Source organism: Ranitomeya variabilis, chromosome 1 (genome assembly GCF_051348905.1).
Source record: "Ranitomeya variabilis isolate aRanVar5 chromosome 1, aRanVar5.hap1, whole genome shotgun sequence".
Lineage (NCBI taxonomy): Eukaryota > Metazoa > Chordata > Amphibia > Anura > Dendrobatidae > Ranitomeya > Ranitomeya variabilis.
Genome location: NC_135232.1, coordinates 1,135,687,573 through 1,135,975,930, shown reverse-complemented (window position 1 = coordinate 1,135,975,930; position 288,358 = coordinate 1,135,687,573). Strand labels below are relative to the sequence as shown.

The following is a 288,358-nucleotide window of genomic DNA, read 5'->3' as shown; positions in this document are numbered from 1 at the left end:
TGACTCTACCCCGTCACACCAAAAACAAGGGGCTTACAGGGTGGTTCATGAGTATGAGCGGGTATTCAGCAAGCACCCCCTAGATTTTGGGCAGGTAAAAGGGATTCAACATCATATCCCCACGGGAAATCATCCACCTATTAAAGAGAGATACCGTCCTGTGCCCCCAGCTCATTATCAGTGTGCCAAAGACATGTTGCGAGAGATGAAGGAGCCTGGGGTAGTGAGAGACAGTTGTAGCCCCATGGCAGCTCCATTAGTCTTCGTCACTAAGGATGGCACGATGAGGATGTGTGTTGATTATAGGCAGATAAACCGCCTTACACATAAAGATGCATACCCACTGCCCAGAATAGAAGAGTCGTTAGCTGCTTTAAAATATGCTAACTACTTCTCTACCTTGCATCTGACCAGTGGGTACTGGCAGGTTCCCGGAGCAGAGGCGGACAAGAAGAAGACAGCCTTCACCACACCGATGGGTCTCTGTGAATTCAACTACATGCCATTCGGACTGTGCAACGCCCCAGGAACGTTCCAGAGGATGATGGAGTGCTGTCTTGGACACAAGAACTTTGAAACCGTATTGCTATATCTGGACGATGTCATGTCTTCTCCAAGACTTATGAGGACCATCTGGAGCACCTGGCCGAGGTGTTCGAAGCTTTGTCTAACTTTGGTCTAAAGGTAAAACCATCTAAATGCCATCTGCTAAAGCCCAAAGTGCAGTACCTGGGCCATGTAGTGAGTGCCGAAGGAGTGGCCCCAGACCCTGACAAGGTCACTGTGATCAGAGACTGGCCGAAGCCCAGCAACCTCCATGAAGTCTGGCAGTTCCTCAGGTTGGTAGGCTATTACAGAAGATTTATCAAAGACTTCACCAAGAAAGCCGCACCACTATATGACCTGTTAGTGGGCCAATCCAAGAAAACCAAGGGTAAGAATACCCCATTTGACTAGAACGATGGATTTGTTTGAAGTCAGCTCTGACAGGAGAAGAGGTACTGGCCTACCCTGAATATGACCAACCGTTTGTGCTGTATACGGATGCCAGCAACATGGGACTGGGAGCCGTGTTGTCCCAGGTCCAGAAAGGCAAAGAAAGGGTAATCGCTTACGGCAGCAGGAAACTTTGTCCCACTGAAAGGAACCCTGACAACTACAGTTCCTTTAAGCTGGAGTTCCTCGCCATCGTCTGGGCAGTGACGGAGAGATTCAAGCATTACCTGGCCTCAGCGAAATTCACAGTCTTCACGGACAACAATCCACTGACACACTTGGACACAGCAAAACTTGGTGCCTTAGAGCAGCGGTGGATGGCCCGGTTGTCCAATTATGATTTCACTATCAAGTACCGGGCAGGGCACAAGAATGCGAATGCCGATGCATTGTCCAGAATGCCCAACTTGCCAGAAACGGGAGAAGACTCGGAAACCCTCGAAGAAATAGAGTTGCCAGCTTTCCATCGCCCAAAGGCCTCTCAGTATTCCCATCATGTGAGGAACAGGCACAAGAACAAGCAGGACGCCATGCTGAATCCCCTTCCCCACCATGGATGGGCAGAGACCCAGGACAGTGACCCCGCGGTCCGTCGGGCGAAAGAACTCCTGACGCAGGCAGGTTCACACCCTGGCTCAGACGATCCACAAGAGATGCAACAACTGTGGAAGGAGAAAGGCAGATTATTTATCTACGATGGTAAGCTGTGCCAAAGAAGCATCGACCCACGCACTCATGAGTTGGTATGGCAGATAGTAGTCCCAAGACAAGATGCGCCAATGGTTCTGGAAGCGTACCACGATGGAGCAGGACTCTTCGGATGGAGGAAGTTGGAGAGTCTATTTCGTGGAAGGTTCTACTGGGTTGGCATGAGAAAAACCATCGAAAAGTCGTGCCGAGAGTGTGGCCCATGTAGCCTACGCAGGAAGGACCGTGACAGCCCGAGGGCTCCCCTACAACCCATAGTCACCAAACAGCAACTTGAACTGGTAGCCTTAGACCACGTGAAGCTAACACCAAGCCAGTCAGGCTATGTCTATGCCCTGACCATAGTGGATCACTACCCCAGATTCCTGGTAGTTGTACCTGTCAAGGATTTGACAGAAAGAACAGCAGCCAAGGCCTTTCAATGGTACTTTTGCAGACCACACGGATACCCAGAGAAGGTCCTTACTGATCAAGGTCCAGCCTTTGAAGCAGAGGTATTCCAAGAGTTCTGCAACTTATACGGATGCAAAAAGATCAGAACAACACCGTATCATCCACAAACCAACGGAATTTGCGAAAAGATGAACTAAGGTAATCGACTTACTGAAGACCTTGCCTGTGGAAGAACGGAACTTATGGCCAGAAAAGTTGCCAGACTTGGTAGATCTGTACAACCACATTCCAGTGAATTCCACCAACTGTACTCCAGCATATCTGATGAGAGAAAGATCCAGCAAACTACCTGTCGATCTATATATGGGACCACAAAGAACAAAAAGACAGCGTCACAATGGATGGTGAAAAAATAGGAGCTTACATTTATTCTGCCTCCTGTAGCGACGTTTCGGTCAACAGACCTTTATCAAGCACTGTTGACCGAAACGTCGCTACAGGAGGCAGAATAAATGTAAGCTCCTATTTTTTCACCATCCATTGTGGCGCTGTCTTTTTGTTCTTTGTGGTCTTGATACTGGCCGGGATGGGCTCCCTGGTTTTGGACGTGCGCCCTTGTGTCCGCTGAGACCTTCAGTTTATATATGAAAGGGTGCGGTTTTGACTTTCTTTTGTTTTGACTCTGATCTAGATATGGGAGTCCTAACCCCAGAAAATCCATCGTCTGATGCAGATTGGGATACAGAAAGACAGCAAAGGTACCGTCAAGTGCAAGAGTGTGTTGAAAGAAGTCTATCTCAAGCCAGACAAAAACAAGAGAGAGATTACAATCAACGTGCTCCTGCAATTCCCTTGTCACCAGGTGAACAAGTGTTAAAGCGTAAAAGAAGAATGAACAAACTTGATGACCAGTGGTAAGCAGAGCATATACCATCTTACCGTCCAACTTTGACAATACTAAAGTTTGTCTTATCAGCAAAGATGGAGGAGAAACTTCGACGGCAGCATCCTGAGACCATCTCAAGAAATGCCCTGATAAATTGAGGAACAGAGAAACAGATCCAGGAACATCTCCACCTATGGAAGAGAAGATAATACACACTGTTCTTGGAGATTTTCCCCAGTCCTGGACTCAAATAAATAAGGGCATTGTGATACCTGTCTTGACTTTTTCCCAGCTGGGAACATCAGAACAAAATGCGACTCAGAGCCATCCAGAACCTGAAGAGGCCCCGCACCAACAGGTTCAAGCGGCAACCGTCACCTCAACAGTGACTCAGCAACAGCAGATTCCAACAGAAAACGTCATGCCAGCAGTCGAATCGGCAAATCCACCCTCTGCTATTGGTGAAACTGTTAGACCCATGGTGAATCTGAGACCACGCAGACGACTACCTAGTATACCTACACATAGTACATGCACTAGGGGGTACGCTACAACAGACACAGTAGCTCAGGAACTACGCAGGTCTACACGTAGCACCAAGAGTCAAATCCCAGCTCGTTATAGGGATTAAAAGTGTTAATAATTGCTGTTATATGTTTAGATTGCTCGCTCATCTTTGTTACAGGTTTAAAAAATGGACATTGCAGTAATGGACAATGCTTACCCAAAGACTTTCTTTGTAAATAGTTTGGCACCTCCAAGGTGCACTCTGGTTCTGCCCACTTTGCTATCGTGGGTAAGAGCCCTTCCTTGATTCATCTGTCTAAAGACAATACAGATGTACTTTTACAAACTGGTTTTTGCAACGTTCAAGTGTCCTCACCTCCCATAAAGGGAAGCCAAAGTTTTGTCATTGTTCAAATGTTTTTATAAATTTACATATCTTTTTGCGAATGTATTGCTGTTTTCTTTTCCCAGTCCGGGAGTACTGGATTTAACGGGGGAGTGCAGCGCCCCAGAGTCCTGGTTGTTGCAGTAATGTCGTTCTTCCACCAGGGGGAGTGATATTATGTCTGAAGGCAATAAAGGAGATCTCTTTATCAGGTAACATTATGCATGCAACATGTTCACACTCCAGACCAGAAGGGGGAGCTCTAAGCCTGTTTAAGGTGAACTCCCCTATAAAACATCCTGATCTGGAGGGAAAAGGGGTTCAGAGTTTAGTTCCTGTCAGGAGGACAGAGGGAGAGGAAGGAGTCCTGGAGCCTGAAGTGCTGCGGCTCCTGGAAGAAGACACAAAAGTGAACATATTGCAGGTAGTGTGCAGGAAAGCAGAGCACAGGAGAGGAATATCAGAGGGAGATCAGCCAGGAGCAAGCTGCTTCCCTCTGAGGCGCAGGAATCCGGTAGCCAGGATACCGAAGGAGTAAGGATCTCTACGCTTTACTTCAGAGACTGGCAGGACAGATAATTCCACGTTACCTGCCCGACCTATACCCAGGAGGCACGGTGGCAACTTGTGGGGGCCGGGGCGTGATAGAGTCCCTGTAAAAAGCCTCAGGCCACCAGTCATACGGGTTTGTCCTATCCATTCCATCTGGGGGACAGAGAGAAAGAGAAATAACATCTAGAACACTAACATCAGTTGTGAGGACCTTACCGAGAAGCTCAGCAGGGAGGTCCTACAACACCCAGGCGCTAGAGGAAGGCTACTGATTTCCACCTGGATAAGGGGACTCTGGATTTGCCTTCGGACCGGCTGGACTCTGCCTACCCTGTGGTCGGTACCCTGGACTGTGGATGCCGAAGCCTTCAGTAAAGGTAAAGAGACTGCAACCTTGTGTCCTCGTTCTTCACTGCGCCTCACACCATCTACCATCTACACACTGGGAAGCCCTGGGGATACACTTCACCTGTGGGAAGGTATACCATCTAGCTGCCATAGCACCACCCCAGCGGACCCCTAAGCAGTGTCGGTCACCCTGACCGAATACCACAGGTGGCGTCACGAACATTATCCCTTTAAAGACCTTTCCCCATTTTCAACGGACGTTCCCTAGGGCCACGGACCGGGTCAGCCACCGTGACATCCCCACCGAGAACCGAAGGACCCGGTACCGAGTACCCCATAGCCCTACTGGGGGCGCTCCACACATAGCACACATCCCATTATACATCACAACAATATACAGTTGTGGTCAAACGTTTTTCAGAGAATATGAATGATAACACCAATACTTTTTCTCCACTCATGGTTAGTGGTTGGGTGAAGCAATTTATTGTGAAACTACTGTGTTTTCCCTTTTTAAATCATAATGACCACCCAAAACCTCACAATGACCCTGATCAAAAGTTCTCATACTCGATTTCTTAACACCGTTTATTGCCCCCTCTAACATCAATGACAGCTTGAAGTATTTTGTGGTTGTTGTGGACGAAGTTCTTTATTTTCTCAGATGGTAAAGTGTTGTGAAATTGGATTCTGGGCTCCCCCGGTGGCCACTTGTGGAATTGAACTTGTGTGCAGCATCCCCTCTGTTCACCTGCTCCTATCAGGATGTGGGAGTCGCTATATAACCTTGCTCCTCTGTCAGTTTCATGCCGGTCAACAATGTAATCAGAAGCCTTTCTGTGCATGTTCCTGCTACCAGACAACTCCCAGCTAAGTTGGACTTTTGTCCTTGTGTGTTTTTGCATTTTGTTCCTGTTCACAGCTGCTGTTTCGTTACTGTGTCTGGAAAGCTCTTGTGATCGGAAATTGCCACTCTGGTGTTATGAGTTAATGCTAGAGTCTTAAAGTAATTTCTGGATGGTGTTTTGATAGGGTTTTCTGCTGACCATGAAAGTGCCCTTTCTGTCTTCCTGCTATCTAGTAAGCGGACCTCGATTTTGCTAAACCTATTTTCATACTACGTTTGTCATTTCATCTAAAATCACCGCCAATATATGTGGGGGCCTCTGTCTGCCTTTTGGGGAAATTTCTCTAGAGGTGAGCCAGGACTGTCTTTTCCTCTGCTAGGATTAGGTAGTTCTCCGGCTGGCGCTGGGCATCTAGGGATAAAAAAACGTAGGCATGCTACCCGGCCACTTCTAGTTGTGCGGCAGGTTTAGTTCATGGTCAGTATAGTTTCCATCTTCCAAGAGCTAGTTCTCATATATGCTGGGCTAGGTTCTCTCGCCATTGAGAATCATGACAGTTTGACCGGCCCAAAAAAAGGGTTAAATTACTGGCTGAGAAAGGAGAGAAAAAAGAAGTCTGCTACAATTTTTTTTTTTTTTTTTCCTCTAGTTCTGAGTGTGCTCTTAATTGAATCACTTGCTAGTCTGCCTATACTGCAGCCTCCCTCTCTTTCTCTCCTTCTAATCCTTGAATGGCTCTGTGTTCACCTGTTTCAAATGGATCTTCAGAGTGTAGCTGCAGGTTTGAATAAACTCGCCACAAAGGTACAAAATTTGCAAGATTTTGTTGTTCATGCACCTGTGTCTGAGCCTAGAATTCCTTTGCCTGAATTCTTCTCGGGGAATAGATCTCACTTTCAAAATTTTAAAAATAATTGCAAATTGTTTTTGTCCCTGAAGTCTCGCTCTGCCGGAGACCCTGCACAGCAGGTCAGGATTGTAATTTCCTTGCTCCGGGGCGACCCTCAAGACTGGGCTTTTGCATTGGCACCAGGGGATCCTGCGTTGCTCAATGTGGATGCGTTTTTTCTGGCCTTGGGGTTGCTTTATGAGGAACCTCATTTAGAGCTTCAGGCGGAAAAGGCCTTGATGTCCTTGTCTCAGGGGCAAGATGAAGCTGAAATATACTGCCAAAAATTCCGCAAATGGTCTGTGCTTACTCAGTGGAATGAGTGCGCCCTGGCGGCGATTTTCAGAGAAGGTCTCTCTGATGCCATTAAGGATGTTATGGTGGGGTTCCCTGTGCCTGCGGGTCTGAATGAGTCCATGACGATGGCTATTCAGATCGATAGGCGTCTGCGGGAGCGCAAACCTGTGCACCATTTGGCGGTGTCTACTGAGAAAACGCCAGAAAATATGCAATGTGATAGAATTCTGTCCAGAAGCGAGCGGCAGAATTTTAGACGAAAAAATGGGTTGTGCTTCTATTGTGGTGATTCAACTCATGTTATATCAGCATGCTTTAAGCGTACTAGAAGCCTGACAAGTCTGTTTCAATTAGCACTTTACAGTCCAAGTTTATTCTATCTGTGACCCTGATTTGTTCTTTGTCATCTATTACCGCGGACGCCTATGTCGACTCTGGCGCTGCTTTGAGTCTTATGGATTGGTCCTTTGCCAAACGCTGTGGGTATGATTTGGAGCCATTGGAGGCTCCGATACCTCTGAAAGGGATTGACTCCACCCCATTGGCTAGTAATAAACCACAATACTGGACACAAGTGACTATGCGTGTTAATCCGGATCACCAGGAGGTTATTCGCTTTCTGGTGCTGTATAATCTACATGATGTTTTGGTGCTGGGATTGCCATGGCTGCAATCTCATAACCCAGTCCTCGACTGGAGAGCTATGTCTGTGTTAAGCTGGGGATGTAAAGGAACTCATGGGGACGTACCTTTGGTTTCTATTTCATCATCTATTCCCTCTGAGATTCCTGAATTCTTGTCTGACTTTCGTGACGTTTTTGAAGAACCCAAGGTTGGTTCACTACCTCCGCACCGGGAGTGCGATTGTGCCATAGACTTGATCCCGGGTAGTAAATACCCTAAGGGTCGTTTATTTAATCTGTCTGTGCCTGAACACGCTGCTATGCGAGAATATATAAAGGAGTCCTTGGAAAAGGGACATATTCGTCCTTCGTCATCTCCCTTAGGAGCCGGTTTTTTCTTTGTGTCTAAGAAAGATGGCTCTTTGAGGCCGTGTATTGATTATCGACTTTTGAATAAAATCACGGTTAAATATCAATATCCGTTACCACTGCTTACTGATTTGTTTGCTCGTATAAAGGGGGCCAAGTGGTTCTCTAAGATTGATCTCCGTGGGGCGTATAATTTGGTGCGAATCAAGCAGGGGGATGAGTGGAAAACCGCATTTAATACGCCCGAGGGCCATTTTGAGTATTTGGTGATGCCTTTTGGTCTTTCAAATGCCCCTTCAGTCTTCCAGTCCTTTATGCATGACATTTTCCGCGATTATTTGGATAAATTTATGATTGTGTATCTGGATGATATTCTGATTTTTTCGGATGACTGGGACTCTCATGTCCAGCAGGTCAGGAGGGTTTTTCAGGTTTTGCGGTCTAATTCCTTGTGTGTGAAGGGTTCTAAGTGTGTTTTTGGGGTTCAAAAGATTTCCTTCTTGGGATACATTTTTTCCCCCTCTTCCATCGAGATGGATCCTGTCAAGGTTCAGGCTATTGGTGATTGGACGCAACCCTCTTCTCTTAAGAGTCTTCAGAAATTTTTGGGCTTTGCTAACTTTTATCGTCGATTTATTGCTGGTTTTTCTGATGTTGTAAAACCATTGACTGATTTGACTAAGAAGGGTGCTGATGTTGCTGATTGGTCCCCTGATGCTGTGGAGGCCTTTCGGGAGCTCAAGCGCCGCTTTTCTTCCGCCCCAGTGTTGCGTCAGCCTGATGTTGCTCTTCCTTTTCAGGTTGAGGTCGACGCTTCTGAAATCGGAGCTGGGGCGGTGTTGTCGCAGAGAAGTTCCGACTGCTCCGTGATGAGACCTTGTGCTTTTTTCTCCCGTAAATTTTCGCCCGCCGAGCGGAATTATGATATTGGGAATCGGGAGCTTTTGGCCATGAAGTGGGCTTTTGAGGAGTGGCGTCACTGGCTTGAGGGGGCCAGACATCAGGTGGTGGTATTGACTGACCACAAAAATTTAATTTACCTTGAGTCTGCCAGGCGCCTGAATCCTAGACAGGCGCGCTGGTCGTTGTTTTTCTCTCGGTTTAATTTTGTGGTGTCGTACCTACCGGGTTCTAAGAATGTTAAGGCGGATGCCCTTTCTAGGAGTTTTGAGCCTGACTCCCCTGGTAATTCTGAGCCCACAGGTATCCTTAAAGATGGAGTGATATTGTCTGCCGTTTCTCCAGACCTGCGGCGGGCCTTGCAGGAGTTTCAGGCGGATAGACCTGATCGTTGCCCACCTGGTAGACTGTTTGTTCCTGATGATTGGACCAGTAGAGTCATCTCTGAGGTTCATTCTTCTGCGTTGGCAGGTCATCCTGGAATCTTTGGTACCAGGGATTTGGTGGCAAGGTCCTTCTGGTGGCCTTCCCTCTCACGAGATGTGCGAGGCTTTGTGCAGTCTTGTGACGTTTGTGCTCGGGCCAAGCCTTGTTGTTCTCGGGCTAGTGGATTGTTGGTACCCTTGCCTATCCCGAAGAGGCCTTGGACGCACATCTCGATGGATTTTATTTCGGATCTGCCTGTTTCTCAGAAGATGTCTGTCATCTGGGTGGTGTGTGACCGTTTCTCTAAGATGGTCCATCTGGTTCCCTTGCCTAAGTTGCCTTCTTCTTCCGAGTTGGTTCCTCTGTTTTTTCAAAATGTTGTTCGTTTGCATGGTATTCCGGAGAATATCGTTTCTGACAGAGGGACCCAATTCGTGTCTAGATTTTGGCGGGCATTCTGTGCTAGGATGGGCATAGATTTGTCTTTTTCGTCTGCTTTCCATCCTCAGACTAATGGCCAGACCGAGCGGACTAATCAGACCTTGGAGACATATTTGAGGTGTTTTGTGTCTGCGGATCAGGATGATTGGGTTGCTTTTTTGCCTTTGGCGGAGTTCGCCCTCAATAATCGGGCCAGCTCTGCCACCTTGGTGTCCCCGTTTTTCTGTAATTCGGGGTTTCATCCTCGATTTTCCTCCGGTCAAGTGGAATCTTCGGATTGTCCTGGAGTGGATGCTGTGGTGGAGAGGTTGCATCAGATTTGGGGGCAGGTGGTGGACAATTTGAAGTTGTCCCAGGAGAAGACTCAGCTTTTTGCCAACCGCCGTCGTCGTGTTGGTCCTCGGCTTTGTGTTGGGGACTTGGTGTGGTTGTCTTCTCGTTTTGTCCCTATGAGGGTTTCTTCTCCTAAGTTTAAGCCTCGGTTCATCGGCCCGTACAAGATATTGGAGATTCTTAACCCTGTGTCCTTCCGTTTGGACCTCCCTGCATCCTTTTCGATTCATAATGTTTTTCATCGGTCATTGTTGCGCAGGTATGAGGTACCGGTTGTGCCTTCCGTTGAGCCTCCTGCTCCGGTGTTGGTTGAGGGTGAGTTGGAGTACGTTGTGGAAAAGATCTTAGACTCTCGTGTTTCCAGACGGAAACTCCAGTATCTGGTCAAATGGAAGGGATACGGTCAGGAGGATAATTCTTGGGTCACTGCCTCTGATGTTCATGCCTCCGATCTTGTCCGTGCCTTTCATAGGGCTCATCCTGATCGCCCTGGTGGTTCTGGTGAGGGTTCAGTGCCCCCTCCTTGAGGGGGGGGTACTGTTGTGAAATTGGATTCTGGGCTCCCCCGGTGGCCACTTGTGGAATTGAACTTGTGTGCATCATCCCCTCTGTTCACCTGCTCCTATCAGGATGTGGGAGTCGCTATATAACCTTGCTCCTCTGTCAGTTTCATGCTGGTCAACAATGTAATCAGAAGCCTTTCTGTGCATGTTCCTGCTACCAGACAACTCCCAGCTAAGTTGGACTTTTGTCCTTGTGTGTTTTTGCATTTTGTTCCTGTTCACAGCTGCTGTTTCGTTACTGTGTCTGGAAAGCTCTTGTGATCGGAAATTGCCACTCTGGTGTTATGAGTTAATGCTAGAGTCTTAAAGTAATTTCTGGATGGTGTTTTGATAGGGTTTTCTGCTGACCATGAAAGTGCCCTTTCTGTCTTCCTGCTATCTAGTAAGCGGACCTCGATTTTGCTAAACCTATTTTCATACTACGTTTGTCATTTCATCTAAAATCACCGCCAATATATGTGGGGGCCTCTGTCTGCCTTTTGGGGAAATTTCTCTAGAGGTGAGCCAGGACTGTCTTTTCCTCTGCTAGGATTAGGTAGTTCTCCGGCTGGCGCTGGGCATCTAGGGATAAAAAAACGTAGGCATGCTACCCGGCCACTTCTAGTTGTGCGGCAGGTTTAGTTCATGGTCAGTATAGTTTCCATCTTCCAAGAGCTAGTTCTCATATATGCTGGGCTAGGTTCTCTCGCCATTGAGAATCATGACAGTAAAGCTGCCCACTCTTCTTGGCAAAAAGCTTCCAGTTCCTGTAAATTCCTGGCCTGTCTAGCATGAACTGCGCGCTTGATTTCTCCCCAGAGTGGCTCAATGATATTGAGGTCAGGAGACTGAGATGGCCACTCCAGAGCCTTCACTTTGTTCTGCTTTAGCCAATGACAGGTCGACTTGGCCTTTTGTTTTAGATCGTAGTCATGTTGGAACATCCAAGTACGTCCCATGCGCAGCTTCTGGGCTGATGAGTGCAAATTTGCCTCCAGTATTTGCTGATAACGAGCTACATTCATCTTTCCTTCAACTTTGACCAAGTTTCTCGCACACATCTCCAAAATATCAGCGATCCACCTCCGTGCTTTACAGTAGGAATGGTGTTCTTTTCATCATGATATGGTTGGGGCTAAAAAGTTCAACTTTGGTCTCATAACTCATAAGCTCCCTACACAATGCGGATGACGCCGCCACTCTATACAACACCACAATAGCTGTAGCCTTGGAATCGGTTGCCCCTCTCACACATACCAAAGCTCACAAAATCAACAGACAGCCTTGGCACACCCACCTGACCAAAGAACTGAGGCGAGCTTCCAGGGCTGCAGAGCGGAGATGGAAAAGATCCCACTCCAATGAGCACTTCATCGCATTCAAACAGTCCCTCACTACCTTCAAGACCACACTCGCCACAGCAAAACAAACCTACTTCTCATCTCTTATTTCCTCCCTGTCCCACAACCCCAAACAGTTATTCAACACCTTCAATTCTCTCCTCCGCCCCCCAGCGCCTCCTCCCTCCCCACTCATCTCTGCTGAAGACTTTGCCTCATTTTTCAAGCAGAAGATTGAGAACATCAGAGACAGTTTCAGTCGACAACCCCCAGAACCCTTCCTCCCGACTTCCCTGCCCTCCACCTCCAAAACCAACTTCTCCACCATTACAGAAGACAGACTCTCCACTCTACTCTCAAGATCGCATCTCACCACCTGCGCACTTGATCCGATCCCATCCCACTTCATCCCAAACCTCACCACAATCTTCATCCCAACCCTAACCCATCTCTTCAACCTATCACTAACAACTGGTGTTTTCCCCTCAAGCTTTAAACATGCCTCAATCACACCTATCCTCAAAAAGCCCTCTCTTGACCCATCCTCTGTATCTAGCTATTGCCCCATATCACTTCTCCCCTATGCCTCAAAACTACTGGAACAACACGTCCATCTTGAACTGTCCTCCCATCTATCTTCCTGCTCCCTCTTCGACCGCTTTCAATCTGGCTTCCGGTCACACCACTCCACTGAAACTGCCCTAACTAAGGTCACCAATGACCTATTAACCGCCAAGAGCAAGCGGCACTACTCTATCCTCCTCCTCCTGGACCTGTCCTCTGCCTTTGACACAGTGGACCATTCCCTGTTGCTCCAGACCCTCTCATCCCTTGGCATCACAGACTTGGCCCTATCCTGGATCTCATCATACCTAACAGACCGGACATTCAGCGTCTCCCACTCACACACCACCTCCTCACCTCGCCCCCTATCTGTCGGAGTCCCGCAAGGTTCAGTTCTAGGGCCCCTGCTCTTCTCCATTTACACCTTTGGCCTGGGACAGCTCATAGAATCTCACGGCTTTCAGTATCACCTCTATGCTGATGACACACAGATCTACATCTCTGGACCAGATATCACCACCCTTCTAGCCAGAATCCCTCAATGTCTATCCGCTATTTCATCATTCTTCTCCGCTAGATTTCTAAAACTTAACATGGACAAAACAGAATTCATCATCTTTCCCCCATCTCACGCGACCTCCCCAACGAACCTATCCATTACAGTAAACGGCTGCCCACTCTCCCCAGTCCCACAAGCCCGCTGTCTTGGGGTAATCCTTGACACTGATCTCTCCTTCAAACCACATATCCAAACCCTTTCCACTTCCTGCCGCCTCCAACTCAAAAATATTTCACGGATCCGTACATTCCTAAACCAAGAATCTGCAAAAACCCTAGTCCATGCCCTCATCATCTCCCGCCTCGACTACTGTAACCTCCTGCTCTGTGGCCTCCCCTCTAACACTCTCGCACCCCTCCAATCTATTCTAAACTCTGCTGCCCGACTAATCCACCTGTCCCCCCGCTATTCCCCGGCCTCTCCCCTCTGTCAATCCCTTCACTGGCTCCCCATTACCCAGAGACTCCAGTACAAAAGCCTAACCATGACGTACAAAGCCATCCACAACCTGTCTCCTCCATACATCTGTGACCTCGTCTCCCGGTACTTTCCTGCATGCAACCTCCGATCCTCACAAGACCTCCTTCTCTACTCCCCTCTTATCTCCTCTTCACACAATCGCATACAAGATTTCTCTCGTGCATCCCCCCTACTCTGGAACTCTCTACCACAACATATCAGACTCTCGCCTACCATCGAAACCTTCAAAAAGAACCTGAAGACCCACCTCTTCCGACAAGCCTACAACCTGCAGTAACCACCAATCGACCAAACTGCTGCACGACCAGCTCTATCCTCACCTACTGTATCCTCACCCATCCCTTGTAGATTGTGAGCCCTCGCGGGCAGGGTCCTCTCTCCTCCTGTTCCAGTTGTGACTTGTATCGGTCAAGATTATTGTACTTGTTTTTATTATGTATACCCCTCCTCAAATGTAAAGCGCCATGGAATAAATGGCGCTATAATAATAAATAATAATAATAATAACTCCAAATTATGTTGTTCTACAAGTTTTGAGGCTTGTCTCTGTGCTGTTTTGCATATTGTAGGCGAGATACTTTGTGGCGTTTGCGCAGTAATGGCTTTCTTCTGGCGACTCGACCGTGCAACCCATTTTTCTTCAAGTTCCTCCTTATTGTGCATCGTGAAACAGCCACACTGCTAGTTTTCAGAGAGTCCTGTATTTAAGCTCATGTTTTTTGTGGGTTTTTCTTTGCATCCTGAACAATTTTCCTGGCAGTTGTCGACGACATTTTTGTTGGTCTACCTGACCGTGGTTTTGTTTTTACAGAGCCCCTGATTTTTCATTTGTTAATCACAGTTTGAACGCCGCTGACTGGCATTATCAATTCCTTGGATATCTTTCTGTATCCCTTTCCTGTTTTATACAGTTCAACTACCTTTTCCCTTAGATCCGTTAACAATTCTTTTGCTTTCCCCATGACTCATAATCCAGAAATGTCAGTGGCTGGCTGAAAGATGTACGAGTCTGTCTGGATCCCAGAAACTCACTCAGCTTTTATGCACACACACTGATTACAAGCAAACAGGTCACAGGTGAGGATGATGCCTTTAGTAGCCATTCTAACCCATTTGTGTCAACTTCTGTGCATGTTATCAGGCCAAAATCACCACGGTATGTGAACTTTTGATCAGGGCCATTTGGATGTTTTGGGTTGTCATTATTTTATAAAAAGAGAAAACACAGGAGTTTGATAACAAACGGCTTCACCCAACCACTAGCCATGAGTGGAAAAAAAGTTTTGGTGTTATCATTCATATTCTCTGAAAAAAGGCAAAGAAAGCAAAACTTCTGCTGGGGTATGTAAACTTTTGAGCACAACTGTACTTGTTTCTTCAAGAAGGGAATGTGGGCAATATGTCCATCTCCTCACACATACACTCATCCTCGACTCTGCTGTTCCAAGGTACATACGCAGGGTGCATCAATGTGTCAGGTAGTGCAAGGGCCGGTGATAATTTCGCATCTTGGTAGGCCAATGTATGCTGGATTATTGGAATTTTTTCATTACTCGTAATTGGTTTTAGTATTGGATGTATAACCATTGAGATCCAACCAACGCCATGCTCAACCCAGAAACAGTTCTTTTTGGAGAAGACTGTGGTTTGCAAGGCTCATTAAAGGGCCGGAGACAGATATACAAGGCCGCAGCCTCCAAAAGGTGGCACTACAGAGCTACAAGTGGAACCAGGATTTCGCTTTGCCCTGATAAGAGCTCTTGCTGCAGAGACTTATTTTCCTATAACTTGCACTATACATTTTCAGACCTCGGCATGAATATTCATGATGCAGCCAGACAATCGCTGCACGGAGGGGCACAACATGGCAGGTGGGCGACTCCCGTCTGTGAACGCCTGGCTGGTTTTATTAGTGCAGTAGTTTGCTGGAGGTCACAAGTCTCCCCTAATGATGCTTGGCGGTGACTCCATCTCATTTGTTTGGAAACTTTCTGGGAAACTTTAGCATTTTCCGCTTTCTCCTTGCACCTTCATGCACAATAAAATACACAGCCAGGCAGTTAATGATCAATAGCAAAGTCTATTCTGCCGCTGGTCACATTCACATCACGTTCTGCGCTCCGTGCCGGGGAACCCAGTATAGTATATGCAGCTTCCAGCCCTGTCCTGTACAACCAAAATTCAGCCCTGGCATGTGAAAGCACAGAGCCATGCAGCCCCCCCATACCCACTACCATAGATGGGGGTCTCTATATGGCTGACGCAGCAAATACAGATTTACTGCAAGAAGAAAATTAACTATAATACCGCCTTATAATGTTGAATAATACCGCCACATAGTGACGGAATGCAGCCACCATACTAATCATTATCAGAATGACTGTACCAAGACCAACAATACCACCAATGTTACAATCAAGGAGACAAATAATACCGCCAGGCCATAACCACAGCACTAGCATACACAGTGGGGAAAAAAAGTATTTCGTCAGCCAACAGTTGTGCAAGTTCTCCCACTTAAACACTTAAATGGAACCTGTCACCTCGTTTTGCTGCTATAAGATACCGCCACTGCCTTTCAGGGCTCATCTACAGCATTCTCAGCCAAATATTAGACTCAGGGTGATAAGCTGAGTAAAAAGACAAAGCAATCCCCAATTGTTTACAAAATGCCCTACAAAACTTAGCCACAAACTGCACACCTATGTCAGATACCACATTCATCGGCACACCATGCAGATGGATCACGTGTTGCACAAAGTCTGGATAAGGTTTCCGCTGAGGGGAAAGCAAATAAGGGTCCAAAATTAGCTTGTTTAGAAAATCTGTCCATGTGGCGCCCCAGGGTCCTGGTCGTCACAGTAGCATTGCTTTCCTCACGGGGAGAGTGATGTTACGTTTGGAGGCAAGAAGGGATAACTGTCACCAGGTAAACAAAAGCATGCAACACATTCACACTCCAGGCCACCAGGGGGAGCTTTTAATCCTATTTACTAGGTGACTCCCTATATATATGGTAGTCTGTAGGGAAAGTTAGTCAGTTCTTGCCAGGAAACAGACTGGAGCAGTCTGAGGCAGAAGAGGGTTTACGGAGCTGTGTAGCCGCAGTGCTGCAGCTCCTGGAAAGAGACACTGAAAGCCAAATATATTGCAGTGAGCATGCAGGAGAGTGAAGCACAGGAGAGGAATACCAGTGGGAGACCAGCCACGAGCAGGTTGCCTCCTTCTGAGGCGCAGAGACCGGTAACCGGAACATCGAGGTTGTAAGGCCCTCCACGACTTACATCAGAGACCGGCAAGGACAGCTGAAATCCAAGTTACCTGTCCGCCTTAATACCCAGGAGGCACGGTGACAGCCTTAGAGCCTGGGGCGTGCTAGAGTCCCTCTAAACAGACTCAAGTCACCAGTCAACCAGTCATACGGGTCATGTCCTATCCTATACTAGGGACAGAGAGAGAACATCTGTGAGGACCTTAACTGAAGCTATAGGCAGTAAGGGACTACAACACCACGGCGCTAGAGGAAGGCTTTGATTTCCACCTGGATAAGGGGACTCCTAACTTGCCTCCAAGCCGGCCAGATCCTGCCTGCCCTGTGATCTGGTGCCCTGAACTGTGGCTGCCTGAAGCCTTCAGTAAACCAGGTAAAGAGACTGCAAACCTGTGTCCTCATTCCTTACTGCACCACTCACCATCTTCCATCTATACACCGGGAGCCCTGGGGATACACTTCACCTGTGGGAAGGTATACCATCTAGCTGCCATAACATCACCCCAGTGGACCCATTAAAGCAGCGTCGGTCCCCACTGACCAAATACCACAGGTGGCGTCACACCACCCCAGGTTGAAGAATGGAGGATGGAGGCTCAGGAGGAGACACTGGATCAAAGCTCTGGGATAAAGCATCAGCCTTAACATTTTTAGACCCCTGGCGAAATGTAATGGAAAATTGAAACCGAGAACCCCCTTCCATTAGCAAGGGCATTGAAGATGAAACGTGGATGGGTTTTTCAGCATGATAATGATCCCAGGCACACCGCCAGGGCAACGAAGGAGTGGCTTCGTAAGAAGCATAAGAAGGTCCTGGAGTGGCCTAGCGAGTCTCCAGATCTCAACCCCATAGGAAACCTTTGGAGGGAGTTGAAAGTCCGTGTTGCCAAGCGAAAAGCCCAAAACATCACTGCTCTAGAGGAGATCTGCATGGAGGAATGGGCCAACATACCAACAACAGTGTGTGGCAACCTTGTGAAGCCTTACAGAAAACGTGTGACCTCTGTCATTGCCAACAAAGGATATATAACAAAACATTGAGATGAACTTTTGCTAATGACCAAACACTTATTTTCCACCATAATTTGCTAAATAAATCTTACCAAATCAGACAAGGTGACATCACACCCATCATCCAGCCTATTTCCCATCGTCCTGGACAATCATCTTATTATTTTCCTGGCATCATGTGTTCTGTGGCGGAGTAAAACGAAATCCCACAAGAACAGGATGTGGGTGAGTGCAGGCACGTCCTCGCCTCTGTGCGCAGTTACCCATACTGGGGGTACATACATATTAGATTTTCTGGTTTGGGTGACTGCCTCCAGTGCTACAGAACCACAAGTCCCAGATTCTCACTGCAGGTTTCATCAGCAAGGATTGATGTAGATTCATTTAACTCTGTCCACAGTCCGCCTTATATAAATCTGTAATAAAGGGGTTGTCTTAGGCTCGTAAATGGGTAACATCCCAAGGTGCTTGTATAAACAGAGGGGTTATTGTTTACTCCTTATTGCTTATGTTACCAGCCACCTCTGTGGTTTATCAGCGGTGAACGGTTTCCTAGAGCTTTGCTATACAGCTGACCATTTATCTCTTTACCCTTGTCTAGTTAATTCAACATTCACTCAGAAAAACTGCTGAAATTCTCTTAGTCAAGACAAGATGTTCTTTCAGCTCACTGAGAGATCAGGTTACAGCTGTCTATTTAAGTCTACTGAGAGGATGATGAGCAGAAGCAGGCAGAGACTGATCACCCTGATTTTTTTTTAGTAAGTGTTATATCTCACCCCCAGAGCTGGATTCACAGCTGCAATGCTCAGTAATGCTGTATAATGTTTTCTGCTGCTGCTTTCTAGTAAGGGTTTTAGTGTATTATCTCATCTATGTGCTGGATTCACAGCTATAATGTTCAGTACTCTTTTGTATTATTCCCTCCATGCTGCCACTTTCTACTCTGCTCAGTCCTTCTGTATAATGTCCTCTACTGCTTTGTGGTAAGTATTTTATCATACCAAAGTGCTTGTTGCACAGCTACCTTGCTCAGTACTGCTGTACATTGTCCTCCATGCTGAGAGCTTATGAATACATAGAGACAAGAGAATAGAAGCCTCTCTTGTCTGTCTGTGCTGTGCACAGCAACAAGTCTCCAACCACCAGCTCTCCTAAACAGAAGAGCCTAAATAAGTTTTCCTCCCTTAGCTTAGGGGGCTGCACAACATTTACACTCATTAAATGCATTGTGGAGGTGGGTTTTCAGATTATGTTTGAAGGTTTCAAAGGTCGGGGGAGAGTTGGGCTTGGGGTAGCAAAATCCAGAGTAAGGGAGAACCGCGGGAGAAATCTTATAGATGGTTGTGTGAGAAACAGACGAGAGGACAGGAGAAAAGGAGATCTTGTGAGGAGTCAGGACCAGAGATTACGTGATGGAGATTAGGTCAGCTTATGGATGACATTGGGGGAGTCAGTGAAGGGATTGACAGTGGAGAGGGAAAAAAGAGAAATGAGGGGAGAGATGAATTAATTGGGCAGCAGTGCTAAATGCAAGATTGAAGACTGCAGAAAGTTTTGCTACAGTAGTCCAGGTGGGAGATGATGAGGGCAAGCACCACCATATTTATTGATTCAAAGCTGAGAGGATAATTTCCAGAAATGTCTTTCTTTGTTGGAGGCGGCAGTGGGGAGTGAGAGGTGACCAGGGGCAGCGGACTTGTGAGACGGGAAATTATGGAGCCGTTTGCAGTGATTGTGAAGACTTGTTGGGGACTATAGTGAGGTGGTGGGAAGATAATGAGTTCACATTTCTCTGTGTAGAAGTTTAAGAAAGCCAAGAAGACATAGGATGTATCTGATAGACACTGTGGGACTGTGGACAGCAGAGAGGTGGGTGCTATACGTGCTATCAGTATGTATGAGGTGCTGGAAGCCCCAGGGATAAATGGAGAACAGTAGGGGTCCCAGGACAGAGACTTGGGGGACACCAGCAGAGACAGAGTGGTATGATAAGAAATACATGAGACGTCGCCTTATCATTCAGTTACAATTTGCTACATTGATGCCATTCATTTATCCCAGAATTCAGGAAATCTGTAACATGTTCAATACAATCAGTGTTTTATAAGCAGGAGATTATCACTGCAGGACTAGGTGTGATGTGCATACCATTCCAGGATAACCCCACCCCCACCAGTGATTGGCTGACAGCGTACAGTATACACAGGAAGCTGCCAATCAGGGGTGTAGGCGGGTTATACATAGCTCCGCATTCTGAGTACTGCCACATCTACAGGAGAGAAAACAAGGATTCTATCAAAACTGCAGCAAGCAGCCCAATAAGTGATACATCACTGAAATCATAGTCTCTGTCCCTACATCATGCTGCTCTCAGATTAAATAGTAAATACCTGCTGACAGATTCACTTTAATAAAAGCAGCCTAAGATTGATAACATCGAAAATATATTTATATTATTCAGATTTATAAACTTGTCTAAATTCCTATGAATGTTAAAGGGGGCATCTGATAGAGAAACCTTTTTTTTTTTTTTAGGAATGGATGCTTCTCAAAATTAAAAAAATGGAGGCATACTCAACGGTAGCAACGGATCCATTATAGGCAGCTCCAGAGGTCTGCCCTAGTTAGGAAAAACGTTTTCTAAATTACAAATTCACAGAACCAGGATGGGCTGCAGTAGTCAGGTGACTAAAAGAGAAACATCAGATGATGCACTCATGTAGTGACCTGACCACTGCAGCCCATCACAGGCTTCAGCAGACTTGTGACTTTAGAATGAAGCAGACATCACTTCCTGAGCCATGGCAAACCTCAAGAGTGACTTGAGCTGGATCCACAGTGCTGCTATTACGTGAATGAGGATCCATTTTTTTATTTTAAAAGCATCCATGACTTACATTTAGTATCTGTTTAATAAATTAATTACCATAATACATAATCAAGTAGGAGGAGTCATGAAAGGGGATAAAAACGAGTCCCCAGAATGTCACAATAACATTTTTTTCTCCTGTGAGATGTAATGGTAGAACGCCATGATTGATGTAGCTTCTGTGCAGAATAGAGCAGATCTGAGTGTCATTACAAACACTTCCAATGTTCTTCTCACAGCAGTCAGTGTGAAGGGGGAGGAGTAGAGATCCGTGTCATTACAAACGCCACAGTAACCACAGTTCTCTTCTCACAGTGCTGTCAGCTCTATTCTCCCCTTAAGCTGACTGCCATGAGATGAAAGCTAGAGGTGTTTGTAATAACACACAGCCCTGCTGTGTTCCTTTATTCCCCCTCCCCTCACATTGATTGTTGTGAGATGAAAGCTGAAGGCTTCACAATCACACTCAGCTTTTCTGTATTCACACTCCACACTCACACTGACCTCCTTGAGATGAAGGCTGGAAGGGCATATAATGACACACAGCTCTGATGTATTACCCCTCCCCTCACACTGGCTGCTGTGAGATGAAAGCTGAAAGTGTTGTAATCACATTCAACTTTGCTGTATTCACACCCCACCCACACTGACTGCAGTGACATGAAAGCCGGAGGTGATTATAATGAAACACATCTGTGCTTATTTCCCCTTCCCCTCACACTGACTGCAGTGAGTTGAAAGCTGGAGGTGATTATAATGAAGCACATCTCTGTTGATTTCCCCTTCCCCTCAGACTGACTGCTGTGAGATGAAAGCTGAAGGTGTTTATAATGAAACATGTCTCTGCTGATTTCCCCTGCCCCTCAGACTGACTGCTGTGAGATGAAAGCTGGAGGTGATTATAATGAAACATGTCTCTGCTGATTTCCCCTTCCCCTCAGACTGACTGCTGTGAGATGAAAGCTGGAGGTGATTATAATGAAACACATCTCTGCTAATTTCCCCTTCCCCTCAGACTGACTGCTGTGAGATGAAAGCTGGAGGTGATTATAATGAAACACATCTCTGCTAATTTCCCCTTCCCCTCAGACTGACTGCTGTGAGATGAAAGCTGGAGGTGATTATAATGAAACACATCTCTGCCGATTTGCCCTTCCCCTCGGACTGACTGCTGTTTGATGAAAGCTGAAGGTATTGTAATGACACTTAGTTCTGCTTTACTCCACACTGTAGCTGCAGAGATCAGAGCTGAGAGCAGGGGTATCTCTCATTAGATTTCACAGGAGAAAGCATCTTCTTCACATCTTCAGGGGGCGTGTTCTTTTTTCCCTGCAGGACACCTCCTGCCTATGATTGGTCAACATCATGCAGAGGAAAAACAACACGCCCCCAAAGAAGAAACTCTGGCAATGCCCCATTGGACAGATCATAAATTGAAATCTAAACTTTACAAGCTAATATCTCCGCAACGTAGATGAGTAATTATGAGATGTCATATTTAGAAATGCACCAGTCACTAAAGTAAAATTTCACATTGCTCTGAAATTCAGGTCAAAAGTCTGTTCCTACAGATTATGTATAAAGTTGCGTGCCAAGCATGCAATCTCATGGGCTGCAGTCCAGACTCCCAGTCTTCTCTCTTAACTTACAAACCACCACAGCTTGTTCCTGGCTTCCCTCCCTTTTCTCCATTCTCGTCACATCGCTGACAGTCGGTGTGACTGCCATCCTCGCCATCTTCTGCTCTCTATTGGGTGCAGCGGGACGTGTACCGAAAAGTGCAGGGAATGATCGATCTGCCAGGGAGAAGGTCCTGGCAGGGCTGTACAGCAATGCTTTTGAGACATTTTTATTGCAAACCCTCTAAAAGAAAGTCTAAAACTGATATTAAATATAGAAGAATGTCATGTCACAAAAGTATAGAAATGGGAAAAAAATGTATCAAATCCCTGCCTGACTCCAAAAAGGTGAGATGCTAATATATCCTCTGTCTGGACTATATCCGTTCTGCATTTCTGGCAGCAGCACAGAATGTGAGTGTGATTGTGCCGCCACTGGAGACGTTTCTGAGATCCGAAAATAAGATTCACATGGAAGATATTAAACCTCATGTATGAATAGAACGTATTGTAGCAGGTCTGTGACAACGGAGGCAGCGCCGAATTCACAGCTGGTTCTGCTCTATCACCAATGCCAAATATGACCACCACCAATATATGTTAAAATTGGTTGTCCATCAATATACTAAAACAGGACATACAGTGGGGAAAAAAGTATTTAGTCAGCCACCAATTGTGCAAGTTCTCCCACTTAAAAAGATGAGAGAGGCCTGTAATTGACATCATAGGTAGACCACAACTATGAGAGTCACAATGAGAAAACAAATCCAGAAAATCACCTTGTCTGATTTGGTAAGATTTATTTTGCAAAATATGGTGGAAAATAAGTATTTGGTCACCTAAAAACATGCAAGATTTCTGGCTCTGACAGACCTGTAACTTCTTCTTTAAGAGGCTCCTCTGTCCTCCACTCATTACCTGTAGTAATAGCTCCTGTTTGAACTTCTTATCAGTATAAAAGACTCCTGTCCACAACCTCAAACAGTCACACTCCAAACTCCACTATGGTGAAGACCAAAGACCTGTCGAAGGACACCAGAAACAAAACTGTAGCCCTGCACCAGGCTGGGAAGACTGAATCTGCAATAGACAAGCACAGTAGCGTAGCTACCGTGGGGGCAGAGGGTGCAGTGGCCCCGGTGCTCAGAGGGGGCCCACCCGGAACTACGCTGCCCGCGTCGATAGTTACATTCTGCGGCAGAGCAGGGAGAATCGATCTCCCTGCTCTGCTGCTATGGGGCCCCTGAGCAGGCGGGGGGGGCCTGATGCCAGCAGTGGGCCCCTCACCCGTCATCGCAAGGTCAGCTGTTTTGGCATTAAGCCAATACAGCTGACCGCATTGATGAGGGAAGGAGCGCTGTGCTATGCTCCTTCTTCCATCATCCCCCTGTCAGCGTCTGACGCCGACACTGACAGCGGGTGCGATGACATCACTACCCAGCGCCCACTGTCAGGAGATGAGCGAGAGCTCGGAGCACCATGGGAACAAAGAGGAAGAGAGGTGACTATTTACTTTTTTATGGGGCTGCCTTACACTACAGGGTCTGCCTATGGGGTTGCTGCCTTATACTACAGGGTCTGCCTATAGGGGTGCTGCCTTATACTACAGGGTCTGCCTATGGGGTGCTGCCTTATACTACAGGGTCTGCCTATGGGGTGCTGCCTTATACTACAGGGTCTGCCTATGGGGTGCTGCCTTACACTACAGGGTCTGCCTATGGGGGTGCTGCCTTATACTACAGGGTCTGCCTATAGGGGTGTTGCCTTATACTACAGGGTCTGCCTATGGGGGTGCTGCCTTATACTACAGGGTCTGCCTATGGGGTGCTGCCTTATACTACAGGGTCTGCCTATGGGGTGCTGCCTTATACTACAGGGTCTGCCTATGGGGATGCTGCCTTATACTACTGGGTCTGCCTATGGGGGTGCTGCCTTATACTACAGGGTCTGCCTATGGGGGTGCTGCCTTATACTACAGGGTTTGCCTATAGGTGTGCTGCTTTATACTACAGGGTCTGCCTATGGGGTGCTGCCTTATACTACAGGGTCTGCCTATGGGGGTGCTGCCTTATACTACAGGGTCTGCCTATGGGGGTGCTGCCTTATACTACAGGGTCTGCCTATGTGGTGCTGCCTTATACTACAGGGTCTGCCTATGGGGGTGCTGCCTTGTACTACAGGCTCTGCCTATGGGGGGCTGCCTTATACTACAGGGTCTACCTATGGGGGTGCTGCTTTATACTACAGGGTCTGCCTATGGGGGTGCTGCCTTATACTACAGGGTCTGCCTATAGGGTGCTGCCTTATACTACAGGGTCTGCCTATGGGGTGCTGCCTTATACTACAGGATCTGCCTATGGGGAGGCTGCCTTATACTACAGGATCTGCCTATGGGGGTGCTGCCTTATACTACAGGGTCTGCCAATGGGGTGCTGCCTTATACTACAGGGTCTGCCTATGGGGAGGCTGCCTTATACTACAGGGTTTGCCTATGGGGTGCTGCCTTAAACTACAGAATCTGTTTATGGGGGTGCTGCCTTATGCTACAGGGTCTGCTTATGGGGGTGCTGCCTTATACAACAGGGTCTGTCTATGGGGGTGCTGCCTTATTCTACAGAGTCTGCCTATGGCGGTGATGCCTTATACTACAGGGTCTGCCTATGGGGGTGCTGCCTTATACTACATGGTCTGCCTCCGGGGGTGCTGCCTTATACTACAGAATCTGCCTATGGGGGTACTGCCTTACACTACAGGGTATGCCTATGGGGGTGCTGCCTTATACCACAGGGTCTGCCTATGGAGTGCTGCCTTATACTACAGGGTCTGCCTATGAGGAGGCTGCCTTATACTACAGGGTCTGCTTACCGGGGTGCTGCCTTATACTACAGAGTCTGCCTATGGGGGTGCTGCCTTATACTACAGGGTCTGCCTGTGGGGGTGCTGCCTTATACTACAGGGTCTGCTTATCGGGGTGCATTATACTATACAGAGTATGGGGAGTGCATTATACTATATTGAGGACTATGGTGCATTATGCTATATGGAGGCTATCTAGGGGGCCATCGTAAAGTGTGAGGATTACAGTGAGGAGACCATCATACAGTGTTGGAGCCATCAGTTTGGGGGCTACTAAGGTGTCAGTATACTGTGCGGGTGGTACTATACAGTGAGGGGGCATTATACTGTGTATGAGAGCATCATACTGTGTATAGGGGAGCTGTACAGGGGGAGACTCAGAACATTATTAAATGTAAAGTGGGCACTTATTGTTATAGGGGAACTCAGGTTACTGTGACTGTCAAAGGGGCAATATTACATTTTAGGGGACAAAATGTGGGCACTGTTTTCTAGTGCACTTGCGCCCAGCATTACTATATTATAGAGGGAGGCTTTAGAATTTAGAAGGCACAGTGAACCACACAGTAGGGGCAGTAGTATGGACACATACGGCAGCAGCGGCTCATTATTGGGGTATCAGCAGGATGAGAAGTTGTCATGTCAGTCTGGGCCAGATGGAAAAGACGGGAAAAATGAGCGATTCCATCTGAAAGAACGTCAGTGGTACGTCATTATCTGTAACTGCTGTGATCTCTTATATGTTCTGCAGGGCTGGTATCTACCACTGACCATATGGCGGTAATATCTATGTTGGTCTTTATATAGAGATTATCTTCAGTAATAGCGCGGTCATCTGCTGAGGTTCTCCTCCACTATTAAGGTGCGTCACCCAGTTGTAATCAAGGTTACCTGATTAGGGGCCCACTCAGAAGCTTCGCCCCCCCCCCCCCCCGAACTAAAACCCTAGCTACGCCTCTGGGCAAGCAGCTTGGTGTGATGAAATCAACTGTGAGAGCAATAATAAGAAAATGGAAGACATACAGGACCATTGATAATCTCCCTCGATCTGGGGCTCCACGCAAGATCTCACCCCGTGGGGTCAAAATTATCACAAGAATGGTGAGCTAAAATCCTAGAACCACACGGATGACCTAGTGAATGACCTGTATAGAGCTGGGACCACCGTAACAAAGGGTACCATCAGTAACATACTGCGCCGCCAGGGACTCAACTCCTGCAGTGCCAGACGTGTCCCACTGCTTAAGGGACCCATCTGAAGTTTGCTAGAGAGCATTTGGATTATCCAGAAAAGTATTGGGAGAATGTCATATGGTCTGATGAAACCAAAGTAGAACTGTTTGGTAGAAACAAAACTCATCGTGTTTGGAGGAGACAGAATGCTGAGTTGCATCCAAAGAACACCATACCTACTGTGAAGCATGGAGGTGGCAACATCATGCTTTGGGGCTGTTTCTCTGCAAAGGGACCAGGACGACTGATCCATGTACATGAAAGAATGAATGGGGCCATGTATCGTGAGATTTTGAGTGCAAACCTCCTTCCATCAGCAAGGGCATTGAAGATGAAATGTGGATGGGTCTTTCAGCATGATAATGATCTCAAGCACACCGCCAGGGCAACGAAGGAGTGGCTTCGTATGAAGCATATGAAGGTCCTGGAGTGGCCTAGCCATTCTCCAGATCTCAATCCTATAGAAAACCTTTGGAGAGCATTGAAAGTCCTTGTTGCCCAGCGACAGGCCCAAAACATCACTGCACTAGAGGAGATCTGCATGGAGGAATGGGCCAACATATCACCAACAGTGTGTGCCAACCTTGTGAAGACTTACAGAAAACGTTTGACCACTGTCATTGCCAACAAAGGAAATATAACAAAATATTTTTTTTTTCAAAATCCGCCACATGGTTCCAGAGATATTGGCCTTTTTATCTAATGCTGATTTTTATGGGTTTCACCAAAGGGGCGGAGCTCACAGGATCCTCTGGGGCGTGGCTAACGTGAGTAACACCATCTTTGTAAAAAAAAAATACAAAAATTAATTCTGAATAAAAAAGTCCATATATCTGGAACCGTATGGTGGTTTTTAAAAGAACAAAAATAGAATAAACAGGGAAGCGGAGGGAAAATAAGAGAAAATAAGAGCAAAAACTGTCCACTTTTGACCTGGTGACAGGTCCCCTTTAAAAGGTTAGTCTCATCTTCATAGATGGATACTGAGCTTTTGTAAAATTAAGCAATTTTGCAATTTAAAGCTTATTAAAATTTTCAGCTGTTCTTAAGATATTAACACTTTTTCTTTGCTTACAGCTTGTTGCCTAGGAGACCGACCACCTCTGCTAGACAGCAGAGCACGTGCAGTGCTTACAACCTTTTTTCTATTGATCTTATAACGCTGCGGACAACTACTTTATTAATTCTGTAGTGCACGTAAAATAGTGCCATGCAGTGCTCAAACAATAAACCCATACAGTGCCTAAATAATACTGCCAAACAGTGCTAAAATCAAGGCATCCAAACGGTGGAACCAGAACACAGTCAGACATTGTGCGACCATAACCTGCCGTAGTCTCTGCTTACATGAGAGAGGAGAAGCCTCCACCCTGACACTGGTATCAGCGGGGGCTTATTCAGACGTCATCATCATTCAGACACCGTGGGGCTAGTCACATGTCTTTTACTGCGGACTAGTGCATGAAATAATATTACAGTAGTTATGTCCTTCTGTGCTTACACAGTTCGCCATTCAAGTGTATAGGCCTGCAAAATTATCCAACGCTTAGAGCAAAATCATTCACAGGAGCTAGGTACAGCTGCCCTGTCAGCACATGGATGAAAAATGTACCATTATGTGGAAGACAAATGGACCATTATGTGGATGAAAAATGGACCATTACGTGGATGAAAAATGGAGCATTACATGGATGAAAAATGGAGCATTACATGGATGAAAAATGGAGCATTACATGGATGAAAAATGGACTACTACATGGATGAAAAATGGACCACTACATGGATGAAAAATGGACCACTACATGGATGAAAAATGGAGCATTACATGGATGAAAAATGGAGCATTACATGGATGAAAAATGGACCACTACATGGATGAAAAATGGACCATTACATGGATGAAAAATGGAGCATTACATGGATGAAACATGGACTACTACATGGATGAAAAATGGACCATTACATGGATGAAAAATGGAGCATTACATGGGTGAAAAATGGACTACTACATGGATGAAAAATGGACCACTACATGGATGAAAAATGTAGCATCACATGAATGAAAAATAGACCATTACATGTATGAAAAATGGAGAATTTACATGGATGAAAAATGGAGCATCACATGAATGAAGGATGGATGTGTTCCGGTTTCTTCAAAGCGGTAAGCTGGCTTTGCCAGAAACTCTTTTATTTATATATATATATATATATATATATATATATATATATATATATATATATATATATATATACACAGATTTCACCAAAATATGGATGAAAAATGGACCATTACATGGATGAAAAGTGGACTACTACATGGATGAAAAATGGAGCAGCACATGAATGAAAAATGGACCATTACATGTATGAAAAATAGACTACTACATGGATGAAAAATGGAGCATCACATGAATGAAAAACCTTTATCATCCCCACCACTCACACCAATTTGTCACTAACCGGGGTTGTTTGGTTACCCCCGGTTCCTTCTGAAGGGGATTTATCTATATCCCATTTCCCAGTTCCGGTTTGGAACTTGCAGCTCACTGGCACCCCCTTTACACTAATTACCTAGGGTAATTAGTCGCCAGAAAGGCTGCCTGCTATGTACTGGCTATTGGGCACGCTGCAACGAGGGTGATATAACTACTCCCACACAGGTGGGAACAATCATTTTGAACGCCGCCGGTCACTGCAAAGATGCCCGATTGCACAGGACGAAGTATGCTGCCACCAGCTTCGATTTTCTAAGTATTAGCGGGTCCAGAGCCAACCCAAATCAGTAGCATAATTCACATCAGAGGACATGACAGTTCGTTATAGAACAAGGAGAGACAAGCTAGTAAATTGTATATTTTACTCCAAAAAAAGGTAGGCAGTGTTTTCAAAGTATAAAAAGATATTATAAAGAAGACAAATCATGTGTACAATACAATAACAAATAAAAAAAAGGATTAAAAGTGAAAAGAACACTTACGTGTCGTTATGTCATTGCATCATCACGGCGGGCTGTGTGCTGTGGGGGATGGTGGGCATATAGCCAGATGCATCATCCCTGGCTTACAGCTAGATCCCGGACAAAAGGCACTGAAGACGGCTTGCTTCACACAGTTATTCATAGCCTAAAACCAAGGCCCTCCCCCTGTGGTAACCTCACTGGGAGGCTGAAACCTCCCCTTTACTTGGAGCTTGGGAACTATTTTTTTTTACTGTATGAATCTCGTATACGAAATACACCAGGTTTATGAGGTGCACCACGTCGGGGCGATTCTTTTAAGTGTAAGCACGGTGTACTTACATGAACCGCTTAATGAGAAATCCACGCTTTGCCCTTGTTGCGTTTAGCGGCTAGCGGTTTCAGTGAGTGATAGCTCTATCGATGGACATCTGGAATATATAATTTTATTTCTCTAACCCGCATCGGTGCCAGAATATATCACCTCAATAGAACAAAGAATCCCATGCAGTTTGGAAGTGGCTATACCAGTTTTCGCTGGTATTATGAGGGAGGAGGGAATGAGTAGTTTTCACAGAGTCTGGTATTTGCAGTGTAGAACCATAACAATTCTAATGGGAGGAGGGGAACTGAGGGGTTTTGATTCACACACACACAAGCGGCAGGCAGAGTGAAAAGGGAGGGGGGTCGGAATGGCCCACAGCGTGTCTGTTCTCTGCTCCTGGATGTAGCAGAGCTCAGTGTGCACAATAATACACAATCAAATACCTCATGTTCCTGACAACTTTGATGAAAAATCGACCACTACATGGATGAAAAATGGAGCATCACATGGATGAAAAATGAACCATTGCATGGATGAAAACTGGACCATCACATGGAAGAAAAATAGACCATTACATAGATTAAAAATACACCATCTCATTAAAAAGTACACCATTTGAATAGTGTCGCTTCTGCCTCTGGTTCTTGCACATGACACCCTTATTAAGCTACTTATAGTTTCTGGAGAGCAGATTTACAAGGTTCATCAGTCACTCTCCAGCTTTTGAGGACAAAAAAACATAATAGATTTTTTGATCACTTGACAGCAGAGGTCGAGTCAAGGACTGAGAATGTTGTGATTTTTTTCTCGGATAAGTACTCTTTAGCTCTGTCCCTTCAGTCGCTGTAGCTCACAGTTGTGTCCTCTCCCCTCCTTCGCCCTGGACTCCTGTAACACCGATTGTAGTTGAGTCAATGACAATCTTCAGAAGAGGTGGATGTAAGAAGCCCGGCGGCCGTCTCACACATTAGCAGCATGCCACCCAGGTCCTCCAATAGCTGTTATGACCCCAATGGCGAGGGTCTCAGAGGAACGTGGAAGTCTGCAGAATACAAAAATCCAGCTCATAGGGCAGTGGTAACTGGGTTGACCATATATCTACTCCTAACGCCAACACTAGAAGTAGCCGGGGATCATTCCTACGTTGATTCTAGATGACACGCGCCAGCCGGAGAATCTAGCTACCCCTAGTAGAGGAAAACAAAGACCTTTCTTGCCTCCAGAGAAGGGGACCCCAAAGCTGGATAGAAGCCCCCCACAAATAATGACGGTGAGGTAAGAGGAAATGACAAACACAGAAATGAACCAGGTTTAGCACAGAGAGGCCCGCTTACTGATAGCAGAATAAAGAAAGGTAACTTATATGGTCAACAAAAACCCTATCAAAATCCACACTGGAAATTCAAGAACCCCCGAACCGTCTAACGGTCCGGGGGGAGAACACCAGCCCCCTAGAGCTTCCAGCAAAGGTCAGGATGTAGATATGGAACAAGCTGGACAAAAATACAAAACCAAAACAAATAGCAAAAAGCAAAAGGCAGACTTAGCTGATATAACTGGAACCAGGATCAGTAGACAAGAGCACAGCAGACTAGCTCTGATAACTACGTTGCCAGGCATTGAACTGAAGGTCCAGGGAGCTTATATAGCAACACCCCTAACTAACGACCCAGGTGCGGATAAAAGGAATGACAGAAAAACCAGAGTCAAAAAACTAGTAACCACTAGAGGGAGCAAAAAGCAAATTCACAACAGTACCCCCCCCTTAGTGAGGGGTCACCGAACCCTCACCACGACCACCAGGGCGATCAGGATGAGCGGCATGAAAGGCACGAACTAAATCGGCCGCATGAACATCAGAGGCGACCACCCAGGAATTATCCTCCTGACCATAGCCCTTCCACTTGACCAGGTACTGAAGCCTCCGCCTGGAGAGGCGAGAATCCAAGATCTTCTCCACCACGTACTCCAACTCGCCCTCAACCAACACCGGAGCAGGAGGCTCAGCAGAAGGAACTACAGGCACAATGTACCGCCGCAACAAGGACCTATGAAATACATTGTGAATAGCAAACGACACAGGAAGATCCAGACGAAAAGATACAGGATTAAGGATTTCCAATATCTTGTAAGGCCCAATAAAACGAGGTTTAAATTTGGGAGAGGAGACCTTCATAGGAACAAAGCGGGAAGAAAGCCATACCAAATCCCCAACGCGTAGTCGGGGACCCACACCGCGGCGGCGGTTGGCAAAGCGCTGAGCCTTCTCCTGTGACAACTTCAAGTTGTCCACCACATGATTCCAGATCTGCTGCAACCTATCCACCACAGAATCCACCCCAGGACAGTCAGAAGGCTCCACATGACCCGAAGAAAAGCGAGGATGGAAACCAGAGTTGCAGAAAAAAGGCGAAACCAAGGTGGCGGAACTAGCCCGATTATTAAGGGCAAACTCAGCCAACGGCAAGAATGTCACCCAATCGTCCTGATCAGCAGAGACAAAACACCTCAAATAAGCCTCCAAAGTCTGATTGGTTCGCTCCGTCTGTCCATTAGTCTGAGGATGGAAAGCAGACGAAAACGACAAATCAATGCCCATCCTACTACAAAAGGATCGCCAGAACCTGGAAACGAACTGGGATCCTCTGTCTGACACAATATTCTCAGGGATGCCGTGCAAACGAACCACGTTCTGGAAAAACACAGGAACCAGATCGGAAGAGGAAGGCAGCTTAGGCAAAGGAACCAAATGGACCATCTTGGAGAAGCGATCACATATCACCCAGATAACGGACATGCCCTGAGATAGCGGAAGATCAGAAATGAAATCCATGGAGATATGAGTCCAAGGTCTCTTCGGGACAGGCAAGGGCAAGAGCAAACCGCTGGCACGAGAACAGCAAGGCTTAGCTCGAGCACAAGTCCCACAGGACTGCACAAATGACCGCACATCCCTTGACAAGGAAGGCCACCAAAAGGACCTGGCCACCAGATCTCTGGTGCCAAAAATTCCCGGGTGACCTGCCAACACCGAGGAATGAACCTCGGAAATGACTCTGCTGGTCCACTTATCCGGGACAAACAGTCTGTCAGGTGGACAAGACTCAGGCCTATCAGCCTGGAATCTCTGCAACACACGTCGCAGATCCGGAGAAATAGCTGACAAGATAACTCCATCTTTAAGAATACCAACAGGATCAGCGACTCCAGGAGCATCAGGCACAAAGCTCCTAGAAAGAGCATCGGCCTTCACATTCTTTGAACCTGGTAAATACGAGACAACAAAATCAAAGCGGGAGAAAAACAATGACCAGCGGGCCTGTCTCGGATTAAGGCGTTTAGCAGACTCGAGATACATCAGATTTTTGTGATCAGTCAAGACCACCACACGATGCTTAGCACCCTCAAGCCAATGATGCCACTCCTCAAATGCCCATTTCATGGCCAACAACTCCCGATTGCCCACATCATAATTTCGCTCGGCAGGCGAAAACTTCCTAGAGAAAAAGGCACAAGGTTTCATAACAGAGCAACCAGGGCCTCTCTGCGACAAAACGGCCCCTGCCCCAATCTCCGAAGCATCCACCTCAACCTGAAAGGGAAGTGAGACGTCAGGCTGGCACAAAACAGGCGCCGAAGTAAACCGGCGTTTCAACTCCTGGAAAGCCTCCACGGCAGCAGGAGCCCAGTTAGCTACATCGGAGCCCTTCTTGGTCATATCCGTCAAAGGTTTCACAATGCTAGAAAAATTAGCGATAAAACGACGGTAGAAGTTAGCGAAGCCCAAGAACTTCTGAAGACTCTTAACTGACGAGGGCTGAGTCCAATCAAGAATAGCTCGGACCTTGACTGGGTCCATCTCCACAGCAGAAGGGGAAAAAATGAACCCCAAAAAGGGAACCTTCTGTACACCAAAGAGACACTTTGAGCCCTTGACAAACAAAGAATTTTCACGCAAAATTTTAAAGACCAACCTGACCTGCTCCACATGCGAATCCCAATTATCAGAAAAAAACAAAATATCATCCAGATAAACAATCAAAAATTTATCCAGATACTTCCGGAAAATGTCATGCATAAAGGACTGAAAAACTGAAGGCGCATTGGAGAGCCCAAAAGGCATCACCAAGTACTCAAAATGACCTTCGGGCGTATTGAATGCGGTTTTCCATTCATCACCTTGCTTAATGCGCACAAGGTTGTACGCACCACGAAGGTCTATCTTGGTGAACCACTTGGCACCCTTAATCCGGGCAAACAAGTCAGACAACAGCGGTAAAGGATACTGAAATTTGACAGTGATCTTATTTAAAAGCCGATAATCAATACAAGGTCTCAAAGATCCGTCCTTTTTTGCCACAAAAAAGAATCCCGCACCAAGAGGGGAAGAAGACGGACGAATATGTCCTTTCTCCAGAGACTCCTTGATATATGAACGCATAGCGGTATGTTCAGGTACCGACAGATTAAACAGTCTTCCCTTAGGAAACTTACTGCCCGGGATCAAATCTATAGCACAGTCACAGTCCCTATGAGGAGGCAGTGCACTGGACTCAGACTCACTGAAGACATCCTGATAATCAGACAAATACTCCGGAACTTCCGAAGGCGTAGAAGAAGCAATAGACACAGGCAGGGAATCCCCATGAATACCACGACAGCCCCAACTTGAGACTGAAAAGAAAAAAGGTTGAGGAGCCAGCCCACTGATCCTGGAGAGAAGCACGGAAGCAGTCCCAATGGAGCGTAGATAAATAGAAAAAAACGAAAATTTCCAGCTTGCTCTTGATAAAATACAAAATTTTAATCCAATAAATTAAAATGACAGTACAGGCTCCATGGACCCACCATAACCCCCAGAGGGTGAGCGACGCGTTTCGACTGACAAGCAGTCTTTATCCAAGCTAATTTTCCCTATACAGACACCGTTATTTAAGGACCTGACAACCAATAAGGATGCCGTGTGAAAATCACATGGCATGATCAATCAACAGGTCCTAAGGAAGTATGTGTCATTGAAGCACAACTACAACAATTAAAATACAAGAATTGCAAAAGAATTTTACATATATGTGCAGAAATAAACATGAGAAACAATATACAAATATACAAGACGAAACATGATCCAAACTATATGATATATATACAAAATTGGAAAAAGACGGATATCAGTAATGAAACATAATCTCATTTCTGCGGTTGAGTCCGTCAGGGAATCTTGTGCCCAGCATGAAGATCCAATACGCCTCCCGGGTAAGTAACGTTCTATGTAAGTCACCTCCACGATGAGATCTATTCACCCTTTCAATGCCAGAGACTCTAAAGGATGAAATATCCCGTGAATGATGATCTATAAAATGCTTAGCTGCAGAAGAAATATTACGAGTAAAATTTCTTTCATTAGAGATATCGTGCAAATGCTCTGAAATCCGATTTTTTAGCTTACGAATAGTGCAACCAACATAAGACTTATTACAAGCAGCACAATCAATTTTATATATTACATACCGGGTATTACAGTTGATAAATTTATTTATATGAAAAACGCTGGAACCCGTATGATCAGTAAAGGATTTGGTAGTAATTACATGTCTGCAGGTGGAACAATTGCGGACATTGCATTTATAGCTACCCTTACAATTTAACCATGTAGGTTGCGGTTTCTCAGAAATAAACAAACTAGGTGATAAAATGTTCCCAAGGGTGGGTGCTCTCCTAGCTACAACATTGCATCCACCTTGTAAAATTTTAAATAAAATTGGATCTTCATATAGAATTGGAATGAATTTGTTAATAAGAGCTTTAATATTATAAAATTGTGGACTATATTGTAAACAAACAAATGGTTTATCACTCCTTTGATTATTAACCAATTTAGAACTAGATGAAATGTTTTTATTTGAATTAGTATTTTTTGTTTTTCCCGAGCTATCAATGCTATCAGAATTCGAATGAATAATGGGAGATGCAATGTTGAAAGCTCTGTTGAGCATCCAATTGGGATAACCTCTTTTATTAAATTTAGCACAAGACCTGGCAATGTCCTGTTTGAAAAAATTGTTATTGTTACTATTCCTCTTTAATCTGATGAACTCACCAACCGGAACCGATCGAACAGTGTGTTTGGGATGGCTACTTTTGGCGTGCAATATAGAATTCCCTGCCAATGGTTTGAAATAAGTCTGGGTAGAAATCAATTCATTCGCCACTCCCGTGAGTTCTAAATCAAGAAATGAAATTTTGAATAAATCATGAACAAAAGTAAATTTAATATTGAACTCATTATTGTTAATGTATGAGATAAATTCTGGTATGACAGATACATCGCCCCTCCAAATGATGAGTGTGTCGTCGATGTATCTGCCATACCAGAATATATGGGAAGAAAAATGATTGGAATGGGAAAATAAAAAATGATGTTCCCAATACGCCATAACCAAATTTGCCAAAGAAGGTGAAAACTTGGCCCCCATTGCGACTCCGGCACACTGCAAATAATAAACAGAATTAAACGAAAAAAAGTTGTGAGTTAACAGAAAAAACGTCACCTGCAACATATATTGAATTAAATCCTGTGAATAATGACTGTATGAATTTAAATGAAATTCCAACGCTTGAAGTGCTAAATTATGTGGGATGCACGTATATAAAGAAACTACGTCGCAGCTAAGCCATGAAAAATCAGATAGCCAAGTTTTATGAGACATGATGTCAATTATGTCACCGGTATCTCTGATGTGCCCTGGTAGTCTTAGAACTAGTGGTTGTAATAGAGAATCTAACCACTGACCCATGCGTTCATTTATGGATCCTATACTGGAAATTATCGGACGCATTGGGGGAAAATCTTGATGTTTATGAATTTTAGGCAAACCGTGCATTATTGGAGTTACAGGGCATAAAATTGTTAAAAAATCCGCCTGTTTTCTAGATATAACACCAAGAGATAAACCATCCTGTATTATGTCATCCATTTTCTTTTTAAAATTAATTGTGGGATCAGATTTTAATTTACTATAGGTGGTAGTGTCTGATAGTAAGTCCATAATGGCACGTTCATATTCAGAAGAGTCCATAATAACTACCACTCCTCCTTTATCACTCATTTTTATGGTAATGTCTTTCATATCCTGTATCTGTTTAATGATACATCTTTGTTTTGATGTCAGATTGGATGTACTAAATGCCGGTTCTCCATGTTTCAGTTGTTTAAGTTCCCGTTCAAGAACCTCTTGAAAGCGATTCATGCAATCAGCCCTAGATTGAATCGGGTAAAAAAAGGGATTTTTTAGTTTCAAATGATTGGATTGATTGATAAGAGGATTGGAGCTAATATCACGATCCTGCAATTCCTGCAATGTTAATAAAGTCCGTTGTTCCTGAAAATCAAGAGAATGAAATTCATTTTTTACAATACAATCCTGGTTGTCACAAATATCTGAATTGTCAGCCCAAAAGTGTTTTTTTACCGTAAGATTCCGGACGAATTTATTGATGTCTAATAAAGTTGAAAATAAATTAAAATTATGATCTGGAACAAAATTAAGTCCGTAAGACAACAATTTTAACTGCTCATCCGAAAAATCACGGGAAGAAAGATTTAGTACATTCAGGAAATTTACTTCGGTGTGAATTTCTTTTGGCGTGTTTGCATGCCAGAACTGCCTTCTATGTTTCCGGCCGCCACGCCTTTTGCGTTTTTTGTAATGATCTTATTTTTAGTAGAATTGCATACAGCAGAATCATTTAGAGAATGAAAATGATTGTATTTTAATTGTTGTAGTTGTGCTTCAATGACACATACTTCCTTAGGACCTGTTGATTGATCATGCCATGTGATTTTCACACGGCATCCTTATTGGTTGTCAGGTCCTTAAATAACGGTGTCTGTATAGGGAAAATTAGCTTGGATAAAGACTGCTTGTCAGTCGAAACGCGTCGCTCACCCTCTGGGGGTTATGGTGGGTCCATGGAGCCTGTACTGTCATTTTAATTTATTGGATTAAAATTTTGTATTTTATCAAGAGCAAGCTGGAAATTTTAGTTTTTTTCTATTTATCTACGCTCCATTGGGACTGCTTCCGTGCTTCTCTCCAGGATCAGTGGGCTGGCTCCTCAACCTTTTTTCTTTTCATGTGATGCCAATTGCCGTGCACCTGATCTAGACTATTTGGCTTTCCATTGTTGGACTCACCACCCCATAATTCTACGAGGGTAACGTACATCCTTGAATTTCATTCACTGTTGTTTTGTTTTGTTTTTCTTATTATTTTTATAATTATTATTTTTTCAAATTTTTGTAACATGACGGAAAATATAAGGAATCGTGCTCAAAAGGCTGCACAAGTATTTTCTGATGTGCCACACTCCAATAGTGACTCTGCTGATGTTACAGACATTTTTACTCGGTTACAAAAATCCATGATTCAAGAAACTAAGGTTTGGTGGGATTTAACTATGTTGCAAAATTATGTCTCAAAGGACATGATTCCTAGAGGCTTACGAATAAAGAAAAAATCCACCACAAACTTTAGTGAAACATTCTCAAGTGATTGGAATCTAATTCTAAGCACATGTTCACTCAACTTAATGCGTTTGATTATCAAGCATGAAGAGTTGAAGTTATCTGATATACAAAAAGACATTGACAGTGCTAAAATGGAACTTAACTCATTTAATATTGTATTGGATGAAAACATTTGTTTCAAAAAAATCCAAGATGAATTAGTCAAACTTGAAGACGATATCATGCTCAGAAAAAAGCGGAAATTTCAACGGGACTTGGAAGACTATACATCGAATAAAGTCTATGAATGGGATTTCTTTTCCAGAACTCCTAAATCTATTTTGAGACAAAGCAATTATAAAAGGAGGTATTCTAGGAGAAATGTCAGTTTCAGTTCCCATGAAGGAGATTCTGGCGATAATGGTTTTAATGTGTCAGATGCGTCTCTAAATGATTCTGCTGTATGCAATTCTACTAAAAATAAGATCATTACAAAAAACGCAAAAGGCGTGGCGGCCGGAAACATAGAAGGCAGTTCTGGCATGCAAACACGCCAAAAGAAATTCACACCGAAGTAAATTTCCTGAATGTACTAAATCTTTCTTCCCGTGATTTTTCGGATGAGCAGTTAAAATTGTTGTCTTACGGACTTAATTTTGTTCCAGATCATAATTTTAATTTATTTTCAACTTTATTAGACATCAATAAATTCGTCCGGAATCTTACGGTAAAAAAACACTTTTGGGCTGACAATTCAGATATTTGTGACAACCAGGATTGTATTGTAAAAAATGAATTTCATTCTCTTGATTTTCAGGAACAACAGACTTTATTAACATTGCAGGAATTGCAGGATCGTGATATTAGCTCCAATCCTCTTATCAATCAATCCAATCATTTGAAACTAAAAAATCCCTTTTTTTACCCGATTCAATCTAGGGCTGATTGCATGAATCGCTTTCAAGAGGTTCTTGAACGGGAACTTAAACAACTGAAACATGGAGAACCGGCATTTAGTACATCCAATCTGACATCAAAACAAAGATGTATCATTAAACAGATACAGGATATGAAAGACATTACCATAAAAATGAGTGATAAAGGAGGAGTGGTAGTTATTATGGACTCTTCTGAATATGAACGTGCCATTATGGACTTACTATCAGACACTACCACCTATAGTAAATTAAAATCTGATCCCACAATTAATTTTAAAAAGAAAATGGATGACATAATACAGGATGGTTTATCTCTTGGTGTTATATCTAGAAAACAGGCGGATTTTTTAACAATTTTATGCCCTGTAACTCCAATAATGCACGGTTTGCCTAAAATTCATAAACATCAAGATTTTCCCCCAATGCGTCCGATAATTTCCAGTATAGGATCCATAAATGAACGCATGGGTCAGTGGTTAGATTCTCTATTACAACCACTAGTTCTAAGACTACCAGGGCACATCAGAGATACCGGTGACATAATTGACATCATGTCTCATAAAACTTGGCTATCTGATTTTTCATGGCTTAGCTGCGACGTAGTTTCTTTATATACGTGCATCCCACATAATTTAGCACTTCAAGTGTTGGAATTTCATTTAAATTCATACAGTCATTATTCACAGGATTTAATTCAATATATGTTGCAGGTGACGTTTTTTCTGTTAACTCACAACTTTTTTTCGTTTAATTCTGTTTATTATTTGCAGTGTGCCGGAGTCGCAATGGGGGCCAAGTTTTCACCTTCTTTGGCAAATTTGGTTATGGCGTATTGGGAACATCATTTTTTATTTTCCCATTCCAATCATTTTTCTTCCCATATATTCTGGTATGGCAGATACATCGACGACACACTCATCATTTGGAGGGGCGATGTATCTGTCATACCAGAATTTATCTCATACATTAACAATAATGAGTTCAATATTAAATTTACTTTTGTTCATGATTTATTCAAAATTTCATTTCTTGATTTAGAACTCACGGGAGTGGCGAATGAATTGATTTCTACCCAGACTTATTTCAAACCATTGGCAGGGAATTCTATATTGCACGCCAAAAGTAGCCATCCCAAACACACTGTTCGATCGGTTCCGGTTGGTGAGTTCATCAGATTAAAGAGGAATAGTAACAATAACAATTTTTTCAAACAGGACATTGCCAGGTCTTGTGCTAAATTTAATAAAAGAGGTTATCCCAATTGGATGCTCAACAGAGCTTTCAACATTGCATCTCCCATTATTCATTCGAATTCTGATAGCATTGATAGCTCGGGAAAAACAAAAAATACTAATTCAAATAAAAACATTTCATCTAGTTCTGAATTGGTCAATAATCAAAGGAGTGATAAACCATTTGTTTGTTTACAATATAGTCCACAATTTTATAATATTAAAGCTCTTATTAACAAATTCATTCCAATTCTATATGAAGATCCAATTTTATTTAAAATTTTACAAGGTGGATGCAATGTTGTAGCTAGGAGAGCACCCACCCTTGGGAACATTTTATCACCTAGTTTGTTTATTTCTGAGAAACCGCAACCTACATGGTTAAATTGTAAGGGTAGCTATAAATGCAATGTCCGCAATTGTTCCACCTGCAGACATGTAATTACTACCAAATCCTTTACTGATCATACGGGTTCCAGCGTTTTTCATATAAATAAATTTATCAACTGTAATACCCGGTATGTAATATATAAAATTGATTGTGCTGCTTGTAATAAGTCTTATGTTGGTTGCACTATTCGTAAGCTAAAAAATCGGATTTCAGAGCATTTGCACGATATCTCTAATGAAAGAAATTTTACTCGTAATATTTCTTCTGCAGCTAAGCATTTTATAGATCATCATTCACGGGATATTTCATCCTTTAGAGTCTCTGGCATTGAAAGGGTGAATAGATCTCATCGTGGAGGTGACTTACATAGAACGTTACTTACCCGGGAGGCGTATTGGATCTTCATGCTGGGCACAAGATTCCCTGACGGACTCAACCGCAGAAATGAGATTATGTTTCATTACTGATATCCGTCTTTTTCCAATTTTGTATATATATCATATAGTTTGGATCATGTTTCGTCTTGTATATTTGTATATTGTTTCTCATGTTTATTTCTGCACATATATGTAAAATTCTTTTGCAATTCTTGTATTTTAATTGTTGTAGTTGTGCTTCAATGACACATACTTCCTTAGGACCTGTTGATTGATCATGCCATGTGATTTTCACACGGCATCCTTATTGGTTGTCAGGTCCTTAAATAACGGTGTCTGTATAGGGAAAATTAGCTTGGATAAAGACTGCTTGTCAGTCGAAACGCGTCGCTCACCCTCTGGGGGTTATGGTGGGTCCATGGAGCCTGTACTGTCATTTTAATTTATTGGATTAAAATTTTGTATTTTATCAAGAGCAAGCTGGAAATTTTCGTTTTTTTCCAACTTGAGACTGACATAGCCTTCCAGTCCAGGACTGGATTATGGGTCTGTAACCATGGCAGCCCTAAAACGACCAAATCATGCATTTTATGTAAAACCAGGAAACGTATCACCTCGCGGTGTTCAGGAGTCATGCACATGGTAACCTGAGTCCAATACTGCGGTTTATTTGCTGCCAATGGTGTAGCATCAATACCCCTAAGAGGAATAGGATTTTCTAATGGTTCAAGAGTAAAACCACAGCGCTTAGCAAATGAGAGATCCATGAGACTCAGGGCAGCACCTGAATCTACAAACGCCATGGCAGGATAAGATGACAGTGAGCAAATCAAAGTTACAGACAGAATAAATTTAGGTTGCAAATTACCAACGGTGACAGGACTAACAACCTTAGCTATACGTTTAGAGCATGCTGAGATAACATGTGTAGAATCACCACAGTAGTAGCACAAGCCATTCCGGCGTCTATGAATTTTCCGCTCCTTTCTAGTCAGGATTCTATCACATTGCATTAAATCAGGTGTCTGTTCAGACAACACCATGAGGGAATTTGCGGTTTTTCTATCACATTGCACCGAATTAGGTGTCTGTTCAGACAACACCATGAGGGAATTTGCGGTTTTGCGCTCCCGCAACCGCCGGTCAATTTGAATAGCCAGTGCCATAGTATCATTCAGACCTGTGGGAATGGGAAAACCCACCATAACATTCTTAATGGCTTCAGATAGGCCATTTCTAAAATTAGCGGCCAGTGCACACTCGTTCCAATGTGTCAGCACGGACCATTTCCGAAATTTTTGGCAATACACTTCAGCCTCGTCCTGCCCCTGAGACATAGCCAGCAAGGCCTTTTCTGCCTGAATCTCAAGATTGGGTTCCTCATAAAGTAAACCGAGCGCCAGAAAAAACGCATCAATATCAGCCAATGCCGGATCTCCTGGTGCCAGCGAAAAAGCCCAATCCTGAGGTTCGCCCCGTAAGAACGAAATAACAATTTTTACTTGCTGAGCAGAATCTCCAGATGAACAGGGTCTCAGGGACAAAAACAATTTACAATTATTCACGAAATTCCTAAACTTAAACCTGTCTCCGGAAAACAGTTCAGGAATCGGTATTTTAGGTTCTGACATAGGATTTCTGATAACATAGTCTTGTATGCCCTGCACACGAGTAGCCAGCTGGTCCACACTTGTAATCAAGGTCTGGACATTCATGTCTGCAGCAAGCATAGCCACTCTGAGGTAAAGGGGAAGAAGAAAAAAAAAAAAAAAAAAAAACTCAGAATCTTCTTTCTTATAATCCCTCTTCTGCAATGCATTAAACATTTAATACTGGCCTGGCAAACTGTTATGACCCCAATGGCGAGGGTCTCAGAGGAACGTGGAAGTCTGCAGAATACAAAAATCCAGCTCATAGGGCAGTGGTAACTGGGTTGACCATATATCTACTCCTAACGCCAACACTAGAAGTAGCCGGGGATCATTCCTACGTTGATTCTAGATGACACGCGCCAGCCGGAGAATCTAGCTACCCCTAGTAGAGGAAAACAAAGACCTTTCTTGCCTCCAGAGAAGGGGACCCCAAAGCTGGATAGAAGCCCCCCACAAATAATGACGGTGAGGTAAGAGGAAATGACAAACACAGAAATGAACCAGGTTTAGCACAGAGAGGCCCGCTTACTGATAGCAGAATAAAGAAAGGTAACTTATATGGTCAACAAAAACCCTATCAAAATCCACACTGGAAATTCAAGAACCCCCGAACCGTCTTACGGTCCGGGGGGAGAACACCAGCCCCCTAGAGCTTCCAGCAAAGGTCAGGATGTAGATATGGAACAAGCTGGACAAAAATACAAAACCAAAACAAATAGCAAAAAGCAAAAGGCAGACTTAGCTGATATAACTGGAACCAGGATCAGTAGACAAGAGCACAGCAGACTAGCTCTGATAACTACGTTGCCAGGCATTGAACTGAAGGTCCAGGGAGCTTATATAGCAACACCCCTAACTAACGACCCAGGTGCGGATAAAAGGAATGACAGAAAAACCAGAGTCAAAAAACTAGTAACCACTAGAGGGAGCAAAAAGCAAATTCACAACAATAGCGCTGCGTCCTACAGGAGTCATTCTGATGCAGGATAAATGGCGGCCTTTCATCTGAACTCATTGAATCTATGCAAACTCTAATGTGGATCAGCTTCAAAACGGATGTGTAAGTTCTCTGCAACAGCAAGACATTAAAGGAGCCTTTATATGGTGGAGAAACCAGGAAAACAAAGGCAGAGGACAATATCAAGACGTCACTAGAGCAGCCCAGCCCTAATGAGGCCGCAAGTCATCCATGTGTGCATGGAAAGGTGGAAAAAATCAGAGTGCTGAAACCTGCGGATGTGGTGGGCATGCTCTGATAGCCCCACACCTACGTATCACTGCAAACTACTGCTCCAAATCACTGCAACCTGCAGGCAAAGAAGGGGAAGACCAAAACTGGCCCCACACTATAGGCAAAAAAAGGGAAGACCAAAATTGGCTCAGGCACAGCAAAGAAGGGGAAGACCAAAACTGGCTGCAGACTACAGGCACAGAAGGGAAAGACCAAAACTGGAGGCAGACAACAGGCAAAGGAGAGGAAGACCGAAAAAGGCTCAGGCAAAGATGGGGAAGACCAAAACTGGCTACAGACTACAGGCAAAGAAAGGGAAGCCCAAAATTGGCTGCAGAGTACAGGTAAAGAAGGGGAAGACCAAAAATGTCTCAGGCAAAAAAGGGGAAGACCAAAAATGGCCACAGACTAAAGGCAAAGAAGGGGAAGCCCAAAACTGTCCGCAGAGTACAGAAAAAGAAGGGGAAGACCAAAACTGGCTGCAGACTACAGGCAAATGAGGGGAAGACCAAAACTGGCTGCAGACTGCAGAAAAAGAAAGGAAAGACCCAAATCGGCTGCATACAACAGGCAAAGAAGGAGCAGATTCAAACTGGCTGCAGACTGCAGACGAAGAAGGGGAAGACCAAAACTGGCAGCAGCCTACAGGCAAAGAAGGGGAAGATTAAAATTGTCTCAGGCAAAGAGAGTGAAGCCCAACACTGGCCACCGACTACAGGCAAGGAAGGGGAACACAAAACTGGCTGCAGTCTACAGGCAAAGAAAGAGAAGACCAAAACTGGAGGCATACAACAGGCAAAGGAGGTGAAGAGCAAAATTTTCTGTAGATTACAGGCAAGGAAGGGGAAGACCAAGACTGGCTGCAGAATACAGGCAAAGAAGGGGAAGACCAAAACTGGCCGCAGACTACAGGAAAAGAAGGGGAAGAACCAAGTGGGCGCAGACTACAGGAAAAGAAGGGGAAGAACCAAATTGGCCGCAGACTACAGGCAAAGAAAGGGAAGGCCAAAACTGGCTACAGACTACAGGCAAAGAAAGGGAAGGCCAAAATTGGCTGCAGACTACAGGCAGAGAAGGGGAAGACCAAAACTGGAGGCAGACAACAGACTAAAGAGGGTTAGACCGAAAATGTCTTAGGCAAAGAAGGGGAAGACTAAAACTGGCTGCAGACTACAGAAAAAGAAAGGGAAGGCCAAAACTGGCTGCAGACTACAGGCAAAGGAGGGGCAAACCAAAACTGGCTCAGGCAAAGAAGGGCAAAGAAGACTACAAGCAAACAAAGAGAAGACCAAAGTTGGCTGCATACTACAGACAAAGAAGGGGAAAACCAAAAATGGCCACAAACTACAGGCAAAGAAGGGGAAGACCGAAAATGTCTCAGGCAAAAAAGGGGAAGACCAAAAATGGCCGCAGACTAAACGAAAAAAAGGGGAAGACCAAAACTGACTACAGGCAAAGAAAGAGCAGACCAAAACTGGAGGCAGACAACAAGCAAAGTAGGGGAAGACCAAAACTAGTTGTACACTGCAGGCAAAGAAAGGGAAGACCCAAACTGGCTGCATATTACAGGCAAAGAAGGAGAAGACTAAAACTGGCTGCAGACTACAGGCAAAGAAAGGGAAGACCAAAAATTGTCTCAGGCAAAGAAATGGAAGACCAAAACTGGAGGCAGACAACAGGCAAAGGATGGGAAGACCAAAATTGCCTGCAGATTACAGGCAAAGAAGGAGTAGACCAAAAATGGCCGCAGACTAAATGCAAAGAAGGGGAAGACTAAAACTGGCTGCAGACTACAGGCAAAGAAGGGGAAGACCAAAAATGGCAACAGACTATAGGAAAAGAAGGGGAAGATCCAAACTGGCCACAGACTACAAGCAAAGAATGTGAAGACCAAAATTGGCTGCAGACTACAGGCAAAGAAGGGTAAGACCAAAAATGGCTCAGGCAAAGATGGGGAAGGCCAAAAATGGCTGCAGACTAAAGGCAAAGAAGAGGAATACCAAAACTGTCCCCAAACTAAAGACAAAGAAAGAGAAAACCAAAAAAGGCCACATACTACAGGAAGAGAAGGGGAAGTACAAAACTGGCTGCAAACTGCAGACAAAGAAGGGGAAAACCAAAACTGGCTGCAGGCTACAAGCAAAGAAAGGGGAAGACCACGTACAGTAGAGAGCAGTGTGAACTATGCCTTCACAGCATAGGAAAGGCAGGAGAGGCTGGGGTCATGTCTACTATTTTGCCCCCATGTCACCGCTCTGGTCATGTTGGATGCAGGAGCCAGTCAGGAAAACACCAGGTACGATGACCATACATGAGAAAGATATAGTCACATTTCAGTTCTCGGACAGAGGGACTGATATGCTGCGGATTTCCTGCAGGTTTTACATTTTGCATTTCTTGTTTGGCATTTATTATGGCATTGGAGCAGCAAAAAGACAATCAGCCATTGCCAAAACAGAACTATTGGCTCAGATGAGTTTCTAAAACCTCTTTTAGATGAAAGAGTCATTAATCCCCCTGCGTCCATCCTGCCAGGACTCTCAATAATCAGCTGTAATCTGCAGGGGAAAAAGAAGCAAATATTAAATTTCTAAGTGTTTGGGGTTTTTAACAGCGCCCCTTCAGGGCAGATGAAGCATGACACAGATCCCACTGCCCATCTTGGACATTTGTCAGCAGGACGTGCCATTACAGTCTGATAAATGTGGATTCTGACCCAGCTTGAGAACGAGACCCCCATCTCACGCTGCCAGCAATGAAGAGGTGGCCCCACATCTGTTCACCTACGTGGCTCCAATAATTGCAGAGGAAGTGTGAAATCCAGAAGTCTCATTTTCTTCCTCCTGGGTGCATTTTCTTGAAGATAGGCATATTGATTCTTGCAGCGTTTCTACTGCAGTTTTTCCCGTTTGAGATTTAAAAAAAAAGCTTAAAAATCAAAATAGCATAAAAATGCAAAAAAGACGTAATTTTTCATGCAAAAAAAAAACCGCTAAGTGTGAACATACCTGTATGTGTATTATATAACTTTCTTATAATGACCCAGTTTTGCCCTAATTTCTCCGTCGGGCCGGAGCGCCCGTGCCCTGGCATCTACAGGGTTACCGGTGGCATCTGCGACACACACGGTTAATTAGAAAACCATGAGGACGAGGCATTAAAGCCGCGATAATCGATCGGTCAGAGCTCAGCGCCGTGTCATCTGCATGATATTAAAGCACGTCGCAGCCCTTACATGGGACTTCCTACGCCTCCCCGTCAGAAAGGAACGTTATTAATTCATAGACGTCCGGCTCGGACCCCACAGTCACAGCAATAATCTGCTTAAGAAATCTCATTTTTGAAAGCCGCCTGAGCCGCCTCTCCTCCGCTGCCCTTCACTGAGCAGAGATAATGAGGAGCGGGAGCTGATGGCCGCCGGTGGGGGCCGCCGGTGGCAATGTCACATTCATTGAGGGCCTGCTTCCTCGGTGCCCCCCATGTCTTCAGCATGGTATTCATTGCCCGACCTCACTTACAGGGGAACTCCACCCGAGGGCTAGAGCTGTATAGGAGCCGTCGGATTGGGAGGGCGCCAGAGCCAGACCACCTAATAAAGAGAAAAACCCAAAAGAAAATGGACACTAGAGTGAATAAAATGTAAAGAAAATGTATTGAAATATTCAAAATTATTCAGACAACAATAACAAATAAATAATTAATTATATTGGGACGCAAATAGAGAAGGAATGGACGACAACATAGTGCCACATGCAGGCCAAAAGAAGGTCGCAGGATTTCAGAAATAAATTACTACGTATGTCATGTAGGCTGCACACATAAAGCAAGTGATAATCTCAAAATGATATTTCTCAATTCTCAATGGTGTGAACATGGATAACGGTAATTACATAAAGTCAAATAGTTCAGGATAGTATAATGGATCTATATTCAACATCAAATAAGTAGATATAGTAATAAAGTGCCAATAGTGCAATATACAAAGTAAGCATCACACTGGCAGCTGTACATATTAACCCCTTCATGACCCAGCCTAGTTTGACCTTAATAACCTGACCGTTTTTTGCAATTCTGACCAGTGTCCCTTTATGAGGTAATAACTCAGGAAAGCTTCAACGGATCCTAGCGATTCTGAGATTGTTTTTTCGTGACATATTGGGCTTCATGTTAGTGGTAAATTCAGGTCGATAATTTTTGTGCTTATTTGTGAAAAAAATGGAAATTTGGCTAAAATTTTGAAAATTTTGCAATTTTCAAATTTTTAATTTTAATTCTGTTAAACGAGAGAGTTATGTGACACACAGGGCCGTATTTAGAGTTTCTGCTGCCCTAGTCACTTTTAGTGCTGCCTTCCCCTTTGGTGAGTATGACACTATCGGCAGTGACTTTGGCAAGAATCGCTGATGTGAAACTCGCCTTTTGCAGCAGATCCGGCAGTTTTTCTGCATCTGCCGCGTAACGGATCACTTACGGCAACACTGCGTTCGGCCTCATTCATTCCCTATGGGATTTGTGGCACTTGCCGTGATCTGGCAAATGCGGTACCATACCTCCCAACTTTTGAAGAAGGGAAAGAGGTATAAAGTTTGCAGCGCGCGTAGTGCGCCGCGGCAAATTTTAGGCCACGCCTCTGACCACACCCATTTCACAACTAGTCACACCCATATCCACGTCCCAACCACACCCATTTAGCACTGCTGATCACACTGTTTCATATACAATAATTATAAACAAAAATAAATGTGGCCACACAGTGCCCCATACTGTATAATGGCCACACATGATGCTCCATACTGTATAATGGCCACACATGATGCTCCATACTGTATAATGGCCACACACAGTTCTCCATACTGTATAATGGCCACACATGATGCTCAATACTGTATAATGGCCACACACAGTTCTCCATACTGTATAATGGCTGTTATGACCCCAATGGCGAGGGTCTCAGAAGAACGTGGAAGTCTGCAGAATACAAAAATCCAGCTCATAGGGCAGTGGTAACTGGGTTGACCATATATCTACTCCTAACGCCAACACTAGAAGTAGCCGGGGATCATTCCTACGTTGATTCTAGATGACACGCGCCAGCCGGAGAATCTAGCTACCCCTAGTAGAGGAAAACAAAGACCTTTCTTGCCTCCAGAGAAGGGGACCCCAAAGCTGGATAGAAGCCCCCCACAAATAATGACGGTGAGGTAAGAGGAAATGACAAACACAGAAATGAATCAGGTTTAGCACAGAGAGGCCCGCTTACTGATAGCAGAATAAAGAAAGGTAACTTATATGGTCAACAAAAACCCTATCAAAATCCACACTGGAAATTCAAGAACCCCCGAACCGTCTAACGGTCCGGGGGGAGAACACCAGCCCCCTAGAGCTTCCAGCAAAGGTCAGGATATAGATTTGGAACAAGCTGGACAAAAATACAAAACCAAAACAAATAGCAAAAAGCAAAAGGCAGACTTAGCTGATATAACTGGAACCAGGATCAGTAGACAAGAGCACAGCAGACTAGCTCTGATAACTACGTTGCCAGGCATTGAACTGAAGGTCCAGGGAGCTTAAATAGCAACACCCCTAACTAACGACCCAGGTGCGGATAAAAGGAATGACAGAAAAACCAGAGTCAAAAAACTAGTAACCACTAGAGGGAGCAAAAAGCAAATTCACAACAGTACCCCCCCCTTAGTGAGGGGTCACCGAACCCTCACCACGACCACCAGGGCGATCAGGATGAGCGGCATGAAAGGCACGAACTAAATCGGCCGCATGAACATCAGAGGCGACCACCCAGGAATTATCCTCCTGACCATAGCCCTTCCACTTGACCAGGTACTGAAGCCTCCGCCTGGAGAGGCGAGAATCCAAGATCTTCTCCACCACGTACTCCAACTCGCCCTCAACCAACACCGGAGCAGGAGGCTCAGCAGAAGGGGAAAAAATGAACCCCAAAAAGGGAACCTTCTGTACACCAAAGAGACACTTTGAGCCCTTGACAAACAAAGAATTTTCACGCAAAATTTTAAAGACCAACCTGACCTGCTCCACATGCGAATCCCAATTATCAGAAAAAACCAAAATATCATCCAGATAAACAATCAAAAATTTATCCAGATACTTCCGGAAAATGTCATGCATAAAGGACTGAAAAACTGAAGGCGCATTGGAGAGCCCAAAAGGCATCACCAAGTACTCAAAATGACCTTCGGGCGTATTGAATGCGGTTTTCCATTCATCACCTTGCTTAATGCGCACAAGGTTGTACGCACCACGAAGGTCTATCTTGGTGAACCACTTGGCACCCTTAATCCGGGCAAACAAGTCAGACAACAGCGGTAAAGGATACTGAAATTTGACAGTGATCTTATTTAAAAGCCGATAATCAATACAAGGTCTCAAAGATCCGTCCTTTTTTGCCACAAAAAAGAATCCCGCACCAAGAGGGGAAGAAGACGGACGAATATGTCCTTTCTCCAGAGACTCCTTGATATATGAACGCATAGCGGTATGTTCAGGTACCGACAGATTAAACAGTCTTCCCTTAGGAAACTTACTGCCTGGGATCAAATCTATAGCACAGTCACAGTCCCTATGAGGAGGCAGTGCACTGGACTCAGACTCACTGAAGACATCCTGATAATCAGACAAATACTCCGGAACTTCCGAAGGCGTAGAAGAAGCAATAGACACAGGCAGGGAATCCCCATGAATACCACGACAGCCCCAACTTGAGACTGACATAGCCTTCCAGTCCAGGACTGGATTATGGGTCTGTAACCATGGCAGCCCTAAAACAACCAAATCATGCATTTTATGTAAAACCAGGAAACGTATCACCTCGCGGTGTTCAGGAGTCATGCACATGGTAACCTGTGTCCAATACTGCGGTTTATTTTCTGCTAATGGCGTAGCATCAATACCCCTAAGAGGAATAGGATTTTCTAATGGTTCAAGAGTAAAACCACAGCGCTTAGCAAATGAGAGATCCATGAGACTCAGGGCAGCACCTGAATCTACAAACGCCATGACAGGATAAGATGACAGTGAGCAAATCAAAGTTACAGACAGAATAAATTTAGGTTGCAAATTACCAACGGTGACAGGACTAACAACCTTAGCTATACGTTTAGAGCATGCTGAGATAACATGTGTAGAATCACCACAGTAGTAGCACAAGCCATTCTGGCGTCTATGAATTTTCCGCTCATTTCTAGTCAGGATTCTATCACATTGCATTAAATCAGGTGTCTGTTCAGACAACACCATGAGGGAATTTGCGGTTTTTCTATCACATTGCACCGAATTAGGTGTCTGTTCAGACAACACCATGAGGGAATTTGCGGTTTTGCGCTCCCGCAACCGCCGGTCAATTTGAATAGCCAGTGCCATAGTATCATTCAGACCTGTGGGAATGGGAAAACCCACCATAACATTCTTAATGGCTTCAGAAAGGCCATTTCTAAAATTAGCGGCCAGTGCACACTCGTTCCAATGTGTCAGCACGGACCATTTCCGAAATTTTTGGCAATACACTTCAGCCTCGTCCTGCCCCTGAGACATAGCCAGCAAGGCCTTTTCTGCCTGAATCTCAAGATTGGGTTCCTCATAAAGTAAACCGAGCGCCAGAAAAAACGCATCAAGATCAGCCAATGCCGGATCTCCTGGCGCCAGCGAAAAAGCCCAATCCTGAGGGTCACCCCGTAAGAACGAAATAACAATTTTACTTGCTGAGCAGAATCTCCAGATGAACAGGGTCTCAGGGACAAAAACAATTTACAATTATTCACGAAATTCCTAAACTTAAACCTGTCTCCGGAAAACAGTTCAGGAATCGGTATTTTAGGTTCTGACCTAGGATTTCTGATAACATAGTCTTGTATGCCCTGCACACGAGTAGCCAGCTGGTCCACACTTGTAATCAAGGTCTGGACATTCATGTCTGCAGCAAGCATAGCCACTCTGAGGTAAAGGGGAAGAAGAAAAAAAAAAAAACCTCAGAATCTTCTTTCTTATAATCCCTCTTCTGCAATGCATTAAACATTTAATACTGGCCTGGCAAACTGTTATGACCCCAATGGCGAGGGTCTCAGAAGAACGTGGAAGTCTGCAGAATACAAAAATCCAGCTCATAGGGCAGTGGTAACTGGGTTGACCATATATCTACTCCTAACGCCAACACTAGAAGTAGCCGGGGATCATTCCTACGTTGATTCTAGATGACACGCGCCAGCCGGAGAATCTAGCTACCCCTAGTAGAGGAAAACAAAGACCTTTCTTGCCTCCAGAGAAGGGGACCCCAAAGCTGGATAGAAGCCCCCCACAAATAATGACGGTGAGGTAAGAGGAAATGACAAACACAGAAATGAATCAGGTTTAGCACAGAGAGGCCCGCTTACTGATAGCAGAATAAAGAAAGGTAACTTATATGGTCAACAAAAACCCTATCAAAATCCACACTGGAAATTCAAGAACCCCCGAACCGTCTAACGGTCCGGGGGGAGAACACCAGCCCCCTAGAGCTTCCAGCAAAGGTCAGGATATAGATTTGGAACAAGCTGGACAAAAATACAAAACCAAAACAAATAGCAAAAAGCAAAAGGCAGACTTAGCTGATATAACTGGAACCAGGATCAGTAGACAAGAGCACAGCAGACTAGCTCTGATAACTACGTTGCCAGGCATTGAACTGAAGGTCCAGGGAGCTTAAATAGCAACACCCCTAACTAACGACCCAGGTGCGGATAAAAGGAATGACAGAAAAACCACAGTCAAAAAACTAGTAACCACTAGAGGGAGCAAAAAGCAAATTCACAACAAATGGCCACACATGATGCTCCATAGTGTTTAATGGCCACACATGATGCTCAATAATGTATAATGGCCACACAGTGCTCCATACTGTATAATGGCCACACAGTGCTCCATACTGTATAATGGCCTCACATGATGCTCGATACTGTATAATGGCCACACATGATGCTCCATACTGTATGATGACCGCACATGATGCTCCATACAGTATAATGGCCACACATGATGCTCCATACTGTATAATGGCCACACATGATGCTTCATACTGTATAATGGCCACACATGATGCTCAATACTGTATAATGGCCACACATGATGCTCAATACTGTATAATGGCCACACATGATGCTCCATACTGTATAATGGCCACACATGCTGCTCAATACTGTATAATGGCCATTGCCACACATGATGCTCCATACTGTATAATGGCCACACACAGTTCTCCATACTGTATAATGACCCCACATGATGCTCAATACTGTATAATGACCCCCTCCCATCTTGTATGCATGGCTCATCTCAACCATCCTGCATGCATGGCTGATCTTCCTCCCATCCCATATGCATGGCTCATATTCCCCGCTCCTGTATGCATGGCTCATATCCCCCCCCCTGTATGCATGGCTGATATTCCCCCCCTGTATGCATGGCTCATATCCCCCCTCTCCTGTATGCATAGCTCATCTCTCTCCCATCCCATATGCATGGCTCATATTCCCCCCCTCCTGTATGCATGGCTCATATCCCCCCCTGTATGCATGGCTCATATTCCCCCCCTCCTGTACGCTGGCGGAAGGCTTCCTCACACTCTGGAGTCCAGGTTACCTGGCGGGGTTGGTTCTTACGGGTCAGATCAGTGAGGGGCTTGGCTACACTGCTGTTTTTTTAACGAGTTTTCTGTAATACCCCGCTGTCCCTAGAAGCACCATGACCTGGGTTTTAGTGCGTGGGGTGGTCCATTTGGCTATGGCCTCAATCTTGGCTGGTTCTGGTCGCTGTTTCCCACTTCCCACCCAATGCCCTAAATACTGAACCTCCGCTTTGCCCACGTGACACTTGTTTGGGTTCAGGGTGATTCCGGCCTTGTGGATCCTGTCCAATACTGTCTCTAGGTGATTTAGATGCTCTTCCCATGTCGCGCTGTAGATGGCGATGTCATCCAGGTAGGCACAAGCATAGTCCTGGAGACCATCCAGAAGCCGGTCAGCCAGCCTCTGGAAGGTCGCCGGGGCAGTCTTCATCCCGAATGGCATAACTCGAAACTGGAATAAGCCGAACGGGGTGACAAATGCAGACTTGGGAATAGCGTCAGGACTAAGGGGAATCTGCCAGTAGCCTTTGCATAGATCGATGGTGGTCAAATACTTTGCCCCCGCCAGCCGGTCTAACAACTCATCCACACGCGGCATGGGATACGCATCCGTCACCGTTTTCTCATTGAGCTTACGATAGTCTACACAAAACCATGTAGTCCCATCCTTCTTGGGCACTAACACTACGGGGGATGCCCAGGGACTATCTGACTCTTCAATGACCCCTAAACACAACATCTCTTGTATCTGTTGTCGCATCCCTTCTCGTACAGACTCAGGGACACGGAAGGGGGGTTGTCTCAGGGGGGTCTGATCCTGGGTCTCAACCTTGTGTTGTGCCAGGCGAGTGTACCCTGGTCTCCCCGAAAACATCCTCTGTCGCTGCCTCAACAACGTCTCCACCTGCTGTCTCTCCCGGGGACCTAGGTCTTCACCCCAGTGTACCTGGTCCCATGTTTTAGACTGAGTCCTCTCCCCTAAGACATCAGGCAAGGGGAGTCCAGCTAAATCCTCTGCTTCAGGTGCACAGATGGCCACTACCTCTTCAGGGCGCTCCCGGTAGGGCTTCAGCATGTTCACGTGGAATATGCAGATAACCCTGGGGTCGTCACAATCGGCGACATTATAGTTGGTGTCGGCTATTTTCCCCACTACCTGGTAGGGCCCCTGCCATGCAGCTTAGAACTTGTTCTGCCTAGTGGGCTCTAACACCAGGACCTTCTGTCCTATTTGCAAGGTGCGTTCTCTGGCCCTCCGATCGTACCATATGCGCTGGCGCCGCTGGGCCACCTGCATGTTCCCACGTACAGCCTGGGTCAGCTCCTGTAGGCGGTCCCGGAATTCCAGCACATAGGGTACAATAGGTACCCCTTCTATGATGCCCTCCCCTTCCCAGTGTTCTAGCACTAAGTCTAGGGGTCCCCTTACCCGCCTCCCATATACCAGTTTGAACGGGGAGAACCCCGTGGATTCTTGGGGCACCTCCCGATAGGCAAACAGGAGGTGTGGCAAGAATTTCTCCCAGTCCCTGTAGGTCCTGGTAAAAGTCCCAATGAGTTGTTTTAACGTCCCGTTAAAGCGTTCACACAACCCATTGGTTTGCGGGTGATACGGGGTGCTTCTAATGGACTTTACTGCGCACAGCTTCCACAGTTGGTTGGTCACCTCTGCTGTAAACTGGGTACCCTGGTCCGAGATAATCTCCCGGGGAAATCTAACCCGTGAGAAAACCTGGAGCAGGGCAGCCGCCACCGTCTCTGCCAGTATGTTAGGTAACGCAACCGCCTCGAGATACCGTGTGGCATAATCTACCACTGTCAATATATACCTTTTCCTTGACGGACTGGGTTTGGCTAACGGCCCTATCAGATCGACCGCTACTCGGCTAAATAGTTCCTCCACAATGGGGAGGGGGCGTAATTTGGCCTTGCATCGATCTCCACTCTTGCCAATGCGCTGGCAACTGTCACAGGTCTGGCAGTACTGACGAACATCATAGGTTACCCCTGGCCAAAAGAAGTTTTGTGTCAGACGATGCCTGGTGCGACTGATGCCGAAGTGCCCGGCCAAGGGTATGTCATGAGAGATTCGCAGTAACTCCTGCCTATACTTCTTGGGAACTACCAGCTGTCGTTTTATAGTGGGGCTCGTCCCTGTGTGGTGCTGCTCTATGTAGAGGAGTCCCTGCTTCCATACAAACTCATCCCCTTCCAGTACTCCTCTCCCCTCCTGTGCCTTCCCACGATATCCCTCCAATGAAGGATCCTCAAGTAATTCCCTCTTAAATTCAGCTGGGGTGGCCCAAGAAATTTGTCTGGCTATGGGAATACGTGTATAGCGAACTAGGAGAGACAAGAGTGGACCCTCTGGACCGTGGGGAGCCCTACCCCTGGGCGAGCGACCTAGGTGATAACGACCCCTATACAGGGACCGCAAGGAGCAAGCCCAGAGGTCACTTACCCACGGTGAGATACCAGTAGGGACGGCTCCAGGAAGAGAGATAAACGAATGCAGGATACTGAGGAAGAATACGGGAAGCAGCTAGAGAGCCCGGAGGGCTGGGAGGCAGGAATGGAGCGGAGCTGAGGGAAGGAAAACAAAACAAAGACCATAGGTAAACCACAGGAAAAGAAGAACGGGGACTGCAGGTAACAACAAGGAGGAAACGGAGTGAACCAGAGAGAACCGGAAGGTAGCACGGTAAGGCACAGAGTGCAGGTACTTGAGCAGGGAATACGAAGGGCCAAACGTAATAGCAAACGTGCTAAAACAATCAGGCACCAGGAAGCAGGAAGAACTACCTTTTATAGGAGGAGCAGGAACAGGATTGGATGGAAAGAACATGTGACTTCAGGAGGAGGTAACAGAGACGCTGGGCCTGCGAGCTACAGGGAAGCTAGAGCGCCTGCGCAGAGAAAGAACACCTGCAGAGGAGCATGCAGACCGGGACGCTGGAGCGTGCAGACCGGGACGCTGGAGCGAAGGAACGAGGACGCTGGAGCGTAGCGGAGGATGTAACAGTACCCCCCTTCTTATACCCCCCTTTACGAAGAGTAGCAAAAAACCTATTGAGAATACGAGGAGCATCAATGTTCTCCAAGGGCTCCCAGGACCTCTCCTCCGGACCAAAACCCTTCCAGTCCACCAGAAAAAACTCTTTTCCCCGAACCTTTTTAACAGCCAAAATGTCCTTAACCTCAAAAATGTTGTCCGTGCTGGCAGGTTGAGAAGAGGAACAAGAGGGAGAATGAAAACGGTTAAAGACGGCTGGTTTGAGAAGAGAGACATGAAACGTATTGGGTATACGGAGCGAAGCAGGCAATTTCAGCTTGTAGGCGACTTCGTTGACTCGACGTAGAATCTCAAAAGGACCGATGAACCGTGGACCAAGCTTGTAGGAAGGAATCTTGAGTCTGATGAATTTTGAAGAAAGCCAAACTTTGTCACCAGGAGAAAAAGGAGGAGAATCTAAACGCCTCTTGTCTGCTTGTCTCTTCATTCTAGAAGAAGCTAGATTTAAGGTCCCTTTGACCTCGCTCCAGATGGAAGAAAAGTTGAGAGCCGTAGAGTCAGCAGCTGGAACACCAGAGGCAGGAGAAACCGGTAGGGGAACACTTGGATGCCGTCCAAAAACAACAAAAAATGGAGACTTTGCGGAGGACTCGCTGGAATGGTTGTTATAGGCAAACTCCGCCCAAGGAAGTAGTTCGACCCAGTCATTATGGTGAGCATTAGAAAAATGCCGAAGATAAGCAGCCAAGGTTTGGTTGGTACGTTCTGCTTGACCGTTAGTTTGAGGGTGATACGAGGAAGAGAAGTCCAGATTCACCTTTAAAAGTTTGCACAAAGCTCTCCAAAAGCGGGAAGTAAATTGAACCCCTCTGTCTGACACGATGTGTTGAGGAAGACCATGGAATTTGAAGATGTTAAGAATAAAAATGTTAGCCAACTCAGGAGCTGAAGGTAAACCGGATAATGGAATGAAGTGAGCCATCTTAGAGAATCTGTCCACAACGACGAGGATGACCGTGCAGGCAGAAGAGCAAGGTAGATCGGTGATGAAGTCCATTGCGATGTGTTGCCAAGGTGCGGACGGAACAGGAAGAGGAAGGAGATTTCCATGCGGTAGTCGCCTGGGTACCTTGTTTCTGGCACAAGAAGGACAAGAGGCTACGAAGTCCTTTACGTCTTGACGTAAAGTAGGCCACCAATAGTAACGCGAAATGAGAAGAAAAGTTTTTCTAATACCGGCATGACCAGCCAATTTGGAAGAATGGCCCCAAGATAAGACCCTCTTAGTGTCTTCATCCAAGACAAGAGTTTTGCCCGGAGGAGGTTGGAACATCCGTAAAGGGGCTACGGTGACCATCTTAGTAGGGTCAATGATGTAAGCTGGCTCCTCCACGGTATCTGACGATTGGAAGGACCTGGACAGGGCGTCAGCTCTTATGTTTTTGTTGCCGGGCCGAAAACGAAGTTCGAACTCAAAGCGAGCAAAGAACAAGGACCATCTAGCTTGACGTGGATTCAATCTTTGCGCAGTCTGTAGGTAAGTAAGATTCTTGTGATCGGAGAAGATTACAAACGGGTGCACCGAGCCCTCCAGTAGATATCTCCACTCGCCTAGAGCCAATTTGATGGCCAGCAATTCTCGATCTCCAATTGTGTAATTTCGTTCAGAGGGTGAAAAGGCTTTTGAGAAGAAGCTGCACGGTGCCGTTAGACCCTCAGGAGTCTTTTGTGAGAGCACAGCTCCAGCTCCGGTAGAGGAGGCGTCAACTTCCAGAATAAAAGGCTTGTTCACCTCCGGGTGATGCAAGACTGGGGCAGAAGAAAAAGATCTCTTGAGAAGGACAAAGGACTTCTCGGCCTCAGGAGACCAATCCTTGGAGCAGGAACCTTTGCGAGTGAGAGAAGAGAGAGGACGAATCATGGAGGAGAAATGTGGGATGAATTGCCTGTAGTAATTGGCGAATCCGATGAAGCGTTGAATGGCTTTCACTCCGCAGGGCCGTGGCCAGTTAATAATGGCATTCACCTTCTCAGGGTCCATCTTAAGGCCGGAGTCAGAGACAATGTAACCAAGGAAAGGTAGTGAGGTTTGCTCAAACAAGCACTTCTCTATCTTGGCATACAAGTGGTTTTCTATTAGGCGTTGCAAGACCTCGCGGACACTCCTGCGATGTGACGGAAGATCAGAAGAAAAAATAAGGATATCATCCAAATAAACCAAAACACAAGAGTACAGAAGATCCCGGAACACATCGTTAACGAACTCTTGGAAAACCGCAGGAGCGTTGCAGAGACCGAAAGGCATGACTAAATACTCGTAATGTCCATCCCGGGTGTTAAAAGCTGTTTTCCACTCATCACCAGAGCGGATCCGGACCAAATTGTAAGCGCCTCGTAAATCCAACTTAGTAAAAATACGAGCGCCACGGAGGCGATCGAAGAGCTCCGGAATAAGGGGCAGAGGATACCGATTCTTAATCGTGATGCTGTTCAAACCCCGATAGTCTATACAAGGTCTTAAGGAACCGTCCTTCTTCTTCACAAAGAAGAACCCTGCTCCAGCAGGGGAGGAGGATTTCCGGATGAATCCTTTAGCTAGGTTCTCTTGTATGTACTCAGACATAGATTTGGTCTCAGCTGCAGAAAGCGGGTAAATCCTTCCCCTAGGTGGAGAACGGCCGGGAAGAAGCTCCACAGGACAATCGTAAGAACGATGGGGAGGAAGATTCTCAGCCTCTCGCTTGTTGAAGACGTCAGCGTAAGACCAGTAAGGAGAAGGTAACCCGTCAGGAACTTCAGCAGGCTGGGTACGAGAAACCGGACATACAGACCGAAGGCAACGATCATGGCACGAAGGACCCCACCGAAGTACATCTCCAGTGCGCCAATTCAGTGTGGGCTCATGTAGTCGAAGCCAAGGGAGACCCAGCAGGAAGGCGTAGGAAAGGTTAGGCAGAACATAAAAAGCGATCTTCTCGCGATGAAGGGCCCCAATTTGTATCTCCACCTCTTCAGTGACGAGGGAAATTGCATCTTGTAAAGGTCTTCCATCCACAGAGGCGATTAGACGGGGAGTGTCCAAAGAGATTACTGGTACGCGAAGCCTCCGAACCGCCTCAAGACTGATAAAATTGCCTGCCGCTCCAGAATCCACATACGCCACCTCGGAAGATTGATGCTGGTTAGAGAAAAAAAGAATGGAAAGAGTCAAAGGTTGAGAGGAAACGCGGGCACCTAGGGAGGCCTCTCTTACCTGTCCTAGGCGGAAGAGTTTTCCGGTCTGTCAGGGCAACTGCGGAGTAAATGGGTTGCACTACCACAATAGAAGCAGAGGCCCTGGGTGCGTCTCTCTTTGCGGCGTTGTTCCGCCATTTTAACTCGATCCACTTGCATAGGTTCAGAGGTTGGAACAGTAGAGGGAACAGAAACGGGAGCACGAGAAATACTAGACTGACGGAAGGTAGCGGAGACAGGCATAGATCTCCTCTCTCGAGCAGACTCCCGCGAACGCTCCTGGAAGCGGAGGTCGATCCGAGTGGCGAGAGAGATAAGGTCCTCCAGGGTAGTTGGAGTGTCACGACCGGCGAGCTCGTCTTTAATACGGCTGGACAGGCCTCGCCAGAAAGCACCCACAAGAGCCTCATTGTTCCACCCTAACTCCGAGGCCAAAGTACGAAAGCGGATGGCATATTGTCCAACGGAGGAAGAACCCTGACGCAGATTAAAGAGAGACTCGGTCGTAGAGGCTAAACGTCCGGGCTCATCGAAAACTTTCCGAAACGTCTCAAGAAAGTCCTCCAGGTGGCTGACAACGGGATCGTCACGCTCCCATAAGGGGTTCACCCAAGCTAATGCCTCCCCCTCAAGATGAGACACTATGAACACCACTCTCGCCCGATCTGATGGATACTGAAGTGGGAGAAGCTCAAAGTGGAGGCGGCATTGATTTAAAAAACCCCTGCAAAGTTTTGGATCGCCAGAGTACCTGGGAGGTTTACCCAAACGAGGGGGAGGGTGAGCGGTAGATGGAGGACTGGAGTCAAGGGAAGAGGCTTGTGTGACCACAGCTGGGGCAGACTGGAGACTAAACAAACGGTCATCAATAGAGGCCATATAACTCAGCATGCGGGATTGGGTATCGCGTTGCTGGGCAAGCTCTTGTTGGAGACTAACTAACTGGGCGGCGTTAACTGGGTCTGAAGTCTGTATCGAGGTAAGGCGGGACTCCATAGACTTCATAAAAGCCATTATGCACCGTTGGTTTTCACGCAAATGGGCTAGCTCTTTCTGGGCCGAGAAAGGGGTACCCGCGGGGTCCATGGCCTGATTGTACTATAGCGAACTAGGAGAGACAAGAGTGGACCCTCTGGACCGTGGGGAGCCCTACCCCTGGGCGAGCGACCTAGGTGATAACGACCCCTATACAGGGACCGCAAGGAGCAAGCCCAGAGGTCACTTACCCACGGTGAGATACCAGTAGGGACGGCTCCAGGAAGAGAGATAAACGAATGCAGGATACTGAGGAAGAATACGGGAAGCAGCTAGAGAGCCCGGAGGGCTGGGAGGCAGGAACGGAGCGGAGCTGAGGGAAGGAAAACAAAACAAAGACCATAGGTAAACCACAGGAAAAGAAGAACGGGGACTGCAGGTAACAACAAGGAGGAAACGGAGTGAACCAGAGAGAACCGGAAGGTAGCACGGTAAGGCACAGAGTGCAGGTACTTGAGCAGGGAATACGAAGGGCCAAACGTAATAGCAAACGTGCTAATACAATCAGGCACCAGGAAGCAGGAAGAACTACCTTTTATAGGAGGAGCAGGAACAGGATTGGATGGAAAGAACATGTGACTTCAGGAGGAGGTAACAGAGACGCTGGGCCTGCGAGCTACAGGGAAGCTAGAGCGCCTGCGCAGAGAAAGAACACCTGCAGAGGAGCATGCAGACCGGGACGCTGGAGCGAAGGAACGAGGACGCTGGAGCGTAGCGGAGGATGTAACAACGTGTAGGGCTGGGATGTCTTACCTGGGCCTCCTCTAAGTGTGATTCCGCCTCCGCAGCTCGAGCTTGTCTCCGGGTGGTCACAGGATATGTCTCAGCCAGAGGGGCAACCGAGAAGGCAGACAACATGGGCCCCAAGTCATTTCCCAGCAAGACGTCTGCAGGCAAATCCTCCATCAAGCCGACCTCAACAAGGCCATCCCCGACTCCCCAGTTCAGGTGAATCCTGGCAGTGGGCAGTCGATGTATGGCTCCCCCTGCTACATGGACTGCCACTGTCCGGTCCGTCTTTTCTTGGTCCCGGACAAGATGAGGCTTCACAAGGGTCAAAGTTGCCCCGAAATCTCTTAGTCCCTGCATACGTTTCCCATTAACCCACACGACCTGTCGATGCTGTTGTTGATTATCTGCCCAGGCTGCCTGCACGGGGTCTACTTCATGCAGCACTTCCTCCATCTCGTCTACCCCCTGGTAGCCTCCAATGCCGTGTCAGCTTCGCCTTGGTAGCAGTGTACAGCGGCCTGGCTGAAGGTAGCTGTTCCCATCTTTGGCCACTGGGTATGCTGAGTCCGGTTGGGACATTGTCTTTGCAGGTGTCCCAGCTGATGGCAGGTGTGGCATCGCGCCCCAGGGGGACTGTGGTAGGCCGGGTTTTTAGCTGGTCCCCCTACAATCTTCTGTGGTTTGGGGACCTCCAGGTCCATGGGGGGACCCCTGGTGACCATCTTTGATCCGGACAACTGAGGCCTCCTGGCATCATGATGTTCATCGGCCAGACGAGCAGCCTCCTCAAGAGTCGTTGGCCGCCTGTCCCGAAGCCATTCCTGTGTCTCGGGGGTTAGTCCATTAAAGAATCATTCTAACAAGAAGAGCTGGAGGACGTCCTCCTTAGTGGTTGCTTGGCTCCCTTGTACCCACTGTAGCAGTGACCGCCGTAATTTACAGGCCCATTGGGTATCGGTTACTTGTTTTATAAGTCCACGGAACTTTTGGCGGTATGCCTCTGGTGTCAACGCATACCGGGTCAAGATAATTTCTTTGATCCGGTCATAGTCCATACGGTCCTCATCAGGTACCGTGCGATAGGCGTCCGCTGCCCGGCCGGTCAGCTTGCTGGCCAGAATCTGAACTCGTTCCTCCGGCTTCACTTGATGAAGGGCACACTGCCGCTCAAAGTCCTGCAGAAAGCCATCAATGTCTTCCTCTGCCTCCCCCAACTGTCGGAAGGCATTATACTGGATCTTGTTGTGGCTTACTGTTGAAGGTACCTGGGCAGAGGCCAGAGCTCCCCCTGCTCGCTGACTCTCCATCTTGGCCAACTCCACTTTGGTCCGCTCTGCCAACTCCATCTTGGCTAGCTCTATCCTGGTCCGCTCGGCCATCTTTTCCTTCAGATCAGTACGCACATCAGCCATCACCTCTCGTATGATCTCTACTGCAGGGTTTGGGCCATAGAATGCCAGTCTGTTCTTTACCTCCCTCTGGAATTCAGTCTCCTCCACGTTCACATTGGGGGGCGCTGCACTGTCGTGTTCTATGATGGCTGCTATCAAATCCGCTTTTGTTTTGTTGCTGGTGATTAACCCTCGGGCTTCCACCAGATCTTTTAATGTAGTCCTCTTTAACTTCTGGTAGTTGTTTTCCATTCATTCCTTTCCTCCTGTAGACGGGGTATCACATCCCGCTGTCTGCCACCAGTGAGACGGGGACTACCATGCTGGAGTACCTCTTTTAGTACCACCCTGTTTTTCAGGAGGTCCACGCTGCTTTGGCTGGAGTCTGAATGAAGGACGCTGGCTGAAATTGCTTGGTTACATGGGCGCATATAAAAGATCACTGCTTCTCCACGTATTTCCAGTGTGACAACACTTTACTCACAGGACACAGAATATATCACACAGATACAGAGGGCAGGCCACTTGAAAAGCGGCAGGCCAGACATACATTACAATAGCCGCAGGTGGCGGGAGCCTGCCGATATTTACTGTGGGAATTACAAAGGAGGGGGAGGTCAGAAGGGGGATATCTTGTCCCCTCTGCCCAGGGGCGCAGCCTGTGGGCTGATGCATCTCACATGGAGCCTATTATACATACATATAACTGCACAACATATTCTGGGTGCTTGGGGGGTACCGTAACAACTGATAACACCTCTATATACAGTAGATAACACAGGATCAATCACTCACAATAGATGATGCCACAGCTCACCTCCTCCTCCTGTACAATGACTGATAACACCACTATATGCAGTAGATAACACAGGATCCACCATTCACAATAGGTGATGTCACAGCTCACCTCCTCTTCCTGTACAATGACTGATAACACCTCTATATAGAGTAGACAACATAGGATCCACCATGCACAAAAGGAGATGTCACAGCTCACCTCTTCCTCCTGTACAATGACTAATAACACCTCTATATACAGTAGATGACACAGGATCCACCATTCACAATAGGTGATTTCACAGCTCACCGCCTCCTCCTGTACAATGACTGATAACACCTCTATATACAGTAGATAACACAGGATTCACCATTCACAATAGGTGATGTCACAGCCTACCTCCTCCTCCTGTACAATGACTGATAACACCTCTATATACAGTAGATAACACAGGATACACCATTCACAATAGGTGATTTCACAGCTCACCTCCTCCTCCTGTACAATGACTTATAACACCTCTATATACAGTAGATAACACAGGATACACCATTCACAATAGGTGATGTCACAGCCTACCTCCTCCTCCTGTACAATGACTGATAACACCTCTATATACAGTAGATAACACAGGATCCACCATTCACAATAGGTGATTTCACAGCTCACCGCCTCCTCCTGTACAATGACTGATAATACCTCTATATACAGTAGATAACACAGGATACACCATTCACAATAGGTGATGTCACAGCTCACCTCCTCCTCCTCCTGTACAATGACTGATAACACCTCTATATACAGTAGATAACACAGGATACACCATTCACAATAGGTGATGTCACAGCTCACCTCCTCCTGTACAATGACTGATAACACCTCTATATACAGTAGATAACATAAGATCCACCATACACAATAGGTGATGTCACAGCTCTCCTCCTCCTCCTGTACAATGACTGATAACACCTCTATATACAGTAGATAACACAGGATCCACCATTCACAATAGGTGATGTCACAGCTCACCTCCTCCTCCTGTACAATGACTGATAATGCTCCACAGCAAGCCTTTGAAGGATCCTACACCTTGAGATTAGAGGGTCTCCAGAGGCACCAGCAGCTTAAAATAACTATTTGCTGCTTTGTAGTGGTATTTTGGTAGATACTCTCTTAATCCAATGAACTTGCCTGGCAGAAACCTTCCTCATTATGCCTTTATCTGTATGAACTCTGTGCTCTGTTTCAGTCACAAATCTCTTCACAGTGTGATGATCACTCTAATGTTTTCATACCTTGTCCAAGGCATTGCACTATTTAACGCTTTTCAGCAGCAGAGAGATCCTTTTTAGTTCCCATACTGCTTGAAACCTGTGGCCTGCTTAATAATGTGGAACATCATTTTTAAGTAGTTTTCCTTTAATTAGAATCACCTGGAAAACTAATTATCACATGTGTTTAAGATTGATTTCAGTGATCCATTGAGCCCTGAGACACAATACCATCCACGAGTTTATTTGAAAAACAAAACAATTAAATCTTTATGACACTTAAATCCAATTTGCATAACAATTTGGAACACGGTGTATATAGAGTCTGCCTATGGGCGTGCAGTATAATTTATAGAGTCTGCCTATGAAGGGCTGCATTATACTATAGAGTATGCCTATGGGGGGTACATTATATTTTATAGAGCCTGCCTATGGAGGTGCACTATACTTTATAGGCTGGCTATGGGGAGTGAATTATACAATATAGAGTCTGCCTATGGGGGTGCAGTATATAATATAGAGTCTGTGCAGCGCCCCAGGGTCCTGATCGTTGCAGTAATATCATTCTTTTCTTGGGGGGAGTGATGTTACGTTTGGAGGCAATAAAGGAGATCTCTTTACCAGGTATCACAAACCATACAACACATTTCATACTCCAGTCCACCAGGGGGAGCTATGCTCCTATTTATTAGGGCACTCTTCACACTTAGGTAAAACTGGTGGCCTGGAGAGGAAGTTAGGCAGTTGCTGGTTGAGCTTCGGCTCAGGTAGTTGGTCCCTGACAGGGGTGGGATCCTGTCAGGGGCCTAGACAGAAGGTCATGGAGCTGCGCCTGCCCCACGTGTGGCAGTTCCTAAGAAAGGACACAAACAGAGAATTGTATTGTAGAGAGTGAGAAGAAGTCATAGCAAAAGGAGTGGAAACCAGAAGGAGTTCTGCCCTGCACAGGCTGCCTCCTTCTGAGGCGCAGGATCCTGGTAGCCAGAACACTGAGGGAGCAACAGTCCTTTATGCCTTGCTCCAGAGACCGGCAGGACAGCTAATTGCAAGTTACTGATCCGCCCCATACCTAGGAGGCAAGGTGGCACCCACGAGAGGCCGGGGCGTGCTAGAGTCCCTGTAAAAAGCCTCAGGCCACCGGTCATACGGGTTGTCCTGTTCATCTGGGGGACAGAGAGAGACATAACATCTAGAACATCTACAACAGTTGTGAGGACCTTATGAGAAGCTCAGCAGGGAGGTACTACAACACCCAGGCGCTAGAGGAAGGCTACTGATTTCCACCTGGATAAGGGGACTCTGGATTTGCCTTCAGACCGGCCGGACTCTGCCTGCCCTGTGATCTGGTGCTCTGGACTGTGGATGCTGAAGCCTTCAGTAAAGGTAAAGAGACTGCAACCTTGTGTTCTCGTTCTTCACTGCACTTCACACCATTCACCATCTACACATTGGTAAGCCCTGGGGACACACTTCACCTGTGGGAAGGTATACCATCTAGCTGCCATAACATCACCCCAGCGGACCCCTTAAAGCAGCGTCGGTCATCCTGACCTAATACCACAAGTGGCGTCACGAACATTTCCCCTTTAAAGACCTTTCCCCTTTTGCACATGACATCCCCCCGAGAACCGAAGGACCCAGTACCGAGTACCCCACGGCGGCGCTCCATCTGCATATGGGGGGTGCATTATATAATATAGAGTCTGCCTATGGAGCGTGCATTATACAACCCCTGGCAAAAATTATGTAATCACCAGCCTTAGAGGATGTTCATTCAGTTGTTTAATTTTGTAGATAAAAAGCAGATCACAGACATGGCACAAAACTAAAGTCATTTCAAATGGCAACTTTCTGGCTCTAAGAAACACTAAAATAAATCAAGAACAAAAAATGTGGTAGTCAGTAATGGTTACTTTTTTTAACCAAGCATAGGAGAAAAATTATGGAATCACTCAATTCTGAGAAAAAAATGATGGAATCACCCTGTAAATTTTCAGACCCAAAAATAACACCTGCATCAAATTAGATCTGCTCGTTAGTCTGCATCTAAAAATGAGTGATCACACCTTGGAGAGCTGTTGCACCAAGTGGAAGGACATAAATCACGGCTCCAACACGAGAGATGTCAATTGAAACAAAGAAGAGGATTATCAAACTCTTAAAAGAGGGTAAATCATCACACAATGTTGCAAAAGATGTTGGTTGTTAACAGTCAGCTGTGTCTAAAATCTGGACCAAATACAAACAACATGGGAAGGTTGTTAAAGGCAAACATACTGGTAGACCAAGGAAGACATCAAAGCGTCAAGTCCGGAAACTACTATTACTGACTTTCACATTTTTAGTTCTTGATTTCTTGTAGTCCCCCATGTCTACAAACCTAAATGGCAACATTTCCACGGCAAGCAGCCTAGAAATGTGCCAGTTTAGCATTTGAGACTTTGGATGGATGGCTGGGAACTTTCTTTTTCCTTCCAAGGCCTGGGGTAGGAACAGCTGTACGCTGGGCTGGGACAAGTTTTTGTCAGTGCCTTATGATGGTAAATCAGAATGTGCAAGGATAAGTGCAGGGCTGGATTCATCTGTGCCAGTGTTACGGACAGGGGATTGGAAAGCATCTAGCACAGGGGAAGGGGCAGTGGCGTCACCCGATGGCACCAGTCATGGAACCAGGCATTTTGCCCATCAAGTCGGATGCAAGATGACATGCCTCATCATGCTGGTGGTGGCTAGGCTTTTAGTGGTCAGGCTCCTGCTGATCTTGGCATAGCACAGGTTATGAGTGACCATTTTTTTTGTCTCAGAACTCTCTTTAAAAAAGTTCCAGACTGGGGAATACCTAACTCTTTGACAGAGAAACTCATGAGTGTCGGTGCTCTGTGGAACAGTTGTCTGCCTTCTCTCTCTAATCACCCGCTGCCTCTTCCTGCCTGTTTTGGTGCTATTGATCCCTCCCCCTCAGCACTGCTGGTGGTGCTCTACATGACAGCTTCCCAGGTTGCGTTCTGTGACTTTGTCATCCACCACCTAGTCTTCCACCTTGGTCCTCCTGGCTTAGTGACTTAACAACAATCTGACTGATAGGTAACTGTGTTTCATCATCAACTACCTCCTTAGACAAAATTTGCCATTCCCCACCATCATCTTCTTTTGGCCGTATCTGCTCTAAGTTTTGTGCATCACTAAACAGCATGTCCTCCAGTCCCTCTTGGAGTATGCAGGTTGAGAGGCCATAATTAGGACATGATGTTTTAAAGAGCTCCTCGGCATGTCCTAGTGTGGGATCACTAGTCTCCTGGGACTCTACATGGTGGGAGGAAGGAGGATCAGGGTGAGGATTAAGTGATAAAGACTTTAGTCTGGTGAAACTGGACCTTGTGGAAGACTGGGTGGTGCTGCCAAGCCTGCTGGAAGCATTATCTGCTATCCAACCGACCACCTATTCGCACTGTTCTGGCTTCAGAAGTGATGTACTGTGCCTCCCTGCAAAGTGGGACAGGAACCTATGTGTTGTGGATGGACATGTTTCTTGTGCTCCAGCAACGGGCGTAGTCACATCTGCCCCACGTCTTCAGCTTCTGCATGCACCATCATCATCACTTCCACTTCCCCGTCCGTTACTGCATCCGCTAGTCATTTTGTAATTGCAAGGTTTCTGGAAACCAAGTTACTTTTTTTAATAAAGCAAAATATTGGTCGCATGCACCAAATAAAGTTTTTTTTTTGGCAGAACAGCGCTTTCAAGATCTACAGCCAAGAGCTTGCAAGCGCTGCACTCCTTGCCTAAGGCATATGAGGGCTTCATTTTTTTCTTCTGCGGGATGAATTGTAGTTTTCCTTGACACCTTTCAATTTACCATATAATATAATGAGAAAATGAAAATGTAAGTGAGGGGAAATGATGAACAAAAACAATAATACCACTATGACTTTGAACTCTTTTTGATTCTTCAGGTCTGTACAATTATGATGATATCAAACATGCAAAGTTTTTTTTATGACTGTATCAGTGGCTTAATAAAATTCGGAATTTTGTACAAATAAATTGTCTTGTGGCAGGATTTTTAGAGACTAGTATTTGTTTTATTTTTTCCTTGATGGAGCTTATTTTTTGTGTGCCAACTCACAGATTTTATTTTTATGCTTTGGAACTTTGACATTTTAGTCACTTTTTATTGCGTTTTTTGTCTGAGTTATGCTGTGAATAGAAATCTGCAATTTTGACATTTTGATTTTTTATTTAAATGGAATGGGTTGGGGGCAGATATTCAGCATTATACGAGGGGCGTTCATTAAAGATTCCCCTGACCCACTTCTATTATCACAGGACGCTGACACTGCACATGTGTAATGATATCAGTCTCTGTAGATTTTGTGCCAATTTGCAGCTCAGAACTGATAACGGTCTTGATTTTACAGGTGCTGACGTGGTGTGTGGTTTGATAATGGACCCAGTGGATACAGAGCAGTCATCAGGTTCCTTTACTGAAGGCCACACACCAAAGGAGACGTTCGATGAGATGAAAGAGGTTTATGGTGATGATTCCCCATCATATGATGTAGTCAAGAACTGGCATCGTCAATACAAAAGTGGTCGGTCTTCGGTGCAAACACTGCAATTCCATGGCGACCCCACTCTGCTATTGATGAACACACCATCCAGCAAGTGGAGGTCGCCATTGTGGAAAATCAACGTGTAACTATTCACCATCTAGCCCAAAATGTCAAGATTAGTGTGGGGTCGGTGGAAAAAGTCATCCAAGACCATCTTCACATGCATAAGGTATCCGCTCGCTGGGATCCCCGGCTGCTCACACCTTTCCAGAAGCAGGAACGAGCCGAATGCTATATTTTTAAACACTTTTTTAAGGGCCTTTTTTTTTCTTTTTTAGTCCTCATAGAGTTTTGTATCTGTGATAGTTCTACAGTATTGCAGAACATAGACCCAATAATGGTCTACGCTTCACAGGAGCACGAACATGGCAATGATGAAAGTCTGTTCCATCACAACTCATTGCCAATCGCAAGGGCTGGCAATGGGCGCCTGGAACACCCTAGCAGGATTGGAAGGCTTAAATGCTGCTGATAGTGATTGACAGTGGCATTTAAAAGAGGTTACCAGCAGCAATCGGAGCACTGCTCTGGTCGCTGCCATTACATGCAGATGCTGGCTGTACAACACAGCCGACATCTACCTTACATGAACTGGCCTCAGCTCCTGAGCTCGCTCCATACGCCTGTACTACCTCCGTGAAATAATGATGCAGCATAGACAGTCACGAGATTAAAGAACTTGAGAACAAGCCCTAAAGGGTAAAATGATAATTACTACAAATAATTTGATTAAATAGAGTATATTTTTTTAATTGCCGGGGAAAATAGCTTAAAAAGTTTCTCCATTCTGAAAATAAACTTTTGTTAAACGGTTCTTCCAAGAAAAGACTGATCGCAGGATTTCCTGATTTTTTGGTGATTGCTTATAATCAAGAGAGAACTTTCAGAAAGTGTTCTATAATCTACAGTGCCTCTGGAGGAGAAATGAGGCATTGCACTTAAAATGAGTGGTCAATGTAATGTATGGATGTGGCCGGTCCTCCAGAGCGGGACGTGCTATGTGTAGGCACTGTCCCAAACCTAATAAAATGTATTAAAATGGATTTCCTAAATCCGGCACCCTAGTACATGATCTACGCCAGTTGGAAATCCTTATTGTTTTGGAAGCAGATGTTTGGAAACTGTGTATTAAAGGGAGAAAAACATTATTCTAATACAATGTATCAGGAAAATAATATAAAGTAAAGACATATAGACACAAGCATGTAACGCGTCTACAGGTGATACAACGTCTCGCTGCTCTACAATGACGCACAAACACAAACCACCACTAATCCCCCATACTGCACAGCAAGGAATGTCACCTGGCTGGGATGTAACTGTAAAAATAGTAAAAAAAAAGTGCCCTAATAGTCCAACACCCTGCTCCACCGGCAATGCGTCAGCCCCGTCATAATCTACAAAGGGAAACGATTATATTACTGGCTATTCATCTTATTATTAAACATCTCCAGTGCTGTCGTCAGTCCAAAAGGTGAATAAACCTGAATATACACTGCTCAAAAAACATAAAGGGAACACTAAAATCCCACATCCTGAATATCACTGAATGAAATATTCCAGTTGTAAATTTGTATTCATTGCATAGTGGAATGTGTTCATAACAATAAAACATAACAATGATCAATGTAAACCAAAATGAACATCCCATGGAGGTCTGGAGTTGGAATGATGCTAAAATCAAAATGGAAAATCAAATTACAGGCTGATCCAACTTCAGTGGAAATGCCTCAAGACAAGGAAAAGATGCTCAGTAGTGTGTGTGGCCTCCACGTGCCTGTTTGACCTCCCTACAATGTCTGGGCATGCTCTTGATGAGGCAGTGGATGGTCTCCGGAGGGATCTCCTCCGAGACCAGGACTAGAGCATCTGCCAACTCCTGGACAGTCTGTGGTGCAACGTGACATTGGTGGATGGAATGAGACATGATGTCCCAGATGTGCGCAATCGGATTCAGGTCTGGGGAACAGGCGGGCCAGTCCATAGCTTCAATGCCTTCATCTTGCAGGAACTGCTGACACTCCAGCCACATGAGGTCTGGCATTGTCCTGCATGAGGAGGAACCCAGGGCCAACCACACCAGCATATGGTCTCACAAGGGGTCTGAGGATCTCATCTCGGTACCTAATGGCAGTCAGGCTACCTCTAGCAAGCACATGGAGGGCGGTGCGGCTCTCCAAAGAAATGCCACCCCACACCATTACTGACCCACTACCAAACCGGTCATGCTGAAGGATGTTACAGGCAGCAGATCGCTCTCCACGGCGTCTCCAGACTCTGTCACGTCTGTCACATGTGCTCACTGTGAACCTGCTTTCATCTGTGAAGAGCACAGGGTGCCAGTGGCGAATTTGCCAATCCTGGTGTTCTATGGAAAATACCAAGCGTCCTGCATGGTGTTGGGCTGTGAGCACAACCCCCATCTGTGGATTTCGGGCACTGAGACCATCCTCATTGAGTCAGTTTCTAACCGTTTGTGCAGACACATGCACATTTGTGGCCTGCTGGAGGTCATGTTGCAGGGATCTGGCAGTGCTCCTCCTGTTCCTCCTTGCACAAAGGCGGAGGTAGCGGTCCTGCTGCTGGGTTGTTGCCCTCCTACGGCTCCCTCCACATCTCCTGGTGTACTGGCCTGTCTCCTGGTAGCACCTCCAGCCTCTGGACACTACGCTGACAGACAAAACAAACCTTCTTGCCACAGCTCGCATTGATGTGCCATCCTGGATGAGCTGCACTACCTGAGCCACGTGTGTGGGTTGTTGTTGTGAATTTGCTTTTTGCTCCCTCTAGTGGTTACTAGTTTTTTGACTCTGGTTTTTCTGTCATTCCTTTTATCCGCACCTGGGTCGTTAGTTAGGGGTGTTGCTATATAAGCTCCCTGGACCTTCAGTTCAATGCCTGGCAACGTAGTTATCAGAGCTAGTCTGCTGTGCTCTTGTCTACTGATCCTGGTTCCAGTTATATCAGCTAAGTCTGCCTTTTGCTTTTTGCTATTTGTTTTGGTTTTGTATTTTTGTCCAGCTTGTTCCAAATCTATATCCTGACCTTTGCTGGAAGCTCTAGGGGGCTGGTGTTCTCCCCCCGGACCGTTAGACGGTTCGGGGGTTCTTGAATTTCCAGTGTGGATTTTGATAGGGTTTTTGTTGACCATATAAGTTACCTTTCTTTATTCTGCTATCAGTAAGCGGGCCTCTCTGTGCTAAACCTGGTTCATTTCTGTGTTTGTCATTTCCTCTTACCTCACCGTCATTATTTGTGGGGGGCTTCTATCCAGCTTTGGGGTCCCCTTCTCTGGAGGCAAGAAAGGTCTTTGTTTTCCTCTACTAGGGGTAGCTAGATTCTCCGGCTGGCGCGTGTCATCTAGAATCAACGTAGGAATGATCCCCGGCTACTTCTAGTGTTGGCGTTAGGAGTAGATATATGGTCAACCCAGTTACCACTGCCCTATGAGCTGGATTTTTGTATTCTGCAGACTTCCACGTTCCTCTGAGACCCTCGCCATTGGGGTCATAACAGTTTGCCAGGCCCGTATTAAATGTTTAATGCATTGCAGAAGAGGGATTATAAGAAAGAAGATTCTGAGTTTTTTTTTTCTCCTTCCCCTTTACCTCAGAGTGGCTATGCTTGCTGCAGACATGAATGTCCAGACCTTGATTACAAGTGTGGACCAGCTGGCTACTCGTGTGCAGGGCATACAAGACTATGTTATCAGAAATCCTAGGTCAGAACCTAAAATACCGATTCCTGAACTGTTTTCCGGAGACAGGTTTAAGTTTAGGAATTTCGTGAATAATTGTAAATTGTTTTTGTCCCTGAGACCCTGTTCATCTGGAGATTCTGCTCAGCAAGTAAAAATTGTTATTTCGTTCTTACGGGGCGACCCTCAGGATTGGGCTTTTTCGCTGGCGCCAGGAGATCCGGCATTGGCTGATCTTGATGCGTTTTTTCTGGCGCTCGGTTTACTTTATGAGGAACCCAATCTTGAGATTCAGGCAGAAAAGGCCTTGCTGTCTATGTCTCAGGGGCAGGACGAGGCTGAAGTGTATTGCCAAAAATTTCGGAAATGGTCCGTGCTGACACATTGGAACGAGTGTGCACTGGCCGCTAATTTTAGAAATGGCCTTTCTGAAGCCATTAAGAATGTTATGGTGGGTTTTCCCATTCCCACAGGTCTGAATGATACTATGGCACTGGCTATTCAAATTGACCGGCGGTTGCGGGAGCGCAAAACCGCAAATTCCCTCATGGTGTTGTCTGAACAGACACCTAATTCGGTGCAATGTGATAGAAAAACCGCAAATTCCCTCATGGCGTTGTCTGAACAGACACCTGATTTAATGCAATGTGATAGAATCCTGACTAGAAATGAGCGGAAAATTCATAGACGCCGGAATGGCTTGTGCTACTACTGTGGTGATTCTACACATGTTATCTCAGCATGCTCTAAACGTATAGCTAAGGTTGTTAGTCCTGTCACCGTTGGTAATTTGCAACCTAAATTTATTCTGTCTGTAACTTTGATTTGCTCACTGTCATCTTATCCTGTCATGGCGTTTGTAGATTCAGGTGCTGCCCTGAGTCTCATGGATCTCTCATTTGCTAAACGCTGTGGATTTACTCTTGAACCATTAGAAAATCCTATTCCTCTTAGGGGTATTGATGCTACACCATTGGCAGCAAATAAACCGCAGTATTGGACTCAGGTTACCATGTGCATGACTCCTGAACACCGCGAGGTGATACGTTTCCTGGTTTTACATAAAATGCATGATTTGGTCGTTTTAGGGCTGCCATGGTTACAGACCCATAATCCAGTCCTGGACTGGAAGGCTATGTCAGTCTCAAGTTGGGGCTGTCGTGGTATTCATGGGGATTCCCTGCCTGTGTCTATTGCTTCTTCTACGCCTTCGGAAGTTCCGGAGTATTTGTCTGATTATCAGGATGTCTTCAGTGAGTCTGAGTCCAGTGCACTGCCTCCTCATAGGGACTGTGACTGTGCTATAGATTTGATCCCAGGCAGTAAGTTTCCTAAGGGAAGACTGTTTAATCTGTCGGTACCTGAACATACCGCTATGCGTTCATATATCAAGGAGTCTCTGGAAAAAGGACATATTCGTCCGTCTTCTTCCCCTCTTGGTGCGGGATTCTTTTTTGTGGCAAAAAAGGACGGATCTTTGAGACCTTGTATTGATTATCGGCTTTTAAATAAGATCACTGTCAAATTTCAGTATCCTTTACCGCTGTTGTCTGACTTGTTTGCCCGGATTAAGGGTGCCAAGTGGTTCACCAAGATAGACCTTCGTGGTGCGTACAACCTTGTGCGCATTAAGCAAGGTGATGAATGGAAAACCGCATTCAATACGCCCGAAGGTCATTTTGAGTACTTGGTGATGCCTTTTGGGCTCTCCAATGCGCCTTCAGTTTTTCAGTCCTTTATGCATGACATTTTCCGGAAGTATCTGGATAAATTTTTGATTGTTTATCTGGATGATATTTTGGTTTTTTCTGATAATTGGGATTCGCATGTGGAGCAGGTCAGGTTGGTCTTTAAAATTTTGCGTGAAAATTCTTTGTTTGTCAAGGGCTCAAAGTGTCTCTTTGGTGTACAGAAGGTTCCCTTTTTGGGGTTCATTTTTTCCCCTTCTGCTGTGGAGATGGACCCAGTCAAGGTCCGAGCTATTCTTGATTGGACTCAGCCCTCGTCAGTTAAGAGTCTTCAGAAGTTCTTGGGCTTCGCTAACTTCTACCGTCGTTTTATCGCTAATTTTTCTAGCATTGTGAAACCTTTGATGGATATGACCAAGAAGGGCTCCGATGTAGCTAACTGGGCTCCTGCTGCCGTGGAGGCTTTCCAGGAGTTGAAACGCCGGTTTACTTCGGCGCCTGTTTTGTGCCAGCCTGACGTCTCACTTCCCTTTCAGGTTGAGGTGGATGCTTCGGAGATTGGGGCAGGGGCCGTTTTGTCGCAGAGAGGCCCTGGTTGCTCTGTTATGAAGCCTTGTGCCTTTTTCTCTAGGAAATTTTCGCCTGCCGAGCGAAATTATGATGTGGGCAATCGGGAGTTGTTGGCCATGAAATGGGCATTTGAGGAGTGGCGTCATTGGCTCGAGGGTGCTAAGCATCGTGTGGTGGTCTTGACTGATCACAAAAATCTGATGTATCTCGAGTCTGCTAAACGCCTTAATCCGAGACAGGCCCGCTGGTCATTGTTTTTCTCCCGCTTTGATTTTGTTGTCTCGTATTTACCAGGTTCAAAGAATGTGAAGGCCGATGCTCTTTCTAGGAGCTTTGTGCCTGATGCTCCTGGAGTCGCTGATCCTGTTGGTATTCTTAAAGATGGAGTTATCTTGTCAGCTATTTCTCCGGATCTGCGACGTGTGTTGCAGAGATTTCAGGCTGATAGGCCTGAGTCTTGTCCACCTGACAGACTGTTTGTCCCGGATAAGTGGACCAGCAGAGTCATTTCCGAGGTTCATTCCTCGGTGTTGGCAGGTCACCCGGGAATTTTTGGCACCAGAGATCTGGTGGCCAGGTCCTTTTGGTGGCCTTCCTTGTCAAGGGATGTGCGGTCATTTGTGCAGTCCTGTGGGACTTGTGCTCGAGCTAAGCCTTGCTGTTCTCGTGCCAGCGGTTTGCTCTTGCCCTTGCCTGTCCCGAAGAGACCTTGGACACATATCTCCATGGATTTCATTTCTGATCTTCCGCTATCTCAGGGCATGTCCGTTATCTGGGTGATATGTGATCGCTTCTCCAAGATGGTCCATTTGGTTCCTTTGCCTAAGCTGCCTTCCTCTTCCGATCTGGTTCCTGTGTTTTTCCAGAACGTGGTTCGTTTGCACGGCATCCCTGAGAATATTGTGTCAGACAGAGGATCCCAGTTCGTTTCCAGGTTCTGGCGATCCTTTTGTAGTAGGATGGGCATTGATTTGTCGTTTTCGTCTGCTTTCCATCCTCAGACTAATGGACAGACGGAGCGAACCAATCAGACTTTGGAGGCTTATTTGAGGTGTTTTGTCTCTGCTGATCAGGACGATTGGGTGACATTCTTGCCGTTGGCTGAGTTTGCCCTTAATAATCGGGCTAGTTCCGCCACCTTGGTTTCGCCTTTTTTCTGCAACTCTGGTTTCCATCCTCGCTTTTCTTCGGGTCATGTGGAGCCTTCTGACTGTCCTGGGGTGGATTCTGTGGTGGATAGGTTGCAGCAGATCTGGAATCATGTGGTGGACAACTTGAAGTTGTCACAGGAGAAGGCTCAGCGCTTTGCCAACCGCCGCCGCGGTGTGGGTCCCCGACTACGCGTTGGGGATTTGGTGTGGCTTTCTTCCCGCTTTGTTCCTATGAAGGTCTCCTCTCCCAAATTTAAACCTCGTTTTATTGGGCCTTACAAGATATTGGAAATCCTTAATCCTGTATCTTTTCGTCTGGATCTTCCTGTGTCGTTTGCTATTCACAATGTATTTCATAGGTCCTTGTTGCGGCGGTACATTGTGCCTGTAGTTCCTTCTGCTGAGCCTCCTGCTCCGGTGTTGGTTGAGGGCGAGTTGGAGTACGTGGTGGAGAAGATCTTGGATTCTCGCCTCTCCAGGCGGAGGCTTCAGTACCTGGTCAAGTGGAAGGGCTATGGTCAGGAGGATAATTCCTGGGTGGTCGCCTCTGATGTTCATGCGGCCGATTTAGTTCGTGCCTTTCATGCCGCTCATCCTGATCGCCCTGGTGGTCGTGGTGAGGGTTCGGTGACCCCTCACTAAGGGGGGGGTACTGTTGTGAATTTGCTTTTTGCTCCCTCTAGTGGTTACTAGTTTTTTGACTCTGGTTTTTCTGTCATTCCTTTTATCCGCACCTGGGTCGTTAGTTAGGGGTGTTGCTATATAAGCTCCCTGGACCTTCAGTTCAATGCCTGGCAACGTAGTTATCAGAGCTAGTCTGCTGTGCTCTTGTCTACTGATCCTGGTTCCAGTTATATCAGCTAAGTCTGCCTTTTGCTTTTTGCTATTTGTTTTGGTTTTGTATTTTTGTCCAGCTTGTTCCAAATCTATATCCTGACCTTTGCTGGAAGCTCTAGGGGGCTGGTGTTCTCCCCCCGGACCGTTAGACGGTTCGGGGGTTCTTGAATTTCCAGTGTGGATTTTGATAGGGTTTTTGTTGACCATATAAGTTACCTTTCTTTATTCTGCTATCAGTAAGCGGGCCTCTCTGTGCTAAACCTGGTTCATTTCTGTGTTTGTCATTTCCTCTTACCTCACCGTCATTATTTGTGGGGGGCTTCTATCCAGCTTTGGGGTCCCCTTCTCTGGAGGCAAGAAAGGTCTTTGTTTTCCTCTACTAGGGGTAGCTAGATTCTCCGGCTGGCGCGTGTCATCTAGAATCAACGTAGGAATGATCCCCGGCTACTTCTAGTGTTGGCGTTAGGAGTAGATATATGGTCAACCCAGTTACCACTGCCCTATGAGCTGGATTTTTGTATTCTGCAGACTTCCACGTTCCTCTGAGACCCTCGCCATTGGGGTCATAACAGGTTGTAGAGTCCGCCTCATGCTACCACGAGTGTGAAAGCACAACCAACATTCAAAAGTGACCAAAACGTCAGCCAGAAAGCATTGGTACTAAGATGTGGTCTGTGATCCCCACCTGCAGAACCATTCCTTTATTGAGTGTGTCTTGATAATTGTCAATAATTTCCATCTGTTGTCTATTCCATTTGCACAACAGCATGTGACATTGATTGTCAGTCAGTGTTGCTTCCTAAGTGGACAGTTTGATTTCACAGAAGTTTTATTCTGTTGTTTAAGTGTTCCCTTTATTTTTTAGAGCAGTGTACAGCTACTATAATACTGCCCTTATGTACAAGAATATAGCTACTATGATACTGCTCCTATGTACAAGAATATAACTACTATAATCCTGCCCCTATGTACAAGAAAATAACTACTATAATACTGCTCCTATGTACCAGAATATAACTGCTATAATACTGCTCCTATGTACCAGAATATAACTACTATAATACTGCTCCTATGTACCAGAATATAACTGCTATAATACTGCCCCTATGTACAAGAAAATAACTACTATAATACTGTCCTCTATGTAAAAGAATATAACTACTATAATACTGCTCCTATGTACAAGAATATAACTACTATAATACTGCTCCTATGTACCAGAATATAACTGCTATAATACTGCCCCTATGTACAAGAATATAACTACTATAATACTGCCCCTATGTACAAGAATATAACTACTATAATACTGCCCCCTATGTACAAGACAATAACTACTATAATACTGCTCCTATGTACAAGGATATAATTACTATAATACTGCCCCTATGTACAAGAATATAACTACTATAATACTGCCCCATGTACAAGAATATAACTACTATAATACTGACCCTATGTACAAGAATATAACTACTATAATACTGCTCCTATGTACAAGAATATAACTACTATAATACTGCCCCTATGTACAAGAATATAACTACTATAATACTGCTCCTATGTACAAGAATATAACTACTATAATACTGCCCCTATGTAGAAGAATATAACTACTATAATACTGCCTATCACGAGCAGGAACGAAACTAGAGTGGACCCTCTGGACCGCGGGGGAACTACCCCTGGGCGAGCGGACCTAGAGAGAAACCAACCCCTATACAGGGATTGTTTAGGAGCAAGCCCAGAGGTCACTTACCCACGGTGGAGTACCAAAAGGGACGGCTCCAGGAAGGAAGACTGCCTAGGCTGGAGATACTGGAAGGCTGAGGAAACAAAGAAACAAAAGACTAAGGAAAGGAGCGGGTACTGGAAGGGAGAAGGGGGCGAACCAGGAGACAAGGCGAGGAACCAAACGGAGTAGGTACAAGGAACCAAACGGAGTAGGTACAAGGCTTAGTAACGGAAGGGGCCAGACGCACAAGCAAAGGCTAATGACAATCAGGCGCAGAGGAACAGGTGAACCTGCCTTTTATAGCAGGAGCAAGAACAGGATTGGATGAGGCCAGACCCCATGACCTCAGTGGGCAGTAGCTGGGAGGCTGGACCTGCGTCCAGGAGGGAAGCTAGAGCGTCTGCGCAGAGACAGGATACCAGCTGAGGACCTGGAAACCGGAAGTGCAGGGGAGACAAAGGGGCGAGCAAATCGGGACGCAGCAGTGGTGGAACGAGAACGCAGGAGCGCTGCGTTTGACACGCTGGAGCGGTGAGAACCGCGACGCAGGAGAGCTGCGTTTGTAACAGTACCCCCCTTCTTACACCCCCCTTTACGAAGAGTAGCAAGGAATTTACCAAGAATACGAGGGGCATCAATGTTTTCTAAAGGTTCCCAGGACCTCTCCTCAGGACCAAACCCTTTCCAATCTACTAGAAAAAACTCTTTACCCCGAACCTTTTTAACAGCCAAAATATCCTTGACCTCAAAGACGTTGTCAGAGCTAACTGGTAGGGGAGACGTGCGAGAAGAGGGATGAAAGCGGTTAAAGACAGTGGGTTTGAGAAGAGAGACATGAAAGGTATTGGGTATACGGAGCGAGGCAGGCAATTTCAGCTTGTATGCGACTTCGTTGACTCGACGCAGAATCTCGAAGGGACCAATGAATCGTGGCCCAAGTTTGTAGGACGGGATCTTGAGTCTGATGTACCTAGAGGAAAGCCAGACCTTGTCACCTGGTAGAAAAGAAGGTGGATCAAGACGCCTTTTGTCTGCTTGCCTTTTCATTCTCAAAGATGCTTTGTCGAGCGACTCTTTGACTTCATTCCAGACAGTGGAAAACTCGCAGACCAGAGAATCGGCTGCCGGAACACCGGAGGTAGAGGAGACTGGTAGCGGCACACCAGGATGTTGTCCGAATACGATGAAGAAGGGAGTTCTTGCAGAGGCTTCGCTGGAATGGTTATTGTAGGCAAATTCAGCCCAAGGAAGAAGGTTTACCCAGTCGTTATGATGAGCATTAGAAAAATGTCGTAGATAGGCGGCTAGAGTCTGATTGGTTCGTTCCACTTGACCGTTAGTCTGAGGGTGATACGCGGAAGAAAAGTCCAGAGTCACCCCTAGAAGTTTGCACATGGCTCTCCAGAAACGGGAAGTAAATTGTACACCTCTGTCCGATACAATGTGTAGTGGTAAACCATGAAGTTTAAAGATGTTCAGGATAAAAATGTCCGCCAACTCAGGAGCAGAAGGTAAACCGGGCAGCGGAATAAAGTGGGCCATCTTCGAGAACCTGTCCACTACAACAAGAATGACTGTACATCCAGAAGAGGTGGGTAAGTCGGTAATGAAATCCATGGCAATATGTAGCCAAGGTGCTGATGGCACAGGAAGAGGTAGCAGATTTCCATACGGTAGTTGCCTAGGCACTTTGTTCCTGGCACACGAGGGACAAGAGGCGACAAATTCTTTGACGTCTTGGCGCAGAGTAGGCCACCAGTAGTACCGAGAGATAAGGAGGAACGTCTTTTTGGAACCAGCATGCCCCGCCAGTTTAGAAGAATGACCCCAAGTTAACACTCTTCTTATGTCTGCCTCCGAGACTAAGGTTTTTCCGGGTGGAGGGTGAATCAACTGTACAGGAGCAACAGTCAAGACCTTAGAAGGGTCTATGATGTATGTAGGTTCCTCCTCAGCATCAGGAGACTGAAAAGACCTTGACAGAGCATCTGCTCTAATGTTCTTAGAGCCTGGCCGGAAGCGCAGCTCGAACTCGAAACGAGCGAAAAACAGGGACCATCTGGCTTGTCGGGGGTTTAGTCTTTGCGCAGTCTGCAGATATGCAAGATTCTTATGATCAGAATAGATTACGAACGGATGTACAGATCCTTCAAGAAGATATCTCCATTCCTCCAAGGCCAACTTGATGGCTAACAACTCTCGATCTCCTATAGTATAGTTCCGTTCAGAAGTCGAAAAGGCCTTAGAGAAGAAGCCGCAGGGAACCATTTGACCGCCGGAAGTCTTTTGAGAGAGCACAGCTCCAGCTCCTGAGGAAGAGGCGTCTACTTCCAGGACGAAGGGCTTGTTCACCTCCGGATGATGCAAAACTGGAGCGGAGGAAAACGATTCTTTAAGCAAAAGAAAAGATTTTTCAGCCTCTGGAGACCACTTCTTGGAACCGGAACTTTTTCGAGTAAGAACAGAAAGAGGACTGATGATTGAAGAAAAATGCGGGATGAATTGCCTGTAGTAGTTGGCGAAACCAATAAAGCGTTGGATGGCTTTTACTCCACAGGGCTGTGGCCAGTTGAGAATGGCATTCACCTTCTCGGGATCCATCTTGAGACCAGAATCCGAAACGATGTACCCAAGAAAAGGCAAGGAAGTTTGCTCGAAGACACATTTCTCGTACTTGGCATACAGGTGGTTATCCCGCAGACGTTGCAGAACTTTGCGCACACTCCTTCGATGAGATGGAAGGTCTGGGGAAAATACAAGAATGTCATCCAAATAAACCACTACACATATGTAGAGGAGGTCTCGGAAGATATCGTTGACGAATTCTTGAAAAACCGCGGGAGCATTACACAGGCCGAAAGGCATGACCAGGTACTCGTAGTGTCCATCCCGAGTGTTAAAGGCGGTTTTCCACTCGTCACCGGAGCGGATTCGGACTAAATTGTAAGCTCCACGCAAGTCAAGTTTTGTAAAGATGCGGGCTCCTCGGAGACGGTCAAAGAGCTCGGGTATCAGAGGCAGAGGATACCTATTCTTGACTGTGATGTTGTTTAGCCCACGATAGTCTATACACGGTCGTAGAGAACCATCTTTCTTCTTTACAAAGAAAAAACCTGCTCCTGCAGGGGAGGAAGATTTTCGGATAAATCCTTTTGCAAGATTTTCTTGAATATACTCGGACATGGACTTAGTTTCTGCAGCAGAGAGGGGGTAGATTCTTCCTCTTGGAGGAGAACAGCCGGGAAGGAGATCAATCGGACAATCGTAGGAGCGATGTGGCGGGAGGCCTTCTGCTTCCCTCTTGTCGAAGACATCAGCATACGACCAATAGGGTGAAGGTAGACCAACCGGAACACTAGTGGATTGAGTAAGAAACACAGGACGCACAGAACGTAGACACCGATCATGGCAAGTAGGGCCCCATCGCAGAACATCTCCGGATCGCCAATTAAGAGTAGGCTCATGAAGTCTGAGCCACGGAAGACCAAGCAAAATGGCGTGGGAAAGACTCGGTAGAACATAAAAGGCAATCTTTTCATGATGAAGAGCGCCGATCTGTAGCTCAACTTCTTCTGTGACTAACGAAATAGCGTCCTGCAGAAGTCTTCCGTCCACTGATGCAACCAGGCGAGGGGAGTCCAACGAGATTACTGGGATGCGAAGCCTCCGAACCGCCTCAAGGCTGATAAAATTGCCTGCCGCGCCCGAATCCACATACGCGATCTCGGAGAAACGAACCTGGTTGGAAACAAGTAAAACTGAAAGAGTCAAAGGTTGAGAGGAGACAGGATCACCTAGGGAGGCCTCTCTTACCTGTCCTAGGCGGAGGAGTTTTCCGGCCTATCAGGACAACTGCGAAGCAAATGAGCGGCACTACCACAATAAAAACAGAGACCCTGGGTACGTCTCTCCTTACGGCGCTGCTCTGCTATCCTTAATCGATCTACCTGCATGGGTTCAGAGACAGGAGAGGTAGAGGTAGTAGAGACAGAGGTACGAGGACTACTAGGCTGGCGAAAGGTGGAAGCAGAGGAATTAGGTCTCCTCTCTCTTGCGGACTCTCGAGACCGTTCTTGGAAGCGGAGATCAATCCGAGTGGCGAGGGAAATAAGGTCTTCCAGAGTAGTCGGAGTGTCACGTCCGGCAAGCTCATCTTTAATTCGGCTGGACAAACCCCGCCAGAAGGCCCCCACTAGAGCCTCATTGTTCCAGCCAAGCTCTGATGCCAAAGTCCGAAAACGGATGGCGTATTGTCCTACGGATAATGATCCCTGACGTAAATTAAAGAGGGACTCCGTGGTAGAAGCCAGACGTCCGGGTTCATCAAAGACCTTACGAAAGGTCTCGAGAAAATTCTCTAAATGGGAGACTACAGGATCATCACGTTCCCACAATGGATTAATCCAAGCTAGGGCCTCTCCTTCCAGATGAGATACAATGAACGCCACTTTGGCTCGGTCAGAGGGGTACTGCTGGGGAAGAAGCTCAAAATGGAGACGGCATTGGTTCAAAAACCCTCTGCAAAGTTTTGGGTCGCCACCGTACCTAGGAGGTTTACCCAGACGAGGAGGAGGATGTGGAGTGGCAGAAGGACCGGAGTCAAGAGGGGATGTTTGGGCAGAAGCAGAGGGAGCGGACTGTAAATTAAACAGGCGGTCATCAATCGACGCCATATAGCTCAGCATGCGGGACTGAGTATCACGCTGCTGCGAGAGCTCCTGTTGGAGGCTAGTAAGCTGAGCGGCATTTACGGGATCAGCGGCTTGTAGAGAGGTTAAGCGACTCCATGGTTTTCATGAAAGCCATGATACGCTGCTGGTTGTCACGTAAATGGGCCAGTTCCTTCTGAGCCGAAAAAGAGGTACCTGCGGGGTCCATGGCCTGATTGTACTATCACGAGCAGGAACGAAACTAGAGTGGACCCTCTGGACCGCGGGGGAACTACCCCTGGGCGAGCGGACCTAGAGAGAAACCAACCCCTATACAGGGATTGTTTAGGAGCAAGCCCAGAGGTCACTTACCCACGGTGGAGTACCAAGAGGGACGGCTCCAGGAAGGAAGACTGCCTAGGCTGGAGATACTGGAAGGCTGAGGAAACAAAGAAACAAAAGACTAAGGAAAGGAGCGGGTACTGGAAGGGAGAAGGGGGCGAACCAGGAGACAAGGCGAGGAACCAAACGGAGTAGGTACAAGGAACCAAACGGAGTAGGTACAAGGCTTAGTAACGGAAGGGGCCAGACGCACAAGCAAAGGCTAATGACAATCAGGCGCAGAGGAACAGGTGAACCTGCCTTTTATAGCAGGAGCAAGAACAGGATTGGATGAGGCCAGACCCCATGACCTCAGTGGGCAGTAGCTGGGAGGCTGGACCTGCGTCCAGGAGGGAAGCTAGAGCGTCTGCGCAGAGACAGGATACCAGCTGAGGACCTGGAAACCGGAAGTGCAGGGGAGACAAAGGGGCGAGCAAATCGGGACGCAGCAGTGGTGGAACGAGAACGCAGGAGCGCTGCGTTTGACACGCTGGAGCGGTGAGAACCGCGACGCAGGAGAGCTGCGTTTGTAACACTGCCCCTATGTACAAGAATATAACTACTATAATACTGACCCTATATCCAAGAATATAACTACTATAACACTGCTCCTATGTGCAAGAATATAACTACTATAATACTGCTCCTATGTACAAGAATATAACTACTATAATACTGCCCCTATGTACAAGAATATAACTACTATAATACTGCTCCTATGTACAGGAATATAACTACTATAATACTGCTCCTATGTACAAGAATATAACTACTATAACACTGCTCCTATGTACAAGAATATAACTAGTATAATACTGCACCCTATGTACAAGAATATAACTACTATAATACTGCCCCTATGTACAAGAATATAACTACTATAATACTGCTCCTATGTACAGGAATATAACTACTATAATACTGCCCCTATGTACAAGAATATTACTACCGTATATACTCGAGTATAAGCCGAGATTTTCAGCCCACTTTTTTGGGCTGAAATTGCCCCTCTCGGCTTATACTCGAGTCATACCGGGGGTCGGCAGGGGAGGGGGAGCGGGGGCTGTGTAAAAATACTCACCTAGTCCAGGCGCGGTCCCTGCTTCCCCGGCGCCAGCAGCAGCAGCTTCAGCTTCTTCCTGTACTCAGCGGTCACATGGTCTCGCTCATTATAGTAAGTGAATATTCGGCTCCACCTCCCATAGGGACTGCTGAGTACAGGATGAAGCGCTGCGGCGTCGGAGAAGCAGGATCTACACAGCGGCAGGACCAGGTGAGTATACGGGGAGGGGAGCGCAGCGCTGCGCGATAGTCACCTGCTCCTCGTTCCGGGCGCCGATCTGTCTCCAGCAGTGACGCTGAGGTCAGAGGGCGCGGTGACGTGGTCAGTGCGTGCCCTCTGCTGAACGTCAGTGCTGGAGACAGATCGGCGCCCGGAACGAGGAGAGGTGACTACTGAAAGTGCCGGGGGCCTGAGCGACGGAGAGGTGAGTATGTGATTTATTTTTTTTATCGCAGCAAATGGGGCAAGTGTCTGTATGGAGCATCTATGGGGCCATAACATTCCTGCAGCACTATATGGGGCCATAACATTCCTGCAGCACTATATGGGGCCATAACATTCCTGCGGCACTATATGGGGCCATAACATTCCTGCAGCACTATATGGGGCCATAACGTTCCTGCAGCACTATATGGGGCCATAACATTCCTGCAGCACTATATGGGGCCATAACATTCCTGCAGCACTATATGGGGCCATAACGTTTCTGCAGTACTATATGGGGCCATAACGTTTCTGCAGCACTATATGGGGCCATAACGTTTCTGCAGCACTATATGGGGCCATAACGTTTCTGCAGCACTATATGGGGCCATAACATTCCTGCAGCACTATATGGGGCCATAACATTCCTGCAGCACTATATGGGGCCATAACATTCCTGCAGCACTATATGGGGCCATAACATTCCTGCAGCACTATATGGGGCCATAACATTCCTGCAGCACTATATGGGGCCATAACGTTTCTGCAGCACTATATGGGGCCATAACGTTTCTGCAGCACTATATGGGGCCATAACGTTTCTGCAGCACTATATAGGGGCATAATGTTTGTGCAGCACTATATGGGGCAAGTGTCTGTATGGGGCCATAATTAACGTTTGTAGGGCACTACGGCATATGGGGCAAGTGTCTGCATCTTATAGGGCCATAACGTTTGTGCAGCATTATAAGGGGCAAATATCTTTATAGAGCATCTTATGGGGCCATAATCAGCATTTGTGCAGCATTATATTGGGCAAATGTGTCTATGGAGCATGTTATGGGGCCTTTATTAACCTTTATGCAGGATTATATGGGGCATATTTTAATATGGAACATCTTATGGGGCCATAATGAACAGTATGGAGCATTATATGGGGCTCCTGATTCAATATGGATATTCAAAGACACTTAGCCTACTGATGTCTCAATTAATTTTACTTTTATTGGTATCTATTATTACTTTTGACATTTACCGGTAGCTGCTGCATTTTCCCCCCTAGGCTTATACTCGAGTCAATAAGTTTTCCCAGTTTTTTGTGGCAAAATTAGGGGGGTCGGCTTATACTCGGGTCGGCTTATACTCGAGTATATACGGTACTATAATACTGCTCCTATGTGCAAGAATATAACTACTATAATACTGCTCCTATGTGCAAGAATATAACTACTATAATACCGCCCCTATGTGCAAGAATATATCTACTATAATACTGCTCCTATGTACAAGAATATAACTACTATAATACTGCCCCTATGTACAAGACTATAACTACTATAATACTGCTCCTATGTACAAGAATATAACTACTATAATACTGCTCCTATGTACAAGAATATAACTACTATAATACTGCTCCTATGTACAAGATTATAACTACTTTAATACTGCCCTTATGTACAAGAATATAACTACTATAATACTGCACCTATGTACAAGAATATAACTACTATAATACTGCTCCTATGTACAAGAATATAACTACTATAATACTGCTCCTATGTACAAGATTATAACTACTATAATACTGCTCCTATGTACAAGAATATAACTACTATAATACTGCTCCCTATGTACAAGAATATAACTACTATAATACTGCCCCCTATGTACAAGAATATATCTACTATAATACTGCCCCTATGTACAAGAATATAACTACCTATAATACTGCCCCTATGTACAAGAATATAACTACTATAATACTGCCCTTATGTACAAGAATATAACTACTATAATACTGCTCCTATGTACAAGAATATAACTACTATAATACTGCTCCTATGTACAAGAATATAACTACTATAATACTGCCCTTATGTACAAGAATATAACTACTATAATACTGCCCCTATGTACAAGAATATAACTACTATAATGCTGCCCCCTATGTACAAGAATATAACTACTATAACACTGCTCCTATGTGCAAGAATATAACTACTGTAATACTGCCCCTATGTAAATATCATCCTTGTATACTTCACACAATAGTAAGCAAAAACTGAGCGCTGTGAGATGCCTGATAGTAACAAACTGTGACAGTGCACTTGTGTTTGTGGCGGATGTTCTGACTTCTGGGTCTATAAGTTCCTCTGGTGGTCCCTGTTCTCTAGACAGTGCTACTTCTGTGTAGGACACATTTCTGGGACTCCAGTAGTCACTGACGTGTGACACCACGAGTTACAGTTATTCGCCTGCTTTTCCCTCACTGGGCTTCCTGTCTCCTGTTTATGCCGCTATATACCTTCACCTGTAGATACGCCCAACCGAGAAATATCCTGTGATGACTCAAGTTATGAAAACGCTTGAAAAGGGGGAAAGTACAGAGGGCGAGGTCACGAGCAAGTGAGGGGAGGCATGTACAAACCAGACAGATGACATTCCTTATGAGAATGTACACTATCAGAACAGTATGGCGGTATGTGTGCCCTGTAAGATACAGCATCAGTTCAGTATTGCAGTATGTCCGTCCTGTAATACACAGCATCAGAACAGTATGGCAGTACGTTTGTCCTGTAATATACAGCATAAGCACAGTATGGCGGTATGTGTGTCCTGTAATATACAGCATATGTACAGTATGGCGGTATGTCTGTCCTGTAATATACAGCATATGCACAGTATGGCGGTTTGTCTGTCTTGTAATCTTCTGCAGTTCAGTATGGCGGTATGTCTGTCCTGTATTATACAGCATCAGTACAGAATGGTGGTATGTCTGTCCTGTAATCTTCAGCAGTACAGTTTGGCGGTATGTCTGTCCTGTAATATACAACATCAGTACAGTATGGCGGTATGTCTGTCCTGTAAACTTCAGCAGTACAGTATGGCGGTATGTCTGTCCTGTAATCTTCAGCAGTACAGTATGGCAGTATGTCTGTCCTGTAATCTTCAGCAGTACAGTATGGCGGTATGTCTGTCCTGTAATCTTCTGCAGTACAGTATGGCAGTATATCTGTCCTGTAATCTTCAGCAGTACAGTATGGTGATATGTCTGTCCTGTAATCTTCAGCAGTACAATATGGCGGTATGTCTGTCCTGTAATCTTCAGCAGTACAGTATGATGGTATGTCTGTTGTTATTATCCGGTGACCGTGGAGCCGCATGAGAGACTTTCTCAGGAGTAGGTGGTACCTGTACTGACCGCAAACCCTAAACTAACACCGCAACTAGAAGTAGCCGTGGGATGTACCTAACACGTCCTAGACACCTCAACACAGCCGGAGGACTAAATACCCCTATAGATGGAAATGGGAATTCTATCTTGCCTCAGAGCAGAACCCCAAAGGATAGGCAGCCCCCCACAAATATTGACTGTGAGCATAAGAGGAAAGACACACACAGGCAGAAAAACAGGATTTAGCAAAAGAGGCACTTCTAGCTAAATAGAAAAGGACAGGACAGAATTCTAAGCGGTCAGTATTAAAATCCTAACAATATCCACAGCAGATAATACAAATATTCTACATGTAACTAAAGACATAGAAAGTATATCTGCATCTCCTGAGAATCCAGCATGACTGAAAAATCCAAACAAAGTCTAAGCTGGACAAAAACACAATGAAATGCACTGAATTGCAAAGCACACTGCATGTGTGCACAGAGACAAAAAAACCCAGACACTTATCTTAGCTGAATTGGCAGCAGGGCATGAGGAGCCAGAGAGAGATGCAATCCCTCCAGGTACAATGGACAACTGGCAAGGACTCATGGATCCTGCACACCTAAATACCTAGTAGAGCTGCAATCAGCAGAAACACCTGCCCTGGATTACAACCCCAAGACAACTGCACTACCACCAACAACCACCGGAGGGAGCCCAAGAGCAGAATTCACAACAGTACCCCCCCCTTGAAGAGGGGTCACCGAACCCTCACCAGAGCCCCCAGGCTGATCAGGACGAGACAGATGAAAGGCACGGACCAAATCAGCAGCATGGACATCAACCAACACAGGGGCAGGAGGATCAACAGAGGGACCAACGGGCACCACATATTTCCGCAATAAAGATCTATGGAAAACATTATGGATGGCAAAAAAGGCCGGAAGGGCCAAACGAAAAGACACCGGATTGATAATCTCAGAAGTCCTATAAGGACCAATAAACCGAGGCTTAAACTTAGGGGAAGAAACCTTCATAGGAACATGACGGGAAGACAACCAGACCAAATCCCCAACCCGAAGCCGCGAACCAACACACCGACAACGGTTAGCAAAACGCTGAGCCTCCTCCTGAGACAACACCAAATTGTCCACCACATGAGCCCAAATCTGCTGCAACCTATCAACCACAGAATCCACACCAGGACAATCAGAAGGTTCAACTTGCCCCGAAGAAAAACGAGGATGAAAACCAAAATTACAAAAGAAGGGCGAAACCAAGGTAGCCGAACTAGCCCGATTATTAAGGGCAAACTCGGCCAATGGCAAGAAAGCCACCCAATCATCCTGATCAGCAGACACAAAGCATCTCAAATAAGTTTCCAAAGTCTTATTAGTTCGCTCGGTCTGGCCATTTGTCTGAGGATGAAATGCGGAAGAAAAAGACAAATCAATGCCCAGCCCAGCACAAAAGGCCCGCCAAAACCTAGAAACAAACTGGGAACCTCTGTCGGACACAATATTCTCCGGAATACCATGCAAACGAACCACATGCTGAAAAAACAACGGAACCAAATCAGAAGAGGAAGGCAATTTAGGCAAAGGCACCAAATGAACCATCTTAGAAAACCGGTCACAAACCACCCAGATAACCGACATCCTCTGGGAAACCGGAAGATTCGAAATAAAATCCATAGAAATATGCATCTAGGGCCTCTCAGGGACCGGCAAAGGCAAAAGCAACCCACTAGCACGGGAACAACAAGGCTTGGCCCGCACACAAGTCCCACAGGACTGCACAAAAGAACGCACATCACGCGACAAAGAAGGTCACCAAAAGGACCTACCAACCAAATCTCTGGTACCAAAAATACCAGGATGGCCAGCCAACACAGAACAATGAACCTCAGAAATCACTCTACTAGTCCATCTATCAGGAACAAACAGTTTCCCCACTGGACAGCGGTCAGGTTTGTCAGCCTGAAATTCCTGCAGAACCCGTCGCAAATCAGGGGAAATGGCAGAAAGGACCACCCCTTCCTTCAGAATGCCGATCGGCTCAAGTACCTCAGGAGAATCAGGAAAAAAACTCCTAGAGAGGGCATCAGCCTTAATATTCTTAGAACCCGGAAGATACGAGACCACGAAATCAAAACGGGAGAAAAACAGGGACCATCGAGCCTGTCTAGGATTCAGCCGTTTGGCAGATTCGAGGTAAATCAGATTTTAATGATCGGTCAAGACCACAATACGGTGCTTGGCTCCCTCAAGCCAATGTCGCCATTCCTCAAACGCCCACTTCATAGCCAACAACTCCCGATTGCCGACATCATAATTGCGTTCAGCAGGCGAAAACTTATGGGAAAAGAAGGCACACGGTTTCATCAAGGAACCATCAGAATTCCTCTGAGACAAAACGGCCCCTGCCCCAATCTCGGAAGCGTCAACCTCAACCTGAAACGGAAGAGAAACATCCGGCTGACGCAACACCGGGGCAGAAGTAAATCGGCGTTTAAGCTCCTGAAAGGCAGAGACAGCCACAGAGGACCAATTCGTTACATCAGCGCCTTTCTTCGTCAAATCGGTCAGGGGTTTAACCACACTGGAGAAGTTAACAATGAAACGGGGATAAAAATTAGCAAAGCCCAAAAATTTCTGAAGGCTCTTCACGGATGTGGGCTGAATCCAATCATGAATGGCCTGAACCTTAACCGGATCCATCTCTATAGATGAGGGAGAAAAAATGAAGCCCAAAAAAGAAACCTTCTGCACTCCAAAGAGACATTTAGACCCCTTCACAAACAAGGCATTATCACGAAGGATCTGAAATACCATCCTGACTTGTTTCACATGAGACTCCCAATCATCGGAAAAAATTAAAATATCCAAATATACAATCATGAATTTATCAAGATAATTCCGGAAGATATCATGCATGAAGGACTGAAAAACAGATGGAGCATTAGAGAGCCCGAATGGCATCACAAGGTATTCAAAATGGCCTTCGGGCGTATTAAACGCAGTTTTCCATTCGTCACCCTGCTTAATACGAACAAGATTATATGCCCCCCGAAGGTCAATTTTAGTAAACCAACTAGCCCCCTTAATCCTGGCAAACAAATCGGAAAGCAAAGGTAAAGGGTATTGAAACTTGACCGTGATCTTATTCAAGAGGCGATAATCAATACAGGGTCTCAAGGAGCCATCCTTCTTAGCAACAAAAAAAAATCCCGCTCCCAACAGTGAAGAAGATGGCTGAAGATGCCCTTTCTCCAAAGACTCCTTAACATAACTCCGCATGGCGGTATGTTCAGGCACAAACAGGTTGAAAAGTCGGCCCTTAGGAAACTTACATCCTGGCAACAAGTCAATAGCACAATCACAGTCCCTATGCGGTGGAAGGGAACTGGACTTGGGCTCATCGAATACATCCTGAATATCAGACAAAAACTCTGGAACTTCAGAAGAGGAGGAAGAGGAGATTGACATCACAGGAACGTCATTATGAACCCCCTGACAACCCCAACTAGTCACAGACATAGACTTCCAATCCAACACAGGATTATGTATCTGCAACCATGGAAAACCCAGCACAATAGCATCATGCAAATTATGCAACACCAGAAAACGACAATCTTCCTGATGGGCTGGCGCCATGCACATGGTCACCTGTGTCCAGAACTGGGGTTTATTTTTAGCCAAAGGTGTAGCATCAATGCCCCTTAAAGGAATAGGGTTCTGCAAAGACTGCAAGGGGAAACCACAACGCCTGGCAAACTCAAAGTCCATTAAGTTCAAGGCGGCGCCTGAATCCACAAACGCCATGACAGAAAATGATGACAATGAGCAAATCAAGGACACCGATAACAGAAATTTAGGTTGTACAGTACTGATGGTAAATGAACTAGCGATTCTCTTTGTACGCTTTGGGCAGACTGAAATGACATGAGAAGCGTCGCCACAATAAAAACACAACCTATTCTGACGTCTGAATCCTTGTCGTTCCGTTCTAGACAGAATCCTATCACACTGCATTGGCTCAGGCATCTGCTCTGAGGACAACGCCACAGCGCGCACAGTTCTGCGCTCCCGCAAGCGCCGATCAATCTGAATGGCCAGATACATAGAATCACTCAGACCAACAGGCGTGGGAAACCCCACCATAACATCTTTAACAGATTCAGAAAGACCCTTTCTGAAAATTGCCGCCAAAGCATCCTCATTCCATTTAGTCAGCACAGACCATTTTCTAAATTTCTGACAATACAATTCTGCCGCTTCTTGACCCTGAGACAGGGCCAACAAGGTCTTCTCCGCTTGATCCACAGAATTTGGTTCATCATATAATAATCCTAGAGCCTGAAAAAAGACATCTACATTAAGCAAGGCCGGATTCCCAGATTCCAGGGAAAATGCCCAATCCTGAGGGTCACCACGCAACAAGGAGATGACAATTTTAACCTGCTGAATGGGATCACCAGAGGAACGAGTGTTATGATCCTGGTGGTTAGAACACATGAACTGACCTGATAAGTAAACCCAAAAATACGGACAAGCTCTGGGAATGTGGGTACTTTACTGACCGCAATTCTGATCCTATCAAACCACACTATAGGCAGCCGTGGAGCGTTCCTAACTCGGCCTAGACGCCTCGTTCACAGCCTGAGAAACTAGCTACCCCTAGAGAGAAACAAAGCCTCACTTGCCTCAGAGAAATTTTCCCCAAAGTGTAAGCAGCCCCCCACAAATAATAACGGTGAGTTTAAGGGGAAAACACAAACATAGAAATGAAAATAGGTTTTAGCAAATGAGGCCCGCTAATAACTAAAAAGTCAGAAGATAGCAAGGAATCTGTGCGGTGAGTATAAAATACTACAAAAGTATCCACGCAGAGAATACAAAAAGACCCCCACACCGACTCACGATGTGAGGGGCGCAACTCCGCACCCCAGAGCTTCCAGCTAGCAATCAAATAGCATATAAGCAAGCTGGACTGAACTCATAACATACTGAGAAACATTTTCAAATAGAAATGAGCAAAAAGGACTAGCATGAACTTAGCTTCTCACGAGGAGACAGGTCACAAGGGAAGTCCCAGAGAGATCTGAACCAGTACTGAATACGACAGCAGGCAACAAGTAAAGGTCCAGATGGAGTTAAATAGGCAGCAGGCCTAGCAGGAAACGAGGCAGCTGGAGTCCAGCTACAGACCAGCCGTAACACTAAAAGCCACCAGAGGGAGCCCATGAACAGAACTCACAAAGTACCACTCATGAACACAGGAGGGAGCCCGAGAACGGAATTCACAACAGTACCCCCCCTTGAGGAGGGGTCACCGAACCCTCACCAGAGCCCCCAGGCCGATCAGGACGAGCCAAATGAAAGGCACGAACCAAATCGGCAGCATGGACATCAGAGGCAACAACCCAGGAATTATCCTCCTGACCATAGCCCTTCCATTTAACCAAGTACTGAAGCTTCCGTCTCGAAATACGAGAATCCAAGATCTTCTCCACCACATACTCCACTTCTCCCTCGACCAACACCGGAGCAGGAGGGTCAACAGACGGAACCACAGGCACCACATACCTCCGCAACAATGACCTATGGAACACAATATGAATGGCAAAAGATGCTGGAAGGTCCAAACGAAATGACACCGGATTGAGGATTTCCAAAATCTTATAAGGACCGATGAAACGAGGTTTGAACTTAGGAGAGGAAACCTTCATAGGAACATAACGAGATGACAACCATACCAAATCCCCCACACGAAGTCGGGGACCCACACAGCGATGGAGATTAGCAAAGAGCTGAGCCTTCTCCTGTGACAACGTCAAATTGTCCACTACGTGGTTCCAAATCTGCTGCAACCTATCCACCACAGAATCCACCCCAGGACAGTCAGAAGGTTCAACCTGACCTGAAGAAAAACGAGGGTGAAAACCAGAATTACAAAAAAAAGGCGAAACCAAAGTAGCGGAACTAGCCCGATTATTGAGGGCGAACTCAGCCAATGGCAAAAAAGTCACCCAATCATCCTGATCAGCAGAAACAAAACATCTCAGATAAGTTTCCAAGGTCTGATTCGTACGTTCGGTTTGGCCATTCGTCTGAGGATGGAAGGCCGAAGAAAAAGACAAATCAATGCCCATCTTAGCACAAAAGGACCGCCAAAATCTGGACACAAACTGGGACCCTCTGTCAGACACAATGTTCTCCGGAATACCATGCAAACGGACCACATTCTGAAAAAACAGCGGAACCAAATCAGAGGAGGAGGGTAACTTAGGCAAAGGCACCAAATGGACCATTTTAGAAAAACGATCACAAACCACCCAGATGACAGACATCCTCTGAGAAACTGGAAGATCCAAAATAAAATCCATGGAAATATGCGTCCAAGGCCTCTTCGGGACAGGCAAAGGCAAAAGCAATCCACTTGCATGAGAAGAGCAAGGCTTGGCCCGAGCACAAATCCCACAGGACTGCACAAAGGAACGCACATCCCGCGACAAAGAAGGCCACCAAAAGGACCTAGCCACCAAATCCCTGGTACCAAAGATCCCAGGATGACCCGCTAACACTGAAGAATGAACCTCGGAAATAACTCTACTGGTCCATCTATCCGGGACAAACAGTCTCTCCGGTGGACAACGGTCAGGTCTATCGGCCTGAAACTCCTGCAGCACCCGCCGCAAATCAGGGGAGATGGCAGACAAGATCACCCCCTCTCTGAGGATACCAGCCGGCTCAGAAACTCCCGGAGAGTCAGGCACAAAACTCCTAGAAAGGGCATCAGCCTTCACATTCTTTGAGCCCGGAAGGTATGAAACCACGAAATCAAAACGGGAGAAAAACAGCGACCATCGAGCTTATCTAGGATTTAACCGCTTGGCAGACTCAAGATAAATCAAATTCTTGTGATCCGTCAAGACCACCACGCGATGCTTTAACACTTTACGGGTCTGCTGTACTGTTATGATCCTGGTGGTTAGAACACATGAACTGACCTGATAAGTAAACCCAAAAATACGGACAAGCTCTGGGAATGTGGGAACTTTACTGACCGCAATTCTGATCCTATCAAACCACACTATAGGCAGCCGTGGAGCGTTCCTAACTCGGCCTAGACGCCTCGTTCACAGCCTGAGAAACTAGCTACCCCTAGAGAGAAACAAAGCCTCACTTGCCTCAGAGAAATTTTCCCCAAAGTGTAAGCAGCCCCCCACAAATAATAACGGTGAGTTTAAGGGGAAAACACAAACATAGAAATGAAAATAGGTTTTAGCAAATGAGGCCCGCTAATAACTAAAAAGTCAGAAGATAGCAAGGAATCTGTGCGGTGAGTATAAAATACTACAAAAGTATCCACGCAGAGAATACAAAAAGACCCCCACACCGACTCACGATGTGAGGGGCGCAACTCCGCACCCCAGAGCTTCCAGCTAGCAATCAAATAGCATATAAGCAAGCTGGACTGAACTCATAACATACTGAGAAACATTTTCAAATAGAAATGAGCAAAAAGGACTAGCATGAACTTAGCTTCTCACGAGGAGACAGGTCACAAGGGAAGTCCCAGAGAGATCTGAACCAGTACTGAATACAACGACAGCAGGCAACAAGTAAAGGTCCAGATGGAGTTAAATAGGCAGCAGGCCTAGCAGGAAACGAGGCAGCTGGAGTCCAGCTACAGACCAGCCGTAACACTAAAAGCCACCAGAGGGAGCCCATGAACAGAACTCACAAAGTACCACTCATGACCACAGGAGGGAGCCCGAGAACGGAATTCACAACAAACGAGGCTTCAGAGCAAAAAACAGTTTACAGTTGTTTTTAAAACTCAAAAATTTGGACCTGTCCCCAAAAAACAAATCAGGAGTAGGAATCCTAGGCTCTAAAAGCAGAGTCTGAACAATATGATCAGAAATACCCTGTACCCTAGCAGCAAGCTGGTCTACACGAGAAACTAATCCCTGAACATCCATGCTAGCACAAGACTCCTCAGTCACCCAGAGGAAAAGAGGGAAGAAAAGACAAAGCAGGCTACAGAAAAAAAAAAAGGCTCTTTCTTCCCTTCTTCTGAGATGCATTTAACTCATTGTTGGTCCAGTTGTACTGTTATGATCCGGTGACCGTGGAGCCGCATGAGAGACTTTTTCAGGAGTAGGTGGTACCTGTACTGACCGCAAACCCTAAACTAACACCGCAACTAGAAGTAGCCGTGGGATGTACCTAACACGTCCTAGACACCTCGACACAGCCGGAGGACTAAATACCCCTATGGATGGAAATGGGAATTCTATCTTGCCTCAGAGCAGAACCCCAAAGGATAGGCAGCCCCCCACAAATATTGAATGTGAGTATAAGAGGAAAGACACACGCAGGCAGAAAAACAGGATTTAGCAAAAGAGGCACTTCTAGCTAAATAGAAAAGGACAGGACAGAATTCTAAGCGGTCAGTATTAAAATCCTAAAAATATCCACAGCAGATAATACAAATATTCTACATGTAACTAAAGACATAGAAAGTATATCTGCATCTCCTGAGAATCCAGCATGACTGAAAAATCCAAACAAAGTCTAAGCTGGACAAAAACACAATGAATTGCACTGAATTGCAAAGCACACTGCATGTGTGCACAGAGACAAAAAACCAGACACTTATCTTAGCTGAATTGGCAGCAGGGCATGAGGAGCCAGAGAGAGATGCAATCCCTCCAGGTACAATGGACAACTGGCAAGGACTCATGGATCCTGCACACCTTAATACCTAGTAGAGCTGCAATCAGCAGAAACACCTGCCCTGGATTACAACCCCAAGACAACTGCACTACCACCAACAACCACCGGAGGGAGCACAAGAGCAGAATTCACAACAGTCTGTCCTGTAATCTTCTGCAGTACAGTATGGCGGTATGTCTGTCATGTAATCTTCAGCAGTACAGTATGGCGGCATGTCTGTCCTGTAATCTTCAGCAGTACAGTACGGCGGTATGTCTGTCCTGTAATCTTCTGCAGTACAGTATGGCGGTATGTCTGTCCTGTAATCTTCAGCAGTACAGTATGGCGGTATGTCTGTCCTGTAATCTTCTGCACTACAGTATGGCGGTATGTCTGTCCTGTAATCTTCAGCAGTACAGTATGGTGGTATGTCTGTCCTGTAATCTTCTGCAGTACAGTATGGAGGTATGTCTGTCCTGTAATCTTCTGCAGTACAGTATGGCGGTATGTCTGTCCTGTAATCTTCAGCAGTACAGTATGGCAGTATGTCTGTCCTGTAACCTTCAGCAGTACAGTATGGCGGTATGTCTGTCCTGTAATCTTGTGCAGTACAGTATGGCGGTATGTCTGTCATGTAATCTTCAGCAGTACAGTATGGTGATATGTCTGTCCTGTAATCTTCAGCAGTACAGTATGGCGGTATGTCTGTCCTGTAATCTTCAGCAGTACAGTATGGCGGTATGTCTGTCCTGTAATCTTCTGCAGTACAGTATGGCGGTATGTCTGTCCTGTAATCTTCAGCAGTACAGTATGGCAGTATGTCTGTCCTGTAATCTTCAGCAGTACAGTATGGCGGTATGTCTGTCCTGTAGTCTTCAGCAGTACAGTATGGCGGTATGTCTGTCATGTAATCTTCAGCAGTACAGTATGGTTATATGTCTGTCCTGTAATCTTCAGCAGTACAGTATGGCGGTATGTCTGTCCTGTAATGTTCAGCAGTACAGTATGGCGGTATGTCTGTCCTGTAATGTTCAGCAGTACACTATGGCGGTATGGCTGTCCTGTTATGTTCAGCAGTACATTTTGGCGGTATGTCTGTCCTGTACTCTTCAGCAGTACAGTATGGTGGTATGTCTGTCCTGTAATCTTCATCAGTACAGTATGGTGGTATGTCTGTCCTGTAATATTCAGCAGTACAGTATGGCGGTATGTCTGTCCTGTAATCTTCAGCAGTACAGTGTGGCGGTATGTCTGTCCTGTAATCTTCAGCAGTACAGTATGGCGGCATGTCTGTCTTGTAATCTTCAGCAGTACAGTATGGAGGTATGCATGTCCTGTAATCTTCAGCAGTACAGTATGGTGGTATGTCTGTCCTGTAATATTCAGCAGTACAGTATGGCGGTATGTCTGCCCTGTAATCTTCAGCAGTACAGTATGGCGGTATGTCTGTCCTGTAATCTTCAGCAATACAGTATGGCGGTAAGTCTGTCCTGTAATCTTCAGCAGTACAGTATGGCGGTATGTCCTGTAATCTTCTGCAGTACAGTATGGTGGTATGTCTGTCATGTAATCTTCAGCAGTACAGTATGGTGGTATGTCTGTCATGTAATCTTCAGCAGTACAGTATGGCGGTATGTCTGTCCTGTAATCTTCAGCAGTACAGTATGGCGGTATGTCTGTCCTGTAATCTTCTGCACTACAGTATGGCGGTATGTCTGTCCTGTAATCTTCAGCAGTACAGTATGGTGGTATGTCTGTCCTGTAATCTTCTGCAGTACAGTATGGAGGTATGTCTGTCCTGTAATCCTCTGCAGTACAGTATGGCGGTATGTCTGTCCTGTAATCTTCAGCAGTACAGTATGGCAGTATGTCTGTCCTGTAACCTTCAGCAGTACAGTATGGCGGTATGTCTGTCCTGTAATCTTGTGCAGTACAGTATGGCGGTATGTCTGTCATGTAATCTTCAGCAGTACAGTATGGTGATATGTCTGTCCTGTAATCTTCAGCAGTACAGTATGGCAGTATGTCTGTCCTGTAATCTTCAGCAGTACAGTATGGCGGTATGTCTGTCCTGTAATCTTCTGCAGTACAGTATGGCGGTATGTCTGTCCTGTAATCTTCAGCAGTACAGTATGGCAGTATGTCTGTCCTGTAATCTTCAGCAGTACAGTATGGCGGTATGTCTGTCCTGTAATCTTCTGCAGTACAGTATGGCGGTATGTCTGTCATGTAATCTTCAGCAGTACAGTATGGTTATATGTCTGTCCTGTAATCTTCAGTACAGTATGGCGGTATGTCTGTCCTGTAATGTTCAGCAGTACAGTATGGCGGTATGTCTGTCCTGTAATGTTCAGCAGTACACTATGGCGGTATGGCTGTCCTGTTATGTTCAGCAGTACATTTTGGCGGTATGTCTGTCCTGTACTCTTCAGCAGTACAGTATGGTGGTATGTCTGTCCTGTAATATTCAGCAGTACATTTTGGCGGTATGTCTGTCCTGTAATCTTCATCAGTACAGTATGGTGGTATGTCTGTCCTGTAATCTTCAGCAGTACAGTATGGCGGTATGTCCTGTAATCTTCTGCAGTACAGTATGGCGGTATGTCTGTCATGTAATCTTCAGCAGTACAGTATGGTGGTATGTCTGTCATGTAATCTTCAGCAGTACAGTATGGCGGTATGTCTGTCCTGTAATGTTCAGCAGTACAGTATGGCGGTATGTCTGTCCTGTAATCTTCAGCAGTAGAGTATGGCGGCATGTCTGTCCTGTAATCTTCAGCAGTACAGTATGGTGGTATGTCTGTCCTGTAATCTTCAGCAGTACAGTATGGTGGTATGTCTGTCCTGTAATCTTCAGCAGTACAGTATGGCGGTATGTCTGCCCTGTAGTCTTCAGCAGTACAGTATGGCGGTATGTCTGTCCTGTAATCTTCAGCAGTACAGTATGGCGGTATGTCTGTCCTGTAATCTTCTGCAGTACAGTATGGCGGTATGTCTGTCCTGTAATCTTCAGCAGTACAGTATGGCGGTATGTCTGTCCTGTAATCTTCAGCAGTACAGTATGGCAGTATATCTGTCCTGTAATCTTCAGCAGTACAGTATGGCGGTATGTCTGTCCTGTAATCTTCTGCAGTACAGTATGGCGGTATGTCTGTCATGTAATCTTCAGCAGTACAGTATGGTTATATGTCTGTCCTGTAATCTTCAGCAGTACAGTATGGCGGTATGTCTGTCCTGTAATGTTCAGCAGTACAGTATGGCGGTATGTCTGTCCTGTAATGTTCAGCAGTACACTATGGCGGTATGGCTGTCCTGTTATGTTCAGCAGTACATTTTGCCGGTATGTCTGTCCTGTACTCTTCAGCAGTACAGTATGGCGGTATGTCTGTCCTGTAATATTCAGCAGTACAGTATGGCGGTATGTCTGTCCTGTAATCTTCAGCAGTACAGTATGGCGGTATGTCTGTCCTGTAATCTTCAGCAGTACAGTATGGCGGCATGTCTGTCCTGTAATCTTCAGCAGTACAGTATGGAGGTATGCATGTCCTGTAATCTTCAGCAGTACAGTATGGTGGTATGTCTGTCCTGTAATATTCAGCAGTACAGTATGGCGGTATGTCTGCCCTGTAATCTTCAGCAGTACAGTATGGCGGTATGTCTGTCCTGTTATCTTCAGCAGTACAGTATGGCGGTATGTCTGTCCTGTAATCTTCAGCAGTACAGTATGGCGGTATGTCCTGTAATCTTCTGCAGTACAGTATGGTGGTATGTCTGTCCTGTAATCTTCAGGAGTACAGTATGGCGGTATGTCTGTCCTGTAATCTTCAGCAGTACAGTATGGTGATATGTCTGTCCTGTAATGTTCAGCAGTACAGTATGGCGGTATGTCTGTCCTGTAATCTTCAGCAGTACAGTATGGCGGTATGTCCTGTAATCTTCTGCAGTACAGTATGGTGGTATGTCTGTCCTGTAATCTTCAGCAGTACAGTATGGTGGTATGTCTGTCCTGTAATCTTCAGCAGTACAGTATGGTGATATGTCTGTCATGTAATCTTCAGCAGTACAGTATGGTGATATGTCTGTCCTGTAATGTTCAGCAGTACAGTATGGCGGTATGTCTGTCCTGTAATCTTCAGCAGTACAGTATGGTGATATGTCTGTCATGTAATCTTCAGGAGTACAGTATGGTGATATGTCTGTCCTGTAATGTTCAGCAGTACAGTATGGCGGTATGTCTGTCCTGTAATCTTCAGCAGTAGAGTATGGCGGCATGTCTGTCCTGTAACCTTCAGCAGTACAGTATGGCGGTATGTCTGTCCTGTAATCTTCAGCAGTACAGTATGGCAGTATGTCTGTCCTGTAATCTTCAGCAGTACAGTATGGTGGTATGTCTGTCCTGTAATCTTCAGCAGTACAGTATGGCGGTATGTCTGCCCTGTAGTCTTCAGAAGTACAGTATGGCGGTATGTCTGTCCTGTAATCTTCAGCAGTACAGTATGGTGGTATGTCTGTCCTGTAATCTTCAGCAGTACAGTATGGTGGTATGTCTGTCCTGTAATCTTCAGCAGTACAGTATGGCGGTATGTCTGCCCTGTAATCTTCAGCAGTACAGTATGGCGGTATGTCTGTCCTGTAATATTCAGCAGTACTGTATGGCGGTATGTCCTGTAATCTTCAGCAGTACAGTATGGTGGTATGTCTGTCCTTTAATCTTCAGCAGTACAGTATGGCGGTATGTCTGTCCTGTAATATTCAGCAGTACTGTATGGCGGTATGTCCTGTAATCTTCAGCAGTACAGTATGGCGGTGTGTCTGTCTTGTAATCTTCAGCAGTACAGTATGGCGGCTTGTCTGTCCTGTAATCTTCAGCAGTACAGTATGGCGGTATGTCTGCCCTGTAATCTTCAGCAGTACAGTATGGCGGCATGTCTGTCCTGTAATCTTCAGCAGTACAGTATGGCGGTATGTCTGTCCTGTAATCTTCAGCAGTACAGTATGGTGGTATGTATGTCCTGTAATCTTCAGCAGTACAGTATGGCGGTATGTCTGTCCTGTAATCTTTAGCAGTACAGTATGGTGATATGTCTGTCCTGTAATCTTCAGCAGTACAGTATGGTGGTATGTCTGTCCTGTAATCTTCAGCAGTACAGTATGGCGGTATGTCTGTCCTGTAATCTTCAGCAGTACAGTATGGCGGTATGTCTGTCCTGTAATCTTCAGCAGTACAGTATGGTGGTATGTCTGTCCTGTAATATTCAGCAGTACAGTATGGCAGTATGTCTGTCCTGTAATCTTCAGCAGTACAGTATGGCGGTATGTCTGTCCTGTAATCTTCAGCAGTACAGTATGGCGGTATGTCTGTCATGTAATCTTCAGCAGTACAGTATGGCGGTATGTCTGTCCTGTAATCTTCAGCAGTACAGTACGGCGGTATGTCTGTCCTGTAATCTTCAGCAGTACAGTATGGCGGTATGTCTGTCCTGTAATCTTCAGCAGTACAGTATGGCGGTATGTCTGTCCTGTAATCTTCAGCAGTACAGTATGGCGGTATGTCTGTCCTGTAATCTTCAGCAGTACAGTATGGCGGTATGTCTGTCCTGTAATATTCAGCAGTACAGTATGGCGGTATGTCCTGTAATCTTCAGCAGTACAGTATGGTGGTATGTCTGTCCTGTAATCTTCAGCAGTACAGTATGGCGGTATGTCTGTCCTGTAATCTTCAGCAGTACAGTATGGCGGTATGTCCTGTAATCTTCAGCAGTACAGTATGGCAGTATGTCTGTCCTGTAATCTTCAGCAGTACAGTATGGCGGTATGTCTGTCCTGTAATCTTCAGCAGTACAGTATGGCAGTATGTCTGTCCTGTAATCTTCAGCAGTACAGTATGGCGGTATGTCTGTCCTGTAATCTTCAGCAGTACAGTATGGCGGTATGTCTGTCCTGTAATCTTCAGCAGTACAGTATGGCGGTATGTCTGTCCTGTAATATTCAGCAGTACAGTATGGCGGTATGTCCTGTAATCTTCAGCAGTACAGTATGGTGGTATGTCTGTCCTGTAATCTTCAGCAGTACAGTATGGCGGTATGTCTGTCCTGTAATCTTCAGCAGTACAGTATGGAGGTATGTCTGTCCTGTAATCTTCAGCAGTACAGTATGGCGGTATGTCCTGTAATCTTCAGCAGTACAGTATGGCAGTATGTCTGTCCTGTAATCTTCAGCAGTACAGTATGGCGGTATGTCTGTCCTGTAATCTTCAGCAGTACAGTATGGCGGTATATCATGTAAGCTTCAGTACAGTATACACAGAAGTCGCTTCTTCTGGCTGGCTGCCTTCATAAGACTCTGACATAAGTGGATACCTTTCTTACATGTGGCTACAATAGTGTCTCAGATCTCTTAGAAAAATATTTAGAATTGAGAGTCCTCAGTGGTTGATACCTTTTAATGGCTAACTGAAAAGATGGTAACAAATTGCAGCTTTCGAGACTACACAGGTCTCTTCATCAGGCACAGACTAATACAAATTCTGAAGAATCACATATTTATGCACAACAGCATAGAAAAAAAAAAAAAGGGGAAAAACCATGGATAAGACAGGTGACATGAAGCAGAATTACCATGGGTGATAAACAGTTATGTCCATAAATGTTGGACCAGTTCTTAGATAAGGATTGTTTTATTGGGGTCTCGTTCTGTTGTGATGACCCCACATGGTCTGATGGGCAAGTTCCTTAGTTGATGTAAAAAGAAATAAATCCGTGCGACACATTCACTCTTCTGTCTTTCTGGGATTTGAAGTTACCCTTTAATACAAGTAATTTCTTGTCCATAATGTTATGATTTGGGAGACAGAAATGTATTGCCACAGGTAGATCCATTCATTTTTCTCTTAGTGTATGGCGATGAGAGTTCATCCTTGTTCTCACTTTCTGCCCTGTCTCCCCCACATACAGACCCCCAGTTGGACATTTAGTACAAATAATTAGGTACACCACATTAGAAGTGTCGCAGCTGAAAGTACCTGGGATCTTGTAGTCCTGATGTGAGTTGGGGATCTTTATCTTCCACAAATCTGGAAACCCAGGAAGACCAATTATCTCATGTGTGGGCACCTTACTGAGCAGGTATCTGGATGGGTAGAGGGTATTCTTAAACCCCTGGTAAAGGACACACCCAGCTTCATTCAGGACACAACTGACCTATTGAATAAACTATCAGCAATAGGTCCTCTACCAGAAGGAACCATCCTGGCCACCATGGATGTGGAATCTTTGTACTCCAATATCCCACACCAGGATGGATTGAATGCCTGCAAATTCTTACTGGAAAACACAGGGACTGATGCAAATTCTGTGGTGAAACTTATAAAATTCATCCTCACCCACAATTACTTTGAATTTGACAAGAAGATCTATCTACAGGAGACTGGCACAGCAATGGGAAGTAAAATGGCCCCACAGTATGCAAATCTCTTTATGGCCAAGCTTGAAAGCGACTTTTTGTCCTCATGTCCCATCAGGCTTCTGGCCTACTACCACTACATTGATGACATTTTAATCATCTGGACGGAGCCTGAGCCACAGCTAAAGACGTTCCATGAACAGTTTAATCAATTTCATCCCACCATCAACTTGACACTCAACTACTCCTGCACTGAAATTAACTTTCTGGACACCATCATTAAGCTGCAGAACAATAAAATAGAGACATCCCTGTATCAGAAGCCAATCGACCGTCCAACATACCTTAAATGGGACAGATTCCATCCAAAACACATAAAAAACTATTGTCTACAGCCAAGCCATCAGATACAATCGTATATGTTCCAACCCAATGGATAGGGATGAACACCTTGGTCACCTCAGACCTTTTTGAATCAGGGCTACCATCCAAGAACAATTGAGAATCAGATCACAAGAGCCACCAGAATATCACGGAATCACCTGCTACATTACAAAACTAAAGAAGAAAATAACCGGGTGCCTCTAGTAGTTACCTACAATCCAAATCAGGAGGCGCTAAGGGGAGCTGCACGGAAATTACAGCCTTTACTACAAAAAGATGCCCGATTACAATCCCTATTTCCAGACCCCCCACTACTGTGTTTTAGGCAGCCCCCAAATCTAAGAAGCATCATTGTCAGAAGCTCCCTGTCCTCTCCAACAGCTGCAGGAACCTTTCCTTGCAACCAGAAAAAATGTAAAACCTGTCCACTTATAATGACCACGGACAAGATAAAGATTCCCAATTCACATCAGGACTACAAGATCCCAGGTACTTTCAGCTGCGACACGTCTAATGTGGTGTACCTAATTATTTGTACTAAATGTCCAACTGGGGGTCTGTATGTGGGGGAGACAGGGCAGAAACTGAGAACAAGGATGAACTCTCATCGCCATACAATAAGAGAAAAATGAATGGATCTACCTGTGGCAATTCATTTCTGTCTCCCAAATCATAACATTATGGACATGAAATTACTTGTGCTAAAAGGTGACTTCAAATCACAGAAAGACAGAAGAGTCTGGGAATATAAACTGATGACGACCTTTGACACTCTAACTGCAGGAATGAATGTGTCACACGGATTTATGTCTTTTTACATTAACTAAGGAACTAAGGAACTTGCCCTTCAGACCATGTGGGGTCATCACAACAGAACGAGACCCCAATAAAACATTCCTTATCTAAGAACTGGCCCAATATTTATGGACATAACTGTTTATCACCCATGGTAATTCTGCTTCATGTCACCTGTCTTATCCATGGTTTTTCCCCTTTTTTTTTTTCTATGCTGTTATGTATAAATATGTGATTCTTCAGAATTTGTATTAGTCTTTGCCTGATGAAGAGACCTGTGTAGTCTCGAAAGCTGCAATTTGTTACCATCTTTTCAGTTAGCCATTAAAAGGTATCAACCACTGAGGACTCTCAATTCTAAATATTTTTCTATCTACTGGCTAACACGGTACAAAGATATATTTCTTTCCTGTATCAGATCTCTTAGTCTCATGAAAAGGACAAATGTGCTATGATCTGTAAACAATGCGGACCTTGCACCAGTCACTTAGCGCAGACACATATTACTCAGCACAACAGATAAGTGTCGTTCTCAGGTCACGGACTGGTAAACACAGTCCCACACCAAGTCCTTAGGAAAAGGGGTACGATCTCCTTAAAGGGTCAATACAGAGAAACAATGTACCAGCGTCTCCTAACACAGGAAGCTTCTGGTTAGCAGCGTACAATGTGACTCTTGTCAGTCCCTTCTGGGCAGGAATAACGCGCTTGACCTGAACTCGTCCTCTTCACCCTACAGGTCCTCTCTGCTGCGCCTGGAGGGACAGGACGTCCGGATACCCAGCAGTAGCCATTACCCGCCTCCTGTGTGGACCAGCACTGACCACCAGATATAGGAGACTGGTGCCAGCACATGATGAACTGGGGTGCGGCAACTAAGCAGTGTAAGTTACATGTGTGTCCACGGTGGCAGACAGGCAGGACATTGCTGCCAAACAGAAGGACTGCACCAGTGTGATGGAAGAGCTGCTGAGGAGATTGCCAGCAAATTCTCCCACGTGTCATCCATCTACCTCCTTGAGGTCAACCTCTTGTGTAACTGTGTAACCATCAAGCTTGTTGCCTCCTTCCGAATAAAGTTCTTCAACTGAGACCTGTATAGGCCGGTATTCGCGGGAAGCCACTCTACTACCATAGGCCTCTACATCTTACCTATATGTAAAGGGACATAACATCCTAGGTTATTTTTTAGTAAAAAAAAAAAAAAAGACAATCAAAGCAACCAAACTATGAGTAGTATACAGAGGATATAAAAAGTCTACACACCTGTTACAATGCCAGGTTTTTGTCATGTAAAAAAAAAAATTCCTACCAGAATCATTTTAGGACTTTTTCCACCTTTTATGCCACCCATAATCTGTACAAATCCATTGAAAAATAAAATGAAATCTTTTGAAGTGGAAAAATAAAAATAAAGAACTAAAATAAAGAGGTTGCATAAATCTGCACACCCTTAAACGAATATTTTGTTGAAGTCCCCTTTGACAGCATTCGGCCTTTTTTGGTCGGAGTCAATCAGAGCAGCACATCTAGAATTGCCCACTCTTCCTTGCAGTATCTCCACAGCTGCCAGATAGCTGGGCCATCTCCTCTGTATAGCGCCCTCTTCAGGTCATCCACAGATCTATTGGATTCAGGTCTGGGCCCTGGATGACTCCTTCCAAAACTCTGATCGGCGTTCTTTTTTTTATTTGGAGATTGCTTATGGTGGATGTCTTCCTGAAAGCTGAAATTCCTCATCTTCTTAACAAAAGTCTGAAGTTTTTTTTGCAAAATAGACAGATTTTTGGAAATGTCTCCACCTTCACTATAGCCTTATTTCCAGCTGCTGAAAAAGGGCTCCAAAGCACAATGCTGCCCCCCACCATGCCTCACTGTAGGAATGATGTTCTTCTGGTTATGCCTAGTATTGACTTAGCAACTTTTGGAATTATGGCCCAAAAGTTCCACATTGGACTCATCAGACCATAACTCATTTTTCCACCTTTTTTTTGGCAGACTTGATAAAGGTTTTGCGAAAACATAGCAGGCTTAGATGTTTTTCTATATAAGAAAAAGCTTCCATTTTGTCACCTACCCTATAGGCCAGACATATAGAGAATACAGGAGATTGTTGTCACATCCAGTACTGGCCAAAATCCCTGCAGCTCGTTCAATGTTGCTATCGTCCTCTTTTCAGCAAATTTTCTTCTTTTCTTCAATATTTGAGCGACGTCCAGTTCTAGGTAATGTCACTATTGTGCCAAATTAAAGCCACTTTTCTATGACGTAATCAGTGTCCATGGTAGATCAAATGCCTTGGACATTTTTTGTACCCTTCTCCTGACTCATAACTTTCAACAATGAGATCCTTTTGCTGTGTTGTCAGCTGTTTACAAACCCTGGATTGTGCTGTGAAATGTAAATAAATGTCAGGAAAATCCTCCTAAAAAAGTGAAACTTTATGTAGGGTGGGTTAATCAGAATTGATGTTAATTTTTGCGGCAGGGTTTGCTGGGGTCTTTTTCTGTGCAATTACTGTGTTTTTTTTTTTTTGCTGCGTTTTTGTTGTCCCTTTTGCATGCTGAAAAAGTTTAGTGCCTCCCAAAAATCATGATGCAACTTCCTTAAGGTTTTTGCATAAAAAAAGCAGTAAAACCTGATATCTGATTTTGCACTTAACTCATTGCTTTCTATCGGGGAAAAAAATGCTGAAAAAATTCGTAAAAAATGCTGAAAAAAATGAAATTTTTTTTGCTGCAGATTTCCAAGTCAGGCAGGAAAAAAATACGTATACATGAAATTTCCGAAATCTTATAGCTTTTGCTGGTACTGCAAAACACAGCTTAAAATTTGCATTAAAAAACGCCCCAAAAACGTAACGTAACGTGTGAACATGGCCTAAAGGTGGAAAAAGTTCTGAAATTATTTTTCTTTAAATTATTTTTTTATGAGACAAAAAACTGTCAATTTACTAGAGGCGTGTAGACTTTTTTTTCTATCTTCTGTACATTCCTTGACACATGCTCCAGGGTCTATGGAGGGAATCATGTTAAAACATGGGGCAACCTTAAAAAAGGGCAAAAAGGTGTCAATACCCCGCACTATGCAGAGCCGATCACTCGTGGACCTGTCACTGCGCCAGCGAGGATAAATATTCAGGATCGATTTTCACAATAAATGTGACGAATTACAGAGAAATGAGGGCTATTCAGACTATTGTGGGAGAAAGGTCAGGCTGATACATAAATGATCCGTAATTCCTGGGATCTGGAATGTTGCCCGGGTCGTACGTAGAAATGAGTCATTACGTTTGTTCTGTATCACATTTTCCATTATTCCAGTTTTGAAGAAGAATTGGCCAAAATCAAACCCGAACCACTAAAGAGACAGAAGACACCGACCCCTGGAATCATGCAGAGAAGTCATCGGGAGCCTGTGATGAACTGATAACCTGCCGCACAGGTCCCGGGATAGGAAATCGTCCTGGAGGATAGCCTCTACTGACATATTATACAACCAGCAAGATCTTCCTTCACCCAACCTTAGTCTGAGAGTTTACCAATATCTGACCATTATACAAACTATCCTCCTGATAGCTGACCATTATACAGTCTATCCTCCCTATAGCTGACCATTATACAGTCTATCCTCCCTATAGCTGACCATTGTACAGTCACTCTATCCTCCTTATAGCTGACCATTGTACAGACTATCCTCCTTATAGCTGACCATTGTACAGTCTATCCTCCTTATAGCTGACCATTATACGGTCTATCCTCCTTATAGCTGACCATTATACAGCCTATCCTCCTTATAGATGACCATTATACAGTCTATCCTCCTTATAGCTGACCATTATACAGTCTATCCTCCTTATAGCTGACCATTATACAGTCTATCCTCCTTATAGCTGACCATTATACAGTCTATCCTCCTTATAGCTGACCATTATACAGTCTATCCTCCTTATAGCTGACCATTATACAGTCTATCCTCCTTATAGCTGACCATTATACAGTCTATCCTCCTTATAGCTGACCATTATACAGTCTATCCTCCTTATAGCTGACCATTATAGTCTATCCTCCTTATAGCTGACCATTATACAGTCTATCCTCCTTATAGCTGACCATTATACAGTCTATCCTCTTTATAGCTGACCATTATACAGTCTATCCTCTTTATAGCTGACCATTATACAGTCTATCCTCCTTATAGCTGACCATTATAGTCTATCCTCCTTATAGCTGACCATTATACAGTCTATCCTCCTTATAGCTGACCATTATACAATCTATCCTCCTTATAGCTGACCATTATACAGTCTATCCTCCTTATAGCTGACCATTATACAGTCTATCCTCCTTATAGTTGACCATTATAGTCTATCCTCCTTATAGCTGACCATTATACAGTCTATCCTCCTTATAGCTGACCATTATACAGTCTATCCTCTTTATAGCTGACCATTATACAGTCTATCCTCCTTATAGCTGACCATTATACAGTCTATCCTCCTTATAGCTGACCATTATAGTCTATCCTCCTTATAGCTGACCATTATACAGTCTATCCTCCTTATAGCTGACCATTATACAGTCTATCCTCTTTATAGCTGACCATTATACAGTCTATCCTCCTTATAGCTGACCATTATACAGTCAAGCCTCCTTACAGCTGACCATTATACAGACTATCCTCCTTATAGCTGACCATTATACAGTCTATCCTCCTTATAGCTGACCATTATACAGTCTATCCTCCTTATAGCTGACCATTATAGTCTATCCTCCTTATAGCTGACCATTATACAGTCTATCCTCCTTATAGCTGACCATTATACAGTCTATCCTCTTTATAGCTGACCATTATACAGTCTATCCTCTTTATAGCTGACCATTATACAGTCTATCCTCCTTATAGCTGACCATTATAGTCTATCCTCCTTATAGCTGACCATTATACAGTCTATCCTCCTTATAGCTGACCATTATACAATCTATCCTCCTTATAGCTGACCATTATACAGTCTATCCTCCTTATAGCTGACCATTATACAGTCTATCCTCCTTATAGTTGACCATTATAGTCTATCCTCCTTATAGCTGACCATTATACAGTCTATCCTCTTTATAGCTGACCATTATACAGTCTATCCTCTTTATAGCTGACCATTATACAGTATATCCTCTTTATAGCTGACCATTATACAGTCTATCCTCCTTATAGCTGACCATTATAGTCTATCCTCCTTATAGCTGACCATTATACAGTCTATCCTCCTTATAGCTGACCATTATACAATCTATCCTCCTTATAGCTGACCATTATACAGTCTATCCTCCTTATAGCTGACCATTATACTATTATTATTTATATAGCACCATTGATTCCATGGTGCCGTACATGAGAAGGGGTTACATCAAAATACAAATATCACTTACAGTAAACAAACTAACAATGACAGACTGGTACAGAGGGGCGAGGACCCTGCCCTTGCGGGCTTACATTCTACAGGATTGTGGGGAAGGAGACAGCAGGTCGGGGGTTGCAGTAGCTCCAATGGTGTTGAGGTGGCCGTGTGGTCATTACAGGTTGTTAGCTTCTTTGAAGAAATGAGTTTTCAGGTTTCTTTTGAAGGATCCAAATGTGGTGGATAACCGGACATGTTGGGGCACAGAATTTCAGAAGATGGGGGATATTCGGGAGAAGTCTTGGAGGCGATTGGGTGAGGAGCGAATAAGCGTGTGGAGCGCCCCCAGACGCAGGGCCGCGGGGTACTCGATACCGGGCCTCCCAGTCTCAGTCCTGGGGTTGTCACGGTGGCTAGGCCCGGTCCGTGACCCTGCTAAGGGGCATCCAATTAAAGGTGGTGGTGCGTGGTGCGATGAATAACGAGGACACAGGGTTGCAGTCTCTTTACCTCTTTACTGAAGGCTTCGGCATCCACAATCCAGAGCACTGCTAACAGGGCTGGCTGAGACCGGCCGGTCCGAAGGCACATCCAGAGTTCCCTTTGCAGGTGGAAATCAGTGCCTACCTTCTAGCGCCTGTGTGTTGTAGTACCTCCCTGCTGAGTACCACAGGATAGTCCTCACCACTGGTGTGTCTGTTGTGATGTTCTCTCTCTCTGTCCCCCAGATGATATGGATAGGACGCACCCGTATGACGGGGTAGGCCTGGACTTATTCTGGGACCCTAGTGACGCCCCTCTCCCACAATTGCCTCCTTTGTCTTCGTTAGGTGATTTAGGTGAGACAGCCAACCTAAAGTTAACAGCCCGGCCGCTGTTTGAAGTAATACGTAGAGTCTCTTACTTCCTCGGTGCTCCGGCCACCGGCTACGTGCCTCAGAAGGATGTTGCCTCGGTCTTAAGGGCACGACTCATCTGGTTCTATCTCCTCCGTACTGTGATCTCGCTTCTCACTTCTCCACAATATACTCCGCTTTGTCTCCTTTCTAAGGAGCCTGCCGCTATACCTTACAGGCACAGCTCCGTAACGATCTGTCTTTTTTGCTAGGCCGCTGTCAGGATCCCACCCCTGACAGGTCCTCTCCCGAACTCTCCCGGGCTCCTTTCTCCCTAACTTCCTGTCCAACCCCCAGTTTTACCAGAGTGTGAGGAGTGGCCTAATAGATAGAACCACCCCCCTGGTGGCCGGAGTGTGGAGTGTAATGTGTGTCTGTGATACCTGGTCAGGTGAACTCCTTTAGTGCAATCAGACGTACCATCACTCCCCTTAGTGGCAGAGCGACATTACTGCAACGACCAGGACTCTGGGGCGCTGCACGTGGAGGAGAGAAGGAGGTCTTGGATGGACCGGAGATTACGTGAAGGAAGATATTGAGAGGTTAGTTTGGAAATATACGGAGGAGAAAGGGTATGGATGGCTTTGTAGGTCAGTGTTAGTAGTTTAAACTGGATACGCTGGGAAATTGGGACCACTGAAGGGATTTGCAAAGAGGGGAAACAAGAGTGTAGCGAGGAGAGAGATTAATTAGTCGGGCAGCTAAGGACGGACAGGAGGGGTGCGAGAGTGTTAGCAGGGAGGCCACAGACGAGGATGTTGCAGTAGTCGAGGCAGGAGATGATGAGGGCATGCACAAACATTTTGGTAGAGGGTTGAGGAAAGGACGGATTCTGGAGATATTTTTGAGCTGGAGGCGACAGAAGGTGGCGAGAGCTTTTATGTGCGGTTTGAAGGACAGGGCAGAATCCAGGGTTACTCCGAGGCAGCGGATTTTGGGGACAGGGGAAAGTGTGATTTCATTTATTTTGATAGATAGATCAGGTAGGGAAGATGTGCAAGATGGAGGAAAGATAATTAGTTCAGATTTCTCCACATTGAGCTTGAGGAAGCGAGAGGAGAAGAAGGAGGATATGGCTCATAGACACTCTGGGATTCTGGAGATCAGAGAGGTGACGTCTGGGCCAGAGAGGTAGATCTGAGTGTCATCAGCATATAAATGGTACTGGAAGCCATAGGACTTTATGAGTTGTCCCAGGCCGAGTGTATAGATTGAGAAGAGTAAGGGCCCAAGGACAGAGCCTTGAGGGACACCAACAGAGAGGGGGCGAGATGATGAGGTAGTATGGGAGTAGGAAACGCTAAATGTGCGGTTGGTAAGGTATGAGGAGATCCAGGATAGGGCGAGGTCTTTGACACCAAAGGAGGAGAGGATCTGTAGTACGAGGCAGTGGTCAACTATGTCAAAGGCAGAGGACAGGTCTAGAAGGAAGAGTAAAGAGAATTGTCTGTCATTATACTTTCTATCTGCAGCGCCTCAGAGTCCTGGTCGTTGCAGTACTGTGGCTCCGCCACTAAGGGGGGCTATGGTACGTCTGATGGCACTGAAGGAGTTCACCTGACCAGGTATCACAGACACCAATACACTTCACAGTCTGGCCTCCAGGGGGAGCTAAGGGTACTATTCATTAGGCCACTCCTCACAGTCTGTTAAAACTGGGGGTTAGACAGGAAGTTAGAGAGAAGCTGACTGGGAATCGAACAGGCAACATCCTGTGGCAGAGGGTGTTGCGGGGAGAGACTCAGGGGGGTCCCTGTCAGGGGTGGGATCCTGACAGAGGCCTAGCGAACAGAGAGAACGTTACGGGACCGCGCCTGCACTAGATAGCGGCGGTGCCCTAAGAAAGGATAAGAAGCGAGGTTTATTGTGCTGAGTGAGAAACGAGATCAACGCAACAAGGAGAAACACCAGTAGGAGTCGTGCTGTAAGACGAGGCAACATCCTACTGAGGCGCGTAGCCGGTGGCCGGAACGCCGAGGAAGTATAGCGCTCCAAGCAATACTTCAAACCTACGGCAGGACAGTCAGTTATAGGCGGGCTGTCTCACACAAATCACCTACGAAGACACAGGGGGCAACAACAGGAGAAGGGCGACACTAGGGTCCCGGAAGAGCTCCGAGCCTACCCGTCATACGGGTGCGTCCTAGCCATATCATCTGGGGGACGAAGAAGAACATCAGAATCGAGTTGTGAGGGAACACGAGAAACAGACACAACAGTTGTGGGGACTATCCCGTAAGCACAGCAGGGGAGGACCACAACACACAAGCGCTAGAAGGTAGGCACAGATTTCCACCTGCAAAGGAAACTCTGGAGGTGCCATCGGACCGGCCGGACTTGCACAGCCTGGTTGACCGTATTCCGGACTGAGGATCCTGAAGCCTTCCGTGACGTCACGGTCACATGGGCGGCACGCAACCAATCACAGCAAGCCGTGACGTAATTTCAGGTCCTGAATGCAGAAATAGGCATCAGGACCTGAAATTACATCACGGCTTGCTGTGATTGGTCGCGTCGCGATCACATGGGCGGCACGCAACCAATCACAAGCCGTGACGTAATTTTAAAAATGCGCGTGTCCTGCCTCCCGTGACGTCACGGCTTGTGATTGGTCGCGTCGCCCATGTGACCGCGACGCGACCAATCACAAAGCCGGAACGTAATTTTAAAATACTGAATGCCTAGAAGGACCTGAAAATTACGTCACGGCTTGCTGTGATTGGTCGCGTCGCGGCCACATGGGCGGCACGCGACCAATCAGAAGCCGTGACGTCATGGAAGGAAGGAAAAGCGCGCATTTTAAGCAAAGAACGCTGCCGGTTCCCTCGGTGAGGTCCAGGCTGCGTCGGAGAGGTGAGTATAGCAATATTTTTTATTTTAATTCTTTATTTTACACATTAATATGGTTCCCAGGGCCTGAAGGAGAGTTTCCTCTCCTTCAGACCCTGGGAACCATCAGGAATACCGTCCGATACATGAGTCCCATTGACTTGTATTGGTATTGGGTATCGGTATCGGATTAGATCCGATACTTTGCCGGTATCGGCCGATACTTTCCGATACCGATACTTTCAAGTATCGGATGGTATCGCTCAACACTAGTCATCACCCGTTAGAGTATACATCGAATTTTATTGAAGAAACCTCCCAATGATAACAGTATAATCTCCAAAATGAACAAAAACTCAAAATGCACTGTTCCAAATTATTATGCACAGTAGAATTTCTAAACATTTGATCTGTTTTAAAGAACTGAAAATGCTCATTTGTGGAATTTGCAGCATTAGGAGGTCACATTCACTGAACAAAAAAGCTATTTAACTCCAAAACATCCTAACAGGCCAAGTTACATGTTACCATAGGAACTCTTCTTCAGGGCTGCCACTAGAAATTTCGGGGCCCCATACTGGCAAAATTTCCGGGGCCCCATTGAGACTCCACCCAGGCTCCACCCCAGCCCCTCCTCCACCCCTCAAACTGTCCACAGTCCCACCGCTCTCTCTTGGAAAATCTCACACATTGACAGTTCCCATCACCAGATCACACATGTAGCCGGCAGCTTTTGTTTTGGCCAATAGATTTTTTTAAGCCACCAAAATGACAAGGTAGACACTTTTGGCCGGGCCCTACTCTACTGTAACCTATTAAATATTTGTTAAAATATGCAGTACAATTTAGGTATATTTTTATTTTTCAATTTTTAAAATGACCTATAATACCACATACAAGGAACAAATACCACAGCACCATGACTAGACACCATATTATCACCACAGTGACCTATAATACTATCTACAAGGCACAAATACCGCCACACCATGACCAGATGACATATTACCACCACAGTGATCGAATAATATCAAATACAAGGAACAAATACCACAACATCATGACCAGACCACATATTACCACCACAGTGATCGAATAATATCAAATACAAGGAACAAATGCCACAACATCATGAACAGACCACATATTACCAACACATAGTGACTGAATACTACAATACTGATCAATGATAAAAAAAACCACAATACTATCACCATAAGTGCCATTATACACAGGAGATCTGTACTTAGTATGCAGTGTATGTGTACAGGTAATCCAGTGATCACCAGTGACATTATACACAGGAGCTCTGTATATAATGTATAGGTAATACAGTGATCACTGGTGATATTATACACAGGACCTCTGTATATAGTATACAGTGTATAGTGTCAGTGTATAGGTAACACTGACTCACCAGTGACGTCTCTAGGTGAAGTCCTTCATCTTTCATCCCGCACAGACCGCCATCACTTCATGCAGCCAGGACTCGTCTCTGCAGGAAATAACACAGTTATCTCGAGTTCCACTTGCAGAACACATTACTTAATTTTCCCAACTTCTACATTACACCACATGAAGAAGGCGACATAGTGTCACTCTACAGTACACAGTAATAGGACCGCCCCTCCATTTAAAACAGTGTACTCAAAAAATAAAATAAATACATCACTGCAGTAATAATATCCCTTAATTAGCCCCTATGGTAATAATATTCGCCATCCTGGCCCCGTGTGTCTCATTACTGGGGTCAGCCATATGTTCTCCCATCCTGCCCTAATGAGTATCCATCCTGCCCCATATGATCTCCCCATCCTGCCCCATCTGTCTCCATTGTATCCATCCTGCCCCATGATCCTGCCCCATCTGTCTCCAATCCTGCCTCCAGTGTCTCCAATCATGCCCGTATCACCATTCTGCCCCGTCTCCAATCAGGCCCCTGTTGTGTATCCGCTTTTTGGGCTCCCCTGGTGGTTGCTGGTGGTACTGGTGACTTGTTTGCACTTTGCTTCTTCTGTTCACCTGCTTCCATCAGTGTTTGGGAGTTTCCTATTTAGCCTTGCTCTCCAGTCATTTCCTTGCCGGTCATCATTGTAACCAGAGCCTTCGGTTGCATGTTCCTGCTACTAGTCTGCTGATCAGCTAAGTGGACTTTGTCCTTTTGTTTTGTACCTTTTGTCCAGTTTGCAGTTTTTGTAATCCTCTGTAGCTGGAAGCTCTTGCGGGCTGAAATTGCCACTCCTGTGTCATGAGTTGACACAGGAGTCTTAAAGTAATTTCAGGATGGTTTTTGAAAGGGTTTTCAGTTGACCGTGAAGTCCTCTTTTGTATCCTTCTGCTATCTAGTAAGTGGACCTCTCTTTGCTAAATCTACTTTCATACTGTGTATGTCTTTTCCTCTTAATTCACCGTTATTACATGTGGGGGGCTGCTATCATCTTTTGGGGTATTTCCCTAGAGGTAAGCCAGGTCTGTTTCTTCCTCTACCAGGCGTAGTTAGTCCTCCGGCTGGCGCGTGGCATATAGGAAGCCGTAGGTATGTGTTGTGAATTTACCTTTTGGCTCCCTCTAGTGGCTACTAGTGATTTTACTCTGGGTATGTCTATCATCCCTTGTATGCTCACCTGGGTCGTTAGGTCAGGGGTGTTGCTATATAAGCTCCCTGGACCTTCAGTTCAATGCCTGGCAACGTTGATATCAGAGCTAATCTGTAGTGCTCTTGTCTACTGATCCTGGTTCCTGCGTGATTAAGCTAAGTCCGCTTTCTTGCTTTTTGCTATTTGTTTTTGTTTGCATTTTTGTCCAGCTTGTATATAATCTGTATCCTGACCTTGCTGGAAGCTCTAGGGTGGCTGGTGTTCTCCCCCCGGGCCGTTAGACGGTTCGGGGGTTCTTGAATCTCCAGTGTGGAATTTTGTTAGGGTTTTTGTTGACCATATAAGTTATCTTACTACATTCTGCTATTAGTAAGCGGGCCTCTCTTTGCTAAACCTAGTTCATCTCTGTGTTTGTCATTTCCTCTTACCTCACCGTTATTATTTGTGGGGGGCTTGTATCCTACTTTTGAGGTCTATTCTCTGGAGGCAAGAGAGGTCTTTGTTTTCCTCTTCTAGGGGTAGTTAGTCCTCCGGCTGGCGCGAGACATCTAGCGACCAACGTAGGCATGTTCCCCGGCTACTTCTAGTGTTGGCGTTAGGAGTAGATATATGGTCAACCCAGTTACCACTGCCCTATGAGCTGGATTTTTGTACTTCGCAGACTTGCTGATATCTCTGAGACCCTCGCCATTGGGGTCATAACAGTTTGCCAGGCCAGTATTAAATGTTAAATGCATTGCAGAAGCGGGATTATAAGAAAGAAAGTTCTGAGTTTTTTTTTCTCTTTCTCATTTTTTTTTCTTTTCCCCTTTAACTCTGAGTGGCTTGTGTTTGCTGCAGACATGAATGTCCAGACCTTGATTACAAGTGTGGACCAGCTTGCTGCTCGTGTGCAGGGCATACAAGATTATGTTACCAGAAATCCTAGGTCAGAACCTAAAATACCGATTCCTGAACCATTTTCCGGAGACCGATTTAAATTTAGAAATTTCAGGAATAATTGTAAATTGTTTTTGTCCCTGAAACCCTGTTCATCTGGAGACTCCGCTCAGCAAGTAAAAATTGTTATTTCTTTTTTACGGGGCGACCCTCAGGATTGGGCCTTCTCGCTGGCGCCAGGAGATCCGGCATTGGCTGACATTGATGCGTTTTTTCTGGCGCTCGGTTTGCTTTATGAGGAACCCAATCTTGAGATTCAGGCAGAAAAAGCCTTGCTGGCGATGTCTCAGGGCCAGGACGAGGCCGAAGTGTATTGCCAAAAATTTCGGAAATGGTCCGTGCTGACCCAGTGGAACGAGTGTGCATTGGCTGCAAATTTTAGAAATGGCCTTTCTGAAGCCATTAAGAATGTGATGGTGGGTTTTCCCATTCCCACAGGTCTGAATGATTCTATGGCCCTGGCTATTCAAATCGACCGGCGGTTGCGGGAGCGCAAAACCGCAAATCCTCTCATGGTGTTGTCTGAACAGGCACCTGATTTAATGCAATGTGATAGAATCCTGACTAGAAATGAGCGGAAAATTCATAGACGCCAGAATGGCTTGTGTTACTACTGTGGTGATTCTACACATGTTATCTCAGCATGCTCTAAACGTCTTACTAAGGTTGTTAGTCCGGTCGCCATTGGTAATTTGCAACCTAAATTTATTCTATCTGTAACTTTGATTTGCTCACTGTCATCGTATCCTGTCATGGCGTTTGTGGACTCGGGTGCTGCCCTGAGCCTTATGGATCTGTCATTTGCCAAGCGCTGCGGATTTGTGCTTGAGCCATTGGAAAATCCTATCCCTCTTAGGGGCATTGACTCTACGCCATTGGCAAAAAATAAACCGCAGTTTTGGACACAGGTTACCATGTGCATGACTCCCGAACATCGGGAGGTGATACGTTTTCTTGTTCTGCATAAGATGCATGATTTGGTTGTTTTGGGTTTGCCATGGTTACAGACCCATAATCCAGTCTTGGACTGGAAGGCTATGTCAGTGTCAAGCTGGGGCTGCCATGGAATTCATGGAGATTCCCTGCCCTTGTCTATTGCATCTTCTACGCCTTCGGAAGTTCCGGCGTATTTGTCTGATTATCAGGATGTCTTCAGCGAGTCTAAGTCCAGTGCACTGCCTCCTCATAGGGAATGTGACTGTGCAATAGATTTGATTCCTGGCAGTAAGTTTCCTAAGGGGAGACTGTTTAATCTGTCGGTACCTGAACATACCGCGATGCGTTCATATATCAAGGAGTCTCTTGAGAAGGGGCATATCCGTCCTTCTTCTTCCCCTCTTGGTGCGGGATTCTTTTTTGTGGCCAAAAAGGACGGATCTTTGAGGCCTTGTATTGACTATCGGCTTTTAAATAAGATCACTGTCAAATTTCAGTATCCTTTGCCGCTGTTGTCAGATTTGTTTGCCCGGATTAAAGGTGCCAAGTGGTTCACCAAGATAGACCTTCGTGGTGCGTACAACCTTGTGCGCATTAGGCAGGGCGATGAATGGAAGACCGCATTCAATACGCCCGAAGGTCATTTTGAGTACTTGGTGATGCCATTTGGGCTCTCTAATGCACCTTCAGTTTTTCAGTCCTTTATGCATGATATTTTCCGGAAGTATCTGGATAAATTTTTGATCGTTTATCTGGATGATATTCTGTTTTTTTCTGATGATTGGGACTCGCATGTGGAGCAGGTCAGGATGGTTTTTGAGATTCTGCGTGAAAATTCTTTGTTTGTAAAAGGCTCAAAGTGTCTCTTTGGTGTACAGAAGGTTCCCTTTTTGGGGTTCATTTTTTCCCCTTCTGCTGTGGAGATGGACCCAGTCAAGGTCCGAGCTATTCATGATTGGACTCAACCCTCGTCAGTTAAGAGTCTTCAGAAGTTCTTGGGTTTTGCTAACTTCTACCGTCGTTTTATCGCAAATTTCTCTAGCGTTGTTAAACCGCTGACGGATATGACCAAGAAAGGCTCTGATGTAGCTAACTGGGCTCCTGCTGCCGTGGAGGCTTTCCAGGAGTTGAAACGCCGGTTTACTTCGGCGCCTGTTTTGTGCCAGCCTGACGTCTCACTTCCCTTTCAGGTTGAGGTGGATGCTTCGGAGATTGGGGCAGGGGCCGTTTTGTCGCAGAGAGGCCCTGGTTGCTCTACTATGAGACCTTGTGCCTTTTTCTCTAGGAAATTTTCGCCGGCAGAGCGAAATTATGATGTGGGCAATCGGGAGTTGTTGGCCATGAAGTGGGCATTTGAGGAGTGGCGTCATTGGCTCGAGGGTGCTAAGCATCGTGTGGTGGTCTTGACTGATCACAAAAATTTGATGTATCTCGAGTCTGCTAAACGCCTGAATCCTAGACAGGCCCGCTGGTCATTGTTTTTCTCCCGTTTTGACTTTGTGGTCTCGTATTTACCAGGTTCTAAGAATGTGAAGGCCGATGCTCTGTCTAGGAGCTTTGTGCCTGATGCTCCTGGAGTCGCTGAACCTGAGGGTATTCTTAAGGAAGGAGTTATCTTGTCAGCTATTTCTCCAGATCTGCGACGTGTGTTGCAGAGATTTCAGGCTGGTAGGCCTGACTCTTGTCCACCTGACAGATTGTTTGTGCCTGCTAAATGGACCAGCAGAGTCATTTCCGAGGTTCATTCCTCAGTGTTGGCAGGGCACCCGGGAATTTTTGGCACCAGAGATCTGGTGGCCAGGTCCTTTTGGTGGCCTTCCTTGTCAAGGGATGTGCGGTCATTTGTTCAGTCCTGTGGTACTTGTGCTCGAGCTAAGCCTTGCTGTTCTCGTGCCAGCGGGTTGCTCTTGCCCTTGCCTGTCCCGAAGAGACCTTGGACACACATCTCTATGGATTTCATTTCGGATCTTCCGGTGTCTAAGGGCATGTCTGTCATCTGGGTGATATGTGATCGTTTCTCCAAGATGGTCCATCTGGTTCCTTTGCCTAAGCTGCCTTCCTCTTCTGATCTGGTTCCTGTGTTCTTCCAGAACGTGGTTCGTTTGCACGGCATTCCTGAGAATATTGTGTCGGACAGAGGATCCCAGTTTGTTTCCAGGTTCTGGCGATCCTTTTGTGGTAGGATGGGCATTGATTTGTCGTTTTCCTCCGCTTTTCATCCACAGACTAACGGACAAACGGAACGAACTAATCAGACTCTGGAGGCGTATTTGAGGTGTTTTGTCTCTTCTGATCAGGATGATTGGGTGACCTTCTTGCCGTTGGCTGAATTTGCCCTTAATAATCGGGCTAGTTCTGCCACCTTGGTTTCGCCATTTTTCTGCAACTCCGGTTTCCATCCTCGTTTTTCCTCGGGACATGTGGAGCCTTCTGACTGTCCTGGAGTGGATTCTGTGGTGGATAGGTTGCAGCGGATCTGGAATCATGTGGTGGACAACTTGAAGTTGTCACAGGAGAAGGCTCAGCGTTTTGCCAATCGCCGCCGCGGTGTGGGTCCCCGACTTCGTGTTGGGGATTTGGTATGGCTGTCTTCTCGATTTGTTCCTATGAAGGTCTCCTCTCCCAAATTTAAGCCTCGATTCATTGGTCCTTACAGGATATTGGAGATCCTTAATCCTGTGTCCTTTCGCCTGGATCTTCCGGTGTCGTTTGCCATTCACAACGTATTTCATAGGTCCTTGTTGCGGCGGTACGTTGTGCCTGTGGTTCCTTCTGCTGAGCCTCCTGCTCCGGTGTTGGTTGAGGGCGAGTTGGAGTACGTGGTGGAGAAGATCTTAGATTCTCGTCTCTCCAGGCGGAGGCTTCAGTACCTGGTCAAGTGGAAGGGCTATGGCCAGGAGGATAATTCCTGGGTGGTCGCCTCTGATGTGCATGCGGCCGATTTAGTTCGTGCCTTTCACGCCGCTCATCCTGATCGCCCTGGTGGTCTTGGTGAGGGTTCGGTGACCCCTCACTAAGGGGGGGGGTACTGTTGTGAATTTACCTTTTGGCTCCCTCTAGTGGCTACTAGTGATTTTACTCTGGGTATGTCTATCATCCCTTGTATGCTCACCTGGGTCGTTAGGTCAGGGGTGTTGCTATATAAGCTCCCTGGACCTTCAGTTCAATGCCTGGCAACGTTGATATCAGAGCTAATCTGTAGTGCTCTTGTCTACTGATCCTGGTTCCTGCGTGATTAAGCTAAGTCCGCTTTCTTGCTTTTTGCTATTTGTTTTTGTTTGCATTTTTGTCCAGCTTGTTCATTATCTGTATCCTTTCCTTGCTGGAAGCTCTAGGGAGGCTGGAGTTCTCCCCCCGGGCCGTTAGACGGTTCGGGGGTTCTTGAATCTCCAGTGTGGAATTTTGTTAGGGTTTTTGTTGACCATATAAGTTATCTTACTACATTCTGCTATTAGTAAGCGGGCCTCTCTTTGCTAAACCTAGTTCATCTCTGTGTTTGTCATTTCCTCTTACCTCACCGTTATTATTTGTGGGGGGCTTGTATCCTACTTTTGGGGTCTATTCTCTGGAGGCAAGAGAGGTCTTTGTTTTCCTCTTCTAGGGGTAGTTAGTCCTCCGGCTGGCGCGAGACATCTAGCGACCAACGTAGGCATGTTCCCCGGCTACTTCTAGTGTTGGCATTAGGAGTAGATATATGGTCAACCCAGTTACCACTGCCCTATGAGCTGGATTTTTGTACTTCGCAGACTTGCTGATATCTCTGAGACCCTCGCCATTGGGGTCATAACAGGTATGCTCCCTGGCTACTGTTAGTTGTGTGGTAGATTTAGCTCACAGTCAACTCGAGTTTCCATCACCCGAGAGCTCGTTCGTTACTTATGTGTTTTTTACGTTCCCTTGCCATTGGGAACCTTGACAGTATGACCGGCCCACAAAGTGTTAATTGTTTGGGCTGAAGCAGGAGAGGACTCAGCAGTTTGCTAACCGTCGTCGTCGTGTTGGTCCCCACCTTCGCGTTGGGGACTTGGTGTGGTTGTCTTCCCGTTTTGTCCCTATGAGGGTTTCTTCTCCCAAATTTAAGCCTCGGTTCATCGGTCCTTATAGGATTTTGGAGATTCTTAACCCTGTTTCCTTTCGTTTGGACCTCCCGGCATCTTTCGCTATCCATAATGTGTTCCATCGGTCGTTGTTGCGGAGATATGAGGTACCGGTGGTTCCTTCTACTGAACCTCCTGCTCCTGTGCTGGTGGAGGGTGAATTGGAGTACGTCGTGGAGAAGATCTTGGACTCCCGTATTTCCAGACGGAGACTTCAATATCTGGTTAAATGGAAAGGCTATGGTCAGGAAGATAATTCTTGGGTAACAGCCTCTGATGTTCATGCCTCGGATTTGGTTCGTGCCTTTCATAGGGCTCATCCAGATCGCCCTGGCGGTTCTTGTGAGGGTTCGGTGCCCCCTCCTTAAGGGGAGGGTACTGTTGTGTATCCGCTTTTTGGGCTCCCCTGGTGGTTGCTGGTGGTACTGGTGACTTGTTTGCACTTTGCTTCTTCTGTTCACCTGCTTCCATCAGTGTTTGGGAGTTTCCTATTTAGCCTTGCTCTCCAGTCATTTCCTTGCCGGTCATCATTGTAACCAGAGCCTTCGGTTGCATGTTCCTGCTACTAGTCTGCTGATCAGCTAAGTGGACTTTGTCCTTTTGTTTTGTACCTTTTGTCCAGTTTGCAGTTTTTGTAATCCTCTGTAGCTGGAAGCTCTTGCGGGCTGAAATTGCCACTCCTGTGTCATGAGTTGACACAGGAGTCTTAAAGTAATTTCAGGATGGTTTTTGAAAGGGTTTTCAGTTGACCGTGAAGTCCTCTTTTGTATCCTTCTGCTATCTAGTAAGTGGACCTCTCTTTGCTAAATCTACTTTCATACTGTGTATGTCTTTTCTTCTTAATTCACCGTTATTACATGTGGGGGGCTGCTATCATCTTTTGGGGTATTTCCCTAGAGGTAAGCCAGGTCTGTTTCTTCCTCTACCAGGCGTAGTTAGTCCTCCGGCTGGCGCGTGGCATATAGGAAGCCGTAGGTATGCTCCCTGGCTACTGTTAGTTGTGTGGTAGATTTAGCTCACGGTCAACTCGAGTTTCCATCACCTGAGAGCTCGTTCGTTACTTATGTGTTTTTTACGTTCCCTTGCCATTGGGAACCATGACAGGCCCCCATTTCTCAATTCTGCCCCATCTGTTTCCATTCCTGCCCCAGTGTCTCCAGTCATGCCCCAGTGTCTCCAGTCATGCCCCAGTGTCTGTCATCCTGCCCTGTTTCTCCTTTCTGCCCCGTGTCCAGCTTTCTGCCCCTGTGTCCAGCTTTCTGCCCCTGTGTCCAGCTTTTTGCCCCTGTGCCCAGCTTTCTGCCCCCCTGTGCCCAGCTTTCTGCCCCCCTGTGCCCAGCTTTCTGCCCCCGTGCCCAGCTTTCTGCCCCCCTGTGCCCAGCTTTCTGCCCCCCTGTGCCCTGCTTTCTGCCCCCCTGTGCCCTGCTTTCTGCCCCCCTGTGCCCTGCTTTCTGCCCCCCTGTGTCCTGCTTTCTGCCCCCCTGTGTCCAGCTTTCTGCCCCCCCTGTGCCCAGCTTTCTGCCCGTGTGCAGCTTTCTGCCCCTGTGTGCATCTTTCTGCCCCTGTGTGCATCTTTCTGCCCCAATGTCCAGCGTTCTGCCCGTGTCCAGCGTTCTGCCCGTGTCCAGCGCTCTGCCCGTGTCCAGCGCTCTGCCCGTGTCCAGCGCTCTGCCCCCCTGTGTCCAGCGCTCTGCCCCCCCCTGTGTCCAGCGCTCTGCCCCCCTGTGTCCAGCGCTCTGCCCCCCCTGTGTCCAGCGTTCTGCCCCCCCTGTGTCCAGCGTTCTGCCCCCCCTGTGTCCAGCGTTCTGCCCCCCCTGTGTCCAGCGTTCTGCCCCCCCCTGTGTCCAGGGCTCTGCCCCCCGTGTCCAGCGTTCTGCCCCCTCCTGTGTCCAGCGTTCTGCCCCCCTTGTCCAGCATTCTGCCCCCTCCTGTGTCCAGCGTTCTGCCCCCCCGTGTCCAGCATTCTGCCCCCTCCTGTGTCCAGCGCTCTGCCCCCCCGTGTCCAGCGCTCTGCCCCCTCCTGTGTCCAGCGTTCTGCCCCCTTCTGTGTCCAGCGCTCTGCCCCCTCCTGTGTCCAGCGCTCTGCCCCCTCCTGTGTCCAGCGTTCTGCCCCCTCCTGTGTCCAGCGCTCTGCCCCCTCCTGTGTCCAGCGCTCTGCCCCCTCCTGTGTCCAGCGCTCTGCCCCCTCCTGTGTCCAGCGCTCTGCCCCCTCCTGTGTCCAGCGCTCTGCCCCCTCCTGTGTCCAGCGCTCTGCCCCCTCCTGTGTCCAGCGTTCTGCCCCCTCCTGTGTCCAGCGCTCTGCCCCCTCCTGTGTCCAGCGCTCTGCCCCCTCCTGTGTCCAGCGTTCTGCCCCCTCCTGTGTCCAGCGCTCTGCCCCCTCCTGTGTCCAGCGTTCTGCCCCCTCCTGTGTCCAGCGTTCTGCCCCCTCCTGTGTCCAGCGCTCTGTCCCCCGTGTCCAGCGCTCTGCCCCCCGTGTCCAGCGCTCTGCCCCCTCCTGTGTCCAGCGCTCTGCCCCCTCCTGTGTCCAGCGCTCTGCCCCCTCCTGTGTCCAGCGTTCTGCCCCCTCCTGTGTCCAGCGTTCTGCCCCCTCCTGTGTCCAGCGCTCTGCCCCCTCCTGTGTCCAGCGCTCTGCCCCCTCCTGTGTCCAGCGTTCTGCCCCCTCCTGTGTCCAGCGCTCTGCCCCCTCCTGTGTCCAGCGTTCTGCCCCCTCCTGTGTCCAGCGTTCTGCCCCCTCCTGTGTCCAGCGCTCTGCCCCCTCCTGTGTCCAGCGTTCTGTCCCCTCCTGTGTCCAGCGTTCTGCCCCCTCCTGTGTCCAGCGCTCTGCCCCCTCCTGTGTCCAGCGTTCTGCCCCCTCCTGTGTCCAGCGTTCTGCCCCCTCCTGTGTCCAGCGTTCTGCCCTCTCCTGTGTCCAGCGTTCTGCCCCCTCCTGTGTCCAGCGCTCTGCCCCCTCCTGTGTCCAGCGCTCTGCCCCCTCCTGTGTCCAGCGCTCTGCCCCCTCCTGTGTCCAGCGTTCTGCCCCCTCCTGTGTCCAGCGCTCTGCCCCCTCCTGTGTCCAGCGCTCTGCCCCCTCCTGTGTCCAGCGCTCTGCCCCCTCCTGTGTCCAGCGCTCTGCCCCCTCCTGTGTCCAGCGCTCTGCCCCCTCCTGTGTCCAGCGTTCTGCCCCCTCCTGTGTCCAGCGCTCTGCCCCCTCCTGTGTCCAGCGCTCTGCCCCCTCCTGTGTCCAGCGCTCTGCCCCCTCCTGTGTCCAGCGTTCTGCCCCCTCCTGTGTCCAGCGCTCTGCCCCCTCCTGTGTCCAGCGTTCTGCCCCCTCCTGTGTCCAGCGATCTGCCCCCTCCTGTGTCCAGCGCTCTGCCCCCTCCTGTGTCCAGCGCTCTGTCCCCTCCTGTGTCCAGCGCTCTGCCCCCTCCTGTGTCCAGCGCTCTGCCCCCTCCTGTGTCCAGCGTTCTGCCCCCTCCTGTGTCCAGCGTTCTGCCCCCTCCTGTGTCCAGCGCTCTGCCCCCTCCTGTGTCCAGCGTTCTGCCCCCTCCTGTGTCCAGCGCTCTGCCCCCTCCTGTGTCCAGTGCTCTGCCCCCTCCTGTGTCCAGCGCTCTGCCCCCTCCTGTGTCCAGCGCTCTGCCCCCTCCTGTGTCCAGCGCTCTGCCCCCTCCTGTGTCCAGCGCTCTGCCCCCTCCTGTGTCCAGCGCTCTGCACCATGCACGCTGCGGCTGACGTCAGCTGCCAGCCTCAGATTGGCTGGCGGCTGTTAACTATTGACGTGCGGGCTCGGGCCCGCACTTCAATAGCGCTGCAGCGCCGGCCGCAGCTAAGGGCCCGGTTCAGCCTGCGGCTGCCGGTAGGGGCCCGATGGGCAGATGAGACGGGGCCCGATGCGGGCCCTCTCTGCCCACCGGGCCCCATACGCCAGTCACGGCTGTAATGCCCTGATGGCGGCCCTGCTCTTCTTTGATATCACCTTCACAATTCTTGCATCCATTGAACTTGTGAGTATTTGGAGAGTTTCTGCTTGTATTTCTTTGCATGAAGTCAGAATAGTCTCCCAGAGCTGCTGTTTGGATGTGAACTGCCTCCCACCCTCATAGATCTTTTGTTTGATGATACTCCAAAGGTTCTCTATAGGGTTGAGGTCAGGGGAAGATGGTGGCCACACCATGAGTTTATCTCCTTTTATGCCCATATCAGCCAATGACTGAGAGGTTTTCTTTGCAGCATGAGATGGTGCATTGTCAGCATGAAGATGATTTTGCTCCTGAAGGCACGTTTCTGCTTTTTAGACCATGGAAGAAAGTTGTCAGTCAGAAACTCTGTTTACTTTGCTGAGGTCATTTTCACACCTTCAGGAACCTTAAAGGGCCCTGCCAGCTGTTTCCCCATGATTCCAGCCCAAAACATGACTCCTCATCCTCCTTGCTGATGTCGCAGCCTTGTTGGGACATGGTGGCCATCCACCAACCATCCACTACTCCATCCATCTGGACCGTCCAGAGTTGCTCGACACTCATCAGTAAACAAGACTGTTTGAAAATTAGTCTTCATGTATGTGTGGGCCCACTGCAGCTGTTTCTGCTTGTGAACACTGTTTAGGGGTGGCCGAATAGTAGGCTTATGAACCACAGCAAGCCTTTGAAGGATCCTACACCTTGAGGTTCGAGGGACTCCAGACGCACCAGCAGCTTCAAATAACTGTTTGCTGCTTTGTAATAGTATTTTGGCAGCTGCTGTCTTAATCCAATGAATTTGTCTGCCAGAAAACTTCCTCATTATGCCTTTATTTGCATGAACTCTGTCTGTGCTCTGTTTCAGTCACAAATCTCATCAGAGTATGATGATCACGCTTAAGTTTTCGTGAAATATCTAATTTTTTCATACCTTGTCCAAGGCATTGCACTATTTAAGGCTTTTCAGCAGCAGAGAGATCTTTTTTATTTCCCATACTGCTTGAAACCTGTGACCTGCATAATAATGTGGAACATCATTTTTGAGTAGTTTTCCTTTAATTAGAATCACCTGGAAAACTAATTATCACATGTGTTTAAGATTGATTTCAGTGATTCATTGAGCCCTGAGACACAATGCCATCCACGAGTTTATTTGAAAAACAAAACAATTAAATCTTTAAGACACTTAAATCCAATTTGCATAATAATTTGGAACACAGTGTACTATACAGTCCATCCTCCCATAGATCATTACTATACAGTCCATCCTCCCATAGATGATGACTATACAGCCTGTCCTCCCATAGATGATTACTATACAGCCTGTCCTCCCATAGATAATTACTATACAGTCTGTCTTCCCATAGATGATGACTATACTGCCTATCCTCCCATAGATCATTACTATACAGTCCATCCTCCCATAGATGATGACTATACAGCCTGTCCTCCCATAGATGATTACTATACAGTCTGTCCTCCCATAGATAATTACTATACAGTCTGTCTTCCCATAGATGATGACTATACTGCCTATCCTCCCATATATCATTACTATACAGTCTGTCCTTTCATAGATGATTACTATACAGTCTGTCTTCCCATAGATGATTACTATACAGCCTATCCTCCCATAGATGATTACTATAGTCTGTCCTTCCATAGATGATTACTATAAATTCCTTCCTCCCATAGATGATTACTGTACAGTCTATCCTCAGTCTATTATTATTATTTATTAATTATTATTAATTATTATAGCACCATTTATTCTATGGCGCTTTACATGTGAGGAGGGGTATACATAATAAAAACAAGTACAATAATCACGACTGGTACAGGAGGAGAGAGGACCCTGCCCGCGAGGGCTCACAATCTACAGGGGATGGATGAGGATGCAGTAGACGAGGGCAGAGCTGGTCGCGCAGTGGTTTGGTTGATCGGTGGTTACTGCAGGTTGTAGGCTTGTCGGAAGAGGTGGGTCTTCAGGCTCTTTTTGAAGGTTTTGATGGTAGGTGAGAGTCTGAGATGTTGTGGTAGAGGGTTCCAGAGTAGGGGTGATGCGCGAGAGAAATCTTGTATGTGATTGTGGAAAGAGGAGATAAGAGGGGAGTAGAGAAGGTGATCTTGTGAGGATTGGAGGTTGCGTGCAGGAAAGTACCGGGAGACGAGGTCACAGATGTATGGAGGAGACAGGTTGTGGATGGCTTTGTACGTCATGGTTAGGGTTTTGTACTGGAGTCTTTGGGTAATGGGGAGCCAGTGCAGGGATTGACATAAGGGAGAGGCCGGAGAATAGCGGGGGGACAGGTGGATTAGTCGGGCAGCAGAGTTTAGAATATATTGGAGGGGTGCAAGAGGGGAGGCCACAGAGCAGGAGGTTGCAGTAATCAAGGCGGGAGATGATGAGGGCATGGACTAGGGTTTTTGAAGATTCTTGGTTTAGGAATGTACGGATCTGTGAAATATTTTTGAGTTGAAGTCGGCAGGAAGTGGAAAGGGCTTGGATATGTGGTTTGAAGGAGAGATCAGTGTCAAGGATTACCCCGAGGCAGCGAGCTTGTGGGACTGGGGAGAGTGGGCAGCCGTAATGTACTGTAATGGATAGGTTTGTTGTGGGGGTCTAGTGAGATGGGGAAAGATGATGAATTCAGTTTTGTCGATGTTATGTTTTAGAAATCTAGCGGAGAAGGAGGATGAAATAGCGGACAGACATTGAGGGATTCTGGTTAGTAGGGAGGTGATATCTTGTCCATATTGTACATGATTACTATACAGTGTATCCTCCCATAGATGATTACTATACAGCCTATCCTCCCATAGATGATTACTGTACAGCCTGTCCTCCCATAGATGATTACTATACAGTCTGTCCTCCCATAGAAGATTACTATACAGCCTATCCTCCCATAGATGATTACTGTACAGTCCGCCCTCCTATAGATGATTATTATGCAGTCTATCCTCCCATAGATGATGGCTATATAGTCTGTCCTCCCATGGAAGGTTATTATACAGCCTATCCTCCCATAGATGATTACTATACAGCCTATCCTCCCATAGATGATTACTATACAGCCTACCCTCCCATTGATGATTACTATACAGCCTACCCTCCCATAGATGATTACTCTACAGGCTACCCTCCCGTAGATGATTACTATACAGCCTATCCTCCTGTAGATGATTACTATACAGCCTATCCTCCCGTAGATGATTACTATATAGCCTATCCTCCCATAGATGATTACTATACAGCCTATCCTCCCATAGATGATTACTATACAGCCTACCCTCCCATAGATGGTTATTATACAGCCTACCCTCCCATAGATGATTACTATACAGCCTATCCTCCCATAGATGATTACTATACAGCCTATCCTCCCATAGATGATTACTGTACAGTCTGCCCTCCTATAGATGATTATTATGCAGTCTATCCTCCCATAGATGATGGCTATATAGTCTGTCCTCCCATGGAAGGTTATTATACAGCCTATCCTCCCATAGATGATTACTATACAGCCTATCCTCCCATAGATGATTACTATACAGCCTACCCTCCCATTGATGATTACTATACAGCCTACCCTCCCATAGATGATTACTCTACAGGCTATCCTCCCATAGATGATGACTATACAGTCTATTCTCCCATAGATGATTACTATACAGCCTGTCCTCCCATAGATGATTACTATACAGTCTGTCTTCCCATAGATGATTACTATACAGTCTATCCTCCCATAGATGATGACTATACAGTCTGTCCTCCCATAGATGGTTATTATACAGCCTGTCCTCCCATAGATGATGACTATACAGTCTGTCCTCTCATAGATGATTATTATACAGTCTGTCCTTCCATAGATGATTACTATACAGCCTATCCTCCCATAGATGATTATTATACAGCCTATCCTCCCATAGATGATTGCTATACAGTCTGCCCTCCCATAGATGCTTACTATACACCCTACCCTCCCATAGATGATGACTATGCAGTCTGTCCTCCCATAGATGATTACTATACAGCCTACCCTCCTATAGATGATTACTAAACACCCTACCCTCCCATAATGACTATACAGTCTGTACTCCCATAGATGATTACTATAAAGCCTACCCTCCTATAGATGATTACTATACAGCCTACCCTCCCATAGATGATTACTATACAGCCTATCCTCCCATAGATTACTATACAGCCTACCCTCCTATAGAAGATTACTATACAGCCTATCCTCCCATAGATGATGACTATACAGTCTATTCTCCCATAGATGATTACTATACAGCCTGTCCTCCCATAGATGATTACTATACAGTCTGTCTTCCCATAGATGATTACTATACAGCCTATCCTCCTATAATTACTATACAGCCTGTCCTCCTATAGATGATTACTATACAGCCTATTCTCCCATAGATGATTACTATACAGCCTATCCTCCTATAGATGATTACTATACAGCCTGTCCTCCTATAGATTACTATACAGCCTATGCTCCCATAGATGATTACTATATAGTCTATGCTCCCATAGATGATGACTATACAGCCTATCCTCCCATAGATGATTACTATACAGTCTATTCTCCCATAGATGATGACTATATAGCCTATCCTCCTATAGATGATTACTGTACAACCTATCCTCCTATAGATGATTACTGTACAGCCTGTCCTCCATAGATGATGACTATACAGCCTATCTTCCCATAGATGATTACTGTACAGGCTATACTCCTACGGATGATTACTACACAGCCTATCCTCCCATAAATGATTATTTTACTGTACAGCCTATTCTCCTATAGATTTCTGTACAGTCTGTCCTCCATAGATGATGACTATACAGCCTATCCTCCTATAGATGATTACTGTACAGGCTATGCTCCTATAGATGATTTCTGTACTGTCTGTCCTCCATAGATGATGACTATACAGCCTATCTTCCCATAGATGATTACTATACAGTCTGTCCTCCCATAGATGATTACTATACAGCCTACCCTCCTATAGATGATTACTATACACCCTACCCTCCCATAGATGATGACTATACAGTCTGTACTCCCATAGATGATTACTATACAGCCTACCCTCCTATAGGTGATTACTATACAGCCTGCCCTCCCATAGATGATTACTATACAGCCTATCCTCCCATAGATTACTATACAGCCTACCCTCCTATTGATGATTACTATACAGCCTATCCTCCCATAGATGATGACTATACAGCCTATCCTCCTATAGATGATTACTATACAGCCTGTCCTCCTATAGATGATTACTATACAGCCTATCCTCCCATAGATGATGACTATACAGTCTGTCCTCCCAGAGATGATTACTATACAGCCTATGCTCCCATAGATGATGACTATATAGTCTATTCTCCCATAGATGATGACTATACAGCCTGTCCTCCTATAGATGATTACTGTACAGCCTATCCTCCTATAGATGATGACTATACAGTCTGTCCTCCCATAGATGATTACTATACAGTCTGTCCTCCTATAGATGATTACTGTACAGCCTATCCTCCTATAGATGATGACTATACAGTCTGTCCTCCCATAGATGATTACCATACAGCCTATCCTCCCATAGATGATGACTATACAGCCTATCCTCCCATAGATGATGACTATACAGTCTGTCCTCCCATAGATGATTACCATACAGCCTATCCTCCCATAGATGATTACTATACAGCCTATCCTCCCATAGATGATTACCATACAGCCTATCCTCCCATAGATGATTACTATACAGCCTGTCCTCCCATAGATGATGACTATACAGTCTGTACTCCCATAGATGATTACTATACAGTCTGTCCTCCCATAGATGATTACTATACAGCCTTTTCTCCCATAGATGATTACCATACAGCCTATCCTCCTATAGATGATTACTATACAGCCTATCCTCCCATAGATGATGACTATACAGCCTATCCTCCCATAGATGATTACTATACAGCCTATCCTCCCATAGATGATGACTATACAGCCTGTCCTCCCATAGATGATGACTATACAGTCTGTCCTCCCATAGATGATGACTGTACAGCCTGTCCTCCTATAGCTGAGCACTCTGCTCCGGGTGCAGCAGGGCCTATGAGGAGGGCGGCTCCTCCGGTTGGGGATAGTCCTGTCATGTACACATGTCCTATGTGAATGACCTGACAGTGGAGGAAGCTCTCAGGGTCTCCATGGAGACGGCGCAGCGCAGACCACTGAGGAGCGCTGAGGAGACACTGACGCTCCCCCGTCCGGCCGTCTGAGTGGTCGCTTCTAGAATGGAGCGCAGGGCACACGTGACCGCGGTGAGCCCCGCCCCCGGGTCAGGCCTGGCAGCCCGGTGACGACATCGGAGTGAGCGGAGGAGAGAGCCCCGGAGTGAGCGCGCCGGCCCGGGAGAGACATGCGGACTGCGGCGCTGCTGCTCGTCCTGCTCCAGCTGTCCGTGTGCCCGGTGCTGGGGGCCAAGGAGTGCGACAAGCCCTGTGTGAACGGCGTGTGCCAGCCCGGCAGCGGCCAGTGCCAGTGTGAGCCCGGCTGGACCGGAGAGCAGTGCCAGCACTGCGGGGGGAGGTTCAGGTGAGAGCGGACAGCAGGGCCGGGGGGCTCGGCCGGGACACGGGCCTACTGGGGGGGCACATAGACCGGGTGTGTGATGTGTATATATATACAGTGTGTGTGATCTATATACAGTGTGTGTGTGTGTGATATATATATATACTGTGTGTGTGATATATATACAGTGTGTGTGATATATATATATATATATATATACAGTGTGTGTGATATATATACAGTGTGTGTGTGTGTGATATATATATATATATACAGTGTGTGTGTGATATATATACAGTGTGTGTGTGATCTATATATACAGTGTGTGTGATCTATATACAGTGTGTGTGTGATCTATATACAGTGTGTGTGTGATCTATATACAGTGTGTGTGTGTGATATATATACAGTGTGTGTGATATATATACAGTGTGTGTGATATATATACAGTGTGTGTGTGATCTATATATACAGTGTGTGTGATCTATATACAGTGTGTGTGTGTGTGTGATATATATATATATATATACAGTGTGTGTGTGATATATATACAGTGTGTGTGATATATATACAGTGTGTGTGATATATATACAGTGTGTGTGTGATCTATATATACAGTGTGTGTGATCTATATACAGTGTGTGTGTGTGTGTGTGATATATATATATATACAGTGTGTGTGTGATCTATATACAGTGTGTGTGTGATCTATATACAGTGTGTGTGTGATCTATATACAGTGTGTGTGTGATCTATATATACAGTGTGTGTGTGATCTATATATATATATATACAGTGTGTGTGATATATATATATATATACAGTGTGTGTGTGATATATATACAGTGTGTGTGTGATCTATATATACAGTGTGTGTGATCTATATACAGTGTGTGTGTGATCTATATACAGTGTGTGTGTGATCTATATACAGTGTGTGTGTGTGATATATATACAGTGTGTGTGATATATATACAGTGTGTGTGATATATATACAGTGTGTGTGTGATCTATATATACAGTGTGTGTGATCTATATACAGTGTGTGTGTGTGTGTGATATATATATATATATATACAGTGTGTGTGTGATATATATACAGTGTGTGTGATATATATACAGTGTGTGTGATATATATACAGTGTGTGTGTGATCTATATATACAGTGTGTGTGATCTATATACAGTGTGTGTGTGTGTGATATATATATATATACAGTGTGTGTGTGATCTATATACAGTGTGTGTGTGATCTATATACAGTGTGTGTGTGATCTATATACAGTGTGTGTGTGATCTATATATACAGTGTGTGTGTGATCTATATATATATATATACAGTGTGTGTGATCTATATACAGTGTGTGTGTGATCTATATACAGTGTGTGTGATCTATATATATATATATATATATACAGTGTGTGTGTGATATATATATACAGTGTGTGTGATATATATATACAGTGTGTGTGTGTGTGATATATATATATACAGTGTGTGTGTGATATATATACAGTGTGTGTGTGATATATATACAGTGTGTGTGTGATCTATATACAGTGTGTGTGTGATCTATATATACAGTGTGTGTGTGATATATATACAGTGTGTGTGTGATATATATACAGTGTGTGTGTGATCTATATATACAGTGTGCGTGATATATATACACCGTATAAGCCGACCCGAGTATAAGCCGACCCCCCCTAATTTTGCCACAAAAAACTGGGAACACTTATTGACTCGAGTATAAGCCTAGGGTGGGAAATGCAGCAGCTACCGGTTAACGTCAAAAATAAAAATAGATATCAATAAAAGTAAAATTACTTGAGACATCAGTAGGTTACGTGTCTTTGAATATCCATATTGAATCAGGAGCCCCATATAATGCTCCATACTGTTCATGATGGGCCCCATAAGATGCTCCATATTAAAATATGCCCCATACAATGCTGCACAAAGGTTAATAATGGCCCCATAAGACGCTCCATACATTGTGGCCCCATGACATGCTCCACACATTAGGGCCCCATAAGATGCTTTTCATATATGGCCCCATGAGATGCTCCTCATATATGGCCCCATGACTAGGGTTGAGCGCCCTTTAGTTTTTTAGGGTCGAGTCGGGTTTTGTGAAACCCGACTGTCTTAAAAGTCGAGTCGAGTGAAATCGGCCGACCACCGTGAAAAGTCGGGTTTCGGCCGAAACACGAAACCCAATGAAGGAATATATATTTTTTTCTCTCTCTCTCTCTTCCCCCCCCCCCCCCATGACATGCTCCTCATATATGGCCCCATGACATGCTCCTCATATATGGCCCCACGAGATGCTCCTCATATATGGCCCCATGAGATGCTCCACATATATGGCCCCATGACATGCTCCTCATATATGGCCCCATGAGATGCTCCACATATATGGCCCCATGAGATGCTCCACATATATGGCCCCATGAGATGCTCCACATATATGGCCCCATGACATGCTCCTCATATATGGCCCCATGACATGCTCCTCATATATGGCCCCATGACATGCTCCTCATATATGGCCCCATGACATGCTCCTCATATATGGCCCCACGAGATGCTCCTCATATATGGCCCCATGAGATGCTCCACATATATGGCCCCATGAGATGCTCCACATATATGGCCCCATGACATGCTCCTCATATATGGCCCCATGACATGCTCCTCATATATGGCCCCATGAGATGCTCCACATATATGGCCCCATGACATGCTCCTCATATATGGCCCCATGACATGCTCCTCATATATGGCCCCATGACATGCTCCTCATATATGGCCCCATGACATGCTCCTCATATATGGCCCCATGACATGCTCCTCATATATGGCCCCATGAGATGCTCCACATATATGGCCCCATGAGATGCTCCACATATATGGCCCCATGAGATGCTCCACATATATGGCCCCATGACATGCTCCACATATATGGCCCCATGACATGCTCCACATATATGGCCCCATGACATGCTCCACATATATGGGGCCCCATGACATGCTCCTCATATATGGCCCCATGACATGCTCCACATATATGGGGCCCCATGACATGCTCCACATATATGGGGCCCCATGACATGCTCCTCATATATGGCCCCATGACATGCTCCTCATATATGGCCCCATGACATGCTCCTCATATATGGCCCCATGACATGCTCCTCATATATGGCCCCATGAGATGCTCCACATATATGGCCCCATGACATGCTCATATATGGCCCCATGACATGCTCCTCATATATGGCCCCATGACATGCTCCTCATATATGGCCCCATGACATGCTCCACATATATGGCCCCATGACATGCTCCTCATATATGGCCCCATGACATGCTCCTCATATATGGCCCCATGACATACTCCTCATATATGGCCCCATGAGATGCTCCACATATATGACCCCATACGATGCTCCACATATATGGCCCCATGACATGCTCCACATATATGGCCCCATGACATGCTCCTCATATATGGCCCCATGAGATGCTCCTCATATATGGCCCCATACAATGCTCCTCATATATGGCCCCATACGATGCTCCTCATATATGGCCCCATGACATGCTCCACATATATGGCCCCATGACATGCTCCTCATATATGGCCCCATGACATGCTCCTCATATATGGCCCCATACGATGCTCCACACATTATTCCCCATATGCTGTTGCTGCGATTAAAATAAAAAAAATCACATACTCACCTCTCTTCGCTCCGACCCCGGCATTTGCGATAGTCACCTTCCACGTTCCATCGCTGCGTGCTGCTCTGTCTTCCATCCTCCGCACTGACTGTTCAGGCAGAGGGCGGCACGCACACTAATCGCGTCATCGCGCCCTCTGACCTGTACAGTCACAGCCAGAGGACGGAAGACAGAGCAGCGCGCAGCGATGGAACGGTGGACAGGTGACTATCGCGCAATGCTCCCCCTCCCCCGATATACTCACCCGCTCCCGGCGCGGTCCCTGGCAGTGTCTCACTGTCAGATGGTCTCCGGGAGCCGGCGGCATCTTCCTGTGTTCAGTGGTCACGTACCGCTCATTAATAGTAATGAGCGGTACCACGTGACCGCTCTACACAGGAAGATACCGCCGGCTCCCGGAGACCATCGGACATGCAGGGACCGCGCTAGGAGCAGGTGAGTATGTCACCGCGCCGCTCCCCCTCCCCCGCCGACCCCCCCGCAGACACTGACTCGAGTATAAGCCGAGAGGGTCATTTTCAGCCCAAAAAAGTGGGCTGAAAATCTCGGCTTATACTCGAGTATATACGGTACGTGTGTGATATATGTATACAGTGTGTTTGCTATGTATACAGTGTGTGTGATTTATATACAGTGTGTGATATGTGTACAGTGTGTGTGATATATATGTGTGTGATATGTATACAGTGTGTGTGCTGTGTATATACTGCGTGTCATACTGGGTGTCATATACTGTGTGTCTGTATACATACTGGGTGTGATATATATCGTGCGTGTGTGTGATACTGTGTATACACTGCGTGTCATATGTGATATACAGTGTGTAATATAATAATAATTTTTATTTATATAGCGCCAACATATTCCGCAGCGCTTTACAACTTATAGAGGGGACTTGTACAGACAATAGACATTACAGCATAACAGAAATCACAGTTCAAAACAGATACCAGGAGGAATGAGGGCCCTGCTGCTCGCAAGCTTACAATCTATGAGGAAAAGGGGAGACACAAGAGGTGGATGGTAACAATTGCTTTAGTTATTCGGACCAGCCATAGTGTAAGGCTCGGGTATATAGTGTACTGTGTATATACAGTGTGTTATAGTGAGTGTACATTGTATATACAGTGTGTGAGGTATTTAGTCCGCCACCAATAGTGCAAGTTCTCCCACTGATAAAGATGAGAGAGGCCTGCAATTGACATCATAGGTAGACCACAACTATTAGGGTATGTGCACACGTCAGGAGTTCTTGCAGAAATTTCCTGAAGAAAATCGGAAATTTTCTGCAAGAAATCCGCATTTTTTTTTGCATTTTTTTCCCGTTTTTTTCTCGTTTTTTTTTAGCATTTTGCAAGCGAAATTAGCTTGCAGAATGCTAGTTTTCCAAGCAATCTGTAGCATCGCTTGGAAAACTGACTGACAGTTTGGTCACACTTGTCAAACATAGTGTTTGACAAATGTGACCAACTTTTTACTATAGATGCAGCCTATGCAGCATCAATAGTAAAAGATAGAATGTTTAAAAAAAATGGTTATACTCACCTGCAGACAGCCGATTTCCTCAGCGGCGTCTGTTCCTATAGATGGTGTGTGTGTGCAGGACCTTCGATGACGTCGCGGTCACATGAGCGGTCACGCGACCAATCACAAGACCGCGACGTCATCGCAGGTCCTTCACACAGAGCATCTATAGGAACGGAAGCGGCAGCGTGCACCGCTGAGAGGCGGGAAGACTCCGGGGCTATCGAAGGTGAGTATATCACTATTTTTTATTTTAATTCTTTTTTTTTTTTTAGCAATTATATGGTGCCCAGTCCATGGAGGAGAGTCTCCTCTCCTCCACCCTGGGTACCAACCGCACATAATCTGCTTACTTCCCGCATGGTGTGCACAGCCCCGTGCGGGAAGTAAGCAGATCAGTGCACTCCTAGGTGTGCGGAATCCCCGCAATTCAGCAAATTTAATGAACATGTTGCTTTTTTTTCCGCAATGCGATTTTTTTCGCGGAAAAAATGCAACATTTGCACAAGAAATGCGGAATACACTGTAAATAATAGGAGGCATATGTAAGCGGTTTTTTTCGCGTTTTTATCACGTTTTTATAGCGAAAAAACACGAAAAATACTGAACCTGTGCACATGGCCTGAGAGTCAAAATGAGAAAACAAATCCAGAAAATCACCTTGTCTGATTTGGAAGATTTATTTAGCAAATTATGGTGGAAAATAAGTATTTGGTCATTAACAAAAGTTCATCTCAGTATTTTGTTATATTTCCTGTTGGTAATGACAGAGGTCAGACGTTTTCTGTAAGTCTTCACAAGCTTGCCACACACTGTTGTTGGTATGTTGGCCCATTCCTCCATGCAGATCTCCTCTAGGGCAGTGATGTTTTCGGCCTGTCGCTGTGATATATATAGTGTGTACTGAGTATATGCAGTGTGTGAGATACATAGTGTGTACTGTGTACATAATACTGCGTCTCATGCTGGGTGTGATATAAACAGTATGTGACAAAATGTACAGTGCACAGTTGTGCACACTTTTACATACCCCGACAGAATATTTCCTTTCTTGGTCTTTTTTCAGAGAATATGAATGATGACACCAAAACTTTTCCTCCACTCATGGTTAGTGGTTGGGTGAAGCCATTTATTGTCACACTACTGTGTTTTCTCTTTCTAAACCATAATGACAACCCAAAACATCCAAATGACCCTGATCAAAAGTTCACATCCCCTGGTGATTTTGTCCTGATAACATGCACAGAAGGTGACACAAATGTGTGTGAATGGCTACTAACGGTAACATCCTCACCTGTGACTTGTTTGCTTGTAATCGGGGTATGTGCATAAAAGCTGATGGAGTTTCTGGGATCCAGACAGACTCTTGCATCTTTCATCCAGCCACTGACATTTCTGGATTGTGAGTCATGGGGAAAGCAAAAGAATTGTCAATGGATCTATGGGAAAAGGTAGATGAACTGTACAAAACAAGAAAGCGATACAGAAAGATATGCAAGGAATTGATAATGCCAGTCAGCAGCGTTCACACTGTGATTATCAAATGGAAAATTTGTTGTCAAGTTTAATGAGGCATGTGCTATGTGTTATTGGAGTTAATAATGTATGTTGTTTAACAGTAGGGAAAGCAAGAGTTAATGGTTGTGACTAGGCCAGAGCGGGAAAGGCTAGGCTAAAGGTGAAATTGACAGTGTATGTGTAGTGTGATATACTGTGTATACAGTGTGCACTGTGCATGCTGTATATTTACTATGTAATGTGTATCGATGCAGTGATACTCCATGTATAGTGTGTTGTGTTTATAGTGAATGATACTGAGTGTATATATTGTGCATATCCTATATTTATAGTGTTTACGTGACTGTGTGCTATATGCAATGTGTGGTATACTGTACATGGGTTTGTAGCAAACAAGTCATGCCAGACTAATCTAATTTCCTTCTATGATGGAATCACTGACTGTGTGGATCAGGGAAATGCTGTAGATATAGTATATCTCGACTTCAGCAAAGCATTTGATAAAGTATCTCATACTATCCTTATTGAAAAAATGACTAAGTATGGAATGGACAAGGCTACGGTTATGTGGATTCATAACTGGTTCACTGAGTGTACTCAACGAATGGTAATAAACGGCTGCACATCCAATTGGAAGAGTGTCTCAGGTGGGGTACCACAAGGCTCTGTCCTGGTCCCAGTGTTGTTCAACATTTTTATAAATGATCTAGATCAAGGAACTGAAGGAAAATGAATCCAATTAGCAGAAGACACAAAGCTAGGAGAGATAGCTGACACTAGGGAAGACAAAGGATTCAGAAGGATCTAGATAAGCTTGAAGAATGGGCAGCGACTAATAGAATGGTATTTAAAAGGGAGAAATACAGGATTCTACATCTGGGCAAGAAAAACAAAAATTACATCTACAGAATGGGAGCAATAGAACTAAGCAACAGCACGTGTGAAAATGACTTGGGTGTATTAATAGTTCACAGACTGCACATGACGCAGACCAATACATTGGACGGGTGATATTTATATTATTCACAGAGAAATGTATATACCTTATAGGGTCCTAATTAACAAAAAAGCTCACAGAAAAGGCTCTAAATGAAAAAATACCATTAAAAATATTTATTTTATTAAATAATGCCTTAAAATATGTCTCTTAACCAGTGCTCTATACAAAACCATCACCATAAAACACACATGCTACAGGAAAGGCAAAGGTAGTGCCTAATCCTATGCTGCACTATATACCATGCACCCTACCTACCAGGTTGGCACCCTATACCTGCGCAAGTGGCGCCCCCGCTCACCATCGTCCGTCCCTCCTATCTCTAGATGACACGTTAATGGTGCCCCCGCTCCTCGACGGCTGTCCCCACACAAACACTAAAGCCCCTTACAGCACGAGAAGCCCTCACATCCATCAGAATAGTGTTTGTGTGGGGACAGCCGTCGAGGAGCGGGGGCGCCATTAACGTGCCATCTAGAGATAGGAGGGACTGATGACGGTTAGCGGGGGCGCCACTTGCGCAGGTATAGGGTGCCAACCTCCGCTGGTAGGTAGGGTGCATGGTATATAGTGCAGCATAGGATTAGGCACTACCTTTGCCTTTCCTGTAGCATGTGTGTTTTATGGTGACGGTTTTGTATAGAGCACTGGTTAAGAGACATATTTTAAGGCATTATTTAATAAAAGTCATATTTTTAATGGTATTTTTTCATTTAGGGCCTTTTCTGTGTGATATTTATATTGCGGAGACTGAGCAGTATATTGCGGTCTGGATAGACACACTGTATGTCCGTCTGCGCAGGGAAGCCGCGGGCGTCCGTGCACGCATAGTGGACATGGGATTTCTTGAATAAATTCCATCCACTCTGCTGTAACATCTGGACGCTGCGGATGTATGCAGCGTCCAACCTGCAGCGATTACCGACTGTGGGAACATACCCTAATAGGAGACTTAAGAGCTGTCTACAAATATCTGAAGGGCTGTCACATTGTAGAGGGATCATCATTATTCTCATCTGCACATGGAAAGACTAGAAGCAATGGAATGAAACGGAAAGGGAGAAAATACAGATTGGATATTAGAGTAAACGTTTTGACAGTGACGGTGATCAATGAGTGGAACAGGCTACCACTAGAGGTGGTGAGTGCACCTTCAATGGAAGTCTTCAAACAGAGGCTGGACAGACATCTGTCTGAGATGGTTTAGTGAATCCTGCATTGAGCAGGGGGGGTTGGACACGAGGACCCAGGAGGTCCTTTCCAGCTCCAACATTCTATGATTCTATGTAGTATATACAGTGTGTGACATATTGAATATATGGTGACTGTACAGTGTGTGCTCTGTATATAGTGTGCGCTCTGTATATAGTGTGCGCTCTGTATATAGTGTGCGCTCTGTATATAGTGTGCGCTCTGTATATAGTGTGCGCTCTGTATATAGTGTGCGCTCTGTATATAGTGTGCGCTCTGTATATAGTGTGCGCTCTGTATATAGTGTGCGCTCTGTATATAGTGTGCGCTCTGTATATAGTGTGCGCTCTGTATATAGTGTGCGCTCTGTATATAGTGTGCGCTCTGTATATAGTGTGCGCTCTGTATATAGTGTGCGCTCTGTATATAGTGTGCGCTCTGTATATAGTGTGCGCTCTGTATATAGTGTGCGCTCTGTATATAGTGTGCGCTCTGTATATAGTGTGCGCTCTGTATATAGTGTGCGCTCTGTATATAGTGTGCGCTCTGTATATAGTGTGCGCTCTGTATATAGTGTGCGCTCTGTATATAGTGTGCGCTCTGTATATAGTGTGCGCTCTGTATATAGTGTGCGCTCTGTATATAGTGTGCGCTCTGTATATAGTGTGCGCTCTGTATATAGTGTGCGCTCTGTATATAGTGTGCGCTCTGTATATAGTGTGCGCTCTGTATATAGTGTGCGCTCTGTATATAGTGTGCGCTCTGTATATAGTGTGCGCTCTGTATATAGTGTGCGCTCTGTATATAGTGTGCGCTCTGTATATAGTGTGCGCTCTGTATATAGTGTGCGCTCTGTATATAGTGTGCGCTCTGTATATAGTGTGCGCTCTGTATATAGTGTGCGCTCTGTATATAGTGTGCGCTCTGTATATAGTGTGCGCTCTGTATATAGTGTGCGCTCTGTATATAGTGTGCGCTCTGTATATAGTGTGCGCTCTGTATATAGTGTGCGCTCTGTATATAGTGTGCGCTCTGTATATAGTGTGCGCTCTGTATTCTAGTGTGCGCTCTGTATTATAGTGTGCGCTCTGTATTATAGTGTGCGCTCTGTATTCTAGTGTGCGCTCTGTATTCTAGTGTGCGCTCTGTATTCTAGTGTGCGCTCTGTATTCTAGTGTGCGCTCTGTATTCTAGTGTGCGCTCTGTATATAGTGTGCGCTCTGTATTCTAGTGTGCGCTCTGTATTCTAGTGTGCGCTCTGTATTCTAGTGTGCGCTCTGTATTCTAGTGTGCGCTCTGTATTCTAGTGTGCGCTCTGTATATAGTGTGCGCTCTGTATTCTAGTGTGCGCTCTGTATTCTAGTGTGCGCTCTGTATTCTAGTGTGCGCTCTGTATTCTAGTGTGCGCTCTGTATTCTAGTGTGCGCTCTGTATTCTAGTGTGCGCTCTGTATTCTAGTGTGCGCTCTGTATTCTAGTGTGCGCGCTGCATATAGTGTGCGCGCTGCATATAGTGCGCGCTGCATATAGTGTGCGCGCTGCATATAGTGTGTACAGAATTGTTCGGCATCTCCAGCGCTGTCATCAGGTCAGAGGGTTAATAATTCTGAGCCTTGAATATGTCGGAGTCTCAGGTTATCTCTTTTTTTAATGTTTTTCTGTGCACAATTATTATGTAACTAAATGAGAAATGTAACGTTTTCCCCTCTGTTGTTTCTTTCCATCTGTTACATGAGAATAAGAAGGAACAGCTGATTGTACAAAATACATTTCTGACCTTTCCCCTTAATGGGCGCCCAGACACTGCCCGGGGCCCGCTCTCCTGCCCAGAGCCCGCTCTCCTGCCCGGGGCCCGCTCTCCTGCCCGGAGCCCGCTCTCCTGCCCAGAGCCCGCTCTCCTGCCCGGGGCCCGCTCTCCTGCCCAGAAGCCGATCTCCCTTTTGTGATTTTTTATTATATAATCAGTTATTTTATAAACAATATAACATGTATTGTTTCGGCTGTCTCAGGGAGTGTAGGTGTCAGAGTTCGGCAGCCCCCGTACATAGGAGCCTGCGGTCAGTGATTGACCTCCTGTACTGTGCTGCGCTCGCTCCCTGTCCAGTCCGCAGCTGTGGGGGGAGCCAGGCGCCATATTGGTGTAGTCTAGAGCGCTGCTCTGAGCTACAACTTCCCCGTGTCAGCGCTCAGTATAGAGCTGCGAGTGGTGGCAGGAGGGCTGGGCAGCGGTGCTGAGCAGAGCATCAGGGCGACGAGCAGTGAGTGCAGGCCAGCATGCTGACATTGTACTACTAATCCCAGGATACTGAACTGTTCTGGCCCTCAAAGAAGTCACCGCCGCACGCTGCTCTGGGATTAGTAGTACAATCCCCGGCTGCTGACCTGCGCTCACCGCCGCTGTCACCGCAGTATAGGAGCACAGGGCTGTAATCATTGCTGTGCTGTGCTGGGATCGGCTCTGCTCAGTGTAAAGACTCACCCACACGTCCCACACCTCTCATGAGGCTTCACACTGACTGAGCAGAGCCACGTATCTAAGCCTATTGTGTGTGATGCAGCTGTGTAGCTAAGCCTATTGTGTGTAATGCAGCCACGTATCTAAGCCTATTGTGTGTGATGCAGCTGTGTAGCTAAGCCCATCGTGTGTGATGCAGCCATAATGCAGTCAGTCTGCTGAGACGTGTATCTACCGTATATACTCGAGTATAAGCCGACCCGAGTATAAGCCGACCCCCCTAATTTTGCCACAAAAAACTGGGAAAACTTATTGACTCGAATATAAGCCTAGGGTGGAAAATGCAGCAGGTACCGGTGAATTTCAAAATTAGAAATAGATACTCCATACCATTCATTATGGCCCCATAGATGCTCCACATAAAGCTGTGCCATATATACAATGCTCTGCACCGTTGCCCCATAGATACTCCACATAAAGCTGTGCCATATATACAATGCTCTGCACCGTTGCCCCATAGATAGCTGTGCCATATATATATATGCTCTGCACCATTGCCCCATAGCTGTGCCATATAGTGCTCTGCACCGTTGCCCCATAGCTCTGCCATATAGTGCTCTGCACCGTTGCCCCATAGCTGTGCCATATATATAGTGCTCTGCACCGTTGCCCCATAGCTGTGCCATATATATAGTGCTCTGCACCGTTGCCCCATAGCTGTGCCATATATAGTGCTCTGCACCGTTGCCCCATAGCTGTGCCATATATATAGTGCTCTGCACCGTTGCCCCATAGCTGTGCCATATAGTGCTCTGCACCGTTGCCCCATAGCTGTGCCATATAGTGCTCTGCACCGTTGCCCCATAGCTGTGCCATATAGTGCTCTGCACCATTGCCCCATAGCTGTGCCATATAGTGCTCTGCACCATTGCCCCATAGCTGTGCCATATAGTGCTCTGCATCATTGCCCCATAGCTGTGCCATATAGTGCTCTGCACCATTGCCCCATAGCTGTGCCATATAATGCTCTGCACCATTGCCCCATAGCTCTGCCATATAGTGCTCTGCACCATTGCCCCATAGCTCTGCCATATAGTGCTCTGCACCATTGCCCCATAGCTCTGCCATATAGTGCTCTGCACCATTGCCCCATAGCTCTGCCATATAGTGCTCTGCACCATTGCCCCATAGCTGTGCCATATAGTGCTCTGCACCATTGCCCCATAGCTGTGCCATATAGTGCTCTGCACCATTGCCCCATAGCTCTGCCATATAGTGCTCTGCACCATTGCCCCATAGCTCTGCCATATAGTGCTCTGCACCATTGCCCCATAGCTGTGCCATATAGTGCTCTGCACCGTTGCCCCATAGCTGTGCCATATAGTGCTCTGCACCGTTGCCCCATAGCTGTGCCATATAGTGCTCTGCACCATTGCCCCATAGCTGTGCCATATAGTGCTCTGCACCGTTGCCCCATAGCTGTGCCATATAGTGCTCTGCACCGTTGCCCCATAGCTGTGCCATATAGTGCTCTGCACCATTGCCCCATAGCTGTGCCATATAGTGCTCTGCACCGTTGCCCCATAGCTGTGCCATATAGTGCTCTGCACCGTTGCCCCATAGCTATGCCATATAGTGCTCTGCACCGTTGCCCCATAGCTGTGCCATATAGTGCTCTGCACCGTTGCCCCATAGCTGTGCCATATAGTGCTCTGCACCATTGCCCCATAGCTGTGCCATATAGTGCTCTGCACCGTTGCCCCATAGCTATGCCATATAGTGCTCTGCACCGTTGCCCCATAGCTATGCCATATAGTGCTCTGCACCGTTGCCCCATAGCTGTGCCATATAGTGCTCTGCACCGTTGCCCCATAGCTGTGCCATATAGTGCTCTGCACCATTGCCCCATAGCTGTGCCATATAGTGCTCTGCACCATTGCCCCATAGCTGTGCCATATAGTGCTCTGCATCATTGCCCCATAGCTGTGCCATATAGTGCTCTGCACCATTGCCCCATAGCTGTGCCATATAATGCTCTGCACCATTGCCCCATAGCTCTGCCATATAGTGCTCTGCACCATTGCCCCATAGCTCTGCCATATAGTGCTCTGCACCATTGCCCCATAGCTCTGCCATATAGTGCTCTGCACCATTGCCCCATAGCTGTGCCATATAGTGCTCTGCACCATTGCCCCATAGCTGTGCCATATAGTGCTCTGCACCATTGCCCCATAGCTCTGCCATATAGTGCTCTGCACCATTGCCCCATAGCTCTGCCATATAGTGCTCTGCACCATTGCCCCATAGCTCTGCCATATAGTGCTCTGCACCATTGCCCCATAGCTCTGCCATATAGTGCTCTGCACCATTGCCCCATAGCTGTGCCATATAGTGCTCTGCACCGTTGCCCCATAGCTGTGCCATATAGTGCTCTGCACTGTTGCCCCATAGCTGTGCCATATAGTGCTCTGCACTGTTGCCCTATAGCTGTGCCATATAGTGCTCTGCACCATTGCCCCATAGCTGTGCCATATAGTGCTCTGCACCGTTGCCCCATAGCTGTGCCATATAGTGCTCTGCACCGTTGCCCCATAGCTGTGCCATATAGTGCTCTGCACCATTGCCCCATAGCTGTGCCATATAGTGCTCTGCACTGTTGCCCCATAGCTGTGCCATATAGTGCTCTGCACCGTTGCCCCATAGCTATGCCATATAGTGCTCTGCACCGTTGCCCCATAGCTGTGCCATATAGTGCTCTGCACCGTTGCCCCATAGCTGTGCCATATAGTGCTCTGCACCATTGCCCCATAGCTGTGCCATATAGTGCTCTGCACTGTTGCCCCATAGCTGTGCCATATAGTGCTCTGCACCGTTGCCCCATAGCTGTGCCATATAGTGCTCTGCACTGTTGCCCCATAGCTGTGCCATATAGTGCTCTGCACTGTTGCCCCATAGCTGTGCCATATAGTGCTCTGCACCATTGCCCCATAGCTGTGCCATATAGTGCTCTGCACCGTTGCCCCATAGCTGTCCCATATAGTGCTCTGCACCGTTGCCCCATAGCTGTGCCATATAGTGCTCTGCACCATTGCCCCATAGCTGTGCCATATAGTGCTCTGCACCGTTGCCCCATAGCTGTGCCATATAGTGCTCTGCACCGTTGCCCCATAGCTGTGCCATATAGTGCTCTGCACTGTTGCCCCATAGCTGTGCCATATAGTGCTCTGCACCATTGCCCCATAGCTGTGCCATATATATAATGCTCTGCACCGTTGCCCCATAGCTCTGCCATATATATATATAATACTCTGCACCGTTGCCCCATAGCTCTGCCATATACTGCTCTGCACCATTGCCCCATAGATGCTCCACATAAATATGTGCTGCTGCTGCCGCTGCAATAAAAAAAAAAAAAACACATACTCACCTCTCTTGCAGCTCCTCGGCGCCATCTTCCCGGCGTCTCTCCGCACTGACTGATCAGGCAGAGGGCGGCGCGCACACTATATGCGTCATCGCGCCCTCTGCCTGCAGTCAGTGCAGAGAGACGCCGGGAAGATGGCGCGACGCCCGGCGTGTGGAACCAGGACAGGTGAATATGCGATACTTACCTGCTCCCGGCGTCCCGCTCCTTCCCCCTGCCTGTCTTCGGTGCCGCAGCCTCTTCCTCTATCAGCGGTCACCGGCACCGCTTCATTAGAGAAATGAATAGGCGGCTCCGCCCCTATGGGGGGTGGAGCAGCCTATTCATTTCTCTAATGAGCGGTCCCACGTGACCGCTCAGGGGAAGAGGCTGCTGCACCCGGAGACCGTGGGACGTGCAGGGGGAGCGCCAGGAGCCCCGGAAGCAGGTGAGTATATGACGGTGCTCACCCGCCGACCCCACCACCGATCATGACTCGAGTATAAGCCGAGGGGGCACTTTCAGCCCAAAAATTTGGGCTGAAAATCTCGGCTTATACTCGAGTATATACGGTAATCGTTTTATGTCAGATACAGGCTGTGTATCTAATCCTGTTATGTGTGATACAGGCTGTGTATCTAAGGCTACGTTCACATTTGCATTGTTGGGCGCAGCGTCGGCGACGCAACCAACAACGCATGTACACAATGCAGCGTTTTGCGACGCATGCGTTGTCATAAGATAGTAAGGATCAGGACTTTCGTCGCAGGGAAAATGCTACAAGTAGCGTCCTCTGCGCCCTGTCTTGTGCGTCAATATGACGCATGCGTCGTAAAACGCATTACAACGCATACCGGCGCATGTCCATGTGCCCCCCATGTTAAAGATAGGGGTGCATGATGCATGCGTCGGTATGCGTCGACGACGCTGCGCCCAATAACGCAAATGTGAACGTTACCATATCCGGCTGTTATGTGTGGTACAGGCTGTGTATCTAATCTTGTTATGTGGTACAGAGTGCAGCTCAGTTTCCGCTCACAGGTTCTGTGCTGCCGGCCGCCCACATCGCAGTCACCACCTTATGGCCTACGTGTCCCCTCCCTTCTCCTTGTACAGACGCCCAGAAGGGGAGGAGACTTCAGTCACATGGGGCAGACTCCGCCCACTTTTACTACAGCCGTAATGCGAGCGAGCACTACTGCAGGGTTACAATAGCGGCTCCCCCTAGTGTTTAAAAGTGGAAAATATCAAAACTTATATTTTATACCTTGAAGGAGAAAATTTACATTGTAAAAAATATTTAAACATTAACATTTTTAATTTTTTACATTATTTTTCATGACACAAGAAAGGGCCAGAAGTTGTCAGTAGGGTTTAGGTCGGGTGAGGACATGGTTCTTCCATATTTCCGGCCTTTCCTGGCCCCGAGCAGTGGACACGTGCGTGCAGCGGTGGAGCCTGGTGCTGCGGAACAATCAGGGGCTTCTTGAACGTTTCTTTGAACTTATTAAGCAAGAAAAAATGATTTTACGGCCAAATACACGGATTTAAAAGAACGAAAATGCTGACGTGGCTGTCCATGTGTTCTAGGCGGCTCTCCTGTGTGCTCCGTGGGTGCTCTGATACTGAAGGCTGTCATATTTCCTGTGAATATTTCAGTTTTCCCCGTCACAATGTGGGGTCGGGGGCTCACGGCCGCGCTGGGTCGGGGGCTCACGGCCGCGCTGGGTCGGGGGCTCACGGTCGCGCTGGGTCGGGGGCTCACGGCCGCGCTGGGTCGGGGGCTCACGGCCGCGCTGGGTCGGGGGCTCACGGCCGCGCTGGGTCGGGGGCTCACGGCCGCGCTGGGTCGGGGGCTCACGGCCGCGCTGGGTCGGGGGCTCACGGCCGCGCTGGGTCGGGGGCTCACGGCCGCGCTGGGTCGGGGGCTCACGGCCGCGCTGGGTCGGGGGCTCACGGCCGCGCTGGGTCGGGGGCTCACGGCCGCGCTGGGTCGGGGGCTCACGGCCGCGCTGGGTCGGGGGCTCACGGCCGCGCTGGGTCGGGGGCTCACGGCCGCGCTGGGTCGGGGGCTCACGGCCGCGCTGGGTCGGGGGCTCACGGCCGCGCTGGGTCGGGGGCTCACGGCCGCGCTGGGTCGGGGGCTCACGGCCGCGCTGGGTCGGAGGCTCACGGCCGCGCTGGGTCGGGGGCTCACGGCCGCGCTGGGTCGGGGGCTCACGGCCGCGCTGGGTCGGGGGCTCACGGCCGCGCTGGGTCGGGGGCTCACGGCCGCGCTGGGTCGGGGGCTCACGGCCGCGCTGGGTCGGGGGCTCACGGCCGCGCTGGGTCGGGGGCTCACGGCCGCGCTGGGTCGGGGGCTCACGGCCGCGCTGGGTCGGGGGCTCACGGCCGCGCTGGGTCGGGGGCTCACGGCCGCGCTGGGTCGGGGGCTCACGGCCGCGCTGGGTCGGGGGCTCACGGCCGCGCTGGGTCGGGGGCTCACGGCCGCGCTGGGTCGGGGGCTCACGGCCGCGCTGGGTCGGGGGCTCACGGCCGCGCTGGGTCGGGGGCTCACGGCCGCGCTGGGTCGGGGGCTCACGGCCGCGCTGGGTCGGGGGCTCACGGCCGCGCTGGGTCGGGCGCACTGGGTCGGGGGCTCACGGCCGCACTGGGTCGGGGGCTCACGGCCGCGCTGGGTCGGGGCTCACGGCCGCGCTGGGTCGGGGCTCACGGCCGCGCTGGGTCGGGGCTCACGGCCGCGCTGGGTCGGGGCTCACGGCCGCGCTGGGTCGGGGCTCACGGCCGCGCTGGGTCGGGGCTCACGGCCGCTGGGCGGTTATCCTCACCTCCTCTGACGGATGAAACAGTGCTGCTCTGAAATGTGCCAACCAGAACCAGTCCCAAGTCTCTGCCCAGTCTCCCGATGCTGGTCCGTCCCTGACTAAACAGCTGCAGCTGCTGCGGAACCTCATGGCACGCTTCAGCTGTTGACATGCTCCTGTTGCAGGCACTGTGTGTCCGGCTATGCTGGTGGAGCGCCCGCTGGCACCAGACAGCTTTTCTCCTAATAGGTATAAATCGGATATTTTGATGCTGTCGGGGTCTCTGGTGGGCTCCGGGGTGTGCGCCGTTCTCAGGATGGATGGAGGTAGCTGGCTGTGAGGGGGGGTTCACTGACGCCTGTATGGGGGTCTCGCTGCGACGCTTAGTGCTGTCAGGATACACTGCTAATTGTGCATTATTCTGGCTCCTCTGCTGTGGCGCAGGCTCCACCATTGTGGGGATTACTGGTGATCATTTTATCACATCCTTAAGTCCTTTATGGCCGTCCCTGCCGGCTGACATGGCGGCTTGTTTGGCTTCGTTGTGTCACGTGGTTTAATTATGGAATTGAAGCAGGAAGCGAGACGCTTCACCGGGTTATTATACTGACACAGGTAGGACGACCTCGTTGCTTATTATTAGCATATTGTCATTTAATAATAGCAGCAAAATGTGAGAGGTGAAATAAAACTTCTACTAAGTACAGAAAGGCGGCAATAGGTGGTGAGATAATCCTGAGGCTCCTCATACAAAGTGTCGCCACATGGTGAGTAATGAGACGTGAAATATCGCAGTGTATAGAGATGTTGCAACCAGTAGTTTATGGTAATAACTAAAGAAGTAGTCAGACCTTGTGCAGAATTGCATGGACGGTTATGTGGTAGCCTAGGTCACAGCAGTGCATCCCACAATACCCTCCCTGTAGACTGTTTAGTCGCAAACATTTCCCCTGAGGAATCCTGGTGGAGGAAACGCCTTCGATTTTAGATTCTCAGAAGTTTCTGCCTCAATGCAATATGCACAATGACAGTGCTCTCTCTTGTTGACTCTCAGCAGAAGTAATGAAGCTGAAAGAGAGCGCACTGTCGGTGCTCATTGTAAGAGCAGAGACCAGTGCCATCCCTGTAAGTGCCATCACTTACGGAGGCGGTGCTGGTCTGTGCTTTTCCTGCACAATGCTGGGTATTCTTACTATGTGCACTGACAGTGTGTTCTCTAGGCGGTTCTTCTGCTCAGAGCCGACGAAGAGGGAGCGCACTATCACTATACATATTGCACAGTAGTAAAATCTACTGAGAAAAGGAGAAATCTTACAATTGCAAATTGATTAAAGACAGTTGAGGCGACAGAATCTACTGAGCATACACTGGAATTGACAACCCGCACATGCTCAGTAGAGCAGGGTCTAGCTCAGCTGCTGAAACAGGCGTCGTAAAAAAAAGCTACAGAAAAAAAAACCTCTTTTACGCAGTGTGAACATGGCCTAAGAGCATTTTTTTTCCAGCCCTTTTCGCTGGCAATTGATTGGGATCTATTGAGTAAATCTATTTGCCAGGTCCGAGGTTGTAGCTTTGTGCGGCCCTCGGTGGCGATGCCAATCTGAAGAAGCCGAGCTGCAGATGGACACCTGAAATCCCCAGGAAGGCGATGATGTACTGGGCGGGCTTAAAAAAAAAAGAAAAAGAAAAAAGTTTATTACACTTGTTCAAAAGTTTGTTTCATTCAACTTCCCCCCCCCCCTGGAAAAGCAATAAATATATATAAAAAAAAGGAAATCACGCCTGTGCACCTGTTCTGCATTTGCAGGCGTGACATATCCAACAGTGCACTTGTGACGAGCCGTGACGTACAGCACTGGTAAGATTTCTGCATTTATTGGTAGTAACAATGGTCGTATAAGGCACAGAGCTCGGACTTTGCTCCGCCGCAGCAATTAGTTATACAATACAAGCTGTTATTCAAAGAAGAATAAGGAAGTATTCGCGCCCAAGGAGAAGTGAAGGGTCATCTCGTATTATAGGGAGCGACAGCTGCTCTGTCATTTATTTCCTTGAGCGATGCCACATAAACAATGGCTCACCCTCAGGTCGGGTCGCTGGCAGCGCCTTGACTTATACTGTTAAAGACATAACATAAATGCCACAGCTTTTGCTGCACCCTCCTGACATTGAGATTCTCACATTGCTTTTCACATAGTTTTCGTCAGTTCTAGTAATTGTATCTTACGAAGACGAAACATTTGTCTTATATTACAAGCAACTAGAGATGAGCCAATATTTTGACATTCGAATTCGCCAGATGCGACAAAGTATTCCCCAAAAACTTGATTTGCAGCGAATCTCATGCTGAAAAAGCCTCAAATTGCCCTGAGAACACGTGTGTAACACTCTGAGGTCTCATAGGACTGAATCCTGGAAAGGCAGCCCAAGGCCTCGTTCACACGCTCAGTATTTGTAAGCCAAACCAGGAGTGGGTGATAAATACAGAAGTGGTCACTTGTTATTATACTTTTCCCCTGATTGTTCCACTCCTGTTATTTTTTCAATTTCATTTCATTTTGTCAATTTTGTTATTTTTTTCCCCGACTTTAGCTTTTTTTTTTTTTTTTCACACGTGCACTTTTAACGGCTATAAAAAAAAAATTAAAAAATTCTTGTTTGGATATTCATGTTTGACATGAACATAGAATCCCTTAAACTAGTTTTTATCCAATATGCATTAACTAACACCAATACCCATGTGATAATATAAATAGAATCAAATGCATATATACAGTGGGGGAAATAAGTATTTGATCCCTTGCTGATTTTGTAAGTTTGCCCACTGACAAAGACATGAACAGTCTATACTTTTAAGGGTAGATTAATTTTAACATTGAGAGATAGAATATAAAAAAAAAAAATCCAGAAAATCACATTGTATAAATTATATAAATTGATTTGCATTTTGCAGTGAGAAATAAGTATTTGATCCCTACCAACCATTGAGAGTTCTGGCTCCTACAGGTCAGTTAGACTCCTAATCAAGTCGTTACCTGCATTATAGACAGCTGTCTTACAAGTCACCTTTATAAAAGACTCCTGTCCACAGACTCAATCAGTCAGACTCTGACCTCTACAACATGGGCAAGTCCAAAGAGCTTTATAAGGATGTCAGGGACAAGATCATAGACCTGCACAAAGCTGGAATGGGCTACAAAACCATAAGTAAGACGCTGGGTGAGAAGGAGACAACTGTTGGTGCAATAGTAAGAAAATAGAAGAAATACAAAATGACTGTGAATCGACCTCGATCTGGGACACCATGCAAAATCTCACCTCGTGGGGTATCCTAGATCATGAGGAAGGTGAGAGATCAGCCTAAAACTACATGGGGGGAACTTGTTAATGATGTCAAGGCAGCTGGGACCACAGTCACCAAGAAAACCATTGGTAACACATTCTGTCATAAAGGTGTAAAATCCTGCAGTGCCCGCAAGGTCCCCCTGATCAAGAAGGCACATGTACAGCCCATCTGAAGTTTGCCAGTGAACACCTGGATGATTCTGTGAGTGATTGGGAGATGGTGCTGTGGTCAGATGAGACAAAAATTGAGGCCTTTGGCATTAACTCGCTGTGTTTGGAGGAAGAGAAATGCTGCCTATGACCCAAAGAACACCATCCCCACTGTCAAGCATGGAGGTGGAAACATTATGCTTTTGGGGTGTTTCTCTGCTAAGGGCACAGGACTACTTCACCGCATCAATGGGAGAATGGATGGAGCCATGTACCATAAAATTCTGAGTGACAATCACCTTCCCTCCGCCAGGACATTAAAAGTGGGTCGTGGCTGGGTCATCCAGGAAGACAATGACCCAAAACGCACAGCCAACACTACGAAGGAGTGGCTCAAAAATAAGCACATTAAGGTCATGGAGTGGCCCAGCCAGTCTCCAGACCTTAATCCCATAGAAAACTTATGGAGGGAGTTGTAGCTCCGATTTGCCAAGCGACAGCCTCAAAATCTTAACGATTTAGAGATGATCTGCAAAGAGGAGTGGAACAAATTCCTCCTGATGTGCTCAAACCTCATCATCAACTAAAAAAAAAGTCTGCTGTGCTTGCCAACAAGGGTTTTGCCACCAAATATTAAGTCTTGTTTGCCAGAGGGATCAAATACTTATTTCTCACTGCAAAATGCAAATGTATATAATTTATACAATGTGATTTTCTGGATTTTATTTTTAATATTCTAACTCTCAATGTTAAAATTAACCTACCTTTAAAATTATAGACTGTTCATGTCTTTGTCAGTGGGAAAACTTACAAAATCAGCAAGGGATCAAATACTTACAGTGGGTACGGAAAGTATTCAGACTCCTTTAAATTTTTCACTCTTTGTTTCATTGCAGCCATTTGGTAAATTCAAAGAAGTTCATTTTTTTTCTCATTAAAGCCTTAAGACGTTTTTAAAGTTTTTTTTTTAACATTATAATACATTATTATTTTTTTTAAATCTATATTGTTTATTTCCCCTGTAACTGGAGCTGGTATATTAACCCCAGTTACAGGGGGAATTCCGCCTCCTGGCTGCATAGCAGAGCAGCTCCTTCTCTCCTTACACACAGCGACTATATAATCACTGGGTCTGGAGGAAGAAGCATACTCGGCAGTAGTTCAGTGTTTCCAGAGATCAAGAAGCCAATTCTTGTTTCCCTTCTCTTTGGGGAGTCTGGCTGTGTCTGGCAGCCGTCTCTGCAGCTCCACGGATCCTTAACTCCGGCATCCCATAGTCCGGAACCACCCGCATAGAGCCACTGCTAGATCAGAGACTAAAGTTTTATGTCGGCAGATATTTCTTAGTCTGCGATTTTCGAGCGTGTAGTTTCCCGCCCGTTTCAGGACCGGACCCTCCACAGTAAAGGAACTCCTCACTTATTTTATCTGCATTTACCCATTGGCGTTGTGTGAGCTGTGGCGTAATTTCCTATCGGACACAGGAGGAGGCTTAGCGGTGTCTTTTACACAGATTTCAGATGTGCGTGGCGGTCTTGTGGGTCGGAAGAGACTGTGTTGCAGTGTAAAGCATGGAGGCGGTATTATAACCCAAACTAATGAACACATGCTTGAATTGGGAAGCTTCCGTTGGGGCATCCCATTGTGCTCATCAGATGAGGTTTGGGTGCGGGTTACTGCAGACAGACGAGCGGCACCCCCATCAGTTTATATATAAGATGAGCAGCATAGACGGAGCTCGTCGCTCGCTCTTGTACAGTGTCTTTCTGTCTAATCGTTCCTCTGATTCCTCCTCTGCTATCTTGTCCTATCTCACATTACAAAAAATATACATAAATAATCCTATATGCCTGCCAGACTTTCCTTCTCAAAAGCTTGAAAGCTGACCCCTGCGTGGCTGTAACTGCAGCAGGAGCCTCCCCCCACTGTAATAGGAAACCAGACAGTAAGCCCCTCCCACCCAATAATGCCCCGCCCACCCACGTGACGGCGCCTCTTCTCTCCCCCTTGGGCAGTCGCCTGCAGTGTTTCTTCCTCCGGCGTTGTACAGGTGTATACAGTAATGTACGGTATGTTACAGCCACGTGTCGCCTTCAGTTTTATTACATTTGTCTCCTTCTCTTTGCAGGCTAAGTGGACCCAGTGGCACAGTGACGGACGGCCCCGGGAACTACAAGACCAAGACCAAATGCACCTGGCTGATCGAAGGGAGGTGAGTCACGTGTGCCGCCATATGGAACGCACTGGCGGGTTTAATGTGCGGCATGATATGTTCAGAGCAGGGAGAGGGGCTTCCAGTCTGGAGATCTGATTACGTCCACAATATTTTCTGCGTTCCTGATAAATATAGCGGCAACGTATTCCTCAGCGTCGTACAGAGATAGCCAGTGCTCACATCGGCCCGTGGCCCAGCGAGCGTGTAATACATGGCCCCTCACCCTCTGGGTGTGTAATACATGGCCCCTCACCCTCCGGGTGCGTAATACATGGCCCCTCACCCTCTGGGTGCGTAATACATGGCCCCTCACCCTCCGGGTGTGTAATACATGGCCCCTCACCCTCTGGGTGCGTAATACATGGCCCCTCACCCTCCGGGTGCGTGATACATGGCCCCTCACCCTCTGGGTGTGTAATACATGGCCCCTCACCCTCCGGGTGCGTAATACATGGCCCCTCACCCTCTGGGTGCGTAATACATGGCCCCTCACCCTCCGGGTGTGTAATACATGGCCCCTCACCCTCCGGGTGTGTAATACATGACCCCTCACCCTCCGGATGCGTAATACATGGCCCCTCACCCTCCGGGTGCGCAATACATGGGCCCCTCACCCTCCGAGTGCGTGATACATGGCTCCTCACCCTCCGGGTGTGTAATACATGACCCCTCACCCTCCGGGTGCGTGATACATGGCCCCTCACCCTCCGGGTGCGTGATACATGGCCCCTCACCCTCCGGGTGCGTAATACATGACCCCTCACCCTCCGGGTGCGTAATACATGACCCCTCACCCTCCGGGTGTGTAATACATGGCCCCTCACCCTCCGGGTGTGTAATACATGGCCCCTCACCCTCCGGGTGCGTAATACATGGCCCCTCACCCTCCGGGTGCGCAATACATGGGCCCCTCACCCTCCGGGTGCGTGATACATGGCCCCTCACCCTCCGGGTGCGTGATACATGGCCCCTCACCCTCCGGGTGCGTGATACATGGCCCCTCACCCTCCGGGTGCGTGATACATGGCCCCTCACCCTCCGGGTGCGTGATACATGGCCCCTCACCCTCCGGGTGTGTAATACATGGCCCCTCACCCTCCGGGTGTGTAATACATGGCCCCTCCAGCCCTTCGTCCCCCCGGTGTATAACCTCCAGCCCCTTGTCCCCCCGATGTATAACTTCCAGCCCCTCGTCCCACTGGTCTATAACCTCCAGCCCCTCGTTTCCCCCCGATGTATAACTTCCAGCCCCACGTCCCCCCCGGTGTATAACCTCCAGCCCCTCGTCCCCCCGGTGTATAACCTCCAGCCCCACCGTTGTGTATTCCGCGTCCCCCTGCTGTATAACCTCTAGCCCCTCACTCTCCAGTGTAGAACATCCATAGAAATACTCTTCAGGATGAAGGGGCAAAAATTCTCAAAGACGCCTCCAAAATCTAGTAATGTCTATGGGTGCAGGATGGGAGGTCAGAGACGCTCCTGGGGGGCTGCGGGGGCACATACTTTTCTCCATATAATACACCATGTACAGTAGGAGCGGGGGTGCGGTGCCCTCTTTCTGTCGGTCGCTGTGTGATGTTTGGCGAGCGCTGGATTCACAAGGTAAATAACAGATATGACCGGCGGCCAAAGTCTAAAGGTGAGAAGGAGGGCGCCGGCGGCCTGCGCTGCGCGGTGCTGTGCACAGGCGTCCTACTCCCTGAGGATGGCGGTCACCACTGACCTGTGCCCAAAATGTAACATGTCCCACCCTTCGGATTATACAGCCGGTGCCGCGTGCACCCACAGCCTCACAATCACTACCGACCACACGAAGGTGTACAGCAGACACCGGCCCCACGGGGGCAATAAGGCCGGCTCATAGCCGCCTTCATAGTCACATATACTGGTCCAGACAGCAGGAAAGTGTACAGCAGACACCGGCCCCACGGGGCAATAAGGCCGGCTCATAGCCGCCTCCATAGTCACATATACTGGTCCAGACAGCAGGAAGGTGTACAGCAGACATCGGCCCCACGGGGGCAATAAGGCCGGCTCATAGCCGCCTTCATAGTCACATATACTGGTCCAGACAGCAGGAAAGTGTACAGCAGACACCGGCCCCACGGGGGCAATAAGGCCGGCTCATAGCCGCCTCCATAGTCACATATACTGGTCCAGACAGCAGGAAAGTGTACAGCAGACACCGGCCCCACGGGGGCAATAAGGCCGGCTCATAGACACCTCCATAGTCACATATACTGGTCCAGACAGCAGGAAGGTGTACAGCAGACATCGGCCCCACAGGGGCAATAAGGCCGGCTCATAGCCGCCTTCATAGTCACATATACTGGTCCAGACAGCAGGAAAGTGTACAGCAGACACCGGCCCCACGGGGGCAATAAGGCCGGCTCATAGACACCTCCATAGTCACATATACTGGTCCAGACAGCAGGAAGGTGTACAGCAGACATCGGCCCCACAGGGGCAATAAGGCCGGCTCATAGACTCCTCCATAGTCACATATACTGGTCCATACAGCAGGAAGGTGTACAGCAGACACCGGCCCCACGGGGCAATAAGGCCGGCTCATAGACTCCTCCATAGTCACATATACTGGTCCATACAACAGGAAGGTGTACAGCAGACATCGGCCCCACAGGGGCAATAAGGCCGGCTCATAGACCCCTCCATAGTCACATATACTGGTCCAGACAGCAGGAGGGTGTACAGCAGACACCGGCCCCACGGGGGCACTAAGGCCGGCTCATAGACTCCTCCATAGTCACATATACTGGTCCAGACAGCAGGAAGGTGTACAGCAGACACTGACCCCACGGGGGCAATAAGGCCGGCTCATAGACTCCTCCATAGTCGCATATACTGGTCCAGACAGCAGGAAGGTGTACAGCAGACATCGGCCCCACAGGGGCAATAAGGCCGGCTCATAGACTCCTCCATAGTCACATATACTGGTCCAGACAGCAGGAAGGTGTACAGCAGACATCGGCCCCACAGGGGCAATAAGGCCGGCTCATAGCCGCCTTCATAGTCACATATACTGGTCCAGACAGCAGGAAAGTGTACAGCAGACACCGGCCCCACGGGGGCAATAAGGCCGGCTCATAGACACCTCCATAGTCACATATACTGGTCCAGACAGCAGGAAGGTGTACAGCAGACATCGGCCCCACAGGGGCAATAAGGCCGGCTCATAGACTCCTCCATAGTCACATATACTGGTCCATACAGCAGGAAGGTGTACAGCAGACACCGGCCCCACGGGGCAATAAGGCCGGCTCATAGACTCCTCCATAGTCACATATACTGGTCCATACAACAGGAAGGTGTACAGCAGACATCGGCCCCACAGGGGCAATAAGGCCGGCTCATAGACCCCTCCATAGTCACATATACTGGTCCAGACAGCAGGAGGGTGTACAGCAGACACCGGCCCCACGGGGGCACTAAGGCCGGCTCATAGACTCCTCCATAGTCACATATACTGGTCCAGACAGCAGGAAGGTGTACAGCAGACACTGACCCCACGGGGGCAATAAGGCCGGCTCATAGACTCCTCCATAGTCGCATATACTGGTCCAGACAGCAGGAGGGTGTACAGCAGACACTGACCCCACGGGGGCAATAAGGCCGGCTCATAGACCCCTCCATAGTCGCATATACTGGTCCAGACAGCAGGAGGGTGTACAGCAGACACCGGCCCCATGGGGGCAATAAGGCCGGCTCATAGACTCCTCCATAGTCACATATACTGGTCCAGACAGCAGGAGGGTGTACAGCAGACACCGGCCCCACGGGGGCACTAAGGCCGGCTCATAGACTCCTCCATAATCACATATACTGGTCCAGACAGCAGGAAGGTGTACAGCAGACATCGGCCCCACAGGGGCAATAAGGCCGGCTCATAGACACCTCCATAGTCACATATACTGGTCCAGACAGCAGGAGGGTGTACAGCAGACACCGGCCCCACGGGGGCACTAAGGCCGGCTCATAGACTCCTCCATAGTCACATATACTGGTCCATACAACAGGAAGGTGTACAGCAGACACTGACCCCACGGGGACAATAAGGCCGGCTCATAGACCCCTCCATAGTCGCATATACTGGTCCAGACAGCAGGAGGGTGTACAGCAGACACCGGCCCCACGGGGGCAATAAGGCCGGCTCATAGCCGCCTCCATACTCTCATATACTGGTCCATACAGCAGGAAGGTGTACAGCAGACACCGACCCCACGGGGGCAATAAGGGCGGCTCATAGACTCCTCCATAATCACATATACTGGTCCAGACAGCAGGAAGGTGTACAGCAGACACCGGCCCCACAGGGACAATAAGGCCGGCTCATAGACTCCTCCATAGTCACATATACTGGTCCAGACAGCAGGAGGGTGTACAGCAGACACCGGCCCCACGGGGGCAATAAGGCCAGCTCGTAGACCCCTCCATAGTCAAATATACTGGTCCATACAGCAGGAAGGTGTACAGCAGACACCGTCCCCACGGGGGTAATAAGGCCGGCTCATAGCCGCCTCCATAGTCGCATATACTGGTCCATACAGCAGGAAGGTGTACAGCAGACACCGGCGCCACAGGGGCAATAAGGCCGGCTCATAGACTCCTCCATAGTCACATATACTGGTCCATACAACAGGAAGGTGTACAGCAGACATCGGCCCCACGGGGGCAATAAGGCCGGCTCATAGCCGCCTCCATAGTCACGTATACTGGTCCATACAGCAGGAAGGTGTACAGCAGACACCGGCCCCACGGGGGCAATAAGGCCGGCTCATAGCCGCCTCCATAGTCGCATATACTGGTCCATACAGCAGGAAGGTGTACAGCAGACATCGGCCCCACGAGGGCAATAATGCCGGCTCATAGACACCTCCATAGTCACATATACTGATCCATACAGCAGGAAGGTGTACAGCAGACACCGGCTCCACGGGGGCAATAAGGCCGGCTCATAGACACCTCCATAGTCACATATACTGGTCCATACAGCAGGAAGATGTACAGCAGACACCGGTCCCACAGGGGGCAACAGGGCCGACTCATAGCCGCCTCCGTAGTCACATATACTGGTCCATACACACCAGGGTTACATGACCGCTAGTCACACTGTGTCTGGCAGAGCGATTGCCACAATCGCATCACATGGATCAGCCTTTAGTGCTCATTTACTGCGGAGCGCTGTCATTCACATCTGATACACATCTGCACCCTGCAGGTTGTTGTCGTGCAGAGGGCGGCGTATGACACAGGTGCCTGGTGTCTCGCCCTGTACCTCGCCCTGTACAAAGTGCCATATAATACCTGTACACTGTAACGTAAAGGGGTCCTCTGCCTGATCAAGAAATGCAGAAGACACCAAGCTCCGTGACTCCGGCTCTGGACACGTCTTCTCTACAGTTTGGTGCTAATTTTTTCCTGATGGAAAGACTTGAGTCAACCAGGACAGACGTACGACAGTCCCGTGTAATCCTACATCTGTGACATGGCAACTCTAGCCACTAGTGCCTGTTATGGCATGCTGGGGGTTGTAGTTTCTAGACTTCAGGAATGTCGCAGGTTGACAATCTGTTTAACTCTTCAAAGGCTGCTCGGGTGTGGGATCAGGAGTGGAGTCCTCTGCACAGTGTTATACAGCCAGTATCTGCCTCCCTAAGCTGTGTAACCACTTAAAAGGGAATTGTTCACCAAATTTTTCATATTGAGCTGGACACACGATGTAATAGTGGCAGCACAACGGAATAAAACAAGTATTTTTTTATTTTATTTTGCCTCTCCGTTGCGGAGATATTAGCAACCAAAGCATTGGCACCTAATGAGTTAACTTTTCTACAGTACAAGTGGGTGTTATTAGTTAAATTTTCACTGGGGGCGTGGTCTTCCTCGCCCTGTGTGAGTTACCCAATCATAAACAGGCAGCAACATTCTAGAGGGAGGACACGCCCCCACATAGCTCAGGTTTCTCAGTGTGTGAGCTGTAAGTTGACAGCTCTGATCTCCTGCAGGATTAAACAGTGCTGGGAGATTAGAGCACAGATGACTGGCTTCTTTCCTTAGCCGTCTATGTGAAGCTCACAGTGCTGGGAGATTAGAGCACAGATGACTGGCTTCTTTCCTTAGCCGTCTATGTGAAGCTCACAGTGCTAGGAGATTAGAGCACAGATGACTGGCTTCTTTCCTAAGCCGTCAATGTGAAGCTCACAGTGCTGGGAAATTAGAGCACAGATGACTGGCTTCTTTCCTAAGCCGTCAATGTGAAGCTCACAGTGCAGGGAGATTAGAGCACAGATGACTGGCTTCTTTCCTAAGCCGTCTATGTGAAGCTCACAGTGCTGGGAGATTAGAGCACAGATGACTGGCTTCTTTCCTTAGCCGTCTATATGAAGCTCACAGTGCTGGGAGATTAGAGCACAGATGACTGGCTTCTTTCCTAAGCCTTCTATGTGAAGCTCACAGTGCTAGGAGATTAGAGCACAGATGACTGGCTTCTTTCCTAAGCCATCTATGTGAAGCTCACAGTGCTGGGAGATTAGAGCACAGATGACTGGATTCTTTCCTAAGCCGTCTATGTGAAGCTCACAGTGCTAGGAGATTAGAGCACAGATGACTGGCTTCTTTCCTAAGCCGTCTATGTGAAGCTCACAGTGCTGGGAGATTAGAGCACAGATGACTGGCTTCTTTCCTAAGCCGTCTATGTGAAGCTCACAGTGCTGGGAGATTAGAGCACAGATGACTGGCTTCTTTCCTAAGCCGTCTATGTGAAGCTCACAGTGCTGAGAGATTAGAGCACAGATGACTGGATTCTTTCCTTAGCCGTCTATGTGAAGCTCACAGTGCTAGGAGATTAGAGCACAGATGACTGGCTTCTTTCCTTAGCCGTCTATGTGAAGCTCACAGTGCTAGGAGATTAGAGCACAGATGACTGGCTTCTTTCCTAAGCCGTCTATGTGAAGCTCACAGTGCTAGGAGATTAGAGCACAGATGACTGGCTTCTTTCCTAACCTGTCTATGTGAAGCTCACAGTGCTAGGAGATTAGAGCACAGATGACTGGCTTCTTTCCTAAGCCGTCTATGTGAAGCTCACAGTGCTAGGAGATTAGAGCACAGATGACTGGCTTCTTTCCTACGCCATCTATGTGAAGCTCACAGTGCAGGGAGATTAGAGCACAGATGACTGGCTTCTTTCCTTAGCCGTCTATGTGAAGCTCACAGTGCTGGGAGATTAGAGCACAGATGACTGGCTTCTTTCCTTAGCCGTCTATATGAAGCTCACAGTGCTGGGAGATTAGAGCACAGATGACTGGCTTCTTTCCTAAGCCTTCTATGTGAAGCTCACAGTGCTAGGAGATTAGAGCACAGATGACTGGCTTCTTTCCTAAGCCATCTATGTGAAGCTCACAGTGCTGGGAGATTAGAGCACAGATGACTGGATTCTTTCCTAAGCCGTCTATGTGAAGCTCACAGTGCTAGGAGATTAGAGCACAGATGACTGGCTTCTTTCCTAAGCCGTCTATGTGAAGCTCACAGTGCTGGGAGATTAGAGCACAGATGACTGGCTTCTTTCCTAAGCCGTCTATGTGAAGCTCACAGTGCTGGGAGATTAGAGCACAGATGACTGGCTTCTTTCCTAAGCCGTCTATGTGAAGCTCACAGTGCTGAGAGATTAGAGCACAGATGACTGGATTCTTTCCTTAGCCGTCTATGTGAAGCTCACAGTGCTAGGAGATTAGAGCACAGATGACTGGCTTCTTTCCTTAGCCGTCTATGTGAAGCTCACAGTGCTAGGAGATTAGAGCACAGATGACTGGCTTCTTTCCTAAGCCGTCTATGTGAAGCTCACAGTGCTAGGAGATTAGAGCACAGATGACTGGCTTCTTTCCTAACCTGTCTATGTGAAGCTCACAGTGCTAGGAGATTAGAGCACAGATGACTGGCTTCTTTCCTAAGCCGTCTATGTGAAGCTCACAGTGCTAGGAGATTAGAGCACAGATGACTGGCTTCTTTCCTACGCCATCTATGTGAAGCTCACAGTGCAGGGAGATTAGAGCACAGATGACTGGCTTCTTTCCTTAGCCGTCTATGTGAAGCTCACAGTGCTAGGAGATTAGAGCACAGATGACTGGCTTCTTTCCTAACCCGTCTATGTGAAGCTCACAGTGCTAGGAGATTGGAGCACAGATGACTGGCTTCTTTCCTAACTCGTCTATGTGAAGCTCACAGTGCTAGGAGATTGGAGCACAGATGACTGGCTTCTTTCCTAACTCGTCTATGTGAAGCTCACAGTGCTAGGAGATTAGAGCACAGATGACTGGCTTCTTTCCTAAGCCGTCTATGTGAAGCTCACAGTGCTAGGAGATTAGAGCACAGATGACTGGCTTCTTTCCTAACTCGTCTATGTGAAGCTCACAGTGCTAGGAGATTAGAGCACAGATGACTGGCTTCTTTCCTAAGCCGTCTATGTGAAGCTCACAGTGCTAGGAGATTAGAGCACAGATGACTGGCTTCTTTCCTAACCCGTCTATGTGAAGCTCACAGTGCTAGGAGATTAGAGCACAGATGACTGGCTTCTTTCCTAACCCGTCTATGTGAAGCTCACAGTGCTAGGAGATTAGAGCACAGATGACTGGCTTCTTTCCTAACTCGTCTATGTGAAGCTCACAGTGCTAGGAGATTAGAGCACAGATGACTGGCTTCTTTCCTAACTCGTCTATGTGAAGCTCACAGTGCTAGGAGATTAGAGCACAGATGACTGGCTTCTTTCCTAAGCCATCTATGTGAAGCTCACAGTGCTGGGAGATTAGAGCACAGATGACTGGCTTCTTTCCTAACCCGTCTATGTGAAGCTCACAGTGCTGGGAGATTAGAGCACAGATGACTGGCTTCTTTCCTAACCCGTCTATGTGAAGCTCACAGTGCTGGGAGATTAGAGCACAGATGACTGGCTTCTTTCCTAACTCGTCTATGTGAAGCTCACAGTGCTAGGAGATTAGAGCACAGATGACTGGCTTCTTTCCTAAGCCATCTATGTGAAGCTCACAGTGCTGGGAGATTAGAGCACAGATGACTGGCTTCTTTCCTAACCCGTCTATGTGAAGCTCACAGTGCTGGGAGATTAGAGCACAGATGACTGGCTTCTTTCCTAACCCGTCTATGTGAAGCTCACAGTGCTAGGAGATTAGAGCACAGATGACTGGCTTCTTTCCTAAGCCGTCTATGTGAAGCTCTTCTATCAGCTCTCCTCCTCTCTTAACACTGTCCGCTCTGCTGTACTGCCTCTTCCCCCTCACTGCTAATTAATGTCAATAAAATATACCATTTTTTCTCTCCAGTAACAACACCGTGCTGCGTCTCCGCTTCAACCACTTCGCCACAGAGTGCAGCTGGGATCACCTGTACGTGTACGATGGAGACTCCATATACGCCCCATTGGTCGCTGCTTTCAGGTAAGTTCTGGGGTCGCCTAGATGATACTAATAACATCCATATTATAAATGTACTATGGGTCTGGAACAAGGCTGCTGTGTCCTGAAGGTGAGCGTACATGATCACCACTTTATTCGCTCACTTTGTATCTGGTGCTATCTCCCCTACTGGGGTATTTAATGAACTGTTGTGTCGTTAATCCAATTAATCTCCGGGTCCGTGTACACGACTCTCCTGATCAGTCGCATTAAGCAATGGCAATGAAACTCCTAGACGGGAGACGTACAATTATAATTATGGCACCTTTGTGTGAGCCACAATATTTGTTTTTGTGTTGTGTATATTTTAATTATCTCCTGGAGTTACACTCAGGATGTGAATGACTTAGGGTACCGTCACACATTGAAATTTCCATCGCTACGACGTTACGATTCGTGACGTTCTAGCGATATCGTTACGATATCGCTGTGTCTGACACGCTACTGCGATCAGACACCCTGCTGAGAATCGTACGTCGTAGCAGATCGTTTGGAACTTTCTTTTGTCGCTTGATCACCCGCTGACATCGCTGGATCGTTGTGTGTGACAGCGATCCAGCGATGTCTTCGCTTGTAACCAGGGTAAACATCGGGTAACTAAGCGCAGGGCCGCGCTTAGTAACCCGATGTTTACCCTGGTTACCAGCGTAAACGTAAAAAAACAAACAGTACATACTCACCCGTCGGTGTCCTTCAGGTCCCTTGCCGTCTGCTTCCTGCTCTGACTAGTGCCGGCCGGAAAGTGAGAGCAGAGCGCAGCGGTGCTGCGCTCTGCTCTCACTGTACGGCTGCACTCAGAGCAGGAAGCAGACGGCAAGGGACCTGAAGGACACCGACGGGTGAGTATGTACTGTTTGTTTTTTTACGTTTACGCTGGTAACCAGGGTAAACATCGGGTTACTAAGCGCGGCCCTGCGCTTAGTTACCCTATGTTTACCCTGGTTACCCGGGGACTTCGGCATCGCTCCAGCGCCGTGATTGCAACGTGTGACCGCAGTCTACGACGCTGGAGCGATATTCATACGACGCTGCGACGTCACGAATCGTGCCGTCGCAGCGATGAAAATTTCAATGTGTGACGGTACCCTTAGGTGCACTTTAGTAGTAGGTAGTAATATGTATTGTTATGGTTGTTTACTTTCTTGAATAAAGATTACGTTTTATGAATGTATCCCTTTCTTGGGGAATGTTTTTAATCTGTTATTGAATTTGAGATTGTTTCAATGAATTTGTGTCCACAGACTAGAAACATCTGGTCAGTCCACACTGTACTCTGCACTGACGTTCTAAAATGTCAGTGCAAAGTGAACAGCTTGCAGGAGATTTGAGGCTGTGAGGGTAGGAGTGGAGACAGTCAACATAGTTATATTCTTATTCATTGGGGGCAGTATTATAGTAGTTATATTCTTGTACATAGGGGCAGTATTATAGTAGTTATATTCTTGTACATAGGGGCAGTATTATAGTAGTTATATTCTTGTACATAGGGGCAGTATTATAGCAGTTATATTCTGGTACATAGGAGCAGTATTATAGTAGTTATATTCTTGTACATAAGAACAGCATTATAGTAGTTATATTCTTGCACATAGGGGCAGTATTATAGCAGTTATATTCTGGTACATAGGAGCAGTATTATAGTAGTTATATTCTTGTACATAAGAACAGCATTATAGTAGTTATATTCTTGCACATAGGCGCAGTATTATAGTAGTTATATTCCTGTACATAGGAGGCAGTATTATAGTAGTTATATTCTTGTACATAAGGGCAGTATTATAGTAGTTATATTCCTGTACATAGGGGGCAGTATTATAGTAGTTATATTCCTGTACATAGGGGGCAGTATTATAGTAGTTATATTCTTGTACATAGGGACAGTATTATAGTAGTTATTCTTGTACATAGGGGCAGTATTATAGTAGTTATATTCTTGTGCATAGGAGCAGTATTATAGTAGTTATATTCTGGTACATAAAAGCAGTTTTTTAGTAGTTATATTCTTGTACATAGGAGCAGTATTATAGTAGATATATTCTTGTACATAGGAGCAGTATTATAGTAGTTATATTCTTGTACATAGGAGCAGTATTATAGTAGTTATATTCTTGTATATAGGGGACAGTATTATACTAGTTATATTCTTGTATATAGGGGACAGTATTATAGTAGTTATATTCTTGTACATAGGAGCAGTATTATAGTAGTTATATTCTTGTATAGAGGGGACAGTATTATAGTAGTTATATTCTTGTACATAGGGGCAGTATTATAGTAGCTATATTCTTGTACATAGGGGCAGTATTATAGTAGTTATATTCTGGTACATAGGACCAGTATTATAGTAATTATATTCTTGTATATTGGGGACAGTATTATAGTAGTTATATTCTTGTACATAGGGAACAGTATTATAGAAGTTATATTCTTGTACATAGGAGCAGTATTTTAGTAGTTATATTCTTGTATAGAGGGGACAGTATTATAGTAGTTATATTCTTGTCCATAGGGGCAGTATTATAGTAGTTATATTCTTGTCCATAGGGGCCGTATTATAGTAGTTATATTCTTGTATATAGGAGCAGTATTATAGCAGTTATATTCTTGTACATAGGGGCAGTATTATAGTAGTTATATTCTTGTACATAGGGGCAGTATTATAGTAGTTATATTCTTGTACATAGGAGCAGTATTATAGTAATTATATTCTTGTACATGGGGACAGTATTATAGTAGTTATATTCTTGTACATGGGGACAGTATTATAGTAGTTATCTTCTTGTACATAGGAGCAGTATTATAGTAGTTATATTCTTGTACATAGGGGACAGTATTATAGTAGTTATATTCTTGTACATAGGAGCAGTATTATAGTAGTTATATTCTTGTACATAGGGGCAGTATTATAGTAGTTATATTCTTGTACATAGGGGCAGTATTATAGTAGTTATATTCTTGTACATAGGGGCAGTATTATAGTAGTTATATTCTTGTACATAGGGACCATATTATAGTAGTTATATTCTTGTACATAGGAGCAGTATTATAGTAGTTATATTCTTGTACATAGGGACAGTATTATAGTAGTTACATTTTTGTACATAGAGGCAGTATTATAGTAGTTATATTCTTGAACATAGGAGCAGTATTATAGTAGTTATATTCTTGTACATAGGGGACAGTATTATAGTAGTTATATTCTTGTACATAGGAGCAGTATTATAGTAGTTATATTCTTGTACATAGAGGCAGTATTATAGTAGTTATATTCTTGTACATAGGGGCAGTATTATAGTAGTTATATTCTTGTACATAGGGGCAGTATTATAGTAGTTATATTCTTGTACATAGGGGCAGTATTATAGTAGTTATATTCTTGTACATAGGGACCATATTATAGTAGTTATATTCTTGTACATAGGAGCAGTATTATAGTAGTTATATTCTTGTACATAGGAGCAGTATTATAGTAGTTATATTCTTATGTATAGGAGCAGTATTATAGTAGTTATATTCTTGAACATAGGAGCAGTATTATAGTAGTTATATTCTTGTACATAGGGGCAGTATTATAGTAGTTATATTCTGTACATCAGAGCAGTATTATAGTAGTTATATTCTTGTACATGGGGACAGTATTATAGTAGTTATATTCTTATGTATAGGAGCAGTATTATAGTAGTTATATTCTTGAACATAGGAGCAGTATTATAGTAGTTATATTCTTGAACATAGGAGCAGTATTATAGTAGTTATATTCTGTACATCAGAGCAGTATTATAGTAGTTATATTCTTGTACATAGGGGACAGTATTATAGTAGTTATATTCTTGTACATAGGAGCAGTATTATAGTAGTTATATTCTGTACATCAGAGCAGTATTATAGTAGTTATATTCTTGTACATAGAGGCAGTATTATAGTAGTTATATTCTTGTACATAGGGGCAGTATTATAGTAGTTATATTCTTGTACATAGGGGCAGTATTATAGTAGTTATATTCTTGTACATAGGGGCAGTATTATAGTAGTTATATTCTTGTACATAGGGACCATATTATAGTAGTTATATTCTTGTACATAGGGGCAGTATTATAGTAGTTATATTCTTGTACATAGGGACAGTATTATAGTAGTTACATTTTTGTACATAGAGGCAGTATTATAGTAGTTATATTCTTGTACATAGGGGCAGTATTATAGTAGTTATATTCTTGTACATAGGGACAGTATTATAGTAGTTATACTGCCCCTATGTACAAGAATATAACTACTATAATACTGCCCCTATGTACAAGAATATTATAGTAGTTATATTCTGGTACATATGAACAGTATTATAGGAATTATATTCTTGTATATTGGGGACAGTATTATAGTAGTTATATTCTTGTATATAGGGGACAGTATTATAGTAGTTAAATTCTTGTACATAGGAGCAGTATTATAGTAGTTATATTCCTGTACATGGGGCAGTATTACAGTAGTTATATTCTTGTACATAGGGGGCAGTATTATAGTAGTTATATTCCTGTACATGGGGCAGTATTACAGTAGTTATATTCTTGTACATAGGGGGCAGTATTATAGTAGTTATATTCTTGTACACAGGAGCAGTATTATAGTAGTTATATTCCTGTACATGGGGCAGTATTACAGTAGTTATATTCTTGTACATAGGGGGCAGTATTATAGTAGTTATATTCTTGTACATAAGAGCAGTATTATAGTAGATATATTCTTGAACATAGGGGCAGTATTATAGTAGTTATATTCTTGTCCATAGGGGCAGTATTATAGTAGTTATATTCTTGTACATAGGGCCAGTATTATAGTAGTTATGTTCTTGTACATAGGGGCAGTATTATAGTAGTTATATTCTTGTACACAGGAGCAGTATTATAGTAGTTATATTCCTGTACATGGGGCAGTATTACAGTAGTTATATTCTTGTACATAGGGGGCAGTATTATAGTAGTTATATTCTTGTACATAGGGGCAGTATTGTAGTTATATTCTTGTACAAAGAGGCCTTATTATAGTAGTTATATTCTTGTACATAGGAGCAGTATTATAGTAGTTATATTCTTGTACATAGGAGCAGTATTATAGTAGTTATATTCTTGTACATAGGGGACAGTATTATAGTAGTTATATTCTTGTACATAGGAGCAGTATTATAGTAGTTATATTCTGTACATCAGAGCAGTATTATAGTAGTTATATTCTTGTACATAGAGGCAGTATTATAGTAGTTATATTCTTGTACATAGGGGCAGTATTATAGTAGTTATATTCTTGTACATAGGGGCAGTATTATAGTAGTTATATTCTTGTACATAGGGACGATATTATAGTAGTTCTATTGTACATAGGGGCAGTATTATAGTAGTTATATTCTTGTACATAGGGACAGTATTATAGTAGTTACATTTTTGTACATAGAGGCAGTATTATAGTAGTTATATTCTTGTACATAGGGGCAGTATTAAAGTAGTTATATTTTTGTACATAGAGGCAGTATTATAGTAGTTATATTCTTGTACATAGGGGCAGTATTATAGTAGTTATATTCTTGTACATAGGGACAGTATTATAGTAGTTATACTGCCCCTATGTACAAGAATATAACTACTATAATACTGCCCCTATGTACAAGAATATTATATTAGTTATATTCTGGTACATATGAACAGTATTATAGGAATTATATTCTTGTATATTGGGGACAGTATTATAGTAGTTATATTCTTGTATATAGGGGACAGTATTATAGTAGTTAAATTCTTGTACATAGGGGAAATTATTATAGAAGTTATATTCTTGTACATAGGAGCAGTATTATAGTAGTTATATTCTTGTATAGAGGGGACAGTATTATAGTAGTTATATTCTTGTACATAGGGGCAGTATTATAGTAGTTATATTCTTGTACATAAGAGCAGTATTATAGTAGATATATTCTTTAACATAGGGGCAGTATTATAGTAGTTATATTCTTGTCCATAGGGGCAGTATTATAGTAGTTATATTCTTGTACATAGGGCCAGTATTATAGTAGTTATGTTCTTGTACATAGGGGCAGTATTATAGTAGTTATATTCTTGTACATAGGAGCAGTATTATAGTAGTTATATTCTTGTACATAGGAGCAGTATTATAGTAGTTATATTCCTGTACATGGGGCAGTATTACAGTAGTTATATTCTTGTACATAGGGGGCAGTATTATAGTAGTTATATTCTTGTACATAGGGGTAGTATTGTAGTTATATTCTTGTACAAAGAGGCCTTATTATAGTAGTTATATTCTTGTACATAGGAGCAGTATTATAGTAGTTATATTCTTGTACATAGGAGCAGTATTATAGTAGTTATATTCTTGTACATAGGAGCAGTATTATAGTAGTTATATTCTTGTACATAGGGACAGTATTATAGTAGTTATATTCTTGTACATAGGGACAGTATTATAGTAGTTATATTCTTGTACATAGGAGCAGTATTATAGTAGTTATATTCTTGTACATCTAGGAGCAGTATTATAGTAGTTATATTCTTGTGCATAGGAGCAGTATTATAGTAATTATATTCTTGTACATGGGGACAGTATTATAGTAGTTATATTCTTGTACATGGGGACAGTATTATAGTAGTTATATTCTTGTACATAGGAGCAGTATTATAGTAGTTATATTCTTGTACATAGGGGACAGTATTATAGTAGTTATATTCTTGTACATAGGAGCAGTATTATAGTAGTTATATTCTGTACATCAGAGCAGTATTATAGTAGTTATATTCTTGTACATAGGAGCAGTATTATAGTAGTTATATTCTTGTACATAGGGGCAGTATTATAGTAGTTATATTCTTGTACATAGGGGCAGTATTATAGTAGTTATATTCTTGTACATAGGGGCAGTATTATAGTAGTTATATTCTTGTACATAGGGGCAGTATTATAGTAGTTATATTCTTGTACATAGGGGCAGTATTATAGTAGTTATATTCTTGTACATAGGGGCAGTATTATAGTAGTTATATTCTTGTACATAGGGGCAGTATTATAGTAGTTATATTCTTGTACATAGGGGCAGTGTTATAGTAGTTATATTCTTGTACATAGGGGCAGTATTATAGTAGTTATATTCTTGTACATAGGGGACAGTATTATAGTAGTTATATTCTTGTACATAGGAGCAGTATTATAGTAGTTATATTCTGTACATCAGAGCAGTATTATAGTAGTTATATTCTTGTACATAGGAGCAGTATTATAGTAGTTATATTCTTGTACATAGGGGCAGTATTATAGTAGTTATATTCTTGTACATAGGGGCAGTATTATAGTAGTTATATTCTTGTACATAGGGGCAGTATTATAGTAGTTATATTCTTGTACATAGGGGCAGTATTATAGTAGTTATATTCTTGTACATAGGGGCAGTATTATAGTAGTTATATTCTTGTACATAGGGGCAGTATTATAGTAGTTATATTCTTGTACATAGGGGCAGTATTATAGTAGTTATATTCTTGTACATAGGGGCAGTGTTATAGTAGTTATATTCTTGTACATAGGGGCAGTATTATAGTAGTTATATTCTTGTACATAGGGGCAGTATTATAGTAGTTATATTCTGGTACATAGGAGCAGTATTATAGTAGTTATATTCATGTACATAGGGGACAGTATTATAGAAGTTATATTCTTGTACATAGGGGACAGTATTATAGAAGTTATATTCTTGTACATAGGGGCAGTATTATAGTAGTTATATTCTTCTATAGAGGGGACAGTATTGTAGTAGTTATATTCTTGTACATAGGAGCAGTATTATAGTAGTTATATTCTTGTACATAGGAGCAGTATTATAGTAATTATATTCTTGTACATGGGGACAGTATTATAGTAGTTATATTCTTGTACATGGGGACAGTATTATAGTAGTTATATTCTTGTACATAGGGGCAGTATTATAGTAGTTATATTCTTGTACATAGGGGCAGTATTATAGTAGTTATATTCTTGTACATAGGGGCAGTGTTATAGTAGTTATATTCTTGTACATAGGGGCAGTATTATAGTAGTTATATTCTTGTACATAGGGGCAGTATTATAGTAGTTATATTCTGGTACATAGGAGCAGTATTATAGTAGTTATATTCATGTACATAGGGGACAGTATTATAGAAGTTATATTCTTGTACATAGGGGACAGTATTATAGAAGTTATATTCTTGTACATAGGGGCAGTATTATAGTAGTTATATTCTTCTATAGAGGGGACAGTATTGTAGTAGTTATATTCTTGTACATAGGAGCAGTATTATAGTAGTTATATTCTTGTACATAGGAGCAGTATTATAGTAATTATATTCTTGTACATGGGGACAGTATTATAGTAGTTATATTCTTGTACATGGGGACAGTATTATAGTAGTTATATTCTTGTACATAGGAGCAGTATTATAGTAGTTATATTCTTGTACATAGGGGACAGTATTATAGTAGTTATATTCTTGTACATAGGAGCAGTATTATAGTAGTTATATTCTGTACATCAGAGCAGTATTATAGTAGTTATATTCTTGTACATAGGGGCAGTATTATAGTAGTTATATTCTTGTACATAGGGGCAGTACTATAGTAGTTATATTCTTGTACATAGGGGCAGTATTATAGTAGTTATATTCTTGTACATAGGGGCAGTATTATAGTAGTTATATTCTTGTACATAGGGGCAGTATTATAGTAGTTATATTCTTGTACATAGGGACAGTATTATAGTAGTTATATTCTTGTACATAGGGGCAGTATTATAGTAGTTATATTCTGGTACATAGGGGCAGTATTATAGTAGTTATATTCATGTACATAGGGGACAGTATTATAGAAGTTATATTCTTGTACATAGGGGACAGTATTATAGAAGTTATATTCTTGTACATAGGGGCAGTATTATAGTAGTTATATTCTTCTATAGAGGGGACAGTATTGTAGTAGTTATATTCTTGTACATAGGAGCAGTATTATAGTAGTTATATTCTTGTCCATAGGGGCAGTATTATAGTAGTTATATTCTTGTCCATAGGGGCAGTATTATAGTAGTTATATTCTTGTATATAGGGGCAGTATTATAGTAGTTATATTCTTGTACATAGGGGCAGTGTTATAGTAGTTATATTCTTGTACATAGGGGCAGTATTATAGTAGTTATATTCTTGTACATAGGGGCAGTATTATAGTAGTTATATTCTGGTACATAGGAGCAGTATTATAGTAGTTATATTCATGTACATAGGGGACAGTATTATAGAAGTTATATTCTTGTACATAGGGGACAGTATTATAGAAGTTATATTCTTGTACATAGGGGCAGTATTATAGTAGTTATATTCTTCTATAGAGGGGACAGTATTGTAGTAGTTATATTCTTGTACATAGGAGCAGTATTATAGTAGTTATATTCTTGTCCATAGGGGCAGTATTATAGTAGTTATATTCTTGTCCATAGGGGCAGTATTATAGTAGTTATATTCTTGTACATAGGGGCAGTATTATAGTAGCTATATTCTTGTACATCTAGGAGCAGTATTATAGTAGTTATATTCTTGTACATAGGAGCAGTATTATAGTAATTATATTCTTGTACATGGGGACAGTATTATAGTAGTTATATTCTTGTACATGGGGACAGTATTATAGTAGTTATATTCTTGTACATAGGAGCAGTATTATAGTAGTTATATTCTTGTACATAGGGGACAGTATTATAGTAGTTATATTCTTGTACATAGGAGCAGTATTATAGTAGTTATATTCTGTACATCAGAGCAGTATTATAGTAGTTATATTCTTGTACATAGGGGCAGTATTATAGTAGTTATATTCTTGTACATAGGGGCAGTACTATAGTAGTTATATTCTTGTACATAGGGGCAGTATTATAGTAGTTATATTCTTGTACATAGGGGCAGTATTATAGTAGTTATATTCTTGTACATAGGGGCAGTATTATAGTAGTTATATTCTTGTACATAGGGACAGTATTATAGTAGTTATATTCTTGTACATAGGGGACAGTATTATAGTAGTTATATTCTTGTACATAGGAGCAGTATTATAGTAGTTATATTCTGTACATCAGAGCAGTATTATAGTAGTTATATTCTTGTACATAGGGGACAGTATTATAGTAGTTATATTCTTGTACATAGGAGCAGTATTATAGTAGTTATATTCTGTACATCAGAGCAGTATTATAGTAGTTATATTCTTGTACATAGGGGCAGTATTATAGTAGTTATATTCTTGTACATAGGGGCAGTACTATAGTAGTTATATTCTTGTACATAGGAGCAGTATTATAGTAGTTATATTCTTGTACATAGGGGCAGTATTATAGTAGTTATATTCTGGTACATAGGGGCAGTATTATAGTAGTTATATTCATGTACATAGGGGACAGTATTATAGAAGTTATATTCTTGTACATAGGGGACAGTATTATAGAAGTTATATTCTTGTACATAGGGGCAGTATTATAGTAGTTATATTCTTCTATAGAGGGGACAGTATTGTAGTAGTTATATTCTTGTACATAGGAGCAGTATTATAGTAGTTATATTCTTGTCCATAGGGGCAGTATTATAGTAGTTATATTCTTGTCCATAGGGGCAGTATTATAGTAGTTATATTCTTGTATATAGGGGCAGTATTATAATAGCTATATTCTTGTACATAGGAGCAGTATTATTGTAGTTATATTCTTGTCCATAGGGGCAGTATTATAGTAGTTATATTCTTGTCCATAGGGGCAGTATTATAGTAGTTATATTCTTGTACATAGGAGTAGTATTATATTCTTGACATAGGAGCAGTATTATATTCTTGTACATAGGGGCGGTATTATATTCTTGTACATAGGGGCGGTATTATAGTAGTTATATTCTTGTACATAGGGGCAGTATTATAGTAATTATATTCTTGACATAGGGGCAGTATTATATTCTTGTACATAGGGGCGGTATTATGGTAGTTGCCTTCCTGCACATAGTAGATGCTGTGCAGTCCTTGTCTCCATGCTGTGCTGTTTCTGGCCCTGGTTGCTGTGTTGTTTCCTCTGTCCCCATCCATTAGTGTCTTCCCCCCTGGCTGTGATTTCGGGCTTGTGCGTATCTCGATTACACTGGATGGAGGCCAGCCATAGTAGTCACTGTCTCGGTGCCACATTTCGGTGTTAGATGCCATTTGAGAGACTGTTATTGGGTCTTAATAGCTATCAGCTATGTGAAGCCACGAGCATTTAGCCAGATAAATTGACCCTCGTTATTCGGTGCATTTACCGGGGAGGGGAAATCGATGCATTCTCTGCTGTTGCTGACCCTGCTTTGGAAGCGCATTGTTGCGGTTTATTTAGAGCGCGGGTGCGCATAATTTTTTATTTTGGGAAGAATGCTTTACTTGAAGGTGCTGCGATTATTTCTATTAAGACCTAAAAATGTAATAAAAAATTTGACCATCAGGTTTTTTTTTAGCTCTCTTACAACTTTCATGTGTTTTGTAATAATTGCCTTTTGCCTCTTGTTTGTTTTTTAGGTGCTTTTTCCTTATTTTGTGCCTTCTTGTGACCCTTGCCGTACCCGGTCAGTGCCGTTATGTTGCCGCCGGTATTGAAGCCCTATTTCTGTCCCCCTTCGGCTCCTGAGCCATTTCGCACGGCTTCAATCCAATTTTTTTTCTTCCTGTAATGAAACTTCAGATCCTGAAAACTTTGGTTTCTTAGAACAGATTTTCGTGTTGGTTCTCACACCCTTTACATAAATGCTTATAAAATCCTGCTGGTAGCCCTCCTGGGAAACGATCCGCGGCTCGGCTCCACCCTGCTGACACATTACTGCTGACTTCTTAAAGGGACAGTACACCCAGAAATGTAAGCAAAAAGTCAAGGCGAGAGGATCTCCATGGACATCATTTCCTGCATTCCCTGTGATCAGCCTTCCAGGACCGACGGATTATCTTCTGCTCATGTTTGCCATTTTCGTCTCTAGGCTTTAATTGAAGGGCGGGGCTTAAGAATCTTTTTTTTTTTTTTCTTACTGTAAAGGGGAGAGGCTCCTGCTGCAGCCAGTTATTTACATATCAGTGTAATTTTTTTATTTTGCATGTTTATTTTTTGTAGCTTAACAATTTATACCTGTCCCAGAATTCTCTCCTCCCCAAATAATTTTTTTTTGTCATCGCAGCATTCAATTAAATCAGATCAAGATATAAAATTAACCAACATGGTAAAGACCGAAAAAGAAAATTAGATACCAGAAATATTGCTATTTTTCAATCACTGCCCCCTCCAGAAAAAATTCAATAAAAGGCGACAAATATTTTTTTCAGCCCAGAATGGAATCAATAAAAATATCAGTTTTCATTTTTTCGGCTGTATGAGGGCTTTTTCGGGGTAGACATGGCATTTTGATCACTTTATTACTTTTTTTTTTTTCGGTGCTGCTGTGGCCAGTTTTTTGTTATCTCATTTTGGCGTTCATTTTATTCTTAGATTTAGACAAGTACATATCACATTGTGTAATTTAAAATAAAAAAAATATTTCTTTATTTTTAATAAGGAGAATAGTAACTGAAACGTTCAAGTTTGTAAAACTTTTGTGTGCTGAGATTGTCAGGGGCGTATGACAGGTTAACAGCACTGCGCGTAGCTCTCCTACATCTGTGTCTGTCATAGACAGATGATGGCTGAATAACACCGCCATCATCTGCAGGGAAATGGTGCAGGCTGAGCTCCTGAGCCCGCATCACACAGGGACTTGCCATTGGTCTTACTATTACTTTATATGTCAGGAAGAGGACCTTTCACTGGATTTTTTTTTTAATTTAAAATGTATTACCTCCTTGAATTGGGGCAGCACCGCTGATTCCGGAACTGTTTTCCTTTTTTTCCTGTGCCACTCGGTCCCAAAGTTATTTCCCCTTGTAATAAAGCTGAACATATCTCCGTCCGCCAGCTTGGTGTATACCGCAGGACTGCTCTGTGGGCGGTTTCTTTTTTCCTCCTCTGATGCTGGCCAATCAGAGCACAGCCACACCCACAGAGATTTGTGGTACACGCCCAGCTGTATGAAGAAAAAAATGTGCTTTTTTATTCCTGGTGGACGCAGGATTGGACCTGAGGGTCCTGGAAGAATTCCTGATGGATGTAGGATTGGACCTGAGGGTCCTGGAAGAATTCCTGATGGACGTAGGATTGGACCTGAGGGTCTTGGAAGAATTCCTGATGGATGTAGGATTGGACCTTAGGGTCCTTGAAGAATTCCTGATGGATGTAGGATTGGACCTGAGGGTCCTGGAAGAATTCCTGATGGATGTAGGATTGGACCTTAGGGTCCTTGAAGAATTCCTGATGGATGTAGGATTGGACCTGAGGGTCCTGGAAGAATTCCTGATGGATGTAGGATTGGACCTGAGGCTCCTGGAAGAATTCCTGATGGATGTAGGATTGGACTTGAGGCTCCTGGAAGAATTCCTGATGGATGTAGGATTGGACCTGAGGGTCCTGGAAGAATTCCTGATGGATGTAGGATTGGACCTGAGGGTCCTGGAAGAATTCCTGATGGACGTAGGATTGGACCTGAGGGTCCTGGAAGAATTCCTGATGGATGTAGGATTGGACCTGAGGGTCCTGGAAGAATTCCTGATGGATGTAGGATTGGACCTGAGGCTCCTGGAAGAATTCCTGATGGATGTAGGATTGGACTTGAGGCTCCTGGAAGAATTCCTGATGGATGTAGGATTGGACCTGAGGGTCCTGGAAGAATTCCTGATGGACGTAGGATTGGACCTGAGGGTCCTGGAAGAATTCCTGATGGATGTAGGATTGGACCTGAGGGTCCTGGAAGAATTCCTGATGGACGTAGGATTGGACCTGAGGGTCCTGGAAGAATTCCTGATGGATGTAGGATTGGACCTTAGGGTCCTGGAAGAATTCCTGATGGATGTAGGATTGGACCTGAGGGTCCTGGAAGAATTCCTGATGGATGTAGGATTGGACCTGAGGCTCCTGGAAGAATTCCTGATGGATGTAGGATTGGACCTGAGGGTCCTGGAAGAATTCCTGATGGACGTAGGATTGGACCTGAGGGTCCTGGAAGAATTCCTGATGGATGTAGGATTGGACCTTAGGGTCCTTGAAGAATTCCTGATGGATGTAGGATTGGACCTGAGGGTCCTGGAAGAATTCCTGATGGATGTAGGATTGGACCTGAGGCTCCTGGAAGAATTCCTGATGGATGTAGGATTGGACTTGAGGCTCCTGGAAGAATTCCTGATGGATGTAGGATTGGACCTGAGGGTCCTGGAAGAATTCCTGATGGACGTAGGATTGGACCTGAGGGTCCTGGAAGAATTCCTGATGGATGTAGGATTGGACCTGAGGGTCCTGGAAGAATTCCTGATGGACGTAGGATTGGACCTGAGGGTCCTGGAAGAATTCCTGATGGATGTAGGATTGGACCTTAGGGTCCTGGAAGAATTCCTGATGGATGTAGGATTGGACCTGAGGGTCCTGGAAGAATTCCTGATGGATGTAGGATTGGACCTGAGGCTCCTGGAAGAATTCCTGATGGATGTAGGATTGGACCTGAGGGTCCTGGAAGAATTCCTGATGGACGTAGGATTGGACCTGAGGGTCCTGGAAGAATTCCTGATGGATGTAGGATTGGACCTTAGGGTCCTGGAAGAATTCCTGATGGATGTAGGATTGGACCTGAGGGTCCTGGAAGAATTCCTGATGGATGTTGGATTGGACCTGAGGGTCCTGGAAGAATTCCTGATGGATGTAGGATTGGACCTGAGGCTCCTGGAAGAATTCCTGATGGATGTAGGATTGGACCTGAGGGTCCTGGAAGAATTCCTGATGGATGTAGGATTGGACCTGAGGGTCCTGGAAGAATTCCTGATGGATGTAGGATTGGACCTGAGGCTCCTGGAAGAATTCCTGATGGATGTAGGATTGGACTTGAGGCTCCTGGAAGAATTCCTGATGGATGTAGGATTGGACCTGAGGCTCCTGGAAGAATTCCTGATGGATGTAGGATTGGACCTGAGGGTCCTGGAAGAATTCCTGATGGATGTAGGATTGGACCTGAGGCTCCTGGAAGAATTCCTGATGGATGTAGGATTGGACCTGAGGGTCCTGGAAGAATTCCTGATGGACGTAGGATTGGACCTGAGGGTCCTGGAAGAATTCCTGATGGATGTAGGATTGGACCTTAGGGTCCTGGAAGAATTCCTGATGGATGTAGGATTGGACCTGAGGGTCCTGGAAGAATTCCTGATGGATGTAGGATTGGACCTGAGGGTCCTGGAAGAATTCCTGATGGATGTAGGATTGGACCTGAGGCTCCTGGAAGAATTCCTGATGGACGTAGGATTGGACCTGAGGGTCCTGGAAGAATTCCTGTTCCGGATTCCGATCCTCAGCGGCAGTTGGACGAGATAATCGGTTTAAATTTAAAAACTTCTTTGACCTGTTCTCGTTAACCCTGCGCTGACAGTGGATGCACTGGTAGGGGGAGGAGCTGAACAGTAGATAAATCGATCACTCCCGGCACCCTGCCCCCTAGTTGTAATGCGATGACTGCAGACTGATTTCTTGGTGAAAACCCTGATATTTCGGGATCAGTATAATTCCAAGGAATGTAAACTCTGTTTATTATTGTACGAGGTGTAGTGGGGTCAGACCTCCATAATATATAATGACCTTCCTGACCAGCGGTGGTCGTGTAATTTGCTATTGACGCACATCTTATGTTAGTGATAGAGGCGATGCAGCGCCTGGGCCATTACCTGCTGCTGTGTCATGTGCACGGCCTGCTATGTCTCCTGCTCCCAGTACGCAGCCTGTCCGATAAGCTCTGGAAATATACTGTTTTTCTGAATTAAAGCCCCTGCTTGCTGCCAGTGACTGCAGGCGTTCTGCTCAGGCAGCTGCAGGGCTCTGTGTCTTAGAGTTTGGCTTCTGAATGTACAGTGTTTCCATTCACAGCCTGCAATCAGAGCGAGTAACTGGGACATAAAGTAGATTAGGAACACTCCACATCATGCTGGAAAAAAGTTTTAAATGCAGGATTTTTTTACTTAATGTTTTTTTTTTTTTTGCAGTGGAGTCATCATTCCTGAGAGTGAAGGCAACGACACGGTCCCGGAAGTGGCCACTACGTCTGGATATGCTCTATTACATTTCTTCAGTGACGCGGCCTACAACCTGACCGGCTTTAATATCAGCTACAGGTAAAATAACACTTCGTAATGTGCAGTCAATCTTTGCAGCCTGACCATGGCGGCCCCTGCCCGGCCACTCCGCACCCCTCTGTGGCCTGGTAACTCCACCCCCCACCCCCCTTCTGCGACCTGTCCACTCTGTTCTTTACCCCCTGCGATGGTGGATGCCGGGGATACACAGTCGATCTGCAGTCGGCAACCAGCAGTGCTCCAGCTGTTGTGAAACATTCTCCCATCATCCCTTGCAGTTTGCTGTGACCGCATTAGTCTGTTTTGGCATGCAGCGAGTGGGGTCTTCCAGACCGCAGGCTGCTGACCTCTTACAATGGGACATGCAGAAAATATTAGCGGATGTTAGAAAATAACCCTTCTCGACGCTGCTTGTGCCACTAATCTTCTATCGATATATTACAGACAACCCCTTTAAGTAGAGCAAAGGTAAATGAGGTGGGATGGACCCCTTTAATCACAGCTCATTAGGCTGCAGGATGTCGTGTCCCATTAACCCTACATTTTCCCTCTTACATTGCAGCATAAACACGTGTCCTAACAACTGCTCCGGACGTGGGATCTGCTTGCAGGCGAACGACAGCGACGTGAGCTGTGAATGCTTCGAGCAATGGAAGGGAGCGGCCTGCGACATCCCCTACTGCAGGGACAACTGCGGCTTCCCCGAGCGCGGGAACTGCAGCGTGGACGGCACCAAGAGCTGCGACTGCTACGACGGCTGGCAGGGTGAGCGCGCGCCGTGGGTCACTTACCACACGGTAATCTCAGCTGAACGTCTAGGAGCGGATAATCTCTCCTTATCGCTGTGTTTAAGGATTAGAGGTGTCAGCATCGGGGCGCTGTCTGGCCACAGATTTCCCTCTTGGATTTAATTTGGCAGGACATATGCAGGAAACCTGTAGTCTCTATACAAAGGCTAAAAGTATACAGCATGATATATATTGTGTATAGAAGTGTCTGGGTGCACCGAGTGTTTTATGTGCAGAGCAGCCTCAGCCAATAGCAGCACTTCAGGAAGCCTGTGAGGATCATCTTCAGCCAATAGCTGCAGTGTAGGTCGTCAGTGAGGAGCAGGTTCGGCCAATAACGGCACTTCATGTAGCCTGTGAGAAGCTGCTTCAGCCAATAGCTGCAGACCAGGAAGTCAATGAGGAACAGATACAACCAATAGCTGCAGAGCAGGAAGTCAGTGAGGGGCAGCTTCAGCCAACAGCTGTAGACCTCAGTCATTGAGTAGCATATACAGCCAATAGCAGCTGAGCCGGAAGTCAGTGAGGAGCAGCTTCAACCAATAGCTGCAGAGCAGAAAGTCAGTGAGGAGCATATACAACCAATAGCTGAAGAGCAGGAACTCGGTGAGGAGCAGATAGAACCAATAGCAGCACATCAGGAAGTCAGTGAGGAGCAGCTTGAGCCAAATGTAGCACTTCAGGTAGCCTTTGAGGAGCAGCTTCAGCCAATAGCTGCAGAGCAGGAAGTCAGTGAGAGCAGCTTCAGCCAATAGCTGCAGAGCAGGAAGTCAGTGAGAGCAGCTTTAGCCAATAGCTGCAGCACCGGAAGTCAGTGAGGAGCAGCTTCAGCCAATAGCTGCAGACCAGGAAGTCGGTGAGGAGCAGCTTCAGCCAATAGCTGCAGAGCAGGAAGTCAGTGAGAGCAGCTTCAGCCAATAGCTGCAGAGCAGGAAGTCAGTGAGAGCAGCTTCAGCCAATAGCTGCAGAGCAGGAAGTCAGTGAGGAGCAGCTTCAGCCAATAGCTGCAGAGCAGGAAGTCGGTGAGGAGCAGCTTCAGCCAATAGCTGCAGAGCAGAAAGTCAGTGAGGAGCAGATTCAGCCAATAGCTGCAGAGCAGGAAGTGAGTGAGGAGCAGCTTCAGCCAAATGTAGCACTTCAGGTAGCCTTTAAGGAGCTGCTTCAGCCAATAGCTACAGAGTAGGAAGTCAGTGAGGAGCAGCTTCACCCTATCGCTGCAGAGCAGGAAATCAGTGAGAGCAGCTTCAGCCAATAGCTGCAGAGCAGGAAGTCAGTGAGGATCAGCCTCAGCCAATAGCTGCAGAACAGGAAGTCAGTGAGAGCAGCTTCAGCCAATAGCTGCAGAGCAGGAAGTCGGTGAGGAGCAGCTTCAGCCAATAGCTGCAGAGCAGGAAGTCGGTGAGGAGCAGCTTCAGCCAATAGCTGCAGAGCAGGAAGTCGGTGAGGAGCAGCTTCAGCTAATAGCTGCAGAGCAGGAAGTCAGTGAGGAGCAGCTTCAGCCAATAGCTGCAGAGCAGGAAGTCAGTGAGAGCAGCTTTAGCCAATAGCTGCAGCACCGGAAGTCCGTGAGGAGCAGCTTCAGCCAATAGCTGCAGAGCAGGAAGTCGGTGAGGAGCAGCTTCAGCCAATAGCTGCAGAGCAGGAAGTCAGCGAGGAGCAGCTTCAGCCAATAGCTGCAGAACAGGAAGTCGGTGAGGAGCAGCTTCAGCTAATAGCTGCTTTGTTTGCGTTATTTCATGGGGAATGGAAGTGCTTATTAAAACAGACGTGTCAGAAGATAAAACGGATCCTAATTAGGGGCCGCTGGCAGTATACTTCGGTTTTATGGGGCCTGGCCGGACTAGAAAATCATGGCTGCTTTCATTCAGAAACAGCTTCTCTCCTGACCGTGTGTTGTGTCTGATATTGCAGCTCGGCTGAGGTGCTATACCCAGTTGACGCGGTTTATAAAAGAAAGCGGCAATGTTTTTCTAATCCTGGACAATCCCTTTAAGCTCCTTTGGATCTCCTGCAGGACGCAGTGTTTGTAGCCACCTTACCCTACTCCCCGTACCTCTCGCGTTCTTCCACACTACTACTACAATTGTCCCCTTGTTCTGGTCACTTTGCGTCGCTCACTCTCCAGTCGTCGGTGTATAATTAGGTCTATAATTTAGTCCCTTTTTTCAGGTCCCGGTTGCTCCATCCCCGTTCCTGCCAACCAGTCGTTCTGGACACGTGAAGAGTTCTGGGCTCCACAGCTGGGCAGAGCCTCGCACAAGGCGGTGGTGCTGGACGACGTCATGTGGATAGTGGGCGGCTACACCTTCAACCAAAACGGTTACCAGATGGTTATGGCGTGAGAACCACAGTTTTTATCATTTCTATGACAAAACCCTTAATTTCTCAGGATCTCTGCTTACGGCCAGTGAATAAGAACACTGGATCTGCTCTCACAGCGGCAGGACAGGGGGAGGACAGGTGCTGCTGCTGTGCTTAGCCTTCGGACTGATACCAAGTACCAAACCCTCAGCTCTGTGAGCAGCTTGGGTTTATTAAACTGTTTGCAGTTCGGTGACAGCAAGCAGAGATCTTAAAAACGGTGATCGACCCTAATAATTTCTAGAAAACGTGTTATCTTGTAATCCCTGGGGAAGGGTGTTAGATTTTACTTGTAGGTTAGGGGATCAGTTCTTGCACCCCTGGATGATCCGTGGGCTTCAGCAGTAACCAGATTGTGTTTCCTACAGGTACGACCTGATCTCTCACAAGTGGCTGCTGAACAGTTCTGTCAGCACGGTCGCCGTCCGATATGGACACTCCTTGGCGTTATATAAGGTAACATCTTGTGTTCATAGTCTCCTGAGGTTGGGGAACTACAAATACAACAATGCCAGACTCAGTCAGTGCACAGAGGTGTGGACGTGAATGGTACAGGACATCATATTTTAGTTCTGTGCTTGCTGAATTACATAAAACGCTTTATTAAAATCAACCACCAGATTTTTACAAAAGTTAGAGAGGGTTATCTGGAACACAGTTGTCTTATTATTTTGTATTTTATATTATGTGAGCTCCCCCTAGTGATGGGTGTATAATCTGTATGTAGTGAGCTCCACCTAGTGGTAGCTGTATAATCTGTATATAGTGAGCTTCCCCCTAGTGGTGGCTGTATAATCTGTATGCAGTGAGCTCCCTCTAGTGGTGGCTGTATAATCTGTATGTAGTGCGCTCCCTCTAGTGGTGGCTGTATAATCTGTATGTAGTGCGCTCCCTCTAGTGGTGGCTGTATAATCTGTATGTAGTGAGCTCCCCCTAGTGGTGGCTGTATAATCTGCATGTAGTGATCTCCCCCTAGTGGTGGCTGTATAATCTGTATGTAGTGAGCTCCACCTAGTGGTGGCTGTATAATCTGTATGCAGTGAGCTCCCTCTAGTGGTGGCTGTATAATCTGTATGTAGTGATCTCCCCCTAGTGGTGGCTGTATAATCTGTATGTAGTGATCTCCCCCTAGTGGTGGCTGTATAATCTGTATGTAGTGCGCTCCCTCTAGTGGTGGCTGTATAATCTGTATGTAGTGAGCTCCCCCTAGTGGTGGCTGTATAATCTGCATGTAGTGATCTCCCCCTAGTGGTGGCTGTATAATCTGTATGTAGTGAGCTCCACCTAGTGGTGGCTGTATAATCTGTATGTAGTGAGCTGCACCTAGTGGTGGCTGTATAATCTGTATGTAGTGAACTCCCCCTAGTGGTGGCTGTATAATCTGTATGTAGTGAGCTCCACCTAGTGGTGGCTGTATAATCTGTATGTAGTGAGCTCCCCCTAGTGGTGGCTGTATAATCTGTATGTAGTGAGCTCCCTCTAGTGGTGGCTGTATAATCTGTATGCAGTGAGCTCCCTCTAGTGGTGGCTGTATAATCTGTATGTAGTGCGCTCCCTCTAGTGGTGGCTGTATAATCTGTATGTAGTGAGCTCCCCCTAGTGGTGGCTGTATAATCTGCATGTAGTGATCTCCCCCTAGTGGTGGCTGTATAATCTGTATGTAGTGAGCTCCACCTAGTGGTGGCTGTATAATCTGTATGCAGTGAGCTCCCTCTAGTGGTGGCTGTATAATCTGTATGTAGTGATCTCCCCCTAGTGGTGGCTGTATAATCTGTATGTAGTGATCTCCCCCTAGTGGTGGCTGTATAATCTGTATGTAGTGCGCTCCCTCTAGTGGTGGCTGTATAATCTGTATGTAGTGAGCTCCCCCTAGTGGTGGCTGTATAATCTGCATGTAGTGATCTCCCCCTAGTGGTGGCTGTATAATCTGTATGTAGTGAGCTCCCCCTAGTGGTGGCTGTATAATCTGTATATAGTGAGCTCCACCTAGTGGTGGCTGTATAATCTGTATGTAGTGAGCTCCACCTAGTGGTGGCTGTATAATCTGTATGTAGTGAGCTCCCCCTAGTGGTGGCTGTATAATCTGTATATAGTGAGCTCCCACTAGTGGTGGCTGTATAATCTGTATGTAGTGATCTCCCCCTAGTGGTGGCTGTATAATCTGTATGTAGTGAGCTGCACCTAGTGGTGGCTGTATAATCTGTATGTAGTGAGCTCCCCCTAGTGGTGGCTGTATAATCTGTATGTAGTGAGCTCCCCCTAGTGGTGGCTGTGTATATCTGCTCATCCATAGATAAATGGAAGTCAGGTTATTTCAGGACCTTTGTCTTTGTCTCCTAGGATAAGATGTACATGTATGGCGGTAAGATAGACTCCACAGGGAACGTTTCCAACCAGCTGTGGGTGTTCCACGTTCAGAACCAGTCCTGGGAACAGCTCTCACCCAACGCCAAGGAGCAGTACGCTGTGGTTGGACACTCTGCCCACATCGTCACTCTGAAGGACAACAGTACGGTCATGCTGGTATTTTTTGGCCATTGTCCCCTTCATGGCTACATCAGCAGCATCCAGAGATATAACTTGGGTGAGTGACGGGTCCTCAATAATTGCTATGTGTACATCCTCACACTGTCTGTTCTGGGGGGTGCGCGGCCTCTCATTACCTTACTTATGATTACAAGCCCCCTTTAATTAATTGGCTCTCCCAGCAGATACGGCATGCCGTCACGCGAGACTCTTTGATGGTAATGGACGGTAGGGTGTGTGCTGAATTGTGAGCATGTGCGACCACTGCCCCGCCTGCCGGAATGGTGGTCGCACATGCTCACTGCTGCTCCAGTCTCACACAGACTTTAACCACCATCCATTTAAAGATGGTTGTAGTTCTTTTTTTCCTTTTTGTAGATGATTTTTTTTTTTAATTAGCTGTTAGAGATTGGTAAATAAGGAAAAAAATAAATAGTCACCATTTTTTGATATCTAGCGTATTCTTAATTTGTTTCCATTGATGGAGCCATGTGAGGACTCTGTATTTCTGATTTCAGGGTCTGACAACAATATGATCAGTTGTTATTCCATTTTGTAGGTGCGGCGCCTGAAAAGCGTCAGTTTTTGCATTCCAATGTATTTGTTTTTCCTTTGGATTTTTCTCTTTTTACAGGTTAAATTATTTGATATTTTGATCAGGATTTTATGAACTGTTCAATAACGTTTTTTTTCATTTTTGACTTTTTCATTTATTACTGTTTTTTCTTTTTGCCTTTTTCTTACTATTCTTTTTGCCCTTTTTTCTTTGCCATTTTTTTTTTACTTTTGCTTCTTCTTTTTAATCTACACTGTGTTTATTTAATTCCCTTCACTTTTTACTGCACTGTTTTGGGCTGAGCTTCACAGGTGGCATTTTTAAAATTTTTTTTTTTGCTATTTAACAGACGTTATGTAAATTCTTTCTCTTTCTCTTTTTGTTGTTCTTTATAGACACTAATGTTTGGGAGGTGATTGAGACACAAGGGGCTTTGGTCCAAGGTGGATACGGCCACAGTAGCGTTTATGATGAAACCACCCGATCCATCTATATCCACGGCGGGTACAAAGCCTTCACCGCAAATAAGTATCGCCTGGCCGACGACCTGTACAAGTACGAGGTGGACAGCAGCATGTGGTGAGTTACGGGGACGGGGCGCAATCGCTGCGTGTCACATAGGGAGCGCGAGGAATTAGTCTGTGTGACGCTGCCCTCTGGTGGTCACAGTACGCACCTGCACCACTGAATTCTTCCGCTAATCGTGTACAATGTCCCAGTAGTCACAGGGTTAAATATAATGGCTGATTTTACCTTCCACCATACATCACTATTGTTTTGCATCTTTTCATAATCCAGGACAATCCTTAAAGACAGCAAGTTCTTCCGCTACCTGCACTCGGCGGTGATCGTCAGCGGCACCATGCTGGTGTTTGGGGGGAACACTCACAATGACACGTCCATGAGCTACGGAGCCAAGTGCTTCTCTAATGACTTCATAGCGTACGACATGGGTGAGTGCGGACACAGACCACTGCTCCACTGGAATACTGTCACATCCAGCGCACACTTCCTCTAGTCAGGCATTTTATCATCCGGGTTATTGGGTGATGTGCTGCACTTGTTTCTTAATAAAGCAGTTTTCTCTCAGGGGAATCGCTGCCCCGTCCGCTGAGTGCATGTAGTCACATTTGTTGTAAATCCAGCGCTTTCTGCAGCAGCTGCATGGATTCCTCAGTATCGTGTGATGATATTTCTGCAGCAGCTGCATGGATTCCTCAGGAGCGTGTGATGATATTTCTGCAGCAGCTGCATGGATTCCTCAGGAGCGTGTGATGATATTTCTACAGCAGCTGCATGGATTCCTCAGGAGCGTGTGATGATTTTTCTGCAGCAGCTGCATGGATTCCTCAGGAGCGTGTGATGATTTTTCTGCAGCAGCTGCATGGATTCCTCAGGAGCGTGTGATGATTTGTCTGCAGCAGCTGCATGGATTCCTCAGGAGCGTGTGATGATTTGTCTGCAGCAGCTGCATGGATTCCTCAGGAGCGTGTGATGATTTGTCTGCAGCAGCTGCATGGATTCCTCAGGAGCGTGTGATGATGTTTCTGAGGAATCCATGCAGAAGTACCTCTCTTCGCCGCCTCTCTCCTCTCTAGCTCGCCGCCTCTCTCCCCTCTCCTCTCCCCCTTGCCGCCTCGCCGCCTCTCCCCCTCTCCCTCGCCGCCTCTCTCCTTTCCTCTCCCCCTCTCTCCTTTCCTCTCCCTCTTTTCCTCTCCCCTTCGCCGCCTCTCTCTTCTCCCCTTCGCCGCCTCTCTTCTCCCCTTCGCCGCCTCTCTTCTCCCCTTCGCCGCCTCTCTTCTCCCCTTCGCCGCCTCTCTCCTCTCCACTCCGCCTCGCCGCCTCTTTCCTCTCCCCCTCGCCGTCTTTCCTCTCTCGCCGCCTCTCCTCTCCCCCTCGCCCCCTCTCCCCTCTCCTCTCCTCTCCCGCTCGCCACCTCCCCCCTCGCTTCCTCTCCCCCCTCTCCGCCTATCCCCCCTCTCCGCCTCTCCCCCCTCTCCGCCTATCCCCCCTCTCCGCCTCTCCCCCCTCTCCGCCTATCCCCCCTCTCCGCCTCTCCCCCCTCTCCCCCCTCGCCAACTCTCCCCCCCTCGCCACCTCTCCCCCCCTCGCCACCTCTCCCCCCCTCGCCACCTCTCCCCCCTCGCCACCTCTCCCCCCTCGCCACCTCTCCCCCCTCGCCACCTCTCCCCCCTCGCCACCTCTCCCCCCTCGCCACCTCTCCCCCCTCGCCACCTCTCCCCCTCGCCACCTCTCCCCCCTCTCCACTTCTCCCCCTCGCCACCTCTCCCCCTCCCCCTCGCCACCTCTCCTCCTCCCCCTCGCCACCTCTCCCCCTCTTCCCCCTCGCCACCTCTCCCCCTCTCCCCCCTCGCCACCTCTCCCCCCTCGCCACCTCTCCCCCCTCGCCACCTCTCCCTCCTCGCCTCTACTCTTCGCTCCCGCTCGCCGCCTCTCCCCCCTCGCCACCTGTCCCTCCTCTCCTCTTCGCCCGCTCTCCCCCTAGCCTCCTCTCCCCCTTGCCTCCTCTGCTCTCCTCCTCACCCCCTTTCCTCCTCCTCTCTCTCGCCTCCTCCCCTCCTCGCCCCCTCTCCTCCCCTCCTCGCCGCCTCTCCTCCTCTCCCCCTCGCCGCCTCTCCTCCTCTCCCCCTCGCCGCCTCTCCTCCTCACCCCCTCGCCTCCCCTCCTCCTCTCCGCCTCTCCCCCTCGCCTCACCTCCTCGCCCCCTCACCTCCTCGCCTCCTCACCCCCTTTCCTCCTCTCCCCCTGGCCTCCTCACCCCCTCCTCTCCTCTCCTGCTCGCCTCCTCTCTCCCTCCTCTCCTCCTCTCTCCCTCCTCTCCTCTCCTCGTCTCCCCTCCTCTCCTTCTCCCCTCCTCGCCTCTCCTCCCCTCCTCGCCTCTCCTCCTCTCCTCCTCGCCTCTCCTCCTCGCCTCTCCTCCTCGCCTCTCCTCCTCGCCTCTCCTCCTCGCCTCTCCTCCTCGCCTCTCCGCCTCTCCTCCTAGCCTCTCCGCCTCTCCTCCTCGCCTCTCTTCCTCCCCTCCTCTCCTCTCCTCCTCCCCTCTCCTCGCCTCTCCTCTCCTCCTCGCCTCTCCTCTCCTCCTCCCCTCTCCTCGCCTCTCCTCTCCTCCTCGCCTCTCCTCTCCTCCTCCCCTCTCCTCCCCTCTCCTCTCCTCCTCCCCTCTCTCCTCTCCTCTCCTCTCCTCCTCCCCTCTCCTCTCCTCCTCCCCTCTCCTCTCCTCCTCCCCTCGCCTCCCCTCCTCTCCTCCCCTCTCCTCCTCCCCTCGCCTCCCCTCCTCTCCTCCCCTCGCCTCCCCTCCTCTCCTCCCCTCGCCTCCCCTCGCCTCCCCTCCTCTCCTCCCCTCGCCTCCCCTCCTCTCCTCTCCTCCCCTCGCCTCCCCTCCTCTCCTCCCCTCGCCTCCCCTCCTCTCCTCCCCTCGCCTCCCCTCCTCTCCTCCCCTCGCCTCCCCTCCTCTCCTCCCCTCGCCTCCCCTCCTCTCCTCCCCTCCTCCCCTCGCCTCCCCTCCTCTCCTCCCCTCCTCTCCTCCCCTCCTCTCCCCTCCTCTCCTCCCCTCCTCCCCTCGCCTCCCCTCCTCTCCTCCCCTCCTCCCCTCGCCTCCCCTCCTCTCCTCCCCTCCTCTCCCCCCCTCCTCTCCCCTCTCCTCCCCTCCTCTCCTCCTCCCCTCCTCTCCTCCTCCCCTCCTCTCCTCCTCCCCTCCTCTCCTCCTCCCCTCCTCTCCTCCTCCCCTCCTCTCCTCCTCCCCTCCTCTCCTCCTCCCCTCCTCTCCTCCCCTCGCCTCCCCTCCTCTCCTCCCCTCGCCTCCCCTCCTCCCCTCGCCTCCCCGCCTCCCCTCGCCTCCCCTCCTCTCCTCCCCTCGCCTCCCCTCCTCTCCTCCCCTCGCCTCCCCTCCTCTCCTCCCCTCGCCTCGCCTCCCCTCCTCTCCTCCCCTCCTCTCCTCCCCTCCTCTCCCCTCCTCTCCTCCCCTCCTCCCCTCGCCTCCCCTCCTCTCCTCCCCTCTCCTCCCCTCCTCTCCTCCTCCCCTCCTCCCCTCCTCCCCTCCTCTCCTCCTTCCCTCCTCACCTCCCCTCCTCTCCTCCTCCTCTCCTCCTCCTCTCCTCCCCTCCCCTCCTCGCCTCCCCTCCTCGCCTCCCCTCCCCTCTCCTCCCCTCCTCGCCTCCCCTCCCCTCTCCTCCTCCCCTCCTCGCCTCCCTTCCTCTCCCCCTCGCCGCCACTTCGCCTCGCCTCTCCTCCTCCCCTCCTCGCCTCCCTTCCTCTCCCCCTCAATTAGCCGCTTATTGGGGAATTATTAATGTGTTTATTTGTTAAAGATTCTGCAGCCGCTTATCACAGGGGAAAGAAAGAACGAGGGTCCGGCCAAACCGGGCTGTGGGGTCACCGCCGAGACCACAGCGGCAGCTCTCCACCGCTGCTCAGTGCGGGGAATTAGTACCGGCCTCTGTGGCCACCGTACGACCGTGACCCCCATGTGGCCGTGACCCGGGCCTGGATACAGCAGGTCACACCCGTAGTTCTGCCACGGGGCGATGTTAATGGCAGGTGATCAGGAGCCTCAGTACTATGCATGGCGCCACTTATCTCTACTGATCTATTGCCCCTGCAATGAGCAGAATGAATAATGTCCTCCAACCTCTGCAGAACTACAACACCCAGCATGTCTTTATGGACACAGGTTGGAGAACACTGTATAGGATATATAGCTAAGATTAATGGTGCCTGCTTTATGTGTCAGTTTATCAGATTTTCTGGATTATCGGATGCTGGATTATAGGATCTTCAATGTATGTATTATTTTCTAACCTGCATATACGTTTTCTTTATTCAGCCTGTGACACCTGGCACATCCTGCCGCCCCCCACTCTGGACCACGACATCAATCGCTTTGGTCACACCGCCATCCTGAAAAATGGGTAAAAAGTTTAGTTTATTATTGTATTGTAGGCCCCGACCTCCTCACCGGCTGGGCTGGAGGGCCCTGACCTCATCGGCTGGGCTGGAGGGCCCCGACCTCCTCGCCGGCTGGGCTGGAGGGCCCCGACCTCCTCACCGGCTGGCCTGGAGGGCCCCGACCTCCTCACCGGCTGGCCTGGAGGGCCCCGACCTCCTCACCGGCTGGCCTGGAGGGCCCCGACCTCCTCACCGGCTGGCCTGGAGGGCCCCGACCTCCTCACCGGCTGGCCTGGAGGGCCCCGACCTCCTCACCGGCTGGCCTGGAGGGCCCCGACCTCCTCACCGGCTGGCCTGGAGGGCCCCGACCTCCTCACCGGCTGGCCTGGAGGGCCCCGACCTCCTCACCGGCTGGCCTGGAGGGCCCCGACCTCCTCACCGGCTGGCCTGGAGGGCCCCGACCTCCTCACCGGCTGGCCTGGAGGGCCCCGACCTCCTCACCGGCTGGCCTGGAGGGCCCCGACCTCCTCACCGGCTGGCCTGGAGGGCCCCGACCTCCTCACCGGCTGGCCTGGAGGGCCCCGACCTCCTCACCGGCTGGCCTGGAGGGCCCCGACCTCCTCACCGGCTGGCCTGGAGGGCCCCGACCTCCTCACCGGCTGGCCTGGAGGGCCCCGACCTCCTCACCGGCTGGCCTGGAGGGCCCCGACCTCCTCACCGGCTGGCCTGGAGGGCCCCGACCTCCTCACCGGCTGGCCTGGAGGGCCCCGACCTCCTCACCGGCTGGCCTGGAGGGCCCCGACCTCCTCACCGGCTGGCCTGGAGGGCCCCGACCTCCTCACCGGCTGGCCTGGAGGGCCCCGACCTCCTCACCGGCTGGCCTGGAGGGCCCCGACCTCCTCACCGGCTGGCCTGGAGGGCCCCGACCTCCTCACCGGCTGGCCTGGAGGGCCCCGACCTCCTCACCGGCTGGCCTGGAGGGCCCCGACCTCCTCACCGGCTGGCCTGGAGGGCCCCGACCTCCTCACCGGCTGGCCTGGAGGGCCCCGACCTCCTCACCGGCTGGCCTGGAGGGCCCCGACCTCCTCACCGGCTGGCCTGGAGGGCCCCGACCTCCTCACCGGCTGGCCTGGAGGGCCCCGACCTCCTCACCGGCTGGCCTGGAGGGCCCCGACCTCCTCACCGGCTGGCCTGGAGGGCCCCGACCTCCTCACCGGCTGGCCTGGAGGGCCCCGACCTCCTCACCGGCTGGCCTGGAGGGCCCCGACCTCCTCACCGGCTGGCCTGGAGGGCCCCGACCTCCTCACCGGCTGGCCTGGAGGGCCCCGACCTCCTCACCGGCTGGCCTGGAGGGCCCCGACCTCCTCACCGGCTGGCCTGGAGGGCCCCGACCTCCTCACCGGCTGGCCTGGAGGGCCCCGACCTCCTCACCGGCTGGCCTGGAGGGCCCCGACCTCCTCACCGGCTGGCCTGGAGGGCCCCGACCTCCTCACCGGCTGGCCTGGAGGGCCCCGACCTCCTCACCGGCTGGCCTGGAGGGCCCCGACCTCCTCACCGGCTGGCCTGGAGGGCCCCGACCTCCTCACCGGCTGGCCTGGAGGGCCCCGACCTCCTCACCGGCTGGCCTGGAGGGCCCCGACCTCCTCACCGGCTGGCCTGGAGGGCCCCGACCTCCTCACCGGCTGGCCTGGAGGGCCCCGACCTCCTCACCGGCTGGCCTGGAGGGCCCCGACCTCCTCACCGGCTGGCCTGGAGGGCCCCGACCTCCTCACCGGCTGGCCTGGAGGGCCCCGACCTCCTCACCGGCTGGCCTGGAGGGCCCCGACCTCCTCACCGGCTGGCCTGGAGGGCCCCGACCTCCTCACCGGCTGGCCTGGAGGGCCCCGACCTCCTCACCGGCTGGCCTGGAGGGCCCCGACCTCCTCACCGGCTGGCCTGGAGGGCCCCGACCTCCTCACCGGCTGGGCTGGAGGGGCCCGACCTCCTCCCCTGCCGGCCTGCCCATGTTGGTCGTGGTCTCAGTAGTGCAGCCTCCGGTTCGTGGCCTGTGGTATCTCGGCATAGCCCTTATCTTACTCTGCAGATATCATTGCTTCTTTCGGTGACGGCCATTACTGCTCTTCTCTTCCTGTAGCTGTAGAATAATTCCGTTTTTCGCTTCCTTTCCAGCACGATGTTCGTGTTTGGCGGCTTTAACAGCCTCCTGCTGAGCGACGTCCTGACGTACACATCCAAGAGCTGCGAGGCGTTCACCAGCAGCGCGTTGTGCGTGGCGGCAGGGCCCGGAGTGCGGTGCGTGTGGGACAGCGCAGCCGCTGTGTGCTTGTCCTGGGAGCAGACCACCGAGAAGCAGAGGAACGAGACCATCCTGTCGTGTCCCGCAGTCCTGTGTAAGAGCTCTGCGCGCAGCGCCCTCCGTCAGGGTCCACAACGCACCACTCATTATGCAACAATGGTGGTCTGAACTTTTCAGACACAAAGTTTTCTGCTGCTGGGTTTGTTTTTTAGATTGAGTCTTTCTTTGGTCACCGTTATTAAGATGCCTGGTTTTCGTCATGTGCAAAATCCAACTTTTAAGCCTCCCCTAATCTGTACAAATCCACTGAGAAATAAACCAAAATCTTTCCAGGTGGGAAAAGGAAAATAAAGAACTGAAATAACTTTGTTGCATAAATCTGCTCCCCCTTACCCTTTCCACATCTGTCAGATAGCAGGGGCGTCTCCTGTGTACAGCACCCTCTTCAGGTCACTTACAAATTTCAGTCGTTGCTGAAAGGTGAAATTCCTTTTCATCTTAAGCTTTTTTTTTTTTTAGCAAAGGATTGAATGTTTTGATGTAAAATTAACTGATACCTTGCTCTGTTCATAATTCAATCAATCTTCACTAAAGCCATAGTTCCAGCTGTCATAAATCACCCCTATAGCACAATGCTGCCTCCACCATGCTGCACTGTAGGGATGGTGTTGTTCAGGTAATGTGCGGCATTGGCTTTGCACCTTTTGGAATTATGGCGACAAAGTTCCACCTTGGTCTAATCAGACATAACCTGTTCCCCACATCCTTTTGGCATTCTTGATGTTGGCGCTGGCAAAACATAGCTGTGCTTGGATGTTTTTCTTTGTAAGAAAAGGCTTCCATCTTGCCACCTTACCCCAGAGGCCAGACATTTAGAGAATATCAGAGATTGTTGTCGCATCCAGTATTTGCCAGAAATTCCTGCAGCTCCTTTTAATGTTGCTGTCGGCCTCTTGGCAGCCTCCTGGACCAATTTTTCTTCTTGTCTTTGTCAATTTTTAAGGGACGTCCAGCTCTAGGTAATGTAACTGTAAATTTAAGCCCCTTGATGACATCTTCACAGTGTCCCATGGTAGGTCTGATGCCTGGGAAATGTTTTTGTCCCCTCCTGACTGATCCATCTGCTGTGTTGTCAGCTGTTTACACACCATGGATTGCTCTTAAAAATGCAACTAAGAAAATGTCAGGAAAATAATCCTAGAAAGGCAAAACAGAATCACTGTAAAAGATGGCGGCCGTGCACTGACTGCTATGTAACACGAGTTATTGGCCAGTTCTGAACACAACCACATTCCCAATTATAAGGGGGTGCTCACTCTTTTGCAACCACTTTATTTTTGTTTTGACGTTTTTATTTCCCCGATTTCAATGGACTTGTACAGATTATGGATGACTTTAAAAGTGGAAACATTTCTGAATTGATTCTTCATGTATTTTTATTTTTTATATACTAAAACTTGGAAGTTTAACAGAGGTGGGTAGACTTTATCTATGTATATTATACAGTGTAACCTGTAAGAGTCAATGAGACGGGTAATGTTGTGCAGTGAAATGCCTGTATAGTCCTCGGTTCAGTAGAAAAGTTGTGGTATGTTGTAGAGGTAAGTTGATCTAATTAGAAAAAGGAGACCAAGAGCTGTTTAGAAGTTTGTTCCGGCGGCGGAGTAGAGTCACTCTCCTGTACCTGTACATTAATAGAATGGTGGCGCTCCCGCGCCTTGCCCCCTGTCACTGGCGTACCACTTGGGTGAAGCAGGGGATTTTAAATACTGTTGCTCGGCGAAGGTGCCGAAAGTGCGTCACCAGAAGAGACGCGGGGCCCACATGTTGGCGCTAGTGTAGAAGACACTGTGGGCCGGAAGCGCATCACCGGAAGTGACACGAGGCCCACGTGTTGGCGCTAGTGTAAAAGACACTGTGGGCTGGAAGTGTGTCACCGGAAGTGACGCGGGGTCCACATGTTGGCGCTAGTGTAGAAGACACTGTGGGCCGGAGCAATGGGCTTGAAGCGCGTCACCGGAAGGGGGGAAGAAGGTTGTGTTGTGAGAATTCTAGATTCTTCCTTCTCTAGCAGGGTCTTGGGGTAGCACCGTTTCACGAATTTGTGACATATCTCTGTCTGTGAGAAAATCCTTGTCTGAAACAATGCATGAAGCCCTCTGGAATTGTGAACGTGGGAGACTGTTCCTGGTTGCCTTCGGGTGGCAACTAGAATAATGTAGGAGACTGTTGCAATCTGCAGGTCAGTGGTGAGTAAGCCATTCAGGTCCTTGAGGACTTATGTATCCAGAAATGAGATGCCACTGGTGTTATGGTTAAGTGTTCAGGTCTGATGGAGTTGAGATGAGCAAAGGATATTGTGAGAGAGTCGAGTGAACTGTGCCAAATGCAGAAGATGTCATCTATATATCTGTGGAAACTTATGGAGTGTTGTATGAAGAGCTCGTGGGTGTAGATGTGCTGCTCTTCAAACCTGCTCAATGTAGGTTTTTGCATAAGCCGGTGCCAAGTTCGAGCCCATTGCGGTCCCACATCTATGGACGTAGAACGTGTCACCAAATAGAATTTTTTTTCATGAAGTATCATTAAGAGGAGTTCCACACAGAACTCGGTGGAGTTGGTAGATAGGTTAGGTTGTAATAGACACAGCTTCAAAGTCTTTTTCATGAGTGATGGAAGTGTATAGACTGTTGACGTCAAGAGTCACCAGAAGGCTCTCCGGTATGGTGGCAAGATCCCTGATGATGGTAATGAAGCGACCCATGTCCAGTTTGAATGAGCGTACAGTCTTGGTCAAGGGGGTCATGATTTTCTCGAGGTAAATGGACAAGGGGATAAGATGGTGTCTGAGGAAGCTACTGTCAGATGGTCCCTGGGGGTTGCCTAGTGGTTTATGAATTTTGGGTAGAACATAGGAAACCGGTGTCACGGGATGTGGACTAGTCAGGAATGTAGCTGTCTGTTGGTCAATGGTTTGTCTGTCCAAATTACGTGTGAGAAGGTCCTTGATTTTGCTGTTGATTTTAATAGTGGGATCTCCAGGAATGTTTTCATACGTGGTAGTGTCAGATAGCCCGCCAATTATCTTATTGTGGTACATGGTGGAGTCCATGATCACAATGGCACCCCCTTTGTCCGCAGGTGTGATTGTGATCTGTTTGTTGTTTTGCAGTGATCCCAATGCTCATCTCTCCTCTAGAGGGAGGTGTTGATGTGTGGGAAAGAGTCCCAGGTCATGCTGTGTGACAACTGTTTGATGTCCCTTTCTATCAATGTGATGAAGGTTTCGGGTGTGTGGTGGGCTAACTATGCTTGCATTACTTAGGCCTAATGAAGATATGGAAAGCTCCGGAACAGAGACGTCACCCGAGGGCAACTCTGTTTACAGAGGTCTCGTTCAGCACGCCGAAATGAATCTTTAAATGAATCGATCGGGAGAAGTGCTGTGGGTTCTTTTCTAACTGGAAGCTGTCCCAGTTGGGGGTCGGACGGAAGGAATAACCCCTTCTGTAGTGCTGAGAGTTCCACAGGGGAGAGGGTATAACTGGAGATGTTCATCACCAGGTTAGGGGTCTTATCTGGGATCAGGTGGTTATTCTTTCTCCTTGATCTTCTTGTTGCTCTCTGCGTTGGTGTCCTCCCCTGTGGTCTGCTCTGTCCAGTAGAGGTGTCTCTGCCCGAGCTGAATGATCCGTTGTGAGGTGGACCTCGGTAGCTTCACCATGAATTCGTGCCTGAGTAGTGGTTCCATCAATAGACCCGATTGTTGACGTAGTCCTCGTTGGAATTTAGCACGTTTCCTCTCCTGTAGTGATCTCTGGTGTTCCACAAGAATCTTGTCAGTCTTACTTTTGAGGTTGTTCCCGTTGGCTGTGGAGAACATGGCGGTCAATTGTGTCTCGATGGCCTGGATACTTCGCTGGGTCCCAGAGATCGTCTTTTGTAGATGTTCAGCTGTAAGAATAATGAGATCCAATGGGCATTTGTTTAGAATTTTTTGGAATTTCTCACAATAGTCCTGGTTATCCGCAAACAGCGTAGGTCTCAGGTGGCTCCTCAGATTTTGTTCTGTCGGTGGTACTCAGCCAGGGTGATGCAGTGAAGATCGTATGAGATAAGTCTGCGCCTCTCCTTCTCGTAGTCCGGGGTCCTGAGCTCTTGGGTGGGAGTATGGAGAAAGTCATTAGAGTTGGTGACAATATATTGTTACGTCATCATATGCAAAGGTGTCGGTCAGGTGTAATGTGAGGACTGGTGCAAAAAGCCAAAAAAAATATATACTTTGAAGAGGAGGTTTTGGCTTGCACTGGTCTAACTGGCCAGATGACCCTTAGTCCATACAATCAGAATTCAAGGGTCATCTGGCCCGTTCCACCTCGCTACGTGACAGAGTGCAAGCCAAAACCTCCTCTTCCTATTACACAGATGTAGGGAGGAAGGCTGGGAGAAGACGCAGGTTTGCAGCATCCTCGCTTCTTCTCTTTTTTAGTTTTGTGGACCTTTGGTCGGGATCCCGGGAGCCCTCGCAGATCCCAGCCACATTACTTTTCTTTTTAACAGCTATCATCTCCCTGTTCCTGCAGGAGACATTAGTCTCGGGGACGACACGGTGGTTCCGCTATGATTTCAGCTCTGCCGCCGCGGTGCCCTCCTCTTACCTATAACTCTCTGTTCCAGATTCGGACGGGGATAGCCGCTGCGATCAGTACACGGACTGCTTCAGCTGCACGGTGAACTCGAACGGCTGCCGCTGGTGTAATGACCAGTGTGCGTCCCTGAACCAGAACTGCAGCCAGGTCAGTGACACCCCCCGGACCCACAGCGTGGCGCTGCTTCTCCCCACACCTCCGTGGTAACCCGCACTATATACTCACCGTATGTCTGTTCTCAGGGACCGATCACATTATACGAGCAATGTCCGAAGAGCAACTATGGCTTCTACTGCAACAAGAAGACCAGCTGCAAGAGCTGCGCCATGGACCAGAACTGTCAGTGGGAGCCCCGGAACCAGGAGTGCATCGGCCTGCCAGGTAACCCCCCGGGGCCAATCTGTGTGTGTGGCTTCTGCTAATCACACGGAGTCTGTGCTGCAGGACATCGTCTACTGATTGCAGTGGGTCCGAAAACTTTACACACCCCTCCAGAAACCTGACCGTATTTAGGGACTTGCGTTCTGATTCTGTAAGGTCTCACACAATTCCAACATATTCCCCAGAAAACATCTGCGGTGCCAGCTGGCATCTGGTGGAAAGCTCCTGCCTGAAAATCACCAACACCAAGGACACCTACGACAACTCCAAGCTGTCGTGTCGCGGGCAGAACGCCATGCTGGCATCTCTCACCACCCCCAAGAAAGTGGAGTTTGTGGTGAAGCAGCTGCAGAACATGCAGGTAACGTCCTCCCTCTGCTTCACACCCAAAACGCTCCGCAGCTCAATCATTTCCTGATTGTTTTTCTTTCAAGACAGTCCTCGCTTGTAGTGACGGCAAGCAGAGCTGTTAGGCGGCAAGCGGAGGTGCTAGGTGGCAAGCGGAGGTGCTAGGCGGCAGGCGGAGGTGCTAGGCGGCAGGCGGAGGTGCTAGGCGGCAGGCGGAGGTGCTAGGCGGCAGGCGGAGGTGCTAGGCGGCAGGCGGAGGTGCTAGGCGGCAGGCGGAGGTGCTAGGCGGCAGGCGGAGGTGCTAGGCGGCAGGCGGAGGTGCTAGGCGGCAGGCGGAGGTGCTAGGCGGCAGGCGGAGGTGCTAGGCGGCAGGCGGAGGTGCTAGGCGGCAGGCGGAGGTGCTAGGCTGCAGGCGGAGGTGCTAGGCTGCAGGCGGAGGTGCTAGGCTGCAGGCGGAGGTGCTAGGCTGCAGGCGGAGGTGCTAGGCTGCAGGCGGAGGTGCTAGGCTGCAGGCGGAGGTGCTAGGCTGCAGGCGGAGGTGCTAGGCGGCAGGCAAAGGTTCTAGGCGGCAAGCGGAGGTGCTTGGCGGCAGGCGGAGGTGCTAGGCGGCAAGCGGAGGTGCTAGGCGGCGAGCAGAAGTGCTGGGCGGCAGGCGGAGGTGCTCGGCGGCAAGCGGAGGTGCTAGGCGGCGAGCAGAAGTGCTTGGCGGCAGGCGGAGGTGCTAGGCGGCGAGCAGAAGTGCTAGGCGGCAGGCGGAGGTGCTAGGCGGCGAGCAGAAGTGCTAGGCGGCAGGCGGAGGTGCTAGGCGGCAAGCAGAGGTGCTAGGTGAGAGGCAGAGGTGCTAGGCTGCAAGCAGAGTTGCTAGGCGGCAAGCAGAGGTGCTAGGTTGGAGGCAGAGGTGCTAAGCGGCAAGCAGAGATGCTAGGTGGCAAGCAGAGATGCTAGGTAAGAGGCAGAGGTGCTAGGTGGGAGGCAGAGGTGCTAGGCGGCAAGCAGAGGTGCTAGGTGGGAGGCAGAGGTGCTAGGAGGCAAGCAGAGGTGCTAGGTGGGAGGTAGAGGTGCTAGGCAGCATGCAGAGGTGCTAGGTTGGAGGCAGAGGTGCTAGACGGCAATCAGAAGTGAGGTGGGAGGCAGAGGTGCTAGGCGGGAGGCAGAGGTGCTAGGCGGCGAGCAGAGGTGCTAGGTTAGAGGCAGAGGTGCTAGGCAGGAAGCAGAGGTGCTAGGCGGCAAGCAGAGGTGCTAGGTTGGAGGCAGAGGTGCTAGGCAGCAAGCAGATGCTAGGTGGGAGGCAGAGGTGCTAGGCTGCAAGCAGAGGTCCTAGGTGGGAGGTAGAGATGCTAGGCTGCAGGCAGAGGAGCTAGGTGGGAGGCAGAGGTGCTAGGCAGCAAGCAGAGGTGTCAGAGCAGAAAAAGGCTTATATTAAGAAAACATTTTTAGCGCCCGTAGATGTTTTCTTACAGACAAAGAGTGAGCTCACGCCTTGGGTCGGTCTTCGGAAGATAAACATTTCTTACTGGTGCTGGGAAGACATGTCTCCCTTCACTAACACCACTCTGCAGTGGCAGAGCGGGGAGCCCAGCGATGCCGGCTTCTGTGGCTACCTGGCCGAACCCTCCACCGTGGGCCTCAAAGCCGCAACCTGCATCCACGAGATTAATGGCAGCATTTGTGAAAGACCAGGTGAGTGGTACGTGACTGACGCCTACGCAAAGGATCCACTGTGAGTAATACACTGTGACTGGCATAACAGATGTTTCTGGTGCCTGCGCCACGGATGTACTGTGACTGGCACAGATGTGTCCGGCGCCTGCACCACGGATGTACTGTGACTGGCACAGATGTGTCCGGCGCCTGCACCACGGATGTACTGTGACTGGCACAGATGTGTCCGGCGCCTGCACCACTGATGTACTGTGACTGGCACAGATGTGTCCGGCGCCTGCACCACTGATGTACTGTGACTGGCACAGATGTGTCCGGTGCCTGCACCACTGATGTACTGTGACTGGCACAGATGTGTCCGGCGCCTGCAGCACTGATGTACTGTGACTGGCACAGATGTGTCCGGCGCCTGCACCACGGATGTACTGTGACTGGCACAGATGTGTCCGGCGCCTGCACCACGGATGTACTGTGACTGGCACAGATATGTCCGGTGCCTGCACCACGGATGTACTGTGACTGGCACAGATGTGTCTGTCGCCTGCACCATGGATGTACTGTGACTGGCACAGATGTGTCTGTCGCCTGCACCATGGAAGTACCGTGACTGGCACAGATGTGTCCGGTGCCTGCACCACGGATGTACTGTGACTGGCACAGATGTGTCCGGCGCCTGCACCACGGATGTACTGTGACTGGCACAGATATGTCCGGTGCCTGCACCACGGATGTACTGTGACTGGCACAGATGTGTCTGTCGCCTGCACCACGGATGTACTGTGACTGGCACAGATGTGTCTGTCGCCTGCACCATGGAAGTACCGTGACTGGCACAGATGTGTCCGGTGCCTGCACCACGGATGTACTGTGACTGGCACAGATGTGTCCGGCGCCTGCACCATGGATGTACTGTGACTGGCACAGATGTGTCCGGCGCCTGCACCACGGATGTACTGTGACTGGCACAGATGTGTCCGGCGCCTGCACCACGGATGTACTGTGACTGGCACAGATGTGTCCGGCGCCTGCACCACGGATGTACTGTGACTGGCACAGATATGTCCGGTGCCTGCACCACGGATGTACTGTGACTGGCACAGATATGTCCGGTGCCTGCACCACGGATGTACTGTGACTGGCACAGATGTGTCTGTCGCCTGCACCATGGATGTACTGTGACTGGCACAGATGTGTCTGTCGCCTGCACCATGGAAGTACCGTGACTGGCACAGATGTGTCCGGTGCCTGCACCACGGATGTACTGTGACTGGCACAGATGTGTCCGGCGCCTGCACCACGGATGTACTGTGACTGGCACAGATGTGTCCGGCGCCTGCACCACGGATGTACTGTGACTGGCACAGATGTGTCCGGCGCCTGCACCACGGATGTACTGTGACTGGCACAGATATGTCCGGTGCCTGCACCACGGATGTACTGTGACTGGCACAGATGTGTCTGTCGCCTGCACCATGGATGTACTGTGACTGGCACAGATGTGTCTGTCGCCTGCACCATGGAAGTACCGTGACTGGCACAGATGTGTCCGGTGCCTGCACCACGGATGTACTGTGACTGGCACAGATGTGTCCGGCGCCTGCACCACGGATGTACTGTGACTGGCACAGATGTGTCTGTCGCCTGCACCATGGATGTACTGTGACTGGCACAGATGTGTCTGTCGCCTGCACCATGGAAGTACCGTGACTGGCACAGATGTGTCCGGCGCCTGCACCATGGATGTACTGTGACTGGCACAGATGTGTCCGGCGCCTGCACCACGGATGTACTGTGACTGGCACAGATGTGTCTGTCGCCTGCACCATGGATGTACTGTGACTGGCACAGATGTGTCTGTCGCCTGCACCATGGAAGTACCGTGACTGGCACAGATGTGTCCGGTGCCTGCACCACGGATGTACTGTGACTGGCACAGATGTGTCCGGCGCCTGCACCACGGATGTACTGTGACTGGCACAGATGTGTCTGTCGCCTGCACCATGGATGTACTGTGACTGGCACAGATGTGTCTGTCGCCTGCACCATGGAAGTACCGTGACTGGCACAGATGTGTCCGGCGCCTGCACCATGGATGTACTGTGACTGGCACAGATGTGTCCGGCGCCTGCACCACGGATGTACTGTGACTGGCACAGATGTGTCTGTCGCCTGCACCACGGATGTACTGTGACTGATACAGATATGTCCGGCGCCTGCACCATGGATCCGCCGTGACTGGCACCAGGCTGTCCTTGGCTTGCGCTGACTGGTTTACAATCACTGCTTTTTGCTTTCCTACCATTAACAGCATAATTACCTTCTCTTACAGCCAATCAGAGCGCCAAGCAGTGTCGCACGCCGTGTGCCTCCAGGGCGCAGTGTTCGGAGTGCACCAGCGCCAGCTCCGAGTGCATGTGGTGCAGTAACATGAAGCAGTGCGTGGACTCCAACGCCTACGTGGCCTCCTTCCCGTACGGGCAGTGTATGGAGTGGTACACCATGAGCAACTGTCCACGTAGGTCCAGCACCTTCTTATTTGGGTGAGCCGTCGTACATGTGCCCGTCATTCAGGATGACGTCACTTCTCTTTTCATGGCCTCCACAGCCGAGAACTGCTCGGGGTATCGTACCTGTGCCCAGTGCCTGGAGCAGCCTGGATGCGGCTGGTGCACCGACCCCAGTAACACCGGGAAGGGGCAGTGCATGGAGGCTTCGTCCCGGGGACCCATGAGAATGCCAAACGCTTCAGCAATCGCCAAGGCCAAGTCCGAGCCGGTCCTGGACCCAGGCCTGTGCCCGAGCGACAACCATTATAACTGGTCCTTCATCCACTGTCCAGGTATTATCGGCGTCCATTGCCACAGAGGTGGGCTGCAGTGTATCGAGCGAGCTCAGGGAACTCAAATATAACGTCAAAAAATTCAAAATGCCAGAATCGAAGTTTTCGATTTGATCGCAATCGGCAAAAAAAAAGCCACCAAACATTATATATATATATATATATATATATATATATATATATATATATATATATATATATATATATATATATATATATATGTAATAACTGCACAGTGTAACACCGTAAAAGGAACTAACAGTGGTGGAATAATGTTTTTTTTTTTGTTACCATTACACCGCACTTTTTTGTTCCCCTTTTTGTTTCAGTATATTGTACGGTAAAATGATTAGTTTCATTCAAAACTACAACTCGTCCCGCAAAAAACGAAGCCTTGCGCGGCCGTGGGGAAGGAGAGATTAAAAAGTTATGGCTCTTAGAAAAAAGGAGTAAAAAAAAAAAAAACGGAATAAAAAAAAAAGGAAAATTGTTGCGGAGGGAAGTGTTTAGTGGGGCGGTGTTACACTTGTTCTAGCTTCTCTATGGGCGTACTACAAGGTCCATGCTACCCCAGAGATAGATTTGATGCATGCTGGGAGTTGTAGTCCTTCTTCAGTGACTCTGTACTGGTCGTGTTTGCAGCCTGCCAATGTAATGGGCACAGCAAGTGCATCAATGAGAGTATCTGCGAGAAGTGCCAGGACCTGACCACCGGCAAGAACTGCGACTCCTGCATCTCCGGCTACTACGGGGACCCAACCAACGGGGGATCCTGCCAGCGTATGTACCACCGTTCTTACTACAGGGCGACATTATTTTTTTTTACTGCTCTTGTTTAATTGATTTTTTATTTTTTTTTGCAGCTTGCAAATGTAACGGACACGCATCCGTGTGCAACACCAACAGTGGCAAGTGCTTCTGTACCACCAAGGGCATCAAAGGAGAAGAGTGCCAGCTGTGAGTTCCCCTGCCGTCCTCACCCCGGGCGGGTACACAAGTCCTGCCACTTACCAGGGTGTCCTTTCCTATAACTGCTTGCATAGGTCCAGCCACATTACAAAAAGCCATCCAAAAAGTTTTATCCTCAGACTGACAGCAAGCAGAGCTCTTGAGACATAATGGTTGTTTGCTCACATCGGTTGGTACAGTCGGTGACGCCCGGCTGGTATCGTACACGAATCATGTTGGCTAGAGTGACGCCCCTGCACGCTGCCCGCCGGACGTGGTAGCCATAGATAAGCAGAGCCTGGTCCTACAGAGCCGTGTAACAAGCCCAGCTCTGCTACGTCTGTAGTATGTCAGCAGCACGGTCCAGTGTATGAGGCGCCTGTGAGGCCAGTGACGGATCCCACAGCTTTATCTCCTGTCTTTTATCTTCAGGTGCGAAGTGGAGAATCGATACCAAGGGAACCCACTGAAAGGAACGTGTTACTGTGAGTGCGACACGTCATATGGGATGTGGGGGCGCGGCGTGGTCGGAGGGGACGGTGTGTAAGATCTGGAGGCTCGATGTGATCATGAAGGAGCTGTGTGTAGTATCTGGGGGTGCAGTGTGGTCGGAGGTGATGGTGTGTAAGATCTGGAGGCTCGATGTGATCATGAAGGAGCTGTGTGTAGGATCTGGGGGTTCAGTGTGGTCGGAGGTGATGGTGTGTAGGATCTGGGGGCTCGACGTGATCATGAAGGAGCTGTGTGTAGGATCCGGGGGTGCAGCATGGTCGGAGGGGACGGTGTGTTAGATCTGGGGCGCGGCATGGTCAGAGGGTAAAGTGTGTAGGATCTGGGGGCGCAGCATGGTCGGAGGGGATGGTGTGTAGGATCTGGGGGTGCAGTGTGGTCGAAGGGGATGAAGGTAGGATCTGGGGGCATGGTGCTGTCGGAGGGAACGGTGTGTAGGATCTGGGGGTGTGGCATGGTCGATGGTCAGAGGGGACAGTGTGTAGAATCTGGGGGCGCAGCATGGTCGGAGGGGATGGTTGGAGGGGACGGTGTGTAGGATCTGGGGGAGGGCATGGTTGGAGGGGACGGTGTGTAGGATCTGGGGGAGGGCATGGTTGGAGGGGATGGTGTGTAGGATCTGGGGGAGGGCATGGTTGGAGGGGATGGTGTGTAGGATCTGGGGGAGGGCATGGTTGGAGGGGATGGTGTGTAGAATCTGGGGGCGCAGCATGGTTGGAGGGGACGGTGTGTAGGATCTGGGGGAGGGCATGGTTGGAGGGGACGGTGTGTAGGATCTGGGGGAGGGCATGGTTGGAGGGGACGGTGTGTAGGATCTGGGGGAGGGCATGGTTGGAGGGGACGGTGTGTAGGATCTGGGGGAGGGCATGGTTGGAGGGGACGGTGTGTAGGATCTGGGGGAGGGCATGGTTGGAGGGGATGGTGTGTAGGATCTGGGGATGCGGCTTGGTCAGAGGGGAAGGTGTGTGGATCTGGGGATGCGGCATGGTCGGAGGGGATGGTGTGTAGGATCTGGGGATGCGGCGTGGTCGGAGGGGATGGTATGTAGGATCTGGGGATGCGGCTTGGTCAGAGGGGAAGGTGTGTAGGATCTGGGGATACGGCTTGGTCAGAGGGGAAGGTGTGTGGATCTGGGGATGCGGTGTGGTCGGAGGGGAAGGTGTGTGGATCTGGGGATGCGGCGTGGTCGGAGGGGAAGGTGTGTGGGTCTGGGGATGCGGCGTGGTCGGAGGGGAAGGTGTGTGGATCTGGGGATGCGGCTTGGTCGGAGGGGAAGGTGTGTGGATCTGGGGATGCGGTGTGGTCGGAGGGGAAGGTGTGTGGATCTGGGGATGCGGCGTGGTCGGAGGGGAAGGTGTGTGGATCTGGGGATGCGGCGTGGTCGGAGGGGAAGGTGTGTGGATCTGGGGATGCGGCGTGGTCGGAGGGGAAGGTGTGTGGATCTGGGGATGCGGCGTGGTCGGAGGGGATGGTGCAGCACAGCTGGATGTTCCCTCTGGTAGTGAGGTGACAGTGCCCCCTGCAGGCCAGGACACGGCGCTGCGCACACTGGAGTTGGATCATTGCTCTCCTATTACTGCGTCTGCTCGTATCTCATTATATAAGTAATATATTGCACAGAGGAGATGTTTTCTCCTGACTTCTGCCCATAGCAGCGTCCCCTCCAAGTGCTGCGTCCCCCCGAGTGCTGCGTCCCCCCCGAGTGTGGCTGATCACACCTTGCTGCACACCTCTCACGCTCTGTCTCCCCCGCTCTCTCCTGCAGACACCCTGCTGATTGATTACCAGTTCACCTTCAGCCTGTCCCAGGAGGACGACAAGTACTACACCGCCATCAACTTTGTGGCCACCCCTGAGGAGGTGAGTGCCCCCCGGGACCTGATCATCATTGTATAGGATGATATTGCTGGGCCATGGTCACCAGCTGCATGGGGGGCAGACATGAGAGGGGCACTCAGGACCCTCCGCTGCTTAATGATGGCACTCAGGACCCTCCACCACATCAGATACTGCGATTATAAATGGCACATGTATGTGGGGGCCCCCATCATAGCTCCGACCTGCTGTCTCTGATAATGGAGGGTGCAAGCCCTAATCCAGGCCCTCGTTTTGTTGGTCCCTGCAGCACAGAGGATGTAAGCGCAGCTCTCTAATGGATTTGCATTCCTTCACTATGTCCGGCTTGTCCTCCTCTCAGTGATCTGTTTCCTGGGGTCCTGCAGTAACTGGATATTAGTGGGGGGCTCTTCCTCCTTTGCACCCTCATCATGGTGCCCAGTGACTGCTGGATGTTACTGGATCCACAGCTTAAAGGGGAACGCCTCCTCACCTGTGGAATAAACTCATGGGTGTGTGGAGAAAACAGTGGGTCACTACTTCTTTTATGGGGGTGATTGGAGCCCCCGAGCCTCATCATCCTGACAGGACAAGGTTGTGTCGGGTCGTTACATGTCACGTGATCGGCTGCAGCGCTGTTCACGACCAGTAGATTGCGACCGCTCCTGGAAATGATGCAGTCTGATGCTGCAGACTCTGGGCCTCCATGTCGGGCTGCTGAGCGGACAACTACTACTCCCCCCAGGGTTATGGTACCGCTGTAGAGCAGGGGCCTTTAGGACGAGAGAAACTTTTCTCATTAATCCATTTTTTTTTTCTTTGCAGCAAAACCGAGACCTGGACATGTTCATCAACGCGTCCAAGAACTTCAACCTGAACATTACGTGGGCACCGAGCTTTGCTGGTAAGGTGGGCACCACCCTGCTTCTGCCCAGTGCTCCAGTATGTGCCCCCATTGTCATCCATGGGACTGGTGACCGTCCAGTAAACGATCACTGGGAATAATGGAAATCGCCGGCAGTGGAGACCCATGAGGTTCTCGTGCAATTTCCTGCTGCATAAAGTCAAATGTTCACGAGTCGTCAGCAGCAGCAGATTTCCACCATACTTCACACTGCTTTTTGGCATGTAGTAAACTAGTCAGGCAGTGGAGGTGGCGGCCCAGCCAGCCGAGCCCCCCGCCAGCTGAGCCCCCCGCCAGCCGAGCCCCCAGCCAGCCGAGCCCCCCAGCCAGCCGAGCCCCCCAGCCAGCCGAGCCCCCCAGCCAGCCGAGCCCCCCCGCCAGTCGAGCCCCCCGCCAGCCGAGCCCCCCCCGCCAGCCGAGCCCCCCTGCCAGCCGAGCCCCCCTGCCAGCCGAGCCCCCCGCCAGCCGAGCCCCCCGCCAGCCGATCCCTGCCCATCCCGAAAATGACTCCACTATTATGGCGTAGAGACGACATTAAATTCTTCCCGGGAGCATCACTCCCATCATTGTCATCATATCTAAGATGTAGTTGAATTTATTCAAGGAGCCGACAGCAGTAGCACCAGTCTCTCTCTCCGTTACAATGTGTTAGTGACAAACCTTCAGCTGTGAGAAGTACTAGGCTTAGAAATGCTCCTGTGTTCTCCGATGGAGAAGAAGGTGCTCACATGGGCCTCGTGTTTCATCACGGCGTGCATAGTTTTCATTCCTGAGCTTTGCTGCATCACGGCGTGCATAGGTCTCATTCCTCAGCTCTGCTACATCACGGCGTGTATAGGTTTCATTCTTCAGCTCTGCTACTTCACGACATGCAAAGGTCTCACTCCTCAGCTCTGCTACATCACAACATGCATAGGTCTCACTCCCGAGCCCTGCTACATCACGGCGTGCATAGGTCTCACTCCTCAGCTCTGCTACATCACGGCGTGCATAGGTCTCTTGCAGCTTTGCTACAACACGGCGTGCATGGGTCTCACTCAGCTCTGCTACATCACGACATGCATAGGTCTCACTCCTCAGCTCTGCTACATCACAACATGCATAGGTCTCACTCCCGAGCCCTGCTACATCACGGTGTGCATAGGTCTCACTCCCGAGCTCTGCTACATCACGGTGTGCATAGGTCTCTTGCAGCTCTGCTACATCACGGTGTGCATGGGTCTCACTCAGCTCTGCGTGTATAGGTCCTTCTACCACACGTGCCACATATCCACACATGAGTTTGTTCTTGTCCCCGGCTCCTTATTACTTGCCGTAGTGATTGGTGAAGCCTTTTCTTGCAGCGGGGACCCAGACCGGAGAGGAGATCCCCATCATCTCCAGGACCAACATCAAGGAATATAAGGACACGTTCTCCAACGAGAAGTTCGACTTCCACAACAACCCGAACATCACGTTCTTCGTCTACGTCAGCAACTTCACCTGGCCCATAAAGATACAGGTACTGTGTGCGGGAGGATGGGGGTACTATGTGTGCGGGCGGTAAGACGGGGGTCCTGTGTGTGCGGGGGCGGGGATCGTGTGTGTGTGTGTGAGGGACAGGGGTCCTGTGTGTGAGGGACGGGGGTCCTGTGTGCGGGGATCGTGTGTGCGGGAGGATGGGGGTACTGTGTGGGTGTGAGGGACGGGGGGTCCTGTGTGTGTGTGAGGGACGGGGGGTCCTGTGTGTGTGTGAGGGACGGGGGGTCCTGTGTGTGTGTGAGGGACGGGGGGTCCTGTGTGTGTGTGAGGGACAGGGAGTCCTGTGTGTGTGTGAGGGACGGGGGTCCTGTGTGTGTGTGAGGGACGGGGGTCCTGTGTGTGTGTGAGGGACGGGGGTCCTGTGTGTGTGTGTGTGAGGGACGGGGGTCCTGTGTGTGTGTGAGGGACGGGGGTCCTGTGTGTGTGTGAGGGACGGGGGTCCTGTGTGTGTGTGAGGGACAGGGGTCCTGTGTGTGTGTGAGGGACGGGGGTCCTGTGTGTGTGTGAGGGACAGGGGTCCTGTGTGTGTGTGAGGGACGGGGGGTCCTGTGTGTGTGTGAGGGACGGGGGTCCTGTGTGTGTGTGAGGGACAGGGGTCCTGTGTGTGTGTGAGGGACGGGGGTCCTGTGTGTGTGTGAGGGACGGGGGTCCTGTGTGTGTGTGAGGGACGGGGGTCCTGTGTGTGTGTGAGGGACGGGGGTCCTGTGTGCGGGGGCGGGCGGGGATCGTGTGTGTGTGTGTGTGGGACGGGGGTCCTGTGTGTGTGTGAGGGACGGGGGTCCTGTGTGCGGGGGCGGGCGGGGATCGTGTGTGTGTGTGTGTGGGACAGGGGTCCTGTGTGTGTGTGAGGGACGGGGGTCCTGTGTGTGTGTGAGGGACGGGGGTCCTGTGTGTGTGTGAGGGACGGGGGTCCTGTGTGCGGGAGGATGGGGGTCCTGTGTGGGTGTGAGGGACGGGGGGGGGTCCTGTGTGGGTGTGAGGGACAGGGGTCCTGTGTGTGTGTGTGTGTGAGGGACGGGTCCTGTGTGTGTGTGAGGGACGGGGGTCCTGTGTGTGAGGGACGGGGGTCCTGTGTGCGGGGATCGTGTGTGCGGGAGGATGGGGGTCCTGTGTGGGTGTGAGGGACGGGGGGTCCTGTGTGTGTGTGAGGGACGGGGGGTCCTGTGTGTGTGTGAGGGACGGGGGGTCCTGTGTGTGTGTGAGGGACAGGGAGTCCTGTGTGTGTGTGAGGGACGGGGGTCCTGTGTGTGTGTGAGGGACGGGGGTCCTGTGTGTGTGTGAGGGACGGGGGTCCTGTGTGTGTGTGTGTGAGGGACGGGGGTCCTGTGTGTGTGTGAGGGACGGGGGTCCTGTGTGCGGGGGCGGGCGGGGATCGTGTGTGTGTGTGTGTGAGGGACAGGGGTCCTGTGTGTGTGTGAGGGACGGGGGTCCTGTGTGTGTGTGAGGGACAGGGGTCCTGTGTGTGTGTGAGGGACGGGGGTCCTGTGTGTGTGTGAGGGACGGGGGTCCTGTGTGTGTGTGTGAGGGACGGGGGTCCTGTGTGCGGGGGCGGGCGGGGATCGTGTGTGTGTGTGTGGGACGGGGGTCCTGTGTGTGTGTGAGGGACGGGGGTCCTGTGTGCGGGGGCGGGCGGGGATCGTGTGTGTGTGTGTGTGGGACAGGGGTCCTGTGTGTGTGTGAGGGACGGGGGTCCTGTGTGTGTGTGAGGGACGGGGGTCCTGTGTGTGTGTGAGGGACGGGGGTCCTGTGTGTGTGTGAGGGACGGGGGTCCTGTGTGTGAGGGACGGGGGTCCTGTGTGCGGGGGCGGGCGGGGATCGTGTGTGTGTGTGTGTGTGGGACGGGGGTCCTGTGTGTGTGTGAGGGACGGGGGTCCTGTGTGCGGGGGCGGGCGGGGATCGTGTGTGTGTGTGTGTGTGTGTGTGTGTGTGTGTGGGACAGGGGTCCTGTGTGTGTGTGGGACGGGGGTCCTGTGTGTGTGTGAGGGACGGGGGTCCTGTGTGTGAGGGACGGGGGTCCTGTGTGCGGGAGGATGGGGGTCCTGTGTGGGTGTGAGGGACGGGGGGGGGGGTCCTGTGTGGGTGTGAGGGACAGGGGTCCTGTGTGTGTGTGTGTGTGTGTGTGTGTGTGTGTGTGTGTGTGTGTGTGTGAGGGACGGGTCCTGTGTGTGTGTGAGGGACGGGGGTCCTGTGTGTGTGTGTGAGGGACAGGGGTCCTGTGTGTGTGTGTGTGGGACGGGGGTCCTGTGTGTGTGTGTGTGTGAGGGACGGGGGTCCTTTCTGTGTGTGTGTGAGGGACGGGGGTCCTGTGTGTGTGTGTGTGTGTGTGTGTGTGTGTGTGAGGGACGGGGGTCCTGTGTGTGTGTGTGTGTGTGTGTGTGTGTGTGGGACGGGGGTCCTGTGTGTGTGTGTGTGTGTGTGAGAGACAGGGATCCTGTGTGTGTGTGTGTGAGAGACAGGGATCCTGTGTGTGTGTGAGGGACGGGGGTCCTGTGTGTGTGTGAGGGACGGGGGTCCTGTGTGTGTGTGAGGGACGGGGGTCCTGTGTGTGTGTGAGGGACGGGGGTCCTGTGTGCGGGAGGATGGGGGTCCTGTGTGTGTGTGTGAGGGACGGGGGGTCCTGTGTGTGTGAGGGACGGGGGGTCCTGTATGTGTGTGAGGGACGGGGGTCCTGTGTGTGTGTGTGAGGGACGGGGGTCCTGTGTGTGTGTGTGGGACGGGCGTCCTGTGTGTGTGTGTGTGTGGGACGGGGGTCCTGTGTGTGTGTGTGTGTGTGTGGGACGGGCGTCCTGTGTGCGGGGAGAGGGGGTGTGAGTGAATGGGGGGTAGTGTGTACTCTCAGCCTCCATGGTTTCCTGCTCATCCAGCTGATGCTTTGTGATAATGTCTGAGTGTAGATAATGCTGTGTGCGGTAACAGCAGCGTCCGGACCCTCGTGTCCCCCTGTGTGGTGCTGCTGGATGAAGCTTATAAGGGACTGCGTTGGCTGATACATTGTAACGAGCTCCCCTGCGGTGGAAGAGGACAGTTTTGAATGTTTTTCATTAACTGACATGAAGCAGAGATGTAGGAAATAATCCTGCTGGAAACTGCACAACTATTCATTGCTGCTGTCACAGTTTATCTGGTTGCTATGGTTACATTCCGCCTGTCAGTCATGTTCTGGTGGTTGTGGTTGCATTCCGCCTGTCAGTCATGTTCTGGTTGCTATGGTTACATTCTGCCTGTCAGTCATGTTCTGGTTGTTATGGTTACATTGTGGTTGTCAGTCATGTTCTGGTTGTCGTGGTTACCATTGTTACAACGCCCGGTGATGCCGCCTCTCCCAACACTTCAGACTTGTGTGTATATGGTGTCACCATTCACATAAAACTCCCTGATGTCAGTGGGGGACTACAAGTCTCAGCCGGCATGGGTGGAACTTTTTTGCAGGGTGGTATTTGCCCTTCCTGAATGAGTTGGGGGGCCGCTGTGTGTAACCCCCAGTCTTGCTGCGTCTGGCAGTCAGCTGAGGGATGTCGGGGGCTGGGCTGAGGGGGGTCTCCTACTGAATTGGTTTATTTTCCCTTTATGTGAGGGGGGACGGCATTAACTCTTCCAGTCCTAGTGCAGTGAGAATCCACACACAGATGTAGCAGAGCTCTTGGTGTCGCAGGGTTATGTAGACCTGTTTAGCCACTTTGTTTCTTTTCCTTCTGTTTTCATTATCTGTGCTTGCTGTTAATGACTAGGAATCCTTTCTGAGATGTTCGCGAGTGTGGGGCCGAGTACGGCGGTGGGCGGCTAAGGGCGGTGGGCGGGTACGGCGGTGGCATACATTGTGCTGCTGCACTCCGTGTGCTGCACCATTGCAGGTCTGGGGTTCTGGTGACAAGAGTTTGGTGAATCTGAGCCGGGGGCCGCATACCTGAACCCACAGAGAGGGGATCAATAGTAGCAATGATGTCCTACAGTTTAGCAAACCTAATGCAACCTGTAATCACTAGCCCTTCCCACGCCTCCCCTGTAATCACTAGCCCTTCCCATGCGTCCCCTGTAATCACTAGCCCTTCCCACACCTCCCTTCTAATCACTAGCCCTTCCCACACCTCCCTTCTAATCACTAGCCCTTCCCACGCCCCCCTGTAATCACTAGCCCTTCCCACACCTCCCATGTAATCACTAGCCCTTCCCACGCTTCCCCTGTATGCACTAGCCCTTCCCACGCGTCCCCTGTATGCACTAGCCCTTCCCACGCGTCCCCTGTATGCACTAGCCCTTCCCACGCCTCCCCTGTAAGCACTAACCCTTCCCTGTAAGCACTAGCCCTTCCCACGCCTCCCTTCTAATCACTAGCCCTTCCCACGCCTTCCCTGTAAGCACTAGCCCTTCCCGCGCCTCCCCTGTAAGCACTAGCCCTTCCCACACCTCCCCTGTTATCAGTAGCCCTTCCTACGCCTCCCCTGTAATCAGTAGCTCTTCCCAAGCCTCCCCTGTAATCAATAACCTTTCCCACGCCTCCCCTGTAATCACTAGTCCTTCCCACACCTCCCATGTAATCACTAGCCCTTCCCATGCGTCCCCTGTATGCACTAGCCCTTCCCACGCCTCCCCTGTAATCACTAACCCTTCCCACACCTCCCTTGTAAGCACTAGCCCTTCCCACGCCTCCCCTGTAATCACTAGCCCTGCCCATGCCTCCCCTGTAATCACTAGCCCTTCCCACGCCCCCCTGTAATCACTAGCCCTTCCCACGCCCCCCCTGTAATAACTAGCCCTTCCCACCCACTCCTGTAATCACTAGCCCTTCCCACGCCACCCCTGTAATAACTAGCCCTTCCCACGCCTCTGCTGTAATCACTAGCCCTTCCCATGCCTCTCCTGTAATCACTAGCCCTTCCCATGCCTCCCTTCTAATCACTAGCGCTTCCCATGCCCTCCCTGTAATCACTAGCCCTTCCCACGCCTCCCTTCTAATTACTAGCCCTTCCCACGCCTCCCATGTAATCACTAGCCTTTCCCACGCCCCCCTGTAATAACTAGCCCTTCCCACCCACTCCTGTAATCACTAGCCCTTCCCACGCCTCCCCTGTAATCACTAGCCCTTCCCACGCCTCCCCTGTAATCACTAGCCCTTCCCACGCCTCTGCTGTAATCACTAGCCCTTCCCATGCCTCTCCTGTAATCACTAGCCCTTCCCATGCCTCCCTTCTAATCACTAGCCCTTCCCACGCCCCCCCTGTAATCACTAGCCCTTCCCACGCCCCCCCCTGTAATCACTAGCCCTTCCCACGCCTCCCTTCTAATCACTAGCCCTTCCCATGTCCCCCCTGTAATCACTAGCCCTTCCCATGCCTCCCTTCTAATCACTAGCCCTTCCCACGCCTCCCATGTAATCACTAGCCTTTCCCATGCCTCCCCTGTAAGCACTAGCCCTTCCCACGCCTCCCCTGTATTCACTAGTGGTGTAACTAATTCCTTCACGTGCTTGGGGTTGCGCCTGCAAGGGTTAATCTATCTCCTCTCTCTGTCCAGCATTCAACCTCTGTCCTATGCTGTTATGGGAGCATAAATCACACACCGACCCAGGCCACACACCCGCTTATACACGCTGCCACCAATCTTCGAACACACGGGCGATGAGTCCCGGAAATATTTATACTAATAATGTCTACCACTCATAAGGCTCACACACCTTAGGCTATGGATTCGTTAGAACATTCAAGTTTCAACTTGTTAGGCTATGTTCACACGTTCAGGATTTCCATCCTTTTTTTTTCCTGACTGAAACTGCAGGTCTCTGCAGAAAACGCAGGTGCGTTTTTGGTGCGTTTTTTGGTGCGTTTTTTAGTGCGTTTTTTAGTGCGTTTTTTGATGCAGTTTTGTCTGCAGATTGTCTGTGTTTGACAGAAATAAAGTTTACTGCAGTGGGGGGGGGAAAAAAAAAAGAAATGATGTCATTTCCTTGTCCAACCCTTTTCTTCTTCCATCCTCCATTTTGGGACTAAACACCAAAATGAGTGGACGTGTTTTGAATGACAGCGCTCCGCGTTTTGCGCCGCATGCGTCACTGCAGCGCACGCATCCGGGCGCAGAGGACGCAGCAAGTTGCATTTTTGCTGCGTCCAAAATCAATCAAAAAAAGGACGCATGCGGCGCAAAACGCAGCGTTGTGCATGCGTTTTACTTTGCGTTGTGTGTTGCGGCGCCGACGCTGCGGCGCACAACGCAAATGTGAACATAGCCTAAGTGCCACGTATCACGTATTTAAGTGCCACGTGCCACGTATTTCAGTGCCACGTGCCACGTATTTAAGTGCCACGTGCCACGTATTTAAGTGCCACGTATTTCAGTGCCACGTATTTCAGTGCCACGTGCCACGTATTTAAGTGCCACGTGCCACGTATTTAAGTGCCACGTATTTCAGTGCCACGTATTTCAGTGCCACGTATTTCAGTGCCACGTGCCACGTATTTAAGTGCCACGTGCCACGTATTTAAGTGCCACGTGCCACGTATTTAAGTGCCACGTGCCACGTATTTAAGTGCCACGTGCCACGTATTTAAGTGCCACGTGCCACGTATTTAAGTGCCACGTGCCACGTATTTAAGTGCCACGTGCCACGTATTTAAGTGCCACGTGCCACGTATTTCAGTGCCACGTGCCACGTATTTAAGTGCCACGTGCCACGTATAAGTGACACGTGTCACGTATTTAAGTGACACGTATCACGTATAAGTGACACGTGTCACGTATTTAAGTGCCACGTATTTAAGTGCCACGTATCCCACGAAGATTTTCCATGGAGAACAGACACATCCAGAGATATGTCTGCTCTCCACGGCTGCAGCAACACAGACAGGAGCCATAGTTCCTGTCGGTGTGTCACTGCGCATGCGCGAGCGAGTTTACCGGCGGTCATTGACCCCGGCACTCTCGCTTAACGGCAGTGCTGCGTGGGAAAGTTCAACGCAGCTGTACTGCTGTTAACCGAGACGCCGGAGTCATTGAGCTCCGGGACAGTACGCGATACACTGCTAGGAGCTTCGCTCCTGGCAGTGTATCGCCGGAGAGCAGCCGATCGGCGTGGGACACTCGTTTTATGGATTCTGCGGACAGGGAGTATGGATTTGCTTTATTATTTTTGGATTTTTTCCTGGAGGATCGAGGGCTTCGCCTACAAGTGTGCTGTTGGTGAGTATATACTCTATGTTATGTGTTGTATGTACTGTACTGTGTGTCATGTATGTGTATTGTGTGTTTTGTGTAACTTTACCATTGTGCTAAGTCGCCGGACACAGGGACAACTCTCCCATCCTAATACCGGATGGGAGTAGTAGTCCATACGGCGACTTAGCACAATGGTGGCACTAGCGTCGCATGGGGACACACACACACACACACACACACACACACACACACACACACACACACACACACACACACACATACACACATACCAAATCAATCAAACGGCCGACACGATCCCCATGCGACGCTATGCCTCCATGTCTCTCCGCCCACGCACTTCCGGCCCCGCACTTCCGCCGGCTTCCCCGCACTTCCGGCTGCAGCGGTTCTGCACAACAAACCGCAGTAAAACCCGCAGATATATTTTTGATCTGCGTGTTTTACTGCGATTTTGACCTCACAATGGAGGTCTATGGGTACAGAACCGCTGCGGTTCAGGAAGAAGAATTGACATGCTCCTTCTTTTTTCCGGGAGCTATTCAGCACGGCTTTTTTTTTTTAAATTTCCGGACCATGTGCACAGTGTGTCCTGTTTTCCATAGGGTACAGTGTACTGTACCCTGCATGGAAAACAGCTGCGGAACCGCAGCGGCAAAACCGCCGCGGTTCCGCGGTAAAAAACGCACTGTGTGAACATGGCCTTAAAGTTTTATACTTTAATACAAAAAAGGTTCACTGCTTACAGTAAGAAAAAGTTATAAAAATATGATAATAAAGACATACAACTTATGCAAAACAGTATAAAATAACAGGAGAAAACTTACAGAAATCATCTAACTTGGTAGTCTGCTTTCTGCTCCCTGAGGGTAGGATGAATGTAGATTAGATTTACACCAGCTCGGCTGCCCCCATTATGTGAACACGATTCTCTGTATACAGCCCTAGTTTATAACTTTGGTCTGGAGGTCAGGTTTCTAGACCAGCCCCTTAGGTTAATATCATCATTGCTTGTTTTTGATTGGACCAAGGCCGCGCTACTAATGAATATACTATTTTCTCTTGAGATCCTTTGTGTAAACGTTCTCACAGAGATACTATCAGGCTGTAATTGACATCTCTCTTCCAAGAGCTAGGACAGTGATGGGCAACCTTTTGAGCTCGGTGTGTCAAAATTCGCCAAAAAACCGAGCATAACTTGGGTGGTGTGTCAACTTGATAAAAAAACATAATTTTGCGACATGTATAGTTTAAATAACAAATATGTATAATTAGAATTAACTTACCTGCTTAGTGACTTCTTTGTTCATCTGTCAGTTGGTTTCTTTTGTTGGTCTTGCTATTATTTAACTTGTGTGGGGTGCCGTGAACTAAGATAAGTGAGGGGGAGGGGGAATTCTTCCAGTGATGGCGAACCTGTGGCACTCCAGCTGTTGCAAAACTACAATTCCCATCATGTCTTTACAGCCAAAGCCTTTGCTTTGAATGGCCAGCCATGATGGGAATTGTAGTTTTGCAACAGCTGGACTGCCACAGGTTCGCCATCACTGATGCCTCCCTCTCACTTATCTCAGTAATGGCCAATGACACCCCACAGTTCACTGGATGATGGTTGCTGTAGTAGTCACAGGGCCTGAGTCCAGACAGCTATCACAGGGCCTGAGTCCAGACAGCAATCACAGGGCCTGAGTCCAGACAGCAATCACAGGGCCTGAGTCCAGACAGCAATCACAGGGCCTGAGTCCAGACAGCAATCACAGGGCCTGAGTCCAGACAGCAATCACAGGGCCTGAGTCCAGACAGCAATCACAGGGCCTGAGTCCAGACAGCTATCACAGGGCCTGAGTCCAGACAGCTATCACAGGGCCTGAGTCCAGACAGCAATCAAAGGGCCTGAGTCCAGACAGCAATCACAGGGCCTGAGTCCAGACAGCTATCACAGGGCCTGAGTCCAGACAGCAATCAAAGGGCCTGAGTCCAGACAGCAATCACAGGGCCTGAGTCCAGACAGCTATCACAGGGCCTGAGTCCAGACAGCTATCACAGGGCCTCCAGACGGCAATCACAGGGCCTGAGTCCAGACAGCAATCACAGGGCCTGAGTCCAGACAGCAATCACAGGGCCTGAGTCCAGACAGCAATCACAGGGCCTGAGTCCAGACAGCTATCACAGGGCCTGAGTCCAGACAGCTATCACAGGGCCTGAGTCCAGACAGCAATCACAGGGCCTGAGTCCAGACAGCTATCACAGGGCCTGAGTCCAGACAGCTATCACAGGGCCTGAGTCCAGACAGCAATCACAGGGCCTGAGTCCAGACAGCTATCTCAGGGCCTGAGTCCAGACAGCTATCACAGGGCCTGAGTCCAGACAGCTATCACAGGGCCTGAGTCCAGACAGCAATCACAGGGCCTGAGTCCAGACAGCAATCACAGGGCCTGAGTCCAGACAGCAATCACAGGGCCTGAGTCCAGACAGCAATCACAGGGCCTGAGTCCAGACAGCAATCACAGGGCCTGAGTCCAGACAGCAATCACAGGGCCTGAGTCCAGACAGCTATCACAGGGCCTGAGTCCAGACAGCTATCACAGGGCCTGAGTCCAGACAGCAATCACAGGGCCTGAGTCCAGACAGCTATCACAGGGCCTGAGTCCAGACAGCTATCACAGGGCCTGAGTCCAGACAGCTATCACAGGGCCTGAGTCCAGACAGCAATCACAGGGCCTGAGTCCAGACAGCTATCACAGGGCCTGAGTCCAGACAGCTATCACAGGGCCTGAGTCCAGACAGCAATCACAGGGCCTGAGTCCAGACAGCAATCACAGGGCCTGAGTCCAGACAGCTATCACAGGGCCTGAGTCCAGACAGCTATCACAGGGCCTGAGTCCAGACAGCTATCACAGGGCCTGAGTCCAGACAGCAATCACAGGGCCTGAGTCCAGACAGCAATCACAGGGCCTGAGTCCAGACAGCAATCACAGGGCCTGAGTCCAGACAGCAATCACAGGGCCTGAGTCCAGACAGCTATCACAGGGCCTGAGTCCAGACAGCTATCACAGGGCCTGAGTCCAGACAGCTATCACAGGGCCTGAGTCCAGACAGCAATCACAGGGCCTGAGTCCAGACAGCTATCACAGGGCCTGAGTCCAGACAGCTATCACAGGGCCTGAGTCCAGACAGCTATCACAGGGCCTGAGTCCAGACAGCAATCACAGGGCCTGAGTCCAGACAGCTATCTCAGGGCCTGAGTCCAGACAGCTATCACAGGGCCTGAGTCCAGACAGCAATCACAGGGCCTGAGTCCAGACAGCAATCACAGGGCCTGAGTCCAGACAGCTATCTCAGGGCCTGAGTCCAGACAGCTATCACAGGGCCTGAGTCCAGACAGCAATCACAGGGCCTGAGTCCAGACAGCTATCACAGGGCCTGAGTCCAGACAGCTATCACAGGGCCTGAGTCCAGACAGCAATCACAGGGCCTGAGTCCAGACAGCTATCACAGGGCCTGAGTCCAGACAGCAATCACAGGGCCTGAGTCCAGACAGCAATCACAGGGCCTGAGTCCAGACAGCAATCACAGGGCCTGAGTCCAGACAGCAATCACAGGGCCTGAGTCCAGACAGCTATCACAGGGCCTGAGTCCAGACAGCTATCACAGGGCCTGAGTCCAGACAGCTATCACAGGGCCTGAGTCCAGACAGCAATCACAGGGCCTGAGTCCAGACAGCTATCTCAGGGCCTGAGTCCAGACAGCTATCACAGGGCCTGAGTCCAGACAGCAATCACAGGGCCTGAGTCCAGACAGCTATCACAGGGCCTGAGTCCAGACAGCTATCACAGGGCCTGAGTCCAGACAGCAATCACAGGGCCTGAGTCCAGACAGCTATCACAGGGCCTGAGTCCAGACAGCTATCACAGGGCCTGAGTCCAGACAGCAATCACAGGGCCTGAGTCCAGACAGCTATCTCAGGGCCTGAGTCCAGACAGCTATCACAGGGCCTGAGTCCAGACAGCTATCACAGGGCCTGAGTCCAGACAGCAATCACAGGGCCTGAGTCCAGACAGCAATCACAGGGCCTGAGTCCAGACAGCAATCACAGGGCCTGAGTCCAGACAGCAATCACAGGGCCTGAGTCCAGACAGCAATCACAGGGCCTGAGTCCAGACAGCAATCACAGGGCCTGAGTCCAGACAGCTATCACAGGGCCTGAGTCCAGACAGCTATCACAGGGCCTGAGTCCAGACAGCTATCACAGGGCCTGAGTCCAGACAGCTATCACAGGGCCTGAGTCCAGACAGCAATCACAGGGCCTGAGTCCAGACAGCAATCACAGGGCCTGAGTCCAGACAGCTATCACAGGGCCTGAGTCCAGACAGCTATCACAGGGCCTCCAGACAGCAATCACAGGGCCTGAGTCCAGACAGCTATCACAGGGCCTGAGTCCAGACAGCTATCACAGGGCCTCCAGACAGCTATCACAGGGCCTGAGTCCAGACAGCAATCACAGGGCCTGAGTCCAGACAGCTATCACAGGGCCTGAGTCCAGACAGCAATCACAGGGCCTGAGTCCAGACAGCAATCACAGGGCCTGAGTCCAGACAGCAATCACAGGGCCTGAGTCCAGACAGCTATCACAGGGCCTGAGTCCAGACAGCTATCACAGGGCCTGAGTCCAGACAGCTATCACAGGGCCTGAGTCCAGACAGCAATCACAGGGCCTGAGTCCAGACAGCAATCACAGGGCCTGAGTCCAGACAGCTATCACAGGGCCTGAGTCCAGACAGCTATCACAGGGCCTCCAGACAGCAATCACAGGGCCTGAGTCCAGACAGCTATCACAGGGCCTGAGTCCAGACAGCTATCACAGGGCCTCCAGACAGCTATCACAGGGCCTGAGTCCAGACAGCAATCACAGGGCCTGAGTCCAGACAGCTATCACAGGGCCTGAGTCCAGACAGCAATCACAGGGCCTGAGTCCAGACAGCAATCACAGGGCCTGAGTCCAGACAGCAATCACAGGGCCTGAGTCCAGACAGCTATCACAGGGCCTGAGTCCAGACAGCTATCACAGGGCCTGAGTCCAGACAGCAATCACAGGGCCTGAGTCCAGACAGCAATCACAGGGCCTGAGTCCAGACAGCTATCACAGGGCCTGAGTCCAGACAGCAATCACAGGGCCTGAGTCCAGACAGCTATCACAGGGCCTGAGTCCAGACAGCAATCACAGGGCCTGAGTCCAGACAGCAATCACAGGGCCTCCAGACAGCAATCACAGGGCCTGAGTCCAGACAGCAATCACAGGGCCTGAGTCCAGACAGCTATCACAGGGCCTGAGTCCAGACAGCAATCACAGGGCCTGAGTCCAGACAGCAATCACAGGGCCTGAGTCCAGACAGCAATCACAGGGCCTGAGTCCAGACAGCTATCACAGGGCCTGAGTCCAGACAGCTATCACAGGGCCTGAGTCCAGACAGCTATCACAGGGCCTGAGTCCAGACAGCAATCACAGGGCCTGAGTCCAATCACAGGGCCTGAGTCCAGACAGCTATCACAGGGCCTGAGTCCAGACAGCTATCACAGGGCCTGAGTCCAGACAGCTATCACAGGGCCTGAGTCCAGACAGCAATCACAGGGCCTGAGTCCAATCACAGGGCCTGAGTCCAGACAGCAATCACAGGGCCTGAGTCCAGACAGCTATCACAGGGCCTGAGTCCAGACAGCAATCACAGGGCCTGAGTCCAGACAGCAATCACAGGGCCTGAGTCCAGACAGCTATCACAGGGCCTGAGTCCAGACAGCTATCACAGGGCCTGAGTCCAGACAGCAATCACAGGGCCTGAGTCCAGACAGCAATCACAGGGCCTGAGTCCAGACAGCAATCACAGGGCCTGAGTCCAGACAGCTATCACAGGGCCTGAGTCCAGACAGCTATCACAGGGCCTGAGTCCAGACAGCAATCACAGGGCCTGAGTCCAGACAGCTATCACAGGGCCTGAGTCCAGACAGCTATCACAGGGCCTGAGTCCAGACAGCAATCACAGGGCCTGAGTCCAGACAGCTATCACAGGGCCTGAGTCCAGACAGCTATCACAGGGCCTGAGTCCAGACAGCAATCACAGGGCCTGAGTCCAGACAGCAATCACAGGGCCTGAGTCCAGACAGCAATCACAGGGCCTGAGTCCAGACAGCTATCACAGGGCCTGAGTCCAGGCAGCAATCACAGGGCCTGAGTCCAGACAGCAATCACAGGGCCTGAGTCCAGGCAGCAATCACAGGGCCTGAGTCCAGACAGCAATCACAGGGCCTGAGTCCAGACAGCAATCACAGGGCCTGAGTCCAGGCAGCAATCACAGGGCCTGAGTCCAGACAGCAATCACAGGGCCTGAGTCCAGACAGCTATCACAGGGCCTGAGTCCAGACAGCAATCACAGGGCCTGAGTCCAGACAGCAATCACAGGGCCTGAGTCCAGACAGCAATCACAGGGCCTGAGTCCAGACAGCAATCACAGGGCCTGAGTCCAGACAGCTATCACAGGGCCTGAGTCCAGACAGCAATCACAGGGCCTGAGTCCAGACAGCAATCACAGGGCCTGAGTCCAGACAGCAATCACAGGGCCTGAGTCCAGACAGCAATCACAGGGCCTGAGTCCAGACAGCTATCACAGGGCCTGAGTCCAGACAGCAATCACAGGGCCTGAGTCCAGACAGCAATCACAGGGCCTGAGTCCAGACAGCAATCACAGGGCCTGAGTCCAGACAGCAATCACAGGGCCTGAGTCCAGACAGCAATCACAGGGCCTGAGTCCAGACAGCAATCACAGGGCCTCCAGACAGCTATCACAGGGCCTCCAGACAGCAATCACAGGGCCTGAGTCCAGACAGCAATCACAGGGCCTGAGTCCAGACAGCAATCACAGGGCCTCCAGACAGCTATCACAGGGCCTGAGTCCAGACAGCTATCACAGGGCCTGAGTCCAGACAGCTATCACAGGGCCTGAGTCCAGACAGCAATCACAGGGCCTGAGTCCAGACAGCAATCACAGGGCCTGAGTCCAGACAGCAATCACAGGGCCTGAGTCCAGACAGCAATCACAGGGCCTGAGTCCAGACAGCAATCACAGGGCCTGAGTCCAGACAGCAATCACAGGGCCTGAGTCCAGACAGCAATCACAGGGCCTGAGTCCAGACAGCAATCACAGGGCCTGAGTCCAGACAGCTATCACAGGGCCTGAGTCCAGACAGCTATCTCCTCAGGCCTCAGAAGTGCAGCCTGGGACTTCTGGTCGGCGCAGCAGGGAGCAGCGCAATGTCGCCCAAACAACACAGATCCGACGCAGAGGCCTGGGACTTCCGGGAGCTGCGCCTGGCCTACCGGAAGTCCCAGGCCTAGACGCTCTGCACCGGAGCTCTGTTGTTTGGACCCACAGACCTCCTGCATGGCATCCGATCCGATAAAAAATCGGATCGGATGCCATTGTTTAGTATTCCGATACCGCAAGTATCGGGTATCGGCCGATATTTGCTGTATCGGAATTCCGATACCGAGATCCGATACTTTTGTGGTATCGGGTATCGGTATCGAAACAACATTAATGTGTGTAAAATAAAGAATTAAAATAAAAAATATTGCTATACTCACCTGTCCGACGCAGCCTGGACGTCCGCGAGGGAACCGGCAGCGTTGTTTGCTTAAAAATCGCGGTTTTCCTTCCTTACTTGAAGTCCCGGCTTGTGATTGGTTGCGTGCCGCCCATGTGACCGAGACGCGACCAATCACAGCAAGCCGTGACGTAATTTTAGGTCCTTCAGGATTTTAAAATTACGTTCCGGCGTTGTGATTGGTTGCGTGCGGTCACATGGGCGACGCAACCAATCACAACGCCGGAACGTAATTTTAAAATCCTGAAGGACCTAAAATTACGTCACGGCTTGCTGTGATTGGTCGCGTCTCGGTCACATGGGCGGCACGCAACCAATCACAAGCCGGGACTTCAAGGAAGGAAGGAAAACCGCGATTTTTAAGCAAACAACGCTGCCGGTTCCCTCGCGGACGTCCAGGCTGCGTTGGACAGGTGAGTATAGCAATATTTTTTATTTTAATTCTTTATTTTACATATTGATATGGTTCCCAGGGCCTGAAGGAGAGTTTCCTCTCCTTCAGACCCTGGGAAAGAAGCAATTTCTATGGGGCCGCGGCCGGCGTGTCACTGAAAATGACTACGCGTGTCAGCACTGACACGCGTGTCATAGGTTCGCCATCACTGAGCTAGGAGGTGTCAAATGTTCCCTTTTTTCTTGGATTCCAGCAGGACCCCCTGGTGAGATTGGAGACAGAAGTCTACTTGTCTCAGGAAAATACATATTAACACCTGGGTGCGACATGCAGCTTTTCAGCACAGATGTTACATTATTGCCAGTGACACAATAAATCTATGCATAGTCCACTGCACACCTATATACACATATTTCACCACACATGTACTCACTAGCCCTTCCCACGCCTCCCCCTGTAATCACTGCAGCCCGGTAGATGGATCTGTAGGACCCGCAGGGCAGTCATTATATGTGCAGACCCCACTGTTCTCTGCGCTCGTTCTCACTGCTCCGGATGCTGCTTGTGCAGAGTGTATGGATGTAGCAGAGTTGTGTTTGTCACATTGCGGTCTGACACATTGGGCGGGCTGTAGAATAAAGGGCTGAGTCCTGGATGTAGCAGTGATCCATGCTGACAGTGTACACTGTGCACCTCCGCTCTGCTACATCTGTAGGTGTGCGCTCCTGTGAGTGCTGTCATTGTGCAGGTGCTGCCGCCATGAATGGCGCCCTGTGCCGGGCAGGAACTCGCAGCTTCCCCGGCCACGTCTCTGCACCTCTATAAATATCACTGAAGTGCTGTCAGGCCGCCCGTTGCTTTAGGATGTTTTTTCTCCTCCCGCAAATTCCTACTTCCAAGCCGTGCACACAGGGCGCACTGTGCGCAGGTGAATGGCCGCTCTGTGCTCGCCCGCGTCCTCGGAGGGAGGTGCGGAGTAAATACCTTGTTTCCCGCCCGCTATGTTGTTTGTGCCTGGGCTCGGCTCGGACAAACTCGCTCCTACTTCCTGACCAAACAGAAGTATAAACAGCAGCAGCGGAGCCAGCGCTGCCCTCAGGAGACGTGTGCCCGGCACACAGGGGGCTCTGTGAGGACGCAGGGGCGTAGCGGCCCAAATCTTCTGATGGATGTAGTAATATGGTTCGAGTATGCACCCCTAAAGGGTGAACTTGTAAGGAGACATTACCCTTATTAGCAGGGACCCCACTGATCGGCAGAATGGGGCACTTTTACTTTCTTTTAAATGGAGTGGGCACGTCTCCTCCGAACTCTGGCTGGTGATCGCATCCCCCATAAAGTCTCCTACTGAGCTCCGGCCAGTGAACTCGCCCCTACAAATTCTCCTCCTGAGCTCCGGCTGGTGCGTGCGCCCCCCTCAGAGTCTCCTCCTGAGCTCTGGCCGGTGTGTGCTCCCCCTCAGAGTCTCCTCCCGAGCTCCGGCCGGTGCACGCGCCCCCCTCAGAGTCTTCTCCTGAGCTCCAGCCGGTGCACACGCCCCCCACAAAGTCTCCTGAGCTCCGGCTGGTGCATGTGCCCCCCTCAGTGTCTCCTCCAGAGCTCCGGCCAGTGAACGTGCCCCCCACAAAGTCGTCTCCTGAGCTCCAGCCGGAGAGTGCACTCTTTAAAAAAAAAAAAAAAAAGTATAGTGATATATAAACTACTCCACAGTAGACCAAACAGGCAGGCTTACCACCTCTGCCAGACAAATCGAGCCTATGGCTACCCTCGGAGTCTATCCCATCACCTCACCTACTTGCAGAATTAATTTCCGGGTGTGATTTTACTATAAGTATATTATGTAGCAAAACAAACACCCGTGACCCATCTGACATCTCGCCCTACTGGCCCTGCGAGCTCCCTGTGTGATTACATTACATGACTCGGTGACCTACTTCACCGTCCACATGCCGGAGTCGTCATCGCAGTCGTGCTCTCCAGGTACAGGGTGATCTCCTCCTCCACAGATGGTGGAACATGCGGGCACGGGCTGTGCACCGCTCCCATCACGCTGATTATATGACCTGCCTAGTCACGTTTCCGGTGATTATGACCTAGCTCCTAAAGTCTCCTTCACTTGGTATCATATTGTCTTAGAATCTAAATCTGAATGAATATATGGGGGTCCCTTTTTAAGGTTCAGGACCCTCTTATTTTTTTTTTTTGTTCGTTCTTTGGAAGACCCATCACATCTTTACATTACTGAAATTTCAATATAGTGCAGTGTAATACTTCATTTACCCTGTGGAGGCGCTGCTGGGGACACATGCACTGCCAGGTCCTTCACCGGCCCTGCTAGGAGTTGTACTTTCACAACAGCTAGGACCACAAGTTCTCAAGAAAGACCAACGCATTTCTCGCGTCTTGTCCTAATACTTTGCAACAATGTATCGGTACAGGGGAAATGTAGTACTTTGTAACAGTCAGGTAATTTTAGACAAATTCCTAACTTTGGGAAAATTGGCCAAAGTTTATGATCTTTTTTCAAGCTTGGGGGGGTCCTGTGTTTCGCCGGACTCTGGTGCCGAGCGCTCCGTTCTCCAGCAGGAGCCGTGGATCCGCACATAAAGGATATCAGCGCCACCACCACCACCACCATGAATGAATTTGTTTTCAATCCCTGCAGTTTATTAGTGTAAATAATGACTCCCAGATTTGTGCAATTAGCAGCGGCTTTCCAGGACCTGCCTGGCATCGCTCCTGCTGGAGGAGGAGGAGGAGGAGGCAAGCTGTGATTGGAAACAGAGCCTGTGAGGGATACTTTGAAAGATGGAGCAGATGCTTCCTCTCCAGCTATTCCTGCCTTATTTTTGGCACTGATCTTGGATTTTTTTTTTCTTTCTCTACCGAAGTGCTTCCTGCTCTCACAATGTCGGAGATTCGGAAGGCTCCCTCCATGGCGCCCGTGACTTAAGAAGACTTTTTAACTTTTTGGGTTTTATTTACGTCGCTTTAGTAGACACTCGGTTTCTCACTCAAGGTAACGTCTCTTGCAGTTTTCTTTCCCCTCCTTCTTCAGTGTCGGAGGAGCTCTCTCGCCATCGCCTCTTGTTTTCTAACTTTCCCTTCGTGGGACACATATGGTAAGAGGAGGACAGACGGGGAGAGCTCCATTGTCAGAACTTTGCTTTACTTTTACTCTTTTTTTTTTTTTTTGTTGGTGTGTTTTTTTTTTCCCATCTAGTCATCTGTTAACCTTTTGCACTTTTTTTTTCTTGCTAACCTTTCCAGATTTTTCATATTTAACTTTTTAATAATTTATTACATTTCGGGTCCAATAAGTGAAAATTGGATGTGATTTAGAAAATTTTCGGGTTAGAAATGTTCGCATTAGAGGAGTCCTGATCTGGTTTTAAACAGTTTTTCTCTTTGTTTAAGTTTTGTTAGAGGTTTTAAAGGGTAAGGGCCAGTCAGAAAAGTACCTCGCAGATGCTCCCCTGCACAGGGAACATTTGGAGGGGCTGCTGTGCTTCTGCAATGCCGTGGCCACTGTGTATACTGATAGGCCCCTGCTGCAACATATTAGATCACAGCTGGAAGTGTAGACATGTTTTGAGCCCTGAACACACAGGAAAGGGGCAACTCGTACGCCATTATTTTATTATTTTTCTTTTCTTAGTGTTCGCTGCAGTGACTTGGTATTATAGATGTAAATTGCTGTATAAAATATAGGTGCTGTTGGTATGTGAATCGGTACATGGACACCTATGGTGGTGTATATTACAGTGCACAGTTTGGCGGTGTAGTTTATAGTTGTCAGGAGCTCTGACAACTACAGCTCTGCTGCCCCCAGGGTGCTGACTACTACAGCTCTGCTGTCCCCGGAGTGCTGACTATTACAGCTCTGCTGTCCCCGGGGTGCTGACTACTACAACTCTGCTGTCCCTGAGGTGCTGACTACTACAGCTCTGCTGTCCCTGGGGTGCTGACTACTACACCTCTCCAGTCTCTGGGGTGCTGACTACTACAGCTCTGCTATCCCTGGGGTGCTGACTACTACAGCTCTGCTGTCCCTGGGGTGCTGACTACTACAGCTCTGCAGTCCCTGGGGTGCTGACTACTACAACTCTGCTGTCCCTGAGGTGCTGACTACTACAGCTCTGCTGTCCCTGGGCTGCTGACTACTATACTTCTGCTGTCCCTGGGATGCTGACTACTACACCTCTGCTGTCTCAGGGGTGCTGACTACTATACCTCTGCTGTCCCTGAGGTGCTGACTACTACACCTCTGCTGTCCCTGGGGTTCTGACTACACCTCTGCAGTCCCTGGGGTGCTGACTACTACACCTCTGCTGTCCCTGGTGTGCTGACTACTACACCTCTGCTGTCCCTGGGGTGCTGACTACTACATTTCTGATGTCCCTGGGGTGCTGACTACTACAGCTCTGCTGTCCCTGAGGTGCTGACTGCTACACCTCTGCTGTCCCTGAGGTGCTGACCGCTACACCTCTGCTGTTCCTGAGGTGCTGACTGCTACACCTCTGCTGTCCCTGGGGTGCTGACTACTACACCTCTGCTGTCCCTGGGGTGCTGACTGCTACACCTCTGCTCTCCCTGGGGTGCTGACTGCTACACCTCTGCTGTCCCTGAGGTGCTGACTACTACAGCTCTGTTGTCCCTGGGGTGCTGACTACTACACCTCTGCAGTCTCTGGGGTGCTGACTACTACAGCTCTGCTATCCCTGGGGTGCTGACTACTACAGCTCTGCAGTCCCTGGGGTGCTGACTACTACAACTCTGCTGTCCCTAGGGTGCTGACTACTACGACCTGTGCTGTCCCTAGGGTGCTGACTACTACAACCTGTGCTGTCCCTGGGGTTCTGACTACTACACCTCTGCTGTCCCTGAGGTTCCGACTACTACACCTCTGCTGTTCCTGAGGTGCTGACTACTACACCTCTGCTGTCCCTGGGGTGCTGACTACTACACCTCTGCTGTCCCTGGGGTGCTGACTACTACACCTCTGCTGTCCCTGGGGTGCTGACTACTACACCTCTGCTGTCCCTGGGGTGCTGACTATTACACCTCTGCTGTCCCTGGGCTGCTGACTACTATATCTCTGCTGTCCCTGGGATGCTGACTACTACACGTCTGCTCTCCCTGGGGTGCTGACTACTATACCTCTGCTGTCCCTGTGGTGCTGACTACTACACCTCTTCTGTCCCTGAGGTGCTGACTACTACACCTCTGCTGTCCCTGGGGTTCTGACTACTACAACTCTGCTGTCCCTGAGGTGCTGACTACTACAGCTTTGCTGTCCCTGGGGTGCTGACTACTACACCTCTGCAGTCTCTGGGGTGCTGACTAATACAGCTCTGCTATCCCTGGGGTGCTGACTACTACAGCTCTGCTATCCCTGGGGTGCTGACTACTACAGCTCTGCTGTCCTTGGTGTGCTGACTACTACACCACTGCTGTCCCTGGGGTGCTGACTACTACACCTCTGCTGTCCCTGGGGTGCTGACTACTACACCTCTGCTGTCCCTGGTGTGCTGACTACTACACCTCTGCAGTCCCTGGGGTGCTGACTACTACATTTCAGATGTCCCTGGGGTGCTGACTGCTACACCTCTGCTGTCCCTTAGGTGCTGACTGCTACACCTCTGCTGTCCCTGAGGTGCTGACTGCTACACCTCTGCTGTCCCTGAGGTGCTGACTGCTACACGTCTGCTCTCCCTGGGGTGCTGACTACTACACTTCTGCTCTCCCTGGGGTGCTGACTACTACACTTCTGCTCTCCCTGGGGTGCTGACTACTACACTTCTGCTCTCCCTGGGGTGCTGACTACTACACCTCTGCTGTCCCTGGGGTGCTGACTACTACACCCTGTGCTGGCCCTGGGGTTCTGACTACTACACCTCTGCTGTCCCTGAGGTTCCGACTACTACACCTCTGCTGTTCCTGAGGTGCTGACTACTACACCTCTGCTGTCCCTGGGGTGCTGACTACTACACCTCTGCTGTCCCTGGGGTGCTGACTACTACACCTCTGCTGTCCCTGGGGTGCTGACTATTACACCTCTGCTGTCCCTGGGCTGCTGACTACTATACCTCTGCTGTCCCTGGGATGCTGACTACTACACGTCTGCTCTCCCTGGGGTGCAGACTGCTACACCTCTGCTGTCCCTGGGGTGCTGACTACTACACTTCTGCTGTCCCTGAGGTGCTGACTACTACAACCTGTGCTGTCCCTGGGGTGCTGACTACTACACCTCTGCTGTCCCTGGGGTGCTGACTATTACACCTCTGCTGTCCCTGGGCTGCTGACTACTATATCTCTGCTGTCCCTGGGATGCTGACTACTACACGTCTGCTCTCCCTGGGGTGCTGACTACTATACCTCTGCTGTCCCTGTGGTGCTGACTACTACACCTCTGCTGTCCCTGAGGTGCTGACTACTACACCTCTGCTGTCCCTGGGGTTCTGACTACTACAACTCTGCTGTCCCTGAGGTGCTGAATACTACAGCTCTGCTGTCCCTGGGGTGCTGACTACTACACCTCTGCAGTCTCTGGGGTGCTGACTACTACAGCTCTGCTATCCCTGGGGTGCTGACTACTACAGCTCTGCAGTCCCTGGGGTGCTGACTACTACAACTCTGCTGTCCCTAGGGTGCTGACTACTACGACCTGTGCTGTCCCTAGGGTGCTGACTACTACAACCTGTGCTGTCCCTGGGGTTCTGACTACTACACCTCTGCTGTCCCTGAGGTTCCGACTACTACACCTCTGTTGTTCCTGAGGTGCTGACTACTACACCTCTGCTGTCCCTGGGGTGCTGACTACTACACCTCTGCTGTCCCTGGGGTGCTGACTACTACACCTCTGCTGTCCCTGGGGTGCTGACTACTACACCTCTGCTGTCCCTGGGGTGCTGACTATTACACCTCTGCTGTCCCTGGGCTGCTGACTACTATATCTCTGTTCTCCCTGGGGTGCTGACTACTATACCTCTGCTGTCCCTGTGGTGCTGACTACTACACCTCTTCTGTCCCTGAGGTGCTGACTACTACACCTCTGCTGTCCCTGGGGTTCTGACTACTACAACTCTGCTGTCCCTGAGGTGCTGACTACTACAGCTCTGCTATCCCTGGGGTGCTGACTACTACAGCTCTGCTATCCCTGGGGTGCTGACTACTACAGCTCTGCTGTCCTTGGTGTGCTGACTACTACACCACTGCTGTCCCTGGGGTGCTGACTACTACACCTCTGCTGTCCCTGGTGTGCTGACTACTACACCTCTGCTGTCCCTGGTGTGCTGACTACTACACCTCTGCAGTCCCTGGGGTGCTGACTACTACATTTCTGATGTCCCTGGGGTGCTGACTGCTACACCTCTGCTGTCCCTGAGGTGCTGACTGCTACACCTCTGCTGTCCCTGAGGTGCTGACTGCTACACCTCTGCTGTCCCTGAGGTGCTGACTGCTACACCTCTGCTGTCCCTGAGGTGCTGACTGCTACACTTCTGCTCTCCCTGGGGTGCTGACTACTACACTTCTGCTCTCCCTGGGGTGCTGACTACTACACTTCTGCTGTCCCTGAGGTGCTGACTACTACACCTCTGCTGTCCCTGGGGTGCTGACTACTACACCCTGTGCTGGCCCTGGGGTTCTGACTACTACACCTCTGCTGTCCCTGAGGTTCCGACTACTACACCTCTGCTGTTCCTGAGGTGCTGACTACTACACCTCTGCTGTCCCTGGGGTGCTGACTACTACACCTCTGCTGTCCCTGGGGTGCTGACTACTACACCTCTGCTGTCCCTGGGGTGCTGACTATTACACCTCTGCTGTCCCTGGGCTGCTGACTACTATACCTCTGCTGTCCCTGGGATGCTGACTACTACACGTCTGCTCTCCCTGGGGTGCAGACTACTATACCTCTGCAGTCCCTGGGGTGCTGACTACTACACCTCTGCTGTCCCTGGGGTGCTGACTGCTACACCTCTGCTGTCCCTGAGGTGCTGACTGCTACACCTCTGCTGTCCCTGAGGTGCTGACTGCTACACCTCTGCTGTCCCTGAGGTGCTGACTGCTACACCTCTGCTGTCCCTGGGGTGCTGACTACTACACTTCTGCTGTCCCTGAGGTGCTGACTACTACAACCTGTGCTGTCCCTGGGGTGCTGACTACTACACCTCTGCTGTCCCTGGGGTGCTGACTATTACACCTCTGCTGTCCCTGGGCTGCTGACTACTATATCTCTGCTGTCCCTGGGATGCTGACTACTACACGTCTGCTCTCCCTGGGGTGCTGACTACTATACCTCTGCTGTCCCTGAGGTGCTGACTGCTACACCTCTGCTGTCCCTGAGGTGCTGACTGCTACAACCCTGCTGTCCCTGAGGTGCTGACTGCTACACCTCTGCTGTCCCTGGATTGCTGACTGCTACACCTCTGCTGTCCCTGGGGTGCTGACTAATACACCTCTGCTCTCCCTGGGGTGCTGACTGCTACACCTCTGCTGTCCCTGGGGTGCTGACTACTACAGCTCTGCTGTCCCTGAGGTGCTGACTGCTACACCTCTGCTGTCCCTGGGGTGCTGACTGCTACACCTCTGCTGTCCCTGGGGTGCTGACTTCTACACCTCTGCTCTCTCTGGGGTGCTGACTACTACACTTCTGCTGTCCCTGAGGTGCTGACTACTACACCTCGCTGTCCCTGGGGTGCTGACTACTACACCTCTGCTGTCCCTGGGGTGCTGACTTCTACACCTCTGCTCTCCCTGGGGTGCTAACTACTACACTTCTGCTGTCCCTGAGGTGCTGACTACTACACCTCTGCTGTTTCTGGGGTGCTGACTACTACACCTCTGCTCTCCCTGGGGTGCTGACTTCTACACCTCTGCTCTCCCTGGGGTGCTAACTACTACACTTCTGCTGTCCCTGAGGTGCTGACTACTACACCCCTGCTGTTTCTGGGGTGCTGACTACTACACCTCTGCTGTCCCTGAGGTGCTGACTACTACACCTCTGCTGTCCCTGAGGTGCTGACTACTACACCTCTGCTGTCCCTAGGGTGCTGACTACTACGACCTGTGCTGTCTACTACAACCTGTCCTGTCCCTGAGGTTCCGACTACTACACCTCTGCTGTTCCTGAGGTGCTGACTACTACACCTCTGCTGTCCCTGGGGTGCTGACTACTACACCTCTCCTGTCCCTGGGGTGCTGACTACTACACCTCTGCTGTCCCTGAGGTGCTGACTACTACACCTCTGCTGTCCCTGGGGTGCTGACTACTACACCTCTGCTGTCCCTGAGGTGCTGACTACTACACCTCTGCTGTCCCTGAGGTGCTGACTACTACACCTCTGCTGTCCCTGAGGTGCTGACTACTACACCTCTGCTGTCCCTGAGGTGCTGACTACTACACCTCTGCTGTCCCTGAGATGCTGACTACTACACCTCTGCTGTCCCTGAGGTGCTGACTACTACACCTCTGCTGTCCCTGAGCTGAGGTGCTGACTACTACACCTCTGCTGTCCCTGGTGTGCTGACTATTACACCTCTGCTCTCCCTGGTGTGCTGACTACTACACCTCTGCTGTCCCTGGTGTGCTGACTACTACACCACTGCTGTCCCTGGGGTGCTGACTACTACGCCTCTGCTGTCCCTGAGGTGCTGACTACTACACCTCTGCTGTCCCTGGGGTTCCGACTACTACAACTCTGCTGTCCCTGAGGTGCTGACTACTACAGCTCTGCTATCCCTGGGGTGCTGACTACTACACCTCTGCTGTCCCTGGGGTGCTGACTACTACACCTCTGCTGTCCCTGGTGTGCTGACTACTACACCTCTGCAGTCCCTGGGGTGCTGACTACTACATTTCTGATGTCCCTGGTGTGCTGACTGCTACACCTCTGCTGTCCCTGAGGTGCTGACTGCTACACCTCTGCTGTCCCTGAGGTGCTGACAGCTACACCTCTGCTGTCCCTGAGGTGCTGACTGCTACACCTCTGCTGTCCCTGAGGTGCTGACTGCTACACCTCTGCTCTCCCTGGGGTGCTGACTACTACACTTCTGCTCTCCCTGGGGTGCTGACTACTACACTTCTGCTCTCCCTGGGGTGCTGACTACTACACTTCTGCTGTCCCTGAGGTGCTGACTACTACACCTCTGCTGTCCCTGGGGTGCTGACTACTACACCTTTGCTGTCTCTGGAGTGCTGACTACTACACCTCTGCTGTCCCTGAGGTGCTGACTGCTACACCTCTGCTGTCCCTGAGGTGCTGACTGCTACACCTCTGCTGTCCCTGAGGTGCTGACTGCTACAACCCTGCTGTCCCTGAGGTGCTGACTGCTACACCTCTGCTCTCCCTGGGGTGCTGACTACTACACTTCTGCTCTCCCTGGGGTGCTGACTACTACACTTCTGCTCTCCCTGGGGTGCTGACTACTACACTTCTGCTCTCCCTGGGGTGCTGACTACTACACTTCTGCTGTCCCTGAGGTGCTGACTACTACACCTTTGCTGTCTCTGGAGTGCTGACTACTACACCTCTGCTGTCCCTGAGGTGCTGACTGCTACTCCTCTGCTGTCCCTGAGGTGCTGACTGCTACACCTCTGCTGTCCCTGAGGTGCTGACTGCTACAACCCTGCTGTCCCTGAGGTGCTGACTGCTACACCTCTGCTGTCCCTGGATTGCTGACTACTACACCTCTGCTGTCCCTGGGGTGCTGACTACTACACCTCTGCTCTCCCTGGGGTGCTGACTGCTACACCTCTGCTGTCCCTGGGGTGCTGACTACTACAGCTCTGCTGTCCCTGAGGTGCTGAGTGCTACACCTCTGCTGTCCCTGGGGTGCTGACTTCTACACCTCTGCTCTCTCTGGGGTGCTGACTACTACACTTCTGCTGTCCCTGAGGTGCTGACTACTACACCTCTGCTGTCCCTGGGGTGCTGACTACTACACCTCTGCTGTCCCTGGGGTGCTGACTTCTACACCTCTGCTCTCCCTGGGGTGCTAACTACTACACTTCTGCTGTCCCTGAGGTGCTGACTACTACACCTCTGCTGTTTCTGGGGTGCTGACTACTACACCTCTGCTGTCCCTGGGGTGCTGACTTCTACACCTCTGCTCTCCCTGGGGTGCTAACTACTACACTTCTGCTGTCCCTGAGGTGCTGACTACTACACCCCTGCTGTTTCTGGGGTGCTGACTACTACACCTCTGCTGTCCCTGAGGTGCTGACTACTACACCTCTGCTGTCCCTAGGGTGCTGACTACTACGACCTGTGCTGTCTACTACAACCTGTCCTGTCCCTGGGGTGCTGACTACTACACCTCTGCTGTCCCTGAGGTTCCGACTACTACACCTCTGCTGTTCCTGAGGTGCTGACTACTACACCTCTGCTGTCCCTGGGGTGCTGACTACTACACCTCTCCTGTCCCTGGGGTGCTGACTACTACACCTCTGCTTTCCCTGAGGTGCTGACTACTACACCTCTGCTGTCCCTGAGGTGCTGACTACTACACCTCTGCTGTCCCTGAGGTGCTGACTACTACACCTCTGCTGTCCCTGAGCTGAGGTGCTGACTACTACACCTCTGCTGTCCCTGAGGTGCTGACTACTACACCTCTGCTGTCCCTGAGATGCTGACTACTACACCTCTGCTGTCCCTGAGGTGCTGACTACTACACCTCTGCTGTCCCTGAGCTGAGGTGCTGACTACTACACCTCTGCTGTCCCTGGTGTGCTGACTATTACACCTCTGCTCTCCCTGGTGTGCTGACTTCTACACCTCTGCTGTCCCTGGTGTGCTGACTACTACACCACTGCTGTCCCTGGGGTGCTGACTACTACGCCTCTGCTGTCCCTGAGGTGCTGACTACTACACCTCTGGTGTCCCTGAGCTGAGGTGCTGACTGCTACACCTCTGCTGTCCCTGGTGTTCTGACTATTACACCTGTGCTCTTCCTGGTGTGCTGACTACTACACCTTTGCTGTCCTTGGTGTGCTGACTACTACACCACTGCTGTCCCTGGGGTGCTGACTACTACACCTCTGCTGTCCCTGGGGTGCTGACTACTACACCTCTGCTGTCCCTGGGGTGCTGACTACTACACCTCTGCTGTCCCTGGGGTGCTGACTACTACACCTCTGCTGTCCCTGGGGTGCTGACTACTACACCTCTGCTGTCCCTGGGGTGCTGACTACTACACCTCTGCTGTCCCTGAGGTGCTGACTACTACATCTCTTCTGTCCCTGAGCTGAGGTGCTGACTACTACACCTCTGCTGTCCCTGGTGTGCTGACTATTACACCTGTGCTCTCCCTGGGGTGCTGACTACTACACCTCTGCTGTCCCTGTTGTGCTGACTAGTACACCTCTGCTGTCCTTGGTGTGCTGACTACTACACCACTGCTGTCCCTGGGGTGCTGACTACTACACCTCTGCTGTCCCTGGGGTGCTGACTACTACACCTCTGCTGTCCCTGGGGTGCTGACTACTACACCTCTGCTGTCCCTGGGGTGCTGACTACTACAGCTCTGCCTTGACAACCCCGGCTCTGCTGCATCTGTTTATTCTCCGTTTCTGATGTGTTCAGATGATGACACTGCGCACGGCTGTGATCTCGGCCGTGATCTCGGGAACACGAGCCCAGCATGCTGTGATGGAAGCGCTCAAGTTGTTCATTAACGTGAAGCAGGGACAAAAAGATCAAGACAAAATCTGTTGTGCACCTGATGCAATACAAGAATATCCGCTGATTGGAATCCTTGGACGCACAAACATGTCCATAACCTGGTAATCTGACCGCTCCCCAGAATGGTGCATGCGTCCGGTGCGAGCACCGTTTTTGTTTTGTTCTTTTTCTCCCTAGCTCACTGTAAGAACCCTGAAGAAATGAAGTACAAAGTCTTTTGCCTATCTTTGTGCTTTGTTGGGTTCTCAGGGTGTCGGGTCCAGTATATCCGGCCCGGCCGGCGTGATTAGTGTCGGATACTTGCTCTACCTGTTGTCGGAGGTGTGGTAGGTGTCATCACTGCATATAAATACAGCCAGTGATGAAGCCGTCCCTGCAGGAAGGCAGCCGCACATCCGACACGTAGGACGGGCCGCCTGCACTGTGGGTGTCTGACGACTTCATACTGGGAGCACTGGGAATTTTGCATTTCTATTTCCTCCCCTTCTTTTCATATAATTGCATTATTCACAGATTCACCACACTATCACAAAGCAAAAAATGAGGCCTCAAATTAGCATACCATGCCGACCCCGCAACGTCGTCACGGAGACGCATAAAAGGGTCTTTGTGGTCATGGCCGAACCATTCCTGGTACAGAGATTAGGGATCACCTAGCAACACCGTCCTCACTCCCCCGTCCGGTCCTGGGCCTGGTCCCCGGCCAGACATCAGCTGTGGTTCCCATTCTTCTCTTTTTTCCACTAGAAAGCGGAGTCCTGGTGAACACTAATATGGCCAATATAGCAGTGACATCTGTATACTCGCAGGGAGGAGAGGGCAGTGTGTGCGGATCACTGTTAGTATCATCTGTATACCTGCAGGGAGGAGAGGGCTGTGTGTGCGGATCACTGTTAGTATCACCTGTATACCTGCAGGGAGTACAGGAGGAGAGGGCTGTGTGCGGATCACTGTTAGTATCACCTGTATACCTGCAGGGAGTACAGGAGGAGAGGGCTTTGTGTGCGTATCACTGTTAGTATCATCTGTATACCTGCAGGGAGTACAGGAGGAGAGGGCTTTGTGTGCGTATCACTGTTAGTATCATCTGTATACCTGCAGGGAGTACAGGAGGAGAGGGCTGTGTGCGGATCACTGTTAGTATCACCTGTATACCTGCAGGGAGTACAGGAGGAGAGGGCTGTGTGTGCGTATCACTGTTAGTATCATCTGTATACCTGCAGGGAGTACAGGAGGAGAGGGCTGTGTGTGCGGATCACTGTTAGTATCACCTGTATACCCGCAGGGAGGAGAGGAGGAGAGGGCTGTGTGTGCGGATCACTGTTAGTATCATCTGTATACCTGCAGGGAGGAGAGGGCTGTGTGTGCGGATCACTGTTAGTATCATCTGTATACCTGCAGGGAGGAGAGGGCTGTGTGTGCGGATCACTGTTAGTATCACCTGTATAACTGCAGGGAGGACAGGAGGAGAGGGCTGTGTGTGCGGATCACTGTTAGTATCACCTGTATACCTGCAGGGAGTACAGGAGGAGAGGGCTGTGTGTGCGGATCACTGTTAGTATCACCTGTATACCCGCAGGGAGTACAGGAGGAGAGGGCTGTGTGTGCGGATCACTGTTAGTATCACCTGTATACCTGCAGGGAGGACAGGAGGAGAGGGCTGTGTGTGCGGATCACTGTTAGTATCACCTGTATACCTGCAGGGAGTACAGGAGGAGAGGGCTGTGTGTGCGGATCACTGTTAGTATCACCTGTATAACTGCAGGGAGGAGAGGGCAGTGTGTGCGGATCATTGTTAGTATCATCTGTATACCTGCAGGGAGGAGAGGGCTGTGTGTGCGGATCACTGTTAGTATCACCTGTATACCTGCAGGGAGTACAGGAGGAGAGGGCTGTGTGCGGATCACTGTTAGTATCACCTGTATACCTGCAGGGAGTACAGGAGGAGAGGGCTGTGTGCGGATCACTGTTAGTATCACCTGTATACCTGCAGGGAGTACAGGAGGAGAGGGCTGTGTGTGCGGATCACTGTTAGTATCACCTGTGTACCTGCAGGGAGGAGAGGGCTGTGTGTGCGGATCACTGTTAGTATCACCTGTATACCTGCAGGGAGTACAGGAGGAGAGGGCTGTGTGCGGATCACTGTTAGTATCACCTGTATACCTGCAGGGAGTACAGGAGGAGAGGGCTGTGAGTGCGGATCACTGTTAGTATCACCTGTATACCTGCAGGGAGTACAGGAGGAGAGGGCTGTGTGTGCGGATCACTGTTAGTATCACCTGTGTACCTGCAGGGAGGAGAGGGCTGTGTGTGCGGATCACTGTTAGTATCTGTATACCTGCAGGGAGTACAGGAGGAGAGGGCTGTGTGTGCGGGTCACTGTTAGTATCACCTGTATACCTGCAGGGAGGAGAGGGCTGTGTGTGCGGATCACTGTTAGTATCACCTGTATACCCACAGGGAGTACAGGAGGAGAGGGCTGTGTGTGCGGATCACTGTTAGTATCACCTGTATACCCACAGGGAGTACAGGAGGAGAGGGCTGTGTGTGCGGATCACTGTTAGTATCATCTGTATACCTGCAGGGAGGAGAGGGCTGTGTGTGCGGATCACTGTTAGTATCACCTGTGTACCTGCAGGGAGGAGAGGGCTGTGTGTGCGGATCACTGTTAGTATCTGTATACCTGCAGGGAGTACAGGAGGAGAGGGCTGTGTGTGCGGGTCACTGTTAGTATCACCTGTATACCTGCAGGGAGGAGAGGGCTGTGTGTGCGGATCACTGTTAGTATCACCTGTATACCTGCAGGGAGTACAGGAGGAGAGGGCTGTGTGTGCGGATCACTGTTAGTATCACCTGTATACCCGCAGGGAGTACAGGAGGAGAGGGATGTGTGTGCGGATCACTGTTAGTATCACCTGTATACCTGCAGGGAGGACATTAGGAGAGGGCTGTGTGTGCGGATCACTGTTAGTATCACCTGTATACCCGCAGGGAGTACAGGAGGAGAGGGCTGTGTGTGCGTATCACTGTTAGTATCACCTGTATACCTGCAGGGAGTACAGGAGGAGAGGGCTGTGTGTGCGTATCACTGTTAGTATCACCTGTATACCTGCAGGGAGTACAGGAGGAGAGGACTGTGTGTGCGGATCACTGTTAGTATCACCTGTATACCTGCAGGGAGTACAGGAGGAGAGGACTGTGTGTGCGGATCACTGTTAGTATCACCTGTATACCTGCAGGGAGTACAGGAGGAGAGGGCTGTGAGTGCGGATCACTGTTAGTATCACCTGTATACCTGCAGGGAGGACAGGAGGAGAGGACTGTGTGTGCGGATCACTGTTAGTATCACCTGTATACCTGCAGGGAGGACAGGAGGAGAGGGCTGTGTGTGCGGATCATTGTTAGTATCACCTGTATACCTGCAGGGAGGACAGGAGGAGAGGACTGTGTGTGCGGATCACTGTTAGTATCACCTGTATACCTGCAGGGAGTACAGGAGGAGAGGGCTGTGTGTGCGTATCACTGTTAGTATCACCTGTATACCTGCAGGGAGTACAGGAGGAGAGGACTGTGTGTGCGGATCACTGTTAGTATCACCTGTATACCTGCAGGGAGGACAGGAGGAGAGGGCTGTGAGTGCGGATCACTGTTAGTATCACCTGTATACCTGCAGGGAGGACAGGAGGAGAGGACTGTGTGTGCGGATCACTGTTAGTATCACCTGTATACCTGCAGGGAGGACAGGAGGAGAGGACTGTGTGTGCGGATCACTGTTAGTATCACCTGTATACCTGCAGGGAGTACAGGAGGAGAGGGCTGTGTGTGCGTATCACTGTTAGTATCACCTGTATACCTGCAGGGAGGACAGGAGGAGAGGACTGTGTGTGCGGATCACTGTTAGTATCACCTGTATACCTGCAGGGAGTACAGGAGGAGAGGGCTGTGTGTGCGGATCACTGTTAGTATCATCTGTATACCTGCAGGGAGTACAGGAGGAGAGGGCAGTGTGTGCGGATCACTGTTAGTATCACCTGTATACCTGCAGGGAGGACAGGAGGAGAGGACTGTGTGTGCGGATCACTGTTAGTATCACCTGTATACCTGCAGGGAGTACAGGAGGAGAGGGCTGTGTGTGCGGATCACTGTTAGTATCATCTGTATACCTGCAGGGAGTACAGGAGGAGAGGGCAGTGTGTGCGGATCACTGTTAGTATCACCTGTATACCTGCAGGGAGGACAGGAGGAGAGGGCTGTGTGTGCGGATCACTGTTAGTATCACCTGTATACCTGCAGGGAGTACAGGAGGAGAGGGTTGTGTGTGCTGATCACTGTTAGTATCACCTGTATACCTGCAGGGAGTACAGGAGGAGAGGGCAGTGTGTGCGGATCACTGTTAGTATCACCTGTGTACCTGCAGGGAGGAGAGGGCTGTGTGTGCGGATCACTGTTAGTATCTGTATACCTGCAGGGAGTACAGGAGGAGAGGGCTGTGTGTGCGGGTCACTGTTAGTATCACCTGTATACCCACAGGGAGTACAGGAGGAGAGGGCTTTGTGTGCGTATCACTGTTAGTATCATCTGTATACCTGCAGGGAGTACAGGAGGAGAGGGCTGTGTGCGGATCACTGTTAGTATCACCTGTATACCTGCAGGGAGTACAGGAGGAGAGGGCTGTGTGTGCGTATCACTGTTAGTATCATCTGTATACCTGCAGGGAGTACAGGAGGAGAGGGCTGTGTGTGCGGATCACTGTTAGTATCACCTGTATACCCGCAGGGAGGAGAGGAGGAGAGGGCTGTGTGTGCGGATCACTGTTAGTATCACCTGTATACCTGCAGGGAGGAGAGGGCTGTGTGTGCGGATCACTGTTAGTATCACCTGTATACCTGCAGGGAGGAGAGGGCTGTGTGTGCGGATCACTGTTAGTATCACCTGTATACCTGCAGGGAGGAGAGGGCTATGTGTGCGGATCACTGTTAGTATCATCTGTATACCTGCAGGGAGTACAGGAGGAGAGGGCTGTGTGTGCGGATCACTGTTAGTGTCATCTGTATACCTGCAGGGAGTACAGGAGGAGAGGACTGTGTGTGCGGATCACTGTTAGTATCACCTGTATACCTGCAGGGAGGAGAGGGCTGTGTGTGCGGATCACTGTTAGTGTCATCTGTATACCTGCAGGGAGTACAGGAGGAGAGGGCTGTGAGTGCGGATCACTGTTAGTATCACCTGTATACCTGCAGGGAGGAGAGGGCTATGTGTGCGGATCACTGTTAGTATCATCTGTATACCTGCAGGGAGTACAGGAGGAGAGGGCTGTGTGTGCGGATCACTGTTAGTGTCATCTGTATACCTGCAGGGAGTACAGGAGGAGAGGGCTGTGTGTGCGGATCACTGTTAGTATCACCTGTATACCTGCAGGGAGTACAGGAGGAGAGGGCTGTGTGTGCGGATCACTGTTAGTATCACCTGTATACCTGCAGGGAGGAGAGGGCTGTGTGTGCGGATCACTGTTAGTATCACCTGTATACCTGCAGGGAGGAGAGGGCTGTGTGTGCGGATCACTGTTAGTATCACCTGTATACCTGCAGGGAGGAGAGGGCTATGTGTGCGGATCACTGTTAGTATCATCTGTATACCTGCAGGGAGTACAGGAGGGGAGGGCTGTGTGTGCGGATCACTTAGTGTCATCTGTATACCTGCAGGGAGTACAGGAGGAGAGGACTGTGTGTGCGGATCACTGTTAGTATCACCTATATACCCGCAGGGAGTACAGGAGGAGAGGGCCGTGTGTGCGGATCACTGTTAGTATCACCTGTATACCCGCAGGGAGTACAGGAGGAGAGGGCTGTGTGTGCGGATCACTGTTAGTATCACCTGTATACCTGCAGGGAGTACAGGAGGAGAGGGCTGTGTGTGCGGATCACTGTTAGTATCACCTATATACCCGCAGGGAGTACAGGAGGAGAGGGCCGTGTGTGCGGATCACTGTTAGTATCACCTGTATACCTGCAGGAAGGACAGGAGGAGAGGGCTGTGTGTGCGTATCACTGTTAGTATCATCTGTATGCCTGCAGGGAGTACAGGAGGAGAGGGCTGTGTGTGCGGACCACTGTTAGTATCATCTGTATAACTGCAGGGAGTACAGGAGGAGAGGGCTGTGTGTGCGGATCACTGTTAGTATCACCTGTATACCCGCAGGGAGTACAGGAGGAGAGGGCTGTGTGTGCGGATCACTGTTAGTATCACCTGTATACCTGCAGGGAGTACAGGAGGAGAGGGCTGTGTGTGCGGATCACTGTTAGTATCACCTGTATACCTGCAGGGAGTACAGGAGGAGAGGGCTGTGTGTGCGGATCACTGTTAGTATCACCTGTATACCCGCAGGGAGGAGAGGGCTGTGTGCGGATCACTGTTAGTATCACCTGTATACCCGCAGGGAGTACAGGAGGAGAGGGCTGTGTGTGCGGATCACTGTTAGTATCACCTGTATACCCGCAGGGAGTACAGGAGGAGAGGGCTGTGTGTGCGGATCACTGTTAGTATCACCTGTATACCCGCAGGGAGGAGAGGGCTGTGTGCGGATCACTGTTAGTATCACCTGTGTACCTGCAGGGAGGAGAGGGCTGTGTGTGCGGATCACTGTTAGTATCACCTGTATACCCGCAGGGAGTACAGGAGGAGAGGGCTGTGTGTGCGGATCACTGTTAGTATCACCTGTATACCCGCAGGGAGTACAGGAGGAGAGGGCTGTGTGTGCGGATCACTGGTAGCATCACCTGTATACCCGCAGGGAGGAGAGGGCTGTGTGTGCTGATCACTTAGTATCACCTGTATATCTGCAGGCAGTACAGGAGGAGAGGGCTGTGTGTGCGGATCACTGTTAGTATCACCTGTATACCCGCAGGGAGTACAGGAGGAGAGGGCTGTGTGTGCGGATCATTGTTAGTATCACCTGTATACCCGCAGGGAGGAGAGGGCAGTGTGTGCGGATCACTGTTAGTATCATCTGTATACCCGCAGGGAGTACAGGAGGAGAGGGCTGTGTGTGCGGATCACTGTTAGTATCACCTGTATACCCGCAGGGAGTACAGGAGGAGAGGGCTGTGTGTGCGGATCATTGTTAGTATCACCTGTATACCCGCAGGGAGGAGAGGGCTGTGTGTGCGGACCACTGTTAGTATCACCTGTATACCCGCAGGGAGGAGAGGGCTGTGTGTGCGGATCACTGTTAGTATCACCTGTGTACCTGCAGGGAGGAGAGGGCTGTGTGTGCGGATCATTGTTAGTATCACCTGTATACCCGCAGGGAGGAGAGGGCTGTGTGTGCGTATCACTGTTAGTATCACCTGTATACCCGCAGGGAGTACAGGAGGAGAGGGCTGTGTGTGCGGATCACTGTTAGTATCACCTGTATACCTGCAGGGAGGAGAGGGCTGTGTGTGCGGATCACTGTTAGTATCACCTGTATACCCGCAGGGAGGAGAGGGCTGTGTGTGCGGACCACTGTTAGTATCACCTGTATACCCGCAGGGAGGAGAGGGCTGTGTGTGCGGATCACTGTTAGTATCACCTGTGTACCTGCAGGGAGGAGAGGGCTGTGTGTGCGGATCATTGTTAGTATCACCTGTATACCCGCAGGGAGGAGAGGGCTGTGTGTGCGGATCACTGTTAGTATCACCTGTATACCCGCAGGGAGTACAGGAGGAGAGGGCTGTGTGTGCGGATCACTGTTAGTATCACCTGTATACCCGCAGGGAGGAGAGGGCTGTGTGTGCGGATCACTGTTAGTATCACCTGTATACCCGCAGGGAGTACAGGAGGAGAGGGCTGTGTGTGCGGATCATTGTTAGTATCACCTGTATACCCGCAGGGAGGAGAGGGCTGTGTGTGCGGACCACTGTTAGCGGCTCTTCGTGGCACCGTCCTCGGCACCATTTCTCCCTTGCTGGCAGATGACTCCGTTGGTCGCACGTTACCTGGAATGAGGATGTGATTGCTGTGAGCGCAGTCATGAATCATGTAATTAGCGCTCTGTGCCTGACGACAGGGCAGTGCCAGCCTCCTCATCCTCACATTCCCGGGTCATCGCCTCCGTGCGCACACTGTCAGAGCTGCGATCCTACCATGGACGTGCCGACCCCCGATAGGAGCCGAGGCGATGCCAGCTCTGTCCGGCAGGTCAGCTGGGAAATGTCTGCTCAGCCTTCTCCTGGACCTCCACATCTCATACCGTTCACTTGTTTCTGGGGCACAGCCGTTCCACCAGGACGTGGGTGTGAGGCCAGACTGAGCGCGCGGGGGCCACGCTGCCTGCTGTGCTCCCAGACTGAGCGCGCGGGGGCCACGCTGCCTGCTGTGCTCCCAGACTGAGCGCGCGGGGGCCACGCTGCCCGTCTCTGCGCCCAGACTGAGCGCGCGGGGGCCACGCTGCCTGCTGTGCTGCCGTATGGAAACAAGTGTGACCAGGGCCTTAGTTATGGGAACGATGTCTGTAGTTATTCAGTTCGGACAGCAAAGCCTCACGACTAAAGTAGAATTATAGGGGCCAGGAAGTGGTTCTTATTTTATATTTTGCCTTTTTTTGTCTAGTTGTATTCAGTATTATTCATCTCCTGTTACAGATCCTGAATATTTGTGTCGGACGCGTGGACTTGTTGATACTTTTGGTTTTTCATTTTCTTTCTTTATTACTTTCTTTCCCTTGTTAATCACTTGGTTTATTCAGATAATTTTTTTCTGCCTGTTGATATAAGAGTCTGTTTTCTGCAAAATCTCTGTGTAGTCCCCGGCTGAGGCCGGTCCTCATTTACTTACGCTGTTGGAGATTACTTGACGGGTTTTTAATTCGGACCTGTCATCACATCAAAAGAGGGTAGATTTTAGTCGTATTGTATTCCCGCTGTTCCCCTGATTATTCCGTATATATTTTTAATCTTTCTGTAATTTTTACTGAGTGGGCGTGGCTCACAGGATCCTCTGGGGCGTGGCTCACAGGATCCTCTGGGGCGTGGCTCACAAGATCCTCTGGGGCGTGTCTTTGTCGCTCTGCATAATTACCCTGTGAGCCACTCCCCTTTAATAAAGGCCATAAAATCGGCAGTAACTATAAACGCTCATATCTCTGGCACAGAATGGCGGATTTTAACAAATCAAACAGCATTATACTTAGGGAGATCAGCGGGAATAAAGTAGGAGGAAAAACGTTCCACTTCTCGCCTGATTTCGGGAGGCTCGTTCTGTGAACCTAAGTCGTTAGGGTCCATGGGTCGTGCTGCGATCACGTATGTGCTGTATACGGGGGTGTACATATATATATTCCGGACATCGCTGCTATATTTCACACAGGTGGACCGACCGCGGCTGTCCTCACTGTCCGATGTGTGAGGCCGGACAATATAGACGCTTCTAATGGGACAACGGTGCTTGGGGGGGAACCACAGATTTGTTTCACAGATTTTTATTTTCACTTCTTATAGTTAATGTTTTTATTCTATTATTATTATTAGTAATTATCAATTTTTAAATTTTATTTTTATTACTATTATAATTATCAATGTTATTATTATTGCTAATTATTATTACTAATTATTACTATTATTTTTATTACTAATTGTTATTATTTGTATTACTGTTATTTCTATTTTTATTACTATTTTTTATTATTGCTATTACTGTTATTTCTATTATTTTTATTATTACTATTATACTTACTATTGTTATTATTCTAGCGTTTGTTGCTGTGTACTGCTCTTATCATTGTTCCAGCCTTTTTTTTTTTATTTTGAATTTTTTTAGTATTATTTTTATGATTCCTTACGAGCCGCACAGATCATTTCTGATCCTGTGTTTTCATTGCTTTTATTATATATATATATATATATATATATATATATATATATATATATATATATATATATATATATATATATATATATATATATATATTATATCTTACCGATTCTCAGGCAGTGTAGATTGGTCTGCACAGATCCCACCTACAGAATGTGCTGGGGGGAAACAGCGCAGCCAAAAAAAAATCCTGAACAAAACACTAGAGGATTTTATTACAGCGGATTTTTCTCTGTATGCTCAGACAGATTTTTTTGTGAGATTTATCTTTTTGCCTAAAAACAAACAAACCTCAAACCTGTTTTTTTTTTGTTTTTTTTATATATGTTGTTTTGATGAAGTTTTTGATGTGGTTTTTACAGCAAGTGTCCATTTTGTTGTGATTTCTATGCAGAAAAAAATTGACGCAACACTTCTTCTAATACGTGTAAAAACTAATAATTATAAAAAGAAAATTGTGTAAAAAAAAAATAAAAAATCCTCATGATCCCTCTGACTCTGTGCGTCTTGTCTTGCAGATCGCCTTCTCTCAGCACAGTAACTTTATGGACTTGGTACAGTTCTTTGTCACGTTTTTCAGGTAGGACTCCCTATGTGTTTGATGTTATTACAGCATTGGTGTGTCTTGCCCAAAGAATTCAATGGGAAAAAAAAAACCACGTTTGGCTTTGTAAACAAAAAAATATAAAATGATGGCTCTTGAAAGGAGAGGAAAAAAGGATGCACAACATTTTTTTTTATCAGCGGCCTTAATGGGTTAAAAGTGCAACAAAACTTTACAGTAAAGCTCACTCTCACTGGTTGACTGTAGAAAGTTTGTTTTCAGTGTTTTGCTGCCACCTTGTGGTGGCACATGAACATTGCACTGACTTGATTTTCTTTTGCAGTTGTTTCCTCTCCCTGCTCCTGGTGGCCGCTGTAGTCTGGAAAATTAAACAGAGTTGTTGGGCTTCAAGGAGAAGAGAGGTGAGAAGCGTCATCGTTAGGAGGCGCCACAATATGATGTCAGATTAACTCTGTGCCATCACCAGACCTCCCCAGATAACAGCATATCCATCTGTGCCATCACCAGACCTCCCCAGATAACAGCATATCCCTCTGTGCCATCACCAGACCTCCCCAGATAACAGCATATCCCTCTGTGCCATCACCAGACCTCCCCAGAGAACAGCATATCCCTCTGTGCCATCACCAGACCTCCCCAGAGAACAGCATATCCCTCTGTGCCATCACCAGACCTCCCCAGATAACAGCACCATCCCTCTGTGCTATCACCAGACCTCCCCAGATAACAGGACCATCCCTCTGTGCCCTCACCAGACCTCCCCAGATAACAGCACCATCCCTCTGTGCCATCACCAGACCTCCCCAGATAACAATACCATCCCTCTGTGCCATCACCAGACCTCCCCAGATAACAGCACCATCCCTCTGTGCCATCACCAGACCTCCCCAGATAACAGCACCATCCCTCTGTGCCATCACCAGACCTCCCCAGATAACAGCACCATCCCTCTGTGCCCTCACCAGACCTCCCCAGATAACAGCACCATCCCTCTGTGCCATCACCAGACCTCCCCAGATAACAGCACCATCCCTCTGTGACATCACCAGACCTCCCCAGATAACAGCACCATCCCTCTGTGCCATCACCAGACCTCCGCAGATAACAGCACCATCCCTCTGTGACATCACCAGACCTCCGCAGATAACAGCACCATCCCTCTGTGACATCACCAGACCTCCCCAGATAACAGCACCATCCCTCTGTGCCCTCACCAGACCTCCCCAGATAACAGCACCATCCCTCTGTACCATCACCAGACCTCCCCAGATAACAGCACCATCCCTCTGTGCCATCACCAGACCTCCCCAGATAACAATACCATCCCTCTGTGCTATCACCAGACCTCCCCAGATAACAGCACCATCCCTCTGTGCTATCACCAGACCTCCCCAGATAACAGCACCATCCCTCTGTGCCATCACCAGACCTCCCCAGATAACAGCACCATCCCTCTGTGCTATCACCAGACCTCCCCAGATAACAGCACCATCCCTCTGTACCATCACCAGACCTCCCCAGATAACAGCACCATCCCTCTGTGCCATCACCAGACCTCCCCAGATAACAGCACCATCCCTCTGTGCCATCACCAGACCTCCCCAGATAACAATACCATCCCTCTGTGCCATCACCAGACCTCCCCAGATAACAGCACCATCCCTCTGTGCCATCACCAGACCTCCCCAGAGAACAGCACCATCCCTCTGTGCCATCACCAGACCTCCGCAGATAACAGCACATCCCTCTGTGCCATCACCAGACCTCCCCAGATAACAGCACCATCCCTCTGTGCCATCACCAGACCTCCCCAGATAACAGCACCATCCCTCTGTACCATCACCAGACCTCCCCAGATAACAGCACCATCCCTCTGTGCTATCACCAGACCTCCCCAGATAACAGGACCATCCCTCTGTGCCATCACCAGACCTCCCCAGATAACAGCACCATCCCTCTGTACCATCACCAGACCTCCCCAGATAACAGCACCATCCCTCTGTACCATCACCAGACCTCCCCAGATAACAGCACCATCCCTCTGTACCATCACCAGACCTCCCCAGATAACAGCACCATCCCTCTGTACCATCACCAGACCTCCCCAGATAACAGCACCATCCCTCTGTGCCATCACCAGACCTCCCCAGATAACAGCACCATCCCTCTGTGCCATCACCAGACCTCCCCAGATAACAGCACCATCCCTCTGTGCTATCACCAGACCTCCCCAGATAACAGCACCATCCCTCTGTACCATCACCAGACCTCCCCAGATAACAGCACCATCCCTCTGTACCATCACCAGACCTCCCCAGATAACAGCACCATCCCTCTGTGCTATCACCAGACCTCCCCAGATAACAGCACCATCCCTCTGTGCCATCACCAGACCTCCCCAGATAACAGCACCATCCCTCTGTGACATCACCAGACCTCCCCAGATAACAGCACCATCCCTCTGTGCCATCACCAGACCTCCGCAGATAACAGCACCATCCCTCTGTGACATCACCAGACCTCCGCAGATAACAGCACCATCCCTCTGTGACATCACCAGACCTCCCCAGATAACAGCACCATCCCTCTGTGCCCTCACCAGACCTCCCCAGATAACAGCACCATCCCTCTGTACCATCACCAGACCTCCCCAGATAACAGCACCATCCCTCTGTGACATCACCAGACCTCCCCAGATAACAGCACCATCCCTCTGTGACATCACCAGACCTCCCCAGATAACAGCACCATCCCTCTGTGCTATCACCAGACCTCTCCAGATAACAGGACCATCCCTCTGTGCCATCACCAGACCTCCGCAGATAACAGCACCATCCCTCTGTGACATCACCAGACCTCCCCAGATAACAGCACCATCCCTCTGTGACATCACCAGACCTCCCCAGATAACAGCACCATCCCTCTGTACCATCACCAGACCTCCCCAGATAACAGCACCATCCCTCTGTACCATCACCAGACCTCCCCAGATAACAGCACCATCCCTCTGTGACATCACCAGACCTCCCCAGATAACAGCACCATCCCTCTGTACCATCACCAGACCTCCCCAGATAACAGCACCATCCCTCTGTGACATCACCAGACCTTCTTAGCTACTGGAATTTTTGCTAATTTCTTTACTGCCATCCTCCGCCTCCACCGTTTTGCACATCTCGCTCCCCCTTTGTGCCTTACTGCGCTCCTCCTAGTCCCTTGCTCCTTTTCACCCTCCCCGCTGCTGTCCCTTTAAGAGTGTGTCCTTTGGCAGCCATTGATGTTTCTCTTCAAGCCCTTTTTTTGATTTCCGCGGCTGGCAGAGATTTATGTTGAGGTACTTTTCCTTTTCAGCACCTTTTATGGCCGCGTATTTAGAGCCAGGCTTAATAATGTTTTCCCATTTCCTTTACTATAACTCACCATAACAAGAAGTGACTTAATTGCGTCTCTTAACGACTTACAAATGTTTTGCCGACTTAATTATCAATAAATTATTCATTGTTTTGCTACTAGACAAGTAAAAAAAAAAAGAAAAAAAAAAAGTCCTGGTCCGGCCAGACGCAGGGCCGGCATGAATTATACATGGAGCAGCGAACAATCAATACGTCTCTAAATGTGCAGCACCCGGACCTAATACAGCATCCCCAAGTATTTATGTGTCTGGTGTGGATGTCGGGGCTGCTGGGTACAAAGCTAAGCGAGTGTCATTGCTGCACGGGCTCGGGAGGATGGGACCGTCCACCTACTCTACTTATACCCTAGAGTGGCCACTGTGGGACAGCAGCAGCAGCTGCACCCAATACTAGTCTGCAGAGGGTGCCACTTTGGTTTATCTACATGGGAATTCATTTGTTAAAATATATTTTAACTTATTTCTAGTCCGTTGCATTGTAAGAGCCTGTGAGGATGTGTTTTTTTACATACAGTAAATATTATTGGGGAAAGTCCCACTGGCCTGTCCCTTCTACCCTTTACCCCAGGCTTTCCCTCTTCCTCATGGCATGTCCCCTCTTCCCCTTTTTTCCCAAAGCTTGTACCTTCTTTGCCTTTCCCCTGACCTGCCCCTTCCTCCCCTTTACCCCCGAGCCTGACCCTTCCTTTCTTTTACCCCATGGCCTGTCCCTTCTTCCCCTTTCTCCTCCCGATGGCCTTCCTTCTTCTCCTTTCTCCTCCTGATGGCCTGTCCCTTCTTCCCCTTTCTCCTCCCGATGGCCTTCCCTTCTTCTCCTTTCTCCTCCTGATGGCCTGTCCCTTCTTCCCCTTTCTCCTCCCGATGGCCTTCCCTTCTTCCCCTTTCTCCTCCTGAAGGCCTGTCCCTTCTTCCCCTTTCTCCTCCCGATGGCCTTCCCTTCTTCCCCTTTCTCCTCCCGATGGCCTTCCCTTCTTCCCCTTTCTCCTCCTGAAGGCCTGTCCCTTCTTCCCCTTTCTCCTCCCGATGGCCTTCCCTTCTTCTCCTTTCTCCTCCTGATGGCCTGTCCCTTCTTCCCCTTTCTCCTCCCGATGGCCTTCCCTTCTTCCCCTTTCTCCTCCTGAAGGCCTGTCCCTTCTTCCCCTTTCTCCTCCCGATGGCCTTCCCTTCTTCTCCTTTCTCCTCCTGATGGCCTGTCCCTTCTTCCCCTTTCTCCTCCCGATGGCCTTCCCTTCTTCCCCTTTCTCCTCCTGAAGGCCTGTCCCTTCTTCCCCTTTCTCCTCCGGTTGGCCTGTCCCTTCTTCCCCTTTCTCCTCCTGATGGCCTTCCCTTCTTCCCCTTTCTCCTCCCGATGGCCTGTCTCTTCTTCTCCTTTCTCCTCCTGATGCCCTTCCCTTCTTCTCCTGATGGCCTGTACCTTCTTCCCCTTTCTCCTCCTGATGGCCTTCCTTCTTCTCCATTCTCCTCCTGATGGCCTGTCCCTTTTTCCCCTTTCTCCTCCCGATGGCCTGTCCCTTCTTCCCCTTTCTCCTCCCGATGGCCTGTCCCTTCTTCCCCTTTCTCCTCCCGATGGCTTGTCCCTTCTTCTCCTTTCGCCTCCTGAAGGCCTGTCCCTTCTTCCCCATTCTCCTCCTGAAGGCCTGTCCCTTCTTCCCCATTCTCCTCCTAATGGCCTGTCCCTTCTTCCCCTTTCTCCTCCGGTTGGCCTGTCCCTTCTTCCCTTTTCTCCTCCCGATGGCCTTCCCTTCTTCTCCTTTCTCCTCCCGGTGGCCTGTCCCTTCTTCCCCTTTCTCCTCCTGATGGCTTGTCCCTTCTTCTCCTTTCTCCTCCTGATGGCTTGTCCCTTCTTCTCCTTTCTCCTCCTGAAGACCTGTCCCTTCTTCCCCATTCTCCTCCTAATGGCCTGTCCCTTCTTCCCCTTTCTCCTCCGGTTGGCCTGTCCCTTCTTCTCCATTCTCCTCCCGATGGCCTGTCCCTTCTTCCCCTTTCTCCTCCCGATGGCCTGGCCTTTCTTCCCTTTCTCCTCCCGATGGCCTGTCCCTTCTTCCCCTTTCTCCTCCCGATGGCCTGTCCCTTCTTCCCCTTTCTCCTCCCGATGGCCTGTCCCTTCTTCCCCTTTCTCCTCCCGATGGCCTGTCCCTTCTTCCCCTTTCTCCTCCCGATGGCCTGTCCCTTCTTCCCCTTTCTCCTCCCGATGTCCTGTCCCTTCTTCCTCTTTCTCCATCCGGCCTGTCCCCTCTTTCTCCATCCGGTCTGTCCCTTCTTCCTCTTTTTCTCCATCCGACCTGTCCCTTCTTCCTCTTCCTCCATCCGGCCAGTCCCTTCCTCTTTCTCCATCCGGACTGTCTCTTCTTCCTCTTTCTCCTTCCGGCCTGTCCCTTCTTCCTCTTTCTCCTTCCGGCCTGTCCCTTCTTCCTCTTCATCCGGCCTGTCCCTTCTTCCTCTTCATCCGGCCTGTCCCTTCTTCCTCTTCATCCGGCCTGTCCCTTCTTCCTCTTTCTCCATCCGGCCTGTCCCTTCTTTCTCTTTCTCCATCCGGCCTGTCCCTTCTTTCTCTTTCTCCTTCCAGGCCTGTCCCTTCTTCCTCTTTCTCCATCCGGCCTGTCCCTTCCTCTTTCTCCATCCGACCTGTCCCTTCCTCTTTCTCCATCCGGCCTTTCCCTCTTCCTCCATCCGGCCTGTCCCTTCTTCCTCTTTCTCCATCCGGCCTGTCCCTTCTTCCTCTTTCTCCATCCGGCGTGTCCCTTCTTTCTTTTCCCTCCCCCGGTTTGTGCCCTCTTCCTTTTCTCTCCTTGCCCCCCCAGCCTGTCCCTTCTTCCTTCTCTGTGGCCTGTCCCCTTTTTCCCCTCTCCATGGCCTTTCCCTCCCCTTCTCCATGTCCTGTCCCTTCCCTTCTCCATGTCCTGTCCCTTCCTCTCCTGCCCTGTTCTTCCTCTTTCCCCTCCAGCCCTGTCCTTCCTCTTTCCCCTCCCCGGGCCTTTCCCTTCTTCCTTCCGGCCTGTCCCTTCTTCCGCTTTCTCCTTCCAGCCTGTTCCTTCTTCCCTTTCCTCCTACTGGCCTGTCCCTTCTTCCTCTTTTCCATCCGTCCTGTCCCATCTTCCCCTTTCGGCCTGTCCCTTCTTCCTCTTTCTCCTTCCGGCCTGTCCCTTCTTCCCCTTTCGGCCTGTCCCTTCTTCCTCTTTCTCCTTCCGGCCTGTCCCTTCTTCCCCTTTCGGCCTGTCCCTTCTTCCTCTTTCTCCTTCCGGCCTGTCCCTTCTTCCTCTACTTCCGTCCTGTCCCATCTTCCCCTTTCGGCCTGTCCCTTCTTCCTCTTTCTCCTTCCGGCCTGTCCCTTCTTCCCCTTTCGGCCTGTCCCTTCTTCCTCTTTCTCCATCCGGCCTGTCCCTTCTTCCTCTACTTCCGTCTTGTCCCTTCTTCCCTTTCCTCCTTCCGTCCTGTTCCGTCTTCCTCTTCCTCCTTCCGGCCTGTCCCTTCTTCCCTTTCCTCCTTCCGGCCTGTCCCTTCTTTCCCTTTCTCCTTCCGGCCTGTCCCTTCTTCCTCTTTCTCCTTCCAGCCTGTTCCTTCTTCCCTTTCCTCCTTCTGGCCTGTCCCTTCTTCCTCTTTTCCATCCGTCCTGTCCCATCTTCCCCTTTCGGCCTGTCCCTTCTTCCTCTTTCTCCTTCCGGCCTGTCCCTTCTTCCTCTTTCTCCTTCCGGCCTGTCCCTTCTTCCTCTTTCTCCTTCCGGCCTGTCCCTTCTTTTCCTCCTTCTGGCCTGTCCCTTCTTCCTCTTTCTCCATCTTGCCTGTCCCTTCTTCCTCTTTCTCCATTCGGTCTGTCCCTTCTTCATCTTCCTCCATCCGTCCTATCTCTTCTTCCTCCATCCGGCCTGTTCCTTCTTCCCCTTTCGGCCTGTCCCTTCTTCCTCTTTCTCCTTCCGGCCTGTCCCTTTTTCCTCTTTCTCCTTCCGGCCTGTCCCTTCTTCCTCCTTCTCCATCCGGCCTGTCCCTTCTTCCTCTACTTCCGTCTTGTCCCTTCTTCCCTTTCCTCCTTCCGTCCTGTTCCGTCTTCCTCTTTCTCCTTCCGGCCTGTCCCTTCTTCCCTTTCCTCCTTCCGGCCTGTCCCTTCTTCCCTTTCCTCCTTCCGGCCTGTCCCTTCTTTCCCTTTCTCTTTCTGGACTGTCCCTTCTTGCTCTTTCTCCATTTGGCCTGTCCCTTCTTTTTCTCCTTCCAGCCTGTCCCTTCTTCCCTTTCCGCCATCTTGCCTGTCCCTTCTTTCCTTTCCTCCATCCGGCCTGTCCCTTCTTCCTCTTTCTCCTTCCGGCCTGTCCCTTTTTCCCTTTCCTCCTTCCGTCTGTCCCTTCTTCCTCTTTCTCCATCCGGTGTGTTCCTTCTTCCCCCCTGATAGACGGCCCCTGTAGGGGTCTTTCCTTTGTGCTGTCACATATTGACAGATGACCCCAGTGATGATCGAGCTTGAAAATAATTCTATGAAATCTTTTATTTTTCCTTTTTCCCCCACAATTTCCTTCTGACATTTTTGCTCCTTTCCCCCTTGGATGGAGCACAGTGTTCGCTGTTTGCCTCTTAAATATAGTGTGACCCTGCCTGCGGAGGATGCAATGTGCGGGCAGGAGCTGGTGCCCCCCAGAGAGACCCCCGAGCCTCGCACGCTGCTGCCCCCTGCTCTCCTCTCTCCCCTGTGTGCGGATTACAAGCCTGCGTACATCTTCCCAGGGCCGCATTTATGCCGGTGCTGGCGCGGCTCACGACCCGGTGGTGGCTTACAAATGCCGCACGTTGCCAGCAGCAAAGTCAAGACATTTAGCAAGTTCCAGAGTGAAATGTCACTTGTGCTGAGTGTCCCGCTGGCAGAGCGGAGGCGGCTCACAACGGAGGGGATTATTGGAGATCAGCGGCGGCGCCGGGTCCTTGTTACACCTTCGGCCCAGAGTATTAGATGGTGGTGCAGCGTATAAATAATTCTTCCCGTATTGTGGCCCTCTTCCATCATCGGCTGCCATTCTAGCCATATGCAAGGAATAAAAGTGCATACTTCTTCTCTATCCATCATGCTTTACACTGCAGCTTAGCTCGCTTAAATTTGCAAGCATAGTGGAAAATCAGAACATAAAGAGATGCCTCTCATTACAGCAATGATGGAAGGATTGTAAGTAGAATCTGCTTCTTCTTAGACCACCTTCTGTTCGGCCCATCCCTCATGCTTTACACTGCGGCAATACTTGTTTTAATTTGCTGTCAAGCTCAGCAGGATATTGGAGTAAACTTTTTCCATTTCCCCTCTGGAGCTCGTGCATCTTCAGGCTTCTTAGCTTGCAGCATCTTTCTTCGGTGCACAGATCTCACACCAGCCACTTGTCTGTATTTTATTTTTTTTCTTGAGACTGCATGTCCCCTGGTGACCACTAGATGGCAGTGTTGCACCATGGCCCCCAGGCGGAGGGGACGGCACAGTGCAGGGGTGTGTGCAGCACCTTCGCATTAGTGCTTTTATTAATAAGCATGTGTATATGTAAGTGAGGGTTTAGGGAAAGCTCTGGGGTGCACGTCCGTGACAGCTGGGCAGCATCTAGATGGTCAACAGAGTGTGGGGGCTTCCTCCTTATCCCAATCGGCACCCTGAGATCATGATTGTGAAAAGCACCTGAAGGGTTAATGAACAAAACGAAAGCAATTGTGAATATTTTGTGGTGCGTGGTTTTATAATAGTGTCACTTTTGGGGGGGTTCTAATCTATAGGACCCCCAAAGTCACTTCAAAACTTAATAGGTCCCTAAAAAATAAGTTTTGTAAATTTCCTTGAAAAAATTGACAAATGACTGCTCCATTGTTACACCTCCAAAAACAAAATAAAACCGCATTTTACAGATGGTGCTGATGTAACGCCGACACGGGGGGAAGGTTACTGATTCCTGCCTTTGTGTGGTGCGATGTCCGGATTACAGGGAGAATTAGCTAAAGGTGGAAAATTGCTAATTTTTGTATAATTCCTGGTATTCTTATAAATAAACGCACAAAATCCTGACCATAAAGTACAAAGTGTCACAAAAAAACTGTCAAAATGTGTTCAGCTCCGTGTTAGAGGTCAGCGGGTGGTCCTGAGACAGTGAGCAGTGGGACGGTGTAATCCGAGGTCACACACATCACCCGAAAACCAGATATCCCCAACATCTTGGGAGTAGTGTATATGATCTACTGCCAGACCGAGAAGTTCTCCAGTGCCACGGATCCAGCGTTGGTCACTGCCCCCACAAAGTCAGCACACTCTTCTCCTCTGTTGTGGTCAGGAAGCAGATTCCATTATTTATTGTTACCTTCTGCTCCTCACATCATGCGTCTCTGCCCCTGTCACCGCTGTCTGCACCCAGTGTCCGCACCTTGGAGGACCGGTCACTGCCCCCCACAAGGTCATCTCACTCCTCTGCTGCTGCTGCCATCTCCCTTACCTGGCTGGATGCAGAGTCTTCTGCCCTGACGTGTCACCACCGCCACCATTGTCTGCGCTTCTCATAAGCCCCCTGTACATGACGCTCCCCCGCGTCCGTGTCTCGTCAGTCCGTCTCCCGATGATTAGCAGCGCTCGCAGCGGCGCAGGATGATTGTCCATCCAGCCGCTTCTGTCTTGAAAGGGCTTTTAAATTGAAGTGAAGACGTGTAAGTGGCGATGTGTGATCTGTAACGATCCGCTCGTGTGTAACTGATTTATCAAACGCCCCCACCATGCCACCGCCTGGCACCTATACATGGGGCAGCATTACTGATGGGGAGATCCGGGCGCTGCGTGCAGTCACCATGCCACCGCCTGGCACCTATACATGGGGCAGCATTACTGATGGGGAGATCCGGGCGCTGCGTGCAGACACCATGCCCCCGCCTGGCACCTATACATGGGGCAGCATTACTGACGGGGAGATCCGGGTGCTGCGTGCAGTCACCATGCCCCCGCCTGGCACCTATACATGGGGCAGCATTACTGATGGGGAGATCCGGGTGCTGCGTGCAGACACCATGCCCCCGCCTGGCACCTATACATGGGGCAGCATTACTGACGGGGAGATCCGGGCGCTGCGTGCAGTCACCATGCCCCCGCCTGGCACCTATACATGAGGCAGCATTACTAATGGGGAGATCCGGGCGCTGCGTGCAGTCACCATGCCACCGCCTGGCACCTATACATGGGGCAGCATTACTGATGGGGAGATCCGGGCGCTGCGTGCAGACACCATGCCCCCGCCTGGCACCTATACATGGGGCAGCATTACTGATGGGGAGATCCGGGCGCTGCGTGCAGACACCATGCCCCCGCCTGGCACCTATACATGGGGCAGCATTACTGACGGGGAGATCCGGGCGCTGCGTGCAGACACCATGCCCCCGCCTGGCACCTATACATGGGGCAGCATTACTGACGGGGAGATCCGGGCGCTGCGTGCAGTCACCATGCCCCCGCCTGGCACCTATACATGGGGCAGCATTACTGATGGGGAGATCCGGGCGCTGCGTGCAGTCACCATGCCCCCGCCTGGCACCTATACATGGGGCAGCATTACTGATGGGGAGATCCGGGTGCTGCGTGCAGACACCATGCCACCGCCTGGCACCTATACATGAGGCAGCATTACTAATGGGGAGATCCGGGCGCTGCGTGCAGTCACCATGCCACCGCCTGGCACCTATACATGGGGCAGCATTACTGATGGGGAGATCCGGGTGCTGCGTGCAGTCACCATGCCACCGCCTGGCACCTATACATGGGGCAGCATTACTGATGGGGAGATCCGGGCGCTGCGTGCAGTCACCATGCCCCCGCCTGGCACCTATACATGGGGCAGCATTACTGACGGGGAGATCCGGGTGCTGCGTGCAGACACCATGCCCCCGCCTGGCACCTATACATGGGGCAGCATTACTGACGGGGAGATCCGGGTGCTGCGTGCAGACACCATGCCCCCGCCTGGCACCTATACATGGGGCAGCATTACTGACGGGGAGATCCGGGTGCTGCGTGCAGACACCATGCCCCCGCCTGGCACCTATACATGGGGCAGCATTACTGATGGGGAGATCCGGGTGCTGCGTGCAGACACCATGCCACCGCCTGGCACCTATACATGAGGCAGCATTACTAATGGGGAGATCCGGGCGCTGCGTGCAGTCACCATGCCACCGCCTGGCACCTATACATGGGGCAGCATTACTGACGGGGAGATCCGGGTGCTGCGTGCAGACACCATGCCCCCGCCTGGCACCTATACATGGGGCAGCATTACTGATGGGGAGATCCGGGTGCTGTGTGCAGACACCATGCCCCCGCCTGGCACCTATACATGGGGCAGCATTACTGACGGGCAGATCCGGGCGCTGCAGACACCATGCCCCCGCCTGGCACCTATACATGGGGCAGCATTACTGACGGGGAGATCCGGGCGCTGCGTGCAGACACCATGCCCCCGCCTGGCACCTATACATGGGGCAGCATTACTGACGGGGAGATCCGGGTGCTGCGTGCAGACACCATGCCCCCGCCTGGCACCTATACATGGGGCAGCATTACTGATGGGGAGATCCGGGTGCTGCGTGCAGACACCATGCCACCGCCTGGCACCTATACATGAGGCAGCATTACTAATGGGGAGATCCGGGCGCTGCGTGCAGTCACCATGCCACCGCCTGGCACCTATACATGGGGCAGCATTACTGATGGGGAGATCCGGGTGCTGTGTGCAGACACCATGCCCCCGCCTGGCACCTATACATGGGGCAGCATTACTGACGGGCAGATCCGGGCGCTGCAGACACCATGCCCCCGCCTGGCACCTATACATGGGGCAGCATTACTGACGGGGAGATCCGGGCGCTGCGTGCAGACACCATGCCCCCGCCTGGCACCTATACATGGGGCAGCATTACTGATGGGGAGATCCGGGCGCTGCGTGCAGACACCATGGCCCCGCCTGGCACCTATACATGGGGCAGCATTACTGATGGGGAGATCCGGGCGCTGCGTGCAGACACCTTGCCCCCGCCTGGCACCTATACATGGGGCAGCATTACTGATGGGGAGATCCGGGCGCTGCGTGCAGTCACCATGCCCCCGCCTGGCACCTATACATGGGGCAGCATTACTGATGGGGAGATCCGGGCGCTGCGTGCAGTCACCATGCCACCGCCTGGCACCTATACATGGGGCAGCATTACTGATGGGGAGATCCGGGCGCTGCGTGCAGACACCATGCCCCCGCCTGGCACCTATACATGGGGCAGCATTGCTGATGGGGAGATCCGGGCGCTGCAGACACCATGCCCCCGCCTGGCACCTATATATGGGGCAGCATTACTGATGGGGAGATCCGGGTGCTGCGTGCAGTCACCATGCCACCGCCTGGCACCTATACATGGGGCAGCATTACTGATGGGGAGATCCGGGCGCTGCGTGCAGACACCATGCCCCCGCCTGGCACCTATACATGGGGCAGCATTACTGATGGGGAGATCCGGGTGCTGCGTGCAGACACCATGCCCCCGCCTGGCACCTATACATGGGGCAGCATTACTGATGGGGAGATCCGGGTGCTGCGTGCAGTCACCATGCCACCGCCTGGCACCTATACATGAGGCAGCATTACTAATGGGGAGATCCGGGCGCTGCGTGCAGTCACCATGCCACCGCCTGGCACCTATACATGGGGCAGCATTACTGATGGGGAGATCCGGGTGCTGCGTGCAGTCACCATGCCCCCGCCTGGCACCTATACATGGGGCAGCATTACTGATGGGGAGATCCGGGCGCTGCGTGCAGACACCATGCCCCCGCCTGGCACCTATATATGGGGCAGCATTACTGATGGGGAGATCCGGGTGCTGTGTGCAGACACCATGCTCCCGCCTGGCACCTATACATGGGGCAGCATTACTGATGGGGAGATCCGGGTGCTGCGTGCAGTCACCATGCCCCCGCCTGGCACCTATACATGGGGCAGCATTACTGATGGGGAGATCCGGGTGCTGCGTGCAGTCACCATGCCCCCGCCTGGCACCTATACATGGGGCAGCATTACTGATGGGGAGATCCGGGCGCTGCGTGCAGTCACCATGCCACCGCCTGGCACCTATACATGGGGCAGCATTACTGATGGGGAGATCCGGGCGCTGCGTGCAGACACCATGCCCCCGCCTGGCACCTATACATGGGGCAGCATTACTGATGGGGAGATCCGGGTGCTGCTTGCAGACACCATGCCCCCGCCTGGCACCTATACATGGGGCAGCATTACTGATGGGGAGATCCGGGTGCTGCGTGCAGACACCATGCCACCGCCTGGCACCTATACATGAGGCAGCATTACTAATGGGGAGATCCGGGCGCTGCGTGCAGTCACCATGCCACCGCCTGGCACCTATACATGGGGCAGCATTACTGATGGGGAGATCCGGGTGCTGCGTGCAGTCACCATGCCCCCGCCTGGCACCTATACATGGGGCAGCATTACTGATGGGGAGATCCGGGTGCTGCGTGCAGACACCATGCCACCGCCTGGCACCTATACATGAGGCAGCATTACTAATGGGGAGATCCGGGCGCTGCGTGCAGTCACCATGCCACCGCCTGGCACCTATACATGGGGCAGCATTACTGATGGGGAGATCCGGGTGCTGCGTGCAGTCACCATGCCCCCGCCTGGCACCTATACATGGGGCAGCATTACTGATGGGGAGATCCGGGTGCTGCGTGCAGACACCATGCCCCCGCCTGGCACCTATACATGGGGCAGCATTACTGATGGGGAGATCCGGGCGCTGCGTGCAGACACCATGCCCCCGCCTGGCACCTATACATGGGGCAGCATTACTGATGGGGAGATCCGGGTGCTGCGTGCAGTCACCATGCCCCCGCCTGGCACCTATACATGGGGCAGCATTACTGATGGGGAGATCCGGGTGCTGCGTGCAGTCACCATGCCCCCGCCTGGCACCTATACATGGGGCAGCATTACTGATGGGGAGATCCGGGCGCTGCGTGCAGTCACCATGCCACCGCCTGGCACCTATACATGGGGCAGCATTACTGATGGGGAGATCCGGGTGCTGCGTGCAGTCACCATGCCACCGCCTGGCACCTATACATGGGGCAGCATTACTGATGGGGAGATCCGGGCGCTGCGTGCAGTCACCATGCCACCGCCTGGCACCTATACATGGGGCAGCATTACTGATGGGGAGATCCGGGTGCTTTGTGCAGACACCATGCCACCGCCTGGCACCTATACATGGGGCAGCATTACTGATGGGGAGATCCGGGCGCTGCGTGCAGACACCATGCCCCCGCCTGGCACCTATACATGGGGCAGCATTACTGATGGGGAGATCCGGGCGCTGCGTGCAGACACCATGCCCCCGCCTGGCACCTATACATGGGGCAGCATTACTGACGGGCAGATCCGGGCGCTGCAGACACCATGCCCCCGCCTGGCACCTATACATGGGGCAGCATTACTGATGGGGAGATCCGGGCTCTGTGTGCAGACACCATGCCCCCGCCTGGCACCTATACATGGGGCAGCATTGCTGATGGGGAGATCCGGGCTCTGTGTGCAGACACCATGCCCCCGCCTGGCACCTATACATGGGGCAGCATTACTGACGGGGCGTTTTGGGCGCTGCGTGCAGACACCATGCCACCGCCTGGCACCTATACATGGGGCAGCGTTACTGACGGGGGGATCCGGGCTCTGCGTGCAGTCACCATGCCACCGCCTGGCACCTATACATGGGGCAGCATTACTGATGGGGGGATCCGGGCGCTGCGTGCAGTCACCATGCCGCCCGGGCTTTAGATTCCGCAGTGTTACTGTAGCGGTACTGAGCATGTGCGAGCAGTTTAGTCGCTGTTTGTGGTCTCACATGCTCGGTGGTCTCACATGCTCAGTAGCGCCTTCCTCACACACGGATTTGTGCTCTTGTTCTGGTGTTCGGATCCACAGAGATCATGCGCTGATCACCTTTCCTGGGTGTTTTAGGGGACGATGTCTGTAACATTGTGTCACTCCACTATGTGGAAGGGAGCTATAGCTGTGTCATCCTGCACCTCCTGGTTCATGATTATCATAGCCTGACGCATGCAGGACAGATGGATGCAGAGTGTAACCGGTAATAGCACTGTACCTGTGTGATGCTGCCGTGTATCAGGTGGATCAGGATGAGCAGAGCTGTCCTGCACGCTGTGGCTTTATGGCCTGTACCGTGCTGCTGTTAATGTGAGGAATCCTTACTTCTGGTCGCTTGTGTCTGAGCGCGCTCCTTAGGCTACGTTCACACTAGCGTTGTGCGCCGTTGCGTCGGCGACGCAACGCACAACGCACGCAAAAACGCGTCAAAACGCACGCAAAAACGCTGCGTTTTGCAACGCATGCGTCGGTTTTTGCCGAAAATCGGACGCAAGAAAAATGCAACTTGTTGCGTTTTCTTGGTCCGACGCTTGCGTCAAAAAAGACGCATGTGTCGCACAACGCAACAAAAAAAACCGCATGCGTCCCCCATGTTAAGTATAGGGGCGCATGACGCATGCGTCGCCGCTGCGTCGCCGACGCAAACCCGACGCACATTAGCTTAACGCTAATGTGAACGTAGCCTTACTGCGTCACAGGATTGTAGTGTACATCAGTATATGGGGGTAGCCCTGTGTGTCGGAGTCTGGCAGCAGTATATGGGGGTAGCCCTGTGTGTCGGAGTCTGGCAGCAGTATATGGGGGTAGCCCTGTGTGTCGGAGTCTGGCAGCAGTATATGGGGGTAGCCCTGTGTGTCGGAGTCTGGCAGCAGTATATGGGGGTAGCCCTGTGTGTCGGAGTCTGGCAGCAGTATATGGGGGTAGCCCTGTGTGTCGGAGTCTGGCAGCAGTATATGGGGGTAGCCCTGTGTGTCGGAGTCTGGCAGCAGTATATGGGGGTAGCCCTGTGTGTCGGAGTCTGGGAGCAGTATATGGGGTGTTACGGAACCCCCCAGGACCCAGAATATGTTGTGCAGTTATATGTATGTATAATAGGTTCCGTGTGAGATGCATGTCCCTAATGCATCAGCCCACAGGCTGCGCCCCTGGGCAGAGGGGACAAGATATCCCCCTTCTGACCTCCCCACCTTTGTAATTCCCACAGTAAATATCGGCAGGCTCCCGCCACCTGCGGCTATTGTAATGTATGTCTGGCCTGCCACTTTTCAAGTGGCCTGCCCTCTGTATCTGTGTGATATATTCTGTGTCCTGTGAGTAAAGCGTTGTCACACTGGAAGTACGTGGCGAAGCAGAGATCTTTTATATGCGCCCATGTAACCAAGCAATTCCAGCCAGCGTCCTTCATTCAGAATCCAGCCAAAGCAGCGTGGACCTCCTGAAACACGGGGTGGTCACAGTAGACCCCGTTACATGGGGGTAGCCCCGTGTGTCGGAGTCTGGCAGCAGTATATGGGGGTAGCCCCGTGTGTCGGAGTCTGGCAGCAGTATATGGGGGTAGCCCTGTGTGTCGGAGTCTGGCAGCAGTATATGGGGGTATCCCCGTGTTTCGGGGTAAGGCAGCAGTATATGGGGGTAGCCCCGTGTGTCGGAGTCTGGCAACAGTATATTAGGGTAGCACCGTGTGTCAGGATTCAGCAGCAGTATATGGGGGTAGCCCCATGTGTCGGGGTCTGTCACCAGTATATGGGGATATCCCTGTGTGTCGAAGTCTGGCAGCAGTATATGGGGGTAGCCCCGTGTGTCGGGGTCCGGCAGCAGTATATGGGGGTAGCCCTGTGTGTCGGGGTCCGGCAGCAGTATATGGGGGTAGCCCCGTGTGTCGGGGTCCGGCAGCAGTATATGGGGGTAGCCCCGTGTGTCAGGGTCCGGCAGCAGTATATTGAGATCACAGCTCGCCCGTAGTTCTTTATCCCGTTGCTTGTGGTGGAGGATGAGCAGCCTCCTCAGCAGCACAAAGTATTTCAGGATGTTCTGGTGTGGAGCAGTGTGACACGGGCTCTGCGCACTATGTGGCGGTATTACACCTCCTGATCCAGTGTCCATCCCCCATATTTAACCCTCCGTCTTGTTTATTTTTCAGCAACTGATCCGGGAGATGCAGCAGATGGCGAGCCGGCCTTTCGCCTCCGTCAACGTCGCATTGGAAACAGACGAGGAGCCGCCTGATCTGATTGGCGGCAGCGTGAAGGTGAGGGTAGCGGCCTCCAAGGTCTCACACCGGACCCCCATACATGGGGCGGTAACCTACACTGCCTCACCATGCAGCACCCACCGACTTCCCTGTACCTCCCCATTTACAGCATCCGTTTGCTGTCAGTAAAGTGCAGCATCCTTGCTTACATCCTGTAAGGCTGCAGCAGCTCTAATCTCTCACTTCTGATAGTTTGTTACAATGTATCAGTGCAGAGTAAGGAGCACAGAGCGCTGGATGCTCACTCCACACACGCTCGCTTCCCATTCTCCCCCGCTCTCTCTCCCCATCCTCCCCGTTCTCGCTCGCTCCCCGTCCTCCCTGTACTCGCTCGCTCCCCGTCCTCCCCGTTTTCGCTCGCTCCCCGTCCTCCCCGTTCTCGCTCGCTCCCCGAATTCCTTGTTCTCGCTCACTCCCCGTTCTCGCTCCCCGTGCTTCCCCCGCTTTTGTCCTCCCTCAGCTCTCGCTCGCTCCCCGTCCTTCCCTTGCTCTCGCTCGCGCCCCGTCCTCCCCTTTCTCTCGCTCGCTCGCTCCCTGTTCTCGCTGGATCCCTGTCCTCCCCCCACTCTTGCTCGCTTGCTCTCCGCTCTCGCTCGCTCTCCGTCCTCCCTCAGCTCTCGCTCGCTCCCCGTCTTCCCTCAGCGCTCGCTCCCCGTCCTCCCCTTGCTCTCGCTCGCTCCCCGTCCTCCCCTTGCTCTCGCTCACTCCCAGTCCTCTTGCTTGCTGCCCGTCCTCCCCTTGCTCTCGCTTTCTCCCCGTCCTCCCCTTGCTCTCGCTTTCTCCCCGTCCTCCCCCGCTCTCGCTTTCTCCCCGTCCTCCCCCGCTCTCGCTTTCTCCCCATCCTCCCCCGCTCTCGCTTTCTTCCCGTCCTTCCCCACTCTCCCTTTCTCCCCGTCCTCTCTCGCTCGCTCCTCGTCATCCTCCTCCTGTTGCTCGCTCCCCGTCCTCCTCTCACTCGCTCTCCATCGCTCTCTCTCGTTCCCCGTCTTCCACTCGCTTGCTCCCCGTCCTCGCTTGCTCCCTGTCCTCCTCTCGCTCGTTCCTTTCCTCCTCTCTCTCGCTCCCCGTCCTCCTCTTGCTCACGCCCCATCCTCCCCTCGCTCTCGCTCCCCGTCCTCACCTTGCTCTTGCTTTCTCCCCGTCCTCCCCTTGCTCTCACTTGCTCCCCATCCTCTCCTTTCTCTCGCTCGCTCCCAATCTTCCTCACTCCCTGTCGTCCCATTGCTCGCTCCCCGTCGTCCCATTGCTCGCTCCCCGTCGTCCCATTGCTCGCTCCCCGTCGTCCCATTGCTCGCTCCCCGTCCTCCCCTTGCTCGCTCCCCGTCCTCCCCTTGCTCGCTCCCCGTCCTCCCCTTGCTCGCTCCCCGTCCTCCCCTTGCTCGCTCCCCGTCCTCCCCTTGCTCGCTCCCCGTCCTCCCCTTGCTCGCTCCCCGTCCTCCCCTTGCTCGCTCCCCGTCCTCCCCTTGCTCGCTCCCCGTCCTCCCCTTGCTCGCTCCCCGTCCTCCCCTTGCTCGCTCCCCGTCCTCCCCTTGCTCGCTCCCCGTCCTCCCCTTGCTCGCTCCCCGTCCTCCCCTTGCTCGCTCCCCGTCCTCCCCTTGCTCTCGCTGGCTCCCTGTCCTCCCCCCGCTCTTGCTCGCTTGCCCTCCACTCTCTCTCTCTCTCCCTGTCTTCCCTCAGCTCTTGCTTGCTCTCCGTCCTCCCCTTGTTCTCGCTCGCTCCCCTTGCTCTCGCTCGCTCCCCTTGCTCTCGCTCGCTCCCCTTGCTCTCGCTCGCTCCCCTTGCTCTCGCTCGCTCCCCTTGCTCTCGCTCGCTCCCCTTGCTCTCGCTCGCTCTCCTTGCTCTCGCTCGCTCTCCTTGCTCTCGCTCGCTCTCCTTGCTCTCGCTCGCTCTCCTTGCTCTCGCTCGCTCTCCTTGCTCTCGCTCGCTCTCCTTGCTCTCGCTCGCTCTCCTTGCTCTCGCTCGCTCTCCTTGCTCTCGCTCGCTCTCCTTGCTCTCGCTCGCTCTCCTTGCTCTCGCTCGCTCTCCTTGCTCTCGCTCGCTCTCCTTGCTCTCGCTCGCTCTCCTTGCTCTCGCTCGCTCCCCTTCCTCTCGCTCGCGCCTCTTCCTCTTGCTCGCTCTGTCCTCCCCTTGCTCTCGCTCGCTCTGTCCTCCCCTTGCTCTCGCTTGCTCCCAGTTCTCCCTCGTTCTCCCTTTCTCCCATTCTCCCCGTCCTCTCACTCGCTCCTTGTCCTCCTCCTTCTGTTGCTCCCCGTCCTCCTCTCGCTCGCTCCCCATCCTCCTCTCACTCGCTCCCCGTCCTACTCTCGCTCGCTCCCCATCGCACTCTCTCGCTCCCCGTCCTCCACTCGCTTGCTCCCCATCCTACCCCTGCTCTCGTTCGCTCCCCATCCTCCCCCGCTCTTGCTTGCTCCCCCGCTCTTGCTTGCTCCCCGTCCTCCCCCTCGTTCTTGCTCGCTTCCTGTTCTCCCCCTTGCTTTCCGTCCCTCTGCTTGCTCCCCATCCTCCTCTCGCTCGCTCCCTTCCTCCTCTCGCTCGCTCCCTTCCTCCTCTCGCTCGCTCCCTTCCTCCTCTCGCTCGCTCCCTTCCTCCTCTCGCTCGCTCCCTTCCTCCGCTCGCTCCCTTCCTCCTCTCGCTCGCTCCCTTCCTCCTCTCGTTCGCTCCCTTCCTCCTCTCGCTCGCTCCCTTCCTCCTCTCTCTCGCTCCCTTCCTCCTCTCTCTCGCTCCCCGTCCTCCTCTCGCTCGCTCCCTTCCTCCTCTCTCTCGCTCCCCGTCCTCCTCTCTCGCTCCCCGTCCTCCCCTCATTCTTGCTCGCTCCCCGTCCTCCCCTTGCTCTCACTTGCTCCCCATCCTCTCACTCCCTGTCCTCCCCTTGTTCGCTCCCCGTCCTCCCCTTGTTCGCTCCCCGTCCTCCCCTTGTTCGCTCCCCGTCCTCCCCTTGTTCGCTCCCCGTCCTCCCCTTGTTCGCTCCCCGTCCTCCCCTTGTTCGCTCCCTATCCTCCCATTGCTCGCTCCCTGTCATCCTCTTGCTCGCTCGCTCCCTGCCCTCCTCTCACTCACTCCCTGTCCTCCCCTCGCTCGCCCCCCGTTCTCCTCTCGTTTTCACTCGCTCCCCATCCTCTCTTGCTCCCCATCCTACCCCTGCTCTTGCTCGCTCCTTGTCCTCCCACCATTCTCGCTCGCTCCCCGTCCTCTCCCCGCTCTTGCTTGCTCCGTCCTCCCCCTCGCTCGCTTCCTGTCCTCCCTCTTGCTTCCCGTCCCAGAGCTCGCTCCCTGTCCTCCCCTCACTCGCTCCCCGTCGTCCTCGCTTTTGCTATCTCCCCGTCCTCCTCTCGCCTTGCTCTCCATTCTCCCCCTGCTCTTGCTCGCTCCCCATTCTCCCCCTGCTCTCTTGCTCCCCATTCTCCCCCTGCTCGCGCTCGCTCCCCATCCTCTCCCTGCTCTCGCTTGCGCCCCATTCTCCCCCTTCTCTCGCTCGCTCCCCATCCTCCCCCCGCTCTCGCTCGCTCCCCATCCTTCTCTTGCTCGCTCCTCATCCTCCCCCCACTCTTGCTCGCTCTTCCTCTGCCCCCTTGTTCTTTCTCTCTCTTACACTCTCTGTGGACTCTTCTGTAATGTGGATGTATCTACAGCCTCGTTCTCTTCTCATTACGCTCCATTATGAGTAGATACGGCTGCAGCGTCTTCTCATTGACAGTTTTGTGCGCTTTTTAGCAGTCTCCTCTTGCGTTAGACAATCATATCTGGAAGACGCAGCGAGTTACACAGCCCTGCTGAGCCGGCATGAGTGACTGTGAGCCAGAGAGCCCAAAATGCTGTGGCACCCTGAGAATTACTGCTTGTGTTGTAATTAGGGCTGCGGCTGATGACCTCCTTTATGAGCAGATCTTATGCGCGGGCCGTCCCCGTACAGAGACTCTCACTATTCCACTGCTGCTTCTTTGCTGACTTCAGTTCAGTCACTGCAAAAAAAAATCCGCTTAAAAAGAAAAATGTTCTGTCTTCTATCTTGTTTTCTTTCTTCCTTCCTTTCATATTTGTCATTAGAGCGGAGACGCTGGGTTGTAGCTTGCGCTCTCCTTATTCTGCCGATGCGGAGCCGCCTGATTGGCTGATAATCAAATACAGAATTCTGCCCCATCAACAAAACCTGCATCGGCAAAAGAAAGAAACACTTTTCTGGAATAAAGCAATTTATATACAATATATCCCACACCTACTCATACAGCACATTTCCCGGTGACTCGCTGAGTGTGTTCTGTTCTTTCTTCTAAAGTTACTTTTTATTTTATTATTATTATACCGTTTCTTGTTAAAAGGGCACAAAGTAAAACATCTAAAGGCCCTGAAGCCGGAAAGATGTGTTACAGGAGATATTTTTCCTCTGGCCTCTGCTGAAGCGCAGGTGCATGCGAAACAGAGAGTGAGGGCCGACTTACTGCAGCAGAAACTTCCCCCCACTGCTGCAGGAGAGGCAGAGAAAATCTGTTATGGATACTACTTTTATTCACAAGGGTCGGTAAACTGATGACTGTGAGCTCAAATAATGAAGTTGTGTTTTTTTTTTTAATTTGGATTTTTCAGTCTCAAAAATAAAACTGCTAGTGCATACTTTTATATCGAAAGCGATGACCTACATGGTGAAAATCTGTAGCAGATATTGACCAGCTGCTGATTATAAAATCTGTACTTCTGCTAAACAGCTTTAACAATCTGATTTATATAGAGGGCCTCAAGAGTTTCCCCCGACATCATCAGAGTTTAGCAAGTTAGATTTCCAGCTCAGTCCTGCTTCTCTATAGAACTGGTATATGTGAATTTGGCATCCAGGGATCCTCAAACCCCTCTAGAATTGCTATGTGTAAAGTCGGCCTCCGAGAAGCCCCACACAACTCTACACCCCTCTAGAACTGGAATATGTGAAGTCGTCTACCAAGGAGATCAACACACCTCTAGAACTACTATATTTGAACTCCGCCTCCGAGGAGCCCCACACAACTCTAGAACTGCTCTATAGCAAGTCTGCCCCCAAGGAGCCTCGCACACCTCTTCAACTGCTATGTGTGAAGTCATCCACCAAGGAGCCCTACACCCCTCTAAAACTGCAGTATGTGGAGTCTGCCTCTGAGAAGACACACATTCCCCAGGAACTGCAATATTTGAAGTCTGCCTCTGAGGAGGCACACACCCTTCTAGAACTGCTATATGAGAAGTTTGCCTCTGAGGAGCCACACATTCTTCTAGAACTGCTATATGAGAAGTCAGCCTCCAAGGAGCCACACACACTTCTAGAACTGCTATATGAGAAGTCAGCCTCTTAGGAGCCACACACCCTTCTAGAAGTGCTATATGAGAAGTCAGCCTCCGAGGATCCACACACCATTCTAGAACTGCTATATGAGAAGTCAGCCTCTGAGGAGCCACACACACTCTTCTAGAACTGCTATATGAGAGCTCAGCCTCTGAGGAGCCACACATTCTTCTAGAACTGCTGAGAAGTCAGCCTCTGAGGAGCCACACACCCTTCTAGAAGTGCTATATGGGAAGTCAGCCTCCGAGGAGCCACACACCCTTCTAGAAGTGCTATATGGGAAGTCAGCCTCCGAGGAGCCACACACCCTTCTAGAACTGCTATGGGAAGTCCGCCTCCGAGGAGCCACACACCCTTCTAGAACTGCTATATGAGCAGTCAGCCTCCGAGGAGCCACACACCCTTCTAGTACTCCAATATGTTAACTCAGCCGTGGAGGAGCCACACACCTCTAGATCTTCCTGATGGAGGTAACCAATCTCTTTTTTTCTAATTTTTTCTAGGCTCTTAGTTTTATGATGATTATTCAGTTTGGCAAGAAATGTTCCTTTTTCCGTTCTAAAACTGCTATGGGAAGTCAGCCTCCGAGGAGCCACACATCCTTCTAGAACTGCTATGAGAAGTCAGCCTCCGAGAAGCCACACACCCTTCTAGAACTGCTATATGGGAAGTCAGCCTCCAAGGAGCCACACACCCTTCTAGAACTGCTATATGGGAAGTCAGCCTCCGAGGAGCCACACATCCTTCTAGAACTGCTATATGGGAAGTCAGCCTCCAAGGAGCCACACATCCTTCTAGAACTGCTATATGGGAAGTCAGCCTCCGAGGAGCCACACATCCTTCTAGAACTGCTATATGGGAAGTCAGCCTCTGAGGAGCCACACACCCTTCTAGAACTGCTATATGGGAATCAGCCTCCGAGGAGCCACACACCCTTCTAGAACTGCTATATGGGAAGTCAGCCTCTGAGGAGCCACACACCCTTCTAGAACTGCTATATGGGAATCAGCCTCCGAGGAGCCACACACCCTTCTAGAACTGCTATATGAGAAGTCAGCCTCTGAGGAGCCACACACCCTTCTAGAACTGCTATATGGGAAGTCAGCCTCCGAGGAGCCACACATCCTTCTAGAACGCTATATGGGAAGTCAGCCTCCGAGGAGCCACACACCCTTCTAGAACTGCTATATGGGAAGTCAGCCTCCGAGGAGCCACACATCCTTCTAGAACGCTATATGGGAAGTCAGCCTCCGAGGAGCCACACACCCTTCTAGAACTGCTATATGGGAAGTCAGCCTCCGAGGAGCCACACACCCTTCTAGAACTGCTATATGGGAAGTCAGCCTCCGAGGAGCCACACACCCTTCTAGAACTGCTATATGGGAAGTCAGCCTCCGAGGAGCCACACACCCTTCTAGAACTGCTATATGGGAAGTCAGCCTCCGAGGAGCCACACACCCTTCTAGATCTGCTATATGAGAGCTCAGCCTCTGAGGAGCCACACATCCTTCTAGAACTGCTATATGAGAGCTCAGCCTCTGAGGAGCCACACACCCTTCTAGTACTCCAATATGTGAACTCAGCCGTGGAGGAGCCACACACACCTCTAGATCTTCCTGATGGAGGTGACCAATCTCCTTTTTTTCCAAATTTTTTCTAGGCTCTTAGTTTTATGATGATTATTCAGTTTGGCAAGAAATGTTCCTTTTCCGTTTTTTTTTTTGTTTCTCGTTAATTCATTTTTGGGATTATCGTCCCTTTAATAGGCGAGCATTGACAAATAGCTGAACATCTGCAGCTTAAGTGTCGCGAAAATCCGCCCATAACTTGTAAATCCATGCGATGGGAAGATTGAGAGCCCAATAAAGTAATCAGAGTATCGGAGCTTCTGCTGTTCACGGCCGTGCCGTAAAAACCCAAGACAAATTAGCCAAAATGTGATCTGCTGCGATTGAAAATAAAAAAGATCCCTCCAACAATCCCGGCTCCATTCTTACGCTTCTGCTGGGTCATAAAACACTAATTTGCATGACGCTGGATGTTAATTCATTAATAGGATTATGCCGGTGTAATAGGGGACATAAATACCGCCTGCTTTGATTTATCAGCCTGACATTTGCTTTTCCATTAAGCCTCTAAATCGTATAATGGCGCCTGTTGGTTTCTGCCCACTCAACAGTGCCGCAATTCATCCACTATTAATTGCTGCTGGCCGGGGGGCTCGACAGAGACAATGGCGGGGTGTACACCCACTGCAGGAGGCAGCACTGTATTATTTGTGGTAGTGTGATGAATGCGATTATTGATACTAATGTATCTGTGGCCTTGACTCGCTCATAGGGGGTATCTGCAGTTGTGACGTGCTCACGGGGGTATCTGCGGTCCTGACGCGCTCACAGGGGGTATCTGCAGTTGTGACGTGCTCACGGGGGTATCTGCAGTCCTGACGCGCTCACAGGGGGTATCTGCAGTCCTGACGCGTTCACAGGGGGTATCTGCAGTCCTGACGCGCTCATAGGGGGTATCTGCAGTTGTGACGTGCTCACGGGGGTATCTGCAGTCCTGACGCGCTCATAGGGGGTATCTGCAGTCCTGACGCGCTCATAGGGGGTATCTGCAGTCCTGACGCGTTCACAGGGGGTATCTGCAGTCCTGACGCGCTCATAGGGGGTATCTGCAGTTGTGACGTGCTCACGGGGGTATCTGCAGCTATGACGCTCACAGAGGGTATCTGCGGTACTGACGCGCTCACAGGGGGTATCTGCAGTCCTTGCGCACTCACAGGGGGTATCTGCAGTCCTTGCGCACTCACAGGGGGTATCTGCAGTCCTGATGTGCTCACAGGGGGTATCTGCGGTCCTGACGCGCTCACAGGGGGTATCTGCAGTCCTGACGCACTCACAGGGGGTATCTGCAGTTCTGACGCGCTCACAGGGGGTATCTGCGGTCCTGACGCGCTCACAGGGGGTATCTGCAGTCCTGACGCGCTCACAGGGGGTATCTGCAGTCCTGATGTGCTCACGGGGTATCTGCAGCTATGACGCTCACAGGGGGTATCTGCAGTTCTGGTGCGCTCACAGGGGGTATCTGCGGTACTGACGCGCTCACAGGGGGGTAACTGCAGTTCTGATGCGCTCACAGGGGGTATCTGCGGTCCTGACGCGCTCACAGGGGGTATCTGCGGTACTGACGCTCTCACAGGGGGTATCTGCAGTCCTTGCGCACTCACAGGGGGTATCTGCAGTTCTGACGCGCTCACAGGGGGTATCTGCGGTACTGACGCGCTCACAGGGGGTATCTGCAGCTATGACGCTCACAGGGGGTATCTGCGGTACTGACGCTCTCACAGGGGGTATCTGCGGTACTGACGCTCTCACAGGGGGTAACTGCGGTCTTGACGTGCTCACAGGGGGTATCTGCGGTACTGACGCTCTCACAGGGGGTATCTGCGGTACTGACGCGCTCACGGGGTATCTGGTACTGACGCTCTCACAGGGGGTATCTGCGGTACTGACTCTCTCACAGGGGGTATCTGCGGTCCTGACGCGCTCACAGGGGGTATCTGCAGTCCTTGCGCACTCACAGGGGGTATCTGCAGTTCTGACGCGCTCACAGGGGGTATCTGCGGTACTGACGCTCTCACAGGGGGTATCTGCGGTACTGACGCTCTCACAGGGGGTATCTGCGGTACTGACGCTCTCACAGGGGGTATCTGCGGTACTGACGCTCTCACAGGGGGTATCTGCGGTACTGACGCTCTCACAGGGGGTATCTGCGGTACTGACGCGCTCACAGGGGGTATCTGCGGTACTGACGCTCTCACAGGGGGTATCTGCGGTACTGACGCTCTCACAGGGGGTTTCTGCAGTCCTGACGCGCTCACAGGGGGTATCTGCAGTTCTGACGTGCTCACAGGGGGTATCTGTAGTCATGGCACTCTCACAGGGGCATTTGTTATGTGAAACACAATGGAGGATCTGTCACGTTGTATTTCGGCCATCACAGGACCCTGTAGCAGATGTTTGTGTCTGTGATCCCTGCTGTGGCCCCGAGCACAGGAGGGTTGGTTACACTTGTATCCTCTCTACAGCGCCCCCCAGTGGTCTCCAGTCTGCTTTATTTACCTGCTCTGATACATTGTAGCAATGTAATGTCCCTCCAGTCTTACAGAGGTCACCTTGATGTTAATGGTTTGTTAATCTGCAGACCAGGATGTGTCACATTCACTGACAGCAAGCAGAGCTTGTAGGAGCTGCGGCGATGTGACCCTGTGACAGCTTTATATCACCGTGAGAAAAGCAGCATTTTATACTTGGATCCACGGTTATAGTATTAACTATTTCTCCTCTGCTTCTCCACAGACTGTTCCAAAGCCGATCGCCCTGGAGCCATGTTGTGGTAACAAAGCCGCGGTCCTATCAATATTTGTGCGGCTGCCACGTGGCTTAGGGGGCATCCCACCCCCAGGACAATCGGGTAAGTCAGCAATCAGAGAGCAGCCGTCCATATAACATAGTCCTGGGAATGTGTGCTGACAGTGACTGCACCAGCAGAATAGTGAGTGCAGCTCTGGAGTATAATACAGGAGGTAACTCAGGATCAGTAATGTAATGTATGTACACAGTGACTGCACCAGCAGAATAGTGAGTGCAGCTCTGGAGTATAATACAGGAGGTAACTCAGGATCAGTAATGTAATATATGTACACAGTGACTGCACCAGCAGAATAGTGAGTGCAGCTCTGGAGTATAATACAGGAGGTAACTCAGGATCAGTAATGTAATGTATGTACACAGTGACTGCACCAGCAGAATAGTGAGTGCAGCTCTGGGGTATAATACAGGAGGTAACTCAGGATCAGTAATGTAATGTATGTACACAGTGACTGCACCAGCAGAATAGTGAGTGCAGCTCTGGAGTATAATACAGGATGTAACTCAGGATCAGTAATGTAATGTATGTACACAGTGACTGCACCAGCAGAATAGTGAGTGCAGCTCTGGGGTATAATACAGGATATAACTCAGGATCAGTAATGTAATATATGTACACAGTGACTGCACCAGCAGAATAGTGAGTGCAGCTCTGGGGTATAATACAGGGTGTAACTCAGGATCAGTAATGTATGTACACAGTGACTGCACCAGCAGAATAGTGAGTGCAGCTCTGGGGTATAATACAGGATATAACTCAGGATCAGTAATGTAATATATGTACACAGTGACTGCACCAGCAGAATAGTGAGTGCAGCTCTGGAGTATAATACAGGAGATAACTCAGGATCAGTAATGTAATATATGTACACAGTGACTGCACCAGCAGAATAGTGAGTGCAGCTCTGGAGTATAATACAGGATATAACTCAGGATCAGTAATGTAATATATGTACACAGTGACTGCACCAGCAGAATAGTGAGTGCAGCTCTGGAGTATAATACAGGAGGTAACTCAGGATCAGTAATGTAATGTATGTACACAGTGACTGCACCAGCAGAATAGTGAGTGCAGCTCTGGGGTATAATACAGGGTGTAACTCAGGATCAGTAATGTATGTACACAGTGACTGCACCAGCAGAATAGTGAGTGCAGCACTGGAGTATAATACAGGATGTAACTCAGGATCAGTAATGTATGTACACAGTGACTGCACCAGCAGAATAGTGAGTGCAGCACTGGAGTATAATACAGGGTGTAACTCAGGACCAGTAATGTAATGTATGTACACAGTGACTGCACCAGCAGAATGGTGAGTGCAGTAGTTCTCGTCTTACCCGTGTCTTATTCCTCCACCCTAGGTTTAGCCGTGGCCAGCGCTTTGGTGGATATCTCACAACAGATGCCGTTGGCGTACAAAGAGAAATCGGGAGCAGCGCGAAACCGTAAGCACCAGCCGCCCGCACAGCCCGGCACCTGCATTTGACGTTGGACTTGCACCGTTTAGGAGATGTGAACATTGATAATGCTGGAGGAATGGCAGGTCTACCATGGAGAGACTCGGGAGGGGGCGCACGGATTCCTGCGGTGTCGCCGGCCTCCCCCACACCCGCATGGTTCTGTTCACTCTTCCCGGAGGATTTCTTTCTACTCAAATTCAAACTTTTGTTTTTTCTCTTTTGTTTCCTGACAAGAACTGGAAGACGAGGCAGAATAATCCTTAAGTTATTGTCACTACAGTGAGACTTGCTGCAGCCGACGCTCAGGGTCCGGGTCCGTCATTTCTATTAATTCCTCCACATTAATATTATTTTTTTTTCCTGTAACGTCCCAGGAGTTAAATGATTCCCAGCTACTTTTAAAGAGAGATTCCCCGGGGGGGGAAAAAACAACGTCTGGAGCGACTTCAGGGGATGATTGTTGAAGTGTTTACGTGGAGCCATAATGGTGAACACCAATATGACCGGTCTACCCAAAGGGGGTTCACCGGCACTCTACAGGCACCGACCAATGCCAATCTCGGTACCAGCAGAACTTTCTTCCGAGCACTGAGCGGGCATGGCTGATTTATGTATACGTTGCCTAATTTAATAAGACTTTTTTACGTGCTGGACTAGGAGGTACGGGGGACATTACCGTGTAGGGGATGACTGTGAACCCTTCAGATTCAGCACTTGTATCGACGTGCAAACTTATAAGCACACGTTCTTCCTGCGGACAATTTACGTTGGGGGGGGTTACAGTTTTGGTTACCCCCCAGTTTACGGTCGGGACTTATTCGCGGGTAATGATGGAAGTGGAGCTAGTATTCACGAAGAACGTCGTAGTGTTAAAGCCGCACCTTCATTTCACACATGTCCGCAGCCTTCCAGGAATGGACTTTGCTACCAAAAGCAATAGCTCTCACCCCCTCCCTCCCAGAGGATATATGTATATCTGTACAGATTAGAAACAAAATAATAGGGTGTCAATGACAAGGTGCTAACTTCAGTGACACTTTGCTTTCCCTCAATATATATATTTATTTTTGTGCTCGTTTGGATTCGGTGAAGCCGCGCTCGCTCGCCCACCCTGCCCCCCTTGGGCTGCTTTCGGGGGTCGAAATGGGGGAATGTAAAACACAGAACGAATCGTTCAAAATAAAAAAAAAAGTCGCCCATTTAGGCTGGAAAAAGAAAACAAAAGCTTCTAAATAACATTTCCAAATCCTTTAAAAAAATGTCACGGTTGTATCGCACGTAGTCATTAAAATTTAATTATTTTGTACGTTTTATTGTCTTTAAGAAAAAAAAAAGATGACCTACACCATGTGTACAGTGTTTTTAGTATGTCTTTAGGGAATAAGAAAAAGCTATTCTTGTTCTATAGGGCCGGCCGGGATATGTGGCGCTGCTTGGCTCGAAAGAAACGCTATGGTCAGTGGTGACGTCTTTTACACGGACTGGTAAACTGATCCAGTGCTGATCCATGATGTATGCGATGGTCAGATATGACAATTATCTTTTAAGAGATTTTCTGGGCTGAAAAAAAGAAAATGATCTGACTTTCGCTATGAGTTCCCAAAACCTCATGTTGTTTTTTAGCTCCTCTTAGGACTGTGGTTGTGTTTGTTCTTCCTAAAGCTACTACCGTCTCACATTCTGTCCCTCTAGGCTATATTTATCATTTTACACCCCCACCCTCACTGCCCATCCAATCCACCTTCAAAGCACCATCCTGCGACTTTTATATAGTCTCAAGATGGTTAAATCGCCGCTTTTCATGATTCTCCCCCACCTAACACTGAGACATTCCAGCCATATTTTATGGTCCCAGTGCCACCCTCACCCTCTTTGCCTGCACACGTGACCTATAAAGCACCATCCTGAGACTCTTATACAGTGGTAAAAATAAGTATTTGATACACTGCCCATTTTGCAAGTTTTCCCACTTACAAAGAATGGAGAGGTCTGTAATTTCTATCGTAGGTTCACTTCAACTGGGAGAGGCAGAATCTAAAAATAAAATCCAGAAAATCATTGTATAACTTTTACATAATTAATTTGCATTTTAATGCATGAAATAAGTATTTGATACAATAGAAAAACAGAACTTAATATTTGGACATAAACTTTTGTTTGCAATTACAGAAGTCAGAAGATTTTGGCCCCCTCCTCCATACAGATCTTCTCCAGGTCTTTCAGGTTTCGGGGCTGTCGATGAGCAACATTGAGTTTCAGCTCCCTCCAGAGATTTATTATTGGGTTCAGGACTGGTGACTGGCTAGGCAACTCCAGGACATTGAAATTCTTCTTAGGGTGTCACTCCTGAGAGCTGCTGGCTGAGCCACGCCTCCATGACACTACTGTTCTGAGAGCTGTTAGCTGAGCCACGCCTCCATGACACTACTGTTCTGAGAGCTGCTGGCTGAGCTACGCCTCCATGACCACTGTTCTGAGAGCTGTTACCTGAGCCACGCCTCCATGACGCCACTTTTCTGAGAGCTTTTGGCTGAGCCACGCCTCCATGACGTCACTATTGAGAGCTGCTGGCTGAGCCACGCCTCTATTACTCCAGTGTTCTGAGAGCTGCTGGCTGAGCCACGCCTCCATGACTCCAGTTTTCTGGGAGCTGCTGGCTGAGCCACGCCTCCATCATATAACTTCTGAGAGCTACTGGCTCAGCCACGCCTGCATGATACCACTGTTCTGGGAGCTGCTGGCTGAGTCACGCCTCCATGACACCACTGTTCTGAGAGCTGCTGGCTGAGCCACGCCTCCATGACACTACTGCTCTGAGAGCTGCTGGCTGAGCTACACCTCCATGACACCACTGTTCTGAGAGCTGTTACCTGAGCCACGCCTCCATGACGCCACTTTTCTGAGAGCTGTTGGCTGAGCCACGCCTCCATGACGTCACTATTCTGAGAGCTGCTGGCTGAGCCACGCCTCCATTACTCCAGTGTTCTGAGAGCTGCTGGCTGAGCCACGCCTCCATGACTCCAGTTTTCTGGGAGCTGCTGGCTGAGCCACGCCTCCATCATATAACTTCTGAGAGCTACTGGCTCAGCCACGCCTGCATGATACCACTGTTCTGGGAGCTGCTGGCTGAGTCACGCCTCCATGACACCACTGTTCTGAGAGCTGCTGGCTGAGCCACGCCTCCATGACACTACTGCTCTGAGAGCTGCTGGCTGAGCCACGCCTCCATGACACCACTGTTCTGAGAGCTGCTGGCTGAGCTACGCCTCCATGACACTACTTTTCTGATAGCTGCTGGCTGAGTCACGTCTCCATGACACTACTGTTCTGAGAGCTGTTAGCTGAGCCACGCCTCCATGACGCCACTTTTCTGAGAGCTGCTGGCTGAGCCACGCCTCCATGACACTACTGTTCTGAGAGCTGTTAGCTGAGCCACGCCTCCATGACACTACTGCTTTGAGAGCTGCTGGCTGAGCCACACCTCCATGACACCACTGTTCTGAGAGCTGCTGGCTGAGCTACGCCTCCATGACACTACTGTTCTGAGAGCTGTTAGCTGAGCCACGCCTCCATGACGCCACTTTTCTGACAGCTGTTGGCTGAGCCACGCCTCCATGACGTCACTATTCTGAGAGCTGCTGGCTGAGCCACGCCTCCATTACTCCAGTGTTCTGAGAGCTGCTGGCTGAGCCACGCCTCCAGGGCACCACTGTTCTGAGAGCTGTTAGCTGAGCCACGCCTCCATGACGCCACTTTTCTGAGAGCTGTTGGCTGAGCCACGCCTCCATGACATCACTATTCTGAGAGCTGCTGGCTGAGCCACGCCTCCATGACGTCACTATTCTGAGAGCTGCTGGCTGAGCCACGCCTCCATGACACCAGTGTTCTGAGAGCTGTTAGCTGAGCCACGCCTCAATGACACCGCTTTTCTGAGAACTGTTGGCTGAGTCACGCCTCCATGACATCACTGTTCTGAGTGCTGCTGGCTGAGCCACGCCTCCATTACTCCAGTGTTCTGGGAGCTGCTGGCTGAGCCACGCCTCCATGACACCAGTGTTTGAGAGCTGCTGGCTGAGCCACGCCTCCATGACTCCAGTGTTCTGGGAGCTGCTGGCTGAGCCACGCCTCCATGACTCCAGTTTTCTGGGAGCTGCTGGCTGAGCCACGCCTCCATGACACCACTGTTCTGAGATCTGCTGGCTGAGCCCGCCTTCATGACACCAGTGTTTGAGAGCTGCTGGCTGAGCCACGCCTCTATGCCACCAGTGTTCTGGGAGCTGCTGGCTGAGCCACGCCTCCATGACTCCAGTGTTTGGGAGATGCTGGCTGAGCCATGCCTACATGACACCACTGTTCTGAGAGCTGCTGGCTGAGCCACGCCTCCATGACTTCACTGTTCTGAGAGCTGCTGGCTGAGCCACGCCTCCATCACATCACTGTTCTGAAGAAACGTTTTATACACTGATTTTCTTGTATTGTCTGTAGCACATCGCTGTTCAGGGGCATTGTGCTACCAATCAATAATTTCTCGGCCACATTAAAAAAAAAAAAAAGACACGTAGAAGCCAACCAACGATCTTTTTACAGTCTGTTTTGGATAAACCGGCTTCAGTTCATATGTGCGCAGCACAACTGATAACACAGTTGCCAAGGTGTTTTTTTTTATGGATTTTGGGTATATCGCGGGCGCTGAATTAAAAAAAAATCCCATTACTTTTACTGAATTGGTTTTCGTTTTCGAGATAATTCATCCATGAAAATAATGCATTCCCCCAGTGCGACTTGTGTGATAACAAATGCAATAGCTTTTGGTCTTTTGACTCTTTATCGATGTCTCAGGTAATGAAATATCCACTATAATTATTTTGTATTACAGTTTGTAGGCTTACAATGCTATAAAAGACATTTTTTAACTCAAAATTATATTAAAATTAATCAACTATTAAATAACTCACAAACTAGACCCAATCTGGCAAAACCAAAGTCGTATTCTTAATCGGCACCATAAACTTAATATAAAACCGTTCAGTCATCGTTGCCACCAAAATCACTGTACACCAGTGTAACATGATCATCATGTGTGCTTAGAATGTCGTTCTCTGCAGCACATCTGCTGTTTACACAGGAGATGTGCTACCGAGAACGATGATTTTTTTATTTCTCTTTCTCTGTTCATGCAAGTTTTTCTGGAAACAAGGGTTCCTAGGAACGCTGTATAGAAGCAGAAAAAAGGAATTCCTTCCATAATTTTTTCACAATGGTGCTCTAGTGTATTGCCGTGATGTTCCTGGGCTGATAGAAAAATGTAACATGGCAGTTCAATGTGAGCGAGTGGAGACTACTGATTCATCAAAAAAAAAGTCTGGAAGTTGTGCTACTGCACAATGGCAGCAAATATGCTTCAGTATCTGTAGGGCATTCTGTGCACTTGAAGGAAAACTATGAAATTTTGGACTTTATTCTCAAGAAACTTAACTACGAGGATCAAGGATGGTCAACATGTGGTGGTCTGAAAATTTTCTTTTTGCTCCTTGGGTAGCAAGGAGGATGGATAAATGAAGTGTGAATGCAAATTGTCTCTTCAGAGAGGAAGAGGACTACTGGCCACTTATTGGAAGTAGCTATCCTAAAAGTCAATATTGACCATCTAACGAGCCTTGTCATATGACTTGGGATAGAAGCATATGCTGTGTTTCCTCAGTGCGAAGTGTGAGATCTGATTTGGCTGGGTGAGAGGTATCTGACCGGGATCCAAGGAGTAATGTTTCTCCTTGCCGAGAGTGACATGTCAAGCCCAACTTGTGAATGAGACAGCCTGGAAAGGACTCATCACTGGAGAAGAAAAAGTTGGCCAATGAGAACATCTGTGGAACCTGGACTCAAAAGCATAGTTGGGGAAACTTTAGTTGATCCCAATAAAGTTCTCCTGCCACCACTCCACATTAAGCTTGGACTGATGAAGCAGTTTATGAAAGTTCTACCGAAAGAAGGAAAGACTTTTAAGTACCTGTGTACCAGGTTTCAGGGACTGTCCAAAGCAAAACTGAAGGAAAGCATTTTTGTGGGTCCTGATAGTCAGAAATTTATGAAGGGACAATGTGTTCAAAACAAAAATGAAAGCTGTTGAGAAAATGGCTTGGGATTCTTTTAAAGAAGATGTTAAGAAATTTCTAAGTAACAACAACTAAGATCCATAATGTAAGTCCATGGTGGAGAACATGTTGAAACATTTCAACGCTTTGGGTTGTCTGATGAATTTGAAGTTACAGTTTTTACATTCCCATTTGTACTAATTTCCTGAAAGTATTGGTGCTTTAGGGTATCAAGGAGATGGAATGACGATACCAAGATAGATGGAACGTGTACATGATGGGAGACTACTGCTGGATGCTTCACAGTGAAGACCTGCAGGCCTTCTATAAGAGAAAAGGTAACGAGAAGCTTTAGAGAAAAAGGGTAAAGGCGCAATAATTTTCACTAAAGTTTCAGAATGAATGTTGAATAAATTTTTAAATATATTGTGTACATTTGGCTACCAATAAAAAATTTTCTTGTTCATCTCAGTTGTACGTAATTTCACGCACGTTTTGTGCAAAATCCATCCTTGATGGTTAAAATAGAAGTGTTTTTTGAAATTGGAGCATAAGAAAACCTAAGAATCAGTCGTTGGATGTGAAAAAAATGTCATAAACCCAACTATCAGTTAAAGAAAGTGCACCTTAAGATGCTACTTTTGTAAACGAAGTAAAGTGTTATCCAATCTTCGTGAGACCGAGCCTTGGAGACTGATGACTTGGTGGCTCTCTGTGTGAAGTTTTGCATGATAATATGCTTTATTCTTCCCCTAGTGTTGGCATTACACCTTCTTTGGAGGATCTGAGATTCTGGGTCAGAACAGAGTGGGGAGGCTCCTGCTGCAGCCAGTTGTCCTATAGCCAGACACTCAACAATAGAGGGAGACATAGCCGAGCTGCCGAGAAAGAAGATTTCTTTATATATTTCTAAGTTTCATTTGTAATCTGAGACATAATAGGATCCAAGAAAAGGGAGTTAAGGAAATTCCTAGAGGGTCCCAGTCACCACCAGTCCTCGAATTACAGAGAACTTCGGGCAGTATGGAAGACATGGCGGGAATGCCAGGTTCATCTCAGAGATTGATATGTCAAGATATTTTCAGACAACTCCACTACAGTCTCCTTTCTTCTTCATCAGCGGAGTCCAAAGCACCATCATCTCCAGTTTCGCAGGAAATATTTTGTTGAGCATGGTTCAGTCAATCTGAGCCATTCACCCGAAGAGATTGAGGAATTGGGTAGCAGACTATATCTGCAGAAAGAAGATCCAGCCATCAGAATGGGAGTTAAAGATGGAAGTATTCCATCAGATAACAAAGCGTAGGGGCATCCCCTTAATAGATTTGTTCACTTCAAGAAGGAATATGAAGACAAAGGAATTCTCACTATACTCGGGACAATCTGACTGCAATTGATGCCTTGTCCCATATCTTGGGCATGGATCTGGCATATGCTTTACCACCATTCCCTCTGATCCTGAGAGTATTCAGCAAAACCTGGGAGGATTGGGCAACCATAATCTTAAGAGTTCCATTCAGGCCCAAGAAAAGTTAGTTCTCCTTTTTAAGACAAATGCCACTGGAGGACCTTGTCCCCCTTCCAGTAAGGCAAGACCTCCTGTCTCGGGGCCCATCAGGATGTAGAGATGCTTCAATCTATCCTGAATCGGATCCTGAGATCCAAAGGACTTTCCGAGTGAGTCATTTATACAATCCAGAACATTAGGTAACCGGTAACCTCAGCAATATATATAAAGAAATAGAAAACGTTCCGTTCACGGTACGGGGAATCCGTATCTGTTACCACTGGTTCAGATATCCCGAGGATCCCAGACTTCCTGCAATCAGGATTTGATATTAAGGCTCAGTACTTTAAAAGTCCAGATATCAGCTTTACGTGCTTTATTTGACTATCAATTGGCTAACCATCCCTGGATTATAAGATTCATGAAGGCTATCCACAGATTTAAGCCTACAATCCGATGCTCCATCCCGCCATGGGATCTCGGTATGGTCTCCAATGCACTCTGCAAAGACTCGTATGAGCCACTAGAACATGCAGACCTAAGGTCTATATTCCTGAAGATGGCCTTTCTAGTAGCTATCACAACGGCAATACGTATAGGGAAAATTCAGGCCTTATCCATTAGAAACCTGTATGTGAGAGTTCAGGAGGACTGTATCATTCTCAGACTAGATCCAGCATTCCAACCCAAAGCTGTTATGGACTTTCATAGGAGATCGTCTTACCTTTCTGCCAGAATCATAGCCAGCAAGAACTTTGATTCCATTCCCTGGGTGTAAGAAGAGCAGTCTTACAATACACAAGTATTGCGGAAGAATTAAAAATCGATTCAAATCACTTCATCCAATGTGCAGGAAAAAAACAAAGGGAAGAAAGCATCTAGAGCTAGATGGATTAAATCGGCAGTCAGCGCGGCCTACGTGGCAGAGGGACAAACTCCTCCTGAAAACATCAAAGACCATACAACAAGAGCAATGTCTACCTCATGGGCAGAAAGATCAGGGGCATCAGTGGATGAGATCTGCAGAGCGACAACGTGGACTAATCTCAATACTTTCTGCAGACATTAGAAGTCGGA

General features: G+C 48.8%; 1 protein-coding gene across 1 annotated transcript; it reads left to right on the top strand.

Annotated features, from left to right (window-relative positions):
- Positions 1 to 134,171: 134,171 nt before the first annotated feature.
- On the top strand, positions 134,172 to 280,988 carry ATRN (attractin). The gene is made up of 29 exons (XM_077280306.1): positions 134,172 to 134,465; positions 157,703 to 157,786; positions 167,137 to 167,250; positions 183,445 to 183,573; positions 184,097 to 184,299; positions 186,492 to 186,660; positions 187,052 to 187,139; positions 189,024 to 189,267; positions 190,161 to 190,344; positions 190,564 to 190,718; positions 194,609 to 194,693; positions 196,840 to 197,060; positions 201,644 to 201,762; positions 201,858 to 201,996; positions 202,182 to 202,357; positions 203,805 to 204,024; positions 206,336 to 206,521; positions 206,612 to 206,845; positions 207,488 to 207,625; positions 207,709 to 207,802; positions 208,226 to 208,278; positions 210,069 to 210,163; positions 210,965 to 211,043; positions 212,387 to 212,544; positions 250,832 to 250,893; positions 251,201 to 251,279; positions 268,370 to 268,477; positions 278,150 to 278,264; positions 279,584 to 280,988. Exons 1-29 carry the CDS (start codon positions 134,290 to 134,292, stop codon positions 279,706 to 279,708), a joined length of 4,032 nt encoding a protein of 1,343 aa, XP_077136421.1. The 5' UTR covers positions 134,172 to 134,289; the 3' UTR covers positions 279,709 to 280,988.
- Positions 280,989 to 288,358: the final 7,370 nt, after the last annotated feature.

What these genes read in the sequence shown, in the direction of transcription:
- ATRN (XM_077280306.1), top strand. Translation starts at nt 134,290, where the DNA reads ATGCGGACTGCGGCGCTGCTGCTCGTCCTGCTCCAGCTGTCCGTGTGC. An exon ending in CCATTGGTCGCTGCTTTCAG is followed by an intron (nt 167,251 to 183,444) that starts GTAAGTTCTGGG and finishes TTTTTTTTGCAG; the next exon opens with TGGAGTCATCATTCCTGAGA. An exon ending in GTGGGCACCGAGCTTTGCTG is followed by an intron (nt 211,044 to 212,386) that starts GTAAGGTGGGCA and finishes CTTTTCTTGCAG; the next exon opens with CGGGGACCCAGACCGGAGAG.